This window comes from Lepisma saccharinum, chromosome 28 (genome assembly GCF_977018435.1).
Source record: "Lepisma saccharinum chromosome 28, izLepSacc3.1, whole genome shotgun sequence".
Lineage (NCBI taxonomy): Eukaryota > Metazoa > Arthropoda > Insecta > Zygentoma > Lepismatidae > Lepisma > Lepisma saccharinum.
The window spans coordinates 29,467,177-29,755,534 of NC_139256.1; the positions used below are offsets into that span (position 1 = coordinate 29,467,177).

Below are 288,358 nucleotides of genomic sequence, written 5' to 3' on the forward strand. Positions count from 1 at the left end.
GGCAAAATGTGGAACTTTCATATAGAAAAATAATACATAGTATCTCCTTGCAGTGATAACTAACGAAGATCCTGAACACGCTACCTACTGGTTATTGAATGGAAGAAGATTGTTAGCAAATAGGTATTATCATAATGTTCTTAAAGCGTCTGAAGCATTCATGTTTGTTTGCATCATGATCGGTGCTAGATGAGAAGGGGGTTCTCTCGTTGCCACCATGTTAAGTGCAGGAGCTAGCCCCAAGGCTCGAGAAAACATCTTCTCTCAGACTCTCATAACAATTTGCACTTCAAGCTCTGGTCGTGGCTAAATTGTATATATAGGGTGTATTCATAAAACACCGACAAACTCTTACGGTATGCGGAGAACATCAGAATTAATAACTTACCTAATAACATTTTGAGCATCATTGTTCAGCAATCAGCATTGTACATCATATAAATCCATAAAAAAAAAAAACTATAATGAGATGTAGTGAAATGTAATCCAATGTAAAAATCCAATGTCGAAAACATGAATGTACTCATTCTAAAGGTGAATAAAACAATCTATCTACAGTAGCTATCTATCTGAATCTATTGCATTGACCAGATTGTTTCGGTCGGGCGGGCTCGAAGGTGAATGAAATATTTTCTGGAAGTTCTGAATTGTTTTTTTATGGTTTAGAGAACTGCATAGGACTTCATAATAGATAATTCTACTTAAAATCAATGCAACCATGTCGGCCGAACTGTACCTTGGACAAACAAGAGGCGAGTGTACAATATGTGCTCACTAAGGAAAGCAAATGAGAAGTTAAAAGGAAATAGAAGAAAACATTAAATTATTTATTGTGGTGCACATTTATTCCTTCTCTTACGCAAAACACAACACCTCGATACTTTTCGAATGCTTACAATAGTTCTTGAATGACAACAATATTTTATAAATTGGCTTTCAAATTCTTCATAGCTTCTTATGCAAATGAAGCCACATTACAACATGCACACCAGTTTTTTTTTAGTTAAAGTTAGCAACATAGTCATCTTCAGTCGGCGGCCCAAACAGCCGATCCAACGTTTCTTTCGTCACTTCCTGAAGAGTGCTTGGCTGCCATTTTGGCTTTCCATCCTTGTCTAGGAGAACTGCTCGAACACCTGGAACACAAAAACAATAGAATATTAAATGCGTGCTGGCTATAATTAATGCACAAATATTGCTGGGGATTAAGTTCGCTACCACTTACGCGCCAAGAAGTTTCGGAAGGGAGGGAGGTTAAGCCTACCTTTATTTTTTAAGCAGCCAGTCATATATTTTTACCATCTTTAACTGCATTCAACACACTTATGTTTTGGAAAAATCGAGCCAAGGGGAGAGTTATATAGCCCATACCAACCTCTTCCCTTCTGAATTTAAATTTAATATTTACTTCCCTTTCAAGAAACTTAAAATAAAACCACAAATAAATTGGTTGATGAACTTTCATAATAGATAAATAATTATAAATCATTACAGATTACACAGCCTCATCATTAACGCATACGTTTAACCTTTAAATAAAGTTTCAGCTGTTTAGATGGAATGAAGCAAATACTTGACTATGAAACCATGCCTGAGAAAACGCGGCAACATATGTCTACTTAAGTGCATAATAAGATGTTAGGTTACATTTTAGCTTTCAATGAAGGATAATGATCAATCATCCAATTAAAGTTAATCTTAATTTACTTACTTAATATGTATGATATGGCATAAATATCTGATAGTGAGAGATAAATCATCAGTTAAAATCAGGTCTAATCTTTTATCTTCCCTATTCTTTAAAACTGCCACCCTGTTTGGCTGCTGAAAATAATCCTTCCAGGATTGATTCTGTCCTCAGCTATCTCCCCGCCATTCCTCGCCATAGAATACCTTCCCTGACACACCTCAATAACTTAGATATATGTCTGTTTTGAGTACCCAACCTCACACAAAAAAATCATGAATGGTAAAATTAAAACGAAATTTCTAATAAATCCATTTAATCTTCAACTACGCATACGACCAACCCTTAATGTAAAGTCATTCCACAATCCCACTTCCTTCTTCAATTCTCTTTTTCTGTAGGCTTCCGCACTTATACAATAACCTACCTTCAAACACAGTTTCCGAAACTCGTTATGTCATTTTTTTTTCTTGTGCCATCCTGTGTGTTATTGTTGCTGCTGCTACTTATGCTCGTATTACACTTGTTACAGTTTCAGTACAAAATGGTCGTTCAGTGCTTTGTCTTGAATTTAAGTAAATAAATAAGTAAACAAAGATACAACTAAACTAAAGAAATCCATTCTACAATTCACAACCCCACGAAAGAAGAGTTATAATATGCCACTGCATCACAGTACTGATTATGTAATAAGAACTTGTAACTTGGGATTGATTGATTGATTTGCGGGTATGAGTGATGGAAGGCCAAGGCCGGGATTTGAACCCGGCACGCCTGGTGTCGTTGCGTGATGTGCTGACCACTCCGCCACGGGGACCGGCTTGTAACTTTGGACTCACCTTCTAGAAAGTCGTATTCAGCCATCAGTCTCTGAGTGAGAAGAGTTTCCCTGTACAAGCAATCGGCAAGTGGCAATCCTCTAGCCTCTTCTATAGCCCTCTTAGTCACCTTTAGTGAGGTTGGGGACCTCCGCCGCAATCTCTTCGCAGTTAATTGCGCCCAGTCTGAACCATCCTTGTCCAGACATTGCAAGATTTCTTCAGCAGTCTCGGCAGAGAAGTATCTCTCCAGGTCGTCGAGGTGAGTCTGAAGCGAGAACTCCCTGTGCGACTTGAAACTGCTCGTGTACTCGTCCAGGACAGCCTTGACGGACTCTCGAGAACAATCTTCGAGATCGAGGAGCCTCGTTTTGAGTTCAGAGAGCCGACAACCGTCACACATGTGCGTAGCAAATCCCGCATGGTACGCATCCTGAGCATCAAGGGTGCACGCGGTGAGGCCGATGTACGCACCCAATTTTCCCTCAACCTGGTTGAGGATGTACGTCGCACCGTTGTCAGGGTACAGCCCGATTGCAGTTTCTGGGAACGACACGCTTGCGTTCTCCGTTGCAACCCTGAAGGTGCAGTGCATGGCCAGGGCCGCCCCGGCCCCTATTGCCGGTCCTTGGATCAAGGTCACCACCGGATATGGAAGTTTGGACATCATGAAGAACATTTCATAAGAAGACGCCAGCATCTGTCGCCTGTCTCCCTGCATCTCAAGAATGAGCTTCAGGTCTCCCCCTGCGGAAAATATGGGACCTTTTGCACAGATTACTGCCAACTTGGTGTCGTTGTACCATCGCATCACTGGCTCTCGGATTGCCTGGACGTCCAGAAGGTCTATGGCGTTCCTCGTGCGTGGTCTGTCAAGAGTTACGAGAAATTTATTTCCTATTCTCTCTAAGACCATGCCACGTTTGTCAGAGCTGAGGAATCTCCTTAGAGTAGGGCATTTGGCTAGTGGTAAGATGCGGTGAGTCAGCATCCTGTAAAGAGACAGAAATCTTCTTACTACGTATGACTAGGAAACTTGATTCTTCGCAAACGCGATAATATCAAAAAATGTTAATTTTTGCCAAAACTTGTGTATGTATACTAACATGTTCTAAATACGTTTTTCATACATTCAATATCGCGAATTTGGCACAAAATGCAAATTGTGATGTTTTTAGTGAATTTCAACACATTTTGAGCTTAAAAACGAAAAATACAGCAAAAACACAACGTTGTAGATAAAGTGCACCATATTTATGGGTGTATAACGAGCAAATTTTACAAAATCATTCCCACATACACCCTGAGAAAACTATAGTCGTCCTGAAATCAAGGGGTTCCGTGTACGATTCTCGTCAGAGGCACAAAACACAACGGTTCGAATTGCACTTTTAATGCTTCACTTTTCTGCCACTTTTGGCTAATAAAGAAGATAAGGATGAATGATCAGCTTGATTAGATAAATACTGACACTTAGTCTGTGACAGAGTTGAAAAAGTTGCTGAAAAAAGGCTTTTGTAGTCCACTTTATGTACAGATAGGCTAATCGGGACTGGATCTATAGGCTCTGTCCCAAAGGTGCAAAGTAATACATACTTGAAGTGTGGTTTTGACGGAAGTGACGTCACCTAGTATAGTACAGAAGCATGCAAGAACGCAGCTCTCAGCACAGATGCTTGGTGACTAGGTCACGTGATATCCACACTAGTTGCTCATTTGTTTTGAATCGCGGAGATAGAAAGCCAGCAACACGGGTTAAATATGCGTTATGGGTCAGCAAGTTGTTGGTTAAAGTTCTTCTAATGTGTGGAAATGTATGTGTACGAACATTTGAAAATGCTATGTGATTTCTATGGTTGTAAACAAGTGTTTAAAACGCGATGGAAACAACGTGTCCTCAGTTCTATCTACTGATCGTATTTGGCGCTGCAGTCGAAGTACAATTCGAAAGACTTTCACTTCCAGTCCACAACTTGAAGACCGCACTCCAAGACCATGCACGCTTCAAGTACGGTCTTGCACCTTTCGGACACGGCCATAGTATAAAGTGAGATCCATATGTGTCTCCAATGGGTACTGAACTGGGGAAGCAACTGTAGGGATGGTAGCCTCGGCAAGGTCTCGTCCCGTCTCATTTGAAGAGGTCTGTTTCATTCTCTTTCGCTTCGAGCTGTATATGCTTGTCTGGTTCCTAATGTCGTCTCTATTTATAAACTCCCTTCTCTTTCTCGTCTCGAAACCCGAAATCTAATATATAAAAATGGATGTATGTGTGTGTGTTTGTTCCGCCATAACTCTCGAACGCCTGGAGCAATTTCAACCAAACTTGGTATACATATCACTTGGAATATGGAAAGAAATACTGTGGGGGTAAGACACCCCTGGCACCCCTAGGGATGGGGGTGGGAAGGGGTGACATGTAAAAATAATCTAAAACGGTCGATATTAGTGTGGAATCCATAGTTTTCGGGGTCGCTAAGATGAATAGTGACACTCCCCATGCCGTTCATCTCCAAGACACATCTGGCACCCCTAGGGGTGGGGGTGGGAAGGGGTGAAATGTAAAACGACCAATATTAGTGTGGAATCCATAGTTATCGGGGTCGATAAGATGAATAGTGACACTCTCAATGCCGTTCAACTCCAAGGCATATCTGGCACCCCTAGGGGTGGGAGTGGGAAGGGGTGTGACATGTAAAACGGCCGATATTAGTGTGGAATCCATAGTTTTCGGGATCGCTAAGATGAATAGTGACACTCCCAATGCCGTTCAACTCGAAGTTCAATTTACACTATAGTTAGAATTCATTATATTCCTGTCTAATAGAAGATTGGGATAAATAAATACCCGGGCAACGCTGGGCAATCCGCTAGTATATAATAAATAGTCGTATGTGTTACAACCACACAAACTTTCACGGCGTATAGAAGTCAACTTTCTGTTTCATGCCTCGTTTCGGTACTACGAACCCTCGAAAAATGTAATTTTATCCTGAATGTATGCAACCACATTATGTATCACATTTGTCCCTAGTGTACAAAATAGATGTCTTATTTTTATAAACAATCAGATGGATATCTGTTTAGGACAGATATGTATGACGAAGTCGCACAGTAGAGCAATCTTGGATTTCAAAAACCAAATTTTCACACGAAAGTTAATCTACGTCTCGGTCTTGTCTCGACAGTCCCGAAGTCTGATATCGTTCCTGTATCGAGTTTTATAATATGGTCTCAGCCTCGGTTCTACTCCTATGGGCGAAAAGTAATTCATGGTCTGGGACAGACTGTTGGAGTTGGAGTTTGAGGTTCGTTCTAAGTACACTTTTATGCACAGATAAGCTAATTGGGACTGGACCTACAGTTTAAAGTACTACTGTGCCTCCACGAACCCGGATCACTTGAATACACAGCGACGAAGTGCAACAGGCTGTCATAAGACGTTATCATTTTATCTGCATCTTCTGTAAGAACTTGCATAATCACTGCGTATGATAAAGAAGTCAGAAATCATTATCATTACGTAAAAACAGAGATGAATAGTTGTTGCATACAATACAATTAAATATGCACTAAATTCACGATAATGAAGGGATCATGTCTATTTAACATAGCCATAGCTACAGGCGGGGGTACAAGGGGCGGTCGCCTCGAGCTGCGAACGAGAAAATTACGAATACATGAAAGCAGCCTGTGGAAGTTTTAGCATTAATATTAATGTCAGTTTGCAAAATGTATTTATCTAAACTTTCCTTGGTAATACAACCTTTTCTGTAAGTCTCATAAAATCCTCCACATTGCTGAAGAACATACATTGCGTACGATTTATTCATGACGTGATATACAGAAATTCGGAAGAGTTCAAAGTAGAGAAATATGTGACATGCGAGACTTAAGAAAATGTTCAGTATTGAAAAATGTCAGTTGTAAAATATTTTTTTCGGCGTGGTGTGGATGTAAGGGCAAATTTAGTGCCAAAATGACCACGCCAAGTCAGGCTTAGGTGAAAAACTTGTGGGGTGTTAAGTAGTGTTAGGAGCATGTACGTAGATACGTATATCTCTGTCCTGCGCACTACTAGGTCTGCGGTGGCCAAGGCCGCCCGCAGAATTTATTCTCGGGGGGGGGGGGGGCAGAGCATTTCAGTCATATGAACTTTTATTGTTGTTGTTGTTCTTGTTGTTGTTACTACTACTACTATTACTACTAGTGCTGCTGCTACTACTACTACTACCACAATTGCTGCTGCTGCTGCTGCTGCTACTACTACTACTACTACTAATACTACTGCTGCTGCTGCTGCTACTACTACTACTTCTACTACAATTGCTACTGCTACTACTACTACTGCTGCTGCTACTACTACTACTACTGCTGCTGCTGCTGCTGCTACTACTACACTACTCCTGCTGCTGCTGCTGCTACTACTACTACTACGACGACGACGACTACTGCTGCTGCTGCTGCTGCTACTACTACTACCCTACTACTACTACTGCTGCTGCTGCGGCTGCTGCTGCTACTACTACTACTACACTATTGCTGCTGCTACTACTACTACTACTACTACTACTACACTATTGCTGCTGCTGCTGCTCCTACTACTACTGCTGCTGCTGCTACTACTACTACTACTTTTAAAATTGAAATTGAATTGAAAATATTTCGGCGTTGTATACAAGTTCAGACTCGAATCGACTATTTAAATTGAAACTGGATTTGCCTTGTTTCCTTTTCATAAACATCTATCACTTTGTTCATGAACAGTTTTTTGTCTTTTTGTGCTTTTTCATAATGTACAGTCCTCCTCAGTGGCCGTGCCGGTGGCAACCCACCATCGTGAGGAAATTGGGGAGCTACAAGTGAGTAGCTTAACCCGGTCTGGGGTATCTCCTACAACGGCTGGGGGTTCGACAGTGCTGACCCCACGTCACCCCATTTCCGGTCGAAGATCACCGCACCTCCAGGTAGGATTGTGGGAGGGAGACTGGCAGTCAGGAGATAGGCCAAGGCCCTTCGAGGGCTATCGCGTCATGGGATATTATTATTATATTAGGTAATATAAGTTATCATAGGAATCTATCAACAAAAGGTAGTCAGAGACTACACTAGGTGAGAAAGTCCAAATTTGTGCATTCGTAGTTCTGACCAGGGGCGCCGAATGTTAAAATTATTGGAGGCTCTGATTACTGAAATAATTGATGAATGACTCACTCTCTCCCTTTTTTAAGTTTTGGCTTCAGTATTCGGAATCTCATGAATGCAGAATATAAAGCAGTGGCGTCGCTAGGCCATCTGCTTTGGGGGGGGGGGGGGCTGCAACCAGATACATGACTTACTACTATTGTAAATATTTTTAATGTTTGAAAATAGCAAAGTGATTAATAAGACAATAATATATAACAAGCATAAGGAATTAAAACTAACATAGATTTACTGCATTAATTTTTATGAAAACAGATGGATATTCTTGTTCTGTTTTTCTAATGCTGGTGAACTATGTCTTTATGTATCAGCTGTACTCTGCGGTTCGAATTTCCTACAAAATTATCAATAACACAATCCACACACAATTCATGGCACTCTTCCTTTTCCGATTTCCGATTTCAGGCGCTTACTTCGAATAATAAATTTGTCCATTGTTGTACGAACAACAGTAAATGTCACAAAAAGCTTTGATAACAAACACACAATATCACAAACTCCGTAACACAAAACGCACCACTATCGTTTCCTCGCGTAGCAACCGTTGTGAAAATAGAATAAATGACGGCGATCGTTTGCACTGTTGCCAGCTAAAGACATGACGTGTCAGATGTAAGATTGTGGTTTAAAACAAACTGTCACAACAAAACGATTCTTTCCCAGAATATGTATCTAGAGGTATGTTCCTGCATTAACAATTGTTCAAATATGTTTTCTCGAAATACTGTATGTAATAATAGCTAAAAATTGGGGGGGCTTATCGAGGGATTGATGGGGCTGAAGCCCCCTCCAAAAGGGTCTAGCGACGCCACTGGTCCACGGATGGTTATGTCACAAGTTTCGTCAACCATAATAGTAAAATATTTCCGACTTTTAATATCTGCTACCACGGAGCGCAAAACAGATCTCCCTAATATATCAATGATCTCTTTCTGAATCTCATGTGTGAGCCATTTGTAGTCCGAACGTCCCATCCACTACCCTAGTTTATGCACATCGTTTTTTGAAACGATTTTTAGTAAACATTTTAACAATACTCATAATTACATACTTAGTATAGCAATAAGTCATGTGTTTTGCTGTCTCTGGTCATAGCCCCCCCCCCTAAAGTTGATGATTTAGCGGTCTCGGCCCCCGAAGTTGATGGTCTAGAACATTTCAAATGTGTATTTAAAGTTAAGTTCATGTGGCACAATTCAGAGTAAACTTTACAAGAGAAGCAAAATAATACATTAGATCCTCTTAAGCAAAATTATTTGGGGGCTCTGCCCCCACATCGTTAACATTGGGGGGCTCGAGCCCCCCAAGCCCCATGGAGTCTGCGGCTATGGTTCTGACATTGATGCGACGATATGCATGAAAGCGAAGAGTCAATTCTTTGAAGATTGTTTACCCCTAAAGCTATACCTGGCACCCTTGTAGTGTCGCCAATTGATTGAGTGACAATTTGGTTTTTAAGCTGGCAACACTAGTGTTGACGTTTCCTTTAATCCATGCCTTAATCTTCTACCTTACCTTAATCTGAAGGTGTGTTAAGTTTAACAAAAGGAACGAAACGAATAACCTTGCCTTAGCATCCTTGCACTTGCTCTTTCAAATATACCCAGTATTTCTAACTTACTTGTAATAAGTTACACACAGCAGATCTATATAAGTATGTCTTCTAATAGAACCAGCTACAATTCCTCACAAGATCAATGTTTACATACGACGTGTAGGAAGTGAACTTGGAATAATAATGGTCAGTAACCTTCGTATATTTAGCATTCAATGGCATGGCCCGGAACAGTAACAAAAGCTAATCGTATCACTAGGATCATTCAGCAAGAAAACGAAGTAGGGGAGAGTAGTGGGGAGCAGAATGGCCTAGAATAAACTTTACGCAATGTTCTCACTACAGCTTTGCGTACGTAGTTTGTCAGCTACACCTCCAGGTGTCAGCATGTGGCGAAAAGGATAGAATCTAATTTGCAATTACTCTACTAGATGTCACTACCTTGTCAGTCTGTACACACTTTAGTGAGGCTGCTGACGGGTTCTTTTACGAAAGGAAATATCAGATTTATTTCAGAGAATAATTTGTTCTATTCTCTATTCCGGGAATATCTGGAGCAAGAGCCCGCATAACGGAAGAGAAGGGAAGAATGCGAGTGGGCGGAGCGAAGCAAACACGCTGCTGCAACGGCTAGAAACTGAAGTTGCTCCCCCCTCCACGCAATCCCGTTCCCTTGCAATTGTTCATGAGTCGAGTTCTCGTCGACCTTCGTGGTTAGCACAGCGCACTACGACGGCAAGGATCCCAGGTTCGAATCCCGGATAAGACATGGGTCGGAATGAGAGAAATAGAGTTGAGAAAAACTGATAACATGTAACAGAGAAAAGACTGAGAGGGAAAACTACCGCTTAGGGGTTTTACTTCATTTTTGTTTTTTAAAAAATGAAAATGTCTCTCGAGTCACTACTTGCTCGCTAACTCCAGAGATACCCGGGACAGAGTATACCATGAACTTTTTTTTTTCGTCAACGGCAAAGTTGCGTCTTGTCCCTTACATGCACTACTTCCGTGTTTTTTTGAAAACATGGTATCGTATCTTAGAGAATGCCAGCGACAAATCTCGCAAAACATTTCCCGTACATAGCGGCTAATGGGTTAATTTTGTCAAACGCAGCGTATTCTGCCGTCGACTTAGTTAGACATCACTGCCAATCGTGTTGACCAAGGATGCCCGCAGAGAAGGGCCACGGAGTCACTTGCGCCTACTGAGATATCTGGATACAATTCAAATGGTGAAATTGTAGCGTGAAGACATAGCAGGGGTGATTCCTCCATGTAGGAAGTGAGGAACTTTCTACAGTTCGTTTATACTTATTTCCAGTTCTGTACTCTTTAAGAGTTTAATGCGCATTACAAAATTATGAGTGCAATGTAGGTTCGCTACTCAACTGTCAGGAGTCAATCTGCTGTCACTCGCTCGCTCCAGATCTGCTGCCCAAAGACCGTCCTTGCCTGCCGCTGAGGAGGGTTTCTCGCCATAGTACAGTACAGCCAGTTTTACGAGACCGCGAGCAAGTTCCAGCAGTTCCCTGAATCAGTGATGCCAACTCTAGTATAATAGTTGTAAGCCTAGCAAAATTTGAACTTCGTTGGCACCTAGCACTTTGTGCTTGGCATAATGGTAAAATCCAGCATCATCTCAAAAACGGGCGTCTCTGGAAAATAGAGAAATAGTATTCTAATAAAGATATTTTGAGGAAATATATATTTTAAAAAAAATCTCCAGATGTTGATTGTACTCATCCAGAGGACTTGTTTCAAACAAAAGGAAGTATGCTGACCAAGGAACAAGCAATTACAGGCCATGGCCGATCCTTTTGTTTTCATCTTTTCATTATCGTCCCCGATTTAAAATCTGAGGAATATTTTATAAAAGGAAATCGGTAGAAAGTTAGGGGTCACAAATAAAACAAACGGACGCCGTTACCAGTCATCCAATTTTTTCAACTTTTTTCAAGCACTTTACTGAACTAATTTTATTGAATGATCGAAATTCCTAATGTTGCTTAACTCTATAATAAATCATCAATAACGCAGTTCACAGCTCCAAAATAGCTGCAAAAATTTAACTTGAAACTACTACAGTCATCACAAAATTATAACGGTAAATTAATAATAATTGTATAATAATAATAATAATAATAATAATAATAATAATAATAATAGACCTCCATTATAATTTTATCACATTTAGCGTAATCTAAGAGTTAAAACAGCACTTTTTCTTATCAGAAAGTTGGTATTGGCAAAGCTGTTCTCAATCCACACATGACAGGCAGGGAGGGCCTGCAGCTAACATTACAAATGCAGTGGCTAGTACGTACAAGTTACAAACGATACGTGTCACTGTGTTATTGAACGCATTCTCGAATACATCTCTCGTGGCCGTGTGCACGAACGAGGATAAAATTTTAAACTCGGATCGGGAAAGGATCACCGGAAAATTCCATTGCACGAAGACGGTTCAACACTTGATCGCGATCTAGGAACATCAAAACGAGTTTATCTTCTGATCGGCCATTCGCCACCGTTTGGGTGTTTGATCCTGGTTCACGATACTGACGCTTCGGCTGCAGGCAGTTGTTTTTGAATATAGAAAAGAGCGGAAAGTGACATCGAGGGCTTGCAAACGCTAGAGATGTTGGATGTACAGTGCTGATAATTCGAGAACTGTGTAAACTAAAAACTGGCAAAATAATAATAATAATAATAATTTGTGGTTCTGTGGTGCAAAATCGTAATGTTTCAAAATACTCTACTTTCTATCCCAGAACACAAAACATATATAAATGTCATATAGTAATTGCAAGTTCAAGGTAAATTAGAACAAAGCAATAACGATATTGCTACATGTTGTTCGAAATATGATTGTATAAATTTACGAAAATACATGTTATGGGCTATTTGCACGACACGCCAATATAAATATATAAGAATTAAGAAATTAAAAATTCAAATACTTACCACAGTACAGTAATAAGTAATAATAATAATATATCTTTATTGAGCGGGCGAGGTAGCGTACGTACGCTGTTCTCTCAAAATCGAATGCATTTCGTAAAGCATTCAAGTCCCGTAGAAGAAGGTTCCATGCTTTCTCCTTATCCTCTTGTCTTGTGCCGTCAGTTCTTTTTTAATTTTTTTTATTTTTTTTTACACTCTACTACATCCTTGTACACGTTGACAAGGTTGATTAGTACATCTCTCAAATTCAGAGAAGTTTGCAGCCCGAATTATTTTCTTCTCCTACATGTTGATACTCTAACACATCAAACTACTCTGTGGGGTTCTTGATTGTCATTTGTTTTAGCCAACCAATCAGGTATAGCCTTACAAATTAATCTCGGATCAGTTGAACGGAATCTTGTGATCGTCGTTTTTCGTTGGTGCAATGTAAATCATTAAACCAAGTTCATTTAGAGTGGATTAAAATTGATCTCGTTCATCTGAACTTCGAAATAATCGGCGTTGGTGCACGCGGCCATCGGTCTGTTTACCAGAACTTCCTACACTACACCCAAGATAATTCACGAGTCGCCACTGAAACATAGATGAGGGATGCCATGAAAGTGCATAGTGAAAAGTACAGAAAGATAAAGAACTATTATCAACAAAGTGATAGATGTTTATGGAAAGGAAGCAAGTCGAAACTAGTTTCTATTTATATAGTGGACCCAATTCTGAACTTGACAATAATGTCACGATATGAAATCTTACTCTACGCCAAGTGCTTGTAGTGGAAATTCCTAGCTTGGAGTAGATAGATGCTTTGCTCATTTTGAGGAAAGGTTGGCGATGCATGTGTGCTCCAACATGGAGAACATGCAATGTTTGGGGGATGACTATGCAAATTTCCTAGTGGTGGGGATGCATTGTGAGAATTTTCTTAACTGGGGAGAAAGCATTACCCCATCAGGGGGAGGCGTCGCCACTGGGTGGGCTCTAGCCCACCTTAAACTCGTCTTAGCGCACCCGTCTGCCCATCCAAATTCAATGAATATTATATTATTTACATAACGCAAAGTAACAAGCTAGTAAATAATTATGGTATAAAGCACACAAAGCGGCCTTAACAATTGACTAACATAACTCAGTTTCACTTCAAAAGTGAAGAACGTTTCTAGATTCTCCATTAGGTTGGTTTCCTTTCATTAACGTGCGAAGATTGATTACGTCCCCCATAATGATAAAATTAAACTTTTAACACATGTAAAAACAATGATAAAACCTACAAAAATAGGAAACAATTATTGAATAGATTTGATCAAAATGGTTATTCTAGAATTATTTTTACTGTTCGGGTAACTAATGAGTTTCGATATAAATTAAATCATTTTTAATGTTGTCAGTTGAATATAATTTTTCCATTATTATGTTTTCAAGCTTCATTTGTTTTGTAAAAGCCTAGAGAAGCTTCTCTTTAACAGATGAAAGCTTATTTAGTTTTTTTTTATAATATTCATTTTTTTTTACAAAATACAGGAAATTTATATGCCGACTTTTTAACACTAATAAAAATTGCATACACAATATTTGTAATAATTGCATTATAAGTATTAATTTGAGCCATGAACATGAATGTTCCAGTACAGCACAACGTTCATGAAACGTTGCTCCATCTCGAAAATCTCCCAGTACCGGCCCTGGCCATGACCACCAAACCAGAGCCCACCTAAAGATATTTTATACACCCTTGAGCCCACCCCAAGAAAAATATCTGGCGACGCCATTGCCCATCCCCTCCTACCCCGACATTGAGCCCTACTTCTGAGAAGAAATCCTGCGGGCGGCCTTGGTGTTGATTACATTGTAATACATTTAAGAAATCAAAGATACATTTAAACTTCAGGTGAGTCCAGTTGCTTGCAAGTTATCACGCAAATGAGAATGTGTCAAGTGATGATTAATAAGTTGATTTATTTACGATTCACGACTTCCTAACTCAGGAACTATAGAAATTCCAATAAAATCAGTGTCATATCAGGAATTATGGAAATTCCAATGAAAACAGTGTCATCTCAGGAACTATGGAAATTCCAATGAAAATAGTGTCATCTTAGGAACTATGGAAATTCCAATGAAACAGTGCCATCTCAGGAACTGTGGAAATTCCAATGAAAGCAGTGTCATCTCATGAACTATGGAAATTCCAATGAAAACAGTGCCATCTCAGGAACTATGAAAATTCCAATGAAAACAGTGTCATCTCAGGAACTATGGAAATTCCAATGAAAACAGTGTCATCTTAGAAACTATGGAAATTCCAATGAAACAGTGTCATCTCAGGGACTGTGGAAATTCCAATGAAAACAGTGTCATCTCAGGAATTATGGAAATTCCAATGAAAACAGTGTCATCTCAGGAACTATGTTTTTATCGCCCTCAAAGAAATTAGAATTGAAAGCATACAGTATATGATTTCAAAATTATGGAACAAGAGCCACTTAAAAATCATTCGGGAACAGTTACTTTAAGACAATTGTATTTACTTCTCATATGTTACATTTTTAAATAGCCGATTGTTTACTTGTTCGTAATGTCGTCGGGTGCAGAGGTTTTAGAAAAACTCCCAGACTAGTGGCATTGCTCTGCCGGTGTGCCCATAGTTAACTAAACTATGAAAACTTCAAGCAATGGTAAAATTTCTTCAGCTTTTCTAGTTGGAAATAGATCACATTTCTCGCAGCACACCGTTCTTGAATTGAACGGGTAATACGCGTAAATGTTTGTCAAGGTCTTTTTTTTTTCAGTATATTACTAGCTGAATAGAACTCTTAGTAGTATTGATGTACGCCAACGTCTGTTGCTATTTAATATTCGCAATTCATTTGTATGTACTTAGAACTAATTTGCACGGGTTTTAATTAATTCGCATGTACTTAGAATTCATTAGCATGTACTTAGAGTACTTTACATTTATGTATTTGCATGTTTAGAACTTTTTATGAATATATAATTATTTATTTTATGAAAAATATGTATATAGAAGGTAATTAGAGGTACTAAACGCTATGCATATGGTTTTATATTCATTACTACAAAGTATGTAATGTATAAAATGTTAATATTAATGTTTATAATATTGAAAATAAGTTTTCTATGGTTTATGAACCGCTATGAACGGTGGTAATGGCTGTAGGTACAGGTCCAATTACGATTGGGGACGGTCCCGGTACTCGAACCCACGATATGTAATATTATTAATTAGTACTATGCAGTAATTTCATCATGTTATGAAACACGATGGTGCAACACGCTAGACAGAATACTGTCTCCGAATTTCGACTCCGCTCTGATGCCAGACAGAGAGAATGAATTAATATTCAGCGCAGGTAGAGAAGAAAGGAATTTTGGGGAAGCGCGGTGATGCCAGACAGAGAGAATAAATTAATATTCCGCCCAGGTATCAAGAATGAAGCCTCTGTTAACGTAGGTCAAGGCGAAAGGGTTGTGGATGAGACGGGATGTTGTTGTTGTGACGGGGCAAATACACGACAAGTTATTTTGGAGAAAATAAATTGGTTAGAGAAACGAACCGCTTCGATTTCAGGTGGAAAAAGAAAATGTATCACGGGGTGATTGTGTCCCTTGAAAGAAAACAAAAGATTGTAAAATGCTAATTTTTTAAAAGTCTCCCGCTAAGCGGAAACTCCCTCTCTGTGTGGGTGTGGTGGGGCGATACGGACTTTAAAATAGTAATCGCCAAGGCAGGTACAGAATTTGGACGAAAAAAAGGATTTTAAGTTAAAAGGACATGAGTGGAAGGTGATATAATTCAAGGCGGGTGGATGTAAGGAATTTATCTAATGGAAAGAGAGGCTGAGGGTTTTAAATTTGGACTCGTAGAGTTAACGAGGCAGCGTGAATTTAAAGGGAATGTTAGTTTCCAGTATGGAAAATAGGGGCGGCCCGATTGTGGGGTATTTAAACTTGGGAATCCGAATTTGTCCGCACATTTTTGTTATTTTTTCTACGGTGTTTGTTGCTGTGTTTGTCTTTTGAGTTTTCTGTTTTGAAGATGATGATCCATATTGTAAGTATTGCATTTTTTTATCTAAGTACAAGAGTTATACGAGAATGGAATTTGACTAGTGTTTTATTTTTTTCTATGCAAGTATATTTTTATTGACTGGATTATTTAACAGATCAAACAGGAAGACTGCAAAATTTATTAAATGTATTTCTATAGTATAGGTGGTTTCAGAGATATAAAAAGAACAAATATAAGATTTCGCTTTTTTTTGCTTCTGAGGCTAATCTGGACGCTAAGGGTAAATGGCGAGGAAATGTAACGGAGGAGAAACAGTCCCAAGAGTTATGGGCTGCATGTAAGTTAATACCACAGAGATATTACAGTAGGTGTAGGTTCTACCACCAGAACTTTTCTATTATAATAATACTGGTTATGCTGTACTGTTAGCTAAAGATGCTGATATTTGAGAAACTTAAAAGCTTATTTGCAAAATTTTAGATAAATAATAATCTGTTAGACTGTAAACATATTTTATATCCATTCTGCTAAAGATCCGATGACAAAATTTAAAAATCGTAATCGCCCAGACAGGGACTCGAACCCTGGACAGATAGGTTAAAAGCCTAATGCTATACCAACTAAGCTATCTGGGCACAAGGTATTTTTTTCTTGAAAAGTTAGTTATGTTAAGAAATATATTGAAACATTTGAGAACACTTTTGATCTGGTTCGACAGAGAAGGAGACAACATTTCCAAATTTTTACAGACTGGGTGTATTTTTCCACTATAGAGGCCTTCACTATATGTAATTCGAAACGCTAAAGTTCAGCTAGCTTCCAAAATCCAAAATTGAGGTAAAGATTGTGTTTGGCGAGATTAACAAGTTACAATTATATCCAGTTACGGACAAATAAAGCTAAAACTCTCAGATTTACTGTACTAGCCAAGTTTTAGTAACATTTTCCTTCGCTATAGTACTAATACCAAAGAAATAGGTATATTTTATTTATAATTTGACAAAATGTACTAGTATTTAATTCACAAAGTTAGGTAAAAAAACAGTATTTTAAAAAAAATATTGTTGCTGCCTTCAAATTTTATGTTATTTAGCCACTAACAACTGGTTTACACTGTTTGACATCCTTTAAATAGCAAAAGAAGGAATTATTTGTTTAGTATTTTTACTACTTTATATTTATTTAAGAAAACAATTGTACAGTTTAACTTAATTTTTAACAAATTGTTACTAATTTATATATCAAAGTTATGTTATTTAGAGTGTATGAAGGCGTATAAAGTTAATATTTGTACTTATCAGTGCAACTAACAATTATATTTTACACACAAAAGATAATGTTTACAGTTAAATCACTTGAATCAGAGAATAATATTTTACAGTAATTGATTCATTCAGCACTAGTCAGTACTTTTATGCATCAGAAAGTTTTCTTAATTTTCTATTACGCATGCTATTTTGTGCTATTCTTAAAATGTATTTCTAGGGCAAACTGGTTTAATTTTCTGCTTATAATGCAAAGTTGACATAGTTTTCGCACAATGCTTTGTACATTTGTTATATTCTCTACTTACAATTCAAATATTATGCTTATTTAATGTATAACTAACTAACTCTCTAGCCTTCTTAAACCCGAAGGTTCATGGCTGCAGCAACACATGCCTTTCATCTGTCCCTGTCCTGAGCAAGATCTATATACTCCTTTCCTTCCCTACCAATTTCCTTTAGGTCCATCTCTATATTATCCCTTCATCTTTGTTTTGGTCTTCCTATTGGTCTTTTGACCATCAGGTTTCCCAACAAGAATCCTGTATATTTTTTTTCCTCTCCCATTCGTACCACATGATCTACACACCTAAGTCTTCTTGATTTAATTATTCTAATAATATCTGGACATGAATACAAATTATGTACTTCTAAATTATGTAATTTTCTCCACTCATCTGCCTCCTCATCTGTTTTAGGCCCAAATATTTTCCTAAGGATCTTATTTTCAAATACTCTCAATTTATGTTCCTAGCTTATACTGTAGTTATTATATCTTTTTCTATCAGCTTATTTTGAAATTAATATTATTAGGTATAGTCTTTGATTTATAACTATATTGCTTTTTTTATCAATTTATGTAAGTGTACACACAGACAAACACATGTGTACACACTTTTATGTACATAGATATGCCTTTTTCAATATTTTAGTATGAAGATTGCACTTTAGCTATTCAAGCAAGGGTAGGAAAGGTAGGATTTCTGAGAATTTGTTGCAGGATTTTGTTGTCCAAGTATAGATGAGAACTGAGCTGAGAGACTGTTTTGAACCTTTTCATGAGAGTTTGCATGTGAACTGTATTCAAATTGACCACTATTGACTGTGCATGCTTCTAAGTTTTGCTGTTATTTTACATCAAGTCTGTGAGACTGCAGACAGTTTTCACTTTTCAAGTAGTTTTTATTGATTGTATTTGTATATGTTTTGGGAACTTATCAGTTTTATGTTATGAGGCAGTTTGTTGTAGAATATTTTTACCTGATTGCTTTGAGATATTGAGTGTCTGCTGTTTTACTTGTAATTATTTTCCTTCTTGTGTTTTGTATTTGACTATATTTTGTTCAAGTTCGTAGTATTTAGAATAATTGTTATTGACTTGTAGATGTAGGGAGTAATAATCCTTTGCAAGATGCCCTATACTTGTCTGAACATTATTCTTAGTGTTCACTTTTGAAGCCTTAGTATTCTGGTAGTATTATTAATGTAGAGGTAAATTAGGCTGAAATGTAGGCATTTTTCTGATACATTATACTCACTTAGTTGTTTCAGCAGGTAGAAGTTGCATGATGGTTTACTGCTGATGATGTTCATTTGCTCTTCTTATGTACTACGTATGATGTAGCTTACTTGAGTAATTGGAATTTTCTACTGAAAAAAGGATTGCTTGTCTATTTTATTCCTATGTTGTTGAGTTTGTCCATAAGCAAGCCATGTTTTTACTCTATCCTATGCCTTGGAAGAATCTAGATATATTGTGTTTGCAGTTTTATGTTTCTCTAAGGTTTCAGCTATGTAGTTTTTTAAACTGTGCTATGGGTGTGACTATTGATTTCTCTTTCTGGATGCCATGTTGGTTTCTGTGTATTCCTCTTGCTGCTTGAATTTGACTTAGGTTGTTTGCTTTTTTTTCTTAGATCTTTATATGTTTATTTGTTCAGTATTTTTTATTTTTTAATATTCTTTTACATAAAAAAATCAAAGTACATTGTTAAAGTCAAAGTGTGTTAAAATTCAATTTTTCAAAGTTAAAGTTTTAAAAATACAATTTTCTAAAATTAAAAGTTATAATAGTATATTTTTGTTAGCAGAAGTTTTTATACTAGGGCAAATTATTTTGTTGTTAATGTAAAATTTGTAAGTTAATGTAAAATTAAAGTAATTAAACATCAATTTTTCAAAGTTAAAGCTTTAAAAATACAATTTTCTAAAATTAAAAGTTATAATAGTACATTTTTGTTAGTAGAAGTTTTTTTTTTACTAGAGTAAATTATTTTGTTGTTAAAGTAAAATATGTTAGTTAATGTAAAATTAAAATAATTAAAATTCAAAAAAATAAAAATACTGAACAAATAAACATATAAAGATCTAAGAAAAAAAAGCAAACAACCTAAGTCAAATTCAAGCAGCAAGAGGAATACACAGAAACCAACATGGCATCCAGAAAGAGAAATCAATAGTCACACCCATAGCACAGTTTAAAAAACTACATAGCTGAAACCTTAGAGAAACATAAAACTGCAAACACAATATATCTAGATTCTTCCAAGGCATAGGATAGAGTAAAAACATGGCTTGCTTATGGACAAACTCAACAACATAGGAATAAAATAGACAAGCAATCCTTTTTTCAGTAGAAAATTCCAATTACTCAAGTAAGCTACATCATACGTAGTACATAAGAAGAGCAAATGAACATCATCAGCAGTAAACCATCATGCAACTTCTACCTGCTGAAACAACTAAGTGAGTATAATGTATCAGAAAAATGCCTACATTTCAGCCTAATTTACCTCTACATTAATAATACTACCAGAATACTAAGGCTTCAAAAGTGAACACTAAGAATAATGTTCAGACAAGTATAGGGCATCTTGCAAAGGATTATTACTCCCTACATCTACAAGTCAATAACAATTATTCTAAATACTACGAACTTGAACAAAATATAGTCAAATACAAAACACAAGAAGGAAAATAATTACAAGTAAAACAGCAGACACTCAATATCTCAAAGCAATCAGGTAAAAATATTCTACAACAAACTGCCTCATAACATAAAACTGATAAGTTCCCAAAACATATACAAATACAATCAATAAAAACTACTTGAAAAGTGAAAACTGTCTGCAGTCTCACAGACTTGATGTAAAATAACAGCAAAACTTAGAAGCATGCACAGTCAATAGTGGTCAATTTGAATACAGTTCACATGCAAACTCTCATGAAAAGGTTCAAAACAGTCTCTCAGCTCAGTTCTCATCTATACTTGGACAACAAAATCCTGCAACAAATTCTCAGAAATCCTACCTTTCCTACCCTTGCTTGAATAGCTAAAGTGCAATCTTCATACTAAAATATTGAAAAAGGCATATCTATGTACATAAAAGTGTGTACACATGTGTTTGTCTGTGTGTACACTTACATAAATTGATAAAAAAAGCAATATAGTTATAAATCAAAGACTATACCTAATAATATTAATTTCAAAATAAGCTGATAGAAAAAGATATAATAACTACAGTATAAGCTAGGAACATAAATTGAGAGTATTTGAAAATAAGATCCTTAGGAAAATATTTGGGCCTAAAACAGATGAGGAGGCAGATGAGTGGAGAAAATTACATAATTTAGAAGTACATAATTTGTATTCATGTCCAGATATTATTAGAATAATTAAATCAAGAAGACTTAGGTGTGTAGATCATGTGGTACGAATGGGAGAGGAAAAAAAAATATACAGGATTCTTGTTGGGAAACCTGATGGTCAAAAGACCAATAGGAAGACCAAAACAAAGATGAAGGGATAATATAGAGATGGACCTAAAGGAAATTGGTAGGGAAGGAAAGGAGTATATAGATCTTGCTCAGGACAGGGACAGATGAAAGGCATGTGTTGCTGCAGCCATGAACCTTCGGGTTTAAGAAGGCTAGAGAGTTAGTTAGTTATACATTAAATAAGCATAATATTTGAATTGTAAGTAGAGAATATAACAAATGTACAAAGCATTGTGCGAAAACTATGTCAACTTTGCATTATAAGCAGAAAATTAAACCAGTTTGCCCTAGAAATACATTTTAAGAATAGCACAAAATAGCATGCGTAATAGAAAATTAAGAAAACTTTCTGATGCATAAAAGTACTGACTAGTGCTGAATGAATCAATTACTGTAAAATATTATTCTCTGATTCAAGTGATTTAACTGTAAACATTATCTTTTGTGTGTAAAATATAATTGTTAGTTGCACTGATAAGTACAAATATTAACTTTATACGCCTTCATACACTCTAAATAACATAACTTTGATATATAAATTAGTAACAATTTGTTAAAAATTAAGTTAAACTGTACAATTGTTTTCTTAAATAAATATAAAGTAGTAAAAATACTAAACAAATAATTCCTTCTTTTGCTATTTAAAGGATGTCAAACAGTGTAAACCAGTTGTTAGTGGCTAAATAACATAAAATTTGAAGGCAGCAACAATATTTTTTTTAAAATACTGTTTTTTTACCTAACTTTGTGAATTAAATACTAGTACATTTTGTCAAATTATAAATAAAATATACCTATTTCTTTGGTATTAGTACTATAGCGAAGGAAAATGTTACTAAAACTTGGCTAGTACAGTAAATCTGAGAGTTTTAGCTTTATTTGTCCGTAACTGGATATAATTGTAACTTGTTAATCTCGCCAAACACAATCTTTACCTCAATTTTGGATTTTGGAAGCTAGCTGAACTTTAGCGTTTCGAATTACATATAGTGAAGGCCTCTATAGTGGAAAAATACACCCAGTCTGTAAAAATTTGGAAATGTTGTCTCCTTCTCTGTCGAACCAGATCAAAAGTGTTCTCAAATGTTTCAATATATTTCTTAACATAACTAACTTTTCAAGAAAAAAATACCTTGTGCCCAGATAGCTTAGTTGGTATAGCATTAGGCTTTTAACCTATCTGTCCAGGGTTCGAGTCCCTGTCTGGGCGATTACGATTTTTAAATTTTGTCATCGGATCTTTAGCAGAATGGATATAAAATATGTTTACAGTCTAACAGATTATTATTTATCTAAAATTTTGCAAATAAGCTTTTAAGTTTCTCAAATATCAGCATCTTTAGCTAACAGTACAGCATAACCAGTATTATTATAATAGAAAAGTTCTGGTGGTAGAACCTACACCTACTGTAATATCTCTGTGGTATTAACTTACATGCAGCCCATAACTCTTGGGACTGTTTCTCCTCCGTTACATTTCCTCGCCATTTACCCTTAGCGTCCAGATTAGCCTCAGAAGCAAAAAAAAGCGAAATCTTATATTTGTTCTTTTTATATCTCTGAAACCACCTATACTATAGAAATACATTTAATAAATTTTGCAGTCTTCCTGTTTGATCTGTTAAATAATCCAGTCAATAAAAATATACTTGCATAGAAAAATATGTTTTTCAGATACTTTAATCGGGTAATCTGCTTTTGCGTACTTCCTCAGAAATATACACATAGTTCTTTATAAATTTAGCACCTGATATAGAATAAGTCGAAGTCTAGTTAGAGTTGGCCTGTAAGTGCTTCTGGAACATGTAGTTACTTGAAAAGCAAATATTGGGTGTATAAAAATAGCATTCTTGTGAAACAGTAAAACATCAACCTCATTTCCTCGTAGAATTAGCTGTAAATGCTTCTTGCAGGTTAACAAAGCTCTGGCGTGTGGGCCTACATCACCTACAATCCTTTGTAAGGTTCGTGTTGTCCTATAAATTGTCGATATACATGCTAAGTCCCTAGTTACAGCCTAAGCTTTTAGTTTCAATCAGAGGATTTCAGTGTTCAGATAGTGTAATAAACCAAATGGAAATAACCCAAATGTTGATGCACCCAAAACACCCAGTAATACTTCTAAAATACCTTGAAAAAGGCTATAAGGCTAAATTATTCTTCTAGCATAGAAAAAAATTTAGCAAGTGGACCTATGGTCCATATAGTCAGTCGTCTGAGAACTTCGTCTTGTCCTGTGAATTGTCAATATATTGATAAATGGTTATATTTTTTTAAAATAAAAGAAACAATGTTCGTAAGCGTCCAGTTATGGACCCATCGGGAAAGGGATTTCAGTCTTTATAGACACATCATAATTTTCGTTACACTAAAAATTTGACTTCGTATAAAAGCAAATAGTTGAAATGATAAACATTTCGTGTACTTTATCCAGTAAGCCTTAGCTAGAAATACAATAACAGCGTTACAGACATAAAAATTAAGCAAGCTTTGATATTCTAGTGGCACATAATAAATATAAAATATCCTTTAAAATACTCTGACAAATAGTTGTGGGTTATCTGAAATCAAAATTTTCAAGCCCTCTCTCCTGCATAAATAGGCTCTAGAATTCACTAAGCCTCAAAATAATATTGGGTACATAAAATAAAAAGCAGATGGAGAGTGATGCTGATCGCATCATCTCCAAACAGCAAAAACAAAAGTATATAGAGCTCTATCTGGTATATTTAGAAAACTTTACCTAGTATAAAAGTAACAAAATACTCAGCAAACTCTAAAATAAACAAACTTTCCTACATAGCAGGCGTAACCTGACCTAAATAAATACATATAGAAATACAGAACCAAAAATAGCATAGTGGAAATCAGTAAACCCTAATAATAATAATAATAATAATAATATATTCTGTGGCTTACATTTTAGCTAAAAGTACTTTTTCTTTAGTGTTTTTTGAAAAAAATTAAATAAATACTAAACTCTAAATTAAAAATTTGTAAATGTATATATGATACGAAACAAAATAAATACAAATTAATACATACCCTGCAAAAAAACTCAGTAAAAAAGTTGAAAACATCTCTTTGTGCATCCAAAATATAATAACAAATCCTTCCTGACTGGATTAAATTGTGTTATTTGAGTAATAATAAGCCTAAACTTGTAAAATAAAAGGGTAGAACTTGTCAAAACATACTTTTGCATCCAAAATATAATTCAAAACACATCTAAATTGTGTTATTTGAGTAAACTAGAGAATAATACTGTAAACTTGGAAAAATCTCTCTCTCTCTCTATCTCTCTCTATCTATCTCTCTCTCTCTCTCTCTCTCTCTCTCTGTGTGTGTGTGTGTCTTTGAGAGTCCAAAATGTAATAAAAGACACGATCAAATCGTGCTATTTGAGTAAATATTAGGCTAAACTTGTAAAATAAACAAATAAAAGTTGAGAACACACACTTTGTGTGTCGAAAATGCGACTAAAAGTCTTTCCTTAATAGTATAAATAGTGTTATTTAGGTTAAAAATAGGTATAAAGTTGTAAATAATAAGTTAAAAAGTTGTAAAAAATGTCTTTGTGAGTCCAAAATTTAATAAAAAATGTTGCCTGAATAGTATAAATAATGTTATTTGAGTAATAATAAGCCTAAACTTGTGAAATAAACAGATAGAAATTGAGATCACACACTCTGTGTGTCGAAAATATAACTAAAAGTCTTTCCTGAACAGATTGAATTGTGTTATTTTGGTAATAATAAGCCTAAACTTGTGAAATAAACAGATAGAAGTTGAGAACACACACTCTGTGTGTCGAAAATGCAACTAAAAGTCTTTCCTGAACAGATTGAATTGTGTTATTTTGGTAATAATAAGCCTAAACTTGTGAAATAAACAGATAGAAGTTGAGAACACACACTTTGTGTGTCGAAAATGTAACTTAAAAGTCTTTCCTGAACATAGAATTGTGTTATTTGAGTAAAAAATAGGCATAAACTTGTAAATAATAAATTAAAAGTTGAAAAAATCTCTTTGTAAATACAAAATTTAATAAAAAATGTTGCCTGAATAGTACAAATAGTGTTATTTTGGTAAAAATTAACATAAAGTTGTAAAATAATAAGTTAAAAGTTGAAAAAAAATGTCTGTGAGTCCAAAATTTAATAAAAAAATGTTGCTGATTAGTACAAATAGTGTTATTTTGGTAAAAAAATTAACTTAAAGTTGTAAAATAATAAGTTAAAAAGTTGTAAAAATATCTTTGCGAGTCAAAAATTTAATAAAAAATGTTGCTTGAATAGTACAAATAGTGTTATTTTGGTAAAAATTAACTTAAAGTTGTAAAATAATAAGTTAAAAGTTGAAAAAATGTCTTTGTGAGTCCAAAATTTAATAAAAAATGTTACCTGAATAGTACAAATAGTGTTATTTTGGTAAAAAATTAATATAAAGTTGTAAAATAATAAGTTAAACGTTGAAAAAAATATCTTTGTGAGTCCAAAATTTAATAAAAGTGTTGCCTGAATAGTACAAATAGTGTTATTTTTGTAAAAATAAGGATAAGCTGTGAAAATGTTTGACATAAAGTCAAAGTTTGGTAAAAAATAAACTCAAAATTAAGTTAAATAGCACACAGTAACATACATTTACTACCTAAATCAATAATCAAAGGGTCCTAGGTTCGTTACCCCGTGATAAAAGAAAATGGTGAAAACTGTAGGCCCCGTCCCTAATAGCTCTCCCTTCTTCATAGTACAGATAAAAAAAACCTGCGCTAAAGCGTCCTGTGCCTTGGAGGCAAACCTGAGCGGAATATTAATTGGCGGCGGAAACCGCATAGCTTCAGAGATTTGACCCTTGCTGCTTATTTCCAGACATCCTTTGTTGTCTGGTTGAATCCCTCCCTGCCCTACAGTATTGCATAGCTTTCCCCTGTTATTGCGTACTGGTTAACCTTGAAAAAATCGGTTCTGAAAACCTACCGACGCGTTCTCTGATTGGTCAATCAGGATCTTCCTTTGTTCTGACGTTCTGACGTCATTTGACCTTGAGCGCGCTTCCCCCCAAAATTCCTTTCTTCTCTACCTGCGCTGAATATTAATTCATTCTCTCTGTCTGGCATCAGAGCGGAGTCGAAATTCTAAGACAGTATTCTGTCTAGCGTGTTGCACCACCGTGTTTCATAACATGATGAAATTACTGCATAGTACTAATTAATAATATTACATATCGCGGGTTCGAGTACCGGGACCGTCCCCAATCGTAATTGGACCTGTACCTACAGCCATTACCTCCGTTCATAGCGGTTCATAAACCATAGAAAACTTATTTTCAATATTATATTATTATCGATTGATACATTACATACTTTGCAGTAATGAATATAAAAACATATGCATAACATTTAGTACCTCTAATTACCTTCTATATACATATTTTTCATAAAATAAATAAATATATATTCATAAAAAGTTATAAACATGCAAATACATAAATGTAAAGTACTCTAAGTACTTGCAAATGAATTCTAAGTACGTGCGAATTAATTAAAACCCGTGCAAATTAGTTCTAAGTACATACAAATGAATTGCGAATATTAAATAGCAACAGACGTTGGCGTACATCAATACTACTACTCTTTATGTGTATGAGTTCGGGTTTTCTTAAAATGTAAATATACTAAGTGTTTCTAACTTACGTGTTATTATAAGATTTTATGTCCTAGGTTAGTACCACTGTCGTAAGTAACTGCAAGGCAATCGTTTAGTTCACCAACTGGTAACATATACAAATTTTCATAAAAACAAACTATCCCCTATTTTTAAAAGCCTGTCCCGTCTCGTCCCGTGGACAACACTAAACACAAACTACGGTCACCTTCACCATTTTGACTGGAAGAAGGGAAAGGAGAGAAGGTTACAACCATGACTTGTTGCAAGATTGAAGACAGGTTTTTGCAACACTTATAAACTCACACTGCCTTCATTTGTTATATACTACAAGGACGTAAATGTATAATCTGTAGTGACGTTAAATGTTATCGGCACCATGAAACGCATTATTAGAGCTATAAGATTAGCATAATGGAGAGTAAATTACGTCATATTTTCTCACACAGTGTGTGAAGTCCAAACCATTTATACTCAATTTTATTTGCTGTTAATACTGGTTTAGTTACTTCGAAAGGTTTTTTTTTCGAGTACAGCTCACCGATCAAACCCTGCACATTTGTTATATTTGAAGTTGTAATGGCCAGCTTGGAATTGTGTGTCTGTAAACAGTGGCTGTTCTATTAATTTGTGGTGGAGGGCGTATCGAAGGGAAGGGCTGATGGGGCCACAGTCCCCCACCCCAATACATGAGCAAAGAAATATGGCAAACATAGAAAACGTTAGCCTCTGTGATGTTTAACTGGCATTAAAAAAAACTGCCATTCAAATGTAGAAAAAAAGTTGCAGTTGGTTTTACCAAGGTCGAACAACCTAAACAGAGGAAGGTGCCACCCAGCCAATTATAGGACGGATCAGCCCCGTAGCTGAATATTTTAGCGCCCTAGGCAGGATTGTGGTTTGGCGCCCCCCACCCACCAAGTACTGACATTTTATCACGTCCTTAGATATTTTCTTCTTATGACATGGTTTCTAAGATTTCCATCCTACAAATTTTGAAATGAAAACTCATTAAAAAATAATATAGATTATATTTAAAGATTCGTAGTTTGCATTTCTGATTTTGAAAAAGGTTTAGCATATTTAAGAATATTTCAGTTGTGTCTCTGTGTCCGAAGAATATCTTTATACATACATACATACGGGGTGTCCAAAAAGTCACGCAACAGAGACTCTGAACGTACGTAACTTTTGTACAAAATGCGATAGCGACATGAAACTTACACTAGGTATTAACCTTAACTTGTGAGGTGCTTATACTGGGACATACTTTGTGAGTTATGTCTGTCAGACCGCTCTGAATTTTTTCACCCCTGCCTCAACATAAATTACCAATTTCACTTTCTTATATTGAAGAATAATACATTATGGGTATTAGTGTCTGATTTGACAGCACTTAGTGCCAGAACGTAAGTTATATAGCTACTATATTCATTAGTTTATTCATCTACAAAAAATATTATAAATGTGAACATATTCATTTCACTTATCGTACTGTCAAAAATATACACAAAAATAACATTTTATGATACAGTATGTAACATTGTTATTCGTACACATAGAATATCCGAGGAAAAATGTCGTATCTACTAGTAAATATAATCATTTTCATATGTACCTGGAAATTAAAGTTAATGAAGGTTTCACCAACAAATGTCAATAAAAATGTATGTTCAAAGTGTATAAACAGAGCATATAATTTGTGTGAAAAGAGAAAAACACGCTGTTTCATGCAACATTGTTATTCGTACAGGGAAGAGTTTCAATCTTCCTTGCATAGAGCGCACCGCTATTCGGGCGATTTCGTGCAGTTTGCAACTTCGTAACAAGTTTGAACATGCAGGCGCGCTCCCCGTCAAGCGGAATGCTGGCGTAGGTATTGTTGTAGGCCTATCGTCTATCTATCAGCGTGTTCGAAATGGGCAAGGTTAGAGTGACCAGATAGCCTATTCTTCTACCAAAAAGAGTATAGTCTATAGGTTGAAGGTGCGCATGCACAAAACAAAAAGAAAGCGAAAATAAGGGTGGCTATTTGTTATTGCTTCTATTATAGCTCCTATAAAATAGGCCTACACTCTACAGATTCAAATTACTTATGGGTCTATTGTAATTAGCTAATTACAAATACTTTCTCACCAGTGGGCACCATAATTCATACTTCTGGGATGATTTTGCTTTCTTCAGTAGGCTATGTATAAATCGTCCTTAATTGTGGTCATGTCCACATTAAATTTCACTTTCATTACTTGTTCGAGTGTTGAAACTAGGAGTGTACGTTTTTCCTCTCGCCAATAACTTTTAATAACACTGAAGAGTTTCTCACAATCAACATTTGTACCAGGCAGAGTAGAGTAAACAAGAATTTTATAAGAGGCACAATCAGTTTTAAATTTGACCCAACCTGTACTAAATCTTTGTACATTGACCTCCACTTACCCATCATTGCTTCTTTTCTCTCCCCCCCCCACCAATCTTCAAGATGTTTTTCAACGGCTTTTGAAATTGCACAGTAAGTGTCAAAAATATCATCATCATTAAATTCCAATGAATTTGAAATATGTTTTGCTTGTTGATGGATATATGAAAATTACTCTTGAAATTGTTCATAGGAAATTCTTGAGTCAAGGAGTAAATACCTCAGTTCCTTGACATCTTCAAAAAAACGAAGTGACCATGTTTCTAAGTATTTTACCACTTCACAATAAAACCTATTTGAAACAGAGTATGCATACTCCTCCTTCATACTCCCTTCTTTTACAAGTTTCATAAGTAAACTTTTTGCTGAGAATGGGAAAAAGTTCTGTTCTATTGTGTAGGAATTGAAAATATTAAACAGCAACTTCAATTACTGTTATATCACACCTTTCAAATTTTAAAATAGTATCATTAAACAGGAGTAGCTGTACATGCAGAAAATATAGCCATAGTTCACTTGTATCATCTTGAAAAAAATTGACTATAGCAATTGGGGCATTTTCCTCACTCAAAAAATTGGCCTTTATCGCTTCATACTGACGTATAATTAAAGTAAAGAGAGGAATCTTATCTTTGAGTGGTGTAAAAGACCCTCATTTCCTGATGTTGTCTTGCTTACGTTACCAAAATGTAATGGTGCATTATCTGCTACAAATCCAACAACCTTAGTTTCCAAACCATATTGACTTACTGTATCCATCAATACACTTGAAGAAACTATCCAACTTACGTGTCTCAGAAACCGATGAACATTCTGTGTGTGACTTCGATTTTATATGTTGTTCAATATCATATTTACCTCTGTTTTTATATAGAGTATATTTGGGGATTTTTGCAAATTGAAAAGAGTATAGAGTATATGAACCTCCAAAAGAGTATAATACTCTGAAAAAGAGTATGTCTGGTCACCCTAGGCAAGGTGAAGGAACTTACTTCAGATCTGAAGGATGTTATTATAAATTTGGCTCTTAGAGGTTATTCGTTAAGAAAAATTGGACAAACAGTCAATTAATCACACTCCACAGTTCAATACATAGTAAACAAATTTAGAGAGGAAGGTTCAACACAGAATGTGCCGAGAAAACCAAAAGATAGGCTGTTTAATAAACCTGATGAACGCTTTATTTTAAAAGAGAGTGCGAGAAAACCCCCGACTAAGTGTTCCTCAGTTACAACCGTTAGTAGAAAATGTTGCTGACAACAAGATGATGTCCGATCAAACTGTCCGACGTGCCTTGTGGAAGCATGGATATCATGGCAGAATACCAGAAAAGAGGCCTTGTGTAAATAAGGTAAATCGCAGAAATAGACTTTCATTCGCGAAAGAGCCCATCCACAAGGACCAGGAATTTTGGGATAGTGTCATATGGTCAGACGAGTCCAAGATTAATATATACGGGTCAGATGGGATAAATATGGTCTGGAGAAAATCAAATATAGACAATGATCACATTAACACAGTTCCAACAGTTAAACACGGTGGTGGGTCATTAATGATTTGGGGCTGTATGTCGTCCAAAGGTGTTGGTACCATCCAGTTTATTGATGGTATCATGGATGCATATGTCTATTTGGACATATTGAAAAAAAAAGGTAAAGTGTTCCCCTGTGCTTAGCACAACGCCATGAAGGCGTATAGGGGGTGTGGGGGTAACGCCCCACACTTTCTTGATCCGGTCGTGAATGGGGGTGATGAGATCAGCATCACGCCCCTGACCGCCTTTACCCCCCAGGGTTTCCCTCAGGTACCCACGTTATTCGACGCTGGGTGGGCGCCGGGGCTGCTTCCATCGTTAGAAAAGTTCCCGCATTTGAACCGGCCGGGGATCGAACCCGGGACCTTTAGCACGGTAGTCAAACAAACGCGTTACCGACTGAGCCACATATTGAAGAACAATGTAAAGCAGAGTGCCCAAAAAATGGAGATGCCGCCTATCTACAGATTCCAACAAGGCAATGACTAAGCATAAGGTGCGAGTTAACCCTTTCAGGACCAAACAATGATTGTATTTGTGAAAAAAATATTTTTTTGAATAATTTTCATTATACTTTGGGTCCCCTTAATGAAAAATAACATTTTCCCCCCAAAATCTCAAAAGGTGGGGGTGTGACGTAATGTTGTTCCTGAACAACATTGGACCTTAAGGTACATTTTGTCAATAATTTACTTCTTGTTCAGAAACAACTTCAGGATTTAATGTTCTGTTTTGAGCAAATTGTTTCTTTATTACAAAATGAAGTACAAATCATGTGTAAATATTATTGTGGCACTAATAATGATTCACAATTCGGTTGCATTTAACATAACAGGTAAACATAATCACAATCTTAATATTTTATTAGTTTCATTCAATTATTTCGTATGAAAGTTGAGAAAGCAGTTCTTCTTCGCTGTCAAACACAATTTAACTTTACATTTTCTACAGATTATGTGAGCATAACCATTTGGACAGAATTTACATCTTCCCTGCTTTGCATCATATTCGGGCCAATGACCAACGTTATCATGTCTCACTTCAGGCGCTGGAGACTGTGTTACCTTCAGTCTTTTCTTCTGGACATTCTCCTCTTCACTTGGGCGGCCTCTCTTCCTTTCTGCTTTACCTACTTTCACTAAGACACTTGCAATCTCTGACTGAAATTGACACAGTGAGTATTCGCTCTTTTGACCTAATTGTGCACGTTGTTGCCTATAGATGAGCCAACCATTCACCACAGCTACACTAATGCACCAATACACAATCCTCATGTACCATTTTCTTGACCGTAGATCAATTCTGTAGAGCTCAAGCAACATATCCGCTTTGTCCACTCCTCCCATAAATTTGTTATACTCTTTGACGACAAACGGTTGACTTACTTCCACATGTGCTCTTTCAGATTTGCACCACCTCTTAGCTTTACCTTCTGGTTCAATAGCTGCATAGGTGGAAATAAAGTTGATCTCCTTCCTATCATACCACCGCACCAAAGCAATATTGTTTTCCAGTTCCACTTTCCAGTCTTGACTTCCACGGCCCCTCTTCTTCAAAGTTTCTTCACTGTCCAAAGGGCATTTTCCAATTCTATCTGCTCCAACAGTTCCAACACAAAATATCTGTCTTTTCTTGAGATCCACTGCCAATTGAAGTGATGAAAACCAGTTGTCAAAGTAAACTTTGAAATTCTGACCCGACGGAAGTGTAGCACATAAAGCCATCACTATGTCCCCTGACATTCCTAGACCGGTCTCCTCGCAAGTGCCTTTTCCAGTATATATTTTGAAATTGTACATGATTCCAGAAGCTCCTGCTCGCATAAATACTTTGTAACCCCACTTGTGTGGTTTGTTTTTCACATATTGCTTTAGGTGACTGCGTCCTTTGAAAGGTATCATCTGTTCATCTACAGACTGATATTCTTCAGGTGGAAGAGAATGCATGGCAGTCAAAATTGCATTCAGAAGGGGACGGACTTTGAAAAATTTGTCATGGGTTGGATCACTTGCTGGTTTCTGTTGGCTGTTGTCACTATTATGAAAATACCTCATTAGTTGCTCAAATCTTTGTCTGCTCGTTACTTCACCGACAGGTGGGTACCTGCATTGAGAAGACCAATACATCCTAAGGTTTGACATCTTTACTATGCCAGTTTGCAACCATATTCCAAGTAACTGTTCGATCTCATCTTTCGAACATTTCAACAGGATGCCATCTTTTTGATGTACATACAGATTTGTTTGTTCCGATATTTCTTTCAAAATACAGTCAGGAATAAATTTCTTAAAATACTGATATGGTGTAAAATCATTATCAGAAGGAGTAGGCATACAGCCATTCCAACGTACATCAGGCGACTCGAAGTCCAACTTCCTGAACCTCCACTTGTTCATTCTGGAGTCTTTTTGTGATCGTACTTTGTCTGAGGAAGATTGGTTACATCCAACTATTGGAGAATCTTGTAACGAACTAGCCTCAGTACTGGGTCGAGGAGAATCTGGACTACTAGGCACAATATGTCCAGAAATATTTTCCAAGTCACAGCCATAATCTTCAGTACCTTGCACTTTATCCGTTGGAAACGTTTCCTCAAGTAATCTATCAAGTTCGTCGTCGTCAATGTCAGAACCAATGTCACCCACTTCCGACAGGTTACCATCTGCTATAATTACCCCTATATCTTCTACAGATAATCCAAGAGGTTTCATCTTGCTATATTGCCAGTATAGGGAACGATTCTCTCAAAGTTGCAGAGATTCACTCACTGCACATTGCTCGCTGACAAAGAACTGTGCTGTTCGGAATCGCACAGAAACGTAACCATTATAACCCAATGTTGTCTGTGAACAACAACAAATTTGGCAACATCGCACAGCAAAATAAAAATGAAACAATGACAAACATACTTCAACATCACAGTCCAGCGAGTCTTTGTTTTGTAAGAATATATGTTTCTCGACAATAAATGGAAAGCTGAACCCAACTATGCCACAAATTTTAGTCAACCTGCAAGGCCATTTTTAACACGAGAAACACACAACCAAGAAACAGCGTAAAAAATTGGCAAAATGAAGACACAGGCTGTTTTTCTTGCAAGAGACCAATTTCCATTCTTCTCTTATGAAAACAAAATCGGAATAAATGGCGGCATAATCTTATTTTACAAAGAATACATTTTTTAACATTTCGTTGTTCACGAACAACACCAGGGCTGAAACGGTTAACATTAATTGGCTAATATGGAATGTGCCCAAACTTCCACAAACACCAGCTCAAAGTCCAGACTTAAATCCCATTGAGCATTTATGGGCAATTTTGAAGAGGCGAGTCCATAAAGCAGGCGTCAAGTCCAAACAAGAGTTGAAAACTGTTGTGCAAGCCGAGTGAAATAAAATAAGCTCTGAAACATGTCGGAAACTGGTTAATTCTATGAGGAACAGGTGTCAAGCAGTAATTAGAGTCAAAGGATACGCATCAAAGTTATACAGAATTTGGGTAAGATTTTATGTTCCTAATCATATTAGTTATTGAATTGTAAAGAAACAATTTCAAATGAGTGTATTTTGCTTTCAGATATTAAAGCATTATCTTTGAAAATCCGTGTGTACGAATAAGAATGTTACATACTGTATATTTGGCAACTAATAATCCTTTGCGCAACAGCCCTGAAGGGCCTTGGCTTACTTACCTACCGACTGCCGGTCTCCCTCCCACGCTTTACTTTGCCTTCTCTAAGCGTGGAGATCTGCAACCAGTATTGGAATAGTCGGGGGGTCAGCCCGACGTATCCCCGCCGTTATACTAGGTTTCCTGGACCGGATTACGCTTACTCATTCGAAGCTCCCCAATTTCCTCACGATGGTGGGTTACCACCGGCCCTATATTTGGCCGAATAAATTCCAACCAGAGCCGGATTCGAACCTACGCCGTCCCGGAGCGAACGATCTCAAGACGAGTGAACGCCTTAACCCGCTCGACTACGGAGGAGGACATATTTGGCAACTAGTAAGTGCAATTTAAGTACAGAAAGAAAAAAGTGTTCAAAAATATTTTGAGTTTTTCATTTTCTAATAGAAGACTGCTCGTCACTCGTCATAACGCTCCTTGTGAGGTACATCAGGCAGACACACTTGGCAATAAAAAAAGCTTCACTCCTTACACGCGATAACCTGGCGAGAAACTGGTGCTGTGAGGAAGGTCAAGGACACTATTGCGTAAGGTAGACGGAAGATGGCGACACTAACAGTGACGTGCGCTGACGTCGACACTTTGGGTATATAGCAGTCAGTAACGTGCTCAAGGGGGGGGGGGGTTGGTGTGGGTCACACCCCTCCCCCTTTAGGGCCCAGTATTCCTAAAAAAAAAGAATGTCAATAACAGGAGAAGATTGCAAAATGATGAATGAGTACTAAAAAAAAGTACGTGTAACCCCCACCCACATTCGAAAATAAAAAACGATTTGATTTGACTACTAAGCCAGAGATCCTGGTTTCGAATCTCGGTTTGGCCATGGGTATTCTTTGTGTGTCCCTTCATCAATTTTATCGTACCAAAAGTGGCGGAAAAGTGAAGTAAAATAAACCAAATCGAGCAATCAATCAATGATTTGATTTCATTTTTGTTACTTAACGTCGCTTTTTTGTCACATTTGGTTAATTGCGATGATGCGATAAAATTAATGAAGGGACAAACATAAAGAACACCCATGTCCAGGTAGGGGTTCGAACCTGGAACTCCTGGTGTCGTAGCGCGCTGTGATAACCACTCCCCCACGGTTGGTTGATTTGGTGTTTTAAGTGCACAGAAACAAAACATGTAACAAAACACAACAAACTTTTTTTGTAGTTTCTTCAATGATATTCATTTGACTTTTTGAGTTCCGAGATATATTTTTCATTCCAAATTATTTCATTATTCACTGCAACACATATAGGACAAGAATGTTGCATATGAACTGTGGCTTTAACAAGACAATAAATATTGTGATTTGAAAATAATTAGAGATGTGAGATTGATTAATCTATCTCTGCTAGACTAGCTACTCCTCAGTGCACGTCACTGGACACTAGCTTGAACGAAGGCGGCAATCTGAAACGTCCAGAACCTCAAGCGGTCTGTGAAACCGCACCTCACAAGTTAAGGGTTAACTTTTTTCTATGTGGATATTTTTTAAATATTCAACATGAACATCCTGCTATATATGAACGTTCAGAATGCGGAAAAGGTTACTATCAAAACCGGTGCATTGACCTCCTGCTGAGAATCCCCATTCGCAAGAAGTTTTGTAATAATCCGCTAAGAGGCGCTGAGAGGCACTACTCGCAATCTTGCTTCCACTTATTCCAAGAAACAGAACAAGAAATGGCACTGCTAAATTTCAACAGCTATATATACGTATCCTTATCTGTGGTAAAAGTCTCCCCAAGGATATAATAATAATAATGGTACAAATAATTATTTATCATAATATTCATAAGCATAATAATAATAATAATTATTATTATTACTATTCAAGTTTCATCGTTGCCTGGCCCCCCGACATAAATTTTTTCGACGACAATGGACGTACCCCAGATAAAAAATTGTGGTTCGTCGTCTATACTCATACCAGAGCGTATAGAAGAGGAAGTGTGCGCACTTCGGTTTCTTCCCGTAAGCCAAGTGAATAGAGCGGTGCCCCACCGAAATACTGGCAGCACCTTCGCTTGCGACGAGCGCCTTCTGCTTGCAGTGCGGCCGCGCATTATGTAGAGCGTTGTGTTTTGTTGTGCTAGAATAACATTGTGTACTTTTATTAATGACAACGTTGTTACGTTATTCAGTTTAGTGTCGTTAGATTTGTGATTGATCCGTTGTGACTAGTTTGTGTTGTGTTCAACGCATTATTATTGTGTTTGAGACAGCAGCGAGCGAAAACTACAAGATACCTACGTGTTTCGTACCCGGCTGTAGATCTGGATATGGCTCCTGCACAGGCAATATATAAAGGATCAGAAGCACATACAACTTTCATAAAATGGAATGCTGTCCTTAGAGATAATCGAAATTCCTTCGCTTCAGTCCTTAAGAGTGACTTTAGAAAGTACTTTAGAAGTATCCGAATATTTGTGGAAGAACAATTACAAGTACGTTTTGACAGGAAAATTTAATCAAGATCCCCTAGAACGCCATTTTGGTATATTGCGGTCGTTCACTTGTGATGATCATCCCTCCACTGTGGATTTTCTGCACTTACATATGTGCACTTATATGTGCAATCAATTTACGTACCAGCAAAACTTACTTTATTTTCGGACGGAAACTGTGAATACAGGACTGAATCTCCTCTGACGTCTTTTGTTAATCAAATGCGAACTCTGGCAAGAGCAACCGAAAATAAAAATCTTTCGGTGAAGAAGCAACCTGAAAATAAAATAAGGGAAAAAATTTCCATTGTTGAAGATGAAATTCAAATACCGGACTGGGAAAACAACATACCGTACTTAAATGAACAAAGTGTTGGTAAAGAATACTTGGTGTATTATTTGGCAGGATACACAGTGCGGTATATTTGAAAAGTGACGCATTGTAAACTGTGTACAACTTTTCTGCACGGGGAACCAACTAACGTACCTGCCTCACTTACGCTAATCCAAGACCATAGGCGCCGACTCCATGGGGCTGAATTGTGCCACATGAACTTAACTTTAAATTCACATTTGAAATGTTCTAGACCATCAACTTTGGGGGGCTGAGACCGTTAAACCATCAACTTTGGGGGGGGGGGTGCTAAGACCAGAGACAGCAAAACACATGACTTATTATTATATACTAAGTATGTAATTATGAGTATTGTTAAAATTGATATTTTTGAGGAATTCATGGGCTTTTATGAGATTCCGAACACTGAGGTCAAAACTTAAAAAATGTAGAGTGATTCATTCATTAATTTATTTCAGTGAAAAGAGGTTCCCCCCAATAATTTTGACAAGTCGGCGCCGCTGTCCAAGACTATGGTTCGGGTGACGGCTGTAAATACCTTACCTATGCATCGAAAAGTGTTTATGATGTGCTGTTACGAGTGGAAGATGTTGTTGCAGAGAAATTATCATGTGCTAATAATTTATGGGGTGATATATTTTTTGAGTGTTCGGACAATTTAAATATAATTGCTGTAAAAACTTCGCAATTAGGATGCTGTGAAGATCATGTGCTGCGTACGCTACCTAAACTCGTATTTCACTATCTGAAATGTCGATTTTTCTTCCGCACCAAGGAGATAAGAAAGGAATTAAGTGCCTCGAAGACAGCAAAAACATCTCCGAAATTCTTCAAACTATCCAGCTGCTGAGCTTTTCTCCAAACGTAAGTAACATGCATTTTTGTTTCTTATGTAGTTAGCTATGTAAGCAACGCGAGCATCTTCCGCGCAGTCTCAAACGTCACCACTGCCATCTAGGCGGTGGACCACGGCAACTCAGGGAGTGCACACACTATTCCTTCTATACGCTCTGCTCATACTATGTAGTACTGCCTAAATTTTTCGGAAGGAAAAAAGAAGAGTGATCAAATCAACCTCAGAACGTAAGAAGAAGAAAAACATGATTATCCTGGATGGTGATTGCGGCTTGGTTAGCCTGTTATGCTTTACAGGGAGCACTACGAGAAAGAAGTGGCCGATTAACAATTATTTTACCCGTAATTAACTTAAGCCAAAAAATAACGATGTAAAACTGAAAACAAACAAATAGTAACTTCGGTGTCTCTTGAAGTGTCCTTTGTTCTTAAATGAAGTTGGCAAACCAGTCACATTAGTGATTTCAGTCGATGACTCCAACTTAACATTTACGCTGAGCCGTTGCATAAATATTGCATTACCGTTAGGTAATAATCAAAATCTAATTATTGATAACAACTCGTTTGAACCAGTTTCCAAATTCAAATACTTAGGAGTAATATTAACAAATGAAAATTATATTAAAGAGGAAATAAAAAGTAGGCTTAATTCAGGAAATGCATGTTACTTCTCTCTTCATAAACTTTTGTCTTCTCGTTTAATATCTAAGAAACTAAAAGTTAAAATATACAAAACAGTAATTTTGCCTGTAGTATTATATGGGTGTGAAACTTGGTCCCTTACATTGAAAGAGGAACATAAATTGAGAGTATTTGAAAATAAGATCCTTAGGAAAATATTTGGACCTAAAAGGGATGAGGAGACAGGTGAGTGGAGAAGGTTACATAATTCAGAACTACATAATTTGTATTCATGTCCAGATATTATTAGAATAATTAAATCAAGAAGACTTAGGTGGGCAGGCCATGTAGCACGAATGGGAGAGGAAAGAGGAGTTTACAGGATTCTTGTTGGGAAACCAGATGGTAAGAGACCTGTAGGAAGGCCAAGACGAAGATGGAGGGACAACGTTGAGATGGACCTAAAGGAAATCGGTAGGGATGGAAGAGAGTATATAGATCTTGCTCAAGATAGGGACAGATGGAAGGCCTGTGTTGCTGCAGCCATGAACCTTCGGGTTTAAGAAGGCTAGAGAGTTAGTTAGTTAGTTAGTTAGTTGCATAAATTAGGTTCAGGTGAAGAGAGGGGTGGTTGCGCTAGAAAATATCTCCATGCATGGTAAATGCAAGTCGAGCACATTGTAGACGAGATAATAAAGAATATTACAATGCTCGGTCACAAATGGCAAAGAGTTGCAAAGCACTGGCAGAATGTGGCTTCAAAGTTCAAGGATATGTATGTTTCGCTCGACAATTGAAATGCAAAATGCAAATTGTGATCACATGATCAATTGTTCTTGTACAAAACAGTAAATGGCATATTAGAAAATAGTTTATTTCTTGAACAACTTCAGTTTAATGTAAGGAAGAATAATTTACGTCGTAGAAATATTTTCATCCCTAAAATCCCCCCCCCAAAATAATAATAAATAAATTAAGAGCTGCTCGATTAACAGAATTTATGATATGTATAATCCAATTATGATTAATAACAATTGCATAGATTTTTGAATGTCATTCTTGACTTACAAAAAACATTAGAGTCGATTATGAAATTACCAACTTGTGATAGTTAATATATAATAACTGTATTTATATTCAAGATTATATGATTTTTCTTTTCTTCTTTATTCTAATTGGAAACTGTTCTGTATGTCTATACTTATGTAATGAATATAATTTGTGACTGGATTCCTTATGGTATCTATTGTAATTGTAGTTGTATTGTAATTTTGAAATTAATATTCATTATTATTATTATTATGTCCGCCTTCTGTCATTGGAGGATGTACCTGTGGTGGAGGTAATAATAAATAAATAAATAAATTTGCATAGTGTGTGTGCTCATATATTTCACGCGTTGAACATCAAGGGAACTTTTAATCGGTTTATAGACCTGTAGTCCCCAATATCTCCTTAAATATACTTATTGTGTAAAGCAGTCAAGGGCGTACCGAAGAAGGGGTTGTGGAGCTGCACACTCCCAAATGAAAAATGAAAAAAAGCTTAAAATCGAGAAAAAAAGATAGGTGAGGAATTTATAGCAGCATGTGGGGAAAAGTTACTGCTTTAAATTTTCTAAAACCAGCCTCAAAAAACTAAAAATTTGTAATATATGAACATGATAACATATAACTATGAGCTTCTACGTGGTTCCAATTTCCAGGAGTTTTAACTTGGGATACCATATTTCAATCCCCCCCCCACAAAAGCTCGTATTTGAAATTATAGAATTGTTACGAATAACCTCCACTCAGTGGCGACGATTGGGTTCCAAAACTGGGATTGACAAGGCCATTTTACTTCCCTTTATAGATAAGGTTTAGTGTAGTGGTTAATTTGGTTTTGCTTCGCTTTTCTCGAACTCGGAACCCCTTATGTAGTAGTGCGATATGCTAACCAAGGAAAGCGGCATATTCTACTGGAATCATATCCGAACTAAACAATAGCTACTTATGAGTTCTGTCACGAGCATATTGTAGCGTTGGAATGCTAAATACTTGTTGTTTTTTTTGTAGGGGGAGGGGGAGGGACAAATGACACGATGGACTTCCGTTCCAACGAATACTTCACCACCTGTCACATAGTTACAAGCTGGACGCGATATGTGTCTTTGGCTACGCTTTGCTGCTTGAAAGAAAAGGCAGCCATCGAAGTGCTATCTTCATTGCACGATTCCTTACGACTCCTGTGCGTGAGGCTTCTTAGATTTGCTGTTCGTTAAAATCAGGGTGTTGTTTGCAGGATGATAAGGAGTTGAGTGGTCGATTTACGATCTGGCTAGAGTACGGGTGACGAGGTTGTGTTGAAGAACGCCGTATTTTCGACAACACAGGGGAGTGTGATTTGACCTATTATTGGAGCCAGAAAGTATGACCCCCCCTCATGCAGATTTGCCTACACCTAAAACAGGCTCAACATGCCCATATGAGCTTTTTGCTCAAGTGTGGAACCCCGTCTAATCCAAGATTTTTGTAAAAATGCCCTCGGGAATTTCCTGAGAAAGTATGAACCCCCTCAGATTGATTTGCCTACACTTATAAAAGGCACTTCTGTGAGATTGTTGTCCATAAACCTGTCAAAAATATGCCCCTCTTGATATTTTTTTTGCCCACACCTAAAACTACGCAAACGTATTAACACACACACACACACACACACACACACATATACACATACACACACACACACACACACATATTTACTTCTGGTTTAAGTTCAATTGGATACCAGGTTCAATTTGTTTATCTAATATTAAAACAATGTAATTCTTCTAGAATTGTTCTGTGACTCTCTCATTTCTTACATCATAAACATATGATTTTTCACCTATGAGAATAACACTACATATGGTGTCATCGGGGAGTGTATCGTGGAACTCACAGATAATTTTAATGTTTGTCCTGTCATTAACCACAACTTGTTTTCTTTTTGAAGTGTTGATGACAAACATGGGTCTCTGTGCTTTGAATTCATCTGGTGTGTAATACATGTCAGTATTGCCAGTAGTGACCCTTTTGTATGATGAAAATGCCTCATATAATTTAAGAAAATCATCCTTGGAAATGTCTAAATTATAATTTTCTCTAGGAAATACCTCATTTCTGCCATTTTTAAGATATATGTTCTTGATGTTGCAGTTATCAAATCTACTTGAATTTTTTTCCTGATTATTGTGTCTTCCAGTCTGAAACAATACCACCACAAAATCCGGCATGTCATATTGTATACTGGAGAATGAATTTGTAGCATCAAACTCATAATAAGTACCAGATGCGGGCTTCTGTACACATTGATATGTATAAAATTGTAAAGGAATTTGTGGATTTTTTATTATATCTGCTTTGTATTTAAGAGCATAACTGGCTTCATATTCAACAACTGGGATTCTTAGCTCCATAGTCTGAATAATGCATTTGCCCTCATCAGGAAGGGTATTAGGCATAGCTTCCCCTGTAGAGTTTAATGTACTGTACCTCATCAAAGCATTATTATCATTGGCAGCTCTTCTAAATGTGATTCTTAAACCACCCTTCCACATAATATCTTTGTAATCTGAGAAGAATCCTGGCAACAGGCGCATAGGGAACAGCACTGTGTGGCTCTTGGATAATATTTTATCACCAGCCTCAAATCCACCTATTTTGTAGTAAGAAGCCTCGGTTTTGGATAATTTTAGTGTAGCCAAAGCTGTGGAGGTAATGCCGGGATAATCCACTCTGTTTATAACAACACCATGCTTTCTGATCTCAATTTCAGAGAACAGATGCGGCACAAAATTGTCCACCAATCTTATATTTGAATTTGCCGGATAATCTGTTCCATCGAGCTTTACAACATCAAATTTGATGTATAGATCTGCTCTGTGGGGGTGTATAAAGCCATCCCCTACATCAAGATCAACCTCAATCTCTGTGTTGGGTTGATTTAAATTTGCAAATGTCCTCCTGTTTGGAGGGAATGATTGTAGCTCATAACTCTCAATATTTTCCATTTTCTTCTTGTATGTATTTTTATTTAAATATTAATCTCTATGATTGCAGTTGTTGTGGCTCCAGCAAAATCAACTAATTCTTCTTTTTCATTAGTGACCATCAATTCAATATTATCTATTCTATTATGGCACACAGGAAAATATAATGTTGGGGATGGAGTGTAGATGATTGGCTCCATAAATTCAGAATTAGGTTTGAATGTTGCAATGATGCCAGTTTGTTTGTGAGTGCCTATGCAATTTGATTTGGTGATCATACCCTCAGCCACATTACAGTGAATATTCAGAGTCTCTATGGCTAAGAATTTAGGTATATTAATAGCAGTGTGTTTGATGGCCGGTTCAAGTTTTGTGTTGTTCTCAAAGCCTAACAGCTCTCCTATAGTACCCAGATCCACTGTTTCTGTAGCAGATACAATCTCTACTCTGTGAGTGACAGAATTTTGAGTTAAGACTATACCTCTGGGTAATTGAGCATTTAGAGTGGACAGATTATATTGCCCTGGAGTGATGACAATTTTTTGATCCCCTACTGCAATTTTGTTGTTGTGGTGTGTAATATTAGGGATCAAGTACATGCCATAAAATGCTCTGAGAGCTATTGTTTTGGGATACACTATATCATCATGTAATTTGAGTTTCAATATTGAATTTTGGCTGGTGAGATGGAATACCCCCATGATGTTTTAAATACCACAAGGCTTTTTGAAAATCTTCAATTGATGGTTTATTTATTTGAGACATATATCTAAGAACAGATAAACACAAATGTCCACAATTAACATCTTTGAAATTTTGAACACGGGCATTATTGTAATAAAGATTAGCTGATTTTAGATATTTTATTAAATTTTCAGGTGGAACACCTCCAAATGAATCAAACACAAATGCCTCATTGTTTAAATATTTAAGATAACAGATCCAGTGTGTGCCCTGATTTTTGTACTTATCCAAATTAACAATGCCACACTCTTTGTTGAGTGGTTGTTCTGGTAAAGAATCAGACATGTACACTCCTCTAAAATTTTTGATGCCCAGTGGCTTGATTAAAGCTTCAATATCTTGGTTTGTAAGCGGCTCTTGTTTTTTTTAAACTTATTCATGGCTCTCTTAACACCTTTGCCCTGTTTCTCCATGGCCAGGTTATGGCGCCTCTGCTCATCTAATTCTGCCTTATTTTTCTTGGCATCTATTACTGTTTTTGCTATGGAAGCTGATCCCCCAGCCAAGCTCCCAACAGCCCCAAGTGCTGCTAAGATGGCCGGGATAGTAAATATGAAACCCCCCACATGTGATTTTTTTCTAGATTGTTGTAATTTTTTTAATTGGGGGGTACTAAGCAACAATTTCATACCATGGCCCTTGGCAATACAGGAATTTTTTTTCTTGCGCTGCTTTTTGGTCAAAAGGCTATCAATAGGCCCAAGAGATTTGAGACCTGCATAAGGTATTTGATACATAACACCCTTGGCCTTCATTGTAGGTTTATTATATACATATTCACAACCCCCACCCCAGTTTTTTTGTTTGGTGCTCATAGCTATGGTGGTTCCCAATGCTGCTATTTTTTCACTTAAAGAAGCATCTTTGCTTACAAATCTACCAAATGCAGCCTCTTCTAATTTCTTGTCTGCAACATGTCTCTTGTCAAGATCAGAATGTGTGTTGTATGCTATGTCATGGTCTCTACAAGCAGCATCTAGGGGATTAACACCAGGATCACCTCTGTTTAATCTATGATCCAGTTTTGTGCCTGGACCACAATACTGATAGCCTGGAATATGTAGTTCAAACGGCAGCTTGTTTATAATGTCATTAACCAGGCCCCGACCCTCAGAAATATTCCAAAATTTAGGTGGTAGAGTATTAATAATTTTTATGAGATATCCAATCCCCTTAGTGTCATTCACTATAAAATTAGATAATTTGGTGCTTATCATGTCCATAATTCCAACCTTTTCATTGTAAAAATTGTGGTTCCCAGCATTTTCCTCCCCAGCTATCACCAATAACCTATCTACAAGTTTCCTGACATCATCAACCCACACAAATTCTTTAGGCAGGTTGTTGTATTGTTTGATTCCACTGCCAGTCTTGATCTGTGACCATATGGGCTTGATTAAATTATTGTATTTTGCTCCACTGCTAGACTTGACTCTTTTTTGTGTGGGATCATTGTTCTGGTATAGAGCATCTGATTTTATTAATATTTCTTTGTAGTGCTCATAATCTTGATCTGTATAGCTGCCAGGCCTTTTCCTAGTCATCAGTTCCCACAATCCAGGTGTGCCGGGATATTTAGCAAAACCACCTCTTTGTCCAAGATGAGATTCTGAATATACAATGATATCATCTCCCATAAATGTTACTCTGAAATTGCCAATTCTATGTATGATGCTACCATCACGCTCTGTGTCAGCATATAAGCCAAAGACCTCATCTTTGTTGTCTTTAGGTGTGCTTAAATATTTTTGAGCAAGAAGACCCAATTCAATAGGATCCAGAGTAGCTTCAATTCTTCGAGGAGCAACAGGACTAGGTGTATGAATACTGGAAAGTGGGGTGATTGGATAATCTAATATGTTTCTTGCAGCTACAGGTACAAGCTCTGTGATCAAATTTTGATTTTGCTCTGTAACAGTTTTGATATTTTTACCTAATTCACTAATAGCATCAATTATAGGCTGTTCTGTTTGTTTGTGTTGTTCATAAATTCCTCGGTTCTGTGATTTCCATCCCTTAAATCTTTTTACAAGATAATCTCTTAATTTAAGATCATCAATGATTGGCCTTTTCATGGTTATTTATATATGTTTCAATGTCTAGAAAATTGTTGATTTTATTTCTGTATTTGCCACTATTGGGTTTTCTTGTCATATCAATTGTGACAAACCCATAACTGTCCTGGTTCCAGCACCTACTGCAAAACTTGGAAAAATCATTGTAGCTCAAGTCCCCACCTACATATTCATCATGTATGTGTTTGAGGTTGGTATGATCTTGATGAAACACACATATAAAATTGCTGTTGTCTCGGATCAGCTGCTTCGGTATTTTAGAAAAAGTCTGTGCCAGGTAGAAGCAATCAATGTTTTTGTGTCGGCCCTGTGTAAAGAAATTTCTAACCTTGTTTTGATTATCCAGTATAATGTCATCAAACACAACAACAGAATTATCGAGACATTCATGGAGTGGCTTAACATCTGATTCAAAAGTGGCAATATCCAATCCATCATATAGCTTCATCAGCTGCTGATATTTTAATTGTTCCAAGATCTTAGAGAAAACATACAAGTGCCTGTTTTTCCAGTCTAACCAGTTGGGTGCCAATAAAAAATTATCAACCATTAGTTTAGTTTTACCACAAGCAGATGGCCCAACAATAAGACACCTAATATTATCAGGCAGCAAGTTGCCATTTCTCTTATTCTGTTGTTCAGGTTCTGGCAGCCTTTTTATAACATCCCAGGTGCTCATATTATTATTTTGTTTGCATCGATCCAGCTGTGTTCTGGAAGTCCTAGCCATTTGACAAATAACTTGTTGCCTTTTCTGCGGATGATTTTTTCTATGAGATATGTGTCAGGCTGTTTAGTTTTGCTGAGTTCTTCTTCATAGAATCTGCCTTTGAGAATTTCTCCTCGGTGGTCTTTTATTATATATGTGTTAAGGGTCCCAGGTTTAATTTGAACCACTGTAAATAATTCAGTGCTCCAGTTTCTTGTAAAGCCTCTTTTGAATAAGTGCTTATATTTGCTGATTCTTACTTGATCACCAACCTTGTATTTGGCCTTTCTTGTTGTTGGCTGGTATCTAGGATAATAAACAGTCCTGATCAATTTTTGCTCATCAGATGAAGTTACTTCAGAGGGTTTCATGTTCATTGTGGAATGGACCGAGTTGTTATATTTATGTAGAAGTTCTGGAAGAATATTAAGCCATTTATAATTACCTTGGAGGGTAAATTGTTTATACATAAGATTTTTTAGGGTTCTGTTGAATCTCTCTACAATTGAGGCTTTGAGATCACTGTAACTCGAATAATGTTTTATTGCCTGGCTTTTAATAAATTGTTGAAACACAGAATTATAAAATTCTTTGCCATTATCTGTTTGCAAATAGCGCGGTGATCTTCCACTCTGATTGATGATTGTCCTGATGGCTTCTGTAACACATTTTCCAGTCTTGGATTTGAGTGGCACAGCCCAGGAAAATTTTGAAAATGTGTCTGTTACAGTGAGTAGATACTTGTAGCCCTTGTTGATTTTGTCTAAGTTTTTCAGCTGTCCACTTGCCATCTCAATCAAGTCGCTCTGCCATAAATCATCTATGCCCTTTGTGACTACTGGGAGTCTCTTAAAATTATGTCTGGCCTGTCTGTGTAATTCATCAACAATAATTTTTCTAGACATAATATGTAAACAAGAATATTGCAACTATGGGGTGTTCAGCAGCTGATACTGCAGGATTTTCTAAATATAATTTGTCTCCTATTTGTATTTTAAATTCCAGAGAGCCATCATCTTCAACATATGCTGTTTCTAATGTATTTGGATCTGTAAAATCCTCCAATTCTACACTGGTGATTTTTGCTTTGTTATCAGCATTTGTTATTGATAAGGTGGGGTAGTGGTGTGCCTGTGGTTGAAGCCAATATTTGATCTTGATTGGTCTCAATGTGCCCCCAACAAAAAATTGATAATAAAATTGTGCAGGGGATAGCATATATATATTTTGCCACCTGGTGTAAATGGTGAATCATATTCTTTGTTGGGGATGCTGTACAATTCAAGAATTACTGTATGTTTTGGATTCTCGATTATGCCTGTTATTTCTTTTTCTGCTGTAAGCAATCTGCTTGTTACAGATTCAAGGTGCTCATTGATGGTCCTAACAACATCATCATGGCCTGGCTTGATTTTTATGTCCACAATAAGTTTCTTGTATTGTTGCACAATTTCTTGAAGCTGGGTGGCAAAAACAGACAAAGCATTTGCTTGATTGGATTCCATGGTCCCTAGCTGTTGCTTGATATTAGCTACAATTTGTTGCAAATTTTCAACAACTGCCAATTTTGAATTTTGAGCAGTAAGATCATGGACCTGTCTTCTGATATCCTCAAACAGGGCATGCAGTTCATTAATATGTTGATTGGTTGGTAGAGTGGCCACTGTCTGAGTGAGATGTTTGATCTCTGCTTGGATATTCTTGATATCTTCTGATTTCAATATCCTATTCACTGCCCTCTTAATATTTTTAAGTTCCTGTGATGTAGGAAGATTTGATACTGTATTTTGCAAAGATTCAAGTGCCAATTTTATATTGTTTAATTCAGAAGCATCAGCCACATTTTGCATAGCATTTTGGAGCAGGGCTATATCTGCCTGAGTGGGTGTGGATTGTTGTAAAATTTCAAGTTTTGTTTGAATATCATCAATCAAATGATGAAAATGAGATAGCTCAGATTCAGTGTTGAGGTTTTCAAGCTTTGTGATTTGGTGCTGGACACTAACAAGAGTATCTACAATACCGGGCAGGCGAGATTCTAGAGTTTCTTGTACATTTGCCAAATCACTTTGCACTGCTGCTATTGTACCTTCAAGATGGGTTATGGTACTTTGAATTTTTCCAAAATCTTCATATGTTTCAAGTTGCAGCTTAATGTTGGCAACACTCCGAGTTATTGCACTCAAAGCATCAGAAGATGGCAAATTGTTCATAAAATTTTCAAGTGTCTCAATTTTTTCTTTAACCTCGGCTATGGCATTGTGCAGAGGATCCAGATTAGGTATTTGGAGTGATTGAATCTGTTCTTTTAGAGTGGAAATCACTAGATCAAAATCTTCTTGTGATTTTATGCTTTTGACAATTGTTTGGAGCTGTGCCTGGACATTATTTATCTGCTCTTCCAATTGTTGCTTCAATTGCTCAGAATTGGTGGCCTGGGTCTTAAATTTGGCTTGAAGAGCTGCTACAGCTTCTTCTAAACTTTGAAAATTATCCAATGTGGCCAGGTCAGTATATTTCTGAAGCAACAATTTGAGTTCAGAATCAATTTTAAGAAGAGGGTCCATGCATTGTGATTGTAAATTTGTAATTTCTAATTGAAGACTGGCATTGAGTGTGGTTTGTAAAGCTTGTAAATCACTTCTTAATTTCTTGACTCTGACATCAAGCATCAGAATCTCATCACTGTGATCTTCATGTCTCGTATGGCGAAATATATCATTAGGCATTTTTTGTTTTAGTGGTTATTTATTATTGAGTATCTGATTCTTAATTCTATAAAAAAAGGTATAAGCTTGTCATAAAATCCAGGGACCTCAATATATAAGCAGTCACCAGCAGAAACAGTATAAACAGTGCCAGAAATCATGTTTGAGTGCTTAATTCTATAAATATTTCTCCCTATTGAAATCTTGACATTGCCCTCAGGGGTTGTAATAAATTGCAATTGCCCACCTACAGGTAATTGGTAATGATTTAAATTATTGTTAAATATGTACAATATTTTGCCTGTTTCATCATCAACATCTGTAAGTATGCTGTTCAGATGAATAATTAACAAGCCACTCAGTTTAGATATCATATCAGAAGAGGGTTGTGGTGTCGGCAGGTCCATAATACCTTGTTTTTTGAACCCAAATAAGTTCATAGGCATGTTTATTTATTTCAAATCATGCTCTGTGTTTGGGCATTGATTGCCATTTTTCAAATCACAATGCCCCCATGGTAGAGTATGTATGCCACATGATAAAATGCATCTCTTATCATCATGTGGGTCCAGAGCCACTTTTCTTACAATATTGCTAGTCAATAAGTGATCCACACTCTGAATTCTGGATTCTGATGTTTTGATTGTGCTACATGATTTGAGACAATTTTTATAATCTTCAAATTGGAGCTCTTTTTCAACAGTTACTCTGCCAATGCCCTTGGCTTTTTTGGCAACAGCACCACTACATGTTTCAAAACTGTACATCTTGGCTCTTAACCCAGCAAATGCCACAATAACATCACCAAGTGTCTCATCTTTTAACTTGCCAGGCACCTTTTTGTTGTGGTGTTGAATCTCTGTATGTTCACTGGTATCAAAATATTCAAGCAATGCAGGCTGTGCCATATCTTTATAAACATCTTCTGTTTGAATATCAAGAACAAAACTATCTGTGTCCATGTACATCAATTTTACACAATCACCATAGAAAGGTTTCAACACATCATAATACAATTTTAACATGTGTAATTTGGCCAATTCCAATATTACAGCCCCTACATAAATAGGTTTATCAAACTTAATTTTTGTTTTTTTCATGTTGAAAAGTGCCATATTTTCATCATAAATTCTTCTATAATTGAAATTAGGCTTTGCAACCAATTTTTTGCTCAGGCTGGGGTCAGTAATTATTTTAACATCGGTATGTTTTCTGACATTTTCAATAGTTTTGCCATACACTGAATTGACCATCAATTTAAACAAAGATTTATCAAATTGGCTCATTGCAGATGTTCGAAGCTCTGTATTTGTATCAATATATGATTTCAACCATTTTGAGTGCCTGAACCTCAAAATTTTTCCAACTTTGGTCACTTGAACACCATGATTCATCAAGAACTGGAGGTTTTTGTAATATATGACATAATTCTGTTTCGGCTCTAGAGTCATCATCAATTTCTTCTGTTTAGAGCCAGGTGAACACTTAACCTCAGGAATTGGGGGCAGATCAGAAAATTTGTTGTGTAAATCATCAGGAATTGTCAGATCAACCTCTAAGAAGAGGCCATAGTCACTGTCATCAAAATCCTTAAGATTCTCAATATTAAAATCTTCGACCCATTCAAGCCCTGCATATGGCAGTTTATCCATCATGGCATAACCATACAGGCTGTTTGCATCCACATACAGTATATAATTTGATGGCCGTGCTGGATTATAATCGCGAATATATTTATTATTAGCTGTGGCATATCTCTGAGAGCATTGCACCATGCCTCCTCTTATACATTGTTCCATAAACAGATACATGTCTTGATCTTGGATCAGATCCAATTGCATTTTAGTGTTTAAAAACATTGCAGACCATGCTAGGCCCGGAGCACTGTAAAAATACATTGGATCCAGCTTATAATTTTGCATGGAAGATTTTCTGAATGCTTGAAGTATATCAGCTAAGAGGGTCACATCAAGTTTTAAATATGCCATGTGATAATCACCAAATGTCTTGCATTTTAAATTGTTCCACATCAACTGGGCATGGTGATAATCTTCATCAGTGATTCCAGATGCTCTGATTTTGCTGTAAAACTCTTGTTGTGGTGGCAGAGAACACTCATCAAATTTAGAAAAATCTGTAACATAATCATATGGATATACACCCTTCCGCCTAATTAATTTCAGGTCCTGATTTGGAAACAAAGCACATGTGATTTTGAATTGATCATCAGATAATTGAGTGGCCAGTGTAGCCAGGCTAGCCGATAAAATTCTGTAAGAATCAAGAAATCTTATGTGAATAGGAACACCATTAACTTTAATTATTTTGTTAATGGCAATATATTTTTCATCATTTTCAGCTAAAATATTTAAATTATGCTTCTCAAACCCCTCGTACCTGATCAAATGATGGAAATCATAATTGGATGCTCCATGGCAAAATATGGGGACAAATTTTGGTCTCTGGATCTGAATATTGCAGCTATTACACAGGGCCATTAAGAATTTACCATCTGTATGAGAATGGTGTTTCACCTTGATTTTTGTATCTGAAAATTCAGAATCACATACCGGGCATTTTTCTGCATTGTTGAAATCTTCAATCTGTTTCTCTGTTAAAGGCAACATGGGTTTTGATTTTAATAAGATATTAGATGCTATGTCATGGCACTCATTTTCTATTCTAAGTGCAAATTCTTTGATGGCATCTGCTCCCATGTATAAATTTTCTTTACTAACAACACCATCCTGTACAACCACATAATAAAAGCTGGAAGGTTCATGTAGCTGGTATGGTGTAATTGAAGATTCTTCAGGATCTGGATTGCAGAATGCAAGAGGTTTGAGGTTTGATTCAAAATCACAGACAATATATGCTGGGTGTTCCAACAAGGCTTCAAACTTTTTGAATTTGGCATTTTCACTTGGCTTAGGCATAAGCATATGAACAGGTTTATAGTTGCCACAGTATTTCAGATGCTCAATTAACTTGTTTTTAGCAATTTCTGCATTCTTTTCACAAACACCATTCACCATTTTTCTACCATCAAATACAGACAAACATCTTCTGCACAACTTGAATATTGTATTGGATTTGCCTTGTTGTTTTCTGACTAAAGCTTCAAGATTATGTATCAGAGTGTAATGATTTGTGCCATCCCCTTTAATTAAGAGCAGATCAATCGGAATAGCAGATTCATCATCAAGTGTACTGATTCTGAGAGGATCTATCAAGCAATTGTCACGGCCACTAGAACAAGTAAATACATTAATAGATAATTGTTTTCCATTGATGTGCCTGGCCTTTTTTTCAAATTTATCAATATTCCGAACAGACATTGGATATTCTAAACCCTCCATTGCATCATCAAAATCATTTTCATGTTGTTTATAATAAGTTATTCTCTGAGGATCCCTTGAAACTGGATACAAAGCAGCTAAAATACACCACAAAAAGCATTTCTCATCGTTATTTTCAATATTAACCACAGCTCTTTTGTTTTTAATATTGACAGGTAATGGCAGATATGTAGAACCTTGTAATGGGCTGAATTCAGAAATATTAACATATAACTTGTGTGGAGATCCGCATAGGCTCCATCCAGACTCTTTTGCTGAAAATTCAGAGTGTTTAATATTCAATTGATCTATCAAACTGCTTATTATTTTGTCTGAATTTGCATTTGAATATACCGGTACAGTTTCTGTTATGTGGGGCTGTGTAAATTTTGTGCCATTTGGCTTCTTATATTGTGTAAACAATTTGAGGGACAGCTTATAAGAGCCATTTTGTGCATTTAGAATTGCCTGCACGTCAGGATTTATACTCTTCAAAAAATTCTTAATGTCACATCTTGGCTCTGATACAAACCGGTAATCCCTTAATTGGCCATTAAAACTGCTATGGATGGGTTCATAGCGTGGCTGCTTTGCCGGTGAAGCATTAACAGGTGTTTCATGCTTCCTTTTCAGACCAGATGTAAATGGTTGTGGGGGCAATGTTGATAACTGTGCAGAGCAAGTATTTTTATGTGTATATGTGAAGTATTGCAGATTATATTTTCTATGGCATTTAGGGCAAATTTTTGTGGGAGTTCTGCATTTGTCTGGATTACAATTCCTTTGATACTTAGCCCAATTGGGGCTAGATATATTTTTTTGCATTGATTACAATATTTTTGATTTGGCATTTTTTGTTGTTGTTTATTATATACAATTTCTTGGGATTCAAATCAAAATTCTATGCTTAATAAAAAATATCAGTTAGGTTCAGCAGTGTGTTTTGAATATTTTGTGTGTGTGTGTATGTGTGTATGTGTGTTAATATTTTTGGCTTTGGTATATATATAAAATTTCTTGGGGTCCAATTCAAAACTTTATACTTAATAAACCTATGACAGGTTGTCAAAAATTCTGTATATTAAATCAAATAGATTTGTAATTCAATTTATACAAATCTGCAATATTTTTGTGTTTAAAAAATATGAGCAGCACTGCAACAACACATCTGTACTCTTCAACAACTTTTTCAATACTGGCAGATGTGCAATGCAAAATCTCTTTATATACCCTAAGCACGGACCGCATTGAAAGCATCTGAAACAATAAGCCAATCAGAATTTAACACGTCATCACATTATGTCATAAGCAACCAATCAGAAAACAACACGTGTCTAATAATTTATTGGGTAATAATTTGTTGCAAAACATAATGCAACAGAAATAAAGCAGAAATAGGCCACAAGTGGACCGGAAGTAAATATGTGTGGGTGTGTGTGGGTGGGTGTGGGTGTATGTGTGTGTGTGTGTGTATGTGTGTGTGTATGTGTGTGTGTGTGGGTGTGTGTGGGTGTATGTGTGTGTGTGTGTGTGGGTGGGTGTGGGTGGGTGTGGGTGGGTGTGGGTGTATGTGCGTGTGTGTATGTGTGTGTGTGGGTGTGGGTGTGTATGTGGGTGGGTGTGGGTGTGTATGTGGGTGGGTGTGGCTGTGTGTGTGTGTGTATGTGTGTGTGTGTATGTGTGTGTGTATGTGTGTGTGTATGTGTATGTGTATGTGTGTGTGTGTGGGTGGGTGTGGGTGGGTGTGGGTGTGTATGTGGGTGGGTGTGGGTGTGTATGTGGGTGGGTGTGGGTGTGTGTGTGTGTGTATGTGTGTGTGTGTATGTGTGTGTGTGTGTATGTGTATGTGTATGTGTGTGTGTGTGTGGGTGGGTGTGGGTGTATGTGCGTGTGTGTATGTGTGTGTGTATGTGTGTGTGTGGGTGTGTATGTGGGTGGGTGTGTGTGTGTGTGTGTGTGTGTGTGTGTATGTGTGTGTGTATGTGTGTGTATGTGTATGTGTATGTGTGTGTGTATGTGTGTGTGTATGTGTGTGTGTGTGTGTGTATGTGTATATGTGTGTGTGTGTGTGTGTGTGTGTGTTAATACGTTTGCGTAGTTTTAGGTGTGGGCAAAAAAAATATCAAGAGGGGCATATTTTTGACAGGTTTATGGACAACAATCTCACAGAAGTGCCTTTTATAAGTGTAGGCAAATCAATCTGAGGGGGGTCATACTTTCTCAGGAAATTCCCGAGGGCATTTTTACAAAAATCTTGGATTAGACGGGGTTCCACACTTGAGCAAAAAGCTCATATGGGCATGTTGAGCCTGTTTTAAGTGTAGGCAAATCTGCATGAGGGGGGGTCATACTTTCTGGCTCCAATAATAGGTCAAATCACACTCAGGGGCACTGGGGCAGGATTACATGACAAGCAGCTGATTGCATTCTTTCTCTCGTTTAGGATTGTAAATTCGATGACAGCGTCAGAGACATTTTCTTCTCCCTAGAACACGTTGTGGTTCACCCTGTACCGAAAAAGAAAGACGTGATGCACGTTTTTGAATAGTGAGGAGCAGTAGCGGTGATAGGGTGCAAAACTGGGGAAGGGGGGCAAGGGCAGTTTAGTTTCTCTTTGTAGACAAGGCTTAGTAATAAGTGGTCATAGTGCGGGGGCAAGACGTGAGAGGGCAGCTGCCCCCTCATGACCCCTGTAATCGCCGCCACTGGTAAGGAGTGTCTTCTGTACGGTGGGTGACGAAAATTGGACGTGCCTGAATGGGAGGGACCACTGTATTCAAACTCACAATAATATTGAACACATTTTCGCCCCGAGTACGAATTTCTTATCTTCGATCTAAATTAATTAAAACTCTCATCTAGTCTATCTGGATACCCACTGAGGTTGTTTAAGGTTGTTTAAATATAATAAAATATATACAGCAAGATAGGAACAGAAATAAATGAGAGAGAGAGACGGAAAAAGAAAACGAAGTTGAGGGAGTGAAACAGAGACAAATAAATAGCTAGCAAAATCAACACAAAATTAAAGTAAGTTAAGAGGGGACGAAGAAAAGAAAAAAAGAAATGAGAGAGAGGTAAATAGATAACAGAATGGGGAAGAGAGAGAAAGGGTTTGAAGGTGGATACAGAAAGAGAGAAAAAGATACAGAAATATATTGAGAGAGAAAGAAAGAGAGGAAAGGCAAGTAAAACACAAAAGAGAAAGAACGTAAGCGAATTAAAGAGAGAGAGATAACAAAATCGGGAAAAGAGAGACAGGCAGAAATAAAACAAGGCTGAGAGAGAGAGAGAATGAGAGACGGAGAAAGAAGAAGAGATTAATCAGAGAAATAACAAAATCAGGAAAAGAGAGAGAGAGAGAGAGAGAAAGGAAAAGGAATGAAAAAGATAGTGAAATGGAAACGAGAGAACGAATGAAAGGGGCCAGAAAGGAAGAGAGAGAAGAAATAATCAACGTGCGAAAGAGCAAGCAAGAAGAAATAGTGATTCTAAGGTGCAGGATGCAAGGTTAGAATCCGTAAAAGGATAACAAACAAGAAAAGGCGCTCTCCTTTGTGGACAATAACATTAACAAATCAATATGAATAATTTATCCCTCGGTTCTGAGTGAATTCAGGAACGTAGGGCCTCTGGGAAAGATATTCAAGCAACAACTACGTTGAAAACAGCTGCTCTCGGTTCCCGCAGCAGTGATGCTAACCCCTTTGCATATAATTTCCCTACTAGAAGGCAAAAAATTTCCCTTGTCGTAATAAAATTCCCTCCTCTTACAGAACACGGCAAGGTTTGTTTCCACTACATGCACAGATAGGCTAATCGGAACTGGACGTACAGCTTTACAGTTTAAAGAGGAATCTGAACCACATGTACCTCCACAGGGAATACATGTTAATTTATAAGGACAGAACGGAATAGATATTTTTTCTTTTGACAAAATGTAGGGTACCGTACAAATCTTACGGACATCGTTAGACGTCATTAGAGGTCATTGGCTTACACATCCCAGGCGAAATTTCTGGATAAACCTCTGGACACATCCCTTCCAAAAATCCTGAAAAATAAGGTATGTGCAAGATATTGGTGCATTATTCACTGCGAAGCAGTGTTATAGTTCAAAAGTTTTCAGAGGGTCTACGCTAAGTAAATTTCGCGAAACGTTAAGTGGAGACCATGATCCCATTATATGGCTGAAATGGTTTAACTTCTACAAATAATAATAATAATTCATGGTAGAATACCGATCATGATGATGATGTACTCATACTTGGTATAAAAGAGGCATATTATAATATATTGTACAGAATAGAGAAGGCATTTTAAAAATTAAAAATATGAAACACATTTCTGTACTATTATTATAGTAGTCAAATGCTGGCAATAAAATACTGACGTTCCTCATATATTCATACCCTCTCCCCAAGGGCGCCAGCAGGATTTCTGGGCAGGGTCACAGAAAGTTTTATTATTATTATTGCTATTATTACTGCTATTATTGTTTTCATTTTTGTTGTTCTTCTTATTATTTTTATTACATTACTATTACTGCTACTACTACTACTTACGTTTTTTTAAAAAATTACGTACATTTGTAATTTCCATATTCTGTATATCTATATACAATTTGCATAACTGTATAGTAACCCTATAGCGCTACAGCCCAATGTTGGGCCCTGGCTTACCTACCGACTGCTGGCCTCCCTCCCACGCGGGCCACCAGGGGGCGTGGAGATCTACAGCCAGACTAGGGGGCGGGTGGTCGGCCCGATCAACCCCAGCCGTTGTAGGACTTCGAAACCGGATTACGCTCACTCACTCACTCGGAGCTCCCCAGTTTCCTCACGATGGTGGGTTGCCACCCGCCCTATACACAGGCCGAAAATTCCCGGAGACCGGGATCGAACCCATGCCTGCATAACTGTATACTTAACATTAATTCATGTAGGACAAAACGTTATCTTTTTATAGTTAGATAATCAGTGTAAAATAGACTGTATTAGCTTAAATGTAACCCTATTTCAAATAATAATAATAATAGTTGCTATAACTTACGGCCTGTAAGTCACAGAAAACAATACTTTTGTTATAAAATATCTCTACAATTTCACCATTCGAATGACATTAACTCTTTCCAGAAATCTCAGGGGCCCCTGCAAGCGCCCATGCCCAGTGATGTGCGTCTACGCGTAAACAACGATAGTCTACATTCTACACGTAGACTATTTTATACACGTAGATGACGTAAACAACATGGCGAAAGGTGATAACTTAGCAAAGAGCGCCGTGGAAGTAAAACAAAATTATACTGCGTATCAGTTGCTGACGTGTGAAGCTAGGTTTCCATTCTGACAAGTTCAAGACTCATGACGCGCAACATGCGCCGATGCATGTTGCGCGTCATTTAGTGCACTGTTTCCAATTCAAAACTATTTCTGTATTTTTTGCATACTATTTATCTTCTTCTATAGTTGATGATTAAAGAAGAGAAGAGAAATTTTGTTGTAAATTGGATTCTTTTCAGTTCGTTAGGAACCTATATAGTTAAAAATGTCACTTTCCTTTCATGAAAGCCTTGAAAATTAATTTTAATGCACTTTAGACTGTCTACGTAGTCTATGTAAACTACAACCCAATGTAATCTTCGCGTAGATTACGTGTAGACAACGCACGTAGACGTAAACTTATAGTGTACGGCACTGCCTCTCCCCTTCTGAACATTATGTTCCCGATCATGTGAAACAAGAAAAATTTGACCGTAATAAGCTCAGTGGAGTAATGGCCAAATTGCATAAATAAATATAAACGTGTCGAAAGTGGAAGGTGAATAAGGTTAACCAATGGGTATACGGCCGTATACCCTCGAGCACAGCCCTGCATATACACACTCTCGCAATTTTTAGCTTTTGTCCGTTAATCCTAGTCAACGATTAACTGAATAGGAAAAGCAAAAAATAATTAAACTAAAAATTCGAAATACATAACTTTGGAAAAAAAAATACAAGATAAACTCTGATTGCGAATTTTCTTACATTGTCGTTATTTTAATTTTACATTATTGGATAATAATGTAGCATATATCCAACAATCAAGGTATGACGGATTGTAACATTTAGGAATGACCTTTTCTAATATGATCAAGAGAGCACGAAACAATGACAGGAGGAATTGAACACAAAGTTGTCAAGGAAACTAACACTGCATATTAAAACAATCATTGACTGCCACTTCTGTGTTCTTAGTATTGTTGTAAGGAAAGGTTTCTATGGAATAGCCTAATGTATGTTTGCAAGTTGGAACAATGGAAATTGTTTCTAGGCAGCGAAATAATTGGGTTATGATATATTAAAGGATGTCACCCATCATTTTTAGCATTCCTTCACATGGTAGAGTTTTCGTCAGACATTGGAAACAATGTATCGATATTGTGACATCTCAGAACAGCAATTTTGTCATACTGAGTGTAGGGTATACAAATACATGGTATTTGTTCGAATTCTTCAACCATGTGGAGGTTTCATGAGATAGGTTAGCTAGCTGTTCGGCCTCTAATAGTTTTGAATTGGTAGTGTCGGTTTGGTATAGGCACTTAGAACAGTAATTTTGTGTGATGCGTAGAGGTGACTTCGTGAGTTTTGCTTTTAATATTTTTTGTTCAGCTTCCCTGAAAACATTATAAGATTTCGCGCATATTGTGCTTTGTTACGTAGTTGTACGTGCAATGAATTTTTGAATTTGTCGTGACGTGATGATTGGAGCACCAATGTTCTCTGGTCTTGATTTCTAGGCTAAATATTGTGCAGAACAAGATATAGTAGTTTATTGACTCCAGTAGAGGTTTCATGGCGTAGTCTTAATGCTGTGCTTAATATCTGTGCATTGTGAAAAAGTACAAAAAAGACAAAAAACTGTTCATTAACAAAGTGGTAGATGTTTTTGGAAAGGAAACAAGCCGATTCCAGTTTCTATTTAGATAGTGAACTCGAGTCTGAACTTGTATTTTCAATTCAATTTGAATTTTATGATTTGTGAAGTAGTAATACTAATACTACTACTACTACTAATAATAATAACAACAATAATATCTATGATGTGAGGCTAATAATGTTTGCAGTATCACGAAATCAAGTAAGAGGAACATCTTTATTCCAGCACACTGTCATTTTATGAATATTTCTTTAGCCCCGGATGGAAAAACTTATAGCCACATGCTAATGAACTGTAGTGTAGACATGTCAGGTATTGTTGATGTTAAATGGTACAGAGGGGGTAATACTAGTAGTAGTAGTAGTAGTAGTAGTAGTAGTAGTAGTAGTAGTAGTAGTAGTAGTAAAGTAGCAGTAGTCCTGGGCTGGGCAACATTCCCAGAGGCAGAGCTGCATGCAACCAGGCGCGTCCCCCGGTTGCGGATACGGGAACGGCCAGCAGATATGTTGGCTAGCTGGAAACAGTCGCGGACAAGCAGCAGCAGGATTGGAGGAGGCAGCGAGGTGTGCGAGTGGCAACTGCATCTCAATAAATACTGCAAGGCTCCGACGAAAATCCTGCTATGTGGCGAGGAAGAGCCGCCACTAAATAAGCTCAGCCCCTGCTGCCTTGCCAAAGGCTAAGGGAAGGAAACCCTGACAGAAAACCAAGGGTGGGGCAGACTCTTGAGGCGTAGTGAAGCCAGCTGCCCTAGGGGAGAAAACCCTAAATAAATCCAGGTCCTCCATGAATGGGGGTTGGGCGTGGGGCTGACAACCCCATCCCATAAAGCTTAACGCCCACTGAGACGCCGGAAAAGCGTCACCCAGAACCTCGGAGTGGAAAATTCCATGTGCCTTTCCGAGGGTAGCCCGCTCACGCCGCGGAACATTTTCCATGCTCGGCTACAGCGGGGCCGAGCATGACGCTTGCCGGAGTTAAACGAAGAGACGCGGAATTACACGAGAGGGCATTTGGAGACGCGGCAACCGGAAAATAATCCACCCTAGAAACCTGCAGACTTCTGGCATAGAAATTCCGCGCGATTCGCTGCAGTGGCCGTTACACCATTTGATTTCAATAGAAGCAGACAACATAAGTTCTGTTGCCGCGTTTCCCCGTGTCTCAGTAGGCGATATTACGAAACCTCTAAGAAATGTAGCCGGACAGATCTACCAACGACAGACTAGCGTGAATAATGGACGAGCGAATTATGGAAAGGGACTGCGCTTTGCAGACAAACGAGGCTCTGGTGACTGGCCCTATGGCCAGTATAATTCTGTGTGTTGTCCTTGTGTGCTGGGTGCCCGTTTACAGCCTCAGCTTTTAACGGAAATCAGAATATTGTAAGATTTTAGTTACGCAACGTTAGAGTTGTTATTTGTAACGGTTAGGAGCTGGACCCCGTATAATGTGACGGGTGTAAAATAGCCTAAGCGATGACGCACCCAAAATTTTAAAATCAAATTCAAATTCTATATGTAAGGAGCTGGAATGTGCTATCTTTGTATAGGGCAGGTGCATTGAGGATATTGCTGGATCAACTAAATAATTATAAGCCTGCGATAGTGACATTGCAAGAAATGCGTTGGATTGGGGAAGGAGTTTTGGAAAAGAGAGAAGGAACTGTCTTCTATAAAAAAAAAAAGTAAAGTGTGTGACTGTCATCTTTTTATAACATTCACAATTAAGTTGTATTAATGATAAAAATCTTTGATAAGAAGAAAGACATTTCATTATCACTGTTACTGTTCTAACTATGTATTATGGGATATAGTGTAATATACCAATTCGTAAGTAGATTTCAGTATTTTCTTTCTTAAAACAAATAATATATTTTTACTAATTGCTAATACAAAAAAATAACAGCAACAATTATGGCGACCTTCAGCCAGGATTCGTGAATATGTAGTATGGAAGTTATCTTCTGATTACTTTAAATAATGGATCGGAAGCAACATTCTTACAACTTAAGAACGGGAGTTTTCTTAAGATCCGATGTCGTCGATAGTTTCAGGGAAAATGAAACTATTGAAGAAAATGCTGACCCAATGAAGAATATTATTTGTTGCAGTAACATTGAAGCAGATTCCCGTCTTGTGAAGTGCAATAGCTGCAATAAATGGGAACATTTGGAGTGCAGAGGTTTGACTGTAATGCACTGGGTAATATTTAGCTCTTCTAATGAAAGCTATTTTTGTAAATCTTGTAAACCAGATTTTGATCCATTTTTGTTAAAATCTTATACAAGTACAGTGAATCCAAACTTGGACAAGATTATTGCTGCATTTCAAGTTACGGTTACCCAAAGTTTGCAGCAAAATAATGAAAATCTTCAAGAAAAGTTGCAACAGAACATTCGCTGTGAATTGCAACAAAATAATGAAATGTTGCAAAAGGATATGCAACAAAATAATGAAATATTACAAAGGGAATTGCAACAAAATAATGAAAATCTGGAAGAGAAGTTTCAAGCCATTCGAAATGAATTACAGCAGCATAATGTTAGGTTTAACGGCCGGCTTGATCATATTGAACATTCGTTACAAGATGTTGCCCAAACTTGTCAAAATGTTAGCAGTGAGTTGAGGTGTAAATTGGATGAAGGTATTAGTACAATGCATGTCGAAGTTTCAGTTATTCAAGAACAAATGAAGAGTCATGACGGAAAGTTGGCAAGGTTGGAAGTCTGCAATGATGAAATTATGGAGAAATTTACTCAACATGAGGTTAGGTTTGAAACATTAAATGCGGAATTAGATAGAATGAAGGTAGTTCAGACTGCTACATGTAGCTCTGAAACCTTGGTAAATGACCTTAGAGATAGGGTTATTTCTTTGGAGCAAGGCAATGCCATCAGCAACAGTGTTGCTAACGAAACTTTCAATGGAGGACGAGAACTGAGCGAAGAGGATGGAAATAGTAAACAAACTGAGCATGTGGCTTGTCAAACAAATAATGCAAATTCAAATCGAAGATCACGAAATGTTAAATTTCGGGCTAGTGACAAACGTGGTGTTGGTTCTTCGGGTTATGATTCAACTGATATTGATGTACCTGTAATTACTAAACGTAAATCAGGTCAGAACGCTACTTCTTTTGGAACTGATTTTACCTATAGGCTTTCCAATACATCTTATTTGTGGGATCCTCCATCACGTAACGAATCACCTGCTCATTTCACTACACATCCGTTGGCCAATAGGGACCTCGCACTTTCGGAGAATGCATATAGAGTGCATTACAATGAACCTTGTTCTACTAACCATTATGGTTATGGAAGTCCTCTGAATGCCAGTTTTCATAATGAAACTCAGTGTTGTACAACGAAAGCTTATTCAAATAATCCAATTTCACAAATGTATTTTCAGCATATACCTTCATGTGAGAAGCCATTATATACTGTAGCTGGTAATACAAATACTACAACTTCAATGAGTCCGATGTTTTGTAATCAAAATTACATTCCCAGAAATGACATTTTGAATAATCCAATTAACATTGCTTCTAAGAATTCTGAGTCTCCAAATTTTGAATCAAACCAGTTTTGTAAACCTGCGCGTGCAGAATGTAATACAAATATTTCTGCAAGAAACCCATTTGGAGAATGCCCGGGTAAAGTTATTCGTGTAAATGAGCTAAGCCAGTTACCACGTTTTGGAGGTGACGTCTCGAAACAATCAGCTAGGGAGTTTATAGACCAGCTGACAACAATGTTAAATTTGATTGGTGTATCTTCTCAATATCGCCTGCAAGTTATTCACAAATGTTTCTACAATACTGCAGCGTATTGGTTCAATAGTGAAAGACGGAATTTCTCATCATATGATGATTTTGTGTGCAAGTTTCTTGAACAATTTGCTTCGAATGATTTGTTAGAAAGCCAACTGGCAGTTTTGCGTTCTCGTAAATACAACACATCTTCTGGTTTATCATTAGAAGCGTACGCATTGAAGGTATATTCATCATATTGCAACCTTGTTGAAAAGCCTAAACAAGCTGAGATAATAAGAGTAATTCTGAAGCAATTGCCAGAAACAGTTTCTAAGAATGTGGGTTGTCACGAAATTTCCAACCTTAAACAATTAACACAAAAACTCAGGACAATAGACTTATATTCTAGTGATAAAACAAAATCTTTGTCACTACCTGGTGATTATATAAGTGGGGAGTACAACTCGAATAGGTTCGAAAAATCTAGGCATTTTGTAAGGCAAGTGTCTATGGAAAATAAGTCATGCAGTGATTCATCTACCCAAACAGTAGCTTCAGAGAGACTTATGGTCCAACCAGCTGCTAGGAATCCCAGAAACAACTATAGGCAATCTGGAGCTAACCAAGAGAGCTATAGGCGACAAGGTAACGATCGAAGTTTGTACTTTCATAATAACAATCGAAGAACAAACACTCAAGGGAACGCTAGTAATGGCAATAATACAGATGCACCTAGATACAACAGGAATAGAAGATTTCAAAGTCCGACCAATACAGAATTGCGAGGTGACTCCATTAACACTAACTCAGAGATTTCAGCAAGGAACAATGGAAATTTCCGAAATGGAATGAATTGCAATGACATTAGTTTAAATCAAGAATGTTCCTCAGTAACTAATGCTACTAGTGGGAGCCCTCAGAGAACATTAAACAACTAAGGCGGGGAAATGCGCTCCAATTCGCCCTGCCAAAGGATGACCACATGGAGCTTACTTGTAATTATGATCCTTACCTTTTGCATGTTAAGTCTTGTCTCGGTGACTTTAATAGAGTTAAATATTTAGGCGTTGATAAAGAAGATGTTTTACCTGTTGCATTTTTGCTGGAGTGGTTTGATTCAGAGCCTGAGTGGACTGTTACAGATAAAGGAACTCCTACACCTTTACTTGAAGCACCAGAAATACAGGGAAGAATTTGTGATTTGTTTCTTAATTGTTTAATTGACACTGGTAGTCAATGTAATTTGTTGGATTACAAGGTTTGGATCACTCTAAGTTCTTTATTGCCAAGTATAAAGCTGGAACCAATAGAAGGAATTCAGTTGGCTTGTTTCGCTGGTGAGCAACGTATAAAAGTTGTAGGTTTTAAATATGTCATTATGCAGTTGGGAGATGAATTTTTCCACGTGGGTTTATATGTAGTTAAACAATTACATGCCGATTTGATCTTGGGAGCACCATTTTTGTGGCAGTACAAGGCTATAATTAATTATCGTATGTCTACTGTTGAACTAATTCATTCAAGTGGTAAGGCAGTATCAGCTCCTTTTGTTCCGAGTTATACAAATAATACTTGCTCGCAAAATTCCGTAATTGAATCTTGTAAAACTTTGACATTTGAATCTTCTCATGTTAATGATTCTGCTTATCTAGCTTCTGAAGAAGATATCCATAAGAAAGTTTATGGCAACGAATATTGTGAAGCTGGAGTTGCTGATAATTTATATAATTTATTACTGAAGTATCAAGATGTGTTTTCGGACAAACCAAAGGCAGCCAAGGTGGAATCTTATGACATAGAGCTAGATACGAATGAACCTATAGTGGCATCTACGTATCCTATTCCATTCGCTAGGCGAGATGATATGGAGAAAGAATTAAAGAAATGGGAAACGTGGGGAGTAATTCATGAAAGTACTTCTCCATACCGGAACCCTCTCCACATAGTTCCAAAGGCAGGTGGATTGTGGCGTCCTGTTGTTGATTTTAGGAAGCTGAATGAACATGTAATTTCACCCATGACACAGGTTGAACCTATATCTGAACTTTTGCCTAGGTTGAGAGGCGCAAAATTCTTTTCGACGATTGACCTAACTTGTGGATATTTTCAAATACCACTGACACCTAGATCTTATAAGTTCACATCTTTCTCATATCGTGGTATTTTAATGGAATTTCATTTTTTGCCTTTTGGTATTAAGAGTGCTGTTAGTGTTTTTGTCGACAGAATGCATAAAGTGTTTGGCAATGATACTAGTTCATTTCTTATAGTGTATGTGGATGATATTCTTATATTTTCATCATCACTGGAAAGTCATTTAAAACATTTGGACTACGTGTTGAAAACTTTGAGAGAAGTAAATATGTCCATCAAATTATCGAAGTGCACATTTTGTAAAACTGAAGTGAAGTTTCTTGGTCACATAGTATCAGGTGAAACCATCGCTGTAGATCCAGAAAGAAATCTAGCAATAACTGAATATCCTACTCCAACAAATAGAAAAGCCTTAAGAAAATTTTTAGGAATGGTAAATTGGAGGAGAAAATTTGTGGATAAGTTTGCAATGATTGCGGCTCCTTTATACGATTTACTTAGAACGAATAAGAAATGGGAATGGAATGAAGCACATCTCCAGGCATTTAAACGTCTGAAGGAATTGGCTTTGTCTCCGGAGATGTTAGCTCAACCTAACTTGAACAACACTTTCCATGTAAATACTGATGGCAGTAAAATAGGAGTCGGTGGAGTCTTATGGCAATATTCTGACGATGGTGAAACTTTGATTATCCAGTATGCGAGCAGAGTTTTACGAGGTTCAGAATTAACATATTCTGTGCATGAAATAGAATGTCTTGCCATCCTTTTTTCCGTGGAAAAATTTTCAATATATCTATTGGGCAGACCATTTGTAATACACTGTGACCATCAATCACTTTCTTGGTTAAATTCAGCAAGATCGTTAAATCCAAGGCTTAACAGATGGGCTTTGAAATTGCAAAATTATGATTATACAATTCAGCATGTTAGTGGTTCTGCAAATACGGCCGCGGACGCGTTAAGTAGATATCCAATTAAGTCACAAAACAATTTGTTTCCTTCCACTTTACATGTAAACTGCACAGATATTGGTTTACTTGAAGAAGAATACTTTTTGTATTGGATGAAAGTGCAACAAAACGATGAATTATGTCAACGTATAATTTCTATGTTAGGCAAGGGTGATGACCATTTCGAAATTAAGGGAATATTTAAACTACATAAAAATATACTGTTTTATAGATCTATGAACTCGAACCATTGGAGAGTTTTTGTACCTGAAGCAGCTGTCAAGAAAGTTTTGTATGAACAACATGATTTGGCTGGCCATTTTGGGTTTTCTAAGCTTTATAAGAAGTGTTCTAAATTCTATTTCTGGCCTAAGATGAGAGGAAGTGTCAAGTCATATTTAAGTGATTGTGTGGAATGTGCAAGGACGAAACAGAAAACACAACATATTACCAAAGAGGAGCTTCACGTGATTTCTTACAAATTACATCAGTTCTTATCTATAGACTTGATTGGTCCATTGCCATTATCTCAAGGATATCAACATATTCTGACTATTGTAGAATTAACCAGCAAATATGTTATGGCTTATCCTCTCAGGAAGGCAACAACTCGAGAAATTATCAACAGAATTAACTTAGGTTATTTCCATCATTATCCTATGTGTACAGTTATATTAACGGATAATGGATCACAATTTAAATCCGGTGAATGGGAAAAATTTTTGAAGTCAATTGGTGTAAAGCATATTCTCACTTCACCATATTCACCTCATGCGAATCCAATTGAGAGATATAATAAAGAGATCATTCGTTTGCTTAGACTCTTTTGTAAAACCAACCACAGATCTTGGTCCAAAGTTTTAACAAATGTTATAAAATTATTAAATTACTCATATAACGAGGTTGTTGGTTTCACTCCGGCTGAAATTTTTCTACACGAGGAAGTTCGAGATAAAATAACTTCTGTTATTGACTGGCCAGAAGAGATGAACGAATTGTCTTGGACAGCTAAATATATTCAGTTAATTGAAACAACTAAACGTTCAAAAAGAAAGAAGACTCATTCAAACACAGAAACCCCTACAATTGTTCAAGGTGATTTGGTTATGGTTAGGAATCATGCAAGAAGTTCTGCCTTGAACAAAACTATCCATAAATTTTATGACTTATATGTGGGACCATTTTTGGTGGAGGAAGTGAAGAACAATTTCGTGAACTTGGTGTCTTTAGATGGACAACAGATAAAGTGTAGACACAATTTACAAAATATCAAACCCTTCCACTGTTCATTGGAGAAGAAACACGAGCTGTTGTTGAATGTTAACAAATAGGTGTTTAAGTTTCGAATTGATTGTCATTCTTTGAAAGATTTGTTATAGTATTAAATGTTCTTTTGAATGTTGAATATCTTAAAGTTATGTATCTGTTCGATGTGTATATTTAAGATCTTGTATCTTTTTAAGCCACCAAAGTATGATGTCTATATTTTCTTCACCCCAGGAGGGGAGGTTATTGTGACTGTCATCTTTTTATAACATTCACAATTAAGTTGTATTAATGATAAAAATCTTTGATAAGAAGAAAGACATTTCATTATCACTGTTACTGTTCTAACTATGTATTATGGGATATAGTGTAATATACCAATTCGTAAGTAGATTTCAGTATTTTCTTTCTTAAAACAAATAATATATTTTTACTAATTGCTAATACAAAAAAATAACAGCAACAAGTGTTCCCCTGTGCATAGGGAACGCCCCTGACCGCCTTTACCCCCCAGGGTTTCCCCCAGGTACCCATGTTATTCGACGCTGGGTGGGCGCCGGGGCCGCTTCCACCGTTAGAAAAGTTCCCGGATTTGAACCGGCCGGGGATCGAACCCGGGACCTTGAGCATGGAGTCAGACGCGTTACCGACTGAGCCACCGCAGCCACTGTCTTCTATGGCTGTGATAAAAGGTTGCGTATACTAGGAACTGGGTTTATAGCATATAAACAACTAAAACATCTAGTGATATGATTTAAAGCTATAAGTTCAAGATTATCAACGTTGAGTTAAAGAGTTCTTTAATTACAGTATAATCAATGTTCATGTACCCAGAGAAGATTTCCATGATGTGTGATCTTATGGATTCTGTTGCAGAAAATGTAACCACATGTTAGAAATTGGACAACAATAAACACTGGCAACCTAATTACAAACTACACATTTGTAGAAGTACCAACATAAATACAGTACCATTTAGTACCCTGTCTAGATGGGGACCTGACAGAAAACTTAAGATTACAATTTTCAATTCGGTTCTCTTTTCATCCCATTAAGTGTTTATTTTACTCACTAGTGATTTACCACTAAATTGAGAAGCTTTACACAAAAAAGTATACTACAATTCTTGATATAAATGCTTTGCAAGATGCATCCAGACTTAATCTAACACACATTAAAGAAAAAATATTCAAACTGCTTTCCACATTTATATTTTTGTTGCATGCTCAAAATGAAGAGTATGAAAAATAAATATTGCATCAAAGTGTCACAGTACTACTTACACTAAAATGGCAAAATAAAAATTGAATAAAAGAACACAAATAGAGGCAATAGAGAAGCTCTTTCCATGTTTCTTGCCCCCCTATATGTATTTCAATTTTATCTTGGACAATAAATTATATTAAAAATGTAGTTGGGGAAAATGTACACACATTTTGCTTCATATGGGAAATTACAGATTGAAGAACAGCTTCGAGAGAAATAATGGATTGGTCAAATTGCCTTCAAATGTAGCCATCTTAATTAATCTGCTCTTATTGGTTGATACAAATTCATTACTGATTCACTGCTTTCACCCTAAAAAAATAATATGTTTTAAACGTTTCTGGAAATGATGCATAGAAAGGTGAAACTTGACCTGAGAAACTCTGAGTTGGTCTAATGAGAGAGGATTGTAAAATCACAGCTTTAAATTGATACTGTATTTACTCTAATACCCCGCACACTTCCTTACAAACGGAAGTATATTACACAGGGTTGAAAAGTAGGAGTTCACCTGTGGGATGAGCCAATTAAAATTTAGATATAGTGGGTCTACTAATCCAATATTTGATGATAGCTCAGAAAATAATATAAAAATAATATTCGGGGACTTCAAAGCCCAGATAGACTTTTGGTAAAGTATGCAAAAATTAACAAATAACAATCGTATGAGGCTAATATTGCTTGTAGTATCTCGAATTGAAGTAATAAGAACAACTCTATTCCAGCACAAAAATATTTATAAAATGATACTAGAGAGTCTATATAGTGGTGCAAGATTCTCCCCTTGTAACAAATAAAGTCCGAGATGCATGTTTTAGCGAAGTGCAAGAAAAATCTACCTTACATAGATAAAATACTAAAATATTATTATTACATTTATTCAATTACGTATCAATGATGTTGTTGAATTCTCGTTAATTTTTTTCATGTGTAAAAAAATCTCGCGCACTGGAAAGTATAGGGAATGTTGTGAACCTGGATTTATATATTTATACGTATCTGCAGGTATCGATGCTACTGATTTTTCTTAAGTGGCGTGCATTAAACATCGACCTGTAAACAAGATGCACCGTTGGAATATAACAATATCATCCTTTACCTTTTTGGGCATAGGCCTTGGCCTATCTCCCGACTGCCGTCTCTCTCCCACAATCCTACCTAGAGATGTGGAGATCTTCAACCGGTAATGAGGTGACGTGTGGTCAGCACGTCGAACCCCCAGCAGTTCTAGGAGATATCCGTGACCGGGTTATTCGGCTCACTCGTAGCTCCCCAATTTCCTCACGATTGTGGGTTGCCACCGGTCCTATGCACAGGCCGAAAACCCAGAGGCTGAACCCAGGAGGACTCGAACCCATGCCATTCGGCAGTCGGAGCCCAAAGCACACCACACGGCCACGGAGGAGGACAAAAGGGTTAATTACTAAAACACAAAAGAAAGAAACGTAACCCCCCCCCCGTCGAAAATCCTGGGTAGGGTACTGCTGACAATCACTTGCACAGGTCAGAATTTATGTTGTGTTGGTGAATGCATTTCTGCAATTAACACGCATAGTAGCAATAGCAATTCAAGAAATGTTGGCAACATTTTGAGAAAATTCCCTTTTTCCCACTCACTTGAAATCGCTTTGAAATTTCCCTCCAGTTACCTTCATTGGCCAACAGGTGGAGACTCTGGAGAACGCGTCAATAGGTGTCACTAGTGTGCAAGCGCGGTAAATTATCGATTCCCGCCACGCGTGGGGTGGTCTCGGTCGGCTCGTCTGTTAAGGAATCACCAGAGCGAGAGAGAAGTTATTGTTCGAAGTAGCTGCAGTGTCTGGAATCGAGGAAGTACTCCCATAGTCTCTCTGCTGGAGGTAAGTTCTGCATACTTCATACAGTGTTATTATATTTTGTGCATGACATTGTAATCTCGTGCAATCACCTGGACAGGGTAGGGTAGTATAGCTGTTCCCTGCACGCTGTTGTACTTGCTTGGGTTTCGAACCGGCATATTTGTGTTTGTTGCACATTCTAGCTGGGACAGACATTTCGTATCAATTTTGTAGCAACGTGTGCATGTGTACCACGTATGATGTATCAATACAGCATCGATACTCGCTCGTGACAATAATAGTTGAGGTAAATATACATCTACATTAGTAAATAGACAGAAAACCACTTGTTGAACAGAAATGAATGGAGGTGTATCACGGTCTATTTACAAGACATCACATGCTGTGTAACATGACGTAATTAAACTGAAAAGAAATGTAGGACAGATTTTTTGAAAACACACTTATATTGGGAACAATGTACGTAATCCTGTATGAAATCTATTTTCACAAAATTGAACTGGCATGTATTATTTGTTTTGTGCACGATCATAGAGTTGAGTATTTGGATTACGGTTTAAAATGCATTCCCATTCTTCTCGTGCCGTATGTGTCAATCATTGTTTGGAGCTTTTGAGAGCAATGAAATGTGTGCTATATTTTGAAATGTCAATAGCATACCGTTCTAACAATTCAACGGCAATCAACAGCACAGGAAGGCAGAGTGGTTAGACTTATAGCTAGTAAACCTTTAAGAAGGTAACATGTTAGGGCTTATTCTTTATAAGTTACTGCGTTATTGTCAGTAATTTCTCATCGTCAACGCATTAAGCAAGAGAGAAGTTGACAACCAAAAATTTGTCTATGAATGACAGAATCGATACTCGAGGTTGACTTGTCGACAAAGTCTGTTTACAATATATTGAAAGTTATTTTTTAAAAAAAGTAAGAAGTTTTTTTTTAAAAAAAAATCTAGAGATGACTCGTAGCCCATATGTTTGGGGAGGGGAGGTGAGGGCAAAGTCTTGATGGAAAAATCAATCGATTAAAGAAAAACTACATTTTATCTTACTGTTTTATAAACTTTGTCAAAACAGGGGCGTATCTAGGTGGGTCCGGGCCTCCCGAAATCCATTCGTGTGTACATTTAGTATAATTTTAGGCGTATATGCACATGTCATACCTCTCATGCGGAAATGGAAGTGGCATTGCGAATTTTATACCATTTATTTACAAAATATTTGACATCAGGTCAATCTGTGATGACTGATGACTTACATACATAAGACACTTCTCTGGATTATTCAGGGACGCCCATGTTGCCAAAATATGGCTAAATAAGATTTCCATCCGTAACGCTTGTTTTCGTTTAAAATGTAATTAGTTTACGTCAATTGTAAAAAGTTGTGACTTGTAATTACGTTGTAAGTAGTCGCGGAGTGCGTTGAGTGGTCAACTGAGGGTCTCGCCACCGCAGTTCCGGGTTCGAGTCTCGTCCTGGACGTGGGTGTTTATTGTCATATATCCTCCTCGTCGTGATTAGCCTACAGAAACTTAAAAAAATATAATTTAGTGCTTAGCGTAATACCATACGAAAACCGAATTCGGTCCTAAACGTAGTCACTTCGGTACACTAATCGTTCTGGTGGTCGTGATTGGAAGTGCAGAGAGCGAGTGTGCTTCAGACCTATGTTCAGACTCCACTTAAAACTCTAACTTCAGTCCTGATTAGCCTGTTTTTTGCATCTTTTATTCAGTTCATAAGCAAGTTCCTGTAGCTTTTATTCATAGCTTCTTCCCGAGTTCGAATCCCGTCCTGGGTGTGGGTGTTATTTGTGAGCGTCCCTTCATCAATTTCATCATATCTCTCATCCTCATCTTCGTAATTAGCCAAATGTGGCGGAAAAGCGAAGTAAAATAAACCAATCAATCATAGCTTCTTCCTTCAATATTTCATTTTCCTTTCTTCACACCAAATCCAGTGGCGTGCCCAGGATTTTCGAAAAGGATGTTTGGTGTAATTTTTTAGTAGGCAGTCCTCATTTTGTTATATTTTCCTGCTATTGATGTTCATGTTTTAGGAATACTGGGCCAAATGAGGGGTTATGATCCCCACCAACCCTCCTTAGGCACGCCACTGACCAATTTGCCTGAAAGTCCTTTTCTTTTTTTTCTTCCGCGGAGCTCTCAATTACCGTTCTCTTCTTTGTGTCTCTTCTTGCCATCTGTTGCTGTTCTCTTTCCTTCCACATATCTCTTCATTCCCGTTCTCTTCTAGTCATCTGTTGCCCTTCTTTTCTCTTTTTCCTTCCACGAAGGTCTCTATTCCCGTTCTCTCCCTACGTCCTTAACTTTTAGCCATCTGTTGCCCTTCTTTTTTTCACTTAGCTCTGTATTACCGTTCTCTTCCTACGTCTTCCTGTCGAAATTATAACGTCCTTGTAACCAGGCACGTATCCAGAGGGGGGGCTTAGGGGGCTCGAGCCCCCCCCGAAAGTTTTAGGTTTACACTAGATAAAATGAGGTTTTTCATTTCTTGTGGTGTGAAATAAAATAATGTGACAATAATTGAAGGAGAGAAATAATTATCGAGGCAAGACGGAGAATGTTCCGTAACCCTGTTATTTATAATAGCACGTATCCAAGATGGGGCACAGGGGGCTCGACCCTCTCCCAAGGACATTTTTCAGTTTACGTTAGATAAAATTAGGTTTTTTTGCTTCTTAAATAATGTGAAAATAATGTAAGGAGAGAAATAATTATCGAGGCGAGACGGAGCATGTTTTATACCCCTGTTATTGTTAATGGCTCGAGCCCCCACCTCCCTCAGGAAATTTTTCAATTTACACTAGATAAAATTAGATTTTTGGCGTCTTGAATAATGTGAAGATAATAAATTTATAAATATGAGAGAAATAATTATCGAGACAAAACGGAGTGTGTTCTATAACCCTATTATTGTCAATAGCACGTATCCAAGGTGGGAATCAGGAGGCTCGAGCCCCTTTCAGGAATTTTTTCTGTTTACACTAGATAAAATTAGGATTTTGGCTTCTTGAATAATGTGATGATAATTTGGGAGAAATAATTATCGAGACAAGATGGAGAATGTTCTATAGCCCTGTTATTGTTAATAGCACGTATCCAAGCTGGGGTTGAGGTGGCTCGAGCCCCCCCCCCCCAAGGATTTTTTTTTTATTTTACTAGATAAAATCAGGTTTTTGGCTTTTTGAATAATCTGACGATGATTTGAGGAGATAGACAATTATCGAGGCAAGACGGAGAATGTTCTATAACAATGTTGTTGATAATATTGCACGTACACTTTTCTTGCGCGTTCGGTGTTGTCGCAACGCACTTGATCACTATGTAGAGACTTGTCAGCATTTGGAAGCTGCACAACAAAGGTAGCGCCTAACGTAGGACGATTCGTTGTAATTTCTATTCTCTGGAAGGCGGGAGAGGGCACGTTCTTGAATGAGAGAAGGAGACAACTACTGGCGATATTAACGAATCGTTTTATCTGCGGAACTTTCTAGAATATAATGAGGATATAAATACGCGGATTCAATTTTTCGGTTGATTTGTACAAAGAATCGGTTAATGAGATTTCAGAGGTAAGTGTGACAATTCATACAGTCGATTGGTGATCAGATCAGTCAGCATCCTCTGGTTGCTTTATAAGATATAGTGATTCGAAAATGAAGACGTTGAGGACAGCTGAACTTCCGGGGCCTCAGTGTAGTGCTAAGTTCGGTTCGAGGGCCGAAGAGATCAAAGGTCTGTCTCTCTCTAAAGTGAATATTTCAGCAGGACCGGATATTGCAGTGGTTTATTAAAACAGAAATAAACTGCATAGATCAACTGAAAAGCAAAGTTTTGAGTGATGATTTAGTTTTGCCAGAACTAAATTTCGTATATTCAGTCCGAGAATTTCATGGCATAAAAAAATACTTTTGTTTAAGCCTACTGGGTTCGAAACAAATTCAAACACTTAACTACCATAAAGAGACAGCCGAAAATTTTATGAATGTCGAGAAGAGAAAGCAAGGTGTTGCATATGTAGACATTTTAGGCGGAAATTGTAGGCTCTACCAGAACCCAAATCAGGGCTCTACCAACTGAGCCACCTAACCATCCTTGACTTCAACTGATTTTTCGTTAAAATGTCTACATAGTACATGTCCTGTGTATATCAAATCGTAAGGTGTTGCCTGTATAGTGAACAAGCACAGAAAATATAGGAGAGAGAAGAAAACTGAGGAGTATTCCCACCGGTTGAGAATAATTTTTTCTGTGGTCAACAAGAGCTACTACTTCGAGGTGACAATGACGGTGGCCTAATAAGGGAGATTTCACACCGTGTCGCCTGAGGATTTCACAAGTCGAAATTAGGTTTGTGCGGCCTTTTGTGTCGCTACGGTGTGAAACGTTGCTGTTGATTGGTTCATTACAATCGACATGTATCGCGTGTCCCTTCGGTCTGAAACCTTCCTAAGTCTTGAAAATCCAAGTCACAAGGATGGAAAATTAGGGCCTTGTTAAGGTTAGGTGTGAAGGCAGGCAGATGACAGCACCCTAAAGGATCATATCCAAACCTGCAGGAAGAACGTATTTTACTTCAATCTCCAATACGATGATAAAAACTTCTGGTGAGTTGATTTTAAAAAATGTGTCCGAGATAAAGAGAGGCGTGCCCAGGATTTTTGGAAGGGAGAGGGGTTACGCATACTATTTTTGGTGGTCAGTTCTGATTTTGCCATTTTTTCCCAGTCTTTGACGTTCCTCTTTTTTTTTCTTTTTTTTTTTTAAAAAAAGGAATACTGGGTCAAATCGGATTATTACCTCACCAAACCTCCCTTGGGCACGTCACTGGATATAAATGAGTAAGCATTTCATCATACTGGGAGACGAAAAATTAGATGTGTCGGGAAAGGAAGGGTTTTCACTGTGCATTAATTGTTTCGTGATTCACCTGTATTCGAGAAGACTTCCTTTGTTTCGTGCCGATATGACAAGACAGCGGAAGCTGTGACAGCCATTTTTGAACACTTGTGACTGCGAAGGCCTGAATCTGAACAATTTGGTGGTTTTCGGCTTTTATAAGAGCTGCAAACATGGGAGGACAAGACACGTTAATGGTGTTCAGGCTCGAATCAGAGAGAAATATTCGAGAGCTGTCTGCGTCCAGTCCAGTTCGCAGCCCACAATTTGAATCTCGCGTTGTCGAGTGGATTGTCCATCCCGTGCATGTGTAACAGCTTCGTAAAAACACTCAAAGACACCATAGATATTTTTATGCCTGATGAGAAGAAATGGACAAACCCACATACTGAGATGGTTCCGGCACACAATATTAATGCATGGAAACTGAGGAGTCGAGTGGTAAAAAATGTTCCGATTTCACGTTCTGATTAAAATGATAGCCTTACAGTGGCAACGATTTAAGGGATAGTTGCTTCCCATTATTTATTTTTTTGCCTCAACATTATGACCTCTTAATGTTAAGCCTTGGCTATGGCCTTGGCTACCAAGAGAAAATAAACTCTCCTTGAAACGCCCTCCGCACCCCCCCCCCCCCCCCGTTTTGCAACCCAATTGCCACCTCTGGTCTTAAACACACAATTGTGAGGTTCTTACTATATACCCCTTAAAAAAATGGTGTTGAGCCCCCCCCGAAAGAAATTCCTGGATACGTGCCTGCTTGTAACTAACCTGTACCAATATTAATTTCAATTAGCAATTACTTATGGAATAATTACATGCGTGTGAAACATGTAATTGTCGTCCCACCTTCACTTTCCACATTGTACCGTGCCCCTCCGTCTTAGACATCTATATGTGTGTGTGTGTGTTACAACAGATTTGGTGGTTTAGTAACGGTCCGTTCCAGGATTCGGCCAGGGAAGCTAGGGGAATTTATGAGCCAAGAGCTCGACCTAACATTACCTGGTCTTGTTTACCCGTTGCAGTTACCAATGATCAGATACTTAATTTCTTAATCTTGCAGATAAGGGAAACAAATAGAGATTTTTAACATATTTAATTAATGAAGAACTAAACCTAGCATATTTACACAAGAAAAAGGATACACTTGTCAGATATAAACCAAAACGTGTCTCCAATTGACACTTTAATCAAACTGACACTTTTACCACACACACGTGTACAACTTCATGGTACCTCACTGTCCCGGCTTCGAACTCTTATCACATGAGTCTTAACACACTTCTGTACCGCATCAGTTACTGGCGCACACTCTATTTCAAGTCTCGTCACGCACTGTCCTCTCTTCCAAACTATTTCCCAAAAACTGTAGCTTTTGGTTGATCACGTGTCCCCCTGGCCCAATGAGATTGTCCGGCGTTGTTTTGACCAAACCGTGATAACAGCATCTCCTGGTCATTCTCTGGATCCTACAGTTTCTGCCACATGTTACCTAAATTAGTTCGGTGGCGATGGACCGTGTCCAGTCGAAGGGATACAGGGCTAATTTGTCACTTCTCGCATTCCTTCGTCCGGGTCCCTCCCTGGCTGGGGAGGGAAGAAATGTAGCCCACACAGGAAGAAACATAGTTCCCAACTTTCGGAAGGAAAGTATTTTCAACTTGCAGCAATATAGAATTGCTATAGTGTGCCAATAGTTGGATACGCGATCGGTGCGAATGTTCTTGTCTTGAGGTGTTATATCATTGGGAGCGAATTTACAATACCGGTCCCCTCCCCGATTTTCGTAATATTTCGCTTACTCACTAATTGAGGCCTCCTAATCACGAATTCGAAGTTAAAATTTGCCGTTCACGTCTAAAAATTGCAAAATAAGCTAAATTGAGTGATCTGCGATCGGCACGATTGCACACCATTGAATGTAGCTTATTTTGCAATTTCTACACCTGACCGCCAAATTTTAACTTCAAATTCGTGATTGGGATGCCTCAATTAGCGAGTATGCGAACTTCGAAGCACCCGTGCTGATCGATGTATGTCGAAGTCGGTCTTTCATGGCTGTACCCCAAGAATGCCATGGAAATTGCTGTCAAAATTTCCCGCCGATTCTGGGCTCCGCACCCGGGGTAATAAACTGCCGCCTGCAACCGCTTTCGCGGCAACGCCTCCACTCCGCTTCGGCTACCCGCTTGTCTCTATAGATAACGTTGGCAAGGAATTTAAATATTTAAAGAATTTAAGTTTCGTAGCACGTAGAACTCCAAAAACTACTTTCCGCGCTCCAGAGTTTCTTTCTTCACTTGGTAAAGCCCCAATCACACGGAACTGGATTTCTAGTAGGAATGCTCTAGTTGGCACTGAACTAACTTTCTAGGTAGCAATCATGGCCGCCTGGCTGACTGCTTGACTGGTTGGGAGGAATAGGACATGTTCTAATTGCTACTTGCTTTTCTCGACTTGATTCTGTGGAACAGCCAATCAGAGCAAAGTTTAGCCATGTGAAGATAATCTGTGAATGTGCAAAGGAGCGCTTTTGTCTGTGGTTTCCGAGTGTTACTCCAGCAATGTATAACGTATACAGCATGAAAGGCGCGTTGAGTTACACCATCTATGCTGAGTGCACGGTGTTTACATTTGAAACAACTAAAATATTCTTCCATACGTGTACAGTAAACGTTGTAAAGTATGTATTTAAGTAGCGCCATTGTTTTGTACCTAATAACGTTTTATACGAAACGTTATTCCTCTCGGTTGAATAGTTATCGGCTTTTAAAAATGTGAAGTGATACATTGTTTACATCTCACGCGGCCGCCATTAAAACTTCCCTCGTATGGGAACAAAAGTCTATCGACAAGTACGGTGATAAGTATCGTGTGAGGCGAAAACTAGCAACTTGGTAGCCAGTCCAGCGCCAACTAGGGCATACCTACTGGAAATCCAGTTCCGTGTGATGCGGGCTTAAGTAACACGTAATCTTCATAAAAAGATGGGTCAGATGACCATGGAGCCAATGTTGCGTGGAGCAACCCGTACATAAGTAGTTTTACGACCCCAAATTTTAACTGTTTCTCCTTACCGAGAATGTTCAGTGCGGCTATCCGTCAATGGTTTTCCGGTACTTGCAGCAACGAACCTATAAAAAAATCTTATTTTCGTAGCACTTCAACCACTAACGTTACTCGGTGAAGACGCAATTTTCGTATCCTGCAATTTTACGATCCATACACTGTTGCCAAATCACTTTAATCCTTCGTCCTCGACACATCCTCCTCCACACTTCATCTAACGATCTGTGCAACATTCACAACTTTTTTACTGTTCTCTTCCACCATTCTAACACGATTCGTGCTCTCTAAGTATCAAATCAACACTGTGGCAACGTTGTAGACACAGTAGTAATTCATAGCGAACGTCAATTGTATATATCAACAAATATGGTTTCCATACTTGTACACGGAGAATGATTGCGAGAATTCAAGAACTTCTTTTACAACTTCTACATGTTAATGATCAATTTCTGACTTGACCGCAACATCTAAACCTTTGAAGAAATACCGCGACTAAGTATTTCGTGAGTATAATTAGTATTATGGAAATTACAGAAGGGTTCGGCATTGTAAATTCTAACCTATCATTGTCTGAGACTTGTCCCCTTACAATTCCCGTTATCGAATAAAAATTGTTACGCATTTCTTTGTACAGGGTGGCCCAAAAAAAGGCAACCGAACACAAATATTTACCTTTTTTTGGGCCACCCTGTATTTAATAGCATAGAGACAAAAGGTAAAGCCCAAGAACCCATTGTTGATGGAACAACAATATGTTCCCTTGGAGCCAGGAAATTATCCCAGTAAATGCATTTGAATTTCGTTTATTTCGACATTTGCCCGTCATGAACTGTCAAGTTTTTCAAATACGAAATTGGCTAGAATTACGAAAGTGACCTGGGGCTGATGGAAGGTCCTGGGAACTAGTGGTTAGATCATTTGCTGTTTGTCGAGATGTGTCCAGAAAGAACGAATCTGAAGAAATTACCTTGTTTACGTCACAGGACCGACGTTGTAGGGATGATACCAAGATGAAGGGCTTTGAAGGGCAAGTCTCGTCTTGTCTCGAAATACATAGTTTAAACAACATATACATCGTATCAACGCACGTATTTTTACGGCGTACAGATATTAAATAAATCACTTTGCTTGATGTTTGACGCTACGTTTAGACGTTAAACCTCCGAAAGTAATAGATTTTTTTTTATTATCCTGAACCTAAGCAAACACGTTGTACAGATTCAGCATTGCTGCTAATGGATTAACTTTCCAATTACAATAAAGAAGCTATTTGACACATCTGCTTCATAGGTAATGGTAGATCTCCGCTTAATGTATCTAAATAAGTCACACGGCAAATTTGGTTTGGGTATTCCATAATATACGAAAGTTTCGAACGAAACCAACGCAAAGTTGTCTCGTTTCGAACTGTGTAGGATATGATAAAAACACATGGACACGAGCAATAATATTCACTTAATTGATTTCCCATTTTATCACTAACGATTGCTTACCAACTCTAAACATAACATTTGTGTAGACAGGCACGTAGCCAGGGGAAGGGCAAAGGGGGCTGAAGCCCCCCAGAAATCCTATAAATATCTAATGTAAATGTTATTTTTATTGTTAATAACAGAAATAAAGTTATAACCACAGTAAAAACTGCATTATATAAAAAAGAGTTTAGTGTATAATAGAACAAGGTTATATTTTTATATTCTATCATTTAATCCAAAGAATAAATGGATCCACAGCTTTCAAAACTTAGTTTTCTTTGTGAGAGTTCACAGAATATAAACTTTATGCGTAATTTTTTTGAACGGTTGTGTAAAAGTTAATAAAAAAATACAATAACTATGATTTTCACTACACTAACTTTACAAAATATAAGAAAAGTAATGGACAGTGCAACGAGTAGCAAAGTCTCTTTATTTATGTAACAATAACAATAAATTTGGATTGAAATTGGTATATTTTTAATGACTTTAGTAGTTATTATTGTCATTATTATTTGTACTAATCAAGTTTTATCTATAGCCTGATCCCCCCTATCAATATTTGTAGCGACCCCCCCGAAATATAATTCTGGCTATGGGCCTGTGTGTAGAGAAACTAATAGAACAACATATATTTGCGACTATGACTCAGACTTCATTCTGTGACCTACCAGTGATGACGTTCCGTAGTCTCTGCTTAGGCTTTGTGTATCCTAGAGGGCGTAGGATAAACATTGCTGCTCATGGAAGAGTGTCAGTTACTGAGCTTTGTTTATGAAAAGTCTGCAAGTGGCAGCTCAATGGGAGAGCTGTTCTTCGAAATGTGTGTAGTTTGTTGACAATTTGATTGGGTTTATTCTACTTTGCTTTTTTTGCCGCTTTTGGCTAATCGCGAAGATTAGTGCTGCCACTGAGCCAGCAATATTATGTAATGGAAATATTGTTATGTATGGCTTAATTGTAAGCCTATTAAATACTAATTATAATACCCTTGGAAGTCCCAGGCAGATATCCCAAGCGTGGCTTTCTTTCGAAGTCCTAAGATTTTTCAAATGACGGAGCTACAATTCTTCATGGACAATTGGCAGACAGTGGCGAAGATTAGGGTGGGGTGAGGAGGGGCAGTTCCCCTCACTTTTCGCCACTTTTGCAACCGCACTGAGCTAAACCTTATCTACAAAGGGAAATATACTGTCTCCCCTTCCAGTTTCGGAATCCAATCGCCGCCACTGTTGGCAGATTACACAATGTTACGTGTTACTTTTTTTTTGTTTCTCTTGGGAATATCGCAAGTGTCAAGGTGCATTCTGAATGATGATGGCTAAATCGTAGAATCTTCCCTTGTTCCATGCAATTAAATGGCAGCTGTGAATTTTTTGGATAAATGTTCAAAGGAAGGTTATTTGTGCTGTAACAGGCATAGACAATTACATAATATGTGATTTAAAAAAAATATATATAAATGATCCTTTTAAAGATCTCAACCATCAGCTGAAAAAAAGGATATTTATACAGGGTGCTGCAATGGATCTGACTATTTTAAATACTCCGCACTTAAGACAAATTAATACACAAGAAAACATACATAATTAACACAAAATAAACTGCGTTTTCAATTGAAGAAGAAATAACAAAATAAAATACAATCCTTACATTCTGATTGTGATAATTAGGATGATCTCCATTCCGTCTTACACATTCTGTTTTTTTGGGTAGGTTACCAGGGTGCAAAATCCTGGAGGGACGGGGGGGGGGGATTTCCCCACCCCACCAACAATCTTGGTCTCAAAAATTTTCGGGGAGGGGATAGTTTGTTACAACAACAAAAGATAATCAATTATACTTTATTAAGGATTTTGAAAACACACACTAGCTCTTTCAAGGGTACATTAACAGTTCTACACCAATAACAATACATGCACAACAAAAGTAAAACAAGAATGCAAGACAAATATATGTATTGCGATGGTACAAATTAACATCCTTAGATGCAATGGTCTCTTCCATTGCATCGGCGAACAGTGGTAAATGCCGATGATGCACGGATATTAGGGTGCCGCTACCTTCAGGATTAAGAACTAATCCTTCGGTAGATACAACAAAATATCAATGAAACAATCACCACAGTCCGCCTCCAGCTAGTTAGTCGATAGGGGTGGGATACCACTGAAGGTTTTCATTGCAAAATAAAGAGAAATACTTAAAAAAAATGGAAACAATTTAACGAGTTTAATTTAGATGAAAGGAAAAGTAAAGAACAAAGTTTATAAGTACAGATGTTTCAGTTCTTTCCTATTGAAATTTTTGAAAGGGGGATAATTATTGAATCACCTGGGCTGGCGCACTGTTGTTTACTTTTGTTGTCTTACCCCCTCCATGGGTTCCTGGGCGACACCGCCCTGGTGCAGGTCCTATTCTTGTGTCCTATGGTCCTTGGTTGGAACACCGTTTCTGCATTGCCCAAACCGATCCAATTGTGCATTTAGTTCTTTGCTGAAAACAAGCACAACAACTTGGACGTCAACTTGTCTATCTCACTTCACACACGTATGTATAGCATAGCACTCACTGTCCACAACCATATTTCGTACACTCGGTACTGTTCTTTGGTGAGTCCGAACTAGCACTGCTCAGTGGTCACCGACGGATCTCGATGGTGCTCGACACCTTCGTCCTTATCCGTACTCGAGTCAAAACCGTTTCCACAAAATTTAGAAGGTTAAGGTTATGCCGAAATTGAATTGACTTTTTGAATTCTATTGGTGGGAATTTGGAGGGAAAAGTTACAAGCAGCAAAGGACAGTTTGCAGTGATGTCAAACCTCCTATGACTTCAGGCAATATGTTCAAGTATCCAACCATATTATTATATTACTATAATTCTAGTGTCAAATCTTTGGAGTTTGCAACCAGTACAGGAGGATGCAGACCAGATGATCGGGACGTATAAAAGGGTTATTGTGAGGAAATGAGTTTTATGACTTGTGACGCCAGAATGGCTGGAGAAAGACACATACTTGACAATAGCAGTGGCTGCCTCTGGGCCGTTAGTGGAAAGATGAATAGAAGATAGAGCTAGGATTAGCCCTTAGTTGCCAGATTTAAGATATTCGCAAGAAAGTTTACTGTAAAGACATAGGGATTTCAGATGTAAAGATGGCTGTGATGCGAGGCTAGACTCGGGGCGAATCCGTTATGGGCCATGTGTGGTGAATTGGGGTTTGTGAGGGGGGAATCGTACAACAATACTGGCAAGAAGTTGCTGCGAAATGGGAGAAATGCTGGAAAGATCTAGAAATAAGAAGAAATGATAGAATTCTTGAATAATATTAGAAAATAATTAGAAATGAAGTATAGATATGAACAGTGGTAGAAAAGAACTGTTCCAGTATGAAATCTCATTCATATTAAGAGAAAGCAAAAACTATTTAATTCAATTCAAACAATATTTTTGTTTAGTTTTTGCTTTCTACAATATTATGTATAATGCAATTAGATTTCATACTTATATTTGTCTTGCATTCTTGTTTTACTTTTATTTTGCATATATACATAATATAACTATTTCAACTATTTTGTAATTTATTGGCATCTTTATCCAGTTTGAGAAGGAATTAGTGTGCTTCTTTACAAATATCTGATACCTATGTAGAAGTAAAAAAAATAATTCCTTTCTATGTATTTAATAGTAATATATTTTAATTAATTGTAGATACGTATATATGCATGCGAACATGTATGTAGATTAACATCTTTCTCCACGGAAAATCATTCTTAGAAACAGTGGCGTCCAAGACTAACATTACTAAACACAAGAGTGGTAAAATAGTCCTCTGTCTTGAATGAATGTAATGGGAAGCGCCTAAAAAATTCACTTCCCCTCTTATATCCGCCACTGCACTAATGGGCGTATTCGGGAGGGACAGTTTCTCGGTTTTCCTGTTACTACCGACGATGCTGGGCCGCCATCATTAGCAAAGGCTATCACCACTTTGCTTCTTCCAGATTAAAGTAACTGTACAATTATGCAGTGTGAACTAAATTAATAAAGAAACAAATGTATCGAGGATACACCATGTACCAATGTAAGGAATTGAAGAAAGATATTGAATATATAACTTACATATTTATTCGAAAACCAAACTGTCAGGAACACTTACGTTACTGAATCAGTCATATGTTCGCAACACAACAGTACGTTACCCTTATGGAAAAATACATGAGGCGCCAATTATATCACGTGCTTGACACTTATTTAAAAGTAACCCTGTGCTAGTGAACAATGCTCATGGTTTAACGCCCAACCTGTTGGCTTTAATGGATCCATGGTATAAGGTATATCTGTATTCATGTGACATTGAAAGGTTATTCTCACAATGAAATAAAAGAAGACTATGAAAATCAGGACGGTTATGAAATAATTTCCGTTCATTGCTTGTTACGATGCATGTGCTCGATGGCGTAACTGAGGAAGAGCTTTCGGGCTTGAACCTCATCTCCAAATAATTTAATCGCTGAATTTCTCGTCTCTTGGGCAACACTACGTCGTGTACGCACGCAGAGGTTAATCAATGGGCACACGTAGGTACTTCATGATATAAAGATTAACACGAGGATACAAAATATCAAAGATTTAATACTCACAAGACCATTTCTAAGATGGCTGAACACTCCATTTCGTAATAACTTTACAAACAATTTAATGTAGATTCAGATATTATGCATACTTAACCTACTAGCAAAAATTTCCTTCAAGTTTAAATGTTTTGAAAAAATCTGAATCTGAAGTTATGCTAAAATTTTAGAATTGAAGGTGTAAGTGAGGATCAGTAGGTCTTCAACAGAGCTAATTTAAATATATTTTCAGCAAGTCTCTAAAATTGGGCAAATTGGAATGTAATCAAACATAATGGTAGATATCAAGGTAAACCTGTTTTGAACTACCTAGAAATTATAATTTTGAAAATAGTGGAGCATTCATTTTGGCAATTTGTGTACAATAGTATAATTAAAATCACCTATTGTAACTTGCTTTTTTTTTTCCATTCAGTGAAAGGCAGGTTCAAAGAAAGCACAAACTTTGTTCCAACCTTTTTTGATTTTCCAATGGAGGGCCTATTTTACACAAATTCTATCAATGTCACGAAGTCATAATTAAATTTACTCATAAAAACACTCCACTTTCCTCCTTGACAACAGCTATGGCTGGGAGTCTGTGTTTGGTGCAGCTGGCGTGTCTTCGACGGCCGATTTGACTGCACAGCAACCCTTCGAGGGTACTTCCAGGAAATTTGTCATGTAGGACCACGTGTATAGCTGTGCCATTAATCCCCGTTGATTTCTGGTGCTGCCGATATCAAGGTAGGAGACGACACCGATTTTATCGGTCTGGATGCAAACTGCCTAATGCAGTTACTATAATCGGGACAACAGCAGAAATCATCAGTCTACGTTTGGCGCCTAAACTGAACGATGACGTGGGTGAAGCACATGTGGAGTTACTGCAGGAGACATTCTTGCTGCAGTCATGGACATAATGGCATTGATATGTGTGTCGAATTACACAACGCATTTATAATTATTATTGCAGCCTTCTTATTGATACAGTTGACGACTTTAAGGACACCATGCGTTATGAACCTCCGAAGTACAGTCATGGACACTTCTGGGTTGTAACAATTCCATTGAAAGTTAAGGGATTAAGGAATTGTTACAACCCAGAAGTGTCCGCGAACTACTAATGGGTGAAGCGGGGGGGGGGGGGGTGTCCTGGTGTCGAAGAAGATCAGGACGATTTTCTTTTCTTTATTGTTCGATTTTTTCAAGTGGTCTTGATTCTACAGGTATCTTATACAGACATGTACACTTCTGGGTTGTAACGATCACATTGAAAGTTAATGGGATTGTTACAAATCAGAAGTGTCCGTGACTGTACAGACATTCTGCAGGATCAAGTACCGGAGCTGTTCGGTAGTCCTGGACATACCCGTTTTACAAATATATTGAAGAGTGATACCGAGCGAAATCTGGGAAAGCTCTACTTAACCACCTCTCCACACTGATCAACGACCCGATCATACAACGACAAAGCTGCATACCGTTGAGTATCGTGTTAAATCTACCTAAGATTTAATACGGTATGTAATCCTGGCCTCACATCCCCTGGTGGACTTTCCATGAAGGAGACAGGCTTTAACCTCTCGATGAGGGGTCAGACACACAGGATATGTAGAACAGTATAAAACGTCCCGAATAGTAAAACACGCCTTCAGTCTTGTATCAGAATTCATTGAGTGTAATAGGCACGGAGGAGTGACTTAAGGCGCGAGACGCCTCAGTAAGTTGCACCTCGAAACCAGGGCTTAACATCGAGCATCATCACGATCGGGTCACGGTAAGTGTGGAGAGAGCTTTGCTCGGTATCACTCTTCAATATACAAGGTAACCAAAAACGTTCTTGCCGTTCTAGAGCAGTGATAAACAAAGAGCAATACAGTGGACGGTACGTACCTTTAGGTTTCAAAGTAATCTCCAACAGCATCCAACACCTTTTGCCAACGTTCCTGCAGCTGCATAATACCCTGGTGATAAAACTCGGCGACTTGGATGCAAAGGAGTCCGTGAGTGCGTTCCTAAGGTCTCCCTCATTTGCGAAGCATCTCCCACGGAAGTGGTTGTCGAGGAAATGAAACAGGTGGTAATCTGTTCGTGCAAGGTCCGGTGAATATGGTGGATGGCCCAATGTCTCCCAACCAAGTTGCTGAAGGGTCTCCCGGGTCCTCTTTGCCACATATGGCTTGGCATTGTCGTGCAGGAACAGCACACCCTTGCGATTCACCAATGCTGGCTCCTTCTGCCGCAGTGCACGGTGCACCCTTTGCAACTGCTGAGAGTAGAGGTGGAAGGAGCTCGTAATGCGCCACTTGCCGACAATTCCACCATACAGAGAGCATAACCTATCGTGGGTGGAGAGGTGGTCTTGAGGTGTGAGGAACAGGGTCACGTGGCGACAACCAATGTCTGGTACGCTTGGGAGTGTCATAGAGGACCCACTTTTCGTCACCAGTGAGCAAGCGATCAAATATGGGTGTGTTCAGGTACCGAGTGAGCAAGGACAAACAGGGTGTCTCACGTTGTTCCTTGTCTGCAGACAATGTGTAGGGAACCAACTTGCTTAACTTGTATGACTTCCCTATCCTATGCAGGTACAGTCTGACTGTTTCAGCGGAAACATGGAACCTTTCTGCAAGTTCATCACACGTTAGACCACTGTCCTCCTCGATGGCTGCTTTCAGGTCCTCGCCATCCAACACATGTGGTCGTCCACTGCGAGGTTCATCCGAAAGGCTCACATCTCCCGAACGGAATTTCTGGAACCAATGCCTGGCAAATGCGGCGACTTGATGTGGCAGCTGAACACACGCGAACAAGCTGCTTAGATACCTCCATTTCTCTTCGACACTGGACGAGCTATGACTGCTGTGTGTGCTCAACGTGCTTGTATTACTAACAGTCGATGGTCAGACTAACTCCCGATCGCTTGGCAGGCACGTGCGTCATTTCGTTTCCTCTCTGCGAGTGCATGATTAATGGGACGTCAAAAACGTCAAGAACTTTTTTGTTACCTTGTATTACAATACGTATAAAAATGGATTAGCATTCTGGCATGACTGTACAACTTTAATGAAATATGCGGACTGGATAGCGCTACCGTTATAAATTGTTCTTCCGAATCCATTTCTAAATATGCCACTGTGCGGCTGCACGGTCCTACATAAGACTACTGGTATTAGGCTGTATGGGGAAATATTATTTTCCATGACTATAGATCACGCATGGTTAACCCTGCGTATTTGTAAACAGGAGCTCCCATATGTATGTGTGGACCGCATACCGAGCAGCGATACTGTAGCGTTGCTCGAGAGACGGAAGGGAGCGAGGCAGGAGGCTTCGTCGGTCGTGTTCGTGCAATCGTCTGGTTCGTGTGTAACAGTGCAGTGTAGCACTGGAATCGTGGCAGAAGACACAGGTGGTGGTTCCGTGAAAAGGAGGGCACCTTACGACCCATAGTTTTGTTTACTTCTCAACGCAAACAGCTGCATCACCCCTGCTCTACTGTTTACTGGCTTTGAGGAGAAGTGTGCAGGCGGGAAGCTTGCACAGGAAGACTAGTTGGTCCCCACAAGCGGGTTGCTGAAGCCTGCTGTACATTTTAACTGTAATTATAACAGGGCATCTACTAGGGTTGTTAAAGGTCCAGGAATTTTAAATAAATTCGATTCCGGTCCAGGAGAGAAAATTAGCAAGCGTAAATGGGTTCTGGACCGTAAAGAATCTTTTTATCTGTAAAGTATTTCAATTCGGTCCAGCAACCTTTTTTTCCGGATCAGTTTAAATAGGGTCCAAGTTCCGTATTGAAAGGAAACAATACGCAACTTGTACCGAATTTAAATTGTTCGAGAAACAAAAGGTTCGGTCCTGTTACGAAACCCAATAGAACCCATTATAATTTACGGGTTCCTGGGCCTTTAACAACATGGCGGAATTACAGGAATTTTCTTCATTAACGTAGAATATGAAAGGCGTCAAAGGAAATATTCATTTTATTTCAATATACAACCTGTGCTTTGTCAATATCATTGAAAAGTTTAAATTTATCGTACAAGAAACTAACCCATCTATATTTTTGTACGATAAATGTCAACTCTTTTTCTTTCATCTGGGTGTTGATTGAATAACATAGCCAGAAATCGGGCACACCTATATCCTGTCCCAGCTAACTGTGGAGCAGGGCTGCACATTGCGGCAGAGGAGGAGGAGGAAAATCGAGTGTTGAAAGCGCAGTGTTACCAACCTTACGGTCCTGTCTGTCGGAAATTTCATGGAATGTACGAACGTACGGTCCAGACCGTAGTCCGTTCGCTAAATGTGGGCTTATCAAAATTTGCTCTTGCAGTTTTATCCCTAATATTTCCCTAAGAAATTCTTAAACCAAGCGTACGGACCTGGATACAAAAATACGGTCCGTTTGCCATGTGCGTTCGGTATTGTCGCTTTCAAAAGTTTGCAACATTGCAGAGTGAAGCAGGGAAAGCGGGTAACTCCCGTCGCCCATTACGCAATCCCGTTTCTCTCACTGTTCATTGGTGGAGCCGTCTCGCGTCACTACTTGCGCAGAGACTTGTTCTCGTTCGCCTGGTACAGGGTATAGTACTGCTCTCTGACACGACCAATGTTGCAACTACACAGCGAAATTTCGAAAAAAAAAAACCTTTGATAATGAATATCATAATTAACCACATAAATCGTATGCAATGCATAAAATGCGATAGAACTTATCGTTCTTTTATCAATTCGATGAATACCCACAGAGGCCATCGAGACACATCGGACATTTTTGCAAGCGACTGTCTTTTATCCATGTTTGTTTTTACTTGTATACAACTTTTTTTTTTACATCTTAGTAACTTTTCTACATGCTGAACATTCTTGTTTAATGCTTAAAAAACATCCACATAGACAAAGTTAATGCCCACTGTAAGATTCATGTCCCAATCGCTTTGTGTGCAAAAGTTACGTACGGTTGCGTGACTTTTTGGACACCCTGCAGTTCGCACACAATACCCTTAAAAAATGCTTTAGACAATTAGTTTCTTAAAAGGAATACGTGTGCACAAAAGTACTGTAATGTATTTTTCGCAGAAGGTAATACGACTGGGAAGAAAACAGCAAAACAGGTGACTAAATATTCTGCCACGACATGCTGATGACAGGCATGCGATATGAAACTGTATACATCAGGAAATCGATCATGTTACGCTTGCTTTGACATCGAAGCACACTTCTTTGCGACACAAATACGCCTGCGTTTTGTATTCTCGTTGACACTTCAACGAGGAATTCAATCCTATACTAGCGCCATGATTTTGGAAACTTCGGGAAATATGCAAACTACAGACTTCCCCTTTACTTAAGGCTGAAGCACACGAGGCTAGAAGCCCTGCTGGATTTGCCACTTGAACTAGTGGTGTGATACTTTCTCACACGATACTTACAGGGAACGAATTTTAAGGTACAGCACCTTTCCAAAAATATAGCTCTTTTCATACCGATCGTTTGAGATATGTATTTTAGGACATGAAATCAAGTAAAATGAACACACTTTGTTGCACCTTTTCGTGAGATTAGCATATTTAACCCCTTGTTATCCCTTCTTTGATGCTTCAGCACCTATTTCCTTTCTTTTCTTTCATGTTTTGTTTAAAAATTGGACAGAAACTTAAATGATTTTCACTCTTCTTGAGCAGCTACTGAAAATCCTATAGTCTCATTTTGTAGAGCAGAACGAGAGATATAAAATGGTATAATATAATCATTGGAGCCTCAATAGTTACCAAGGTAATGTGGTAAAACCCGAGAGAGAAAATACAAACTTCAACAAAACCTATTCGCCAGAACTACAGTTCTCTATGCAGTGCGCGCGCATTATATACAGAAAGCGCAAAAAAAGATAGCAAGGCATTTTATCAGCACCTTTTTGAAAACATTTTCAGAACCTTTTTTCCTTTCCCGACCATAATTTTGCATCTTAATCCTTTCCCTACTCATTAGTCTAAGTGCTTGTTGGTAGACTTGTTCCCACAAGGCATTGCGCGGAACAGACAAGCTGAGATGAAGAACGTCGTAGGAGAATAAATACTGCTCCTATTTTCCTTACAATTGCCAAAATTAAAAGATGTATGTATTCATACACGAGATTCGCAGGATTCATTGATTTTTAAAAAATGTTCCAACTAAACATATCAAACATTTACTACACTGGTAATAATAAAAAAAAATATTATCGGCTAGTCATATCTGTCGTGTATAAATCTCATTGCTATGGATAAATTCCTAAATATATTAATAAACATGAATGCACATGACCAAACGTTAGCTGCAATTAGAACACAGTCTAGTCGTCAAAACCAGCCTAGCAGCCAGTCCAGCGCCAACTAGGGTATTCCAGTAGGAAATCAAACTCCTTGTGATTTGGTCTTTAAACTAACGACACTAGCGCCACTGTTTTCATGACAGGGTTTCAGTGGCGTATCTATAGTATAGGTTTTAAGAATGCTTGATTGATTTAGTTTATTTTACTTTTTTTTTGTGCCTCTTGGCTAATTTGCGAAGATTGGGATGAGTGATGAAATGATGAAATTGATGAATGAACATTCACAAACAACCAAGCCCGAGCGGGATTCGAACCCGGGACCCTTGTTTAATAATGCTTTCTTAGTTTTTATCCCTCTTGCGATGTAATCAAGAGGTCTGTTCCGTTGGGGCGCATTTCAGTGGTCCAGATTCTGGCGACTCCTAGAAACTATCGTAGAGCAAATTTTTAATTCGAGATTTGATCGTCGCTACGGCCTTTCGAAATTGTTATAATGTTAAATAATTAGTGCATGGCAAAATATTCATTTCACTGAAAGTAAAGGTTAAAATTCAGTTTTGAACGTTACTGTATATTGTGGAATGTCGCGTCGACCGTATGAACAGAATGGTTTTGCTGCTTGATGGTTGAAAATAATCGCTAATGCGTCGAGCGCTTGGTTGTTTCCACCCACTTCAAGATCCGGCTGGACATTCTTGAAGAATGAATGTTTCAGAACAAAAGATCGTAATGCGGCACTGGGAAACTTAGAAACGCGAAAGACATCAATAAAACCTAGGAGCTGCGGTGTTTTGTTGGGGTGGAGTACGAAACAACATGACAGCATGAAGCGGAAAGTTACGTTGTAAGAGCAATTATTGGTGGTAACGTCACAGATCCACCCCCTTTCCATGAGTAATTCATATCCACTTTCCAGGTTTATTCAAGTGCAGGGATGCAAGGAGTGACTTTTTCCAGAAGGCTTGTACGCAGTACACCAGAGCTGCCGTCGTCCATACGTGTTTGCGATTGTTCATTCATCCCCATCGTCGCGATTAGCCAAAAGTGGATGAAATGCAATGTTAAATAAACTAAATAAATTAATCAGTGGTTCAAATGCCGTCAGACTGGACAGGGAGCTGATAGCTGATCATGTGGGTAAATACATCACTGCCCTTGTTAATCTTAGCATTCATATGTTTTATTTTGAAATAGTTGCTGATAATGCAATTTTTCGTCTATTTCCTACTTCTCCAACTTAATCCATTCAATACGATTGGTGGCCAAGTTCATTGAGAGGTCGACTACCAAACTCGGCACGTAGGTTCCGGGTTTGAGTCGAGGTATGGGCGTGGATAGGGGATTATGTTTTAATAAATCTAAAAATTGGTCAAACCACTACATTACTTGAAAATAGTTTGAAAGTTCTAGCACACACAGGTTTTTCGTAAAAAAATAAAAATCTTACTCTAATAAAGTTAAAAGGAAAAACGATATTGTTGTATTTATATCCAAATTCTTTAGAGAATATTTTATTGGTTATAAATGATAATTGTTTATTAATAAATAAATAGTAACAAATTGTAGCTATTCAAGTTGTACCGTCTTTGGGCTACAATAATTTCAACCCCACTCATTATGCTTGTATGCCATGCACCGACACAATTATTTTCTTACCTTTCATCAAACTATGGAACATCACTAGGCAGCTAATCTTGTGCACAGCAAGTGGGTGGTGTCTACAACACTGTTACAGACATTGGAGTTCATTGCTTTGTGATTGATTGATTCATTTAGTTTATTTTACTTCGCGTTTTGTGCCTCTTGGCTAATTTGCGAAGATGGGGATGAGTGATGAAATTGATGAATGGACATTCACAAACAACCAAGCCCGACCGGGATTCGAACCCGGGACCCTTGGCGTCGCAGCGCGATGTGCTAACCACTCGGCCACAGGGTCGGGCGGCTCATTGCTTTGTGATCAGTTCATTACGCGTATTTACTCTTGCTTGCATTACATATGGATATCCGGAGAGATAATAGATAAATTACAAATACTCTGTTCTAAATTCATACAAGAAAAAATGAACTGATGCTGAAAAAGGAATTGTGAATTCAGTTATATTAACTGATTGTGGGTGAAATATCTAGAAAATAGGTAAATATTGCTACATGATAAATTTATTTGTAGAAGACCGGTCATAATGTAGTAGACATTTGTCAGAACTTCTGCCTTAGCTGCCAATCGCTGCTATGTGTTAACCGCTTTATAATGATGGCCGAGTTAACCTTTTTCGCTTCAGTTCTTTTCGGAACCGGCACTGGTAGAACTTGCATCTTCTTAACTCACGAATGTGCAAGTCATGACACACCTCTGGAACATCGTGACCTTTCTTTTCCTTACCCAGTTTGATCCTGTTGCTGGTTTTCATCGCATTTTATGTACAGATTCCTTTTTCATGCCATTTCACCTTGTCTCGTCAGTTTGTTGCCTTGATGATAACAAGTGTGCCCTGTTTCAAGTTGATTTGTTCAAGGACTCGATAGAGGGGAAACTGTTTTGCTCGCCTGGTTCGTTTTTCGCCACGTCCTTGATACAGTGACTGCTTATGCTGCACGTGATTCACTACATTCTCAAACCTTCTGGACATGGGAAATTCGTGGTTCCATTTGGCGTGTTGTACGTACTGTTTTTGATCTACATCCATCGTCGCACTTGGACAAATAGTCTGACAAATCGTCTGCAAATTGCTTAAAAGTGACATGTATTGCGGGGGTGCAAACCCACAACGCTTCAGCGAGCCTTACAATCGAGCTAGTCTTTTTGAAGCAAAAACGCAACATAATTTTGCTATTACAACTCAAATTTCGAAACTTTTGATTTTTCACTCCACTGTACTGTATAAGGTATTATACTGATTAAGAAAATAAAAAAAAATGATTGTAACGGTCAAATATAGTATACTAAATCAATGACAAATGAACACCCCCATTGACATGCCCGCGCAGAAATCAGTTTGGCCAACCTAAAGAAAATTGCATCAAACGTGCATATACTTATTGACCGACCCTCGTATTTAGAATGATTTCTTAAAGCTTCCATACTTTGGCATTTTGGATTTGAGTTGTCCTAACATTGAGGAAAATAAAAAAAATGATTGTAACGGTCAAATATATACTAAATCAATGACAAATGAACTCCCCCATTGACATGCCCGCGCAGAAATCAGTTTGGCCAACCTAAAGAAAATTGCATCAAACGTGCATATACTTATTGACCGACCCTCGTATTTAGAATGATTTCCCAAAGCTTCCATACTTTGGCATTTTGGATTTGAGTTGTCCTAACATTGAGGAACATTCCTACAAAAACATCTTTTACGTAGTATTTAATTCCGGGTTGGAGCAAGATTTTAGCTTTTCTATTCGGAAGGCTTTTCTCCTGGAGCTTCAGTGTAGCAGAAGTGTGCACATGACTCATAATAAGCCAGACACACAAGTTACACATCGACATCGGTAGGATGATTCAACAACCTCAGAGTTTTGAAGTGCATGTAATACTAGATTATCTAAGTAGTGGTATTGACTGTATTATAAACCCGAGAAAGGAAGAGCCCCCCTCAAGCAGATTTGCTATACTTAAAACAGGCTCAACATGCCCATATGAGCTTTTTGCTCTAGTGTGGAACCCCGTCTAATCCAAGATTTTTGTAAAAAATGCCCTCGGGAATTTTTTGTGAAAGGAAGAGCCCCTCAGATTGATTTGCTTATACTTACAAAAGTTGCATCAGCCAGATTTTTGTCCATAAATTTGTCAAAAATTGATATTTTTTTGGCCACACCAGAAATTAAGCAAAAACCCATACATACACACACATACACACACACACCCACCCATATACACACATATTCACTTCTAGTTTAAGTTTAATTGATAAACAAGGGGTTCTGGGTTCGAGTCCTGATAGATTGAAATATGTGTGGCAAAATAATATTTCCATACGTGAGATTTTGAGAATAATTACTGCTAGTTGATAGCTCCCAGATCTGAAAACCTGGTAAAAGTGTTATACAACAGAGCCTAGTTAATAGCTGTTGTCTGGGTATAAAATCATATTAACTGCTGTTATATTTTTATGAGGCAAAACTCCCTGATCAATACAATGGAATAGAGGTCAAGCAAACATAATTAATTGTTTGCATGTTCTTCTAATCTTTTAATCAATCCTATGTTTTGGCCGACAATAAATTATGCTTGCCCGGGAAAATTATATTTCTTTTATGCCAGCAGATATAATCTACACTGCGTCTTTTCAGAGAGAAATAACATATTATTCATCATCAAAAAGTAATTGCCTTCTTTCTGTATGCCTGGGAGATTTTATCTGTTAGCTTAACCTGCACTATGTTTTTTCAGAGGGAAATTACATGTCATTTATCATGGGACTCAAAGAGAAATTATTATCTACACTGTACCCCTTTCAGGGACCATCCATCATATTGAGGAAATTCCTAGTATTGGCTTCATGGATATTTGTCATGCAAACTGAATTGCAGGTTTGGTTTTGTTGCAATAATATAGGCTCAAGTCTTTAACTTACAAAATATTGTATATTTCTGTATTTCAGCTTTTGGCAGATGTGTTGTGTTTTGGGTAGGTATAAAAGCTTTTCTGCCACGAGCAGAGGTACTATAAAATTTGGGTAAGTAATATATTTCCTGACGGCAAAGTGTTGTTTTATAATCAAGGGGCTTCTGTGTTTGAATCGGACCTCTAGAATTGCTCTGTGACCCTCTCATTTCTTACATCATAAACATATGATTTTTCCCCTATGAGAATAACACTACATATGGTGTCATCAGGTAATGCCTCATGGAATTCACAGATAATTTTAATGTTTGTCCTGTCATTCACCACAACCTGTTTCCTTTTTGAAGTGTTGATTACAAACATGGGTCTCTGTGTTTTGAATTCATCTGGTGTGTAATACATGTCAGTATTGCCAGTAGTGACCCTTTTGAATGCCGAAAATGCCTCATATAATTTGAGGAAATCATTCTTGGACATGTCTAAATTGTAATTTTCTCTAGGGAATACCTCATTTCTGCCATTTTTAAGATATATGTTCTTGATGTTGCAGTTATCAAATCTACTTGAATTTTTTTCCTGATTATTGTGTCTTCCAGTCTGAAACAGAACCACCACAAAATCCGGCATGTCATATTGTATACTGGAGAATGAATTTGTAGCATCAAACTCATAATATGTACCAGCGGCAGGCTTCTGTACACATTGATATGTATAAAATTGCAAAAGAATCTGTGGATTTTTTATTATATCAGCTTTGTATTTAAGAGCATAACTGGCTTCATATTCAACAACAGGGATTCTTAGCTCCATAGTCTGAATAATGCATTTGCCTGCATCTGGTAGGGTATTAGGCAGAGCTTCTCCTGTAGGGTTTATTGCACTGTACCTCATCAAAGCATTATTATCATTTGCAGCTCTTCTAAATGTAATTCTTAACCCACCCTTCCACATAATTTCTTTGTAATCCGAGAAGAATCCTGGCAATAGGCGCATCGGGAACAGCACAGTGTGGTTCTTAGATAATATCTTATCACCAGCCTCAAATCCACCGATTTTGTAGTATGAAGCCTCGGTTTTGGATAATTTTAGTGTGGCCAAAGCTGTGGAGGTAATGCCGGGATAATCCACTCTGTTTATAACAACACCATGCTTTCTGACCTCAATTTCAGAGAACAGATGTGGCACAAAATTATCTACCAATCTTATATTTGAATTTGCCGGATAATCTGTTCCATCGAGCTTTACAACATCAAATTTGATGTATAGATCTGCTCTGTGGGGGTGTATAAATCCATCCCCAACATCAAGATCAACTTCAATTTCTGTGTTGGGTTGATTTAAATTTGCAAATGTCCTCCTGTTTGGGGAGAATGATTGTAGCTCATAACTCTCAATATTTTCCATTGTATGTATTTTTATTTAAATATTAATCTCTATGATTGCAGTTGTTGTGGCTCCAGCAAAATCAACTAATTCTTCTTTTTCATTAGTGACCATCAATTCAATATAATCTATTCTATTATGGCACACAGGAAAATATAATGTTGGGGATGGATTGTAGATGATTGGTTCCATGAATTCGGAATTAGGTTTGAATGTTGCAATGATGCCTGTTTGTTTGTGAGTGCCTATGCCATTTGATTTGGTGATCATACCCTCAGCCACATTACAGTGAATATTCAGAGTCTCTATGGCTAAGAATTTAGGTATATTCATAGCAGTGTGTTTGATGCCTGCTTCAAGTTTTGTGTTGTTCTCAAAGCCTAACAGCTCTCCTATAGTACCCAGATCCACTGTTTCTGTAGCAGATACAATCTCTACTCTGTGAGTGACAGAATTTTGAGTTAACACTATACCTCTGGGTAATTGAGCATTTAGAGTGGATAGATTATACTGCCCTGGAGTGATGACAATTTTTTGATCACCTACTGCAATTTTGTTGTTGTGGTGTGTAATATTAGGGATCAAGTACATGCCATAAAATGCTCTGAGAGCTATTGTTTTGGGATACACTATGTCATCATGCAATTTGAGTTTCAATATTGAATTTTGGCTGGTGAGATGGAATACCCCCATGATGTTTCAGATACCACAAGGCTTTTTGAAAATTTTCAATTGATGGTTTATTTATTTGAGACATATATCTGAGAACAGATAAACACAAATGTCCACAATTAACATCTTTGAAGTTTTGAACACGGGCATTATTGTAATAAAGATTAGGTGATTTTAGATATTTTATTAAATTTTCAGGTGGAACACCTCCAAATGAATCAAACACAAATGCCTCATTGTTTAAATATTTAAGATAACAGATCCAGTGAGTGCCCTGATTTTTGTACTTATCCAAATTAACAATGCCACACTCTTTGTTGAGTGGTTGCTCTGGTAAAGAATCAGACATGTACACACCTCTAAAATGTTTGATGCCCAGTGGCTTGATTAAAGCTTCAATATCTTGGTTTGTAAGCGGCTCTTGTTTTTTTTAAACTTATTCATGGCTCTCTTAATACCTTTGCCTTGTTTCTCCATGGCCAGGTTATGGCGCCTCTGCTCATCTAATTCTGCCTTATTTTTCTTGGCATCTATTACTGTTTTTGCTATGGCAGCTGATCCCCCAGCCAAGCTCCCAACAGCCCCGAGAGCAGCTAAGATGGCAGGGATGGTAAATATGAATCCCCCTACATGTGATTTTTTCCTGGATTGTTGTAATTTTTTTAATTGGGGGGTACTAAGCAACAATTTCATACCATGACCCTTTGCAAGACAAGAGCTTTTTTTCTTGCGCTGCTTTTTGGTTAAAAGACTATCAATAGTTTTAAGAGATTTGAGACCTGCATAAGGTATTTGATACATAACACCCTTGGCATTCATTGTAGGTTTATTATATACATATTCACAACCCCCACCCCAGTTTTTGTTTGGTGCTCATAGCTATGGTGGTTCCCAATGCTGCTATTTTTTCACTCAAAGATGCATCTTTGCTTACAAATCTACCAAATGCAGCCTCTTCTAATTTCTTGTCTGCAACATGTCTCTTGTCAAGATCAGAATCTGTGTTGTATGCTATGTCATGGTCTCTACAAGCAGCATCTAGGGGATTAACACCAGGATCACCTCTGTTTAATCTATGGTCCAATTTTGTGCCTGGACCACAATACTGATAGCCTGGAATGTGTAGTTCAAATGGCAGCTTGTTTATAATGTCATTAACCAACCCCCGACCCTCAGAAATATTCCAAAATTTAGGTGGTAGAGTATTAATAATTTTTATAAGATATCCAATCCCCTTAGTGTCATTCACTATAAAATTAGACAATTTGGTGCTTATCATGTCCATAATTCCAACCTTTTCATTGTAAAAATTGTGGTTGCCAGCATTTTCCTCCCCAGCTATCACCAATAACCTATCTACAAGTTTCCTGACATCATCAACCCACACAAATTCTTTAGGCAGGGTGTTGTATTGTTTGATTCCACTGCCAGTCTTGATCTGTGACCATATGGGCTTGATTAAATTATTGTATTTTGCCCCACTGCTAGACTTGACTCTTTTTTGTGTGGGATCATTGTTCTGGTATAGAGCATCTGATTTTATTAATATTTCTTTGTAATGTTCATAATCTTGATCTGTATAGCTGCCAGGCCTTTTCCTAGTCATCAGTTCCCACAACCCAGGTGTGCCGGGGTACTTAACAAAACCACCTCTTTGTCCAAGATGAGATTCTGAATAAACAATCAGATCATCTCCCATAAATGTTACTCTGAAATTGCCAATTCTATGTATGATACTGCCATCAAGCTCTGTGTCAGCATATAAGCCAAAGACCTCATCTTTGTTGTCTTTAGGTGTGGTTAAATATTTTTGAGCAAGAAGACCCAATTCAATAGGATCCTGAGTAGCTTCAATTCTTCTAGGAGCAATAGGACTAGGTGTATGAATACTGGAAAGTGGGGTGATTGGATAATCTAATATGTTCCTTGCAGCTACAGGTACAAGCTCTGTGATCAAATTTTGATTTTGCTCTGTAACAGTTTTGATATTCTTACCTAATTCACTAATAGCATCAATTACAGGCTGTTCTGCTTGTTTGTGTTGTTCATAAATTCCCCGGTTCTCTGATTTCCATCCCTTAAATCTTTTTACAAGATAATCTCTTAATTTAAGATCATCAATGATTGGCCTTTTCATGTTTATTTATTTATATTTCAATGTCTAGAAAATTGTTGATTTTATTTCTGTATTTGCCACTATTGGGTGTTCTTGTCATATCAATAGTGACAAACCCATAACTGTCCTGGTTCCAGCACCTACTGCAAAACTTGGAAAAATCATTGTAGCTCAAGTCCCCACCTACATATTCATCATGTATGTGTTTGAGGTTGGTATGATCTTGATGAAACACACATATAAAATTGGTGTTGTCTCGGATCAGCTGCTTCGGAATTTTAGAAAAAGTCTGTGCCAGGTAGAAGCAATCAATGTTTTTGTGTCGGCCCTGTGTAAAGAAGTTTCTAACCTTGTTTTGATTATCCAGTATAATGTCATCAAACACAACAACAGAATTATCGAGACATTCATGGAGTGGCTTAACATCTGGTTCAAAAGTGGCTATATCCAATCCATCATATAGCTTCATCAGCTGCTGATATTTTAATTGTTCCAAGCTCTTAGAGAAAACATACAAGTGCCTGTTTTTCCAGTCTAACCAGTTGGGTGCCAATAAAAAATTATCAACCATTAGTGTAGTTTTACCACAAGCCGATGGCCCAACAATAAGACATCTAATATTATCAGGCAGCAAGTTGCCATTTCTCTTATTCTGTTGTTCAGGTTCTGGCAGCCTTTTTATAACATCCCAGGTGTTCATATTATTATTTTGTCTGCATCGATCCAGCTGTGTTCCGGAAGTCCTAGCCATTTGACAAGTAACTTGTTGCCTTTTCTGCGGATGATTTTTTCTATGAGATATGTGTCAGGCTGTTTAGTTTTGCTGAGCTCTTGTTCATAGAATCGGCCTTTGAGAATTTCTCCTCGGTGATCCTTTATTATATATGTGTTAAGGGTCCCGGGTTTAACTTGAACCACTGTAAATAATTCAGTGCTCCAGTTTCTTGTAAAGCCTCTTTTGAATAAGTGCTTATATTTGCTGATTCTTACTTGATCGCCCACCCTGTATTTGGCCTTTCTTGTTGTTGGCTGGTATCTAGGATAATAAACAGTCCTGATCAATTTTTGCTCATCAGATGAAGTTACTTCAGAGGGTTTCATGTTGATTGTGGAATGAACCGAGTTGTTATATTTATGTAGAAGTTCTGGAAGAATATTAAGCCATTTATAATTACCTTGAAGTGTAAATTGTTTATACATAAGATTTTTTAGGGTTTTGTTGAATCTCTCTACAATTGAGGCTTTGAGGTCACTGTAACTCGAGTAATGTTTTATTGCCTGGCTTTTAATAAATTGTTGGAACACAGAATTATAAAATTCTTTGCCATTATCTGTTTGCAAATAGCGCGGGGATCTTCCACTCTGATTGATGATTGTCCTGATGGCTTCTGTAACACATTTTCCAGTCTTGGATTTGAGTGGCACAGCCCAGGCAAATTTTGAAAATGTATCTATTACAGTGAGTAGATACTTGTAGCCCTTGTTGATTTTGTCTAAGTTTTTCAGCTGTCCACTTGCCATCTCAGTCAAGTCGCTCTGCCATAAATCATCTATGCCCTTTGTGACTACTGGCAGTCTCTTATAATTATGTCTGGCTTGTCTGTGTAATTCATCAACAATAATTTGTCTAGACATAATATGTAAACAAGAATATTGCAACTATGGGGTGTTCAGCAGCTGATACTGCAGGATTTTCTAAATATAATTTGTCCCCTATTTGTATTTTAAATTCCAGAGAGCCATCATCTTCAGTATAGGCTGTTTCTAATGTATTGGGATCTGTAAAATCCTCTAACTCTACACTGGTGATTTTTACTTTGTTATCAGCATTTGTTATTGATAAGGTGGGGTAGTGGTGTGCCTGTGGTTGAAGCCAATATTTGATCTTGATTGGTCTCAGTGTGCCCCCAACAAAAAACTGGTAATAAAATTGTGCAGGGGACAGCATATATATTTTGCCACCTGGTGTAAATGGTGAATCATATTCTTTGTTGGGGATGCTGTACAATTCAAGAATTACTGTATGTTTTGGATTCTCGATTATGCCGGTTATTTCTTTTTCTGCTGTAAGCAATCTGCTTGTTACAGATTCAAGGTGCTCATTGATGGTCCTAACAACATCATCATGGCCTGGCTTAATTTTTATGTCCACAACAAGTTTATTGTATTGTTGCACAATTTCTTGTAGCTGGGTGGCAAAAATAGATAGAGCATTTGCTTGATTGGATTCCATGGTCCCTAGCTGTTGCTTGATATTAGCTACAATTTGCTGTAAATTTTCAATAACTGCCAATTTTGAATTTTGAGCAGTAAGATCATGGACCTGTCTTCTGATATCCTCAAACAGGGCATGCAGTTCATTAATATGTTGATTGGTTGGTAGAGTGGCCACTGTCTGAGTAAGTTGTTTGATCTCTGTCTGGATATTCTTGATATCTTCTGATTTCAATATGCGATTCACTGCTCTCTTAATATTTTTAAGTTCCTGTGATGTGGGAAGATTTGATACTGTATTTTGAAAAATTCAAGTGCCAATTTCACATTGTTTAATTCAGAAGCATCAGCCACATTTTGCATAGCATTTTGGAGCAGGGCTATATCTGCCTGAGAGGGTGTGGATTGTTGTAAAATTTCAAGTTTTGTTTGGATATCATCGATCAAGTGATGAAAATGAGATAGCTCAGATTCGGTGTTGAGGTTTTCAAGCTTTGTGATCTGTTCCTGGACACTAACAAGTGTGTCTACAATACCAGGCAGGCGGGATTCTAGTACATTTGCCAAATCATTTTGCACTGCTGCTATTGTACCCTCAAGATGGGTTATGGAACTTTGAATTTTTCCAAAATTTTCATATGTTTCAAGTTGCAGCTTAATATTTGCTACACTCCGAGTTATTGCATTCAAAGCATCAGAAGATGGCAAATTGTTCATAAAATTTTCAAGTGTCTCAATTTTTTCTTTAACCTCGGCTATGGCATTGTTCAGGGGGTCCAGATTAGGTATCTGGAGTGACTGAATCTGTTCTTTTAGAGTAGAAATCACTAGATCAAAATCTTCTTGTGATTTTATGCTTTTGACAATTGTTTGGAGCTGTGTCTGGACATTATTTATCTGCTCCTCCAATTGTTGTTTCAATTGCTCGGAGTTGGTGGCCTGGGTCTTAAATTTGGCTTGAAGAGCTGCTACAGCTTCTTCTAAACTTTGAAAATTATCCAATGTTGCCAGATCAGTATATTTCTGAAGCAGCAATTTGAGTTCTGAATCAATTTTAAGAAGAGGGTCCATGCATTGTGATTGTAAATTTGTAATTTCTAGTTGAAGACTGGCATTGAGTGTGGTTTGTAAAGCTTGTAAATCACTTCTTAATTTCTTGACTCTGACATCAAGCATAAGAATCTCATCACTGTGATCTTCATGTCTTGTATGGCCAAATATATCATTAGGCATTTTTGTTTTAGTGGTTATTTATTATAGAGTATCTGATTCTTAATTCTATAAAAAAAGGTATAAGCTTGTCATATGACCCAGGGACCTCAATATATAAGCAGTCACCAGCAGAAACGGTATAAACAGTGCCAGAAACCATGTTTGAGTGCTTAATTCTATAAATATTTCTCCCTATTGAAATTTTAACATCACCCTCAGGGGTTGTAATAAATTGCAATTGCCCACCTACAGGTAATTGGTAATGATTTAAATTATTGTTAAATATGTACAATATTTTGCCTGTTTCATCATCATTATCTGTAAATATGCTGTTTAGATGAATAATTAACAAGCCACTCAGTTTAGACAGCATATCAGGAGAGGGTTGTGGTGTTGGCAGGTCCATAATAGCCTGTTTTTTGAACCCAAATAAGTTCATAGGCATGTTTATTTATTTCAAATCATGCTCTGTAATTGGGCATTGATTTCCATTTTTCAAATCACAATGCCCCCAAGGTAAAGTATGTATGCCACATGATAAAATGCATCTCTTATCATCATGTGGGTCCAGGGCCACTTTTCTTACAATATTTGAAGTCAATAAGTGATCCTCACTCTGAATTCTATTTTCTGATGTTTTGATTAAATTCTGGGATTTGAGGCAATTTTCATAATCTTCAAATACAAGGTCTTTTTCAACAGTTACTTTGCCAATGCCCTTGGCCTTTTTGGCAGCAACACCACTACATGTTTTAAAACTATACACCTTGGCACTTAACCCAGCAAATTTCACAATAACATCACCAAGTGTCTCATCTTTTAACTTGCCAGGCACCTTTTTGTTGTGGGGTTGAATTATTGTATGTTCACTGGTATCAAAATATTTAAACAATTCAGGCTGTGCAATATCTTGATAAACATCTTCTGTTTTAATATCAAGAATAAAACTATCCGTGTCCATGTACATCAATTTTATATTATCACCATAAAAAGGTTTCAGCACATCATAATACAATGTTAACATATGTAATTTGGCCAATTCCAATATCACAGCCCCTACATAAATAGGTTTATCAAACTTAATCTTTGTTTTCTTCATGTTGAAAAGTGCCATGTGCTCATCATAAATTCTTCTATAATTGAAATTAGGCTTTGCAACCAATTTTTTGCTCAGGCTGGGGTCAGTAATTATTTTAACATCGGTATGTTTTCTGACATTTTCAATAGTTTTGCCATACACTGAATTGACCATCAATTTAAACAAGCCCTTATCAAATTGGCTCTTTGCAGATGTTCGAAGCTCTGTGTTTGTATCAATGTATGGTTTCAACCATTCTGAGTGCCTGAACCTCAAAACTTTTCCAATTTTGGTCACTTGAACACCATGTTTCATCAGGAACTGGAGGTTTTTGTAATATGTGACATATCCCTGTTTCGGCTCCAGAGTCATCATGAGCTTCTTCTGTTTAGAGCCAGGTGAACACTGAACCTCGGAAATTGGGGGCAGATCAGAAAATTTATTGTGCAAATCATCAGGAATTATCAGATCAGCCTCTAAGAATAGGCCATAATTACTGTCATCAAAGTCCTGAAGATCTTCAATATTGAAATCTTCAACCCATTCAAGCCCTGCATATGGCAGTTTTTGCATCATGGCATGACCATAGAGGCTGTTTGCATCTACATACACTATATAATTTGATGGCCGTGCTGGATCATAATCAGGCATATATTTGTTATTTGCTCTGGCATATCTCTGGGAACATTGCACCATCCCTCCTCTTATACATTTCTCCATAAACAGATACTTATCTTGATCGTGGATCAGATCCAATTGCATTTTAGTGTTCAAAAACGTTGCAGCCCATGCTAGGCCCGGGGCACTGTAAAAATACATTGGATCCAGACTATAATTTTGCATGGAAGATTTTCTGAATGCTTGCAATATATCAGCTAAGAGGGTGACATCAAGTTTCAAATATGCCATGTGATAATCACCAAATGTCTTGCATTTTAAATTGTTCCACATCAACTGAGCATGGTGATAATCATCATCAGTGATTCCAGATCCTCTGATTCTGCTGTAAAACTCTTCTTGTGGTGGCAGAGAACACTCATCAAATTTAGAAAAATCTGTAACATAGTCATATGGATATACACCCTTCCGCCTAATTAATTTCAGGTCCTGATTTGGAAACAAAGCACTTGTGATTTTGAATTGATCATCAGATAATTGAGTGGCCAGTGTAGCCAGGCTAGCAGATAAAATTCTGTAAGAATCAAGAAATCTTATGTGAATAGGAACACCATTAACTTTAATTATTTTGCTAATAGATATATATTTTTCATCATTTTCAGCTAAAATATTTAAATTCTGCTTGTCAAACCCCTCGTATCTGATCAGATGATGGAAATCATAATTGGATGCTCCATGGCAAAATATGGGGACAAATCTTGGTCTCTTGATCTGAATATTGCAGCTATTACACAGGGCCATTTTAAATTTACCATCTGTATGAGAATGGTGATGAACCTTGATATTTGTATCTGAAAATTCACAATCACATACCGGGCATTTTTCTGCTTTGTTGAAATCTTCAATCTGTTTCTCTGTTAAAGGCAACATAGGCTTTGATTTTAATATATTGTTAGATGCTATGTCACGGCACTCATTTTTTATTCTATGTGCAAATATTTTGATGGCATCTGCTCCCATGTATGAATATTCTTTAATAACAACACCATCCTGTACAACCACATAACAAAAGCTGGAAGGTTCATGTAGCTGGTATGGTGTAATTGCAGATTCTTCAGGATCTGGATTGCAGAATGCAAGAGGTTTGAGGTTTGATTCAAAATCACAGACAATATATGCTGGGTGTTCCAACAAGGCTTCAAACTTTTTGAATTTGCAATTTTCACTTGGATTAGGCATCACCATATGAACAGGTTTATGGTTCCCACAGTATTTCAGATGCTCAATTAACTTGTTTTTTGCAATTTCTGCACTCTCTTCACGAACCCCTTTTACCATTTTTTGACCATAAAATACAGTTAAGCATCTTCTGCACAACTTGAATATTGTATTGGATTTGTCTAGTTGTTTTCTGACTAAAGCTTCAAGATTATGTATCAGAGTGTAATGATTTGTGCCATCCCCTTCAATTAAGAGCAGATCAATCGGAACAGCAGAATCATCATCAAATGTACTGATTCTGAGAGGTGCTATCGGGCAATTGCCAGTGGAACAAATAAATACATTAATAGATAATTGTTTGCCATTGATGTGCCTGGCCCTTTTTTCAAATTTATCAATATTCTGAACAGACATTGGATATTCTAAACCCTCCATTGCATCGTCAAAATCATGTTCATGCTGTTTGTAATAACTTATTCTCTCAGGATGCCTTGAAACTGGATACAAAGCAGCTAATATACACCACAAAAAGCATTTCTGTTCAGTATTTTCAATATTGACCACAGCTCTTTTGTTTTTAATATTGGCAGGTAATGGCAAATATGTAGATCCTTGCAATGGGCTGAATTCAGAAATATTAACATATAACTTGTGTGGAGAGCCGCATAGGCTCCATCCAGACTCTTTTGCCGCAAATTCAGAGTGTTTGATGTTCAGTTGATCCATCAAACTGCTTATTATTTTGTCCGAATTTGCATTTGAATATACCGGTACAGTTTCTGTTATGTGGGGCTGTGTAAATTTTGTGCCATTTGGCTTCTTATATTGTACAAACAATTTGAGGGACAGCTTATAAGACCCATTTTGTGCATTTAGAATTGCCTGCACATTAGGATTTACACTGTTCAAAAAATTATTAATACCACATCTTGGCTCTGATACAAACCGGTGATCCCTTAATTGGCCGTTAAAACTGCTACGGATGGGTTCATAGCGTGGCTGCTTTGCTGCTCTAGCATTAACAGGTGCTTCATGCCTTCTTTTCAGACCAGATGTAGATGGTTGTGTTGATGATTGTGCAGAGCAAGTATCTTTATGTGTATATGTGAAATATTCCATGCTGTATTTTCTATTGCATTTGGGGCAAATTTTTGTGGGAGTTCTGTATTTGTCTGGGTTACAAATCTTTTGGTGTCTGGCCCAATTAGAGCTAAATATATTCTTATTGCATTGATTACAATATTTTTGATTTGGCATTTTTGCTGTTGTTTATTATATACAATTTCCTGGGTTTCAATTCAAAACTTTATACTGAATAAAAAATATCAGTTGGGTTCAGCACTGTGCTTTGTGTATGTGTGTATACACTTAATATTTTTGGCTTTGGTATTTATATACAATTTCTTGGGGTTCAAATCAAAACTCTATGCTTATTATGACAGGTTGTAAAGCCAATAGCTTACAAGTGGAAAAAGAGAATAAATATTCATTCACACTGACCCAGCGCAAATACCTGTACAGACATGCAGGACATGGGACAAATATAAGCTTGACTCTAAATATGAGTGGATTACAACAAATATCAGATTTTATATTGTTCAATATGAATATTTAAACCAAACAGGCCTGTAAGTATGAGAAGCACTGTATCAACACATCTGTTCTCCTCAGTCACTCTCACAATACTGGCTGATGCAATACTCGGGAATTTCTGTAAGTACTGGCGCTGAGGAGAAACATGCAAAACAAAAATCAATACTACCGTCTCGGGAATTGTACACACTGACACAGAGGGGAATTACTTGAAACATGCAAACATATAATATAAGAAATAAGAGAGTCACGGAGCAATTCTAGAGGGGCTCTGCATATTGCATTGTTTTAATATTAGATAAGCAAATTGAACCTGGTATCCAATTAAACTTAAACCAGAAGTAAATATGTATGTGTATGTATGGGTTTTTGCTTAATTTCTGGTGTGGCCAAAAAAATATCAATTTTTGACAAATTTATGGACAAAAATCTGGCTGATGCAACTTTTGTAAGTATAAGCAAATCAATCTGAGGGCCTCTTCCTTTCACAAAAAATTCCCGAGGGCATTTTTTACAAAAATCTTGGATTAGACGGGGTTCCACACTAGAGCAAAAAGCTCATATGGGCATGTTGAGCCTGTTTTAAGTATAGCAAATCTGCTTGAGGGGGGCTCTTCCTTTCTCGGGTTTATAATACAGTCAATACCACTACTTATCTACTTGAATTTAATAACATCCCTCAACAATATAAATATTTACTGGCCACCGTAGTGTAAATGTTACTTCTTGTTACGATCCTCATACCTTCCAATAACAATCGTGTCATAATTGTATGGAAACATTTGCAGGACAATGCTGCAACACACGGAAGTGGTGAATAACAGTGTGTGGCAACATATCCAGGCAGAGTACTTATGAAAGATATGATCTGTATGGTACTGCATTGCAGTGACGTGCGGTGACGTCGACACTTGGGGTAGCAGTCAGTGTCGTGCTCAAGGGGGGGGTGGGGTTGGTGTGGGTCACACCCCTCCCCCTTTAGGGCCCAGTATTCCTAAAAAAGAAGAATGTGAATAACAGGAAAAGATTGCAAATTGATGAATGAGTACTAAAAAAAAGTACACGTAAACCCCACCCACATTCGAAAATAAAAAAAACGATTTGATTTGACTACTAAGCCAGAGATCCTGGGTTAGAATCTCAGCTTGGCCATGGGTATTCTTTGTGTGTGTCCCTTCATCAATTTTATCGTATATTCGCGATTAGCCAAAAGTGGCGGAAAAGCGAAGTAAAATAAACCAAATCGAGCAATCAATCAATGATTTGATTTCATTTTTGTTACTTAGCGTCGCTTTTTTGTCACATTTGGTTAATTGCGAAGATGATACGATAAAATTAATGAAGGGACAAACACAAAGAACACCCATGCCCAGGACGGGGTTCGAACCCGGAACTCCTGATGTAGCGCGCTGTGATAACCACTCCCCTGCGGTTGGTTGATTTGGTGTTTTATGTCCACTTTATGCACAGAAACAAAACAGGAAACAAAACACACTTTTTTGTAGTTTCTTCTCATTTGGCTTTTTGAGTTCTGAGATACATTTTTCATTCCAAATTATTTCATTATTCACTGCAGAGTGCAACACATAGGACAAGAATGCGCACTCATCACGGGTTCGAATCCTGGCCTCGATTGTTCATATGAGGTCCCTTCATCAATTTCATCATATCATCACTCATCCTCATTTTCGCAATAACCAAATGTGGCAGAAAAGCGAAGTAAAATAAACCAAACCAACAACAATATGAACGCGCGTTCTCTTGCCCAAATAAATACATCCGTATTTATGACTGTTAGAGACCAAGAGTAGTATATTTAAATAAAACACTACTAAAACGAGAGTGAGAGAGAGAGCCCGAGCACATATTTGTAATTTAATCATTATATATTCCATACTTGAAAACAAAGAAAGAACATTATTGTCTGCACATAACACGGTCCCATTTCATAAATAATAAAACTACATTCCATATTATACATACGTACATATTGCACAACGTGTAAAATGTTGTGTAAATACAGAGAACATAAGTACTGCAGAAAATTTTACCCTGAGTTGTTTAGAGGATTTACAAAAAAATCTAAGAAACCAATGCCCTATCTGTCCTATAGGAGATAGACTGGGGGACCTGAAAGCCTGGGCTTTCAACCATTGCAGCGGGGGCGAGGGGGCAAGGGAGGAAGAGGTAGAAATCTTCCTTTTCCTTGGGCCGGCCGTTTCTACCTGGAAACTGGTCAGGCGGAAGAAGAGCGAGCTAGGGTATCCAGCCAGCTTTGCCCGCGGAGAACACCAATGGACGAGAAGCGTGTGGAAAAGAAAGTGTTGCATATGAACTGTGGTGGCTTTAACAAGACAATAAATATTGTGATTTGAATATAATTCGAGATGTGAGATTGATTGATCTATCTCTGCTAGACTAGCTACTCCTCAGTGCACGTCACTGCTGCATTGTTGCACATCCTATCTTGATAACTGAGGTTTTTAACTCCATGCAATACTTTCAGTGGAAGATTCACTATATTATCACGTGTGTAAACTGGAGGGAACACTATAACGATCTAGTTATCGTAAGAACTACTTCGTTGTTAATATTCTTTGGATTAATGAGAGAGAAACAAATTTAAGCTGACAGATTCGTGAAAGAATTTATATTTTTGGAATTATTGGCATACACTAAGTTAATAGTTTAGCGAAGGGATTTATATTTTTTGAATTACCGAGGTGTAAACTATTTTAAGGTACCCTGTTGAAACGATTCCATCAAAACCAAATAAAAATGATTTTTGATTAGATCGAATAGTCAAGTAACAACCATCATTTAGTCATTGACTTCTTTGACGAGCACTGTCTGTATCCTTCCGCTGTCATTACTACCGTGCTATTGCTCCGTAAGAAAATAGTCCCCATTCATTTCAAAGTTTGGTGCGTGAAAACTGATAGTTTAAAAGCTTAGAACAGTTATTATGCTGTGTCATATGTTTCACAAATATACGTACCATGCCATAACCGGAAGAAAATAATTAATCCGATTTATTGAATTGAGGGAACGCCATAACAGTTGTGGGGAAGCAGATCTGCGAGCCTGATAATGAATAACACGTGAATATATTGTTATTTTTGACTTATTTCTAACAATGTGTAACCACAGGTGTAACAGTTTGGGCAAGGAATTTATATTTTTAGATGTTGGAAGTTGACTATTTTAAGGTGAGGGTTTAGGGGGGAAATGTATATTTTGGATTATGAGGGGGGGGGATAAAATGTTTTAAGGTGATATTTTGGAGAAGGAGTTCCTGGATTATTAGGAGATAAACTACTTAAAATTGACAGTTTGGGGAAAGAATTTTTATTTTTGGATTATTAGAGGATAAAGTATTTTAAAGAGCGAGTACAGAAAATAATTTATATGTTTTGGATTATAATAAAATAAAATATTTTAAGGTGTTAATTTGGAAAAAGAATAGACATTTCTGGATTATTGGAAGATAACATAGTTTCAAGTGACAGTTTGGTGAAAGAATTTGTATTCCTGGCTTGGCCCTCACATTATCATGGAAGTCATTTTTTCTCGTTAAACAGCTCTTGTTTCATTCACCTTGTGAGACATTTTCCCATCCTACACTTCACCGACGATAACAAGATGATGTCTAGGCATTCTTCAGTGTGCGAAAATTCAACGTCGTTCTCAAGCCTAGCGAGTGAAGAACGGAAGGACAAAATGACGGAATCATAACGTTTGACATTTTTTACTGGAACTGGAAGTATAAAATGAAGCAAGTTTGTCATTTCATGGCTGCCGGAAGTGATATATGGCTATGCATGGTGGGAAATTTGCGATAACATGAAGGGAAGAGCGCGATAGTGCATTCAAGATACCAGTAATCTTCAGTAATTAAGTCTTGGGAATGATTATTCGGAGTTGTCTAAACGGTGCTTTCCTTGGTTTATGAGCGTTTACTTTCAGGGATGTCTTAACGAACGTGTGAAGAGTCAATCAGTATTCTCGTACTTGTAGGGACATTTATGGTGCCGTAGTAATAACGCTCTCGCTTTGTAATGAAGAGGATCCCTGGTTCGAACTCCGTTGGAGGCATATTGCACAATGGTTCGGAACCCACTTTAAACTGCATTGCAAGTCCAGTCCGATTAGCCTATCTGAGCAGGGACACCAACTTTTAAAAAAAAAACATTGGGTACAGGCACGTATCTAGAAATATATTTCGGGGTGGGGTGGGGGAAGCAAGTGTGTGAGAAATAATATATGTTTAAATTCATACATTAATATAGGTGTATTCATATGTAAATTAATTGCTACTGTATTTTTATTAATACATGAATAGGTAAAAAGATGGTATAAGGAGAAAGATGTAACCGCATATATTTATTATGTAGCTTATGTTCAAAATTTGCACAAAAACAACAGTCCTGGGACGAAATTAATGTCAAAAATAAAGAATTGAATATTTATTGAATAAATAAAAAATAATGTTAGATTGAATTGACGAACCTGATAAATATTTAATGTTTATTATAAATTTTCTTTGGTACTGTCATTCAAAAGCTGTGTGGTTCCAATACAATCCTTGCCATCCAATAAGTTCGGTGGAAATAAATAACTCTCGATTATACAACAAATTTTAAACAAGTATATTTTTATTATTTAATTTTATTTTTTGGTAAATCTTTAGGGTTGGGCGTCCGAATTCAGGGGGTCCCCCTGAATACGTCATTGATTGCATAGGCTCAAACACTTGAGTTGTAAGTTCGCAAAAAAAAATGTACATTTCATGTATCATGATATGAATGCACACTAACAATGCATCCTTACCTATTTTCTTAATGTTATTTAGTGAATTCAACAAGCAATAATAATAATACTAACAACAAATCATTGGGTGGGTTCGGGCCCATGTCAGTTTGCATCACTGTATCTGAACATGAAGTGGACTTAAATCGAACTTTGGCAAGAGCGTGTATCATAACCTCACATGAAATAGAGAGATGAATAGAGAAAAGATTTATTCGCACTAAAAATGTGCTATTTGGAAGTATGCCTTAACATTTGTTGGAATTTTTCTCGTTATGTGCCGCTTTCTGCCATTTCGCTATCCTGAGGATGATTATTTGATTGATTGATTGTTTGTTGTTTTAAGTCCACTTTATGCACAGGAAGGCTAATCGGGACTGGACCTACAGTTTAAAGTGGGATCCAAACCACTGTACCATGTGGCTCCACCGGGTATCGAACGAGGATGATTAGATGAAGGAACACCCATGGGCTGGCCTAGACTCGAACCCGGGACGTTCCATTCATCGCGTCGCCACTGAGAATGAACGAAATATGCCTTAAACATAGGCACCAATGTTATAGGGGTAGAGGGCTTCCAAAATTACTTACGAGGTACCAAAGACTTATAAAAAAATATACAGAGTAGCACATTAGTATCACATAATGCCAATATTCAGTAATGCATAGTTCGGGTATGATTATCGATCAAAAATTTGTAGGGGTGAAATGGACCCAATCTGGATTCCAAGCGTTAATACCACAATATAGCGTAATAGGTTCATGCTGGTTTTGTTTCATTTGGAAAGGAAGATTATAAACAACGAAACCTCTTGAGCTTAGCTACTAAGTGCAGGAAGTGCAATCCAGATCAAATGATTTAGGAGGTTACTGTAAAACTTCCAAAAAAATGAAGGTGGTACAATGTACCCCTACCCCCGTCCCTGACTTCGTGAATTAGTATTTTCATTTAGGTGAAAGGAGGGAGAGATTTATATGCAAATGTATTAGGTGGTCTGTTAATACTGAGTGTGTGAAAATGTATTTTTGCTGTGTTTTTTCATATGTTATTTTGGTCTGTGTGCATGTTTTATAAAGTGAAGAAGCGAAGGTGATTGATTCCCTCTAACGAACTTCTTGGAAACTTTCTGCTGGTAAAATTCCAAAGTAAGAAACACGACAAATGACTGAGTTGCTTCCACATGCACAAACGTTTCGTCAGTTCTGGAGGAAAGTTTGTTTTCGTACTTAACGCCCAACGAATTGACATCTGTTAAGTAAATATTACTTTGTATTGAGCTTGGTACGTTTACGGCAAGACTTTGCAAACAGATTTCCTCGAATAAATAAACATCCTTTGGCTGTTTGCTAGCGTAGGCCAAGCAGCGATTTGCAACTAAACAGACCCGTAATGTTTTTATTCGGAAAGCCTTGGACGCAAGGTTTCCTACAGATGTAAAGCACATATATACATACAGACAAGGACAAAAGTTCTTCCCTTCTTAAAAATGGTGATAACTTGGACACCAGAAAACAGGATTGAAAATTAAGTCTCGCAGACTTTTTATCAATAACATATAATATGTACTGTACAAATAATAATGTTTATTTGACGTCGCTTTTCTACCGCTTTGTCACGGGGTGTAATAGTTATTCTATATATTAACTTTTACTCATATCGTTCAAGACAAAATATTTGGAGGTTAGGAGGGGGGGGGGGGGTCAATTTTATCATAAAGTCTTCGTGTGAAACCTTCCGCATAAATTTTTTTTTTTTAAATTCTCAAAACTCATCTCGCCAATTTTTCTTTGGGGTAAGTGGTAGTATATGAAAACATTTTTTTCTGAACCGATTGTGTTTGCTTTGGTTATTCTGCTATAATACGAAGTAACTAAACTTTGTTTCTGTTGTCGACTATCAAAATAGGGAGGTTTGCTATTTTTTTTTAAAAAAAATTGATGAACGATGACATTCCCAGAGGGGGCTCGATGCTCATGTCCTGGATATTACCCTTATACAGTGTTGCCACACAAAGGGAGATTCCATTTTTGCAGGGAAATTTGGACCAAAATTTTAAGTGATAAGGAAAAAGGGGAATTCTATAGGAAAAAGGATAAAACTATTCTTGAGGGAAACTTGAACGCTCACTATCAGTACATTTTAGATATTATATTAGGTTCCAGTTTCATATCCCTATTTTTTTTGCTCTGGGGGCGATTATTTTACATCGTTTTTCTACAACTTCGGTTAACAGCGACGATGAGGATGAATGATGAACTTATGGAACCATCACAATTACACAATTTGCCTGACCAGGTTTCGATTGATTGATTGATTTAGTTTATTCCGCCTTTCTGCAACTTTTGGCTAATCGCGAAGATGGGGATGAATGATGGTAAGATGAGAAGAGTGAAGGGACACTCAAAACCATATTGGGACAACACAACACGATTAACCTGGCTTCAGGTCTAAGCGATTAAGTCTCGTTAGTCTGCAACATTCAGTCCAGGATGTACTACGTGGAAGAGATGTTGACATTCAGATGTATCTTTACACTCAGATGAGGGTTCGAACCTGAAACATCTGTCCTAGTAGGCAGGGGAAGGAACATGCATGCGAATAATTTAACATTTTTCATGCATAACTAAAACACTACTGCTACTTCTAATTATTATTATGATTTCTTTAGATGAAGGGAAATGTGCCTATTGTGGCCACACTTCCTTAATGTGGTGTGATGTTTGGCATGGGACAATTAGCAAGACCAGCTACCGTCATATGCATAGATAGCAGCTATCGGGAGGCATGTGTGTGCATAGCAAACTAAATTCTGATATCATTGCTAGCCTTTATAGGGTTTGTTCTCCTTATCTGGATGATTATACAAGGACAGTGCTCAAATTTAAGGGAAGACAGATTGGGAATTATCACCTCTCGTCTTGACTCTTTCACAGGTTCATTTCTTAATTCGTTCCCAACCAGGGAGAGAAATGTCTCTCTCATCTGATAATTGTATAGTATTACCAGTGGCGGCAATTAGGGGGGCAGCCGCCCCCCACTTTTCGCCTCTTCTGCTCCTGCACTATGCTAAACCTTATGTATCAAGTGAAAGTAAACTGTTCTTACCCCCCACCCCAGTTTTGGAACCCAATCGCCGCCACTGAGTATTACCAAGCAAATTGTCCATGATCAAGTACATTCTCTTTATTTCACACAATGAGGACTTCAAGAATTGAAACAAAACTGCAAAGAAGCTTGCCGAGCAATACTTCTGCATCCCACTGTACTGTCGTTACTTTTTATTATTGATCAATTTATCGATTTTAAGGTGGGAAAGTCATAATCGCACTACTTCCGACCTCCGTGGTGTAATGGTTAGCTCAGCACGCTACGACGCCAGAGGTCCCGGGTTCGAATCCCGGCCTGGGCATGGCTGTTCTTTGTGAGTGTCCCTTAGTGAGTAGCCATTAGTGGCAGAAAAGCGAAGTAAATAAACCGAATCAATCAATCATAACTGTACTGACATATAAAACCTTTGAAAAAATAATGGAAATCTTGGGATTATAAGATTCAAAATTGTATTAACGTACAAAACACACACACTAAATAAATATTCAAGTAAAGAAGAGAATGTAATAGAAAATGGTAGATAGAACCTTGAAAGGAATGAACGAGTAAGAGAAGAGAAAAAGGTAAGAAGAGAAAAACGCAATAAAGCAAAATAAAATTAGAAGGAAGTTTCAAGTAAAGACAAAACAAAAAAACACAAAAAATTGATTTGTTTTTTTTTACTTCGTTTTTCTGATACTTTTGGATGATCGCGAAGATGAATATCAGTGATAATGTGATGAAATTGATGAAGGGGCACTGACAACACCCATATCGGGATTCGAACCCCCGACCCCTAGCGTGGTAGCACGATGTTATAACCACTCCGCCACAGAACGGAAGAGTAAACGGTACTTGCTCCTTATTCCAGGAGATCACGTGACACTCCCTCGCCCATTCCTCGGTTTTTCACATGCCAGTTCCCTTGGACACACCTTATTTCTTTCCCCGCCTAAAGAATTCAAAGCTCGCATCGCATACTCATTCATGGGAAGCTGGAACTGAAGAAAACTTGGTGACTCATTCCCCCAAACCCTTGTGCAGGCAAGACGGAAGCGTAACCCAACGACGAACAGATAAACCTTTAGTTGAAAGGAAACGAGGTCAGCAGACCACACCAACAAAAGCATTGTTCAGACAATCCTTACGACCTTGGTAGTTCTTCCTGTAATGGCTGTAAATTTACCTTTGGACAGGTCATCATCTTGAAACTTGGCGTCCGCCAAAATTACTTCCATCAAACTCTGTTGCAAGAACCTTAAAAAAAAACCTGAAAAAACAAGAACCAGCTGCCGTATATAACCTTCGAGGTTTTCTACTCTGATAAAAAACAGGATGTGATTGGTGGAAGGTAATTAGGAAGGCCAGAAGTCATAGGGTTCCTGTGAACTATTACAAGAATGCAGTATTTCGTATTTTTTGTAGAACTTTGCCTTGAATGGTAGTTGAAATTGGGGTCACAGAGAAAGTCGCAATCTTAAATTGGATAAGATTGTGTTTGATTTATTTCTTAATTTTGTTATGGCTGTGTACACTCAACTTTTCGCGTAGTTTCTATATAGTTTCCTCACTACCATTCCTAAATTTGAACAAAAATGTAGAATAAAGTGTGGCCGAGTAGAAGTCGATTCAAAGTGTCATTGTGCCTGCGCCATTGGCGAGTGGTTAACACATGACGCACCGAAGGGTCCCGCCAAAAGTGGAACAAAAGCGAAGTAAAATAAAGCAAATCAATCAATAAATGAAATTGTCATTGAAATAACATTTTCAACAAAGCATCCGCATACCAGTTTTTATTTTTCGGAATACTGTGATTTTGTATTATTTACAGTTTCAAAATTTCAATTATTAGTCTCCATCTAAGGTTCCATTTTCGAGTCCTGGCTGGCATGGGTGTTTCTTTGAGACTGTGCTAATGCCACTCTTAATTGATAATCGTTCATCCTCATAGTCGCGATTAATTGAAATGTAACACACTCTTCACAAATTGGCATGCAAGTAAAACAATGATCACTATCCCACCTGGATTCGAATCCTGGCCTGGGCGTGTGTTCTTTGCGAGTCACTCTTCAACAATTCCATAATATCACTAGAGACCGGATTTTAAAGGGAATTCCTTTTTTTTATTTTTCAACACGAATCCTGGACCAACAAGATTACATGGGTTTGACTTCCCTTTTTTGCCCTTTTTTAAAAAAACATTTTCCTTTCTGGTCTCTTTATTGACTAGCTTTTCAGCCTGCATTTCCTTTCTCCCTTTTAGAAGACATCTTCCTTGGTCCCTCTATTAACAAGTTATCAAATATTTTCTACGACTGTATTTTCCATAAACAAAACATTCAACACTTCTCTATTTGGTGCAGTTTAAAGGAAAGAAAGAACAAGCGCCTTCTATAGTGAAACCACAAGCAAAAAAATCTGCGCAGACTCACGACCCCTGTGCACCGTACTCCCGCGTGGAGGGGAGGGGGAGAGTGGACCATGCTTCCTTATGGCCCGAGGTGAACGGAGACTTTTCGTCTAAGGTTCTTTTCCTTGTGGTTTCCCTGTGTGTTGGGAGTACGTTGCAGCGATTGTTAAAACAATACGATCTGGGCTTAAACAGTAACAAACGCATTAAATTTCTTGCCTTTTTTACTTTGCCTCATAGGACATTTATCCCTTTTTATGCATGAATGGTATGTATTGTGCTTTCATTGAAAATATTTTTAGTGGAGTGCAAAAATAAACTATAGTCCTTTTTAATTTCCTTTTTAGGGCTTCCCCGATGGCGCAGTGTCGCCTTGTAATCACGGTGGAGGCACATAGTGGTTCGGATCCCACTTTAAACTGTAGGTCCAGCCTTTCTGTACATAAAGTTGACTTAAATCACCAACTCAACAACCACTCATTTCCTTTTTATGGCAATAATTTCCCCTCTTTTTGGCCCTTTTTAGAGTAAAATTTTTCCCTTTAAAATTCGGTCTCTAATTATCACCCATCCTCATCGCCACTATTAGCTAAAGGTTGAAGAAAAGCGACACTAAATTATAAAGATCAAGAAAAATCAAATGATTTAAGGATAATGAAAAATAGGGCAGATTAATAGGTGCTTGTTCGGTATCAGACGATATCGATGTATCAGTAAAATAGCTTTTGCATATACTTATAAACATACCCTGACATCACAATACAGTTTCGCATTGTTTTTCTTCTGGCGGTTCAGATCTTTGCAGTTATTGGTGAAGTTCAAGGACAGACGTGTGTGCTCAGCATCGCTTGGGCGTGGCTGCGTTTTTAACTTTCCCAAGACCCAGTTGTTTCTTAGCATATTCACATCACCATACCAGAATAGCATTGACGTAATGCAAGAACAAATGTTCAGACATGCAGTTCATTATATTCACTAAGGAAGATTCTGGTGTGTGCCAGTGTGACGGAAGAGTTAGCGTAATGGGCTACGAAGCCGAAAGGTCCTAGGTTCAAATCCTGCGTAAGTCATGGATGTATCTTTATTAGTACGATTTGTAAGTAATTATATATTTTCCTTCGGAAGTAGCAAAGCACGAATTGACAAATGTCGGCGAATTACTATGTTAAGAACGATATGCATGAAATTAATACATATTTTTATATTTTTTGAGTTATCTTACGTATTTCCATGTTCGAATGCATATTTTTACACAAAATATGGCATTTGCGCCATTTCCCTAGTTTTCATTGAGCAAAGAAGATATATTTTGGGGACAAATAAGAATTTTACAAATAATCGGTAATTTTTATCTGATTATGGTACACTATTTTTATCGTTCATTGACAGTATGCTTGTATATTGTGGAAATTTAAAAATATCTCCCGCGGGACCACGCCTAAAGACCACGCGGGGCTGTGCCTAAAGCTGTTGTCACCAGCGGCGTGCATTCTGGATACGCAAAGTACGCAATGCGTACCCACAACACAATAAGAAAATAATAAATATTTTATTCGCCTTCCCTGAACATGAAAATTATCGTTCCGAACTTCCACTGCAAGAAATTCAGTTTTCCGCACGAACACGCTACGTACTGCCTTGTGTCGTCTGCACCATCTGGCCTTCCTGGACGCAGTCCCGAACGATCCCGATGTGCCTTCGGCGAACGACCCGATCCGCGTTTGCCGATTTCCACGAGCAAACGCAGCCGCTTCTCTTGAGTACCCTAGAAATTCGGAAGGCAGCCCCATTGGCTCAGATCAGCCCCGACCATATGTTTGGGTCTGCCCGCTCTCGCCTCATCCTGCGTTTCCCTGTTCAAAGCACAGAGGTCTGGGAAGCCAGGGTACCAAGGATTTGGGCAGCGTTTGCAGTGTTGGCAGTAGTCAACATATATTTCTTTCTGGAATGTTTAGCTTACTCACATTTAGCAGTCACGCGTAGATAGATAGATCACTGTGCTCGATTGCAATAATAAAAAAAGAGATTGCTAAGAGGAGGGTAAGGATATTTTGTGGTAGAATATTCGCGTAAACTATAAGATGTAAAATATTTATGCGAGGTTAAAATTACACTAGCAAGGTTTTTGCGTTAGGGAAATGAGGATAGCAGAATGGACTGACCGACTGAGTATTAACTTTTGCGCGTGAACCCCTTTTTGGCGGCGTCATTGTCTCAGGGGGAAATTATGTGAACAATTTGCAAATTTACACATTACTCAGAGTATGAGAGTATCTGTTTATCCCATTCCAGAGATCAACATTTTTTTAAGTTCATTTGCATTTCAGCCTATAAGTTGATGAGGATGGGTGTTGAGTTGACTGTTGACCCGACAATATGAATGAATAGAAAAACGAAAAACATAAGTAAACACAATGCTACTATGGGATTCGATAATGAGCCACTCCCTTCCCCCCTCCAAGACATTTAAAAATGTAATGTATATGGATGGTATATTGTGCCCAACATTTCTCTTTTAGCTCTTGAACTGTGCTGGGATGAATACCATTGTATGCTGACGCATTTTTCTCGTGAGCGTTATTATCATTTTTCTACAAAATATTTCATAGACCGGCAACTCCGAGCCATTCATCCACAAGAACGCGCTGTTTTCGGGGCGACAGACACTTGTTTGTTACCGTGGGAGGTTGACTTTTACTTTCTTCTGTGGTGTGAAATTTGCAGCAAGTGTTTCGTTTATATTATTTGCTTGTTTTTCAGTTTAGTGAATGGGGAGGGGGGGGGATTCGAGAGTTATTGATGACATTCTGGAGATGGGATTTTCGGCATAATAATAATAAAAGTGCAAACGATCCGAAATGGTAGGTGTGTGTGTGTGTTCCTGATTTTCAGGACTTGTTTCAAGCAGGAGTTATGAATGATGGTAAGCAGTATGTTACGCATTTTCAGAAAAAAGAATTTAAAAAAATAGAACTATACAATTGACTGGCAGTAGAAAAAGCGGAAACTTTATTTGTTGGCCTTGTTCGTTGGTTTCCTCTGAGAAAGGTGTGTCAAATAGTAGAGGATACGGAGGATACTGAATTTATCAAATTTATCACATGCTATACGAAAGCACGAAAAATCATTATGTCAGTTCGTTCGCGTTCAATGTTAATTGCGCTGCATGTAGGAATTAATCGAAGTCAATTGGTGGACTGTACGTAGCTACATCAGAATATACGTATTTGCGAATATAAATATAAAAGATCATACATATATCTTACCTCGTTACATTTGGATCTCTCTGGTAGCGTTTAAGATTATATCAGAGATTCCTTAGTTTTCTCGTTAATGCTTCAATAATTGACATCCTATTTTATTAAACTAGCTTCTGCTCCCCTTAATCTTCAGGACATGTTCCTCGTAAAAAAAATAATTAAAATATGGTGTGATTCTTTATTCTCAAGCAACAACTTTTGTGCGGGATGAATCAAGGTCTTACAAAAGGGTGCAAGGAGTGATAAATGCTGCTATGCCGTTCCAAAAAGTTATTCCTGTTATTTGAAAATTATGCAAGGATGATAAATTTTCGATTACAAAATTTCGAAAAAAGTAATTTTCTGTATAACACGATGGACTGGGGGGGTCTGACCCCTCTAACCCCTCCCTTCAGTGCGACCATGTTGCGTACCCTGGTCTAAATGTCACCGCACGCCACTGGTTGTCACACACGTTATCAAATTATCACGATCATGAAGTTCTCTGTGTTATTTAGCATATTATAAATTCATAAAAACTGGTTTGTTTGGATTTACCAAAAAAGTTTGCTTGAGCTGTTTGTTTTGTTTCCGATAACCAAACGTTGTTTGTAATTACTAAAGTATTTTGTTTATGAATACCAAAAAATTTGGTGAGACGAAATATGGTACTCGTAAACAAAATGATACATATGTAAGTAAAGATAAACAAAACGTTTGGTTAAATTTACTATATGTGCGTGAGCGTGCTTTCGAATTTCAAATAACGATTGACCAGTTTCGTCGAGTGTAGTATGAAAATCCTTTGTCGAAAATTGAAAGTCCTGTAGATAGATAATTACTCGAAGCGAGTCTTTATGTTGTTGTGTAACCTAAATATTCTGGAAAAAAGCTCAGAATATACTTACTTTACACTGAGTTTCCTACACCGGCCGCTAGATGGTTCTGTCAAAATGTGTATAAGAAACATAAGGTTTTGTACAACAAATAATAGTACATTTGATTGTAATCATAGTGAAAAATTGTGCTTTAACACTCTTCGAAAGATGTGTGAACATTAAAACTACAAATTAAAGAAGAAAATGCACTGCAGTGAATAAAAATGAATCTTCCACGAGCAACCTTTTTGATTCTGGACTATATAAGTAAAAGCTAAGTGTGGTGCAGATAAACAAACACGCTCCAAAAGCTGTTAGTTCATGTGTATTTTGAGATCAGTTAGTTTCTACAAACTATCCACCCTAGCTATAATTAGCCAGATTATAACATAAGTAATTATGAATAAATTATTTGGTTTTGGTAACCAAAATTTTTTTTACGACAAACAAATAGAACTTGACCAAATCTTTTGGTACTGGTGAACAATTGTTTGGTTGGTGCCTATTTAAACAAACGATTTGTTCCCCACTACCACTTTTGTGGTTAATCCAAATAAACATTTGTCTCTGTGAAATAGAATTACTTTCTTTAATGTTAGGAACCTGAAAGTAGCACAGGAATCAAGCAAATGTCTGAAGACTACAAAACTATTAGCCTATGTTACACATTTTAATACACATTTAGTTCTTACATGTTTTTATTACATATTGTAATGAAGGGGTTCCTGGTTTGATACCCTATGGACGTACATAGTGATTCGGATCCCACTTTAAACTGTAGGTCCAATGTGTAATTTAAAAGACTAAATGTAGAGTTTAGAGTATGTAGGAACACGAGTTGAATTTAAGTTGTTAAAACAATATATCGTAGTAATTTAAATGTAATAGGTTTGAAGACAGTAAATCAGTTTTCGAGCCTGAAATCGTGACCCACCACACGCCTCTCGGGACCCAGTAGTGGGTCGCGCCCCATAGGTTGAGAAACTATAATTTAGAAGGCTCCTTAAAGCAGGTTTAAAGCTGGTACTTGTATTCTGGTTTTGGTTACATTGACCAAAACTTTGCTATGCTTCTTTTCAAGGTAAAGGAGATCAGGAAACAATTTTGCCCGCAAGGATATGGCGAAATAGTTCATGAAAGTCTTCTTGCACGTGACTCAGAAATTCGGAAGGGGTTTTCCTTGATCTCTAATTTCAGAGCTCCATCAATGGATATTTAACTCAAAACGGATCTCTAGTCCAGTCATTGCTGGCATCAAGAACAGGAAAAGTATTCAAGGAAACTATGCAGCAAAACTTGTAAAACGTCGGACAACTCTTCGATGGTACAAAGAAAGTTTGCGATTGGTTCATTAAACGAGTTTATTTTCCCGAGACCTTCGCTACTAAAACTGGACACCTGACGGAGCGGCGCGAGATTCTTCGCCTGTGGAAAGCTTGGCGCTTACTGGGGCCGGATCAGCGTAAAATTCTTGGCCTGCCGCCCACTTGAATATACGTAAAAACGACCTCTCCAATTGATTTGCATGTGCAATATTTCTAACTGGTCTAAGTTTACTGCAGGACATCCTATATTGTCATACTAAACCTGGCGTTCTGGCTGACTTTAGTATGGAGGGATTTTACTTAAGGTGCCCGCCCTATAGGGCTTCCCCGATAGCGCAATGGTTGATTGATTGATTTAGTTTATTTTACTTCGCGTTTTGTGCCTCTTGGCTAATTTGCGAAGATGGGGATGAGTGATGAAATGATGAAATTGATGAATGGACATTCACAAACAACCAAGCCCGACCGGGATTCGAACCCGGGACCCTTGGCGTCGCAGCGCGATGTGCTAACCACTCGGCCACAGGGTCGGGCATAGCGCAATGGTAGCGTTGTTGCCTTGTAATCAAGGGATCCCGAGTTCGATACGCGGTGGAGGCACAAGTGGTTCGGGTCCCACTTTAAACTGTAGGTCCAGTCTCGATTAGCCTTACTGTGCATAAAGTGGACTTAAAACAACAAATTAATCAATTAAGATAACCCTATAGAAATGAAATGCCCTTTGGCGTTCCCAGCTTGGCCCTGGCTGCACTCCACCCCCAGTGGTCGTCCAAGTAACATTTCTTCAAGCCTTTGCGGACTACAGGTAAATAACCATTTGTCTATGGCATTTACAAGGAGGAGGTGAAAATTATACTCTTAATCGAAAATGATTAGTGCAGCTTTAGGAATGTTATAAATTTGCAAGAAATATTATGGATTGCTTGCTTTCTTTCTTTCTAGAAACTAGAAGGAACATTCCAGCTTACAATACGTAATTTTGTTTTCAAAGCTACTTCTAAAGTGCACATTGATTACTTTAAAGGAATTTTGGAGCGTAGGCTAATCATAAAACAAAGAATACGCATTGTTCTACCATTCTTTGGTTTCGAGCTTTCATGACGTGTTTAGCCCAGAGAAGCCATTCTCAGAGAAATTCAACCGCTGTTTGCTGCCTTTGCCAACCCACATAAACATCTGGATGCGACAGTTGTCGTTGTTATGAGCACGGCCTTGGGCAGCGTATGCAACTAATATACCTTATCACTGCAATAAAAGAAACAATAGGAGTGTTCAGCAGCTGTGCATGATAATGATTTCGATGGTATGAAGGCGTGAAAGAGTCCCTCACTGCATTTGACCCGTTTTATCGCAAATGACACTAAGAGAGATAGTGGGTACAAAATGAAGCTTCGCTGTTAATGTAATCAGAACTGCATAAAGCATTCCTGCTATGTAGAGTATCTGCTTTGCTGGAGTTGTCATATAAAATAGCTTTCGTTATACAGTAATTGTACCATTGATTACCAACAAAAATTAAAGAGAATGGAAACTTATACACTTCAGCAAGTCATGCCTCTGATGCAGAAATGGAACTCCCATGCACTAAAAGTAACGGAAAACCGAATCTAAACAAAATTCATGGTTTTTCTTACACTAAAACTTTCGTTAAACTTATTTTTAACTAAAACATGCACGCTTTGTGAATTAAATGCAGGTGTTTATAAATATTGGATAGAATGTGAAACGCTGTTGATCTAACATTAGAATCAACTTCTGCAGTTGTAAGAATATATCATATTCTACAATGTTAGTCTTTGTTCAAGGATTTTAGAAACCTCCACTCTGTTATTGGTATATCCAATTATATAAGAAATAATACTCTCACTCATTGCTTGGAACTTGAAAAAGAGTATAATATTGTTGATTACTAGCGATAAGATCCACACTAAATTTCTAAGTGAAAATATTAGGTGGGGCAACTGGCCCTGTCTACAGCTATGACCACAAGAGTTAAAGTTATGTTGAAATCAAAACTAGTAGTGTGATTATCATGAAGTTCGCAATATGACTGCCATGTTGGCAACATGCTCTGAAAGGTTTTTCTTCTTTCCTATATCATATATATGCTGTCCCAGCTATTGCTGGAGCAAGGCTGTGCATAGCGGCAGAGAAGGCAGGGGGGATCGAGTGGGCAGAGCGAAGCAGTACATGCTGCTGGGAAGGCTGGTAACTGCAGTCGCTTTATACCCCTCCATGCAATCCCGTTCCTCACATGTTCATTGGTGAAGTCGTCTCACGCCACTACTTGCACAGAGGCTTGTTTTTGTTCGTCTGCTCCAGAGATAGATGGGACAGAGTGTATGTATTTGGTTTGTGCTATCTGTATTGGGTTTTTAAGTGTTTCCACATTTAAGGACCATGGAAAACATTATGCTTCTACTAGCATGCAATGCTAATGGGACATTATCCATTTTCTAGTGCTTCTATTTTATCTATTTTATTTCTGTCATCATCTTCAGGTGAGAAAATTTATTTTTGTCAGTGATGGGGACCAAACCTCTGATGGAACTGACTCTCCCAAAATGTTGTATAAGTAAGTATAATTGTAAGTAGAAGCACTAGACAATGGATAATGTCCAATTAACATTGCCTGAATGCATTCAGAGAATTATTATGCTTCTAGCATCTTAACAGTTAAAATCACCTTTCCATTTAAGAATATGAATTTGACTCCAAAATGTCAGACTTCAGGATGGCTACTATACTGCCACAAATGCAACATGTTTTACCACTTCCCTATATTATACACTCCTGAAAAAAATGAAAAAAAGTAGTTTGGAATATTGTTATATTAGGCACAACAAATTTGGAATATTATTATGTTAGGCAATAGGTGATAGGCAAGGTGGTATGTCAGCAAAAAGACGAGAACGTCCACCAGACAGATACCATGTGTTGTTGCATTTCAAGGCTGTCTGTCACCTATTGTCTAACATAACAATATTCCAAACTTTTTCTGAGGAGTGTATATAGAGATGTTTAATTCAGGTTTTCCTATTCATGGCTGTTTTAAATGGGTGTTATCTGGGAGGGGTGACATTTTCACACTGGTCTAGGGTGAATACAATTTTTAATATGATCTGCAATGAATGTGTTAATTTGAAAATTATCCTGAAGACTTTATTTGAATCATACAAGAATATGAATTATAAAATTGAGTATTACTTTACTATTTTCTAAACCTATAACTAGATGTCTAATGCATTTGTTTGATTTCAGGTGGAAATCTGCAAGGATGTTGAAGATCAAAAAAATACTTTCCAGTTCTCCGAGAATTCTAGCAAGAGCATTGTCATCTTCTGCAAATGATGGGATCCTAACAGAAGTCGTCAACGGCAAAGGCGTGATAACATTCAACAGACCAAAGGCATTAAATGCTCTAAGTCCACACGACATACCACGAGTCACAAAGGTTCTTGAGAGATGGCTGAAAGAAGTATCCATGATTATAATGGTGGCAAAGGGAGACATGTTTTGTGCCGGTGGCGACTTAAAGACTGCCTCTTCTGTGGATGAGGATTTGCGGAGGACATTCTACAGAGAAGGATTCAAGTCGTTTTATATCTTAGCTAATTTCCCACGACCTGTTGTATGTTTAGTAAATGGACCTGCTATGGGAGCTGGTATTGCCTTAGCTGCACACCCAGCATATGCAGTGGTTAGTGAGAAAGTGTCCTTCTCTCTTCCCGAAACAGCGATTGGGTACTATCCTGATAATGGTGCCACATTTTTCACCTCTAGGCTTCGCTCCAATATGGGGTACTACATGGCACTCACTGGAGCCAAGATAACCGGCTTCGACGCAATGGAATTGGGCCTAGTCTCTCATGTGTGCAACAGCTCTGACTTCACGAGCCTTCACAAGGAACTATTGGAATTGGAAGACGTGACTTCAAACAATGTGGAAGTGATAATGGAGAAGTATCACAATAAATTTAATGTTCCAATGAAGTTCTCTCTGCAGCCACTGGAGGAGAAGATAAACGCATATTTCGGTGCTGAAACTGTGGAAGAAACGCTTCATCACTTGAAGAAGGATGAGTCAAAATGGGCTCAGACGATGTACAAGATCTTGAGGGCAATGTCACCCACATCTTTGAAAGTGGCAAAGAGAGCACTAGATCTAGGCACTAATCAAAATCTTGCAGAGTGTCTACATATGGAAAGCATGCTTTCTGTAAGAATGACCCACACCCATGATTTCCGAGAAGGTATGTATGCAAATTCAATTTTTTCTTTATTTTATAATTCAGTTAACAAACTTGGGTAAATATTATGTACCAGTACTACAAAATAAGTTATCTGGTAAAGCTTTAGAAATTAAAAAAGAAAGAGATGCTGTAATTTTCATAATTGCACTCAATAATCTTTGTGAGAATTAAGATTACTGCAATGAGGTAGAATCATACAGAGAATAGGGGTGTAAGGGATGACCCTTCCACATAGTGCATCCAAATGTCAACCTCACTTCCACCTTATACACCCTCGACTGCATTTTGCAGACTAACGAGGCTCTAGCATCTGGACCTACAGCCAGTGTAATCCTCTGCAGGGCAGTGTGTGTTGTCCTGTGTTTTGTCTTTATACCTAGTCATATCATAAATTCTGTTACAAAGTTTAGACAGGGATGGCAACACTGGTTGGCAAGGTAACCCCGCAATGTTGGATCAAACAACAACCAGTATCATTGTGGGTTTGGCTGTGGTGGTGGAAAGGTGAATTTCACTGCGAGTCGAGTGGAGTGGGGTGTATACAAGAACCGTGTGGCAGTAATCGCACTCCACAAGTTGGCAAATCACCATCGGACATTTTCAACACCCTGAACAGGATGTTCGTCATCAGACCATCAACAGATACTATGACACAGGGACAATTGAGGAGCCAGAAGCTCGTGAATGCAGTGGCGGCACGGATTCGACAAAATCCTGTCGGGAAACAAGCAGTGATGGCTCGAGAGCTGAACATTTTGCAAATGTCGATGTCGCATGTGCTCCGAAGTGACCTAGGACTCCCGCTTATCGGCGAAGTACTGGTCACTTCCTCACTCACTCCTCCAGAGGGAGCAGAAAACCAAAAGACTCAATCAGGATTACGCAAATGGTGGCCACAGGAGGATCTTTTTCACGGACGAAATGTTCTTCACGATTGAAGAGTCTTACAATCGTCAAAATGACCGTGTTTATGCCTCAACATCCCAGGAAGCTCGTGAAAACATGCCACGGATCCTCCGAGGTCATCATCCTGCCTCAGTGATGGTTTGGGGAGGGAGGTTGTATGATGGCACAACTTACCTCCACTTCTGCGAACATGGTGTAAAAACATCTGCAAGAGTGTACCAAGCGAAAGTGTTGAAGCCACTTGTGAAATGGTTGACCTGCACCATGTTCAACAATGAGCCTTGGAGCTTCCAGCAGGACTGAGCACCTAGGGTTACCAGATCACTATGAGGCAAATGTAGGACATGCTGTCCTAAAATGTAGGACACAGAGTCAAAATGTAGGACACAAAACATTCACAATAAATAATACACATTACTAGAACATGTTAGCAAATAATGTAAAATTACACCTTTTCAGTTTAAAGAATAATGAATTTGTAATATCTTAAAAACAAAATTCCAAAACTAAACTGCTAAACATTCAATACACTTCTTACTATATGCGTTTTCAGTCGTATTTCTCTGAGAAGCCAATTTTTCGTAAAATTTCAGGCTTAGTCATAATGTACTTATGAAACTAACAACAATAAAATTATTTGAAATTATACTGAACAAGCACCAACCCCTTCACAGAATCTATAAGAAATTGACTGTGCTGACATTAACAAAAAAACTCTTTCAACATTTGCATTATGGCCTGGAATGGCAAACAAATTTTCAGCAATTCTGAATGACCCTCACATTGCTTATTGCTATTAATATAACTCGCTCACTTTTCATGACGTGCCATTTTTTCAAGATGTAAAATATTGTGTTTCAAATTAAATCATTGTTCATAGCACTTTCCGTTCCCATCATCAAGGACGAGGAAGGCGGCCAGTTTCAGCACCTTCTTTCATAAATTTTTAAGTAAATAAATCGCTCTTTAAACAAGTTACGGAAACTTGTGCGCTTGACTCACGGACAGTCTACAGTGCTGAATCTGCCGACATACGGGCGCGAGCGCCTTGTTTGCCAATAACGCAAACAGCGATGTGGAGGTCTACACTTCAATGGATCGCTCTGTACCATAGGTTGTAAGAAAAGAAATCAAGCAGCAGGTAATAGGGCCTCCCCTATGGCGCAGTGGTAGCGTCGTAGCCTTGTATTCAAGGGGTCCATGGTTCCATTCCCGGAGGAGGCACACAGTGGTTCGGATTCCACTTTAAACTGTAGGTCCAGTCCCGATTAGCCTTACTGTGCATAAAGTGGACTTAAAACACCAAATCAATCAATAAAACCAGCAGCAGATAAATATTTTCACTGAAACATGCATTTCATTAGTTCAAATTATGTAGGCTAATGTTCAAAATGTAGGACATTTATGACATTTTTCCAATTCCTCCCGGACTCCGGGCATACGGCTAAACTGTAGGACATGTCCGGGAAAAACCGGACATCTGGTAACCCTATGAGCACAAGCCCACAAGGCAAAGACCACACAGGAGTAGCTTCAGAAGAATGTGTATGATTTCATTGCTCCGGCTGATTGGCCCTCCAGCAACCCCGACCTCAACCCATTGGACTACAGGTTGGGGTCCGTTTTGGAGGCATGGTCTGTAGGAAGAGGCATCCAAACCTTGCGAGTCTCGAGTGTTCTCTTGTGAACGCAGTGGCAGACTTTCCCCTCGAGACCGTGCGTGCTGCGATTGATGACTGGCCTCAGAGACTTCGGGCCTGTGTGAAGGCCAGAGGTGGCCATTTTGAATAGTGATTGGTGCTCTGTGTTGGCAAGCCCTGTACCTTTGTAACATCCAAATATTAATACATTAGCTTGCTCACTGTGCCTGTAGTTCTTTATTAACTTTGTAACAGAATTTATGATATGACTAGGTATGTACTGAGTGTCCCTTTACAGCCTCAGCTTTTAACCCAGGTAAGAATATTTTAGCCCTCAGATACTTTCATTTTATTTTGGTTATGATAAGATATTGGTTCCTGTATAATGCGACACGTGCAAGATAGCGTAAGTGCTGATGCACCCAGAATTTTTAATTCAATCAGTCATATAGATAATGGATTTCATAATTATGGTCCAATCTTCATTCAAAAGGTGGTAAAGCTGAAGTCTTGAACATAGCGCCAGTTCGGCATCTTTAACCCAACCCCAGAGGAAGCCGACCGGACCCGTATCTGGTTTCGAGCCACTACCTGTTTTTCGGCAAAGCACTGTTGTCGCTTTTGCCTGCAGTGTTTAGACATCCATTCATTCACTGCGATGTTTTTCGCCCATGGTCTTTATATTATATAAAAAAAAATAGCACACCACAATAACACAACCTAGGAAAGATAAAGAATCGCAACCTCGCGTTCAAAAATCTCTAAGGAAACCGAATTAGCAACATCTCATTTACTCCACGTGGACTTGACGAGAGCTGTCATTTCTTGGAGGAATGCTGTTGGTAGGAAAGGTTTCAGGGGACGATTTATTGGACTCCACGTGGACCTGACATGTGGTTGTTAGGGGGAAAACTGATCTTTCGGAACTTTCTTTGATGTAAAGTGAGGTTGGAATCAGGACAAGGAGTATATCTTTTTCACTTCCAGGAAGTGTGTTTGTGTGTGCGTTCATGCATTGATAGGAGGGCTCCTAATGTTGTTGTGATTAGACTTAGCATTGTCTACAAAGTGTCGTACTTGAATAGTGAATAACTTTGTCATGCATAAAACTGTATAATTCTTGCTTTTCTTTCTAAGACTAAAAGCGTGTTTTCTTTCTATAAATTTAATTATATTAATCATTCAATAAATATATATTTGTAGTAAAGAGAAATCTTAGGATATTTTATAGCTTCAATTGTGTTGGTTCCTAAAAAAAATAACTTCTGAAGTGTTGCACTAAACAGAAGTATGAAATTACACTTAGCAAAGGAAACATTAAATGAATGCAAATTGAGTAAACTACTTGAGATGATCAATGGTATTTGTTAATTTAACACAACTTGCACTGATTGTAAATTTTCTTATATTAGACGGACAACTAGGAAGGTGGTTAGCCAAAAGATTCCTTTCAATTACATGAAAAACTAAGCAATAACAGTTGATTCATGCTGTCGGTTTTCAGTTTGAATTGATACATTGACCAGGTCACAACCTGGCATTTCTGCCTCATATTCCACCGAGTTCAATTTGGCATTTCCTGCGACATTCGGTTTGGTGACAGAAGGCTCAATCACCTTCATAGTTGATGACAGAAGGCTCAATCACCTTCATAGTTGATGTTCTCCATAATCCACTAGCAAAATAATATTTTCCTCATAATTGGTGGCATTTTGGTTATTTTTCTTTGTTTTTTTGCAGGTGTAAGGGCTATTCTTTTCCAGAAAGACAAAAGGCCTTCTTGGAGTCCTGAAACCGTAGAAAAAGTTACTGATCAGATGGTAGATAACTTGTTTATGCCTGCCACAGCTGATGAGCTCCAATCATCTTTTCATACGGTATGTTTCCGAAACAGTTTGTTTTTCCAAATTATTGATTAGAATTTTTTTACATTGCAACTAACTGCTACAGAGTAATTTTTGGATGCAAATTATTTTATTTCAATTAACTAAATTAGAAAACCACTAAAATTTAATTGGAAATTTTCAATTTTAAATACATGTGGAACTTATGTATATTTTAACACACAAGAAATGTGCTATTGTAGAAACTTTAGCGAAAAATGTGGTCCTGACTTTGGGTAACCAGAACACTGTAAGGAAATAGGAGGAGAGAAGTTCTGAAATGTAGATTTTTGAGCCAAAATATAGGGCATAACAATGAACAATATATAATACTAAGAAATATTAGCAAGTAATGTGAAACAGATACATTTAAAGTTCAAAATAATGGATTTTTAAACGAACTCTAGTAAAAAATGTCCAAATTTATTATCATTACTGCTACTACATGTGTAGGGCTTGGAATATGATGACCTAAAAATAATTTTCGGTCTTGAAATGAAAACTTGATTTTTCTCAAATCACAAGAGTAGTTGAATATTAACGATAGAAAATATTGGTCTGTGGTTTAAACTACCGAATCAAAGGAGAAAAAAGCAATTGATTGCTAATGTAGCTTTCTTTGTTTTTACTTTTTCGATTATGGCATGCTTGCTAAAAAGGCCATGTTAGGAAATTTAAAAATACATATGTTGTACTAGTAATGCATTAAAATTTCAGGAAACAGGAAAGGAGCAAAAAAACACCCTCTTAAGTAATAAAAAATGCAACAAAAATCTCAAAAAATACTGAAAAATGTCCTAAAGGCCAACAAGGGCCGAAAAAATAAGAAAATGTTTTCTGGTTCTAACTGAAGGGAAAGAGAATACTATCATAACACTCAGTTTAAGCAATGCCTAAAGAATAGATACTTAGCATCATGATGTGTAGCTCCACACTTACAATCATGTGTCCGGACATTGTCTCTCAAGAGTGATTTTCAAATAGACTAAATTCAAAATAATATTGTCTAAAAATTTGTTTAAATTTTCAACCTTATCCTGCACAGAAGTGTAACAACTTTTCCCAAGACAACTTTTTGATATGGGACCGATGTCCACCATCGTGAGGAAATTGGGACATTACGAATGAGTAGCATAACGCAGTCATAGATACGACGCCAGAAAGGGGGGGGGGGGTTGCTGACCGCAACTCACCCTGTAACTGGTCTGATGATCTCCCAGCTCTGATGGGAGCAACGCTGGCAATCGGTTGGAGGCCTTGGGTTATGCCACGGGCTATTATTATTTTACAACTTGAAGTGCATTCTGGCCAAAAAGAAGCACTGGTTCGACTTACTAATGTATTTATCAGGTACAGTTGTTTTTTTTTTACCTGAAACCCTCCTGTTTCTGCAAAATCTCTCCTTGTATTAATAATAATAATAATTCTAATTCTTTATTTCAGTTGACCCATGTCCATAGGTATGAAAATCGTCATATAATGATACATACAGTAATAAAATATTAATACAATTTTAGACAGAAATTACAGTAATGATTTGAAGAATTTCTACATGAAGGAAATCCGAATAAAGGAAGAATACACTATAGGAATAAAATTACATATAATATTTTAGGCAAGCACAAGTTACCATTATGCAATGGTCTGTACATTATGTATTACCAACATAAAAATAGGTATTGAATTATCAGACACCCTATAGATTGTGATTGAAACTATTTTACTGCTAATGCATGCATACGTTGGTTTGTCTTGGTATACAAAAGATTACAAGAGTTCATAGTAACAATGATTTTAATGCACTATATGCATTCAAGATCTATGAACTTCATTTTTAATGTATAAACAACTTTTAAAACAAAAGAATGTTGAGGATTCAATGGGACAAATTTCCAGTCTAATAATCACTAATGCTTAATACCATGGTAATATGAACATTCAAGGAAGTGATACTGCAACTAAAATATTTTGCCCATAAAAATGTCGAGCAATCTTTTTCTTCAACTAATTATTAAACTTATAGCTACCCAAGTAACCAAAAGTGGTTGCCCGAACGTTGGGCCAACCGTACTGAAAATGGTTGGCCAACAATTGGCCCAACGCAAAAGCATACCGTTGGCCAATGGTAATTTTTGGCCGTGGTTCCAACGTTGCGCCAATGTGTGGTTTTTATGTTGGGCCAATGTATGGTTTTATGTTGCCAACATACTGAAAACTAAAAAATGGATAGGTTTGTTGTCTGATATGTACATAATTTATTGCGAGGCCAAATGTAAACAATAGTTCAAGTTATTTATGAAAATAAAAAAAGATACCTCACTTTCTCAGTCACATGGTATCATTGTTTTCAAGGCACCATACCTTCAAGTGGTAGCACAAAAACCTTCTAGAGTTTATTTAGTTTTCCATCTTTCATGGAATTTAGTCTGCACATAACATTGCTTAACCACCTTCACAATAATAACTGTAAGAATCAGTGGCGTATGCTGGTACTAACGAGTGGGTAATCTCCGACCTTTTGATCCTCAAACTCCAAAAGTTTCCGTGCAATTTATGTCAAGCTCCATATTGGATTTAGGAATATTGTTTGTCTTATTGCTACGATCACAATCAATTAATTCTCGTTATTGCAGTTTACTATACGAGTAGAATTTCAAATAATAAAACAAGACAGTATTATAAAGCTATAAAAAAACAGCCTGTGAAATATAAAATGAAAGACGTGCACTAGTGAAATAAAAACATGCAATATTAATTTGTGCAAAATTCAACTTACTCCAGGACCCGATTACTTGTGCCGTACCACATCCAAAGCATGCTGTTTGTCCAGTTCACGTCAATACGTGTCTGTGCGAAAGATTGCAGCTTAACAAAGGAAGTTATGTGACTTTTGGATTTTTCATGTTTGGCACAAGTGTTGCAAAGATTACAGTATCAGCCACGGTTCCATACATTCTTTTCAGCCCCGAAAAGTAAGCACGGCCAACAAAAATGCAAAGCTTATTAACACTTATACTTCCTGTCAACCATGGTGTTTTGTCATAATTTGCTTGCGAAAATGCCTCACATATTCCCGATTTTTATCTTTGTGTGTAGAAATAAGTTCAAGCGATGACACTGGCCTACCTGTATTAACAATTTGCAACTTCTCCTGAAAAGATCTTGTTCCAAAAGGTTTCACCAGCAAATCTTGTATCACATCCATTACCCTTTAACACAGCACTATCACGACAAACACTAACACCTAAATAAACACGAAGCACAGCACGAAGCCAACGACTACACGCATTCAGTTTCACGCACCAAACTTCTGTTGTTGTGTTCCTGGCTCAGAATGAAATTCCCTATGAATGATAAAAAAAAATCCCTTTCCGAGTTCGAAATGACAGGTTTTTAAAAGTTCGAATCATTGCAGGTCAGAGCCAGAATTTTATTTCGGGATGGGGATCATCCCTTATTAGCAGCCGCCACATAAAGTTGAAACAGTGGGGTTAGAAGTCCTGAAGATGGATCTCAGATTATTACAACGTATTATGCAAGGTGTTTAATCCTGCTAATGAAGTAAAATTAATTACCACTATACACTTTTTAAATTAGATATTTGTAGGATTTCGGGGAGAGGGGTTTCAGCCCCCCCCTCCCCGAGTCCTCCACCTGGTTACGTGCCTGATGTGTTTTTTTCGTTTTATGTTTAATTCGTTCATCTTTATCCCTATTAATCTAAACAGGCGGAATATAGCAACTTAAATTAACTAATATACAGGGTGGCATTTTAATGGCGCCCACGGACCACGGAAACGTATAGAGGACATCAAAACAAACAACTTTTCTCAGTAACATTTTTCTCGTTGGTGCATCATTTCGGCGCTACAGTCGTTCAAAAAAGCCCATTTTGCCACCTGAATGCCGGCAACCACACACAACATTTGATTGCATTTGTGACGTCATATCCCATCCTGAAGCGATGCGTTCCAGGGTTGCCAGGAACACTCATATTCTGTGTAAAATGACATAGCTACAATCAGCCACATTATGTACCGTAAAAGAAAACGAGAAAACGCGTTCTTTAACCTAACAGGAAGTAAACAAACGACACTAAAACTGGTAGAAAAAAACTGAATTCAAGTGGAAGTGGTCATATCGAATTTTGTCTCAGCTTACGTGTCAAATATTTGCAAATCTAGTTACCAAGTTGGCATCTACAATTTAGTCTATCCACTTCGTCCTTCTGATACTAGTTGTCTGTGACACACTGAACAGATGACAAAATAGAAACGAAAGATCTCAAAATTCCAAAGGTAAGGAACACATAATATAATCTATATTCAGGGCATTATGAGGCAAGTGACAAAAATGGTCGAAAAAGCAGGGATATAAGTAGTAGTAATACAAGCTCTCCGACGACTGTGTTTATCTATGTACCGGAAACACATGTAATGCAATAAATAGTTGGCAACTGTGAATAGGACAGTATATTCGCTACTGATTCATCATTAGATTGTTACTGTGGTTGTACGTGTTTTAGCCGTGTTGTAACAACGTGAACCTCGGATACTTTAGTTATCAGCAAAAAAGTACCACAAGGCATCTGGACACAAACGTGTAGATATCAACCTTGCAACGAGATTTTCAAATATTTTACATGTAACTGGGCGTAAACAGCCACATGTAAGCTGTAAGTCCAATAAAATGTGTTATTGTTGATATTTGACATGTAGGCTGAGACAAAATCCGATAGTGACACTTAATTCTGAATACGTTTTTTACCATTTCTCATAACGTTGATTCACTTCCCCCTTCCCCTGAGATGACTGCTGGCCTTCCGGCTGTTAGGCTATGATGTTCGGTCTAATGGACGCGTTTCTCGCTTCGTTTTACACTTAATCATGTGGTTGGTAGTTTGTCAATTTTCACAAAATTTGTGTGTTCCTTGCAACCCTTCCGTGCGCTGTTTCGTCGCAGGAAATGACATCACAGATACGATCAAATGTTGTGTTGGGTTGCCAGCATCCAGGTGGCAAAACAGTCTTTTTTGAACGGCTGTAGCGCCGAAATGATGCACCAACGGGAAAAATGTTACTGAGAAAAGTTGTTTGTTTTGATGTTCTCTATACGAATCTGTGGTCCGTGGGCGCCATTAAAATGACACCCTGTGTGTGTGTGTGTGTGTATATATATATATATATATATATATATATATATATATATATAAAATTTATTTTTGATATCTTTCCTTTTAAAAAATATTCAGTTCCGTGAAAGAAGTATTCTCGCTGCTTTTGAAGATTAGAGAGGAGAAACAATCACTATTTTTGTAAATACAAGGATGGGGGGAGTCAGCAAATAGGTGCTTTAATTGCTTAAGCTTTGAATTTTAATTCAGTTTGCTTCATCTTCAATATTTAAGCTTTTCCCTTTTGATAAATTTATGTTCAAGTAACAGAACTCAGCAAGACAGAAGCAAATGTAAAGTGAAAATTAGCATAGAATTGGTTTGCCCATATTATTCATGTTATTCAGTTTTCCTGTTCTTCGCACTCTACCGGGTATGTTTTCCCTAGTTCAGCGGAGGGAACGGGAAAGGCTCTGAAGGTTGAGAGTGCGACCGGTGGACTCTCACAAGAAGGAGCTTACCCTGGGCACGAAATCACCGTGCCTGAGAAGCAGTGTTTCCTCCCCCTCTTTCCTTTCTCCTCCCTCCTCGCCAAGGGTTGTAAGGAAAGCGGGAGGAATGACGTCAGGGTGAGATTCCCTGAAGTCATTCCACCGGCTGGAGAAAGGTTCCCGGACATTCGGCGGCAAACCATTGGAAGTATTCGCACGCTGGAAGCAAGGAAATGTATGCATCGAAATTGGTTTGGAAGAATATTGCGAAGAAATGTATATAAGAATGTTCTTGTTCTACTACATCAAAAGAGACAAACAATAAGCAATTCCCAACACATCTTTCATCCATGGCGGCTGATGGAGGACTGATGAGTGACTGCAAGTTAAAAATAGCTTCTACATTCATTAAAAATATATTATATTTCCAGTATGTGCTGTGACTGAAATATTCGAAAAGAAACACTGTTACATGCCACTTATTTTACACTCCAGAATTTTCAGCATTCTCCTGAAAGTTGTCTTAGCATTAAAAAGTTGTTTCTAAAACTGATTTTGACTCACGTTTCCATGGTTGGGCAAAAATTGGCAACCACCGTTGGCCCAACGTAAGACCAACGTCAATTTGCCAACCAATGTAAAGCCAACCTTTCCCTCGTAAAAACTGACGTTGGCCCAACGGTAGTGGTTACTTGGGTAGTTACGGTTCACAGAAAATTCCTTTGATGCAGCATTATGCATGATTGCACCCAATAGTTTTCCTCTATCCCCAGCTCTTAATGTTAAAGTTAATTTTTGCATTTAAGCAATGAATGTGATGATGATGAATATTTATTACTTTATTTATTTTCAGAGAGCAAACATTGCGATGATTGAGGCTGCACACCAACAAGCTCTTGCAACAAGAATTTAAAAACACAAGCAAGAAATTTTAACTAGAATTTCATACAAGTTAACAGAAAAAAAAAAAGAAAGTACTTTGTTACTGAAACAACAAATTTTTAAAGCTGGTTAACTACCTTTATATATTCAATGATTTTGTAATTGTGTATCTATTTATGCTATTTGAAAACAAAACTATTTCATATAATACAATTTGTAATTATTGATCCGGATCTACCCAGAAAGATGTAGTTGAAGAATTTTCTTAATTCAAATGCATGATGTAACATGTGGATGATCGCAAAAGCATCTTTGAGAAGAAAAATTGGCCTAAAACACATGTTTTGTGTATGATTGTTTTTTGTTATGCCTCACGATCGTGTGGTATTTTTGTAAATGCATTTATTATAGTATACATATTGAAGGTATTATAGTTATCATTTACCAGGACATTAGGTAGCAGTGAGCTTGTGCTGCATACACTAAATATCAACAGCTGGTATTTTGAAGAAGTGTCCTAGAATGTATATAATATGTACGCCTCATTTTGTGTTACATTGCTGAGAGAAATTTTGTAACATGGGATTGTTGCACATCATAGCCCAGTAGTAATGTATCTGCAGTAGTTATATAGTCTTGTATTTAGCACATACAGGGCATTTTTGCACAAGAATTTGTTATTGTGTATGGAAACTTTGATTTATGTATGCCCATAAATAATACTTCTTAAGAAAGAAGTAACCTGTATATAACCTATTGTCTTTGCAAAATAGATTCAAATGCTTATGTAAAGAATGAAAATTTGTTATTGAATGTATTCTAAGACAATGTAAAGCGATGAACTTATATAACCCTTTTACTAGTCATTTTTGAGATTTTATATCTTTTGTGTAACAGCTAAAAGTAATCTGAATGGAAAAACAGCAGAAATTAATTCTAGAAGTTAATAACTATTTCTATGTAATAGTTGTGTCAATCGAAACACCTAGTTTCAGAGCAGGTTAAAATTATGTTTACAGATTTTTCTACTAATTATGTATTTATTGTCTTATGTCTTTTGTTAAGTAAAATAATTGTTTGATACAGTACAGTGAATTGCTACATTACATACACTGTGGTATTTATGGGGAGGATGCAGATGGATAACCCCTCCTGGAAACAGCTTATCGACTTTTTAATTGCAAATTTTAGCCCTTGGGGGATAAATATATGCCTTGAAAGAAGTTATAATTTCCCTCTGCTGGAAAAGTTTCAAATACCACACTGCATATGTTACCCTTCAGTTAAAAAATGTGATTGTATATATATATTTTTTTACATATATTTCCATTTATGTACTTACGTTTCTTTGTTAATCTGACATTGGCTATAAAATGTGAAAAAAAAGGAACATTTGTTGAACTTTATGGATTTGAGGAAATGCACCAAACTTTCTTCAAGTGGAAGTAGTATACCTTCTACATGACTGCTACAAGATACAAAACATACTGGGTGTCTTTTAAGTGGCAGCAAAATTTAAAGTATTGAAAGATGAGGAGAGCAATGAAACTGGTTTACCTTTCTTTTCATTGTACTTAATTTTTGGTTTACGAAGCACAATGTTGAGCTTTGTTTACACTTATATTATAAAATGACAGTAAATTGTAGTTACCAATTTTAGCTTTTCTTGTCTGTTCATTGTTTTAAGCATAGCCTGTCACTGATAGCAAACCCAACTAGTCGGTACAACATTTTTGGTTCTTTGCAAATTGTTAAGTGCCAGTTAAAATTTTTTAGAAAATGCTATACAAAACTTACTTGGCAATCTGTGTACACAGGTGTCAAGAAAAATATTAGATCCTTTCAGGGAAAACAATTACATGTGATAACAAAGAAAGCCTACAAAAACTTGGGGCATGTCCAAATCAACACTTTCTCTTGCCTAAAGCACTGTTCTAACTTGCTGTAGTGCTACTCAATAGCCTATTGAAACTTTCACTTTGTACAGCCAGTGTTTATTGAATAGACTGTGTAAAACTCTGTGCTACTTGGACATTTTATCAATAACACTGTACAGTGGAACCCCGATTTTACATTTTCACAGATTATACATTCAATCTTTATGGTCCCATCATAGCAAATTGTTACAAAATTTTCCTACATTTTAAAACTCTTTCATTATACAGTATAATTCAAAATGAAATGCCTTATCTGATTTTCTATCATAAATAGTGTCATAATAACTGAGTAAAGTTGAATTACCCTGTATAACCTAGTATTCCTATGTAAACACAACAACCAACAATGGCCAAAAAAAAAAAAAAACAGTCTTTGCAAGAGAGTAAGAAGCTGTAAAGTTTGGTTATCAGCTTGTGTTTTGCTTCTGTATTATGCACCTGCACACCTGAGTGTGGTGAGTAACGTTTGAACTACGAACTATAGTGGAACCACAAGGAAAGAGACCTGTGCAGAACCCCATCCTGCTGGCAGGTGGGGGAAAGGAAAGGGGGAAGGAGCCTTCAGCCGGGCTCATGTCAGTGTTGCCAGACCTATTGATTTCTCAGAAGAATTCCTTAATAAACTATTGCTATGTTGCTTGGAACTTTCATTAGCTTGAAAATACTTAATTTTCTATCCTTAATATACTATTCTATACTTAAATACTTAATTTTCTACAAAATTATATAGCTGCATGGACATCCGGATGGTCGCCACCTTCCCCCTCTTCTAGAAAATGAATGTTGACATAAAAGTACCTATTATTTCAGACGTATGAGTTGATTTGTCACAGTAATTTACATCCATTATTATAATAGGGATGTAGGAACATGATAATTTCAAACTGAAGTGGTGTTTTCTGAGAGGGCAACATTATACAGGGTAATATGCCTCGTTGACCCACCTGATAAAAATACATTGTTTTCCCCTCGCTGGAAAAAATCTGCAGACATCCCCTTGCCCCCAAGTGTGCACGCCTATGCTGCCCCCCACCCCCGAGAAAGTTGTTCATCCGCTACTATTAGATCATCGGATTTTGTAGCAGATCTGGTTTCCCAAGGAACAATCTCCCAATTTTTTTCAATTCTGACCTGGCAACACTGCCTCGAGCACCGATAACGGCAGGGAAGATGCGTGAACGCTTTTGACGGAAGGTTTTTTTCCTTATGGTCGAGCTATAACACCTGGCAGGAAAAAAATGGCAACTCTACTGCTTGGGAGCCTTTTGATTTGGGTGACTTCAATGGCACAGAAAAGCTATGCAAAATAATGTAACAGCACTTGTCGATTGGAATGTAGCTTGGGCCCAATTTCTTACTTGTAGAGGTCTAAGCATGAGAGAGTGCATTTGGGAAGAATGAAAAACACAGCCTGATAAATACAAATATAGATTGATGTTACCGATGAAAATGGGAACAGAACTGAGGCAAAACCCTGCCATTAACTCACTGAATGTGCTGAAGTCTTTGAAGATGGAAACATTGTATTGCACCTTTCTCTTATAAGCAGTAGCTCTTTCAATGTTGATTTTCTTTGAAATTTTGGAAGCCAGCAGTCCTGAAAGCATTTTTTCTAGGGCTGAGCTGATGCCAATGTATTGGTATCTGTAACTGAAAGTATTGGTTGGAATTCATCTTCTGTTTCATGCTGAGAGATATTTTCTCGGAGTCTAATTATCTTGGAAATCATGCAAAATTCAAACTTACTTTTTATTTTGCACAAATTATGAAAGAAAAGGTGTATTTTTTTATTATATCATCTATTTTAATATTCTGCTGTAATCCTTGAATATTCTAAAGCAAATTTATTGGCAAATTCATGCATATAATTGGCAAATATTATTTACACCATAATATTGATAGATATTTTGAACAAAGTTTAATTACGCAATTTTAAAGTATCTGTATTGGTGGGAATTGGTAAGAATATCGGTTTAAAGTGGTATCTGCTTGGTCCTAATTTTTATTTCCATATTGTTATATTTCATTTTGATGTGAGCACTGTCTCATTCTTGTAGCTATGTAAGTACGACATTTTGATGAAATATTTCATAGAAAGTAATCCATTTGCATCATATGTACTATCAGTCCTGAAAATGCCTCACATTTTATTTGCATCTTGAACAATCACATATGCTATCAGCTTTGTAGAAGTAATTATGCAGCAACAGTATTTTTTTAAAATTGCAATGTTAAAATGCTTTTACCAGTGTGTGTGTCGTTTGGGCAAGGCAAGAACTGCTACTTCCATCATATTAATTAAAATGTACTAATTTGACATGAAATAACTAAATGTAAGTGATTGAAAAGCCCAGTCCTATCAGACAACTCCATTATTAGTGTACATGGTGAAAAAGTTGTTCCAAATATGTGGGTTTCAATCTAAAGTGCTTAAATTTTCAACACAGCCTCAACTGTTGAGGCTGTGTAGTGGTAAGTCTCTCGGGGTAGCCAAAAATGCCATGTTGCCACATACTTCATCTGGAATATTGCAAGTCATTGCAACATTGTACTATACTGGATAAATAAAGAATAAATACCGTAATTTACATCAATAATAAAGGATAAATATGCACAAATGACAATCTTGCTACACCTGTCATTGACATCCAGTGTAGTTAACCCTCGAGAGCTAAGGTGGAAAATCAGGAATGCGAAGGCATAGTCACTTTGACGACATTTACTATTTTGCTTTATAGGAAGAGTTTTATTCACAATTAACATTGTAATAACATAATTTGTTTCCAATAGTATTAGTAAGAAGCAAAAAGTTTGATGCGAGTTAAACGTTCATAGTTAAATTTAAAACGGCAATTTGTTTGGTAATCTCCTTATATTACTTTGGAACAATGGCTGCAAATACATTTTTGTCATCCTCCTTTACTTTCATGGTTATCACAGGTTATTCGGAAGTTTGATAGTTGATGCTATGCCATGAGTTGTTTAAAGCAGCAAAACCACATTTTTTAGTTTTGTTTTGCAAACACAATTGATTTTTTCCTTGTCTAAACACAATAAATGTGGGAAATTTGCTTACGATAAAGCTAATGCTTCGTCAGAACTACTACGTAGATAAAAATATCAAATAATTTGTAAACTAGATGCCATTTTAACCTACACAGTATCACTCCCTCCACAGTTGAAGGCCAATTGAAGGTACTGAGGGTGTGCTTACCTTTTTGTACATCAATTTGATGAAGTTTTAGCTTTCTAGGGTTAATAGCAGAAAAAGACAGGATGTCAATTAAACTTAACTACAAGCATTCCTAAAATTACAAATTGAAACACTAGTCACCTTTTCTAGTGGTTGGGAAGGGGGTGGGTTGTATGTGTCACATGTTCACATTTTTTCCCCTTTGCCTGTAATTGTCATCAATTTTTCAGTTACCCAGTACAGTATAGTGATGGCGTGTGGTTTTCTGGATGAAGCATGTGAAAACGTGGTATTTTCGGTACCACTGTACAGCCTCGATGCTTCATGATATGTTGAAAATTAGAGCACTTTAGGTTGAAACCAACAACTATCCTTTCTTTCCAATTTTTTTGATATGCACACTAATAAGAGTTGTCTTATGGGACTGAACATTTAAATCACCCTGTATAAAAATAAGAAGCCTATATATGTACATCCTTGTATTCAAATCTTAAAAGCTTACACCAAATAATACATGTATTTACAATGTACTTAAAAGCATCGCATGATGCACTGCCTTCAAATCATCCACTGCATGCTTTCTTTTTACCATATGTGGAAAATAATCCAAGTGTAATCTCATAATTTTATATTGTCCTTTTGCTTATGTAAAATATTACTAATAAATTTGTATTATATTGTCAATATTGTCACATCTTTCTCGATTTTCAGTGGATTTTTTCTAGTGTAAATACAGAATTCCTTTAAATTCAGGGTGGCAACAAATATAGAGAACGGAAAAATAATTTTCACCTCATGGTCTGCATCAATTCACGATAAATAGAACAGTGGTTCCCAAAGTGTGGACCGAAGCACCCTAGGTTGCTGGCTTACAGGGACACCACAAATGTTCCAATATGTTCACTGAAATTCAATCATTGATTGTTCCTAATATGTTTATTTAGTACTTTTACATATAAAATATTTCTGAATTTAAAATATATGTTTATTTTTTAATTTAAGGCAAGCAAGCTAACCACACTAACATTGTGTTGCAAGTGAGTGTTAGGCCTACATTCTGACTTTGGTGCAGAGCAAAAATCTTGACCCTCAAAACTTATTATTGAAAGGGAGTGAAGAGGGGTTCAATATAGTTACATTGTTTTGTAAAATAGACATTTTAAAAATACGTCTACGCATTTAAATAGAAATAATGTTCACAAAAGTATAGTCTTAGGAGCCCGTATTACCACTGGTGATGATACTTAGGAAATAGGTGCTTTTGCATGGTGCTGTGTTCGAGCAGTCAAGTGTATGGCATTTAATTTTTAGAGTTTAAGAAGAAATATAAAGTTAATACCATATATACGCATGTATTGTGAGTGTGCGTGTATAATGCGCACCCTGGTTACTTATTCAATGAGTCACCTGTTGCTATGTGGACCAAGAGGAAAATATCCTCTTGTGTAAACAATAAGTGTCCAACCCATGCCACCTCCCCTCTCTCCCTCCATTGTGTTTAGTATCCAAAAGCTTTCACTCTTGAACCACCTTATTTATTCTGTAATAGCAGAAAGCGAAATCAAAATTACGTTATGGATTTGCAGTGCTCAGGAAATTATTATTTCTCGCCCAATAAATACAGCTGATATGCATCCCATGTTACGGAAGCTGCATGCTTGAATTCCACCAGAGTTGCACTGCTTTTCTTGGTGTTGCAGAACATTACATTTCAAACTTTTATACGTGGTTTTGCTCATTCCATCTTTACTTTTTCTACAAGAACTTCAAAATATATACTTTTTCTTTCCGTGACTAATGTAACATTTATACGAGGCACATTCAGGACCTTCCAAATAGCAGTTAGCAGCACAAGATTTCTTCCATTAAGGAATTTACACACTTCGTGTATGTCATATTATTTGGCCAGTAATACATTTTAATTTTTATTATCTTTTTCCTTATGTTTCCTTTCATCCAAAGTACCATAAAAATCACAACGTTCCTTCATTTTGTGATGAACTTATTTCAACTGCATTTCACATTAGTGTCGTTATCTTGAATGGAATACTGTTTCCATATTCAGAAACTGCAGGATTTAAGCTTTACAACGATATATAACATGATAATGTTCCGCATGAAAATCAATGCAAGTGTCCCAAAATCATGGAACGACCTATGGTTTCTGTTGGCTGTCTGAATTATTCCATGCATAATACGCACCACAGTTCTTGGGGGCAAAAGTTTTGGAAAAAAGTGCACATTATACATGAGTGAATATGGTAATTTCTTGAAACCTTTTCTTTATTACATTATTTATTACGTGCTCTTCCTTATGTGAATTTCGTAAAATTCAAGTTGCTTGCAATTTATATGTAATAACTAGCGAAAGGATTTTAAGGTGCAAAATTATGGTCAGGAAAGGAAAAAAAAAAAGGTTCTGATGAAATGCCTTTATTCAATGCTCTCTTTTTCTGCACCTTCTGTATATAATGCAAACGGACCGCATAGAGAACTGTGGTTATGCCAAATAGGTTTTGTTGAAGTTTGTTTTTTCTCTCACGGGTTTTGCTACATTATCTTGGGAACTATTGGGGCTGCAATGATTATATTATACCATTTTACAGCTCTCGTTCTGCTCTACAAAATAAGACTATAGGATTTTATGTAGCTGCTCAAGAAGAGTGAAAATCATTTATTTTCCTGTCCAATTTTTTTAACAAAACATGATAGAAAAGTAAGGCAAAAGGTGCTGAAGCATCAAAGAGGGCAATCTCACGAAAAGGTGCAACAAAGTGTGTTCATTTTACTTGATTTCATGTCCTAAAATACATATCTCAAACTATCGGTATGAAAACAGCTATATTTTTGGATAGGTGCTGCATCTTAAAATTAGTTCCCTAGTAATAACTTAAATCAAAATTTTAAAACAGCAGAAGGCTTCAACTATTCTTCTGCAGGATAGAAATTAATCTGATATCATATCACACAATTTTCTTTATAATATCTGTAGCTTGAATGCATCCAGAGTAATGTATGTAAATATTAACTTGGCACGTTGTGCGAGCAGAATGATGTTAACTTTTTAGCTGTCAACTAATAAGTTCAATGAAAGTTTATTGTGTTTCAGATATCTCGGAGGATGATTGGTAAATTTTATGTCGGGAGGAGGATTATTTTCTAAACCTCTCCATTAACTGGTATGTTAAACAACAGTATAGATGTCTGCCAGTTTATTCGTCCATGCACAACAGATGTCTTGTTTTCAGGAAAGTAAAATAAATTGGTAAATTTCAGACAGTGGTACCGATATTGAAAATACCTGATGATCAACATTGAAAATAGTACTATTTTTAATCATTTTGAACGTCTGTCGAATTGCATTGTGATTTGGCTCCTTCAGGGGTGTGAATCCCCCTTCCGCAAAGCCAATGGCACATTCCCCCAGATGATATAATCCCCATAAATAATTACAACAGCTTGTCTACCACTATCCTATTACTGAAAGTCACTTTTTAAGCTTTACTGAGCACTTTACTTGATCTTCCCCCAAATTCTTCCTTTCCTTCATCTAATGGATTAAATATGATGTTTGTAGTAGCAGTGACTTGGAACTAACCAAGGAAAAATGAATTACTAAGGAAATATATTCTCATTCCTCCCTCCGCCACCTCATCACACATGTAGCACCATGGTACAAAGGTGTAAACCTATCTTTACATATATTTCAGAAAAGTATATGCATGAAAGAAAAAAAATCACCCTTCCCAATTTTGGTGGTGCAGTCTGTGCCATTATACCCTCGTGTGGGCACTGCTAGGGTCCTTCCTATCCCTTTTCAAGATTTGTGTGTGTATGTGTAAAAGTCATTTTAGGGAATTCATAAAAATATACAAACCTTCGCAATAACAGCATAGCTCACACATACACTTAAAAACATTTCTTCATGACCTATATGTATAATTTCCAAAAAAAAAAGTATACCTGAAAGACATCAGCACCAGTGGCGTCGCCAGAAATTTTTCTCAGGGTGGGTAAAATATTTTTTAGGTGGGCTCTGGTTCAGTGGTCATGGCCTGGGCTGGCCCTTGGAATTTTTCAAGGTGGAGCAACTTGTCAACCCCCAACCCCCCTCCTGCCAATCAACGATTTGCTGTACTGGAGTGTTATTTTTCATGGCTTAAATTTATACCCATAATGCAATTATTACAAATATTTTGTGTGCATTTTTATTGGACTTTAAAAATTCGACATTAATTTATAAAAAAAATATATAGTTAAATATGCTTTCATCAGTTAAAGAAAAGCTTTTCTGTGCATTCACAAGACAAATGAAGTTTGTAAACAAGCTATGCAATAATAGGGAAAATCAGGTGAAAATAGAACCCTCAAATGAAAATTAATTATTATAATACAGTATAATATATATAATATACAGATTCCATCAAGTTTTTACTATCTTGTCTAAAATAATCGAATGTACTAACTCATTTAGTAGAATGACTTTTATGGATGGGATGATCAAGTTTAGACTTTTTACTATCTTGTCTAAAATAATTGAATATAATAACTCATTTACCCGACATGTTAAGCCCTCTTTATCTACTTGCACTATAACAGACTACTTCAAATTTTCACACAGACACAATCACAATAGCGTTGATTTACACAGGAATTTTCTCCAAATAAAAGCAAAGAAAATATATGCGGGTATAATATGTAAACATACACCACCATGCCTCGAACTCCACCAACTACTCTCAGCCTCACCCACACTAAGAACGAAAATGACTGTTAAAACTGATTTGTTCAATTGTAAATTGAACCACAGCTCCAAGAAACACAAGTGAACAAAACAACTATCGTCAATCGATTGACGAAAAGCACTTTGGTATCTTCTAACTGCGGAACAATGATGTTTTGTTTACATGTTTATATTTCGTACGTTAATGAAAGAAAACCAACCGAGATGGAGAATCTACAAGCATTCTTCATTTTTTAAATTAATCTGAGTTATGTTAGCTGCTTTATGCTATAATTCTTTATCAGCTTTTTTACTTTGCGTTATCCAAATAATACATAACATCATGTATTTATACTATTTGGGTGGGCTGCGACGCCCCAGATCGCACACTTTCATTTATTGTTCATTGACAACATACGTATTGGAAATATTTTCCTCTCTACAAAGTCTTTATTATTTCAGCCCCGGGTTCGATCCCCGGCCGGTTCAAATCCGGGAACTTTTCTAACGGTGGAAGCGGCCCCGGCGCCCACCCAGCGTCGAATAACATGGGTACCTGGGGGAAACCCTGGGGGGTAAAGGCGGTTAGGGGCGTGATGCTGATCACATCACCCCCACTCACGACCGGATCAAAAAAGTGTGGGGCGTTACCCCCACACCCCCTATACGCCTTCATGGCGTGGTGCTATGCACAGGGGAACACTTTACCTTTACCTTTTATTCACACAGGTTATTTTATTTAACAGTAACACTGACACATCATGCTACAAGAAATATTTTCCTGGAAATCTACACATTCACAAAAGTTTGATTAGTTTGTTGAAACATGTATCTGTGAAACAAACGCACACACAGCCACAGAAATGTATGGTGCAACTAAAATTTATGAAAGGAATGGCATTTGCTGCAAATTGGAAACTACAACAACCATGCTAGAAGTTTACAAAACCTGTTTATATCTCCCCAGACGATTTCCACATTAATTTGCAATAACTGTAAAGAAAGCAATGATAAAATTTCACCCAAACCACAACTTTTTATTATAATTATATGAATCTTTTGTTGCCAATTTTTCTAATAATAAGGAAACAGACTTATTCTTTAAAGCTAAATTTACTGTTAGTGTTGTCTCCTCTGCAAAGCTTGTAATTGAAGTAAAGTACCAGATGAGAAACATAATTTTGACACATTGTCGTTATGGAACATGACATAGAATATAAAATAGGAATACTCCTCTTTTAATATAATTCAGATTAACAGTTATTTCCCTATTACATTTAAGAAGTAAGAATATAGTAGTTTTGTTTATTTTTATATTGATTCTTTGGGTCATGACAGTTCACTCTATTTCAGTAAAAATTTTCCACGAGTTTGTTTCTTGCAATATCTTAGGACCTCATCTTGTTCCTGGCATCTTACAATTACATCAACTACATACTATGGGTTTCTGATGGGCATTGATCTTCTAAAAGTGTTGCGGTGAAGGTTTATCTTCATGAAAAAACTATATCTGAGATTACTGATCTGCATCCAGGTATTGAAGCTACATAAGGCAAACTTAACAATTCTCAGTCTCGGGAATCTCTGGAGCTAGCAAACGAAAGCATGTCTGTGTGCAAGTAGTGATTCTAGAGAGCTCAACCAATGAACTAGTGCAAGGGAATGGGATTGCAAAGATGGGGAAAGTGACTGCAGTAACCAGCCTTTTCAGCAGCGTGTATGCTTCACTCACCCACTCGCTTTCTCTCCTTTTTTGCTGTTAACCGTGGTCTTGCTCCAAAGCAATATTTCCTGGCCATAATTATTGTTTGTGATATCAAGGAGTGGGAATAAGGCCAAGGGGGAGACCAAGATTGGAACACTGTGGAAAGAGAGGAGTGGTGCAGGAAAAAATGCTGACCCAGCAAGAGGCAGGAAACAACAAAGGATCATGATGTCAAGCTCAAACAGATAACACAATCCAGATGGTGGGTGTAGTTGAAAATATACATTGATTCAGGATTTAGTATTCCTCCCCAAGGAAAGTAAAGACGAAAAAAATCCCAAACAGAAGGAGCAGCAATGAGAAGTGGCATATTCACAAATTTTGTAAAGGTCAATTTCATATTCCTCTTCCCTATTTGTCATTTAGGGTTACATTACTGTCATCGTTTGTCTTTGGGAAATGCAGAAATATCGGAATTATAACAGCACAACCCACATTTGGGTACACCACTGATTTCAGAATGGGAAGAGAACATTTGAGACACTAGTCATCCCAAAATTGAGTCAGAAACGTCCTGGGCACAAGAGTCACTTTAGTTGTAAGATGTGGCCAGAAATACATCAGGTGCGATTTCCTATCCACGTACATGTGCACAGGAGTCAGAAAACTAATAAAGCACTAACGGTTGTATGCGTATCTGAGCCACTACAGGAAATGTATAGGGAAAAAGTAATACAGGTATATGTTCATATAACTTACAGAAAATCAGTGTTTCAGGATGCATCTCTGTCGATGAAAAGCTAATACCATTGTGAATAATATTATTGTAAATTGCCATAAAGTGAACATCGCCCAGCGATTATGAAGTCTCGCCTAGTATTCAAAACAAGGATTCCTTCTCAGAGAACAATTTTTGCCACACTGGAGTGCACTAACGTACAGTCACCGACAATAAAAATGGGACACCTAGACCCTGATATACTCGCTTCCCTGGAAGAAGTTGTGTGTGTTGCCTAACTGTACAGCGGTAGTACAAGTTTCCATTGAAAATTTGCTACTGAAATCCACTTATCACCTTAGTCAGGGAGTACACATAACGCCTTGCAGGGAAGCAAGTATTTCAGGATCTAGGTGTCATTTTTATTGTCTGTGACTGTACAGTCAGTCATCAAACAATTCAGATAGAAGGAAATATAGTATGCATTTTCATATTTTTTGTTGTAATATAACTATAAAACGAACATCCTCCATATATCTTTAGCAGTGGTTCCCAAAGCGTGGGCTGCAGCTGGCTTACATGGGCACTGTGAAGTGTTCCAATATTTTCACCGAACATGACACTTATTCCAAATATGTGCTTATATTGTACTTTTTAAATGTAAAATGTTTCTGAATTTTAAATGTGTTTATTTTTTAACTTGAGTCAAGCAACCTAATCACACTGAGCATTGCAAGTGTTAGATAGAGGGAACCACGAAAAAATCTTGAAACACTTAAGGGTGCTGTGAATCGAAAAATTTAGAAACCCCTAATCTATTGGAAAATTTTGGGTTGACAAGGCAAAGGAAAGCCAGGCAAAAAATTGTACATTTTTAAAAGATGCAATAATAATATAAGGTCCATCTAAATTCATATAAACAGAACTACCTTCTGTTTATATGAATTTAGATGGACCTTATTTTATATTATTATTGCATCTTTTAAAAATGTACCTTGCAGAATATTTAATGTTCCTAATTAGTGTACTTAGGTACAATCAATGAACATTGTTTTGGTTACCAAGTTAATCTGAACATTAAAATAATACATTGGATGGATAGATAAATTGTGAGGCAAAATACCAAAAGTTCCTTCAGTAATCATACCTGCAACTTACATTGTACACAGCTAAATAGAAAATTAATTTGACACAGGAAAAGAACTGCGAAGATTTATGCAGCAACTGCTGCAGGTGCTTCTTTGGCTTGATTCATTTACTCCCTTGTCTTTTTTATGCATGCTTCATTTTCTTTTTGTGGCGAGAAATCCAGCAGAAATATACCGCTATTAGTAAAATAATTATTTTTGACCAGTTACAGAGAAGTTAAACACAAGATGAATTATTTTCCCCTCATATTCCTATATATATTCTTCTCAATTTTAATTGAGTTTTGGGCCTCCTGATGGCGTAGTGGCAACATCATCAACCTGCAATCAAGGAATCCCAGTTAGAGGAGTTGTTCATGTTTTAAGTCCACTTTTTGCACAGATAGGTTAATTGATACTGGGCCTACAGTTTGTGGTGTAGCGAGATCTGAACCACTGTGTGTCTCTAACTGGTATCAAGCCCAGGACCCCTTGATTGCAGGGCGACAACGCTGCTACTATGCCACAGGAGAGGCCATATTTAGATTGAAAATAACTCACTAATACACTGTTGTATGTAGCAAATAAATTCATGCTTTTCCACTTTGTTAATGTTCCCTCCTTTAAAGGTTCTGTGTTTGGTGGAAAGAATCAAACTGGTCTTTTTTTCCTCTTGCTTGTATTCGTGGTTACTAGGCCATTTCCGCAATATTTTTGTGTTGTACAACGAATATGCATTTATGCCAAGAACCAACAACAAAGGGAAGCCCATTGGCATCTGTTTTTTTCCATTTGACAAAAACAACATTGGGTTTCAGTTCGCAGGGGGAATAGGACTAGTTGCTGTAGAACTAGGAAGTTAACTGCAAGGATATTGAACATCTGGCCGATGCTGTCTGCGAGTTACTGTGATAGAGACTCTTAATCATTTCTGCTTTCCCACTCGATTCTGGGACATTAGCGCATCCCAAAGACACTTTCGGGACACCAGGGCAAATGATGATATTCTGGGACTGTCCCGGAAAATCCAGGATGTATAACAATGCTATATAATGCACTACTTTTCACAAACATTATCAATACACAAGTGAAGACTTAAAAATTCAATATGCTGAATAAGGCAATAATTTAATTTTATTACAAAACAAACTAAACGTAACGTTTCAACCTTATGGCAAGGTCTTCTTCAGACTCTGTGTATATAAATCATCCTGTTTTTGTATCTTGTTACATTTGTACTTGGTGCAGAGTCTGAAGAAGACCTTGCTATAAGGTTGAAACGTTACATTTACTTCATGTTTTATAATAATAAATTACTGCCTTGTTCAGCATATTGAATTTTTATATCATGGAAACAAGGCTTAATGGTGTTATAAGTGAAGACTAATCATGTTCTTACCTTTGTATGCATTTGGTGGAAATAAGTACCTATGCTTTATATTACATAACATAAAAAAAAGTAGCGCTATACTGCTTACGTCATTTTCGTAAGGGCAACTCTTTCATGGATGGGGCAGGGTCACGTTTATTGATAATGATGTGAAGAAAGCAAAATACATCAGGAACTGCACATTCATGTAATGATTAATACAGAAACACATGGCAGTACTTGCATAAAGCTGTATTGTACTATAGAAAAATATGAATTCCTAACAGTTCCGTATATCGGAGACACATTTCATTTTTACAGAAGAAACTACTTACGGAAATGAGTTTCTCTCTAAGGTTTCTAATGTTCATCGAGGAATCTATTTGACCGGGAAATCATGTATTTTGCAAGAGAAATATCTCACCGACGCACAATAGCCATTGCTTTCATTTGCTTCCCCTACGTGAACCGGATGCTCCATACATTCAATGACGTAACCCCCTGTCAGTGTTTCCAATCCCCTTTTTTTTAACTATACTTGCCTAACCTAACCTGATCGGAAATGGTTCGTGGGGCTATCCATTAGCTACCCGTGCATAAATGTGCAAATTGCACACGTGACAAACAAGATAGTAGGTATTTTTCGGTGAAGAAGGTTGGAAACACTGCATACCAACAACTGTAGTCAACCTGTGCCCACCATATTGTGTGTTAGAAAAGCGAAAAAAGGAATAACAACAACTACTCTCTATGTGAAAAATTGTGTTTGTTTTCATGTAAAAAGCATAATGGCACCTTGAACTATGTTCCGCAATACACAATTGGTAAGTATGAACCATGAGAAACACAAAATATCCGATTTTAATGTGTCTCCGATATACGGAACTGGTACCGAATTTTCCAAGAATCAAAAATCAAAGTGGCTACAAACAATGCATTTTTTGTGTTATACCTCAAGTTACAAAATTCTCCATACAAAAATACTTTACTCTACCTGAAATTATTACAATTTTCATAAAAATTGCACATTATCAGTCACAATATTGTATACAGCAAGATATGATTACATTGACAACTGTGATAAATTTTGGTAGGATTTCTATCCTACTTCCTATACTCACAAAATACGTAGTCCCGATGAAGTATCTGAGGTTAACATGTGGGGGTGATGTGTTGATATTGTTATTTGATGTACAGAAATTGTATAATAAACTTTTCAATTACCTCAATCGTTCTCCGCATACGAGAATGGAAACCATGTTTGTTGAAATCTTCCGGTAAATAATGAGCAATCGTGCATTGTCGGTTGTGATCACAGACCACACACACCATTCACGCATAGCCCCAAAAACCATTCACGGAAAGGTTCGGTTAGGTTATGCAAACAGTAAAAATTTGGTGTTGTAATTTTGTTTCTTAGGTATGGGAAATCCAAATCTTCCGGTAAATAATGGGCAATTGTGCATTGTCGGTTGCGATCACGGACCCCCCCCCCTTTTTTTTAAATTTCTACAGGTGGCCCCCAAATATTAACTGCACATTCGTGATTAGGAGCCCAAAATCATTAAGTATGCGAAATATGAACGAAATCGGGGAATGGTCCGGTATTGTAAAATTACTCCAGCACTTACACATCTACCCATGAACTGAACAAGAAAAAATTCATTCATGTAAAATTAATCAACATATTTGACTTTTTCTCCCATTTCAAAAGTTGAACACAGATCTTACTAAAATCAATTTATTTACCACTTGAAAAAAAAAGTTTTACTAAAAACTTACAACCAAGAAAATAAGAAGGTACTATTATCGTATGAGGGAAACACCTACGAATCATATATTTCGGACTTGTTTACATTGCTAACGTGTCATGCGGAACATTTCTTAAGGTGAAATTTCATTTCTAACTAAGATAATGTATATTTCTTCTATTTACGAGTACTTACTGTTACTTGTTGTTTCGAATCTGTAACACATTATGGCCGTGATAGCGTACTGGTTTAGGGGACGTTCTGAGAGTGTTTTGTCGATTTATGCAGTGTTGCAATCTCGTTCACCGGAAAATATCTACTTTCGTGCCCGGATTTGAAATTATGCTAATACGTCGCAAACCATTGACGTTAGCCTCACAAACCATTGACGTTAGCCTCACAAACCATTGACGTTAGCCCCACAAACCATTGGTTAGCCCCAAAAACCATTCACCTTAGCCCCAAAAACCATTCCATGTTAGCCCCAAAAACCATTTTTCGTAAGGTTAGGTTAGGTTAGGCAAGCATAGTTAAAAAAAAATAATTAAAATACTAGACATGTGGTTCTAGTGAAAACACGGCGAGGCTGAAACACTGGCTACGGGGTTGCATCATCTTAACACACGGAACATTGCACTCTCATGCAGAAAGCAAATGGCGGGAGCAGAAACAGCGTGTCGGACAGAGATTTTCGCAGAAAACAACATGCATTCACATTAAAATGGATCAAATCTATATTCAAGAACTTCCACAACGCTAAAGAAAATGATTTCATGGTGAAAATTTACAGTAGTAACTCCAACGGAAGTACCTGCCGCCATTTTGAAAATCACGTCATCATTCCAAACTCGCATCATAACCAATCAAAAACGAACCGCCATATTGAAAATACAAAATTAACAATTTCCGAACACAAAAACGATTTACGCCTTTTAACACACAGTAAAATCAAATTGGAACCACACCAGTAAACACGAGGAGGAAACACGCCAATAAACTCATGGAAGAAATGCGCCTTAAAAATGAAAATTTAACCACGCCAGTAAACACGAGAGAAAAAGACGCCACTAAACACAAGGGGGAACGACAAAAAAATAAATGATTTACCCCTTTCAACACACAGTAAAATAAAATTGGAACCACACCAGTAAACACGAGGAGGAAACACGCCAATAAACACAAGGAAGAAATTCACGTTAAAAATGAAAATGGAACCACACCAGTAAACACGAAAGAGAAAGATGCCACTAAACACAAGTTGGATAATGCCAGTAAACACAAAGGGGAACGACACCAGTAAACACAAGGGAGAACGACACCAGTAAACCCAAGGGGGAACGACTAAACACAAGAATAAACCACTCCAATAAAAACTTTCAATTAAAAAATCTTCATTTATACTACTGTTGGGGGCTCCGCCCCCAAACCCCCGAATCAATCCAAATCAAAATCTAAATTTCTATGAGTACCCGAATTTAAAACTAAACGAAAACTAAAAAATTTACATTACAACCACAAATTACCTACTCCAAAATAAAAAGAAATCAAACTTACCTTACTAATCACAATTAGCTGCAACATAAACTGGTGAAAATTTACAGTAGTTTCACCAAATTCAACGTCTGCGGACGTAAAAGCCGAGGCCATACCAACATGACCCACCAGTAAAATACGCTCAACCGGCAACTGATAACAAACTACTACACAATCTGTGACTACACACCAAGCACTAGCTAATTGAACATCACCAGAGCCACCTACCATCAACTTACTAAAATAAACATACGCTCGCTGACTTACCACATACAAACCACAACTTCCGGTGGATACACGGCAGTAAAGTTTGTCCTGTAAATTTGAAGTAATCCGTTTCCCTCATACGATAATGTTACCAATAAGAATATCAAAATCTTACAATATTGCAAGTTTCAAAGCAATACTTTGATTTACTAGTATTAGTATGAAGAGTTACTGCCACTGTCATACAAAACTTACTGTCCCCATAATAAAGTGCACCAATATTTTTGTCAACAGTAACATAATTGTGCAAGCGAGTGTGGTTCCCAGAAGTAAATAGCAGATCATGTGGAGCAAAACAAGAGCAATGTTTCATTAGACAAACTGAAAACTCAGATCTACCCCTAGGTGAATCTACAATCATGGTGACATTTAAATGCTTGGTTGTAGGGAGAGAACCTTCAATTGATACAGACACATAGTTTCTTAATGCATTTTGCATAGAACCATGAAGTACACCAGTGAATGCTTCTGTTAATTTAGAGACTGAGTTCAGATGTATTTGTAGGTTATGTTCACTCACTTTAAACCAATTTGACTGGCATGTGGCAAATGGATTCCTAATAATATAATCATTCCCCACTTTAAAATTTTTCATAAAATCTAGTACTGTCCAAGTGTAAAAAACATCCCTTATGCTTATGTCACACTTATTCTCTGTATTATTTTCCCCTTTCACATTTATTTTTTTTGCAATTACTTCTAACATCTGTTCTTGTTCTTCAGCTAAAAGAACCTTTCCCTCCAATTCCATCACTTTAGTTTTAAGCTTACTTATTAAATCTCCTTCCTGTTTCAGCAATTCTATTTCTTCTCGACTTTCTTCAAGTTCAAGCTGCTGTATATCCATGGTCCTTTGTTGCTTTTCTATAACTTTATGAAGTCTGCTGATGTCATTTTTCATAAGATCCATGTGAAAATTACCTCCAGCCTGCATATGATCACATAAATCTGGAGGAAACCCTTCATACTGACAGCCGAAGTCACTATATGAACATTTTTTGAAAAGTGTAGGACACTTTTCTGTCACATGGTTCTGCATATCTTCCCTTACAATATAACTATTACAACCCTCAGGGCAAAGAATAGGCCTTTTCATACAGCTTTCATTATGTTTTTCAACTGCATCGGCTGCAACTTCAAGCCTGCAGTTCTCACATTTTACAAGCCGTTTAACACATTTCTCATGGACATGTTTAGATATCTCTTTCCTAACCATTTCCTTTCCACATTTATTATGACAATAAATTGGAAACATCTCGCACAGTTCTAGATGTTCATGTAAAACATCTGCCACTGAACTGTTCCTGCAGTACTGACATTCTACTATGCGTTTGATGCAGTTATCCTTCTGGTGGAGAACCATGTACTGCCTCTGAATCCTTGAGTCACATCTATCACAACTTTCCAATACTAAATTACATTTCTGATTGTGCTCTTCGAATTCGCTCGAACATAAAACTTTGCTGCAAAAATAACAAATAGTATTTGTTACAGAGTTTGAAGTGACTAGAGGTGGCGACACGTTTCTTGATCCACACTGTTCCTCATGACTTCTCAAATCTTGCAATCTGCAAGTAGTGTAACAAAACTGACAAGAAACTAGTCTTCTCTCGCAGTCACTTTCCAAGTGTTGGAGTAACATGGAACGTGATATACTCTTACCACATTCATATGTACAGTTCACTTCCTCATCTCTGCATATTTGTATATGCGTGTCAAATTCATGACAAGCAAGATCGCTTCCACATAGAGGGCAATGTTTGTACACAGTTGCTGGCATTTTGACTTAATACAAACGTTGTGTACAGACAATGTTTTTCACATTCTACATCAAAACTACACTGCCGTTGCCGTACGAACCGACTCACAGATTTCTAGATACATTTTCTTCCTGCTTCAAAATTCTCACACATGTAAAAAAACTCCATTTCACGGAATGTCCACGTCGTCCAGTATAAGACAGTGTTGCCCACATATCTGAGTGCACAATTTTCCTTGGAAGAGGTAAATTTTCCTTTTCTTGCCATTTCTGCTGGCAGTGACGCGCTTTTAAAATCTATGAAGAAACTCGCAGTTAAACAGCTGATCAGTTTTGAAATCAGTCATTCAGAATGAGCTCAATTAATAAAATAATATTATGGTTAGCACGAAACACTTATATTAAAGGTAGTGTCTACTGCCACGTTATTTTTCTGCTGTAACCTCAAAAGAAGAAGAAGAGGCCAGGCCAATCATGTCATGCGTCAAGGTACATAGAGATCAAGGGGTGCTCGTTCAGCGGCGCAGATCGTATGCGCAGTTGTCCGTTGATACCTGACGTCATCGTCGAGAAGCTCGGCACGGAAAAGGCTGGTTCCTTATGCAAATATTGAGATATTTGACAACGAATATCTTCTAAAATTTAGTAGCAGGGGAAAAGTTACAACTCTTACTGTTAAGATTCATCCTTTCTAATCAATTTATCACAAAGTTGATTCAAATGTGTAACATGGTTTTCAAGAAATCGTGTTACGAAGGAGCCCCTGTTTTGTTCTCTCCAGGCTTCCAATGTAAGGGAGTTTTAACTTAAGCGCGTTGGATTTCTTTTTGCTGTATGTTTTAAAATAAGATTATTTTGTTCTTGAATTCATGCCTAAATGCTATGGAAAGCTGTGAAAACTATTATCAGAAAACTAACGGAAGAAATCTAAAATATCACAGCCTTTCCAGTCGGTAATTGCGTAAGTCAACGAAAAGACAAGATTGTTATAAAAAATGCAGGATTGCCCATTTTTGTGAAAAAGGCATTGTGCGAGATCTAAAAGCAGAACATTTTAATATTGTATGTAAATGTAAGGGTGTAATAAACCTTTAATTCTTCCCGTAAAATATCACTGCACTCTCCACGTTTCTCTTCTGTCTTTTCTTTGGCGCCGTCAATAGCTTCAACACGTTGTTTTTTTTATGTATATATATTTGTCACATATTTGATTTAATTAGTATTCTGCTCGTTCCGCCACCTGAACGCAGCAGCTAGGGCTCAAAGGGCAGTGCAATTACACCGGAAGAAGGCTCGGAAATGGCAGGCTTCAGAAGTTAACTCATCCAAATTAAATTAAACAGGTATGTGCACTCTCTAAATTTAAATTATAGTTCACAAATAATTTGATTAAAAGTTTTAAAATCATCTGTTTTATTTAATAACGAATTAGTTGGTGCATTCTACTCCAGCAAAGCTGTAGGCAGTGACCAAACTACAGGTGGGGGGAGGGGGGGCAGGACAATTTCTCCCTCTCTCTTATCTGCCCCCAGTATAACGACAACAAAAATAAATAAATGCTCTTTTAGCCAAAATATGCATTTTTGTGTCGTATGTAACGGAATAATAAACATGATTGCTGCGGGAAAATATGATTTACCCCTCCATCTTTTCTATTGCCCCGTCACTAGCTACAACATATTTTGATTTCTATTGTTCCCACATATTTATTTTAATTTTAGCAGTGGCGTAGCATGACCATTTCGGGTGGTAACGCTAAGATCTTTTGTGGGCATAATACCAATAATACAAATCACAAACTTGTGGCACATGCAAGTATAAGTACCGCACATGTCTATATTATAATTTTCGCTACAAAATAACATTTTTAGAAGCATAAAAATATATTACATATGAAATAAATTAAAATAACTTACCTTACACAACCTTGTACACTAGATCCAACCTTCTTTTCTGCAAAAATGTCTATAAGGCTATCAAGAAATGCTGACTCTGATGAAAGTTCACCTAATAAGAACTTCTCAATTGCCAAAGAATTCAAGCATGACAGGCGATTGTTGATCATGGAATTCCTAAGATAGGTTTTGATCCTCTTCAGGGAGCTCATACTTCGTTCACTGCTGGCTGTAGTGGTTGGTATGGTCAGCACTAAGCGGAGTAATTTTGTTACTTCCTGATAGACTGAATCTAGACCATTTGCAACAAAATATTTCAGGAGATCTTTAGGAGCCAAATATTTTGTTTCATCTGCATACACATTATGAAGTTCATTTTGTAGTTGGTTGCTATCAAAGAATTTATAATGCTTTACTAAGTTATCAACTTTGTCCTGGGGAAATGTTTCGCTATAGTCTCTAAATTTATTTTCATACACCAATTCCATGAAATATATATGAGGAAGATCTTTAAATCGGCATTTCAGTTGAGTAGTTTGAGAATGTATAATTTCAAAACACAGTACTCTCAAAGTGTCTTTCTTCTTAGCATCATATATCAGATTTCCATTCCAGACCATGCTGTTCTCAATGCAACTCTCAACAAAATTTACGTCCCTTAGGTTTTCTATATTTTTGATGACAGCATTTATTTCCTTATGACAAGTTAATGTACTCACTGTAGATGACTGTAAGTAGTAGGATTGGCCCTATTACTGGAACAACAAAAGTATGACCCCCTCAGATTGACTTGGCTACACTTAAAACTAGGTCAAGATGCTTATATAAGCTTATTGCCTACAGTGTGCTACCTGTCTAATCCAAGACTTTAGTAAAAAGCTTTCGGGAATTTCCCGTAACTGGGACAACAAAAGTATGACCCCCTCAGACTGGTTTTGGCTAAACTTAAAACTATGTCAAGATGCTTATATAAGCTTATTGCCTACAGTGTGCTACTCTGTCTAATCCAAGACTTTAGTAAAAAGCCCTCAGACTGGTTTTGGCTACACGTAAAACTAGGACAAGATGCTTATATAAGCTTATTGCCTACAGTGTGCTACTCTGTCTAATCCAAGACTTTAGTAAAAGGCCCTCGGGGATTTCCCGTACAAAGTATGACCCCTCGGGGATTTCCCGTAAAAAGTATGACACCTCGGGAATTTCCCGTAAAAAAGCCCTCGGGAATTTCCCGTAAAATAAAGCCTTCGGGAATTTCCCGTAAAAAGTACGACCCCCCCCTCAGACTGGGTTTCGCTACACATATAAAAAGCTGGATCTAACTAACAGATTAGTTAGTATTGTGAGAGTGGTTGAAGAGTACGGACGTGTTGTTACAGTGCTCCTCATAATTTTTTTTTGTTAAAATTTAAGTATTAGTAATATAGAATATCCTATAACTAGAACAGAAAAATAAACAGACTCCTATAGACTGGACTACAGGTCTGTTCGGTTTGATATATAGATTTTTTATTATTTATATTAAACATATTTCTGGTATACTGTACAAAAAGCTTATATTTTGTATAAAATAGTCCGATATTTGACACATCCAGCTTGTTTGTTATAATCCACTCATATCTGTCCCAGTTTGTTATAGGGGATCAATACGGCGGCTTCCACCACGTGACACGCTTTGCGGTCATTGCCATCCTAGAAACACGGCCTGCCTGTGTAGACAGGTATTTACGGTAGGTCGTTGTATTTGTAGATCAATGTAGTAGGTCAATAGCTTTACGACCTGTCATAGTTTGTTAGACACCTGTGTTGATTATTTTTATTAAGTATATAGTTTTTGATTTGAGCCCCAAGAAATGATATAAAAATACGAAAAACCAAAAAATAGAAACATATTAAGTATACACGCTAAGTATACACACAAGTATACATACAAAGTACATTGCAGAACCAAACTGATATTTTTTATTAAGCATATAATTTTGATTTGAACCCCAAGAAATTGTATATAAATACATACGACAAAAATGCCAAATCAAAAATATTGTAATTAATGCGATAAGAATATATCCAGCCCTAATTGGGCTAAGCACAAACGTAATTGTGATCCAGAGAAACGCAAAATGCCCACTAAAATATGCCCAAAATGCCATAGAAAATTTAGCAAGGCATACTTCAATAGACATATAGGCTCTTGTTCTGCACAGGCATCAACATTGCCCCCACAGCCATCTACATCTGGTCTGAAAAGAAATCTTGTTATATCCGATAATACTAGACCGGCAAAGCGACCACGCATTGCACCCTTTCATAGTAGTTTTGATGGTCAACTATGGGATTGCCGTTTTGTATCAGAGCCAAGCTGTGATATTAAGAATTTTTTGAACAGTAAAAATCCTGATACGCTAGCTATTCTAAATGCACAAAATGGCTCTTATAAAGCTATCTCTTAAATTGTATACTGAATATAAGAAACCAAACGGCACAAAATTTACACACCCCCACATAACAGAAACTGTGGCTGTGTATTCAAATACAAACTTAGACAAAATACTAAGCAGGTTGGTAGACCAATTGCTATTCAAACATTCTGAGTTTGCTGCTAAGGAATCGGGTTGGAGTCTTTGCGGATCCCCACACAGGCTCTATGTTAATATTTCTGAATTCAGACCTCTACAAGGTTCTACATATCTGCCTTTACCTGACAATATCAAAAACAAAAAAGCCGTGGTTAACATAGAAAATACCTACCAGAAATGCTTTCTGTGGTGTATTTTAGCTGCCTTGTTTCCAGTTTTAGATAATCCACAGCGAATAAGTCATTATAAACAGCATGAACATGATTGTGATGATGCTATGGATGGCTTAGAATATCCAATGTTTGTCCAGAATATCGATAAATTTGAAAAAAGGGCCAAAGATAGCAATGGTATGTCTTTATCTATTAATGTGTTTATTTGTTCTGCTAGTCGTGGCGATTGCTTAATACAGCCTCTTAGAATCAGCGACCTTGATGATGACTCTGCTGTCTCGATTGATCTGCTCTTAATTGAGGGGCATGGTATATATCACTACACTCTGATACGCAATCTTCAGGCTTTAGTCAGAAAACAACAAGGCAAATCCAACACAATATACAAGTTGCGTCGAAGATGTTTGACTGTATTTGATGATCGAAAAATGGTAAATGGTGTTCGTATAAATAATATCGAAATTGCTCAAAATAAGTTAGTCGAACATTTAAAATACTTGGCAACCATAAACCTGTTCATATGGTTATGCCTAAACCAAATGAAAATGCCGAATTAAAAAAAAATCGAAGCCTTGTTGGGGCACCCAGCGTATATAGTCTGTGATTTTGAATCAAATCTCAAACCGCTTGCATTCTGCAGCCCAGATCCCGAAGAACCTTCAAGTACAGCGTATCAGCTACATGAACCTTCTAGTTTTTGTTGTGCGGTTGTACAGGATGATGTTATTAGTAAAGGATACTTATACATGGGCCAAGATGCCATCAAAAAATTTGTGCGTAAAATAGAAAATGAGTGCCGTCGCATAGCCCATGATATATTATTAAAATCAGAACCTATGCTACCTTTAACACAAGATCAAATCGAAGATTTCAACAGTACAGATAAATGCCCGGTATGCAATTCTGAATTTTCGGATACAAATATCAAGGTGCGTCATCATCGCCATACGGACGGTCGATATAAACAGGCTTTGTGTAGTAGCTCTAATATTAAGATCCAGAGACCAAAATTTGTCCCGATATTTTGCCACGGTGCATCTAATTATGATTTTCATCATCTGATCAGATACGAGGGGTTTGACAAGCAGGATTTAAATATTTTAGCAGAAAATGATGAGAAATATATTGCTATTAGCAAAATAATCAGTGTTAATGGCAGGCCCATAAACCTAAGATTTCTAGATTCATATAGATTTTTGTCGACTAGCCTTGCCACTCTGGCCAGTCAATTATCTGATGCCCAATTCAAACCCACATGTGCTATGTTTCCAAATTTGGACCTGAATTTGCTTAGGCGTAAGGGTGTATATCCATACGACTATGTTACCGATTTTTCCAAATTTGACGAGCGTGCTCTGCCACCGCAACAAGAGTTCTATAGCAAGCTCAGAGCATCAGGAATTACTGATGATGATTATCGCTATGCCCAGTTGATGTGGACCAACTTAAATTGTCAGAATCTTGGTGATTATCATAAATACTATTTGACACTCGATGTGACGCTCTTAGCCGATGTTATTGAGGCATTTAGAGCATCCTCAATACAAAATTATTACCTTGACCCGGTCTATTTTTACAGTGCTCCAGGCCTAGCATGGTCTGCGATGTTTCTGAACACTAAAATAAAATTGGATCTGATCCAGGACCAGGACATGTATCTGTTCATTGAACAATGTATACGAGGGGGCATGGTACAATGTTCTCAAAGATATGCCAGAGCCAACAACAAGTGTGTTCCCAATTATGGTTCTGCGCGACCATCAAACTATATACTTTATGTGGATGCCAACAGCCTATATGGTTATGCTATGATGGATAAACTGCCATACGCAGGGCTTGAGTGGGTCGAAGATTTCAACATTGAAGATCTTCAAGACTTTGATGACAGTGACTATGGCCTGTTCTTAGAGGTTGATCTGACAATTCCTGATAATTTGCACAGCCAGTTTTCTGATCTGCCGCCAATTCCTGAGGTCGAGTCTCCGCCTGGCTCTAAACAGAAGAAGCTGATGATGACTCTGGAGCCAAAACAGGGTTATGGCATATACTACAAGAACCTCCAGTTCCTGATGCGTCATGGTGTTAAAATAACCAAGGTTGGCAAAGTTTTAAGGTTCAGGCACTCAAAATGATTGAAGCCATGTATTGATACAAATACCGAGCTTCGAACATGTGCGATAACACAATTTGATAAGACCTTGTTCAATTGATGGTCAATTCGGTGTATGGTAAGACCATAGAAAATGTCAGAAAGCATACTGATGACAAGTTAGTTACTGACCCCAGCCAAAGCAAAAAAATGGTAGCAAAGCCTAATTTTAACTACAGAAAAGTTTATGATGACAATCTGGCACTCTTTAACATGAAAAAACTAAGATCAAGTTTGATAAGCCTATTTATGTAGGGGCTGTAATATTAGAATTGGCCAAATTACACATGCTGGAGCTATATTATAGGGAACGGAACTTTATGTGCTAAAAAACTCAGAAATATTTATTTTTTATGTGTCATAAATGTTGAAAATATGTGATAAAAACAGGAAAATATGTGACAAAAATAAAAACATTTGGTAACAAAAACAAACTATAACATGCATTTTAAACACCTGAAATTAGTTTCTAAATGATTACCTCTTAGCGAGCTATTTTTTGGAAGAGTTGCAGTGGATCACCATAGTTTTTTCCAAATTCTCATTGTAAATCTGTGACGATTATCTCTAAAAAGCATCTTATATTGTGAGAAAGATCACTCCACGTCACAAGAAACAATTCTTGCATATTTGAAGCATGAAATGTCACTAACGCCAAAGTTTTCCAAAGCTTCCTCTTCCTCTACTTCACCTCACATGCAATTTGGCACATTGTTTGAAAACCTTGGTTTTTCCCCAAAAATTCTGTACATTTAGACATTTAGATCCAGTGAGTTCTTTCAGTTTCGTTTCTACTATACGGACTTCACCAATGGAAGCAGCCAAAGTGTTCGCGGACGATTCAAGCTTTCATATGGAATTAGAGAGAATGGACAGGTTTGTTGAAATGTATGCCAATTCGACTTTTAAGGAGGGCTCCATCAACAGTTCTTGCAGAATTCTTCTTTGTTGAGATCATTTACAACAGATACAATTTTTTTCAAAGTTCTGGGCATAACATCTGCATCGCGTAACTACAGGTGTAGGGGGAAGGAGAACCTCAGGACATTTTTGTTTAAAAATGTCTATTCTTCTAGGCGACTTGATAAAAACTTTCTTCCCATTTGAAACCAGTTTATCGACATCGGGATAAAGAGCTCTTATCTTTTCACATATTCTATGCAATGCATGCGCCACACATGTAATGTGCACCATTTTGGGGTAGCTAACGGCAAGACCACTGCATGTAAGCTGCAGCATCTGTCAAGAGAAGAACATTGTCAAATTTTATGCCTTCTGGCCACAATAGCTGCATTGCTTCATTAAAAAGCCTTGGTAGCCAGCCCCAGCTACTTACAGCTATTTTCTCCCAATAGGATCGTAGGCGAGGTGCCAGAAGTCTGCCAGCGAGGGTGTTCAAAGACAAAACAAACCTAGCACTCTCGATATGAAAGAGGTGCGGAGAATAAACATTTTTCCTTCGAGGATTTCGAGGTAGATGAAGTCAATGAGCGATTTTATGTATTTAAAATGAAAATTCGCAAAATATGTATTTACATACAGAAAACTGGAAAATATGTGTTTTTATGTAAAATAAAATTTGCTGTGTTGACATATAAGGCTATGATCAGAATTTTGGCAAAAATGAGGGTCTCTATCTTATCGCAGAAAAAACATTTATTTACTTAAAGTTCCTTTCCCTATATATTACGATGTGCTGAAGCCTTTTTATAGTGATCGTATAAGACTGATGTATATGGACACGGATAGCTTTATCCTTGATATTCAGACAGAAGATGTCTATCAAGATATAGCACAGCCTGCATTGCTTGAATATTTCGATACTAGCGAATTGCCTGGCCATCTGAATATTCAACCGCACAACAAAAAGGTGCCTGACAAGTTAAAAGATGAGACACTTGGCGATGTTATTGTAGCATTTGCTGGGTTAAGGGCCAAGATGTACAGCTTTGAAACATCCAGTGGTGCTGTCACCAAAAAAGCCAAGGGCATTGGTAGAATAATTGTGGACAAAGAGCTCAGATTTGAAGATTACGAAAATTGTCTCAAATCAAATAATACAATCAGAACATCAGAATTTAGAATCCATAGTGTGAATCAGTTGTTGACCACAAATATTCTAAGAAAAGTGGCTCTGGACCCACATGACGATAAGAGATGCGTTTTATCATGTGGTATACATACTCTACCATGGGGTCATTGTGACTTGATAAGTGGCAATCAATGCCCAATCACAGAGCATGGTTTGCAATAACTTGTGTTGTTCATAAAAACATCGCTTCTCTGATTTCCATCCCTTGAATCGTTTTACAAGATAGTCTCTTAATTTAAGATCGTCAACGATTGGTCGTTTCATGGTTGTTTATATTCGTCTCTACGTCTAGAAAATCGTTGATTTTACTCCTATATTTACCACTATTGGGCTTTCTTGTCATATCAATTGTGACAAACCCATAGCTGTCGATGATTTATGGTTTATGGTTGCCACAGTATTTTAAATGTTCAACCAACTTATTTTGAGCAATTTCGATATTATTTTTACGAACACCATTTACCATTTTTCGACCATCAAATACAGTCAAACATCTTCGACGCAACTTGTATATTGTGTTGGATTTGCCTTGTTGTTTTCTGACTAAAGCCTGAAGATTGCGTATCAGAGTGTAGTGATATATACCATGCCCCTCAATTAAGAGCAGATCAATCGAGACAGCAGAGTCATCATCAAGGTCGCTGATTCTAAGAGGCTGTATTAAGCAATCGCCACGACTAGCAGAACAAATAAACACATTAATAGATAAAGACATACCATTGCTATCTTTGGCCCTTTTTTCAAATTTATCGATATTCTGGACAAACATTGGATATTCTAAGCCATCCATAGCATCATCACAATCATGTTCATGCTGTTTATAATGACTTATTCGCTGTGGATTATCTAAAACTGGAAACAAGGCAGCTAAAATACACCACAGAAAGCATTTCTGGTAGGTATTTTCTATGTTAACCACGGCTTTTTTGTTTTTGATATTGTCAGGTAAAGGCAGATATGTAGAACCTTGTAGAGGTCTGAATTCAGAAATATTAACATAGAGCCTGTGTGGGGATCTGCAAAGACTCCAACCCGATTCCTTAGCAGCAAACTCAGAATGTTTGATAAGCAATTGGTCTACCAACCTGCTTAGTATTTTGTCTAAGTTTGTATTTGAATACACAGCCACAGTTTCTGTTATGTGGGGGTGTGTAAATTTTGTGCCGTTTGGTTTCTTATATTCAGTATACAATTTAAGAGATAGCTTATAAGAGCCATTTTGTGCATTTAGAATAGCTAGCGTATCAGGATTTTTACTGTTCAAAAAATTCTTAATATCACAGCTTGGCTCTGATACAAAACGGCAATCCCTTAGTTGACCATCAAAACTACTATGAAAGGGTGCAATGCGTGGTCGCTTTGCCGGTCTAGTATTATCGGATATAACAAGATTTCTTTTCAGACCAGATGTAGATGGCTGTGGGGGCAATGTTGATGCCTGTGCAGAACAAGAGCCTATATGTCTATTGAAGTATGCCTTGCTAAATTTTCTATGGCATTTTGGGCATATTTTAGTGGGCATTTTGCGTTTATCTGGATCACAATTACGTTGGTGCTTAGCCCAATTAGGGCTGGATATATTCTTACCGCATTGATTACAATATTTTTGATTTGGCATTTTTGTCGTATGTATTTATATACAATTTCTTGGAGTTCAAATCAAAATTATATGCTTAATAAAAAATATCAGTTTGGATCAGCAGTGTACTTTGTATGTATACTTGTGTGTATACTTAGCGTGTATACTTAATATGTTTCTATTTTTGGTTTTTCGTATTTTTATATCATTTCTTGGGGCTCAAATCAAAAACTATATACTTAATAAAAATAATCAACACAGGTGTCTAACAAACTATGACAGGTCGTAAAGCTATTGACCTACTACATTGATCACCTGCTAGAAAGTTCCAAACAACTTTCTAAATAGTCTGGAGGGAATAATGTTTGTGTGTATATATAATACCCTGTTTTTGTATCTTGTTGCTTTTGTACTTGATACAGAGTCTGAAGAAGACCTTGCTAGAAGGTTGAAACGTTACGTTTAGTTTATGTTTTTAATAAAATAAATTACTGCCTTGGTCAGCATATTTAGTTTTTCATGATCTACAAATACAACGACCTACCGTAAATACCTGTCTACACAGGCAGCAAGGGCGCCGACTTTCCAAAATATCTGTGGGTGCATGTCAATGGCGGGTAGATCTGTAATTATCAAGTATTGTATACTTTAAACAACTTACATGCACAATGATTGCAAGAGGCAATGAATGATATTATCAACATGTTACTAAAAGAAAATACCACATTCATACAAATTAAAATGAAAAAATCTGCATAAATGCAAATAATTTTAATTGTATTGCAGAATGAACTATGCAAGGATTTTGTTGTGAACAGAAACTACAAAATGACTAACTTTATGTACCAAATAATAATATAAAAATAATAATCTTGACATGTTAACTTTCAATAAAAAAAAACACATTCCTTCTTACGTCATATGCACTTCTGAATTTGTTTGCAATTTTGGGAATGTCAATATTTTTAGCCATTTCTTTATGAACATGCAAAATTGCCAAATCATTCAATATTATTTTAGTCATTGTTGACCGCAAAATTGTTTTCAATAGTCTAGGTGCTGAAAATGACCGCTCAGAGGTACAAGAAGTAACAGGTATAGTTAAAACCACCCGTACAAACTTCACAAATTCTGTGATCATTTCACGCATGGGACCACTGTTTTCTCTACTTGAAATATTTGTAATGTCTGACAAGTTGGCCACTTTTTCTTTCTTCTTTCTACACACATCTAGAAACATGTCCCTGTCCAATGTTAGCTTGTCTTTATCAAAGTCTGTCCTATCTCAATGTTTTAATTGCTTATTATTTTTTGATAATGGCAAGTGAGAAATATTTATTTTATTTTGTTTTTATCAAACTAAAAATCTTATTATTAGATTATTTATGTGGGTGCTCGAGCCCCGGAGCACCCACGTAGTCGGCGCGCATGACAGGCAGGCCGTGTTTATAGGATGGCAATGACCGCAAAGCGTGTCACGTGGTGGAAGCCGCCGTATTGATACCCTATAACAAACTGGGACAGATATAAGCCTGACTCTAAATATGAGAGGATTATAACAAACAAGCTGGATGTGTCAAATATCGGACTATTTTATACAAAATATAAGCTTTTCGTACAGTATACCAGAAATATGTTTAATATAAATAATAAAAAATTCTATATATCAAACCGAACAGACCTGTAGTCCAGTCTATAGGAGTCTGTTTATTTTTGTGTTCTAGTTATAGGATATTCTATATTACTAATACTTAATTTTTAACAAAAAAAAATTATGAGGAGCACTGTAACAACACGTCCGTACTCTTCAACCACTCTCACAATACTAACTAATCTGTTAGTTAGATCCAGCTTTTTATATGTGTAGCGAAACCCAGTCTGAGGGGGGGTCGTACTTTTTACGGGAAATTCCCGAAGGCTTTATTTTACGGGAAATTCCCGAGGGCTTTTTTACGGGAAATTCCCGAGTGGTCATACTTTTTACGGGAAATCCCCGAGGGGTCATACTTTGTACGGGAAATCCCCGAGGGCTTTTTACTAAAGTCTTGGATTAGACAGAGTAGCACACTGTAGGCAATAAGCTTATATAAGCATCTTGACCTAGTTTTAAGTGTAGCCAAAACCAGTCTGAGGGCTTTTTACTAAAGTCTTGGATTAGACAGAGTAGCACACTGTAGGAAATAAGCTTATATAAGCATCTTGACATAGTTTTAAGTGTAGCCAAATCAATCTGAGGGGGTCATACTTTTGTTGTTCCAGTAATAGGGCCAATCCTACTACTACTGTAGGAGTTTGAAAAGAGGTTCAATGTGTACAAAACAAGCTTCGAAAACACAGAGCAGATACACATCTGGATTGGATCATCCATGTATCTCTTGAGTCCTACTGCGCAGTTATCACTTTCATTGTCCCATACACCGCCATCATCATCGATAATTTAATTGAAAGTGCAATACAGTTCTGTGAAATGCTTTTTAATGGTGAAAACTGCTCTTGAATGGAAATTCCATCTTGTACTGCTGGCTTGTGGGAGCTTAAATCCTTTTTCAGTTGACAAAACTGTTCTTTTTGAAGACTTACTGAAGAAATTGTGAAAAGCAGTCAAGGCGCATACAACTAAACGAACTTGCTTTATAGTTTTCGATGCATGTAAAAATACCAAATTTAATTGATGGGCATAGCAATGAATGAAAAGAGCATATGGGCAAAAGTGTTTCACCAGTTTTTGAACTCCTCCTTGTCTACCTGCCATTACAGAGGCGCCATCCATCATATGTCTGACTTACAACTTTTTTCCCGTCCACATCCCACTCATGTAAAACTTGACGTATTATTTCTGATAATCCAGAAGCAGATTTTCCTTCGAAACGTCGTAAAAACGAACGAACCTTTCTTCTACCCTGTCATTCACGCAATATCTAAATATTATGCTCATTTGGCTCTTACAAGATAAGTCTAGTGTCTCGTCGGCTTGAATAGCAACGCAAAGAGACTCATTTATTTCAGCTTTGATTCGTTCATTTAAAGAATCGGTTATTACTTCAATCAGGTCATTTTGAATGTCTGGCGTTGTTCCTTTTAATAATGAAGTTGACTGCAAAAGATCTCTAACAATTGATTCATTTTGAGCTAGGAGATCCAATAATTCCAAATAGTTTCCTTTGTTGACAGCACTCCCGTCCTCTCGGTGCCCGCGGAAGGCTAGCTTCTGTTTGCTTAAATATATTACAGACTGAATGAGTCGCCGTAGGTATTGTCTATTTGAAAACACAATCTCATTGTGTTTTTTTGCCTGAAGTCGGACAGCTTCCGATAAAGCATGATCTATGCGTGTTTTGTCCAGCAAATGAAATGCCTCACTATGCAACAAATGATGTTTGGAAGACTGGTGTTTCATAGCTTTTTTAATTAGGTTACTCAAGTCAGAAATACCTTCCTTACACCATTCGGAGTCTCTGAACCCAAACATAATACATGTGTAGCAGAACATTTTGTTTTTTTCAGCGCACCCAGCTAACCAAGGAAATATTTCATACCACGAGTACTGAAAACTACGAACGCGATTTTTACAGACTTCTTTAATTGACAAAAGTGGTGTTCGTCTTTTAGATTTTAATACACATCGCTGTTCATATGATAAATTACCCAATGAAGTTGTCATTAAGAAATTTAGTATGTTTAAGTCTGGTGAATTTACGTCAGTTATATTGCTTTTTGTAGCACCACACAAACACACAAAGAAAGAGAAACAACACAGGCGAACTCCTCCCTGCTACCCCGCGCGAGAAAAAAAAGCAGGGAATCTGTTCTCGTCTTCTGCTAAGGTAGCATTGCAGGAAGGGTCGCATGAACCCTAGAACCAATCAGGTGCTCCGTACGCCAGCGTAAAAGGGAGCATTTCGCACGTGCTGTAGAGATCCATGCTTTCCCTCCAGGCAGCAGAGTCTTTCTAATCTGTAAGGCAGAGTCCTGTACGCCAAACCTACTCGGCGTCCAGCCAGCAAAGGAATTGCAAAAATGCTAGCTAGAGAGCTGTTAGCGGAGCGCTGTAGGCGAACCGAGATAAATAGGTATTATAATGCTACATAGGTCAAACATATGTACTATTAGTAATGTTTTACTTTTTATTTACAGGATGCATGCATTTTTTCCTCATTTTAAATAAAGGGAACGCCGGGCGTATGGGCGTTCATTAACGCTACGCCACTGAATTTTAGTATTGTGAATCATATTTCACTGTTACCTCACGTAGCCATCCCCCCCCCCCCCACACACATGTACGATTTCAGCTGTAAGTTTTAGACTAAGCTTGTCAAATGTCCACTTATATCTTTGTATTCTTGAGCCATTTAAAAATAATCATTTCGCCCCTTCTTCTGGACGATATTTTCCCACTGGAAGCCCCTTTGCAGATGGAGATCCGGGGCTATAGCCTTCCCAAGCCACCGTCCCCTCCAAATACTATCCTGACCTCATGAAAGAAATATATATGTATTGATACGAAATATTAGTTTGACTTGGCAGTTTCTTTTTTCGAACAGGAATAAGTTTTAAATTTTAATAGCTTATAAATTTACACTAGGAATTTTGAGTAAAGGTTTTGCGTAACCCTAAGAGTATATTTACAGACTGAAAGGTCAACTCTCGATATTTCAGATATATTAATAATTTTCATCAGAACGTCCAGTAATAATTATTTGTTACTTCAATAACCTCCTCGCAAATGTTTCTCGCATATTAAAACATAGATGCCATATGATTGTCATTTTCTGTTTATTTCCTTGTAATGCTGACCTCCGTGGTTAGCACAACGCTTTACGATGCCAAGGGACCCCAGGTTCGAATCCCCGCTCGGGCATGGGTCTACTTTCCTTTCATCAATTTCATCATATCATCATGCATCCTCTTCTTTGCGATTAGCCATATGTGACAGATAAGCGAAGTAAAATAAACTAAGTCTATTAATTAATTATTTTTTAAAACTCTTTCATTCTTCTTTAGCATGCCACGTTTTTGTTAAAATTATATTACGATTTGTAAAATGACGAAATTCTAAAGGAGAACACGCAACTTTCTTTGTAGCGCATCGATCAGAAAGTTTCAGGAATATGGATTTTCAAAATACATTTTTTCACATGTACTTTGCCCCCTCGTAAAAGTAGCGCGTTTTCAATTACTAGGGGATATCAAAAAGTTTTAATTATCCCCCAGAATTTATTGAGTGATTTCGAAGAAACTTTGCTTCTGTAGTCATTAGACCTTCTATGTGTTCTGTAGTGAAAATTATTAATGTGTGTTATTTCTGTTCTTTATAGGTGGCGCTAGTTGTCAGTAAAGTGCAAAATGGAGAAGATCGAAGCTCGCAGCGTTATTAAGTTTCTGCATTTGAAGGGTCACAACGCCCGCCAAATTCATGAAGAAATGAAAGTTGTGTATGGTGGTGATTGCCCATCCTATGACACTATTGTGAGGTGGAAGAGACATTTCCAAACAGGTCACATGTCTGTTACAGATGAACCTAGATCTGGACGCCCATCATCCACGGTTGACGCCGCCACAGTGAAGAAAATCGAGGATCTGATACTGGAAGATCGACGCATACTATCCAAAACATCATGCGACAAAGTGGACTCAGTTATGGTAGTGTTTGGAATATTATTCATAAGGAATTGCATATGTCTAAGGTGTCGGCCCGCTGGGTTCCGCGTTTGCTCACTCCTCTTCAGAGACAAACACGGCGTGACATGTCGAGTCAGATGTTGAACATTTTGGAACAAAACGAGGAAGATTTTTTTGCCCGTATGATAACTATGGATGAATGTTGGATCTACCTATATGATCCTGAGACAAAAGAGATGAGCAAACAATGAAAGCACCCCTCGTCCCCTCCCCAAAAAAGCAAAGGTGCAAAAGTCTGCTGGGAAGGTCATGCTCTCAGTGTTTCGGGATTGTCATGGGGTCATCTTTACAGACTACCTTCGGAAGGGAGAAACTATCACTGGGACATACAACTGCTCACTTCTGAGGAAGTTACGAGATGCTGTGAAGGAAAAACGTCGCGGCATGCTCTCCAAAGGGATCCGTCTCCTTGCGGACAATGCACCCGCTCATTCATCGCAAGCAGCGGTTCTTGAAGCTCACCGTTGTGGCTATGAATTATTACCGCACCGCCCTAATCTCCCGATCTAGCACCAAGTGACTTTTTCCTTTTCCCACATATGAAGAATCCACTTCGGGGTCGCCATTTTGACAACACTAATGATGTCATATTGAAGGTGGAGCGCTGGTTTGCCATGCAATCTGCAGAGTTCTACAATGATGGTCTTCGACAGATCAAAAAACGCTGGGAGAAATGTGTAACTCTGCATGGTGACTATGTAGAGAAGTCACAATAAAAGGATATAAAACTCAACTTTCTGTCTCAATTATTTCATGGGGATATTTAAAACTTTTTGATACCCCCTCGTATGTTACTAATCATTAAAAGGATGCCTCAATACCATCTTGGAGGATGACAATTAATATTTCCCCCTCCTAAAAGTAATAATATACTTTCGGTCTCTGAATCTCGCATATAAATGCTAGGGGCCGTCTGCTTCAGCCGAGCTCACTCCCTCTCTGGTGACGTCACTCGTTCGTGCAAGATCGGCTATCTTCGGATGGCTTTACCTAATCTATCTATCTTGCATAGAGATGTCATGCATAACAAAATGTGGGCGTGTAGAGATGCAACGAGAGAACACGATATTCAAGATGGCTAGGGTCGACGGCGTAATGATCTCTCTCTCTCTCTCTCTCTCCCATGCGTACACCGGCGGCTCCAGGGGGGGTACGATGGTACTACGGCCGTACCCAATGTTGTTTCACGGACGCCGGGGCGACATGAAGGCAGAACGTAGCCGGATTTTGGCTCTGTCCGAAAGGTACGAAGTACGTACTTGAAGCATGGTTTTGGCGGAAGTGACGTCACCTAGTACAGGAGTACGCAAGTGCATATCTCGCAGTGCAGATGGAAGCTGACTCGGTCACGTGATTTCCGCACTCGTTGTTCATTTGTTTAAAATCGCGGAGGTAGAAGGTCAGCAACACAGGTTAAATATACGTTATGGGTTAGCAAGTTGTTTGTTAAAGTGCTTCTAATGTGTGGAATTGTATGTGTACGAACATTTGAAAATGCAACGTGATTTCTATGGTGAAAAACAAATGTTTATAACGTGGGGAAAACAACGAGTACTCAGCTTTATATACTGATCGTATTTGGCGCTGCAGTCGAAGTGCAATTCGAAAGACTTTCACTTCCAGTCCACGACTTCAAGATCGTACTCCAAGACCATACTCGGAGGATGCTCGCTTCAAGTACGGTCTTGCACCTTTGGGACACGGCCTTAATTTACTGAATGCATCCTTTGGGATAAACTTATTTTTGGTCTTGCGCATATTTGTTGCTATCCAACTTCTACGTTGCAAAGATCCCGACTGAAACACTTTGGATATACAAGCCGGGAAGAAATAACCTGGCAGTAACGTCACTCCCTGCTAAGTCAGCGTTGCCAACTACTATGAAAGGAACCATAGCACGAGTAAGAGTACGAGCAGCAAGGATCGCGGTGCAAACTACCAATCTTCAATTTAATGTTAGCACTGCTAGATGTTTATTTTATGTTTGTTTATTTTAATTATTTCATATAATTCGGCTTTCAGCAAACCTTCTGCATGCGGAATATTGTGAGATGATAGCCACGACTTCATTTCATCCTTCTGCTGTTTGATGTTGGGATTTTTTTCAGTAACTTGTTGTGGTATGGAGGATTGTCACACACAATAACAAGTTTGGGGGAAGATTGGAAAGAAGCTGTTCTTCGAACCACAACATAAAATGGTTAGCGTTCATCTCCCCATGATAGTCACCAGAAGTTGTTTTTGAAAGGAACACTAACTTCGCCCCTCCACAAATCCACTTTCACCACCGGCATGCACAATAATAAACCTGGGACCCTTTCCTGTTGGCACTTTTAACCCCCCCCCCAAATCTTTGGAATCCAGCCAAACTTTGGGGACAGTGTGGTGTGTGTTCACGAAACTTTCATCCATATAAATGAAAGACCGGCGGTTTGCTCTGTGCGCAGTTCTTTAACTTCACGCAACGCAACGATGCTGTTTCGTTCAAGGAGTAGCTTCCTGCTGTTTACGCTGTGCTTTTTTAAATCTGAATCCTAATTTTCTTATGATCATACGCAACGACCAACGCGAAACCTTAAAATTAACATTTTCTTGCAGTTCCTTCATCAGTTTATGTATGGTGACAACAATGCCTTTCGTGTATTAAACAATGGATTGTTTGGCGCACGACTGCTTCATCAAAAGAATCCAGATTTATGACACGTTGCTGGGCGTTCGGTCGGTTTTTGCCCGCCGTTGAAAAAGATTTCCCGCTCGCAATCGCAACACTTTTGTGTTTCTTCTTCAAAATTGTCCACACAGATCTTTCACTGACACCTGTCGCCACGGGCGTTCTGTGAACAGCTGTGGTTTTGTTTTCATCGCAATCAAAGTACTTATACACATTGAAAACTATTTCTCTTGTATCGCTGTGCAAGGGCTTACCTTTCTTTACTCCACTGCTCATTCTACAACAATGACAAAACCAACCAAAAAACCCTCCCTAACAAAGAAACAAAATAGCCTGCAATCCCTCGCTCGTAGCTGCGGTTTGTTAGACTAATTAGCAGTGTGGGGGTTTGCACGCCTGCATCACCCCTCTCGGAATGATTTCGATTGGTTTGCACGCCACCTTGTCGTCCGCTCTAGCGAATGAGCCTTCGCTTCTGGAAGGAGAGGTGAAGGTGGGAGATGACGTCACTGCCAAGCTATTTCTTCTGCGCTGTAAGTAAGAGGAAAAAATGCCAAAACATCGTTCCTACGTTTCATTTTTATTTTGCTTCCTGCTTCAATTAACTGTCAACAATTGCGTGGAACCTGTCCTCTAACGTCGACAATTCCTTTATAAGATCCATTCTCACTTCTACGAATAAAATTGTCGGTGTTCTTCTTTCCGTTCACTGCTTCAGAACGCTGCAGGCGGCTGTTCGGAAGGGCTACTGGATGTTTTCGAACATTTTAATAATCCGCAACAATAAGCGGCACGATAAACATTTCTTTAAAATAGTTCGTAGTATTGCTTTCCTTCGGATACTCAGTTGTGGTCTGGTAGTGAGTGAATCGCATGCATTAGAAGAACACGGTCTTAACAGTTTGCATATTTCTGAATTTTTCTTTCTGGTTTTCCGTTCATTTTTCTTGTATGGCAATGGTACTAGTTGAGCATGAACTGTAGCATTTAAATTTAAAAAATCTGTTTCAAATGTTTGTAAAATTAACTGACTGTGGAGTTTGATGAATATTTTTTTTCTGTTCAGCTGCTTAATTTTATTTTCACACAAATATGTGATTAAAAGATAATATTTATTTTGCACCTTACTGTGATTGATAGATTTAAACGAGGAACAAAATGTAAAGTTTCTGACTAATATGTTATGCATATTATAAGTAGTGGTGTGCATAAATCTTTGGTAATGTCCTTCAAAGCCATATGATTCCAATTCCTTGCCTTGGCAGTTATAAATAACCATGCTAAACAAGCATGTAATTATTATTTAATTTTAGTACCTATTAAGTTTTGGCTCTGGTCCCCATGCCCCCCTAAATATATCCTTACTCCAGTTTTTTTTTCTTTTTTAAGATTGCATAGTTCATCCAAACTATTCATAATAGTGCCTCTCTCTCTATTCGTACTGGACAGCAATTTCCTCCAGGTGGATCACTACCCAGTGTGAGTCCTTAAATCCTAGCATCCTAGGGGAAGCACATGTCCTGCCAGGATAAACACAATTTTGTTTTTAGGTGGCCTATCTTTGAGAACACCATTTCACACAAACAACTTTGGTTTGTTCAGAAATCAACTTTTTTTTTTATGATCCTCATTATGTAAACTTGTACTTAATTGTATCAATTTAGTATGTTTGCACACTACAATTTAATGTTATTGTATGTTTCAGCCACCTGCTTAATTGTTATATTCTGGAAGAAAGAGGCTGTGCACAGAACTTTGTGGCAGACAATTTTTATATACATATGAGATGTATACTAACTTGCGTGAACTGTGGATATGAAAGCTACATGCCTCAGGATGATTTATTTCTCAATTCATACGTACCAAACATTTTGACAAATTGCTATATAGACATACAAATTCTAATTAATTTATATTTGTCACAAAATGTTATTAAACGTGATTGTTCTGTTTGTGATTGTCGAGAGTCGCTATCACGTGTAGTCGTCATAAAATTTCCAGCTTACGTAATATTGCATATTAGTGTACTTGAGGATTTTGATAAGAGAACCAAAAGAAAGTGTCAACTGTTATTTGACCATAATGTCTTTATTGAGGATCACACATACCAAGCCTATAGTATCATACAGCATCTTAGGGAGTCAGTTGATAGTGGACATTACATTTGCTATGTAAGAAACAGAAGTAACTGGACATTGTTTGATGATGGAGTGGTAAGAGCATGTACAAAGGAAGAAATGAAAAACCAGTTTTCAAGTAAGCAAAATCCTCCTGTTCTTATAGTATTAAAGCGAGTAGACAGACTATAAAACAATTCAAGCTGTATTTTATCAGAATATTTAGTTATTGGTGCATATTGTCGTGAATGTTACAGTATTGACAATGTTGTTCGGACATTGTATGAAAATTGGGAAAAAATTACTTCCCAAAAATGTTTGTAGTGCGTGAATGGAATAATTTACTCACTATCGATAGTTTCTTTATTTTCTCCAGTATTTTGTGCACAAGGGAAAGTTTTTTTGTTAGAAAAATTAGCATAAAAACAATATTTGTTACTTAAATAGTGAAATATGCTTTGTGTTTGTGAAAACTTTAATAGGAAATAAATTCCAGTTAACATAATATGGTTAATTTTTTTTATATAAATATATGTATATCAAAGCAGAAAGCAAATTCACAGCAGAAAATTTTAAGTATTTTTTCGGGGGGAAAAAGTGTGACAGTGTATCTATAACTACACAGTGTAGTATTTTGTTTGTCAAGAATGTCAAATGTTTTTGTACAGCCTCCATGTAAAGAAAAGTGTGTTTAGACCCAATTTGAAAAAATATTAACTTCTATTATGTATCATCTTGTCTTTTCATGTAAATGATGCTAAGTCAAAAAGATATTTTCTTAAAAACTTCTTGTTCTATATGTATGCTTGGCAGCTTGTTTAATAGTGTAAACATTTTTAAATTGTGATATCTTCCTGCATTTATTAAGTTCTTGTATGATGATATAGTTACCTTTTGAGATACCAATGTTTAAAAAAAAAGCTAGTAGCAACGACATGGAGACACATGTGGTGTACATTTCAGGGTGTCTATCAGCCGTGAATGCTACAGTATTGACAATGTTGTTCGGACATTGTATATTTTCCATGTACGTGAGTGAATGTTTTGTGTCATATTTTTTCCTTGCTCGTTGGACAAGATTTCACAGCTTGTTTATGTGTTCAATTCAATTGGAAAAAAATTACTTCCCAAAAATGTTTGTAGTGCGTGAATGGAATAATTTACTCACTATCGATAGTTTCTCTATTTTCTCCAGTATTTTGTGCACAAGGGAAAGTTTTTTTGTTAGAAAAATTAGCATAAAAATAATATTTGTTACTTAAATAGTGAAATATGTTTGTGTTCGTGAAAACTTTAGTAGGAAATAAATTCCAGTTATCATAATATGGTTAATTTTTTTTTATATAAATATATGTATATCAAAGCAGAAAGCAAATTCACAGCAGAAAATTTTAAGTATTTTTTCGGGGGAAAAAAGTGTGACAGTGTATCTATAACTACACAGTGTAGTATTTTGTTTGTCAAGAATGTCAAATGTTTTTGTACAGCCTCCATGTAAAGAAAAGTGTGTTTAGACCCAATTTGAAAAAATATTAACTTCTATTATGTATCATCTTGTCTTTTCATGTAAATGATGCTAAGTCAAAAAGATAATTTCTTAAAAACTTCTTGTTCTATATGTATGCTTGGCAGCTTGTTTAATAGTGTAAACATTTTTAAATTGTGATATCTTCCTGCGATAAACAAAAATAGTCTAGGTCCATCTAAACTGACTACGTGAGGAATTCTGAGAATTGTTTGCAGCAGATTAAGGATCATGAACACAGCGAGCACCGTAAAGTGTGAGAAATAGAAAAAAATGTTCAGTAAGAATGAGACACAGGGATAGGAAAACGAGGAAGAAAGGAAGCGACAAGGGTAGAAAAACAAACACGAAAGAGATGGAGAAAAAAGGTTGGACACAGTCCATTTTATGAGATAGGCTAATTGGGACTGAAAGAGGGATCTTAATCACTGTGCAATGTGCCCATACCCGAGACTACTTGATTACAGAAGAAAACTACGCCATCGGGAAGGCTCTAGACACAAAAACAGAGGAAGAAAGAGAGAAGGAAGGAAAGGTAAGAAACACAAATAAATAACGAAAGGAATACAGAAAAAGATAGGAAGGAAAGGTAAAGGAACGAGAGACAAGAAAAATAGATAGAAATAAACGATAAGAAAACAAGAAGAAGCGGAGAGAGCGAATGAGAAAATAATATATGAGAAACAGAGAAACAAGTGGAAGAGAAGAAGAAAGAAAGACAGAACGTAGGAAGAAAGAGACCATGGCCACAAAAACAAACAATACCTGAGGATTCTTTGTTCACCTTCGAGTCCACCCGAACTGACAATGTCACACCACATGATGTGTGCGTGCTGTTTCTGTTAAAGTGGACCTGATTACACTTCTTCCGTTCAGGCGATGCAGTTGGCGCCTCTGCCGGTTGTTTGAAGAAGATACCACCGTGATCAACAACCCACACGCTTTTCCACGAATTCATTATCGGGTCTCGCGATTAATTTAAGCATGTCCTCAACTGCACTGTCCGGTGAGTGTTTCCTTTTACCTTCTTTGATTTTTACTTAGCCCTTTTGGCCCTCCTTGCTTTTATCAATTATATATATATATATATATATATATATATATATGTGTGTGTGTGTGTGTGTGTGTGTGTGTGTGTGTGTATGTATATATGCATATATGTATGTATGTGTGTATATATATATATGTGTGTATGTATGTATGTGTATGTGTAGGTATATATGTATGTGTATATATATATATATATATATATATGTATATAGTATGTTTATGTAGTAGTTGTGTTGTCTAGTATGTTTGTTTTGTCTTGCGTAGTAGTTGTGCTGTCTAATTTGTTTGTGTTTGTCTTGTGTAGTAGTTGTGGTGTGTAGTTTGTTTATGTTTATATTGTGTAGTAGTTGTGATGTGTTTGTGTTTATATTGTGTTATAGTTGTGATGTGTTTGTGTGTGTCTTGTGTAGTAATCTGTCTAATGTGTTTGTGTTTGTGTTTGTCTTGTGTAGTAATTGTGCTGTCTAATGTGTTTGTGTTTGTCTTGAGTAGTAGTTCCTCCATTCATATTGGGGGTTAGGCGTAGAGCTGACAACTCTGCACTGTAAAAAATTAATGTCAAGAAACAGCAATATAAGGCCATGGATGTTCCCAAGGTAAAATATTCCGGAGGTAAAATAGTCCCCCGTTCGGATCTCCGGGTGGGGACTACTTTGGGAGGTCCCTGGACTAAGGATAAGATCTACGTTAGGAATAAGGATATTAAATTAGGCACCTGGAATGTTCTGAGCCTTTACCGGCCTGGGGCATTTCAGTGTACAGTTAATGAGATAGTTAAATATAAATTAGATGTAGTAGCTGTCCAGGAAGTTAGGTGGACAGGAGAAGGGAATTGTAAAACTAAAAATTATACTTTTTTCTATGGTGGAACTGAAAATCATAATTTTGGAACAGGCTTTTTCATAAATAATAGAATTACCTCGGCTCTTAAAACAGTAGAATTTATTAATGATAGGATATCATATGCAGTTTTCCAGGGTAGGTGGTGTAAAATTATTTTAATAAACATACAAGCACCAACGGAAGATAAAGATGATAATACTAAAGATGATTTTTATACAGAGTTATAGATCCACCAACTTATTTGAAACCCTGGTCAGAAACAAGTGACGCTAGTGTCGAATGTTTAGGAGGGAGCTCGGGAACTCTGGGGCAAGGGAAGGGATGGCAGAAACACGTGTTTTCCCCCTGTGTTGCCAAATCTAGAAGTGGGCGTGTGCCGTGAAAGGTTTGCAAGTAAACAAATATGCAGGTCGAATGTTAAGTTTTGTTTCTAATAACATAGCATAAGAGAGAGGAGGGAGGGGGACACTAAAGTTAAAAACGCCAGTTGCCTCCGGTTGGCCTGGAGGCAGATTATAAGGTGTCTATGCCGGAGAGGTCCGAATTCGAACTTTCGCTGTCACTGTCGCTATTTACATCGCTACTTTAGGAACCCGATTCCAGGTTTATAATCAAAGTTTGAACTTCATCTTCGAGAATTCCATCATTCCTCTGATATTCTTTTTCCAAACGGATGGCATGTTGGCACATACATTCCCATTCATACACTGTGACACTGTCACATTTTCGGTAAGAGCCCTTATTTCTCTCAAATTTGAACTTAAGTTTCGTGAGGCAACTCTACGCTTTATGGTGCTCCATATGTACTCGATCGGGTTCAAGTCGCAGTGATATGGTGGAAGTCGAAGGACGTGGTGGCCGTGTTTTTTTATTGTATTGTATTAGCTCGATATACCGGATCGGGAAGATTATTTTTTACTTTCAGCAACAATTCTGACTTTGTTTGTTCGATATGGAAAGTGATGTTATTTTTTAATAGCCATTCTTGAATCTCTAGTTTCTTACTTTTTGTGTTCGGGGCTTTATTGGTTTGAATTGAGTGGTATGAGGCATTATCATAACAATGGTGGGAGATTCGGAATATGTTTCTCTTCCAACCACTTCTCGAAGTTCTCGGCATTCATTTCGTTATTGTAATCGCCAGAAGTTGTTTTGGCCTGAAATATATATTAAGTGCGTTTGGAACAAACCCCATGGAACCCCCTGCGTGACTTATGATAAGTCTCTGCCCCGGACTGTCGTTTGTGAAGACACCTGACACATCTTCACTCTGCCAACATTTCTTTACTTTGTAGGCTAATTAGGATGAATCCAAGTTTCATCAATGTAAAAAACAGGCCTCCTTTCGTTGCGGAATCTGTTGATCGCACGAAGATATCTTGCTTTCCAAACCACAATGTTGCTTCGTTCAACCAGAGCTAAGCGAGAGTTTCTACATTTTTTAAATTTAAAGCCTATTTGTTTCATAATTTTCCGTAATGTTTCTCGCCCCCCCCCCCGATAATTAATTTCTTCCTTAGCAATAGCTAAAAGTTTCAATATTGTAGGAACTTCTCTTTTCACTACGTACATTTCATGGATTTTCCTTCGCAGTATACACTTATCCATGTCGTCAATGACAATCTTATTCTCTGAAGCATGTCTCCGTATACCAGGAGTTCACAATTTCTGGTCAGGGGGTTTGTAAATCTTTTTTCTCTCTTTTCAGTTTTTTAAGCAATGACTCCGACCGTCCCGTTAGATATACTGCTCTCTTTAGGGGTTGATCGCGAGGATAATTCCACCCGTCTCTTTTCTCTTCTTCACAGTTCTCGATGATTCGTAGTAGCAAATTTCGCTCACTGCTGTGCACAACTTTCGACATTTTACACTTACTCAAAAACACATCAACAACACTCCTCGAATTCTTGAAGAGAATAAAATTAGCAACACTGTGTCAGCGGAAGTGGGAAGGTCCTTGTCCTACCAGCGCCAGAGAAAACACCGGGGGTGAAAGAAGGGGGTGGGGGAGGCCGGTTAGTTCGCATATTTTCCGAGGTTTCAGAAAGCTTGGTGGATCTATAGAACAGGTCTTTGATAAATTTTCTCAGTATGATATGAAAATTATGTTAGGTGACTGTAATGCACAGATTGGCAAAGAAGAGACATTTAAACCCACGATTGGTAAAGAAAGTCTTCATGAATTAAGTAATGATAATGGTATAAGATTGATTACTTTTGCAACCTCAAAGAATTTAATTGTGAAAAGTACCACTTTTAAACATAAAGATATCCATAAATATACCTGGTCTTCTCCAGATGGTAAAACTCATAATCAGATAGATCATGTTCTCATTGATAAGAGAAGGCATACTAGTATAATTGACGTTCGTACACATAGAGGTGCTGACTGTGCCAGTGACAATTATTTAGTAATTGCTAAATTAAGAGAACGACTCTCAGTGATAAATCATAAGCAACAAAATCTAAAAGTTATCAAATTTGATACAGGAAAGTTTACTGATGAAAGAATTAAGAAAGATTACCAAATTAAACTGTCAAATAGATTTGATGTTTTGCAGGATTTAAATGATGATGAAAATATAAATGAAACAGATGTAAATAAGAATTGGGAGCACATACGTAATGCAATAGAATCAGCAGCTAAAGAAAGTATAGGATACCATAAACCGAGAAAAAGTAAGCCATGGTTTGATAATGAATGTCATAATTTAATAGAAATAAGAAATCAGGCTAGACTTAGGTGGTTAAATAACTCTGATGATACAAATCTAAACAATTATAATAGAATAAAGCGAGAAGTTAACCGCACGTTTAGAAGTAAAAAAAGAGATTACTTGAAAAGCAAAATTAACGAAATTGAAACAAACAGCAAAAATAAAAATATCAGAGATTTATATAAAGGTGTAAATGAGTTTAGAAAGGGGTGGCAACCTAAAGTAAAATTGATAAAAGATAGATACGGTGATTTTCTAGCTGACCCAAGCCATATTCTAAATAGATGGAAGAACTACTTTAATGACCTTTTAAATGTCCATGTAGGAGATAAATCAGAAGTAAATAAAGTCCACACAGCAGAACCTTTAGTTCCAGAACCTAACTTGACTGAAGTTAAAGATGCTATTAAAAGGCTAAAGAATAACAAAGCACCTGGCATTGATTTAATACCAGCTGAGTTAATTAAATATGGTGGAAATTCATTAATATGTCAAATTTATAAATTAATTTGTTTAATATGGAATAAGGAAGAAATCCCTCAACAGTGGAAAGAATCCATAATTGTTCCTGTGTTTAAAAAAGGTGATAAAATGAACTGTAATAATTACCGTGGAATTTCTCTACTCTCAAAAACATATAAAATATTATCTAACATTCTTTTAACAAGACTAACCCCATATGCTAATGAAATTATAGGTGATTATCAATGTGGATTTAAACGTAACAGATCAACTACAGATCAAATTTTTCACATCAGACAGACACTTGAAAAAAAGTGGGAATATAATCAAAATGTCCAACAGCTATTCATTGATTTCAAAAAAGCATATGATTCGGTCAAAAGAGATAAATTATATAATATATTAGTAGAGTTTGGAATACCTAAGAAGCTTGTTAGTATGATAAAAATATGCACCAGTGAAACAGAAAGTAAAATTCGTGTGGGTATTAATATGTCTGATAAATTTGCAATTCATGATGGGTTAAAACAAGGAGATGCATTATCTCCATTGCTTTTTAATTTTGCCTTAGAATATGCTGTTAGGAAGGTAAAAGAAACTAAAGAAGGACTAAAATTAAATGGTGTGACTCAGTTGTTAGCATATGCAGATGATGTAGACTGGGGGATGATGTGAATACAATTAAGAATAATGCTAAAATATTTTTCAAAACTGCTAAAGAGATAGGTTTGGAAGTTAACAAAGAGAAAACTAAATATATGCTTACAGGCCGAAACCAAGTGTTAGGTAATAATCTAACTATTGATAACAACTCGTTTGAACCAGTTTCCAAATTCAAATACTTAGGAGTAATATTAACAAATGAAAATTATATTAAAGAGGAAATAAAAAGTAGGCTTAATTCAGGAAATGCATGTTAGTTCTCTCTTCATAAACTTTTGTGTTCTCGTTTAATATCTAAGAAACTAAAAGTTAAAATATACAAGACAGTAATTTTGCCTGTAGTATTATATGGATGTGAAACTTGGTCCCTTACATTGAAAGAGGAACATAAATTGAGAGTATTTGAAAATAAGATCCTTAGGAAAATATTTGGACCTAAAAGGGATGAGGAGACAGGCGAGTGGAGAAGGTTACATAATTTAGAACTACATAATTTGTATTCATGTCCAGATATTATTAGAATAATTAAATCAAGAAGACTTAGGTGGGCAGGCCATGTGGCACGAATGGGAGAGGAAAGAGGAGTTTACAGGATTCTTGTTGGGAAACCAGATGGTAAGAGACCTGTAGGAAGGCCAAGACGAAGATGGAGGGACAACGTTGAGATGGATCTGAGGGAAATCGGTAGAGATGGAAAAGAGTATATAGAACTTGCTCAAGATAGGGACAGATGGAAGACCTGTGTTGCTGCAGCCATGAACCTTCGTGTTTAAGAAGGCTAGGGAGTTAGTTAGTTAGTTAGGTTTTCCGTTTTCGCATCCAATGAAAATGAGTACAGCAAAGTAAAAACTGTCAGGGGCAGATAATAGGAAAAGGCAGAGAGAACGGGAAAAGGTTACCTTGCGTCAGTCTACTTTCAAGAATAATCTTCTGAAACGTTCGAAATCAGGCGAGTTATTGAAATCATTGAAAGACGGCCTACTTCTAGCGAATCATTTTTCCCGAACAATATCATAGCGAAAAAAATTTTGCGATTCCAGTTTCGAAACTAGAGATATTGACACTTGAATTTTGGATAACATTGGTTATGTCAGGTTTAGTAATGTTTTCGTCTTTGCTTCTCTCCTGGCTTTTCTTTTGAAATCACAATAAAATATTGCTGCAAGAATTGGACATTTCTTGGTAAAATCATATATAGTATTAGGTAAGGCTAACAACAACAAAACGAAACGTGAGTTAACCAACCTTTCGTCCGTAAAGTTAAGTTATTGAGAGACAATGAAAACACGTAACATTTAGCCCCTGAGAAAAAAAAAGTTAGCCAAATCATACGTTTTGGGCGAGTATCTGAAGTAGTCGTGCCAAATTCTATAGTTTAACCCATTTCTCATACCTCCTGTCGTCTTAATGATTCTAAAAGCAAGAAACAAATTCTCTTTTATCGTCTCCCAAAGAAAATCAAATATTAGGATTAGACATGTAATTATACTGTTCGGAACTCTGAAGTCCCCGATTTCTTCTTTGTGGCTTCTAGTTTTTTTATGTTGGTATATATATACTTAGGACCAAAAATCTTAATTTCAGGGTTAAGGCTCCTTCATACATTTGACGAAAGTCGAATCTGAGGAAGAAGAAGAAAAAAGGAGGGTCATGTGGGTTGGTTTTTGCGTGGCTTACTCTGTAACGTATCTCGGACGTAACCGAGTACGTCACGAGATTGGCAGTCTTCACAGTTTGCTTGGGTCTCAGCTTCTACTTCCTCGTAGAGCTCCGACACAGTAAATAGTCCCTAACGAACCTACACAAGTTATGTTAAAGAAACAGCGAAATGATTTTAAAAAAGTATAAAAGATTACCTGCACATGGAAACAGATCTTCATGTGAGATCGTTGAAGGTAGGCATTTACTGTTTACTGTTCACGGCTGACGGGAGAGCAGTTGGAGTGGGGTGGGTACCTGAGGGGAAACTTACACAATCGCTTGCAAGGGTGGAAGGAGGAGAATTTGTTTGTTGTGAAGCAGTTGACAATCTGGCGCGCAGGCGAGCGAAGAAAGCACATGAATTATCGTTCTTTTAACACGTAACGAATTTTTCATGGATAGTAAATCCGTAATTTGATGACAAAAGATTCTCAAACATTCATGAAATGGAAGATAGTAAACACAGCCGCGCTTTCATGTCTTGAATCTTGGATATATCATTATGTGGGAGAGGCAGTGAGGGGAAAAGGCACTTTCTCTCTCTCTCTGTCTCTCTCTCTCTCTCTCTCTCTCTCTCTCTTTAATCTTCCATAAAGAGCAAAGAAAGAAAAATCGAAAACTGTTTCTATTTTGTACCTACAGTTCCCAAATAAAAATTACAATTTTTGTAACTATAATTGGCGTACGCAGAATTTTGTCGCGAGGTGTTTTAAGTTTGTTTAGATTTTAGTATTTATAGTAATAATAACAATACATTGTTTTTTGATTGATTGATTGATTTGCTTTATTTTACTTCGCCTTTTGTGCCACTTTTGGCTAATTTGCGAAGATGGTGATGATATGATGATACAGTGGCGTAGGAACGGTGGGGGGTTCAGGGGTACATTGTACCCCCAAATTTTTAAAGGGGGGTACTGTACCCCCGTAAATCGAGTTGTACCCCCCATTGGTAATTTTACAGCAGACGGAAGGTGCTACTGTTAAAAGAACCTATTTTCAATTCACCCAATAAAAAAGTGTATATTGTTTATAATTTATGAGCATTATCTTTCTTACCACAGAAATTCAATCCATTGCAAACTTATTCTACTACATTGTGCTTGCTACTAGTTAGTTCATTGACCTGTGTTCTTGGTAACCTCCTTAAGGAGATGAAAATTGTTTAAAATGTGTGTGCAACGATGGAACCATATTTGCTCTCAGAAAATCATGCTGCAGACGAATGCTAAAGAAGTGGTCTCGTCGATTCGAAGATAAGATACAAATCTTCATCAGAAGAGTATATGACTGACTCCATTTTCTTTTGAATGTTTAAAATGTGATTTTTCGAAACGAAATATTTACACAAACGAGACGAGACACGACAGACCAACTTGGGGGGTACAATGTACTCCTGTACCTCACCCATATTTTTCATAACTTTGTAAGATGGTGTACGGAAAACTAAACTTAAACGTATATTTTAAGATATTTTTTTGGAAATAGAGTCCCGATTAGCCTATTTGAGCATGAAGTGAATCTAGAATAAGTTTTAATAACTTCAGAGTGGAAACCGAAACAAAAATAAGCACAAACAAGAACGAGAAGGACCTCACCACACAGGAGATGAGATTAGGCTGTGACATTTCTCGACTCATCGCATAGCGATATCATTCCTAGGTGAAATTATATTTTTCCTAGACATTTAAACAGGATGCAATTTGCGACTTTATCAGGGGGACTTATTTTTACCTATGTATTAGGGTATACTTATAATTGGACATTAATTGCTTATAATCTAATTGTGATATCGAATGCAACACAAACACAACGCCATTTTAAGTTAAACCCTAAAGTCAAACTGTACATTACATTAGTCAGATGAATGAACGACATAAATGAGATTCACTGCAGGTTCTATTGGTATATTTTGGATTGGATGGATTCACAAGGTGTTTGATTCATTTATTTTATTTATTTTACTTCGCATTTCTGCCACTTTTGGCTAATCGCGAAGATGAGGATGAGTCATGATATGATGTAATTGATATACACTCACAAATAACACCCATGCCCAGGCCGGGATTCAAACCTGGGACCTCTGACGTCATAGCGCGCTATTCTAACCCCCATCGTCACGGAGGCCGGCGAGGTGGGAATGCGTTTTGGATTTTCTCTGTAGATGCGAAAATCTTTAACTGTGACGCGCACATGCTTTTGCTTACATTAAAGTTTACCTTTTCACATAAACGAGAAATTGACATGTCACCCAAAAACACACGCATGCACCTGCATTTAATACCATTACATACGAAAATAAACCTTGGCCGGCTCTTCATATTGTCCACCAAGGATTGAAAAGAAGAAAAAAAGTCTTGAGCATATAACTTTCCTTGTTTCCTCTGAGATCTGAAGGATTTCGGTTTTGTATATGTAATGATAAAGTGCTTGTAGAGTGTCATTAGGTACAGCTAATTGTAATTATATAAGAATTAAATGCTTTGTCAAATGTTTCACAAATATTTCAAACTTAGACTTCTTACGAGTTGATCGAGAACCATCTCAACTCTAGTTTTATTTTGTTTTTTAATACAACGCCCTATAGGTGTCTGAGAAAATATCAAATACATGGCTTCTAAAAGGCATTGGATGTGGTACACATCTGCCATAAATTGTTTAAGATATTTTTATGCGTAGCTATGGCACTTTAAAATTAGAATGAAAAGAACTGAAGTGGAACTCCATAAGTATTATATATTTAATAATGTAATTTCTATATCCATTGGGTGGGAGATGATTATTTCTGGTTGGGGTGGCCCAAGATCCTCTTCATCCCCTTTAATCTCAACCTGCATTAAAATGAATAGATGTATCTTTGTTCGCAATTTTCACATTTAAAACTCCTGATTTTCCGTTCCGTTAAATTAAAACAAACCCCGAACGAGGTCCAGAGCTTTATATGTTTCAGAATTTTTATCTGGTTTTGAAATCTGTTTTTTTTTTAAATTCTAAGAAAAACAAAGAAAAAAATATTTATGCAAAATATGCATTAAATAACAGGACATCCGTGTGTGTTGTTCTAAAATATAATATTTCACATTATACTTAGATATCAAGGACGTATTTAAGGGGGGGTTTCCTGATCCCCCTCCCCGAAAGACTTACCAAGTAGTAAAAGTAAATAATCAAAATACTGTTTAGCTTTTGTTCGATGATTATTTTCACTGAACTTATTGGAAGGCAAGGAATTTGACGCATACAGCTTTGAAGGGTTCCAAACATTTATGGACACTACTAATATCATCCATAAAATATTAATCAGGAACTTTACTTTTCATTAATTGGATCAAACTTTTTTTTTGTTATTTAATAAATATTCAATCATTTTTCTATTTGACATTAAATTCCTTGCCAGGGCAGTTGTTTTTATGCAAATCTTGGCGATCTTAACTACACGTAAGCTAGATAATGAATACGTGCTGTTATATCTATATTATTTTACTATATTTTACCTATTCATGTAATAATAATAATAATAATAATTCATTATTAATTAATTTACATATTTAATTAATATTTTAATTTAATTAAATATAATAATAATTATTATTATTGTGACACTTGGTTTGAAGTAGTATGTGTGTGTGTGTATATAATAAAAATAATGTATTGCCGGCTCCCGTGGCGGAGTGGTTAGCACATCGCGCTACGACGCCAGGGGTCCCGGGTTCGAATCCTAGCCTGGGCATCGTTGTAGGTGAACAGTGGCGCAGGAACGTTTTGCATTTGGGGGGGTACAAAATTCACCCTCCCCCATATATATATATACACACACATATGGGGGAGGGTGAATTTTGTACTACTTGCCACAAACAGTGCATACGTTACCTACAAAGTTACCTCGTTTAGAAACATTCTCCTTCTTGATCAGTTTGCCGGTGGGTTTTTTTCTTCCCTTCTATTTTGGGCTTGGATTATTCTCGTGGGATTTCGGATCTGCATTGAACATGTGTGCCGTGGATAGACAAGTTTTGGTAGTAGACACACAACATAGAATTGTTGTAGCTGCGTTTCCATATTCTTCTTCCAGAATTGATCATCTCTCTCGATGTATTCTATTTTAACACCTTTCTGTGTCCACAGACCAAAAATACAGTACCTTCTCCGTGTAATAATTACTATTACCCTACACGTGGTAATAGTAATTATGTGTGGTGTTCACGATATTGGCGTTAAGCTCTTCGTCAAATTTCCAGAAAGTTACTTTCTTCGTCTTGATGGCATGTGCAGGTGTTACATGTTTGACAGAAAAGGGACACTTAATTTCGATAATTGCATAACGAAATAAATGTTAGATACAGTGAAGTTTCTGATAGATATTGTATACATATTGTTATGAGTTGTAGTATGCATAAACCTTCTTTGTAATATCATTCCAAGCCGTGCTATCCCAATATAATCCTTGCCTTCCAATAAGTTCAGTCTCTTGAGATAAAGCTAACAACCATCATATACAACAAATGCTAAACGAGTATTGTTATTATTTTATTACTTGGTAATCTTTTCGTTTGGGGGAGGGGGTCCAGACGCCCTAAATAAATCCTTTATGTCTTTCAAAGCCTTATGATGTCAATCCTAATCATTGCCTTCCAAAATATTCAGAGTAAAAATAGTAGTACTTGATAAGTATTTCGGGTGCTATACTTCAAAGCCGTATTATATTTATAGCTATAATCCTTCCCTCCAATACGCGTTCAGAGGAAATTATCCATCGAATATGCAAATATTGCTAAAGGAGTATATTTATATTATTTAATTTTAGTACTTCATAATCCTTTCGGGTGGGTCCGGCCCCCCAGCAAACTTGTTCTACGTATTATAGCGTAATATTTGCCAAGGACACCGCCGGTTTAATTGAATTACTCAAAATAACGTTACTGGTTTACGTACGTACAATGTAAACGTCTAATGGAAACCGATAAATACTTCCCCATTTGATGATGTAGTAAACGGATAGGTATTATTTACGGTTCATTCTGAACCCTTATTTTGCCGGCGATTTTGTAGCGCTTGAAACTTCATTGTTGTTTCTGCAGCAGACGATTTTCTCGGAGCCCACATCTTACGCCAAACACACTTGCTGCCGTCACCCATATTTTGCAATTGAACACGTCCAGTTGACGCATGCACACTTCCCTGTCTCTTGCGATCGTGTTTTGTCTTCACGAGCTATTTTGTTGTATCCCTCTATGACGTATGTGGTCATAGGAGTTTTTTTTTAATGTAATCATTCGGTCCAACATGTTAATTCATGTATATAATGAGTAAATTTTATGTTAATTGCCTCGCCACCCTCGTTATAGATATTAGTGGGCGATTCAGATCAATGTTTGTACACCTGGTGACAGCAGTGTACAGGACGGATGAATCAGCTGTTCATTTGAACAGTTCGTAAACAATACGTGTTCTCAGTCGACCTGGTGTTTGCATACAAATCAATGACTGTTTTCTCTTTAATTTATGTAAATGATTTATCATGAAAGCAAAGCCATGGTTTAATAATTTGTTTTGTGAAGAAGACACAACTTAAATTGGGTTATGGATGCAACGGTGCACGTAAGATTGAACCTCATCAAGGAACCGAAGAACGGATTCGCTTTCTGATGAGCAGGTCGAAGGAGCGATTCGGGGACTGGTTCGAGAGGAAGGAAACATGGAGTTTGTTTGAGTTTACGCCGATCAAAGACATCGGTGATCATCCCAACGCACAAAGGATTGCGATAGAATTTGATTGGATCCAACGAAACACAAAGGACTGTGTAACATGTTTTGCCAAAAATCTATGCGCGCAATATATAGTGTGGACAGATAATTGAAATTTTCTTTGACGATTGTGAGCTGCGTTATGAGGTAGCCGGATGGTCGTAAGTACAGTATCTTTACTTATCTAAGTGTCATCGGAAGACTGCAGGATATTTCGTGGTACAGCGGAATCTATTTGCATCTAATTATAAAAGCTAGCTTTCGTGTGCATCGAATTTGGCCATTTTCGTCGACGCGTCGCATCGTTAATTTAGGCGGGAAGGGAGAGCGTCAGGTAGCCATCTTGGCGAGTATAAACAATCGGTCAAGAAACTGTAATGTATACATCAATTTTTGTAAATATTCTTTGATGCTCTTATTCTGTGTATTCGTAACTTCCTTTGCACAGATGGTTTGGGTAATGTTTAATGTTTAAGCATCGGGTAGGTGACGTATGGTAATACGTAACTGCCTCACACAGAGTGAATGATTGACTTGTATGTTGCCAAGTTGTAACCGTAATCGTTCAAATTTTTATTGAAAGTTAGACTCTTGATAATACTAGTCACCTACAAACTGCTTGTTTTAAAAGGGGTTTACATTATAATTTCACAAGTGTACACCAGTAATTCGTCGAATAGATATTAGCTGGGGATGACGTCACGTCATGTTAGCTTGAACAGCTGAGTTCTATAAATAACTGCACTGTTTCTTTATCGGAGTCAACGGACACAAAATGCTACTTGGATATTATGGCATGCAACTGTGTCGTTAACATTTGAGTATAAAAAAAAAAAGCGCTTGATCAGTTGGATAAATCTTTGTCTGTGTTCATCAAAATAAATATATATTAATAGTTCTTCCTGGCGTTAACATTTCACCACAAAGAAATCCCAGTGTTAAATGTATTGTTATGTATGTATTAATGACAGTGTTCCTTTTCAGAAAGGGGGGGGGAACAATTCGCACTAGTCGCTCTGGGATGATAAGTGTCAATTAACTCATAAATAATTGGGAAGTCATTGTTGCAGGATCATTTTTACTTTAGTTTGATCTGCCTTGTCTTATTTGGTCACTGTAGTTCTAACGTCATCTCAAACAGCGCTACCAATCGGGTGGATGGCTCTGAAACTCAGCGAATAATTGGATGCGGTTTCAGTGTTTAAATTAAATTGGTATCATTCGTGAATGTTCATGCTCCAATTTAATATACCCATCTTACGAGGCTAAACGCTTAGTTTTTAGGGATTCCTATCATATACAGGGCTTCCCCTGGAGTTGTGGATTTAATTTGGAGTTCACAGCACCCACCGAGCGTTAAAAGTAGATTATGAGACTCAGTGTTGAAAGTTTCATAAGTATTAAGCAAATTGTTATTTTAATTTTTTAGTAACAAAATGGGAACGGAAAACGAACCTGTGACGTTGGAATCGTTGTTCGCGTTCATCAAGCAGAGTGATGAAAGGAATGATCAACGGTTCCAAGCGTCAAAAGCTAGTATTGAGTTGCTGAAGTCAGAATTGCATGACTGTAACCAATTGCTGAAGTCAGAATTGGATGACAGTAACAGATTGCTGAAGTCTGAACTTACTGCCCACACTAGTAGCTTGGTGGGAAAACTTCAGTCAGACCTCAGTGATACCAGCATATGTATCTTGGACTTGCAACAAGAGGTAGTTAAAACAAATGAGGGTCTGCACGATCTCACGTTTTCAGTATCACAGTACAGGGCTGAGTTGGTAGAAAAAAGGCATGAGTCTTTGACAAAGGAGTTTGATTTGTCAGGGAGTAAAGTAGAACTGATGTATGGTGTTGTAACTTCTTCTGCGGTCACCAATTGCATGTGTACTTCACATTCGGTCGAACATGACCACTGCACAGGCACTCTGACTTCCTGGTCAGAAAGTTATGCACAGAGTACCAGCGAACTGAACCGAAACAGAACGTTAGAGCAAAAACACCACAAGGGTAATAAAGGAAAATATTTGATAAGCGAGGAGTGGTCTTTTGGGGTGTCGGGTAACAGAGACGAGTGTTTCCCTGTCGGCTTTTGCACAAAAGATGCATCTTTCCCAAAACCGAACTTGCAATTTTCTTTATTGGGTGTTGGTTCTAAACAAAGTGGTTCTTCGGGTTCATCTTCGTTGTGTAAGCGTGTCTACACGGTGCAAGCTGATACAGGGTGTTCGGAAAGTAAGGTGGTTTCTCATTGCCTACACTCAAATGCAGTATCATCTCAGAACAAATCTACCCTGTCTGTAGTGTCAGTTGGGGAAAATAGTATTGACTTACCTTTAGTGTCGATAGTTCAAGATCATTCGGTACACAACGTAGTCATACCAGTAGTTGGTTATCCATTGCAGACTGGTGTGAGGAATTCAGTAATCAAACCCAGAAGTTGCATTAGGTGTGGTCCTATGCGTGTTCTTATGCCCAAAAGAAATGCCAGTATGGCATGTGTCGTTTCTTTCATGAAATTAGGCACTGGTTATTCAGTCAGATATGGGAGGCGCATCAGAGTTAAAATGAAGTCACCTACTGACTCACTTCCCAAGAAAACTTTGGTAGTAAGTCGAACTGTTGCTGGAGGAAGAGTATCTCTCCATCCAAGCCATATTAGGAAGAGAAGAACAAAAAGGTCTCCTCGGAAAAGTACCAATACAAAAGTTTTGGGGGAAATTTTGAGTACTTGTCTTCTCTTGGCTTTGTCTCTTTGGTACAGGGTTAGAATGATCTGGCATCGCACTCATGTCAGAAGAAAATGGCATGGGATGCATATGGTTGAGTATGATTGTTCAAAGATGAAGCCTGTTGAGATCATCGGAGCGATCATCACTCTTTGATCAGTGAAAGCAACTTCGCTTTGTACAAAATGTAAATATTAAAGATAATATATTTAGTTTGGCGGATTTAATAACGTATGTATCTTTGGGAAGTTTAAAATAAATTTGAATTTATTTATCATTTGAATACTAACTTTTGTTTATTTTCAAACGTCAGTTCAGTTGGGGCTAGTGTCAAGTTTATAGCTCAGAAAAGATATCTGATGGACAGTCTGGTGCGGGAAATTTAAAATGGAAGCATTTAACAAGTCAAGCAGCCTCACTATCATTTTGGAGCCAACAGATTTTAAGTGGGCAGTATCATTTTGAATTTGTTGTTACATGTGCTTGCAAGTTTCATTGTAAAATTTTGTGCGAATTTCTCGGGTAGAATCGTGTTGATTGGCGTTCTAAAGAAACACAAGGGAACATCAGGGACACTAGATGTTGTATTTGTTCGTCTTTGGGAAAATACGTCTCCACACATAGAAAATGTGAGAATGATAGGGTGTCGAGGGGACATTTGCCATTAGTGTCGGCCTAGTCCTGACACAAGTTCGTCTGGAGTCTGTATTTTGGAGAGTTTAAGTAACGACATTCAATAGGTTTGATTTCTCTGTAGACATGACATGGTGATGGTAGGGGGTATCTGAGATATGCCACCCGATGGTAACCAGTATTCAAGAGGGAACAAATTAATTTCAATTAATCTTGCATGGCAGCATAAAATTATAAGACATATAAAACGTATCTTTGGTTTACTTAAGGCGAGTATCCTGGTTCGGTTCCAGGATTAATAACAAAAATGGTAGTGGCACATTTGGTGGCAGTGATAGCGCGTCATGTATTTACGAAGCTGTTGTCGTCATCTGTTTGATTTAGCTTCTAGTTATAGTGAATTCTCCTTGCACAGTCGCAATTAAGGTTGCTGAGTTTGTCCAAACATCGAATTGTGTTTGTAAGAGAAACATATTTCTGGCTATCTGACACACCAAATTTTGAGTTTTATGGGATTTATTTTGAATATAGATATTGTGTATTAGTAAATTTAACATGTTAAAGGATTCCACGCTTTCATTGATAGATTGTGTGACAGGAGAAAAATTGGATCACCAGTCGATAGAAAATTGTAAAGTTTGGAATTGTTCAAAGGACAAGGTAAAAATGTGGGTAAATAAAGTACTAGATATGAATCTGGATGGGGTAGAAGAAATGTTACTGAAACTGTTGAATTCCAATGGACAATAAAATCCCAGTGTCAGGGTTCGAAATGAAGTTGAGGGTCGTTAAGCTTAGGGAGATTAATTTCTTGTGTGTCAAGTGAGTTAGCGCCTGCGGCGGGCAAGTTTGCCAAGTCGGTGCAATTTCGCGGCGGACCGGAACATAAGTGCTCCTCCCTTCCTTTCCGATGCTTGATTGCATATGTTCCATGTTGGTTCTTGCTTTTATGTCAATCTTCATTTCAAGATTGACGCTGGAATGCATATTTAAGGAAATTGTTGACAAACTCAAAACTGTTTTTGCTCTGGCGCGTGCTGGGTAACGGGTGGAAGTTCCTTCCATTCCAGTATAAAGAGAACACTGATGGTGTTTTGCACAAATATGAAGGCCATGGGTATTGACATCATTAAAGACATCAGGCCAAATCTTTAAGTCTCGTGCACAATAAATTGATCTATCCTTTATGACGCTGAGTTTCGGAGGCAATATGTCGGGTTGACTTTTGCAGTTGCGTGATCAAGTGGGCATAACCTTTCGCCTGGATAGCATGCAATTGTGGGTTTTAATCAGGAGTCAGCACTAGCTGAAGTGTTCAAGCTCAGGGTGACTGGTGCGATTTGGACATTTGTCTCTCTGGGAAGATTCTTGTTATCACCAAGCAGTGAAAGATAAGATAAAATGTTGTATATAATTGATGATGATTCATAATTGTTAATTGCATATGTATGTAATGGTTTTTTGTTTCTTTATAGTCTTGTAATATGAGTGATCTGTATTATCTAGAGTGGAATTGTACTGGTAGATATGTATTTTTGGGTTCAGCCTCTTGTTGGGCGCCAACTATGACGTATGTGGTCATAGGAGTTTTTTTTTTAATGTAATCATTCGGTCCAACATGTTAATTCATGTATATAATGAGTAAATTTTATGTTAATTGCCTCGCCACCCTCGTTATAGATATTAGTGGGCGATTCAGATCAATGTTTGTACACCTGGTGACAGCAGTGTACAGGACGGATGAATCAGCTGTTCATTTGAACAGTTCGTAAACAATACGTGTTCTCAGTCGACCTGGTGTTTGCATACAAATCAATGACTGTTTTCTCTTTAATTTATGTAAATGATTTATCATGAAAGCAAAGCCATGGTTTAATAATTTGTTTTGTGAAGAAGACACAACTTAAATTGGGTTATGGATGCAACGGTGCACGTAAGATTGAACCTCATCAAGGAACCGAAGAACGGATTCGCTTTCTGATGAGCAGGTCGAAGGAGCGATTCGGGGACTGGTTCGAGAGGAAGGAAACATGGAGTTTGTTTGAGTTTACGCCGATCAAAGACATCGGTGATCATCCCAACGCACAAAGGATTGCGATAGAATTTGATTGGATCCAACGAAACACAAAGGACTGTGTAACATGTTTTGCCAAAAATCTATGCGCGCAATATATAGTGTGGACAGATAATTGAAATTTTCTTTGACGATTGTGAGCTGCGTTATGAGGTAGCCGGATGGTCGTAAGTACAGTATCTTTACTTATCTAAGTGTCATCGGAAGACTGCAGGATATTTCGTGGTACAGCGGAATCTATTTGCATCTAATTATAAAAGCTAGCTTTCGTGTGCATCGAATTTGGCCATTTTCGTCGACGCGTCGCATCGTTAATTTAGGCGGGAAGGGAGAGCGTCAGGTAGCCATCTTGGCGAGTATAAACAATCGGTCAAGAAACTGTAATGTATACATCAATTTTTGTAAATATTCTTTGATGCTCTTATTCTGTGTATTCGTAACTTCCTTTGCACAGATGGTTTGGGTAATGTTTAATGTTTAAGCATCGGGTAGGTGACGTATGGTAATACGTAACTGCCTCACACAGAGTGAATGATTGACTTGTATGTTGCCAAGTTGTAACCGTAATCGTTCAAATTTTTATTGAAAGTTAGACTCTTGATAATACTAGTCACCTACAAACTGCTTGTTTTAAAAGGGGTTTACATTATAATTTCACAAGTGTACACCAGTAATTCGTCGAATAGATATTAGCTGGGGATGACGTCACGTCATGTTAGCTTGAACAGCTGAGTTCTATAAATAACTGCACTGTTTCTTTATCGGAGTCAACGGACACAAAATGCTACTTGGATATTATGGCATGCAACTGTGTCGTTAACATTTGAGTATAAAAAAAAAAAGCGCTTGATCAGTTGGATAAATCTTTGTCTGTGTTCATCAAAATAAATATATATTAATAGTTCTTCCTGGCGTTAACATTTCACCACAAAGAAATCCCAGTGTTAAATGTATTGTTATGTATGTATTAATGACAGTGTTCCTTTTCAGAAAGGGGGGGGGGAACAATTCGCACTAGTCGCTCTGGGATGATAAGTGTCAATTAACTCATAAATAATTGGGAAGTCATTGTTGCAGGATCATTTTTACTTTAGTTTGATCTGCCTTGTCTTATTTGGTCACTGTAGTTCTAACGTCATCTCAAACAGCGCTACCAATCGGGTGGATGGCTCTGAAACTCAGCGAATAATTGGATGCGGTTTCAGTGTTTAAATTAAATTGGTATCATTCGTGAATGTTCATGCTCCAATTTAATATACCCATCTTACGAGGCTAAACGCTTAGTTTTTAGGGATTCCTATCATATACAGGGCTTCCCCTGGAGTTGTGGATTTAATTTGGAGTTCACAGCACCCACCGAGCGTTAAAAGTAGATTATGAGACTCAGTGTTGAAAGTTTCATAAGTATTAAGCAAATTGTTATTTTAATTTTTTAGTAACAAAATGGGAACGGAAAACGAACCTGTGACGTTGGAATCGTTGTTCGCGTTCATCAAGCAGAGTGATGAAAGGAATGATCAACGGTTCCAAGCGTCAAAAGCTAGTATTGAGTTGCTGAAGTCAGAATTGCATGACTGTAACCAATTGCTGAAGTCAGAATTGGATGACAGTAACAGATTGCTGAAGTCTGAACTTACTGCCCACACTAGTAGCTTGGTGGGAAAACTTCAGTCAGACCTCAGTGATACCAGCATATGTATCTTGGACTTGCAACAAGAGGTAGTTAAAACAAATGAGGGTCTGCACGATCTCACGTTTTCAGTATCACAGTACAGGGCTGAGTTGGTAGAAAAAAGGCATGAGTCTTTGACAAAGGAGTTTGATTTGTCAGGGAGTAAAGTAGAACTGATGTATGGTGTTGTAACTTCTTCTGCGGTCACCAATTGCATGTGTACTTCACATTCGGTCGAACATGACCACTGCACAGGCACTCTGACTTCCTGGTCAGAAAGTTATGCACAGAGTACCAGCGAACTGAACCGAAACAGAACGTTAGAGCAAAAACACCACAAGGGTAATAAAGGAAAATATTTGATAAGCGAGGAGTGGTCTTTTGGGGTGTCGGGTAACAGAGACGAGTGTTTCCCTGTCGGCTTTTGCACAAAAGATGCATCTTTCCCAAAACCGAACTTGCAATTTTCTTTATTGGGTGTTGGTTCTAAACAAAGTGGTTCTTCGGGTTCATCTTCGTTGTGTAAGCGTGTCTACACGGTGCAAGCTGATACAGGGTGTTCGGAAAGTAAGGTGGTTTCTCATTGCCTACACTCAAATGCAGTATCATCTCAGAACAAATCTACCCTGTCTGTAGTGTCAGTTGGGGAAAATAGTATTGACTTACCTTTAGTGTCGATAGTTCAAGATCATTCGGTACACAACGTAGTCATACCAGTAGTTGGTTATCCATTGCAGACTGGTGTGAGGAATTCAGTAATCAAACCCAGAAGTTGCATTAGGTGTGGTCCTATGCGTGTTCTTATGCCCAAAAGAAATGCCAGTATGGCATGTGTCGTTTCTTTCATGAAATTAGGCACTGGTTATTCAGTCAGATATGGGAGGCGCATCAGAGTTAAAATGAAGTCACCTACTGACTCACTTCCCAAGAAAACTTTGGTAGTAAGTCGAACTGTTGCTGGAGGAAGAGTATCTCTCCATCCAAGCCATATTAGGAAGAGAAGAACAAAAAGGTCTCCTCGGAAAAGTACCAATACAAAAGTTTTGGGGGAAATTTTGAGTACTTGTCTTCTCTTGGCTTTGTCTCTTTGGTACAGGGTTAGAATGATCTGGCATCGCACTCATGTCAGAAGAAAATGGCATGGGATGCATATGGTTGAGTATGATTGTTCAAAGATGAAGCCTGTTGAGATCATCGGAGCGATCATCACTCTTTGATCAGTGAAAGCAACTTCGCTTTGTACAAAATGTAAATATTAAAGATAATATATTTAGTTTGGCGGATTTAATAACGTATGTATCTTTGGGAAGTTTAAAATAAATTTGAATTTATTTATCATTTGAATACTAACTTTTGTTTATTTTCAAACGTCAGTTCAGTTGGGGCTAGTGTCAAGTTTATAGCTCAGAAAAGATATCTGATGGACAGTCTGGTGCGGGAAATTTAAAATGGAAGCATTTAACAAGTCAAGCAGCCTCACTATCATTTTGGAGCCAACAGATTTTAAGTGGGCAGTATCATTTTGAATTTGTTGTTACATGTGCTTGCAAGTTTCATTGTAAAATTTTGTGCGAATTTCTCGGGTAGAATCGTGTTGATTGGCGTTCTAAAGAAACACAAGGGAACATCAGGGACACTAGATGTTGTATTTGTTCGTCTTTGGGAAAATACGTCTCCACACATAGAAAATGTGAGAATGATAGGGTGTCGAGGGGACATTTGCCATTAGTGTCGGCCTAGTCCTGACACAAGTTCGTCTGGAGTCTGTATTTTGGAGAGTTTAAGTAACGACATTCAATAGGTTTGATTTCTCTGTAGACATGACATGGTGATGGTAGGGGGTATCTGAGATATGCCACCCGATGGTAACCAGTATTCAAGAGGGAACAAATTAATTTCAATTAATCTTGCATGGCAGCATAAAATTATAAGACATATAAAACGTATCTTTGGTTTACTTAAGGCGAGTATCCTGGTTCGGTTCCAGGATTAATAACAAAAATGGTAGTGGCACATTTGGTGGCAGTGATAGCGCGTCATGTATTTACGAAGCTGTTGTCGTCATCTGTTTGATTTAGCTTCTAGTTATAGTGAATTCTCCTTGCACAGTCGCAATTAAGGTTGCTGAGTTTGTCCAAACATCGAATTGTGTTTGTAAGAGAAACATATTTCTGGCTATCTGACACACCAAATTTTGAGTTTTATGGGATTTATTTTGAATATAGATATTGTGTATTAGTAAATTTAACATGTTAAAGGATTCCACGCTTTCATTGATAGATTGTGTGACAGGAGAAAAATTGGATCACCAGTCGATAGAAAATTGTAAAGTTTGGAATTGTTCAAAGGACAAGGTAAAAATGTGGGTAAATAAAGTACTAGATATGAATCTGGATGGGGTAGAAGAAATGTTACTGAAACTGTTGAATTCCAATGGACAATAAAATCCCAGTGTCAGGGTTCGAAATGAAGTTGAGGGTCGTTAAGCTTAGGGAGATTAATTTCTTGTGTGTCAAGTGAGTTAGCGCCTGCGGCGGGCAAGTTTGCCAAGTCGGTGCAATTTCGCGGCGGACCGGAACATAAGTGCTCCTCCCTTCCTTTCCGATGCTTGATTGCATATGTTCCATGTTGGTTCTTGCTTTTATGTCAATCTTCATTTCAAGATTGACGCTGGAATGCATATTTAAGGAAATTGTTGACAAACTCAAAACTGTTTTTGCTCTGGCGCGTGCTGGGTAACGGGTGGAAGTTCCTTCCATTCCAGTATAAAGAGAACACTGATGGTGTTTTGCACAAATATGAAGGCCATGGGTATTGACATCATTAAAGACATCAGGCCAAATCTTTAAGTCTCGTGCACAATAAATTGATCTATCCTTTATGACGCTGAGTTTCGGAGGCAATATGTCGGGTTGACTTTTGCAGTTGCGTGATCAAGTGGGCATAACCTTTCGCCTGGATAGCATGCAATTGTGGGTTTTAATCAGGAGTCAGCACTAGCTGAAGTGTTCAAGCTCAGGGTGACTGGTGCGATTTGGACATTTGTCTCTCTGGGAAGATTCTTGTTATCACCAAGCAGTGAAAGATAAGATAAAATGTTGTATATAATTGATGATGATTCATAATTGTTAATTGCATATGTATGTAATGGTTTTTTGTTTCTTTATAGTCTTGTAATATGAGTGATCTGTATTATCTAGAGTGGAATTGTACTGGTAGATATGTATTTTTGGGTTCAGCCTCTTGTTGGGCGCCAACTATGACGTATGTGGTCATAGGAGTTTTTTTTTTAATGTAATCATTCGGTCCAACATGTTAATTCATGTATATAATGAGTAAATTTTATGTTAATTGCCTCGCCACCCTCGTTATAGATATTAGTGGGCGATTCAGATCAATGTTTGTACACCTGGTGACAGCAGTGTACAGGACGGATGAATCAGCTGTTCATTTGAACAGTTCGTAAACAATACGTGTTCTCAGTCGACCTGGTGTTTGCATACAAATCAATGACTGTTTTCTCTTTAATTTATGTAAATGATTTATCATGAAAGCAAAGCCATGGTTTAATAATTTGTTTTGTGAAGAAGACACAACTTAAATTGGGTTATGGATGCAACGGTGCACGTAAGATTGAACCTCATCAAGGAACCGAAGAACGGATTCGCTTTCTGATGAGCAGGTCGAAGGAGCGATTCGGGGACTGGTTCGAGAGGAAGGAAACATGGAGTTTGTTTGAGTTTACGCCGATCAAAGACATCGGTGATCATCCCAACGCACAAAGGATTGCGATAGAATTTGATTGGATCCAACGAAACACAAAGGACTGTGTAACATGTTTTGCCAAAAATCTATGCGCGCAATATATAGTGTGGACAGATAATTGAAATTTTCTTTGACGATTGTGAGCTGCGTTATGAGGTAGCCGGATGGTCGTAAGTACAGTATCTTTACTTATCTAAGTGTCATCGGAAGACTGCAGGATATTTCGTGGTACAGCGGAATCTATTTGCATCTAATTATAAAAGCTAGCTTTCGTGTGCATCGAATTTGGCCATTTTCGTCGACGCGTCGCATCGTTAATTTAGGCGGGAAGGGAGAGCGTCAGGTAGCCATCTTGGCGAGTATAAACAATCGGTCAAGAAACTGTAATGTATACATCAATTTTTGTAAATATTCTTTGATGCTCTTATTCTGTGTATTCGTAACTTCCTTTGCACAGATGGTTTGGGTAATGTTTAATGTTTAAGCATCGGGTAGGTGACGTATGGTAATACGTAACTGCCTCACACAGAGTGAATGATTGACTTGTATGTTGCCAAGTTGTAACCGTAATCGTTCAAATTTTTATTGAAAGTTAGACTCTTGATAATACTAGTCACCTACAAACTGCTTGTTTTAAAAGGGGTTTACATTATAATTTCACAAGTGTACACCAGTAATTCGTCGAATAGATATTAGCTGGGGATGACGTCACGTCATGTTAGCTTGAACAGCTGAGTTCTATAAATAACTGCACTGTTTCTTTATCGGAGTCAACGGACACAAAATGCTACTTGGATATTATGGCATGCAACTGTGTCGTTAACATTTGAGTATAAAAAAAAAAAGCGCTTGATCAGTTGGATAAATCTTTGTCTGTGTTCATCAAAATAAATATATATTAATAGTTCTTCCTGGCGTTAACATTTCACCACAAAGAAATCCCAGTGTTAAATGTATTGTTATGTATGTATTAATGACAGTGTTCCTTTTCAGAAAGGGCGGGGGGGTACAATTCGCACTAGTCGCTCTGGGATGATAAGTGTCAATTAACTCATAAATAATTGGGAAGTCATTGTTGCAGGATCATTTTTACTTTAGTTTGATCTGCCTTGTCTTATTTGGTCACTGTAGTTCTAACGTCATCTCAAACAGCGCTACCAATCGGGTGGATGGCTCTGAAACTCAGCGAATAATTGGATGCGGTTTCAGTGTTTAAATTAAATTGGTATCATTCGTGAATGTTCATGCTCCAATTTAATATACCCATCTTACGAGGCTAAACGCTTAGTTTTTAGGGATTCCTATCATATACAGGGCTTCCCCTGGAGTTGTGGATTTAATTTGGAGTTCACAGCACCCACCGAGCGTTAAACCTCCGCGTTCTAATGTGGGTGGGGTTTAGAACGCTTCTAACTATCTGCACGAGATGTCGCCACAGTGCAGGGACACTTTTACGTATTGCAAGGGTTTCGTTTTCCTCAAACAGTCTCAAAATAGGAAAACTGATTTCTACAGTGATGATGTTCATGTCAAGTACAATGAATATTGCATGTCCCCAACAAAACAGTTTTCCATAAGCTTGTGTGGTTAACGAGATAATTGCATGTGAAAATTACGGTTTTCCCCATTTTTATGCCCAATTTACTTATTAAGCAGGGTCTTTTTTTAAATTTCGGCTTTGTAGGAAATACGCAGCCATATTTTCTGAAGGATACAAAACAAACCCCGAGGTCCTATCTTTGCTCGTAACTGAAAAATCTGGTTAAAACGGAACGTCTGCACTGCGCGTTTTCGTCAATGTATGAAGGAGCCTTAACACGGTAGCTAATGGGGGAAGATGTTTGCAAAAATTATTATCCATTTCTTTAACTATTCTTCTCAGGGCCAACAGGTTACGTGTCTTGATTGTCTCTCAATAACTTAAGGTTTAATAAAGATATCGCATGCGCATTTTGTATTTTGTTTAACCAGACACAAATGATGTGATAATGTGTTACGTGAGAAAAATCGAGACGCGAGACCTTGACTTGGAATGTAGCATTTAAATGTCTGATTTTCTTATATTACACTGATTAACAAAAACATATCTTGGTATCCAACACGCGATCTAAGACAATTGAAACATGCTGATTCAAAATATGCAAACCATTTGTCTGTAACACCCACCATTCTTGAGATATACGACATCAACCATTTATATTTGTTTAACATTGTATCAAGGCAAACAACTCACAGACATAGGTTTCAATAGAGCACTTATTGCTACATGGAGTACTAATGAACATGGCTCTAGCTAAGAAAATAGTGCAAATGCTTCACATGACACATATTCTATATAGTAACATCTAGTTGAAGGTATAATACACATATAAAATACATACATATAGAATATACTTCCTTAATTTGAGGTGTGTTTGGTTTGAATTATTTCTTGGCTGTAAAGTTGCGTTTGTGCATTTGGCATGTCGCGCTGAAGAATGCAACACTAATCGGCCAACATTGCAGCACTCCATCTACCCTGATAGCGTGACTCCAACACCAAGATGTCCTGATGAAAACGTTCACCATGTTCGTCGCTGACTGAACCTAGGTTCTCGGGGAAGTAGTCAAGATGTGAGTCAAGGAGATGAATTTTGGGGGACATGTTGCAACCCAGCTGTCTGGACGCACTAATGCACTTCACAACATTCACATAGTCAGCAGATTTATAATTTCCAAGGAAATTGGCTACAACTGACTTGAATGCCACCCATGCATCTCTTTCAGTGCCACCCAGTAAGTCCTGGAAGGGGTTGTCAGCAATGATCTTTATCATTTGTGGACCTGTGAACACACCTTCTTTCACTTTCGCATAACTCAACTCCGGAAACTTATTGCACAGGTACCGAAAAACATCTGAGTCGTTGTCTAGTGCCTTCACAAAATTCTTCATGACCCCCAGCTTCAAATGAAGCGGTGGCATGATAACTTTTTCACGCTCAACCAACGGCACACAAAAAAGAAAAAAAGGTAAAGTGTTCCCCTGTGCATAGCACCACGCCATGAAAGCGTATAGGGGGTGTGGGGGTAACGCCCCACACTTTCTTGATCCGGTCGTGAGTGGGGGTGATGGGACCAGCATCACGCCCCAGACCGCTTTTACCCCCCAAGGTTTCCCCCAGGTACCCATGTTATTCGACACTGGGTGGGCGCCGGGGCCGCTTCCAACGTTAGAAAAGTTCCCGGATTTGAACCGGCCGGGGATCGAACCCGGGACCTTTAGCATGGTAGTCAGACGCGTTACCGACTGAGCCACCGCGGCCACCAACCAACGGCACACGAAGGACGTTTTTACTTCTTGACTGCATTCTATCTCTGATCTTCCAATTCTTCCTTATGTAGTGTTGCTTTCTATCTCTGCTATCCGACTCGCAGATGAAGCAGCATTACTTCTTCGCCTTCCTTATCAACCGTGCAAGTTGCATTCACATGTCGAACACATGAACTGTGGTGCTCACGACTTACCACTATCCACCTTCGAATCAAAGTATAAGAGTTCATATGCTTTCTTCAGAAACAGTGTAAAAGACTTCGGATGGGATTTGTCTGTTAGATAGCCACACACGTAGCAAAACAGATCTGTTGAATTTATGCAACCTCTGGACGCCATAATCCACTGTCACTCAAAATAAATACTTCGCTTTTCTGCCACTTTTGACTACTCGCCAAGAGGAGGATGAGTGGTATGATGAAATTGATGAAGGGGCACTCATAAACACCCACAGACACCCAAGCCTAGGTCGGTATTCGAACCGGGGATCCCTGGCGTTGTAACACTCCGCCACGGGGTTTGTATAAAAATGCATGATTTTCTTACTCCAGTTATTCTTTACATTATTCTCTGTAAGGTATGTGTGATATATAAGTCCTGTTCGGCGGGTCAGACAACTTCAAGTCGGCATGAAGATCTTGCACGTTTAGCGTTCGGCGGGCGGAAGTTGACGTCACGTCTTAAGGCCAAGGGGAACTTCTGGAAATACTGCACAAGGGAACGGATGAGGCGGGGCTCTCGGAGACTACGCCAAGTCCACAGCTGCCTCCCTCGTTCACTTAGCAGCCAATATAATTTATGACTGTTGATGGGAGCGAGGGACACCCAAACAAGTCCTCGGTCAACTATCTTGCAATCTGAGAGTTAGGAAGGAAGCCATCAGATGGGGCCAGAGATAGAACTTGACATGAGATATCTGGAACAAGCTCAAGAAAGTTAAATTTTGAGTTTGTATTGAAGTAGTGTAATCATGTACGTTCAAAATAATACTTAGTACGAGGCCTATTATTTTTTTAAATTTTAGCATAGTGGAAAACATTTTGATGATGTTTTTGTCGATTTTATACTATTGCAAATCTGTGATTTTTCATCTCGTACTTCGTACGATTGTCATAATTTATTTCGAGTTAAAGTACGTAACGCCTACACTCACCCACACCTACACCCACCTACACCTACACTCACCCACACCCACACCCACCTACAGTTACCCACACCCACCTACACCTATTTACTTCCGGTCCACTTCCGGTCTACTTCCGGTCCACTTCCGGTCTACTTCCGGTCCACTTCCGTCTACTTGACAGACACCTGTGAGTTTTTCCAGTTTTTTTTAAGTATACAAGTACATATATTTTAGCGGTTCAAAGCCGTACTTGGTACGAGGCCTATTGTTTTCATTAATTTAACTACAATGGAAAACCTATTTTGATGATGTTTTTGTTGATTTTATACTATTGCAAATCTGTGATTTTTCATCTCATACTTCGTACGAGTGTCATAATTTCTTACGAGTTAAAGTACGTAACACCCACGCATACCTACGCATACCTACACTTACACCCACGCACACCTACACCTACACCTACACCTACACCCACGTACAGCTATACCCACCCACGCATACCCACGCACACCCACGCTATGCAACAAGTTATTACGCAATGTTTACGCAACAAGTTATTACGCAGACCCGTATCTAGCTTGTTGTTGGTTATGACGTAATGGGTTTCTTCTGATTGACTTACTGTTTCGGATGTTTTCATCCGCGCTTAGGTTACTTAAAGGGTTTTCGCATTACATATCAGTCAGTATCGTGAGAGTGTTTGAAGAGTACAGATGTGTTGTTGCAGTGTTAAAAGTTAAGTATTTAATTTATTTTAAAGCTACATACTATTTATTATTTTTAAGTTTAAAAAGTTAATCAAGTGATTTTTTTATAGTAATTTGATCAGATTGAGTTTTGGTATATTTATTAATTTTTTTATACTTAGTACAAATATATATTTTATATATAATAAAAAAGCTAATATAAAATAAAACGTCATGAATATTTTTGGGTTTAAAAAGCAACAACATAATCAGCCTGTAGAGAGAATTCCAGTAAACATGGATATATTTAGAGAAATTTATCATCAATTGAAAGGGTTACTTCTTGTTCACTTGAATAGTATTTGGTCTGATGTTGACGAGGATACTGGAAAGCCCTTATTTGTATTTAATAATAACTTATCATCATATAAGTTACCTGTTAGTGGAAAAATTCAAATAAACGTTTCTCCACCGAATGCGGCAGTTTTGCACATAGGTTGAAATTTGTATAGAATTAAACATAGTACATTACTTCCTGATGTGTCTTATGATGTGGAAGCTGGTGAATTTTTGTATGCTGAGATAATTGGAGAGTATGATAAATTGATTCCTCTGTTTATCGAAATAAGAATAATCTATCCTCTTATTAATATATAAATTACCTAAAAACAAATAAAAAACCATGGATATATTTGGTAATAGAAGGCGACAGAAGATTCCAGATAATTCAAGCAAGATTCTAGTTTAGATGCACGTCTAAAGAAAATGAAATCAGATTTACTCATATTACAAAATTCGCTAAATCTAAATATTCAAGCAGAGATTACAAATCTTCAAACTCAACTGATTGATCCTATAGTAAAAATTGATGGAGAACTCAAATCTTTGCTCGAGAATATACTAATTTAGCTTCAATAGATAATCTTCAGAACTTAGAAGAGAATATTGCCAACTTGAAAAAAGAAATTGATAAATTTAGACAAATCTAGAGAACGAATACCGAACAGCTGAAACAGCAATTAAATGACCAGGCAAATAGTATTCGTACCGAACTGCAAACCATCATCCAGAATATCAAAACTCAAGAAGAATATGAGCAGGTAAATGCTAGTATTGCTAAATTGCAAGAACAGTTTCAATCTTTCGAAGTTCCTACATTGCAAAGTATCAAATCTGAATTACAGACAGATGAACTGCATACAGCTATAACAGAAGTTCAATCGAAACTACAGACATTGGAAGATTTTATCAATAATTTACCTTCATCTTCTGAATTAAATGCTATTGCTCGAAGCGTTGCCGGCATCAAATTACAGTTGGAGACTTATGAAGATTTTGGGAAGATACAAGGTACCATAGCTCACATAGAAGATACTATGGCAACTATGAGAAATGAGCTAACAAGTGTACAGGAAACTCTGAAATCGAAACTGCCTGGCAATACTGATATTCTAGCTATAGTTCAACAGCAAGTTACAAAGCTTGAAAGCTTGAATACTGAATCAGAATTATCGCATTTCCATCATTTTATTGACGACATTCAGAGTAAATTGGAGACACTGCAACAGTCTACACATAACGCAACTGCAAGAAATTTTGAAAATGCAGCTGATGCAACAGAACTTGATGCTATAAAATTAACTCTTACCACACTTCAGAATACTGTAGCTGTTTTGCCTACTTCTCAGGAAATCAGAGCTATGAGGAGAGCAGTACATCGAATTTTAAAATCTGAGGATATCAAAAACATTCAAGCAGAAATTGCTCAAATCAGTGAAACTGTTGCTACTCTCCCCAACAATCAAATAATTAATGAATTACATGCATTATTTACAGAAATCAGAAGTCAAGTACACAATCTTGCTACCCAGAGTTCTAAACTGAAACTTGTGGAAAATTTATAGGAGATTATTTCTAATATTACGTTACAAATTACCACTCTTGAAGCAAGTCAAGAATCTGCTTTATCAGGTTTTGCTACTCAACTTCACGATCTCAAAGAGGAATATAAACAACTGTATGTTGATGTAAAAATCAAACCTAGCTACGATGAGTTGGTTCGTACTATCAACGAACACTTGGAACCGGTATTAAGCAGACTAGATGACGTAGATACTCGTCAATTTTATTCTATGGAAATTGTTAGGTTACAAAGTGTTCCAAATGCTCGAGGGCACTGGACGTACGCCAATGCTGGCAATGTTTACAAATTATATCCGTACACTCAGGTACATGATTTTTTTGTTGATTGTAGTTTATGATTTCTGAAGTTTAGTTTTCTAAAACATGGAAAACATATTGAAGTTCCTCAGTTTACAATAGTGCGAAAAGATGGTATACACAAGACAGTTCAAATAGCTATACCCTGAGGACAATCCATTTTATGCGATATTCTCACTTCGAACTCGATGTCAAGACAAGATATAGTTCATGAATTACACAAACCAGCCCTTCGCAATTACAAGCGATTAAGTGTAGTAACGAGAGGTATAAATGATTTGTTTCAGGCTGATCTGATCGAGATGGCCCCTCCAAGGGGACTTTGGATAAGATAAATCATGGTTACAAATATATGCTTACAGTTATTGATACCTTTAGCAAATATGCATGGGCTGTTCCCTTAAAATCCAAGACTGGTACTTGTGTTACCGAGGCTTTTAAGTCGATATTTAGTGAGGGAAGGATACCAAAATATTTACAGACAGATAGAGGGAAAGAATTTTACAATTCTACATTTGCTAAGTTAATGCAACAACATAATATTAAACATTATTCTACATACAGTGATCTGAAAGCTAGTATAGTGGAACGATTCAACAGAACATTAAAAAATCGCATGTGGAGACAATTTACTCTACAGGGCAATTATAAGTGGGTGCAAATTTTAGCCGAGCTAGTTCATGATTACAACAATACAGTACACAGTATATTCACATGAAACCTGCTGAGGTAACCAAATCTGATGAGCAACGATTGATTTCTACTGTTTATTGTCAAAAATATACATACACTACCAAGAAGCCAAAGTTTATAATAGGGGATCAGGTAAGGGTCAGTAAATATAAACAATTATTCGAGAAGGGTTTTACTAAGAATTGGAGTACGGAGTTATTCTCAGTGGTTCAAGTTTTACCAGGGAATAGAAATACATATATAATAAAAGATAATCATAACAAAATATTAAAAGGGAGATTCTATGAAGAGGAACTTAGTAAAACAAAATATCGAGATACGTATCTAATCGAGAAAATATTGAAGAAGAAAAATAATAAATTGTATATGAAATGGTTAGGTCTGCCAGACAAAAGTTGGATAGAAGCAAACCAGGTGATTCTTTGACACCAACATGGAATGTGGTACAGCGTTTACCAGATGTAGTGGAAACTAATAAGAAAAATGGAGAGTTGTTACCTGATAACATAAGATGCCTCATTGCAGGCCCATCAGGTTGTGGAAAAACCACTTTGCTGGTTGATAATTTCTTGCTTGCCCCAATTGGCTAGATTGAAAAAATAGACACTTGTATGTATTCTCTAAAAGTTTAGAACAACCGAAATACCAACAACTCATGAAGTTGTACGAGGGACTGTGCATAACTACATTTGCATCAACAATAAAATCTCTCGACCAATGTTTGAAAAATTCTGTTGTGGTATTCGATGATGTTATTGTGGAAAATCAGAATGAAATTAGAATTTTTTTTACACAGGGTCGTCACAAAGAAATAGACTGCTTTTATTTAGCTCAAACTTATTCCAAAATTCCCAAACAATTACTACGAGATAATACAAACTTAATCTGTTTGTTTCGTCAAGATCATACTAATTTGAAACATGTATACGATGATTATGTGGGAGGAGGCTTAAATTACAACCAATTTTCAAAATTCTGTTCATCTTGTTGGATCAGCGACGATTTTGGATTTGTTACTATCGACATGACTCGGAAACCTAACAATGGTAAGTTTAGAAATTAAATCAACGACTTTTTAAACGTTGAAATGATATAAAATAACCATTAATCAAAAATTAAATATGACGAAACATAAAATTGAAGATAATTCGAAATTACGAGAGTACTTGTTCATACGTTTCAAAGGTTGGAAATCAGATAATCGAGGTTTTTACGAACAACACAAGCGTCAAGACCAACATATTATCGATTCAATTAGTGGTCTCGGTAAAGAAATTAAGAGTGTTACAGAACAAAATAAAAACCTCATCATTGAATTGGTACCTCTTACCGCTAAAAATTATGCAGATTTCCCTCCTACGCCATTATCTAGCATCCACACACCCCTGGTACTTAAGGAACCACCTGCTAAAGCAGCTATAGAAGAATCAGACAAAATCGAGTTGGGTCCCCTGGCAAGGGATTACCTGAGTACAGGAAAATTAAAAAAAGATGAGGTATTTGGTTTGTATCCAACTATGGAGGGAAATGAAGGTGTAGTATGGAAAATTGGCAAGTCTAAAGTAACATTCGAAGGGCACAACATAAAAATTAATTTGGGTGGGAGAAACAGCTGGTCCAGATATCCTGGTACCGTAGGGCTATGGGAGCTCATTACCAAAAAACAACCAAAAAATTTTACAGAAGATGATTATCAAAGTTACTCTGAAATTTTGACACTCTCTGATGCTTTGTACCAAAATAACGATGCCAGTCAAAAACGTGTGAAATCGAGCAGTGGTGATAAATACAAAAATCTGATCAAACCTATCTGGAACCAACTCAAAACCGGTAGTGGTATCAAACAATACAATACTCTACCTAAGGAATTTGTATGGGTAAACGATGTTAGAAAACTTATAGATAGGTTGTTGGTTATTGCAGGGGAGGAGAATGCTGGGAAAAATAATTTCCATAATGAGAAAATGGGTATTGTAAACATGATTAGTGACAAATTAGCTAATTTTATTGTAAACGATCCTAAAAGTATAGGATACTTAATTAAAATTATCAATACTTTACCTCCTAAATTCTGGAATATATCAGAGGGTCGAGGTTTAGTGAAAGATATTATTAATAAACTTCCGTTCGAGTTATACGTACCTGGTTACCAATATTGTGATCCTGGTACAAAACTTGAGAAACGAATAGAAAGAGGGGACAGGGGTATTAACCCTCTGGATGCAGCTTGCAAAGAACATGATATTGCATACAACACACACAAAGATCTGAATGATCGTCATGTGGCTGATCAAAAACTGGAAGAGGCAGCTTTTGGAAGATTAACAAGCAGAGATGCATCATTGGGTGAAAAAATAACAGCGTTGGGTACAACCATTGCTATGAATACAAAAGAAAAATTAGGGTGGGGTTTGCAATATAAATACCCTGAAAAATAATAATAATAACAACAACAACATGAAACCAAAAGGAGTTGTATACCAAATACCATATCAGGATCTTAAAAATTTAAAACTTAATTCGATTTTAACTAAAAAATAACAAGAAAAGAAGAGGCAATGTATAGCCAAAGGAAATGGAATGAAATTATTACTCAGTACGCCACAATTAAAACGATTGCAAAATACAAGAAAGAAAACACACAGTGGAGAATTTATATTCAGCATTCCAGCTATCCTGGCTGCATTGGGGCAGTTGGGAGATTAGCTGGGGTGCTGCTATTGCCAAAACTGTGATTGATTCGAAAAAAAATAAGGCAGAACTACAAGAGCAGAAGTGTCATAATCTTGCCATGGAGGAAAAAATAGGCAAAGGTGTGAAGTCTAGAGCACTCAGAAAGTTAAAAAAAGAGAAGAAACACTCACGAACCAAGACATTGAATCTTTAATTAAAATATTTAAAATTAAACACTTCAGGGGGGTTTTCATGTCTGATTCTCTCCCTAAAGGTAGTCCTTACTCTCGAGAATGTGGCGTGGTGAATTTGGACAAGTCCGAAAACGTAGGTACCCACTGGATATGCTATTATAAACAAAATGACAATGCTTTTATTTTCGATTCTTTCGGAGGGGTACCCCCTACAGAATTAATTCGTTACTTGAAACATGTTAAAATTTATTACAACGACGATCGTATTCAAGATTTCGATCAAATTATATGTGGCCATGTTTGCATTACGATGCTCAGAATTTTAAATAAAATACCAAACATCAAATTAAAAGATTTTCAAAAAGCTGTATTATAAATTAAATATGGGAATTTTTCATCTCTCCAGCAAGACTTCGGTTTTGAAACTACATCTTCACGATGATATTATCTATCCAAAATCCATAGCTCTGAGAGCATTCTACAGCATGTATCTGATTCCGAGGTAATGAAAAAATAATTATTCCTCCTGGACAGTATAACTTATCTACTTTACAATCTGAACTTTCAACCACTGTCTTGCTTTCTCAAAATTCTGTAACACACAGAGTGGACATTGTAACTACCAATGAAACAGTGGACTTATCTACCATGGGGGAACTTTTAGGATTCGAGAACAATAGCAAATTAGAACCAGGTGTTAGGCACATAGGTAAATTTATACCAAAATTCTTAGCTATAGAGACATTAAATATTCACTGTAACATTGCCAAAGGTATGATTATCAAAGTAGAAGAAAATTCGATTGGCAGTCACAAGGAGACAGGTATTATTGCTACATTTAAACCAAATTCGGAACTTATGGAACCTATCTTCTATTCCCCAATTCCACCAGTCTATTTCCCTGTTTCTATTGATAAAGTTAATTACATACAGATAACAATTAGGAATGAGAAAAATGAAATCACCGATTTTGCTGGTGCTAATAGCACTGCGATAATACAAATTAATATTTATAATATATAAATAAATACCAAGATGGAAAATATTGAGAGTTATGAATTACAGTCCTTCCCTCCAAACAGGAGGACATTTGCAAATTTGAATCAGCCCAATAAAGAGATACAGTATGAGATCACAGTGGGGGATGGATTCATTCATCCACATAGATCTGATCTGTATATAAAATTTGATATTGTAAAACAAAGCAATGGTGAAGAATATCCAGCTACAGCTAATATAAAACTTGTAGAAAATTTTGTTCCATTCTTATTTTCTCAAATTGAAGTCAGGAAGCATGGTACAGTGATTGACAGGATTGATTGTCCTGGAATTAAATCCACTACAGTGGGAACATTGAAACTGTCCAAATCAGAGAGTGCATATTATAAAGTTGGTGGGTTCGAAGCTGGAACAAAAATTCAAGCAAAAAGTCACACAGTACTGTTCCCCATGAGATTGCTATTTGGATTTTTCTCTGATTATAAAGAAATTATGTGGAAAGGTAGTTTGAGGGTAATATTTCGCAGAGCACCCAATGATCATTATGCCATCATGAGATACAAAACTTTGAATGCAGATGGAACAATTAATGAGGCTAGTTTACCCGAAGCTGCGAAATGTGTGTGATCCAGTCTATGGAGTTGCGAATGCCTATAGTTGAATATGAATCGAATTATGCTCTCAAATACAAAGCCAACATTTTGAAAAATCCTCAAATTCCGATTCAATTTTATACTCATCAATGCATACAGAGGTCAGTGGAGGGTAAATTGTTTGAATTTGACCTTACTAACCAGTTCCAATCTTTGCAATATGACATGCCAGAGTTTGTAGCTGTGCTGTTTCAAACAGGGAGAGATGACAATCAGGAAAAGGATAGCAGCCAGTTTGATAATTGTAAAGTTAAAAATTTGTATCTCAAGAATGGCAGAAATGAAGTATTTCCTCGTGAAAATTACAATTTAAACATTACAGAACAAGATTATTTAAAATTATATGCAGCTTATAGTGCATTTAAAAGAGTAACTGAAGGTAACGTAGACATGTATTATAATCCAGATGAGTTCATAATTCACAGACCAATGTTTTTAATAAATGCGTCAAAAAGAAAATTGGTAGCTATAAATGATCGAACTAATATTAAATTAGTATGTGAATTTCAAGAAACTCTACCTGAAAATACAATATGCAGTGCAATTTTAATTGTGGAGAAATCATATATTTATGATGTAAAATGAAAGAATGATAGAAAAATTTTAATAGGAGAGAATAATATATAAAAAATTAGACTACGTGTAGGATTATTTTTGTTATTTTCAAAATTTTGGTTTGATATTAGGTTTATTTTTTTCACATGTGTTGAATGCAATTATTATTAACTTCTAAACTAAAGTGTCCCCAAGGCAAAGTATGGATTCCACACTCGAGAATACACCTCTTGTCGTCGTGTGGATCTAGGGCTACTTTTTTAAAATTTTATTCGTTGTAATCTCATAGTTCTATTATCCTCTCGAAGTATCCTCGACTGTGAAGAAAGGCAATCAATATAATCCTGGAATGTTAGTTTGTTTTCCACGGTATCTTTGCACGTTCCTTTTGCTTTCTTCGTGACGCTACTTTCTGTTCTGAATGTATACATCTTCGAACGCAAACCAGCGAACTCAACAATAATATCACCGTTACATTCATCTTTTAATTTGCCAAGAACCTTCTTGTTGTGGGAAGGAATTCCAAATCTGTTAGGTTGAGGGTAGGAAAAAGTGTCGAAATACCCAAGCATGGAAAGATGTTTAAGATCTTCGTAGAGGTTAGGTGTTTGTATGTCATAAATAAAACTATCGGTGTCCATGTACAAAATTGACAGCTTATCATTATAGAAAGGTTTCATAATATTATAATGAAATTCGAACATTTACAGTTTCGACAAGTCAAGAACTGTTGCACCAACGTAAATAGGTTTTCTGAATTTTATTAATTTTATATCTAGATTAAAAAGTGTTAAATTCTCGTTGTAAATTTTTCGCGATTTGAATCTAGGATCAGATACTAATTTTCTACATTTATTATTATCTGAAACCAATTTTATGTCTATATGCTTTCTGACGTTCTCCATCGTTTTTTCATAAACGGCATTATTCATTAGTTTATAAAAATCTTTATCTAATTCTGAAATGGCAGCTGTTCTGTGTCTCGTGTTGGTCTCAATATAAGATTTTAACCATGAAGAGTGTTTGAACTTGAGAATTCTTCTTACATTTACTACCTGAACACCCTTCAGAATAAAAAACTGGAGATTCTTGTAGTGGACGACATATCTCTCGTTTCTCTCTAGAGTTAACATAAGCTTGCTTTGATTAGAATCAGGTGGACATTTAATTTGGGGAGCCGGACGTAAATCGGAAAAAAATATCATGCAAATTATTTGGAAATTCAATGTCTCCCTCAATGAACATACCAAATTCACGATCGTCGAAATGATTAATGTCAACTGAAATAGGATCTATCCACTCGAATCCTCCGTATGGAAGTTTTTGTATCATTGCGAAACAGTAGAGATTGTTTACGTCAGCGTAAAATATGCAATTCGATGGTCGATTTGCATCGTATTGATTCCCAGACATGTGAATATTGTTTGCCTTTGCATGTCTCTGCGAGTATTGCACCATCCACCCACGTATCCCCCTTTCTATAAAAAGTAACATGTCCACATCCGATATCAATTCCAACTTGATCCTGGTCTGGAGCAACATAGCAGACCACGCCAAACCAGGAAGACTGTAGAAGTATGCTGGATGTAATTTATAAATATTTATTGCCGTTTTTCTGAATACCTGAAATACATCAGCAAGTATTGTTATGTCTAATTTGAGATATGCATCGTGATAATCGCCGAGAGTATTGCATCTCAATTCCTTCCATATTAAATTCGCATGTTCGTATTCTTCATTCGTAATTCCGTTTTTTTTTCAGTTGACTGAAGAATTCTTTTTGAGGTGGGAGAGTGTCATCGTCAAATTTAGATTCATCGGTTACATATTCGTAAGGATAAATGCCTTTACGTTTAATCAGTTCTACGTGTATGTTGGGAAAACTAGCTTTTGTAATTTAAATTGTTCGTCAGTAAGTTTACTCGCTAAAGCATCGAGACTTGCCGATAGGAATCTATAAGAATCTAGAAACCTCATCTCTATGATTTCATTCGTTCCTTGAATTTTAACTTTCTTACTTATAGAAATATAACGTTCTTCGTTTTGAACAAGAATATCTATTTTTTGCGTATCGTATCCAAGATTCCTAATTAGAAAATGGAAGTCGTAAATGGATCCATTGTGAAAAAATATTGGTACGAATTTAGGGTTCTGGATCTTGAAGTTGCAGGTGTTACAGATTCCACTAATGTAGTTTCCGGTGAAATGATTATGGTGAAATACTTTCCGATTCTCATTCGTGAAATGTTGATCACACACCGGACACGTTTCAATGTTATTGTAAGATTGAAGTTCATCGCTGGATAATGGAAGCATTGATTTCGATTAGCATAAGAAGCTGCCAATGTTCTCAACCTACTCCACCATCTTTTTTAAAAAGTGTTCAATAACATTCGGTCCGCGATATATATATATGGTTTATCTATCCTATCCTGCCAAACAACAACATATACAAAACTATTTGGATCATGAAGCTGGTACGTTGTTGTGGAAGAAAATTTGGGATCCGGATCTCAATAAGACAATGGTTTGAGAAAAGCCTAAAAGTCTGCAATGATAATTGCCAGGATGTTCCAACAAGGCCTTGTGCATTTTAAATTCTTCGAATTCATTTGCTTTGGGCATCAACATACGAGTCGGTCTGTTAACTCCACAGTGGACTTTATGTTCAGCAAGTTTTTGTTTGGCAATTTCTTGATTTTTGAAATATTGGTAATTACGTTGGTCAAGATCGTCGAATACGGTTAAACACCTTGGACAAACTTCGATGTGTGCATTATGCTTGGTTGTTTGGCTTCTGACTAAGCGGGAGAGTGAACGAATTAGCGTGTAATGATGAACATGATCGTCAGTAATGAGAAGCAAATTGATTTCCACAGCTTCGTCATCAACAATATTAGTTATCCTAACAGGATGCACAAAATTCTTAACTGAAGTATACGAATATACATTTATAGCTAATCGTTTTCCTTCTCCATTTCGTACCCTGTTTTCAAACTTTGTCATGTCAGAAATAGCAACAGGGTATTCGATGCCTGTCATAGCATATTCAATCTCATCGATATATGGTGTGTAATGACTAACCTGTTGCGGATTATTTGAACAATAAACCGGGTGAAGCGCCGCTAAAATGCACCACATAAACCACTTATTGCCAGTGTTATGAATGTTCACCACAGCTCTCTTATGCTGAATTTCTACCGGAAGTGGAACATAGCTTGAAGCAGAAAAAGGTGTAAATTTGTTTACATAAGCGATTAATCTGTGAGGACTTCTACATAAAGACCAACCTGATCCCTTAGCCTCGAATTCGTCATGTTTCCTAATCAATTCACTAGTAAGATTAGAATAAAAAACATTCAAATTATCAATGCCTGCCAAATAAAGAACTTGGTTTTTCGTTTTGTGAAAAAAATATTTCTTGTACCATCGATTTTCTTATATTTACAGATTAGATCAACATATACTTTTATGGAGTTGTTTTCCAGTTTATTTTTCAAAATATTTATGATAGATGTTTTAATTTCACTCAAAAAACTAGAAATATCACAGCCTGGTTTCGAAGTAAAAAGAAAATCCATCAGTTGGTTGTTGAATGCAGATCTAATCGGCTTTTGGTCATTAGACATCTTAATTTGTTTGGAAGTAGAAGCTTCAGTTACAGGATGATCAATTTTTCTTTTCAATGTTCCATGTCCGGTTGATGCAATGCAAATTTTCATGTGTTTACTTAAATTAGCAATGCTAATTATTTTTCCATATTGAGTACAAGGCTTAGTAGGTAACAAACGATTTATTGTTGAACCTGTTTCGATACATCTTGCCCTATGTTTGCTAATATTAGTTTTGGAGATGAATTTCCCACAAATAGCACATTGGATGAACTTGGTAGATGACATTTTTTTAAATATGCTTTAAGTAAATAACAATAAGACACACAATCAACTCAAAATTCAATAAGATTGTATTTACTAAAAAAAAAACACTTTTTAAACTTACGATAATAGATAGAATGTAACTTAAAGAAACAATAGTTATAATTATAATAATTTTTTTCAGCTCTGGTATTTATATATAAATTTTCTCGGGAAAAAATACAAAATTCAATACAAATACAAATTCATACAAATTCAATCTGTGTGAAAAACGACTTGAACCACCTTCAAAATAAAATAATTGTAGCTATTACGATAAAATTTTCAGCTATGTTATTTATACAAAATTTCCGGAGACAACAAGTAACATCTGATCATATTACTATGAAAAAAATCACTTGATACACTTCTTAAACTTAAAAATAATAAATAGTATGTAGCTTTAAAATAAATTAAAAACTTAACTTTTAACACTGCAACAACACATCCGTACTCTTCAAACACTCTCACGATACTGACTGATATGTAATGCGAAAACCCTTTAGGTAACCTAAGCGCGGATGAAAGCATCCGAAACAGTAAGTCAATCAGAAGACACCCATTACGTCATAACCAACAACACGCTAGATACGGGTCTGCGTAATAACTTGCTGCGTAAACATTGCGTAATAACTTGTTGCATAGCGTGGGTGTGCATGGGTGTGCGTGGGTGTGCGTGGGTGGGTATAGGTGTGCGTGGGTGTAGGTGTAGGTATGCGTAGGTGTGCGTAGGTATGCGTGGGTGTTACGTACTTTAACTCGTAAGAAATTATGACACTCGTACGAAGTATGAGATGAAAAATCACAGATTTCCAATAGTATAAAATCAACAAAAACATCATCAAAATAGTTTTGCATTGTAGTTAACTTAATGAAAACAATAGGCCTCGTACCAAGTACGGCTTTGAACCGCTAAAATATATGTACTTGTATACTTAAAAAAACCTGGAAAAACTCACAGGTGTCTGTCAAGTAGACAGGAAGTGGACCGGAAGTAGACCGTTAGTGGACCGGAAGAACGGAAGTAGACCGGAAGTGGACCGGAAGTACATAGGTGTAGGTGGGTGTGGGTGTGGGTAACTGTAGGTGGGTGTGGGTGTGGGTGAGTGTAGGTGTAGGTGGGTGTAGTTGTGCGTGGGTGTTGGCGTTACGTACTTTAACTCGAAAGAAATTATGACACTCGTACGAAGTATGAGATGAAAAATCACAGATTTACAATAGTATAAAATCGACAAAAACATCATCAAAATAGGTATTCCACTGTGCTAAAATTAATAAAAATAATAGACCTCGTACCAAGTATTATTTTGAACGTACATGATTACACTACTTATTGACATTTCTAGACTTTCGTTTTCGGTGTCCAGAAAGTGCAGAAATCATTTACGGAAGTCGGAAACTGACATTGACAATACACGCGACGGTATTTTCAATTACTTTTTATTTCTACAGTATCTTTCGGCGCGTAAAATCATGCATCAGGGATACCATGAAGGAGAGCAGAGAAAGTGATCTCTGTATGTTTTTCTTTTATAATAAGACCTCGATTCTTTTATAATAATAACGGACTCAAATATGAACTTGTCAATAATAAAGTATTATGAATTCAATTACAATTTTATGATTTGTAAAATAATAATATTAATATACGTAATATATATTTTCTTAACGACTGAAAGTCAAGACATGGAATCTTACTCTGCCTCTCCTCACCTATTATCTTCTAATTTCTTGACATTTTGAACCAGTCGTTAAAGTGCTAGTTTATGAATGTACCAAAGTAATTTTGTTTATATATGTTTATAAATATAAATATATATTAATTAATTAATTAATTAATTATATTAATTAATTATTTAATACTAGACATATTTTTCATGACAGTTTATATATATATCTATATATCTGACCGACGGCTACAAGTTGTAGCCTGTGGTGCTGAAGATAGTCAACTCGCGAATGTACTGCGGTTGCCTTAGGCGAAAGCTTCGTCTCGGTTTCCCGAGGAGGGCTGAGACCTGGAAGGGAAACCGAGACGCCATTAGTAAAAAGTGTCAAAAAAAACCAACGGTAAATAGCAAAACTTTAAAAACCAAGCGGGAATCCAACCAAGTATAAAAAAATGAAAGGAAGGACTTCACTTCACTATACATTGCTAACAAAAGTGAAGTACTGGCCTGGGTTTATAAGTAAAGATACAGAAGGGTCGAAACATGTAGGGGAATTCGTACCTGTAAGTCCCATGACGTTACTAACATCTTATACTAGCTATACTTTTTACTCTTGGAAACAAATTATTTTCAAATTACTTGCTAAATGTTGACATTCCTACAGTAGCAACAAATGTCCCGAATGTTAGTTCCCAAACAAACTTTCACCCCGCTTGCTTCTTGCCTTTGTCCTTGAAAATGTATCAAAAAGAGGTAACTTTTGTTACAGTGACAACAGTTAGAAAATAAAGTATCAGTGAATATATATATATATATATATATATATATATATATATATATATATATATATATATATATATATATATATATAATAAACTAATATAAACTAAAATAATATTGATGAGTTTATTGTGGCGATTCTGGCTTGATATCAATATAAAACCGCCACAAAACAAAAAAAATATTCTTGAGCAACTAAATTGTACTAGAGGTTAGGCATTCGTTAGCACAGGAAATCACACTATTAATTTTAATTAAAACGCAAATATTAACCAAGATATTAATGAACTTTGGTATGATATCAAGATAAAGTCATTAAAATAAGAAAAAAATATTTTTGAGCAACAAAATTGTACTTTCTATTAGGCCTTTGTTAGCACACTATCTATTTTAATTGAAACGCAAATATTAACCAAGATATTAATTAACTCCGGCATTATATGAAGATGAAATCGCTATAAGTCAAAAAAATACCTTTGAGCAATTAAATTGTATTATCTCTTAGGCATTCGTTAGCACATGAAGGCACACTACTTATTTTAATAAAAACGGCATGAGATCAAGATAAAATCGCTACAAGTCAAAAAATTACTTTTGAGCAAAAGTAATTGTACTTTATTTTAGGCATTCGTTAGCACACGAAAGCACACTATTAATTTAAATTAGAACACAAATAGCATTCAACATCTTTGCATTAATACCTGAAGCTTCATGATTTTGGCTTGATATCAAGGTAAATTTGCTGAAAATCACATTTGCATGGATAAGAGACAGCTGAGAAGACGCCTGAGAAACTTTTCAACGTGTATCGATGGTCTCTGTGGGTAGTTTACCGAATTCATAAAAGGACAATAAATTTCTATGCATTACAGACGATTTAGGGGGCAATTATGGCTTATTCACGAAGAAGCATTTTTAGCAAATTACGAGGTGTACTGGCAACATTGATTGGGTCAGAGGGCAGTATCAGGTAGGTGTGCCTGGCATCTGGTTATGATAATCAGTGTCCAGATGAAAGAAAATATTTGAAATTTATTGTACAAAAGAGAGGTAGGTTAGTTTTTCATACAAAAAATTCAAATATTTCTTTCATTTTGACATTCTTTTATCAATTCGGTAAATATCTCCAGAGACCAACGGTACATGTTGAAAACTTTTTTGCAAGCGACTCCATAGCTGTAATTAATCCATGCTCGTTTTCACTTCGTACATTTTTTTTAAACCTTAGTAACTTTTTCCCCATACTGAATGTTCATGAACAGCACAATTTTCTAGTTTAATGTTTAAAAAATATCCACATGGACAAAGTTAATACCTAGTAGAAGATTCATGTCTCTATAACTATTTGTACAAAAGTAACGTACATTCAGTCTTGGTTGCTTAACTTTTTGGACAGCCTGTAGAAGAAATGGCCAGTATGTGTCTCTTGGTTGCTACAGCTTGTTAAATTATTTAGCTAATTGCAAAATATGACGTTACGAACCTCTAAACTCTTCTAATACTGCAAGTGAAATGGGTTAGCCACAATTGGTAAAAATCCAAAATTTCAAGCCGGATTTTTATCGGATAGAAACCGTCCATTCAAAAAGCCGGCTTTACACACACACACTAACACACACACACACAAACACACACAGTGCAAGCAAAAAGTGCGAAATCGAAAACCTCTCACCGCAGCGTTTTTCGTCTAGTGGAAGGACCAACTCAAAGTTGGCTACTCTCACTTGGAGCCGAAGTGCAATGATGCTAAGTTTCGAATTTGGGACTTACAATTTTTTCGGGGCGGTCAAATAAGATGTTGCGAAGTGTACATACAAAGATGTATTATCAAAGGCACATAATTCGTAGCTACACTTCCTACGAAGGAAATGCCTAAAAGAAAGTACAATTTAGTTGCTCAAAAATATTTTTTTGATATGTGGCGATTTTATCTTGATATGAAGCCAGAATCACCACAATAAACTCATTAATATCTTGATTAATGTTTGCGTGCGTATTAAAATAAATAGTGTGCTTTCGTGTGCTAACGAATGCCTAAAAGATAGTACAATTTAGTTGCTGAAAAATATTTTTTTGATTTGTAGCAATTTTATCTTGATATCAAGCCAGAATTGCCACAATAAACTCATTAATATCTTGATTAATATTTGTGTATTTATTAAAATAAACAGTGTGCTAACGAATGCATAAAAGATAGTATACTTCGCAACATCTTATTTGACCGCCCTGAAAAATTTCAAAGTCCGGAATTCGTAAATTTGGCAGCATAGCGCTTCAGAGCCAACTAAGAGTAGCCAACTTTGCAACATTTTTTCTTCCTGAATGAAAACGCTCGTGATTTTTTGTTTCATTCTTTCACATTCCATAAAGTAAAGATACCCTAAAGCAGTAATAAAATATATGAGTAGACAAGAGAAATGTTAAGTAGAAATACGAATGTTGAAAATATTTCAAGATTCTTCGTTCTGAATTTGAAAATAGGAAAATGTATGTGCATTGTGAAACACTGAACAGGTTCTCATCCACCTGGAAAGAATTGCGGTCACATTTGAATGCAAGAAGGCAAATTTATGATGATTTTATGCGAAATGTTTAGTAAAGATACCTTGCACAACACCAAACGATTATGCAAAGTGTGTCTTTTCCTTGGTTCTTGGCGAGAAATGGTTCGAAACTCCGGCACAATGTTGCTTCAACTGAGATTAACGTGTTTTACTGATCTTTCTGTTACCAATCTCCTGGAGTAGTTGGTAAGATGACAGCACTTTCTTTTTCTTTCTGTTTTCGTCAAGATCGAAACATCGTAGGTTCAAATCCCACCCTTTCCTTATTATTTTTTCCTTTCTATTTACCGAGTAAGAAGTGTTCTAATAACGTAATATAATATTATATGATATTACTGTAAATATTTATGCGATACATGCTCAGTTGCGGCGATTGGGTTTCAAAACTGATGGGGCAAGTTGGGGGAGGGGGAGGGCAAGGACAGTTCCTTTCCCTTCGTAGATAATGTTTAGCATAGTGCTGGGTCATCTGCCCCTCCACACTCCATAATCATCGCCACTGTGCATGTCTCAAGTAATGCTTCTACTAATGTTTTTAATCTTTCAGTGATTGGCAGGATTTTAGGGAAAACCTTTCCTTTCATTCAGCTGTTATAAGTTAACACATATTAAGAACTTACATGTTAACTTTCTGCATCCGGAAATGCAGGACATAAATCGCATAAATGTCAACGGAAATATCCAAGAAACGTAGATAAGCATTCTCGTCCAAAGCCGTTTACTTCCCGAAAAAGATTTCGCAAAGAAGTAGGTTTGAACCCATGACCTTCCATTCCATAAGCAAACGATCCCCCTACACCACATGGTTCACGTTATTTTATGCACTCGGTTCGGATTCCACTTTAAACTGTAGGTCAAGTCCCGATTAGCCTTACTATGCATAAAGTTGACTTAAAACACCAAATCAACCAATTCATCTCCTTTCAGAGTGGACCTTCTATGATACTGTAGTCGGCCAGCATCCGAAAATACAGTTCTGCTTCGCGTATACCAGAGTGTAATTGCATTTAATATTGAGACTAATTTTACTTTTAAACTACAGATTAAAGCGATAATGTCCAGAAAAAGAACCTCAAAGTAGATCTTCACACAAAGTATTTTAATCCATTGCCAAACATTTCAGTTAAGAATAATATTATGATTTTCCATTGACCGTATTTTCGATTCTTGGTGAATTTGCTAAAAGGAACATGTCAAGACATCTAAATATGTAAGTTTTACTAGTAAATGCATTTAAAATGCACGAAACAACGGGAGAGGAGAAAAATAAACCTCAAGAATAAGTAAAAATGCAACAAAAACTGTTAAAATACTGACAAATAAACTAAAAGCCAAAAAAGGCCGAAAAATGAAAAAAAAAAAAATGTAAAATAGAAAGTGTTTTCCGGCTCTAACTGAAGGGAAACGGACATGATATCAGGTTTAGCATTGTTTTAAGGGTCAGAAAAAAAGTTGATTTTTCATCAACTTCCGGACCGTAATTAGTAATTATGACCATTGAAAAAGTTGGAGGTAGCTTACTTAAAATTCTCTTGCTGAGGGATCGTATCGTCCCATATCTCCACTTCATAATACAGAAAAACATCCAGTTCATATTTCGAAAATGACTTGGAGTTTTCTACCACGAAAATATGTTTTTCATAGTTTGAAGTTCGTTAGTATTATCTTTCAAGATTTCCATTGTTTTAATCTCACACATATTTTATATTTCATACGTTCCTCTCTCTTTTCATACAGTCTTTGGAAAAAAGCTGAAGTTTCTTGTCAAACGGAGTCTGATTTAAATGACTCCTTTTCGCTCTCCTGTTCCTACTTTAAACAAACAACAAAATACTTCGTAACTAAACGATTGCTTGTTCAAAGCTCGGAATTTTTAAACAATTTACAAAATATGACAAAACGCCAATAGACATGTTTATCATTTTTCCCTTTCAGCGTTTCTCGATTTTATGTGATTCGTTTCCTCATGAAAATTGCCATGAGGAAATTATAGATATGACATTATGTGTGCATTGGTTTCTTCAAACTGGTAGCAAATTTTAATATGAGCTACCTGGAGAAGAGGTAGCGTGCTTGATACTTACGAGGGAGGTCGTAGGATCGATTCTCCACCTGGGCAGGATTTTTTTCAGGATTATATCGTTGGGTGTAAAGTTTATCCACCGCGCTAAGAAGTTAACATTGGTCTCTGTATTTCACGAGAGGATAGGAAATAGTAAGAGAAATTTATTTCGATGATAGGAGGAAGTCACATGCCACGTGGAATGCGCAGAATCAAGTTGCGTAGAGCTAAGTCTGTGATAGTGGTATCGAATATTGCAAAGTTAGTGGGAAATTTTGTTATATCTGATACCCGTACTTTGTTCAAAGAAGACAAACATTTTAGTTACAAAGCAGTGAGGTTTTGAATTTTTTGTTTGTCACTCACTATATAAATACTTATTAGTAGTTTCTTTTGGAATCGGCCTTCGTCGCAATAACAATTTATTTATGTTAATAAGCGATTTACTATTAGTTTTAGACGCATGGTAAGATGGTGGTCAGAGGATTGACAACAGTCATTACGAAGGAACGGACATAAAATTACCAATCTTAGCAATTTGAACTCATTAAACGCTCTCCTTCGTTACAGTACTGCACTACATCACTACTTAACATAACTGTATATCTTTTTCTAGTATATCGAAATCAAATAATCAATATTTTAGGTGTCAGTGAAGAACAAAAATACATAACTTAAATAACATTACATTTTGCATCCTGAATACATATATGTGATTTGTGAATTAATCATGATGTGTGTATTAACACAGCATATGAACAATAACTAAAAAGAAAAGTTTTAACTTTAAATCCTGGAAATCTCCAACTTCTAAGGGGAAATATGCGCAGAAGGGACATCCCTCAAGTGTGCATCGGATTCATTTTTTAAATATTCTAATATCAACGGTATCTGTTCAGCAAACAAAAAAAAAAGAAAGAAAGAGGAGAGGGTAGGATTTGAACCCGCGACCTTTTACGCTTGATGAAAATTAAAGATAGCAGCGCCTAACCAACTGCTCTACGTTAGCTTGATGACGTTATACCCTTAAAAACATGTTGACGTTTATGAAGACTCCCACCTTCCTGTGTTTCAAGCACATTTTCTCTACAAGTCGTGTAAAATATATATGTTTTTGAGAACTGTTCGATATTATGCAAGGTATTGTAAATAAAATGCCGTATAAACTACTCACAAATTTGCTTCTTTCTGCACAAACTTGATGGCAATTTCCTCCAGGTGGAGAAAAACTCTATTCAGTGTTTCAAACCCCCAAAATTTCAAGTCGAGCAAGCAGAATGGTAAATATCATACACGGTTCTTTTTCCAATTTATTATATCTGTTTGATTGCGTATTATAATAGCGGTTTATAGTTTCTAAGTTCATGGAAAGTGTTAAATTGAAAACCTATCACCGCAGCGTTTATCGTCTAGTGGAAGGACATACTCAAAGTTGGCTACTCTCACCTGGAGCTGAAGTGCAATGTTGCTAAGTTTACGATTTCGGGACTTAGAATTCTTTTGGGGCGGTCAAATAAGATGTTGCGAAGTGTACAATTTGGTTGCTCAAAAATAATTTTCTTGATTTGTGGCGATCTTATCTTGATATCAAGCCACAATAAACTCATTACTATCTTGATTAGTATTTGTGTGTTTATTAAAATAAATAGTGTGCTTTCGTGTGCTAACGAATGCCTAAAAGATAGTACAATTAAGTTGCTCAATTTTTTTTTTATTTGTGGCGATTTTATCTTGATATCAAGCCAGAATCGCCACAATAGACGCACAAATATCTTGATTAATATTTGCGTGTGTGCTTTCGTGTGCTAACGAATGCCTAAAAGATAGTACAATTTAGTTGCTCAAAAATAATTTTTTGATTTGTGGTGATTTTATCCTGATATCAAGCCACAATAAACTCATTAATATCTTTATTAATATTTGTGTGCTTATTAAAATAAATAGTGTGCTTTCGTGTGCTAACGAATGCCTAAATAATATTACAATTTAGTTGCTCATAAATATTGTTTTTGATTTTTAGCGATTTTATCTTGTTATCAAGCCAGAATCGCCACAATAAACTCATTTGTATCTTGATTAATATTTGTGTGCTTATTAAAATAAATAGTGTGCTTTAGTGTGCTAACGATGTGCAAACGTCCGAGATAAAATTTCATAATTTATTAATATGTGGCGAATTCCACTTGACATACGTCCAAGACCGCGAATCCCACCCTGCAAGCTTGTTTACTCTGGAGGACCCTTCAGCAATATTTTTCCTCTGAAATGAACAGACTTCTTCTCGCCCCTCCGCCACTACCCTCCGCGCCGAGCCTCGAGGGGTGAAGCCTGTGCCGAGGCAGAAATTTAACATTACGCATATGGGAGAATTACTTTATTCGTTCTCTTGGGAATATCAAACTTCCGATGGCGGAAAAAAAACATATGATGGGGTGGAGGATCCATTCAAAATTATATTTGTTTCAGGAAAAGTCAAAACTCCCATTGGTTTAGCCGTAACTTGAATTTAAAGTTGCTCCTCCATAAGGAATACATGGGATTCTGTAAATACTAATTCATAATATTTTTCAAAGACCGTATAAGGCGTAATAATAAACTTAAGAAACCGCTTCCACTTGCCACATGGGGAGAAATTCATACTCTTCATTTCTGTTTGAGATCTTTTTAGTAGCATTGCTCATTCCGACGATATTGGAATAAATGCATGCCTGGTGCATAATTGCCGGAGCAAGTAGGAAAAGTTAACTTGTCTCGTTTGCACAAGATCTTGCAAGATGGCGGCGTCCGTGGAGATATTTGCGATTTGGGATAATGTTATTGCGGAGATCGCTATAGTTATACTTGGCGATATCTGACAACATTCTTTGTACTCAAGATAAATAAATGATACTTGAAAATGTTGAAATATTGGTTTCAAGGGAGAGAAGTACATTGTTTTATATGAAGACAACGTTCACTGAATATCTCGTCTGCTTCAAAGAACGAAGAGCGTGACTTCGACACAAGATTTGAACAATACAATCTACTTTAATGAATGCTAAGTATATATCCATAATGAGACTTAACGTGGTAATATTTTTTTCTATTCAGAACAAATATTTTGATTGAACTCGGAATATTATGAAGTTGAATATGAAAATGAACTCAAAATTGATTTCAATTACTTAAATACAATTAATCACATGACCAAAGATGATATACCATATTTACCCCCTTTCCGAGAACAGTAGCTACTTTTTTCATTCTTTCCTAAATATATTTTTTCTCCGTAATTTGCCCCTTTGCAGCTTGTATGCTAGTTGTTGCATTGACTAGTTTCATCCACAGACCGCGTGTGACTTTTTTTGTCGTCCGGCGATTCAGCTAAGATGATCTTAAGCCGGAAGATGGTAGAAGATGTTTCCTCTCAGATGGATCTTGCAGTTGTCTGGCTCGCCGAATGGGGCTATAGTCGTATTCTCCGAAATCTCATCTTTACATCGATGTACGATACGCATCATAATTTTGTTTCATAATTCAAACTACCCCTTCCGATGGAAAATACGATTGAAAACACGTTTGTCCGTTGTTTAGACTGAAATTAGTCCCGGAATACGTAACTTAACATTCATTCCCCACTTTACTACAAAATACCCATGGTTCTTTTTATACACACTCCCACTGCAGGTCATAGTTTTTATCAATAGGTTAAGGACGGGTCGCGAGCAGTTGCGACGCTGGAAGAGTAGGCACAGGCGTGTGAGTTCGTGTTGTTATGGGTGCGACTTTTTTAAAATACAAAAAATATAACCTTTAAAGTTATTTTTTGGAAAGGTAACAACATATTCTTGCATCTATCAACGAACCTGAATAGCAACGCTTCATGTGTGCTAAGCTGCTAACTCGTAAATCGCATTTCTTGATTTTTATTGTAAATTGATGCTTTAGATGTCATTCGAGTGGCAGTCCTCAATGTTCCGATGCCCCGTCTTTCTTCCTATGCCCGGTAATAGGCTTTTATGCTTGTTTTTGTAGCATTCCAATACAAGTCATTATTCCGCTTTCTCACTTCACGCTCACAACCGCTCCCATGGTGGAGTGGTTAGCACATCGCGCTACGACGCCAGGGGTCCTGGGTTCGAATCTCGGCCTGCGCATGGGTATTTCTGGTCAATTTCATCATATCAACACTCTTCCCCATCTTCGCAAATTAGCCAAAAGTGGCACAAAAAAGCGAAGTAAAAAAAATCAATCAAAGAACAACAATAAAAATAAAAATAAATAAATGAACGAAAATAAAAACATAAATATAACAATAAATCAACAGGAGTAAATCGAGAAACTAATGAAAACGCAGAACACTGGGATAGAAACATTTTTTTTCGCTCTCGGAACAAGTTGTCTTTGCCATTCTACACTCACCTTTCCTTTCCCCTCGTTGGACACCCCGAGCTGGACAAGAAACAGATGTGAAGCTCAGTTTGTACCATGTGTCCGGCGTTGCCAAATTCCCAATCAGGCAAAGTGTGCTGATTAAACTCTAAAATGTTGCTAAATGCAACTAAATTGTGCTCGGATGACTAGGTCTTAAGTTCATTTTATGCATCTATTTTGGAGGCAGTTGTGATGTGATCTTGCGTTCTTGATTACAAAAAAAAGTCGGGACGCGCTAGCAACCGGCGTGGAACCACCCACTCTGGTAGCGACGCGCTATTGCCGGATTGACCTCCTTCAGAATTTTCGCGAGCCCATAGAAACACGTGTGGGATTAAACATCTGTTTAAACAGTCAACAACGGGACACTTCCATTGTTTTCATTCCGACTCTGTTCATATTTGAAGGAACAACGTTAATATGCGGAGAGCTTTTGGCTGAGTGAAGTGAGTTTTTCTTAATATTCAGTCCGATTTCTGTATTGAATACTTTTGTGCGTGAGCGGGCGTTCGTGTGTGTGTTTGTAAGTGTTGTTTGGAGAAACTGTACTGCAATGTCGGAAAGAAGAAAGAAAGTAATGCATTTCAATTTTTGAAAACAAAATTTCCTCGTCTCAGTGAGGCTAAAATCAAGGAAGGAGTTTTCGTGGGCCCCCAGATAAGACAACTTTTCCAAGATTCGACGTTTATTGAACACCTGAATCGAAAAGAAAAACGAGCTTGGCTTGCATTCCAAAACGTGTGTGACAACTTTTTGGGTAATAACAAAAGTGATGATTATGTCGCTCATGTCTAGAGCCCGGATTTCCATGCACAAACGAACAGCAAAATATGCATGCAAATATGCACGAAAAATATCAAAAATATGCACTAAGATATGCATGAACAATATACAATTATTTTTGTTCCAAACATCTTACCTTTAAAAAAATATAAAAAATATGCACTAAGATATGCTTGAACAATATACAATTAATTTTTTATCCAAACATCTTATCTTAATGACCTCTGTTGCAATGAACTATGAACGTCTTCCTTAGGTTTTCTTCTGTAAACCCTCTGCGTCTATCAGTGAGAAACGTTTTGTAGATCGAGAAGTTCCTTTCTACATCAGCAGAAGTCAGTGGTGCATGTGAGAAACACCAAACTTCCTCCTGTGTTAGGTCATCTTCCAAGTCCACATTTTCACCATTCAGTACATTTCCAATGTCACAGATTGTTCTGTACACGGGATTTTTGTCTAATGGCGAAGTTTTTCTGACGCTATTTTGTCAACACCGTGAGTTTCACTGGACAATGTTTGCGATACTTTGCCCAACAAGGGCAGTGAATGTTGCAAAGGATTAGCTATTACGGGACTCTAAGTGTGTAGAGTAGAGGCGGCAAATGTGGAATACCGTTTTTGTTTTGAACTATAATTACTTTATTTGTGCACATTTTGATATGAAAATTCAACAAAAAAATACAATACACATTCCTTTTTAAAAAAAACACTCAGAATATTTGAAATAATTAATGTGCTTTTGAAGAAAAAAACATTAGTGAATGAAGTGCGAAATGTCAACAAAATGAAAGTGGGGGTAATGTGGAATACAGTATTCCACATTACCCTCATAATTAGAGATTACACAACTTTGACACTTAGGCTTATTGTTCTGTTCATTTATGTTAATTCGACATTCATTATGCAGTTAAATGAAAAGCTAGAAATTTACTTGCAAAAATCGCAAATAAACACATCTACCTCTGATGCACTACAGAGCTCATGGGCCCACAATTCACACAATAAACACTGGATCCACTTACTGCCTGGAACATCAGTCGACCAATTCTCTCCACAGAACAAGCACTCAGTGTCTGGGTTCCTCGGACCTACACTTTCACCAATCACACTACAATGATCAGAGGTGATTCCATCACTTTCAATGGTCGATTCACTTGTTGTAATTGCAATGTCTTCCTGCTTCTTGCCATGCTGCGTTCTGGATTTTGCCATTTCATCTTTTCCTTTCCCTTAACACTGATTTGATTCTTTGAAGATACATCTCTTGCACGAGTTGCTTTTCTTTGACTTCTTCTTTTCTGATTCATGAAGAGAGTGTTGTAGAGAATGTTTATAATGTGTTCCTGTGAGTACAGTTGACGAAGTGGTTCTGCTTCCCCTCTTGGATTGTTCATTACTTGTAGTTGGAACTGGAGATATATCCCATGGTGTTACTGCATGGTTGTGTTGAGTTGATCGGCGAGTGTAGACAGCATTTGTAGACTTTTCACTTGGTGAAGTTGTTTCCTGTACAGGCGCTGTGGGATTTTCAGTTGGCGAAGATGTGGATGGTTGTGGATTAACACTATCAGGAGGTAGAGAGACGTCATTACTGGCTGTGTTGGTAGCTCCAATGAAATCACTATCCCTAAAAACGTTTGGATTCAGGGGATGAATCCCTGTGCATTTGAATCCATTAACAGCAATCTCGCCCGACTGAGCACGTAGGTAAGCTCTGGAAAAGAGTTCTCCTACGTCAAAATGAGTTGCTCTTCTGCCATGGTTACGGAGAAACAATCTCAACTCCTCGTTGTAATATATCTTCAGAGGGCCCAAGAATGTTCTATCAAGAGGTTGTAGCTTATGTGTCGAGTGTGGTGGCAAATAAATTATAACAACAGATTCTTCCCGAGCTAGGTCAATAACCTCAATATTCCTGGTGTGGCTGTACTGGCCATCAAGTATGAGGAGTACTGGGTCATCTTTGCTTGGCTTCACTTTACTGATGAAGTGACGAAACCAGTTAGTGAATATTGAGAGTTGAATCCAGCCTGAGGGATGGTACGCTGCGATGGAACCTGGAGGTGCATATTTCATCAGCTGAACATTTTCATTTTTCCTTGGAAAAATTAACATGGGAGGGACAAATGAACCACCCGCACTCATACATGTTGCAACAGTTATTAGTGATCCTCGCTCAGCGGATGTCAGAGTGCCCACCTGTCTTTTCCCCTTTAATGCAATGATTTTGTCCTGTTTGGTTTGCACCACATTAAGTCCACTCTCATCTACGTTATACACACGGTCAGGGGGGAAATTGAACTTCTTTTAGGCATCTTCCAACTTGTTGAAAAATTTAGCCACGTTTTCGCGACTGAAGCCATTTACTCTCGCAAATGACGTTCCAGTGGGATTTCGAAGAGTCACTACATCTTTATGTCTTTGCATAAACAATCTGAACCAGTCTTTACCAGCACATTCTCTTACCACAGAGAATGGGTGCTTCACATTATTTCGAACAGCTATTTGATAAGCAACTGAACAAATGTCACGTTTTGTGAGTCCATGGTAACGAGATTCCATTTCTAAGACATAACTGACAAGATAATTTTCCATGGCTGGAGAGAAGATTGGCTTTCGACCTACACGTATTCTTGCAGCGTCATCTGCAGATTTGTCAGAATGTTCTCTAACTAATCGAAATAATGTGGTCCGTGGAACATCATATGTTTTGCTGGCACGCAGAAATCCCATTTCTTTTTGCCTGACTGCTGTCACTGCCTGCGTCATTTTATCTGGGTCCCACTTCTTCTGCTGTACTCCTCCTTTCGGCATTCTGGGACGGTCTGTGAATCTGCAAAATATAAATAGAGCATTTTGAGCATTAAATATGCAGATGAAATATAGGATTTTTTGTCATAATACATTTACAGTAATTATTCTATCTTAACATGCGTACAATTTCAATCTTCTTTCTGCAAGGGTTTAGGAAAATCTAATTTCGTAATAAGAACAGTAATAAGGGCTGAAGAAGGAATGGCTGCCGAATAATAAGATCAATGTCGAGGGAATATTTGCCAAAAATGTTCTCATTAAAAAGTTGCAGAAATTTTGAGTGTGTCTTGAAACCCCCCCCCACAACATGATAAACATTCTCTGCCATTTAGCTGTACCTTATAACTGCATGCAGGAAGTCATAAAACTATAAAAATGTGATTTTAACAAATTGTATCAAGGCCTGAAAAAGAGAGGGTAATGTGGAATAGTATTCCACATTAACCACCCTCACGTATTCCACATTACCCGTTACCTACTTTTCTTTTTTAATCTTAAATTAGATAATAACGGAAACTTCCAGGACACCTAATTGACAATGCTTATTTAGCTACGACATTGGTGAACAATGTCACATAGAACACTTGCAGAAATCTTACCTTGTGTTTGCTTTGTGTGTACAAAACGACGGTAACGAAAAAAAGTCCGCTCCCTCCAAAACAGCTTTTTGTGCTCTGTCAGCAAACATTCACAGTGGATGGCGGGGGTTGCTTCAGTGCTGCCATTTGTACATACTGTCTGATGGTTCTAAACTACCCCGATAGATGGTAAACGTATGTAGTTGTAAATATCATGGTATTCCACTTTTGCCGACCATTCCACATTCGCCGCCTCTACTCTAATAATTGCACACTTCTAGAAAAACATTTCTGTGACACACAAATAGCGGATGCATCTTCTGGTTTTAGTGAGTATGACTGCCTTCACTTCATTGAAATTTTCTGCATAATACGACACAGCTTCTAGCCACGAGCCCCATCTTGTTAATACCGGTTGCAGAGGTAACGCAACATTTTTCGCCAGTTCGCGAAAGAGACGTACTCGCGAAGGAGCTTTCACAAATACTTTCTTTACATTTGATACAAGTGCATCTACTTTCGGGTATTGGTATCTGATTAGTTCTGCTACGCGATGAAGACCGTGTGCAAGACAAGTCAGATGGACTAATTTAGGATACAACACTTTCAAACCAGATGCTGCTTTGACAATGTACGGGGCCGCGTCAGTAACAAACAGTAACACATTGTCATACTGGATGTGATCTGGCCACAACAAAGTTAACGAATCCTTAAAGAATTTGGCAATTGTGGAATGATTCACTTCCCAAACACCTCGATATTCAGTAAGTAAGGTTTACCACTCGCCTTCATTGCACCAACAACAGCATTGCAAACACAACGTCCTGCCGCGTCAATAGTCTCATCGATAGACACCCATATTTTCTCGTGCTTCAACGCTTCCCGAATTTCTCCCATGACCTCATTAAAACAAACAGGCACATAGTTTTTACGTAGTGTTGATTCATCTGGCACCTTCTTTCCCGTGTACTTTTCAAGGAAACCTCGTAGATGAGCATTGCTCAGTTTCACAAAGGAATATTAGCACTCAGAAACGCAGAACACAGATCTGCATAGACTGTACCACTTACTGTGCATTCAGATGTTGAATTAGTGGACGCAATAGTAAGCAGTTGTTGTTTGCTGCGCGATCTTCTCTGAAGGGCTTCCCTGTCTCTTGCTGTATTGACATCTTGAGTAACTTGAAATTTCTTCTCAGCTGAAACTTTTTTCGCACACCACACAGAACAAAACTGACCCATCTTCTATGAATACACCACTTCCAAATTATTGTACGTGTTTATGCAACAATACCGCCTTACTGGATTTTTCAGATGGCATGTTTAACAGAACACAAAATAACACTTACACGTTCTTGAACTCCTTTGATACTGACAGCAGAAACCCTTTCCAAATAGTTGCCAAGTAGCAAGAAAGGCTTCGCGCTAGTTGACAGTTGTAAAAGCATCAGAAGGCGCTAAATCGCAGTTGTTTAAAAAGCGCTACATAAAATGCTGAAAAAAAACTTTGAAAATTATAGCGTTGGTATGTTCGTCATTCGGTTATCGCCGTGCAGTCGAACGTGAATTGACCAACGATTGTGGCCGACAAACTCAACGCTATTTTCTCTTGATAGACTATGAAATATGCTAGTATGTAATAATAAAATTCGAAATATGCCTTATCCTGCAAAGTTTAAGAAATATGCATGCACAACAAAATTCACTCAAAATATGCACTTATATGCCCTATCATATGCATCTCAAAAGACTGTTTACAAGTTCGTCGAAAAGAAAAATATATTTACCATATGTTTTTGCATGCTACATGAAACATGCATTTCGCATATAAATCCGGGCTCTACTCATTTCGAGGAATTGCTGTCAGCGTACAAGGCCATGGGGTGTAACATCTCTCTTAAAGTGCAAAAGTGCATTTCCTTCATTCACACCTGGACTTGTTCCCTGAAAATTTAGGAGCAGTTTCGGATGAACACGGGGAACGGTTCCATCAAGACATCAATAAGTTCGAGAGGAGATTTTCAGGGAAGTGGAACGCGAGCATGTTAGCAGAGTACTGCTGGTTTTTGGTACGAGAAACTTCTACATCAGGGTACAAAAGGAAAGAAGCACCAAATAAAGGTACTTATTTATTTATTATTCTCTCGATTTATTATTTTACCTTTTATTTATTATTCTTTACAGCTGAAATATTCTTTTCACCCCTCCAAATCAAAATCATGGCCATAAAATATCAAAAAGTGATAAAAATAAGGGGGCTCCCCTGAAAACGGCGGGTGATGTGGGAAAATGGGGGGGGGGGGCGCACGAGGTATTGAGAGCGCCAGCATGGTACAGTGAATCTTCTGAACTGTTGCTATATATATTTTTATTATTGTTGCTATATATTTTATTATTGTTGCTATATGTTTTTATTATTGTTGCTATATGTTTTTATTATTTGGGGGTGTTTGGGGGAGGATTAGTGGGGCTGGAAGCTAGAATATGTATAAAATAAGTGAAAAAATGTGAAAAAACTGGAAAAATCGATCATTTTTAATGTTTTTTTTTTTACAATTTAAGGGGGCAAATCACCCCCCCCCCAATCTAACTCCTTGCTACAAATATTCATGTTTTAGAACTTTTCACCTCTCTAGCCCCTCAGAAGAAATGTAAAGGCTAAAATAATCCTTTTCATCCCTCCAAATGATCGAAAACTGATAAAAATAGGGGGGGCTCCCCCCGAAAACGGTGGGTGATGGGGGAAAACGGGGGTGATATTCGGATTCAGGAGGTCATTTTACATAAGAATCAGCAGGAATAGTGTCAGGGCCGATTTTCATGATTTTCATGCAGACCAGTGTTATCAACCATTCACGCAAATGAATGACTTTTTAGCTGTCGATCATAAATAAGTTCAATGAACGTTCATTGTCAGTTTGAGATATTTCTGAGGGTCAATGGCAAAAAATACTTCATGATCTTTTATGGAAATAGTGCTATTTTTAAACATTTTCAACGTCCGTTCAATTTAATTTCGAATTTGACTCCTTTCATGATTTTTAAGTAGGGGGATAAAATATATTTACTTAATACTTTACTATGTTATTTTTTCACCAATTACAGTCAGACCCAAAGATAAATCACAACATAAGATAGTTCTGTGTCATCATAAACAAAAGTACTTTTAGGCATAGATCTTATGTAAAATAAAATACATTAATTATATGTTGTTTTTTTCTTTTCCAAAGACATCATTTAGTGGAATAATATGACAGACTTACTATTGATAATGACCATACAAAACACACCATAAAAATTTCATTCACTTTCAACTTTCTGGGGCCGGCTACCGTGGGGAAGTGGTTAAGCACATCGCGCTACAACGCCAGGGCTCCTGGGTTCGAATTCCGGCTTGGGCGCGGATGTCTGTGAGTGTCCATTCATCAATTTCATCAATTCATCACTCATCCCCATCTTCGCAAATTGGCCAAAAGTGGCACAAAAAGCGAAGTAAAATAAAGCAAACCAATCAACTTTCTGGATGTACGACAAATAACACTATGTAATGTATGTACCGTAGTGCGCGCGGAGCCGTCATTTTGTTTATTTGTGTGCCAGATGGATGGAATCTTCTTAATTTTGCCACCAGAGGGCAATAGCATCGGTTACGCAATGACGTAACAAGGAAACCTTGGTGCGAAGTCGCAGCCCTTCAGCAAAAAGTATACACGGAAAGAGCGCCAAGTCCGCCTAAAAATGGAAATTACGCCGCGCATGCGCACTTCATCTCTCGAGGTCTGCGACACTAGCGACGTCGCACCTTAGGTACAGTGAACTAACATGCGCTCTACTGTTAACAAATGAATGCAGCATCGCGTGAGTCTATTCGAATTTGAAATAACGATTGTCTGGTTTCGTTGAGCTGCTACCGTTGACGTCAAACTAGAGTATCATAGTTCGTTCTAGTTCGGGTTAATGTTGTCAAAAATTGAAACTATGAAGATTGATAATTATTTGAAGCAGTTTGTAATGATGTTTGACCGAATATGCTGGAAAAAAGCGATGGATATACATACTATATAAGAGAGAGGTACGTATTTGTGTGTGTAGTTGCTTCTTCACGTGTATTTTAGTTCCTATGTAACAACAAATTAAGCAAATATATGATATGGGGATATATATACTTTCATGGGTGGAAAATAAAATGATGCTATGCTTTGGTGTGTGCACAGACAAGTGAGACCAAATTTATCATTGAAAGAAATGGGAAACCAAATAAACATTACAACGCACACGTGGTATTTAGATAAATTGACCACATATTTATACTAAAATTAAAAGTGCTGGTATTATTTTGAATCTTTCTATATCTTTAATTTTTGTTTTGCCTTTATTTCCCAAATTATTATTTTTTTAAAGTTCAAGCTTGTGAAAGAGTGGTTGTCATTCACTAAATACATAGAGATATAAAATGTTATTTAATTTATATTATAGTATATACTGTGATTGTAAATGTATTTTTCTTTTTATTAAAATACTAAAATTTCGTGTTTTTTTTATTACAGATATTCACAGGTGTTGAATGGAATGGAAAGTCTGGACTGCAAGGCCACATTTCGCTTTATCTGTGAAAAGAATACCCTGCCTGTTTTCTGCAACAATAATACTGAAAAATGTTTCAGTGTGGTCGATTTTTATCTTGTTAGTGAATCTCCATTGAGGTGAAAGGGGTCAATTCTGTTTATACGTACCGTACAGTGTTAGTGAATGAAGAAATTTTTATATAAAGATGATATATGATTTCATTGAAGATTGTGTTTCCAAATGTTTTTCCTGCTACTAAATAAATGCATTTCTCTATTCGTTTGCGTCCATATAGTTTATGCACAGCTACTTTAATTATTTCGATGAGGAATGCCTACAAGGTTAGGTTAGACCTGGTAGGTTGGGTTCCAATAGCATAAACACAATGAGAAATGTTTTTCCTGCTACTAAAATAATGAATTTCTCTATTCGTTCGCGTCCATATTGTTTACGAACAGCTACTTTAATTATTTCGATGAGGAATGCCTACAGGTTAGGTTGGGTTCCAATAGCTTAAATACAATGAAAAATGCTTTTCCTGCTACTAAAATAATGCATTTCTCTATTCGTTCGCGTCCATATTGTTTACGAAAAGCTACTTTAATTATTTCGACGAGGAATGCCTACAAGGTTAGCTTAGACTAGGTAGGTTCAGTTCCAATTGCATAAACACAATGAAAAATGTTTTTCCTGCTACTAAAATAATGCATTTGTCTATTTGTTCGCGTCCATATTGTTTACGCACAGCTACTTTAATTATTTCGATGAGGAATGCCTACAAGGTTAGGTTTTATTAGCATAAATGCAATGACAAATTATTATTCAGGCTAAGAGAACTAAACCTAGCTACCTAACAACGTAGGAATTTTTTGCTTTCACTAAATTTGTGCAGGAATGTGCACCACCATGTCACTTTTTCCTTCCAAGAGCACCCAACCTGCATGGGTATTTCTAGTTTTTTCAAAGAAATAAAATTTTCCGTACCTTCAAACTTACTTTTCCCAATTACTAACTACAAAACATTACCAAAAAATTATGAACCACGTTCCTCCTAAGCAGCCCATATTCTGCAGTCTTACGCAGCTCAGGTTTATGGCTGTTAGCATTAAAATTTCTTCCATAAATACTTTCAATACCTGATTGTGTAATTTCTGATCTTCAACATCTGGTGAAAATAGCCCAGATGCTCGCCTCGGTGGTGGAAATAATTCTCCATATCGAATATTGAAGACTTTTTTTTTAGCAGTATAGTTCACATGTTGTGGTGAAGACACTTCTGACTTTACCAAGATATTCCATAGAAAACTTACATTTGGGGGTGGGGGTGAAAACTAACTAAAACAGCTTCAGGGTAAGTACCTCCATGTGTTTCAGCAAGTTTTAACAGGAGTGGCACATAATGCAAAGTGCACATCCAAGAGCTGTTGTGAAAAGTGAGTTCCAGTGTCTACTTATATTTATTTGGATTTTTCCATATTGTTAGCCACCAATTTGCTACAACAGGTAGCTGCATGTAAGATTTTTTTCTTAAAAAAATAGGAGCCAACGATTAAGTATTTCCGAGAGGTCTTCCTTCTCGCAGATGGCGATAACAACCTTGTGTTATGACATCAGACGTGATATGCCTACGTTGTCAAGTTTGGTTCTCTTAGCATAAATACACTGCAAATGTATTATTTATGCTCAGAGAGCTAATACTAATAAGCCTAACCTAACAACTTATGCATTTAGCCTAACAATGAAACCATCCCACAGTGACTTCAGAACGCAAGGTTGGTATCATTAAAAACTTACCGAAATGTAAGTAAAAGAAATAGAACCATTACAGAATGTCCTGGAAATAATTGTTAAAATGTGGAAATGTGAAAATAAGTTTTAATAAAGTGAGCAGGGGATCTTCCGTGAGTTGGCATTTTGATGGTGGTGTCATCAGATTTGAACCTACATGTACTTCACATGTGGCCTCTTTTTTACTCTGAATTTACATGATTTTTAGTGAATTACACTTGTTTCACTTAATGAAAGGAGAGGAAGGAATGATTGCTTTTATTTAGGTATTATATAGACACTCCCATGTTCATTACCATGGTAGAATTAGAATCTAAAAAAAATCATTTTTGCATTAAAAAATCTAGTGATTTTTTTGTTACACAAAAGAATTGTTACACCTTTCACTTGTTTAATGAATATACAAAGTAACACAATATGGGGACATAATACAGTAAGTACACTGTTCATGTAATGCAAATAAGATAACAAAATCATTATTTGTGCAGTCTCTGCAATGCATATGTTCAAGTAAAATACGTGCATACTTTTAGTAAGAATTAGCAGAATCTTACTGAGGAATATGTAACATTCGATAAGTTTTCATAGCTATTTATTTAATTTCTTATGTTCATTTATGTAATGAAGGGGCCACCAAAGTACTTTTTTTAAAACAAAGGGAGCCTCCTCCTTGTGGGCAAATAGCCTGTAAATGAAAATGGCCAGTCTATGTATTTGGACTGCTTGACATCTTTATTGTTGCATGATAGTGGTGAAGTCAGTTTCTGCATTAATTTATTCTTGGGCACTTACTCCTTTGATGATTTTTTTTCATTGAACAGTAGAAACACCTGTAAGCGAACTGAATTGATGGTTTGTGTGTTTTTAGTTCCACTTATGCTAATCAGGACTGAAACTACAGTTTAGTAGGATTTGAACCACTGCTTCAACCAGGTATTGAAGTCAGGTCTAATGCACAGGTTTGGCCTTGATTACACTTTTAGGTTGTGAGGATGGCAGAGAGATTTAGCACCAGGTATGTTTTTAAGATGTATGAAAAATTCATGCATTCTTTATCTGCGCTACTCCTGCATGCATATCGTAGTCAACCATCGTTTTTTGTGTGTGTTGTTAGAAAGAGAGCACCCTGTGTTGCTGCATCTCCTCTTCCCTCCCGACCAGCAGCAGACATGATTAACTAACATTCAAAGATGGAAGTGTATGGGACCGTTTTACAACTTGGTTCCAGTATGTTCCAAACAATGTTTGTTAACTACGTAAATATTTTCAAAATACAAAATAAGGGGGATTTTTTACGTAAAAGTCGGTAAGTAGGAAAGTTTTAAAAATAAATTTGATTCATAATGACACTATGAAGTTGATAAGTAACTATCTGAATTATGATTATAGCTCAAATTAATTATCCAGAGTACTAGATTTTCTTCATATAGGATGAGTAGCAGGCTAAAAATTTCCATTTCTTGTTACCAAAAATGGACATTTTGCCAGTGCAATTTTCAGTATCTTGAAGACATTGTGCATACTATTATTACTTTAAAAAATATTTATAAGTGTGAAGAAACAACCTTTTTTCCCCTGTATACACCAGGGTACTTCAAGATTTTCATGCGTACTGCCAATGAGGCCGATGGAACAGTTGGTTGCAGGTCTTGTTGCATTTTTCTTTCAGCGAAGATAATACCTCAGAATAAAAATAATGAGGTTTCATAAGTACTAAAGTAACTTTAGCAAGCCAGAAGCAACTCTCAGGCTGCATTTTGGACAATCCTCCTATGTACTCAATGGTTGTCATTTATATGTTTTATTTGTTTATTTACTTGTGCTTTTCTACTGTTAAACAAGTAAATAAGGAAATACTGGTTTTAGTTTGTAGGAACGATAGGAGAGCATGGTTTCATGCACTAATTGTGCTTTTTCCCCACTCTCAAGAACATTCTCGACTTCGAATTTATATAGGTTTACAATTTTATTGCAGCTGCATGAAGTGTCCGAAATTGTGCCTAAAATTATGAAAAGACAATTTTTCAGGGAGCAACAAAAAAATACATAATAAAACTGATCTCATGGGTACAAATTAATTTACTCATATCATAGTGATAACTAGGGCTAGGATTTTTATGACCTAAAAATCACCAAAATATAAAAAATAAAATATGCTCTTATGACCCAAAATTTTACAAAATATGCCCTTATAACTGGACTGTTTCAAACATCAACATCTAAATGCAGACATATTTGCACGTATGTACTATTTTTAGTTCACTTTATGGACCCGAGTTGCAATACACAATGAATACTTTCTCTAAATTTTCAAAGAAAAATGCAAAAGATCTTACTACAGTGGAAAAAAACTCGAGTGAAAATGGGAGTAAGAGCGAATCCACTTCAAAAATGACTATATTTGTTGAAAATTTAAAAATATGCTGAATATGACCGAAAATTCATCAAAATATGCTTATCACGTAGAAATGGCCAAATATGCCCTTAATAAGCACCTTAATTTAATTAGTTTCTTCATAATATGAATGTCTACATGTTCAGGGAACATATCACCCTTACCCTAAAAAAATATTCTGTCATGAAAATGATCGTAGCCCTAGTGATAACTATTATCAAAATAGATAAGTAATTCCTACTTAAAGTATAGACAATTAATTTATTTTAATAATCGAACAACATATTTCAGTCCTTTAATGTTTTGCGCAACACGAAACTACTAAATTCAATATCCAATTGACTGTAGTGTTGAATCTGAAAGACGTCTGCATATAGCGTGCTTGCTGCGTTGCTATGGCAACCAACGTAGTTCGGTACCTAGACGGCGGCGGCAGCACCAGTCCACCTGCCTGTTCCTCATTGGCCAGTTTGTTTCAAAATTTCTGAGGTCATCTCAAGCCGTCTGCTAAAATGTTTCCATTGTAGGGATAGGGAGTTATTTCTCTCCCCTTATCTTATTCTCTTTGCCCTTCAGGCAGCGCATTTTGGATTCTGGCCCAGGGAGAGGAAGTAGTCTTTCCTCTAGACAGACACCTTAAGAAGGGGTCCGAGAAACCACGACATGGGAGGAGAAGGATAAGTACTTTTAAGTTTCGAATTGGCACTCACACACCCAAATTATATTTGTTCATCTTTCTCGTCCGTTAAACTACGTGGAGAATTGACTTGACTGTAAAGGAATAGATTTAGTTCATCATTATTAATTATTTAGTTAAATTAATATCCATCCAACTGGCACAAGTGATACGACATGAAAATGTTTAGTTCAGCGAGTTTAACACCGACGATCTTTCTTTATGTAGACTAATGGTGCTTGCACATTATGTGAAAATGAATAAACTCGCATATTTTGGAAAAGGTGTTTTATCTGTACTTTCTAATAGCATAGCTGCCCCATAGCAAAATAAGTAGACCTATAACGCGGAAATTTCCACTGCGCGCTTTCTAAAGGTTTGTATGCATTAAACAATCAAGTTTAACGTGCATAAATGCAACACTATTTCTGTATAAGGAATTTTAGGCGTGCTAAGATCCTCCGATTATGGGGAGCAAGGGCCTTGATAAAATTTTAGCTGACGAAATAAAGCCCTCATTCCATCTCACTGTTTTTATTACATTGATGGGCACAAAACAGGGTCGTGTGGGTCCCGACGCACCTAAAATCACTTTATTAGATGAATTTCAACTTCAGTGGCACCATTGTTCTCTGCTGGCGCTTTATTTTCCATCTCCGTCGTTCAAAGACTAATTTACGTATAAACGTGGTTTAGTACCGCAAATTCAAAACTACTACACATAATTTGTTCATGTGCAATATATGGACAATTTATTCTGCAGACACATACAGATAATACAACTAAAGAATAAAATGTGTGGAGGTGTTAATAAGAAATTTGCTAATGGGAGAGTCCAATTACATAGGAAGTAATACACTACCCTTCCCCTACGTAGTTACTTGGAACTTTCGTCGGTTTGAAAATAGTATTTACTTTTATTTCTATAAAAGCATAATGTTGTTTAAGAACGGTTATAAGATTCCTCTGCACTAAATTTCTAAGTGAGACTATTAAGCAACTTCTCCCTCCCCCCCCCCTCATTTACGCAGCGTATGCAAAGAGTGTGAATACTTTTTTGCTGAAAATGGAAAATGAACCACAGCAAGAAACTAATGCAATACGTCTGTTTTTATGAACAGCTGCAGAATTATCTACAAACTTGTTGAAAATCACAATTTTGCTAGCTTGTACTCATTGGACAAAATACATAGAGTCAGGTACGGCGCTACCAAGAGGTTAGGGGGGAGGATGAAACTCCCACAACAGATCTAAGCTCCCTGTAGCCCCCAGATTTTTATAGTACGGTAGACGCCTTTCGATCGAAAATAAAAGAACTAGAAGCTATCTTACGTAATATTTTCCATTATAAAACATCCCTTAGGGCAAGTACATTTCCTGCTTTTATAAGATCGCAAGCTTATTACAACGTGTTGTACGTAAAATTGTGGTTGGAGGTGGCAGCTGCAGATCTGCATGGATCAACAACGGACATTGATTATTTAATACGTACTAAGTGATTGTTAAATCACAAGTCTCCAAACTTGCCAAAAAATGTACAGATACTCTGCTGCCTATCTGGTAGGTGGATGTGTTCAGTGGCTGTGGGATTGCTGTTTGATTGTTTAGAGGGTCAAACGATGATGATAATACGATGCCTACGAAGCTAAATGTTAACAATTATTATCCTACGTAAATTATGTCACTATTTTTGGAACGAGTGTGGAAAATTAATTTTTATAAGTTGGAGGATGTTTTTCTTTCCCGATCTGACTTAATTTTCAAGACTTTTGCCCCCCCCCCCTTATCAGAGGGTCTGCGCACGCCTATGATGTTGGTACCTTCTTCTAATAATAAAAACAAATTAAAATAACTGTAATATTAAATTAATAATATTAAAATATTAATTAATATTGTTATTACATGAATGGTTTGGTTTGAGTTGGTGTTTTAAGTCCACTTTATGCACAGTAAGGCTAATCGGGACTGGACCTACAGTTTAAAGTGGGATCCGAACCACTTGTGCCTCCACCGGGTATCGAACCCGGGACCCCTTGATTTCAAGGCAATGACACTACCACTGCGCCATGAATTGAAAAAAAAGGCATAAGAATAGGAATATAACAGCACGTATTCATTATCTAGCTCATGAATAGTTAAGATCGCTTCAATTTATATAAAATCAACTGCCCTGGGAAGGTGATTGTGAAACAGATAAGGAATTGAATATTTATTGAATAACGAAAAAGGATGTTAGATCCATTTGACGAAAAGTAAAGCTCTTAATTTAATATTTAAGCATATTACTTAGGTAATGGTGTGCATAAATCTTCTTTGATACAGTCATCCAAAGTTGTATGACCCCAATGTAATCCTTCCCTTACAATAAGTTTGACGGAAATATACCTCTCTCGATTATACGACAGATGCTAGACAAAACAAGCATATTTACATTATTTAATTTTAGTACTTCGTAAGTCTCTCGTGGAAGATTCGGACTCCCTGGACACCCCACACCGCCTCCCCTAAATAGTCTTTGGCTCTATTACATGTAAGTTGTAGTGCGATGTTCGTCAATGTGTGTTTTTCTTCTTTCAGACACTCGGAAATTTTGTCTTGTCACAGAAACCCTCTTGGGGTTATAAACGTGGGGCTGAAAAGAAAGGTCTGTTATGTTCAGACTCTGACCTGCAGGAGTTGGGGGAGAGTAGCAGACAGGGAACCTTGTCATCTGCTTCTTTCGACAGAGCAACCCTCCCTCCAGCAAAGTCTCAATAGGTCTCCCATGCAATGGATTTGCCTTCGAAGGGGGAAATGGAATCAATATTGGTAAGACTAGGAAGATTAAATGATATCTGTCCGGTGCTTTTTTCGAGTGACACTGATACGGGCTCTTAACTCCCTTACATTGGAAGCCTGGAGAGAACAAAACAGGGGTTCTTGAAAACCCTTGTACCAGTGGCGTACGCAAAGGGGGGTTCCGGGGTTTAAGTCCCCCCCCTTGAGCTTGTGAAATATTATGGAAAATGCTGTGGAAAAAAATTAAATGGCCAATTTTTCACAGTCAAAGATCTGGGACAATAATATTACTATTACTACTTCTTCTACTACAACTACTACTACTACTAGTACTACTACTACTACTACTACTACTACTACTACTACTAATAATAATAATAATAATTTGAATTATTATTTCCATGCAGCATGGAGAAAAGCCCAGCATTCCAAACACACGCGTCTTTCAGAGTGATGCCTTGAAAATAAACACGAGTTTATGAGGTTAGGTTAGGATAACTATGATTTAAAAGAGAAAACAGTTGTTTTGTATCTCAGTTGCAAAAATATTCAATACACTGTCGTACGCAGCATTTTTTTTTCGGGAGGGGCTGGAATAGTAAATGTGGATAGCACATGGCTTCATATTGGAGGCCAGGATGCATAATAAACTATTTCGTATTTTTGGAACTTTTCAGTCTTTGTATTCAAAGACAAAAATGGTAATCAGGATTCACTTTAAAAGAGGTTTCGTATTTTCATATTTTGATAAAAGTTCTTAACGAATTTTTATTTGAAAATTCTGATTTTCTCAAAATTTCGGTAGGGGCTGGAACACCATCGGCCATCCCTCTACGTACGCCAGTCTTCAACGAACATGTATTTTTTTATGTGAACAATGAGAATTAACTAAATAAAGTTATTGGTACGTTGTAAGAGGCTAATGTATAGACAAAGGCTAGGCGGACAAGAATACAGTCGCCAGTCCGCCTTCCCATTGTTTACCGCAGCACGTTTGAATGTCTCTCTTTAAAATGTCTCACCTTGTTCACTAGACAATTATTCAAACGACAATAAGCTTAACTATTGTAAAATGTTTTGTTGGTAAGAACAGCGAGATAATCCAGATGTGAATTATCGGGGACATTTATGCGGGGAAAAAGCCGGAAAAATTCCAACGAATTTCGGGAATCGAATCCGGATCTCCCGCGTGATTGTCACTTGTCAGACGCTCTACCGACAAGATCACCGCAGCTCCTTGGATGAGTTCCATACTTTGATTATTTCAATTTATTTTAATATATTTTCTTGTATTTATGGATCTTCTTCACCCTGGAAATGTCACCCCTCGTTGACCAGACAATTATTTCGTAACAAAGAAACAAAAAAAATGCTCCCAGGATTTGATAAAAATCGAATGACTAGAAAGTAATTTCGTTCTATTGTTTTCATAAATTCTATATTTATGTAGATCTCTAATACTTAATAGTAGTAGTAGTAGTAGTAGTGGTATTAGTAGTATTATCAGTATTAATTCAGCTAATTAATTAATTATAAGTATCATTAATTAATTGTGCTTATTATTTAATTAAAGTATAATAAAACAATGGTAATGTGAATTTGGAAAAAGTTTTAGAAATAACACCCCCCTTGATGAAATCCTGCGTATGCTACTGCCTTGTACACATTTGAATCAACTTTGTGATAAATTGATTAGAAAGGATGAATCTTAACAGTAAAAGTTGTAACTTTTCCCCTGCTACTATATTTTAGAAGATATTCGTTGTCAAATATCTCAATATTTGCATAAGGAACCAGCCTTTTCCGTGCCGAGCGTTTCGACGACGACGTAATGCATCCATGGACAACTGCGCATACGCTCTGCGCCGCCGAACGAGCACCCCCTGCTAAATGGTGACAGCTGACTGTCTGGCACGTGATCGCTGCGCCACAATATTCCGTGGGAAAAAAAGGAATCACTTTTATCGGAGGAAAATATGTCAAGGTTTTACAATTTGCCGCGACTTTTTTCTCCAGCTGCAAAATTTATACGTTACTAACAAAGGGGGAGGCAATCAGGTTGCGTTGTACTCGTTTGTAATACAAATGTCGTATTTTGCTCGAATTATTAGGACATTTCGGGCATACGAATTGTTACGTTTAGACAGTGAAATTTTTTTGTGTTTGTCTCGAAGCCGAATAGTGAAAGTTTGTTCTAAGACTCAAGGATGTCTAGATTAAATGTCTGACAGGGTTTGCGTGAAAAATTATTTTATCTAAAGCTCATGGACAACAACTTATTTATGGGACTGGCGGAACAGTTTTGGTCTAACGCAGCGAAAGGTTTAAGATTACTATGCACAGAGAAATTAATCTGGACTGGACTGTACCCACTGCACACACAGGCACGAGTACAATTTTCAGATTTTGTTTTGAAATATGAAACTTCAACCCTGATGAGGGTTGATGAAAAATTTATGATTTATTTGGTGACCATTATGGACCAACATAAACTTTTCTTCCCTATGTATTTTTGAATATAAAAAAAATCGACACAGCTTAGTGCCCACGGCCTTCACAAAGGGCACCGCAAATCGTTAAATTTAATCATCTTGATGCAACAATGACATTTTTTTTTAAGTTAATGAATATTATCCTTCCTCAAATATAATGTTTGATTCTACTTCCCTCTAGAATTTCTTGGATCGTCCAAAACTTACTACGAAAGTGTTAGCCGACCTCCGTTGCGGTGTGACTAACACAGCGCGATACGACGCCAGGGGCGGGTTCGAATCCCGACCTGGGGATGGATGTTCTTTGTGAGTGTCCCTTCATCAATTTTATCATATCTTCATCCTACGTCCAAGATTACGTTATTGTTTGTGTGTTTCGTTTTCGATGTACTACTGAACATTTCACTTGTTACTTTAAAAGTAATTTATTTAGCAACTCATCCATGTCAGGAAAAAAAAAAAACAACGATTTAATTAAGTCACTGGCAAACCACATATGGCTAGAAGTATGCTAAATAACAGATATGTGTTGTATGCACCCTACCGGTATGTGATAGTGCAGACATTACGTTTGCCGCAACTGCTAAAATTAATTGTAAACATTTGGTATATTTTCAGTAACAATTATGCTAATAGATACATTATTGTTCACCTTTCAATGTTCTGATGTTAATTTTTGTTCATTATTATTTTATGTGCTTCTATTTTGTGTTATTAACTGTATATCAGGAATTCCGTAAAGTACAAATTTGTTGTCTTCACAAAAATAATTATTTTTTATCCTTTTAATGATGAAATAATAGGATATCACAAGTGCTTACAAAATTGATTTGTTTTCCATATTCCACATAGACAAGAAAATCACGCCTGGTGTTTAGGAACGGGGTAGAAAATACTGAACGTCCAAGATAGCGTGATAAAAATAAAAAAGACATGTCCCAAGTTACGGGTTAAGGTCACTCTGAAGTACTTTGATTTCAACTAAGAATGAAGTTATGCCATTTTCCTGCTCGTCCGTGTTATGTCGAATAAATTTGGAAGAAAGGTATCCCCTGTAATTTACATGTATGCTAATGTGCCTAATCATTTTTTATAATGAGATTGAGGCTATATGATATCTCTTATTTTGAAGATGCAATATTTTTAATATTTTAACAAATAAACCATTACTGCTACTAAAAATAAATCACAGCCATAACACCATGAACTCCCCGTCATCCCCTCCAGTTCACATGCCTGTGCTTACCCTTCCAGCGATACCACGCTTCGCCACTGCCTTAGCATTTACATTGTTATCTTACAACAATATACCAGCACAACAATTACTACATGTTAACCGTTTCCCTAGTAGAGCTGATCTTGCCAAAATAGCTATGCATAATTGACAATAGAAATCGGTCAGTGAATAGCAAATTTCACAAGTTGACCTCTCGCAGTAAGAAGTTGAAGCCGAAATCTATCAACAAGAAATACAAAGTAAGTATGACTTATGCTATAATAAATAAATGTATACTGTACTCTCATCCAAACTTGAACAATTCGCAATATGAAGGTGCGTGATAAACGCATAAACGCCAAAATTAGCTATTTTAAATTGTACAATAAAGGTTATCATTACAAGCGTGAGTGTGTGTTCATCATAATACATAGTTCAATGGTGTTCATTAACAAATAAGACATTCGTTTAAATTAGCATCTCCTGCGTTGCAATCCGAAAACTTTACTTTGGCTTAAAAATGAATATTCATATAATAGTACTAGAGTTGACGAACTGTATCTTTGCGGGTGGCCTTGGCTACTCCGCGCAGAGTGTAAGAGAGATACGTTTATGTAGTTGCCACCTAATCGCCATTTGGGTGGTCGACAGGAAGGACAGAAAGCAAGGTAATGACGCGCAGCCGGTAGCTCCTCCCCCTTGCTACTGCGCAGCCGGGCTTGGGCAGGGTTCACCCGCAAAGATACAGCTCGTCAACTCTAACATAAGCTCACTCATACACAAGGACAAAGTAATTTTAGACTATCAGGCACTTTAGCGTTTTAATGGTCAAACCAGGCTTGATTATTGCTACACACACACATTAGCCTTAACTTTTAGTGAGACCCTTAATAATGATTTCGGAACGAGGTGGGGGGGGGGCATCAAAATTTGTGTGTGTGGGGGAGGGGGTATTTCCTTAAAATAATATAACGTTCAACTTGTACATAATTTTATAAAATATATGTCCAAGTAAGTTTGCACCTTGGCACCATGATGCAATATGTGCGATGAGGGAGAGTCGAAGTATATTTCCTTAGTAATTTATTTACTGCAGATGGATGAAGTGAGGGAAGAATTTAGGGGCTAACAAAAAGTGACTTTCAATAATAGGATAGTAGAAGACACGCTGTCGTAATTAAATACTTTTTGGAGATTATGACATGATCTTGGGGCGAATGCACCTCTGTGTTCTAATATATAACACTAATTAGAAGTTGCTTTCTAATTTAATCTTCAAGGTCTGCACAAAATGAAATTCCTTACAAATGATCGTCTTTATTAATATAGTTGTATGAAACTTCCTTTTGAAATACTACCTAACACGTTTTCTTATAGTTTTATTGTAAAAATCAATTTTATTGACATCTTATTTTTGTTCTTATAACGCCTAGTCACATTTAAAATTACATTTTCTGTTTACGCTCCTGTGTAAGACATTATCAGAACTTAAATATAGAGAATAATGAAGTATTTTTACATAATAGGAATCTCGTGTATTTCCATTTTGCGAAATGACAAATTATAAATTTCCCTTAATGATAAATTATAATGTTATAACGCACACAAAAGTTGGCTGCGTTAATCCGTAAAGAATTCAACTTCTGTAGATTTTAATTTTTATAACAATATCTAATTTTAGTACTACAAAAAATTGAAATAAATTTGTGTAAGGGTGCAAAATATCTTTCATATATTTCCAAATATTAGTATAAAAGCATTCGTTATTGAGATATTAACCATCAACTAAACCTTCAAAAGTAGGAACAACTAACTGATTCTTCTTGTTGATGCGGGAATAGTTAACAGTTTCAGTAATAGAAAACAATGGTAACACACACACACACAATAATTATTCATTTTTTTTATTTCTGGTTCAAAATTCATTGCATTGAATTGTTTCGTTTTAAAATATACAGCTGCGTTTAAATTTTTATTTAGTTTAAAATTCGTTAATAGCATTACCTACGAGACACATTGAAACAAAATGAATGTTAGGCCTGAATGATATATAAAAGGAAGCAATTAGGAAAAATAAGAAATTATGTGCATGCTTGTTTGAAATAATCTAAACGCGTGCATAACTTTAGATATGTCCTGGCGCAGAACATTGCAATTACAGCTACAACAATTTATTGTGTCATTACAGTGAAAATTAGTAAAACAAATACATTTTTGTTTCTCAGATGACAACAGTTGAAGGCTTCGACAAGTGAAAAAAGGAGCCACCAATAGACGATTGAGAGTGGTGACACGTGAAGTTCGACTTCACAACTTCCATGTCTCCTCAGAACCAATGAAATACGAGAACAGAAGAAGCAGCACCTTGCAAGAGGAGTATTGTACGAGCAGAAGGTAAGAATTGTTTCCTATTTATAGAATTTCAGTAATTATTAAATGTGCAATCCAAACGGGGAAGTGAATTTTGAAATCAAACATCACGTAAGATGGAAAAAATAAAACATGTCCTTCTAGGCGCACAGGAGATCAAGGGGCTATCGAGAAAACAAAACGTTGAAAGTTTTTGATATTGTGGGTGAGGTCAGCTTCACAGGCGGCATATATCAAAGGAATAAATTAAGCTATAATAACTTACTCGTAATAACAGCACTAATTTTTCCTTTGTGCGGGTTAAACAACACTAATTGAGCAGTAAATCTTTTTCATAACTTGTCTTTTTGTGGGTTAGGCTTCCGTGAATGATTCTTTTCCTGGTCTATTAAAGTAGCACTAATTTTTTCGAATGTATATTTTCAAAGCACTAATGCAGCACTAATTTTTAGAATAAGTCTGATAATTTGTGCCGTTATGGGTGGGGCTGTCTTCACGGATCTGGTACTATTTTACTCCTTCGAATTGATGTTTCAAATTCATTTTATTCACAGATAGGTTAATTGAGACAAGACATCTAGTTTAAAGTGGGATCCGAACCACTGTGCAAGGTGCCTCCACCAGGTATCGAACCCGAGACCCCATCATTACAAGGCGCCAAACTAAATAAACAAAAATAACGTTAAATAAACAAAAGCAGTCAATCAATTAATCATGCTTCGGAAGGTCCGAGTGCCGATAAAAGGAAAATAAAGACTTACTAAAACAAATTACAGTAGGACATAATTTATTTTAATTGTAATTTCAATTTAAAATCTAATGGACAATTATAAAAAATATTTTACATTTTGTATATTAGAGAGCATTTTTCGGACAGTTATTATTGCAAAGAAAATGTTTCACTTGCAAAATAATTTTTAAAAATTAACTTTCCAATGCGATATTTCGAATCCTAAATTTTACATTTCCAAGACCGTGATAAGTAAGAACAAGTTAAAATATAAAGGTAAATGATAAACTAACGAAATGTTATTTGTAGACTCGCAGTACTATGTACGAACGAGAGAAAATATTTAGTTTTGAAAATCACGAAGAGTTTTGTGGATGCAAGGAAAATAAAATACCATCGTAAAATTTCCAAGGGGATAGTGAAGACGTTTCTCCCAGTAAGGGATAGTGTTCTGAGAGACAGGAAAAATAAAAATATAGCATGGCGCAGTAGCCCTTGAAAGGCAGGGCCTACCTACCGACTGTCGACCTCACTCCCATCTGCCGAGGTGGGAGAACATCTGACCAGTAACGGGGTGACGTGTGGTCAGCACGTCGAACCCCTAGTCTTTGCTGTAGGTTTTCCTAACCAGGTTACGCTACTCATTCGTAACTCACAATTTCCTCATGGTGGTGTTGGTCCCATACACAGTCCGAAATCCCAGGAGAAAAGCAGTTACGCTTCCCCCAGGAGACTCAAACCTGTGCGAATCCCATTGCCATAGCCCAAAGCATGGTGCCCTAGACCTCACGGTCACGGGTGCGGGACTCATTATTATTATTATTGAATCTTATTAATAAATTGATTACAAACATCGTTGTTGTTCTTTTTATTATTATTATTATTATTATTATTACATGTGAGAAACTTAGTTCGGACCCCTCATCAAAGAGAGAGAGAGAGAGAGAGAGAGAGAGAGAGAGAGATATTTAGACAGAGAGCTAGACAGAGAGCTAGAGAGAGAGAGAGAGAGAGAGAGAGAGAGAGAGATAGAGAGAGAGAGAGATAGAGAGAGAGAGAGAGAGAGCTAGAGCTAGAGAGAGAGAGAGCTAGACAGAGAGAGAGCTAGACAGAGAGCTAGAGAGAAAGCTAGAGAGAGAGAGAAAGCTAGAGAGAGAGAGAGAGCTAGAGAGAAAAATAGAGAGAGATAGAGAGAGAGAGATAGAGAGAGAGAGCTAGAGCTAGAGAGAGAGAGAGCTAGAGAGAGAGAGAGCTAGACAGAGAGCTAGAGAGAAAGCTAGGAAGAGAGAGAGAGAGAGAGAGAGAGAGAAGGAGAAAGAAATAATGAGTAATGAGGACCTGACAGACAAGGAGAGAAAGACAGAAAGTGAGAGACATAAAAAGCAAGAGAATTAGAGAAGCGAGAGGGAAACAAGGAAGAGAAGTAACAAAGGAGAAGAAGATAGAACATTACTGGGCATTAAGACATTAAGAAGCTGTCTTTAATCTTGAAGCCTTGTTTTAACTTTTGCATAATCCTAGGTGGCTTTCAAGCGTAGTGAATCCTAATGACGATGGACTTACTCTTAGGGCCGTAGCTTAGACAATGTTGTAGCCTCCAAACCTTCAGAAGGTGGATATTTCCTTAAACTTTGGATTAGGTTTTCATGTATTAAATAATTAATTAACTTCTACAAAAATGTGACTCATTGTAGAATACTGACGGTGATATCATATACCCATAATTGCCACAAAGGAGGCGTATTTTATAGAGAAAACACTTTTAAAATTCAGAAAGATATGAAACGCGTAGTTTATTGCATTTAAAGGAAGTCTACAGTAGTATTTTATAGGCTACAGTACAGTATGATGACGCATTTTACTATCTTGTTAATGCTTTTGTGAATTATCACACTGCTGATTACACTAAAAATCAACTTGGGAGAATTGAATTGTGTTTTAAGTCCACTTTATTAGTGTTGCCCACGGGACGAGACGGAACAGGCTTTTAAAAATTCGAGACGAGACGAGATTGATCATGTGTTCCGAGACAAACGAATATTTTCGAGACGAGACAGCATTTCACAGCATTTCCACGAGACGAGACAGGCCAAAGTCTCGTCTCGTGGGCAACACTACACTTTATGTACAGTTTGGTTAGTCAGGACTGGACTTACAGCTTAATGTGGGATCCGAACCCAGGAGTGTAGCTATATTCTGCTATATTCTAGGTTAGCTAGGTTACCTGTGAAGCCTGAAGTCTATATAATAAAATGCAGGAGAAAAACCTATCAGAAATAGTAAATAAAATTATTCATATCAGTGATATGATGATGATGGCGATTCTGAAGTTGGCAACCTCATTTCCTATGAGTTGGCAACCTCATTTCCTATGAGTTGGCAACCTCATTTCTTATGAGTTGGCAACCTGATTTCTTATGAGTTGGCAACCTGATTTTTTATGAGTTGGTAAACTAATTTCTATTCATAGCCTAGGACCACGTGACGTAGTGAGGACCACATCTTGGACTCAGTGTACGCCAGCGTCCGAACCACTATGTGCTACCACCGGGAATCGAACCTGGGAACACTTGATTACAAGGAAACGACGTTACAACTACGACATTGGGAAGTCCCCTGAACTTAGAAAGATACTTATATAAAAAAGGGGAAAAAATGAACAGAAAAATCAACAGTTCTCTTTCTTTTCGTTCACTGAGTGATTGAAACTAAAATATTAGACCTGATGTCGTGTACGAGTCTTTGTAGTTCTCCGTGGGTGAGAGAAACAAGAACATTGTAGGTTTTTGTTACAATAACAAAATGTAAGCAATTAGTTTTGACTTCAAATAGATAAGGATAAGGATAATATCGAGAACACACACAAAGTGTTGAATTTGTGAGTGTTCGATGATTCCTCTCTCTCTCTCTCTCTCTCTCTCTCTCTCTCTCTCTCTCTCTCTCTCTCTCTATCTAAGTATGAAATTTAATTGATTATAAATATCTGATATATATACGGAGGGTCCCAAAATAGTGTTTGCACTCTTTGAACAGAAAGCACGAACTTCTTTTTCGTGTCACATACCTTAAAGTTATAGATGTTCAAAATGTCCACCATTGGCGGTAATACATTATGTGCAATCTGAGCAGATCCATAAACAACAGATACGGTTTCCACAGGAAGGGAAGTGTCTCAATTGCATGTCTCAGGTCACTCAGTGTCTCTGGTTTTGTGGCGTACACTGCCTTTAACACAGTTCCACACAGGTAGGAATTTAACTGTGTTAAATTAGGAGACCTGGATTGATATTCGGCTCTTCTTACGTTTCTCGAAAGAAAAAAAAATCACTTCTGCCATTTTCATTCTTCTGTCAGCTTTAATATTTACAAAAGTTTATTACAAAAGTAAATTTAGTTAGATTTTACTCAAACGAGACCAAAGTTAAGGCTGTTTCTTGCAGGTCCAACAAATTAGACGTAAAAAAAAGAAGAGATTCGTGCCTTTGATAATAAAAAAAACCAGCCCTCGATTAATGGCCTGTTTGGCCACAGGGGAAAAACTAGGGTTCCATTTTCTAAGGGTCTCCTCAGCCTTAGGGGGAAGGGAAGGGCAGGGGAGGGTGAGGCCCACGGTTCCCACAAAGCCCTGGGTTTCATGGAGCTTGTTTTGGCTTAAAGCTCGGCTTAAGTCCTGGGTCAATCCCACGGGGCGGCAAAATAGGGTTTGGTGGAAGCGGCAATAATTGGAGATCCACCTTGCTGTTTGATCCACCGCCCTTCCCACAGCGGAGATTTCCCAACAAAGAGACAAAACGCTGACAAACTCCAGCCGGCCAGAATAGAGTTTCCTTGCTCTGAAGCAAAAATCCTGCTGCGAAGCAGTGGTGTGCCCAACGGGCGTTGTTAGGAATCATTACCCTACTTTTGGCATACAATTAAAAAAAAAACGCCATAGGGAGGGAAAGATTACAAAATGAGATATGACTACTAAGAGTGGTTACGTAACTCCTCCCTTACTAAAATCCTGAGCACGCCACTGCTGCAAAGGTGGTGGACGCTGAGTTTGTTTGCAACCATTTGCCTCTCGAAACGCTGGAGCCACCACCCGACTTAACGCCCCGTGGAAGACTAAGGGTTAAGGCGCCAGAAAGGGGTGGGGGAAGCGTGTGAATGGTCAATGTGTCCATTAACTGGAAAACAAGAACCACGACAAACACCCTTGTCACAAATATGTTCTTTAGAAAGGAATTTATTCGTATTTTATTCGTAGCCTACATCAAATGTGCCTGGACACCAGAAAATATTTCCCCAAGCCCTTGTAATCTGGCGCCCTCACATTTGGCCCAATACTTAAAGCCGTGTTCGAATCCCTCTTGTTCCCCGTCGCTTTCCCCTACCGTTCAAGGAGTCCTGATTCTCGGCAAAAGAGTAGCGCTGTTGCAGCTTGAACGTCAACCGCACACTCAAGGCTGCACTTGTCGATAGCAATTCGCTATCGGAGGCAGATTGTCTGTTGACATTACTAGTGCATAGATAGAGAATCGGCTAGTTCATTGGACTATCCAGCCTAACTATTCACTTTTCAGGGAGAGCAGGAAAAGTCTTATTAAGGGAGTACTTGTCGCATCTTCCTCCTCTCCTCTCAAACTCTGCCTGTGACGAAGATTCGGAGAAGAATGGTACGGGGATTCGACGGGTAGTAAGGTGCTTTGGAGTGTTGCACCTAGAGCTCGAAGTGAGGAGGGGGGGGGGGAGGGAGGGGACACGAAAGATGCTATTCCTCCAGTTAAGAAAATCTGAGGGAAGCATCCACTCGGCTGAGAAAATTTGCTCAAGCATTTCCCACTTGCTTCATGGTCTTCAGGCTAATCCATATGAACATCCCTGCTCGGAAAAGCATCCCCCAACTATACTCTGTCTCCGAAACAAAGTTGACCCATAACGGTAGAGAATGGGAGAAAGCGAGTCACTACTTGCGCAGAGACTTGCTTTCGATCTCTGGCTCTAAAGATTCCCGGGACAGAGTATAGGAATTCCCACTTCGAGCGAGGGTTGCACCTGCGGATTCGGACACGGCCCAGAGGCCAAAAGGGGCTTCATGGAATCCAGGCCTACACGGGGAGAACCAGCACTGGGAGGGGTGAATGGCCAGTGGGCGACGTAACCCAAGTCGGTGGGGACGTAGGCGCCAGCGGCTGCTGAAAAGCACTCGTTGGGGAAAACTCCACACTTCCACCCTCATGTGCCACGGGGAATGGGTCCTCTGGGTAACTGGGCGCCGTGTCGGGTGGTGTGATGGTAGTGTCGCTCGGAGGAGAGCTCGTCGCAGTTGGTGCCGTGTGGGGCGGGGAGGCAGCGGCGGTTGGTGGTCCGAATTATAAGGGCCGGTCATTGGAAAACAGACCACCTCGTATCTCGACATGTAGATGCCGCGGCACCACGACATTCCTGCTGTCACTGGGAGGGGGTTCCGTTGTCGCCCGGTAGATAGCAGTCGAGTCGCACGCTTGTGTGAAGCAGTGCGAGTGTGAGCCGTGTGATGTTCAGACGTGCAGGGACATGCCGTCCGGCATATCGTGGAGGCCAGTAAGGAAGGGCAAAGAACAGTCGTGCGTTTCCTGGTGGCGGAAGGCGCTAGTACGGGAGACATTCATCGTCGATGACGGCAGTGGATGGGTAACACTGTTTATCTCTGTCGCGGGTGAAGGAGTGCAGTCGGACGTTCCCTCGCGAAGGAAGAACTTCACTGCAGGATGATCGACTACCTGGACCATACGGACAATGTTGTCCGGGACCTGTTACTCAGATTTCGGTGGGAAACACTCCAGCAATCACATACAATCCGAGTACTCCCCGTGCGATTATACTATCTTTGGTGAGCTGAATCGAGCACTGCGTGTTAGCCGGTTCAACTTGAACGCTGATGTGGATGATGCAGAAAGTGGTGGGTTGTTGCAGCAACACCCACCTTCTACAGGGCTGCCACTGAACTACTGCCTTGACGGTAGGACAAATGCCTCAACGTCTACGGGGATTGCTTTTAAGGTGAGCACATAGCTTCATAGTTATACATAGTTTTCCACTGACTGACCCTTATACATAAATAAACACTTAAATGTGCACGTTTCTTAAATTGTGAATTTACGAGGCTTAAAGATCAATCATAACGTACATTTTCTGCGATATAGTTATCTGTTAGTATTATAAAAATTAGGCAAAATTAATATGTTAATATCCAATACAAACCTTATGTTCTGACTGTAGGACCTTTCTTTCGCACATCTTCAACAGATACACTTTCTTCTTTCTGGAGCACACCTGTGGTTGTTCAGACAGCCTTTGTTAGATCATAGGATATGGGACGCAAACCATATTCTGCGATCCCTGGAGTTGCTACCATCATCCATGATGCCTTCAAAATGCTTTCAAAATTAATGTAGCTTGAGCATAAAGTATTTCCCTGATTACAAACTTTTATTGCTAAAGAACTATGCTAGATACAGATATGCGGTTTGTTGGAAATGGTAGCTTAACTCATAAAGTTTTTTTTTATCAGTACACTCCAGTACACTTCGACATGTGCTCCCTTTGTTGCCCTTAGAACGTCTAGGCGATACTCAATTTCTCTCCATGTCTTTGCCAACATTTCTTCCGTCACCGTCTCTATAGCATCCCGTATTCGTGTCTGAAGAGTTTGCATATCAGGAACTGGTGAACTAAGCACTGTATCCTTAACCTAACCCCATAAAAAAGTTAAGAGGGGTTATGTCAGGCGAACGCGGTGGCCATGATACGCGACCGTCTCTACGAATCAGAAAAAACAAAGAAATGGAAGAAACGTGATGTATTGCACTACTTATTGCCATAGGTTTTATTTGCCTATCTACCGTGTAAGTTGAGATATAAATATTCATAATCAGGGGAAGACTTTATGCTCACCCTGTACTTATATTTCTCACCACCTCGTATTGCGCACAGTTATTGCATTTGGAGAAATATGGGATTTAGTGGCTTTTAAAACGAGAGATACAAAGGCTGTAGTCGATGTGTCGTATGGCTTGGCTTGGTAGACATATTATATGTATATCGTTCTTCTCATAAACCTTCAATGTATTTAGGTTCTTGTGTGGCGCATGGCTAACCAATAGAATCAAACAGGCTTCAGGAAAAGTGGTAGGTCTTAAAGTTGTCAACGAAGCATTGGGGAAAATTCTGGGTGGTGTTCTTTCCTGTAAACATTGCTAATAGTGGAATACAGCAACATATACTGTTGAGCCTAATCCCCCAAATCGAAACAATTTTATGTTCATCAGTTTAATTCAATGTATTGGCGACACAAATTAAGGGAAATATCAGGACTTTTTCTACGACAATTAAACACCATGTTACGCACAAATTATCTTTAAAATATCGCATAGAGTGCAGTGTAATAAATGCAGATAGGCATTTTTAAAACACAGTTTTACTTCTCTACTTTCCTTTAAAGTATTTTCTGTACTTCTTAGCAGTTTCAAATACACTACTCCCTGGTAGTTTCTACGTTCAATAGATGCTAGGAGTTCCAAACTTCACAGCCGGATCAAGACATTTCCTTTAGTTCGTATGGTTTTGTGTAGGGAGAGAGAATTTCAAAAGTGACCCTACTCACCCAGTGACCTGATTCACACTAAGTTACCTTATGTATCTTTTCATTCTAAAAGTGGCCCATCTAGCACCGAGTTTCATGTTGATTAACTTTTAAAGTACCGTAATCTGGGGTTAATTCGGAGGCTTTCGTTTAATTTTTAATATGTATAACAAACAAGCTTTTGAGCATGGACAATTGTTATGCATTGCATTGTGGAGTATATTTATGAGGAACACAACTATGATAAAACATTCCATGAAAAGATCGTACTTCAAATTTAATTAAACATATCTGATGTCCGTTGTGCGTTTTGGGGGTGATTTCGGACAAGCAATTGTACAAACAGTTTGTCTGAATTTTTACCATTCTATGGGTGATTTCTGGCAGAAAAATGAGTTTTAAAAAACGTAAAAGGCCACATAGAGACAAAATGCATAGATACGAACATCTATTACATAATCTGCATATTAAACAAGACAATGACAATCACATCACAGAATATCATATCCAGATGTGAATTTTCCTATCATCTCTTTCGACTTTGTCAGAATCTCCATGATTTGATCTTTTCCAATGGAATGCTCATCTTCTACGGTAGGAAACACGAAGCCTCTACTACTGTTATTATCAGGACATAGAAATTTCACATCAACATTTTTTGCGGCTTCACCAGTTACAACACCTACATATCTTCTTGTTTGTTCTTTTCTTGCTATCTGTGTATGTATAATGCACTGCTACAAATATATCATATCCTCTTCTAGAACACGATTGCAGGTTTCTGACATGGGATCTCTCTCTCTCTCTCTGTTTTGTTGATTTTGCATTTCTGATTCATCTCTGCTGTCTACGTTCTCATTGTGTGCTGCTAACTTTCCTGTCTTCACATCTCTTATGGCATTCCACAAATATTTTTATCATAGTTTCCTTAATTCTGTCCTCCAACGTATTTTTTGTATACATGCAGCATTGACCGAATTCACACCGATGAAGCACTATCTGCCACTTTCACTGCTGTTACATTTTCACTTGTCAATGAACACAGCTTACACTATCCATTGTTGACAAGTTCTTGGGACAAAAAAATATAATTCCCATTATTTGTCAGCTATGGCCGAAAGTTTCCGCTATTAAGGACAACAATGTAAATTCTCTTTCAACTTCAGAAAAGTCTCACACGTACATTGACACAGGTGCACAGGTTCAACAACTGAAGGTTATTAGCTACACATAACTCAGCAATGCCACAAGCGAGAATGCAGGAACTCACAATACACTGGTGCAAATGTTAAAGGCTCGACAAAGGAGCAAATACGCTATTGTCCGAAATCACCCAAGATTAGGGAATTAACAGATAACTTTACCGTAATAGACGTACATTTGTGATTGATCTTTGAACCTATTAAATTCTCGATTTAAGGAACATGCGCATATGAAGTGATAATGTATCAGGGTCAGTCAGTGGAAAACAGGTCACCCTGTATAACTAAAACTATGTGCTCACATTAGAAGTAATCCCCGTAGACATTGATGCCTTTCTCCTACCGTCCTGGCAGTAGGTCAGTAGTAGCCCTGTAGAAGGTGGGCGTTTGCTGCAACAACCAATCACACACTGCATCCCTCACCTCAGCGTCCAAGTTGAACCGGCTAGCACGCAGTGGCCGTTTCAGCACAACATAGATTGTATGATCGCACGGGGACATGTCCGGATTGTAAGGTGGGTGCTGGAGGGCTACGCACCGAAATCTGAGTAACAGGTCCTGGACAACATTGGCCGTATGGTCCAGGTTATGGTCGGCTTGCAGTGATGTTCCTCTCTCGCGAAGGAAACTCCAACTCCACTACTTCACGCGCGACAAAGATGAACAATGTTCCCCATACTGCTGTCATTCGACGGTGATGGATGAGGCGCATTGTCTATCTCTGTCGCGTGTGAAGGAGTGTAGACGGAGGTTCCTTGGCGAAAGAAGTACGTCACTGCAGGACGACCACAAACTGGACCATACGGCCAATGTTGTCCGAGGCTTGTTACTCAGATTTCGGTGGGAATTCCTCCAGCACCCACCTTACAATCCGGACATGTCCAAGTGCGATTATGCCATCTCTGGTGAGCTGAAACGGCCACTGCTGTTAGCCGCTTCAACTTGGACCCTGAGGTGAAGGATGCAGTGAATGATTGGTTGTTGCAGCAAGCGCCACTTTCTACAGGGCTGCCATTGACCTACTACCAGGACGGTAGGAAAAATGCCACAATGTCTTCGGGGATTACTTCTAAGGTGAGCACATAGTTTCGTAGTTATAAAGGGTGACCTGTTTTCCACTGACTGACCCTTATACATAAATAAACACTTAAATGCGCATCTTCCTTAAATTGTGAATTTAAGAGGCCTAAAGATCAATCATAACGTACATTTGAGGTAGTAAGGTTATCTGTTAATACTATAAAAATTAGGCAAAATTAGTATTTAATATCCAATACAAACCTTATGTTCAGAGTATAGGACCGTTTCTTTGTTCTCACATATTCCACAAATAAACTTTCTTCTTCCTTGAGCACACCTTTGGTTCTTCTGACATACTTTCTTCGATCAGAGGATAAACACATATGGGACGCAAACAATTTTCTGCGATCGCTGGAGTTTCTACCATCAGCCATGATACCTTCAAAATTCTTCCAAAGTTAATGTATTTATTTCTCTCACCCCCTCGTATTGCGTACAGTTATTGCACTTGGAGAAATATGGGATTTTGAGACTTGAAACACGAAAAATCCAAAGGCTGTAGTCGATAGGTCGTATAGGCTGGTACACATATCATGTGTATGTCGTTCTTCTCATGAAACTTCAATGCATTTAGGATCTTGTGTGGCACATGGCCATCCAAAAGAATCAAACAGGATTCAGGACACCTGGTGGGTCTTAAAGTTGTAAATGAACTATTGGGGAAAAAATCAGAAAATTATGTGTAGTGTCCTTTCTTTTAAACATTACTATTGATGAAAAACAGCCAAATATAGTGTTGAGCCTTATCAACCAAAGCGCAACAATATTCCGTTGATCAGTTGGAAACTCTGCAACGGCGACACAAATTAAGGGAAATTTCATGACTATTTCTGCGACAACTAAACATATTACGCACAAATGATCTTTAAAATATCGCATATAGTGTAGTGTAACACTAATAAATACATAAGTACATTTTTAAAACAGTTTTTCTTCTCCACTTTCCTTTAACACAAGTATAATCTGTACCTCTTGGCAGTTTGAAATACACGACTCCCTGGAGGTTTTTACGTTCACTAGATGCTAGAAGTTCCAAACTTCACAGCCAGATCGAAACATTTCTTTCAGTTCTTTTGGTTTTGTGTAGGGAGAGAGAATTTCACCCTGTAAGCCGATTCACCCTAAGTTACCGTATGTATTTCTTTAATTTTTAAAGTATTAACAGATAACTTTACCGTAGTAAATGTACATTGTGATTGATCTACTAACCTCTTACTTACTCCTCGGCGCTACAGCCCATTCATGGCCTTGGCCTCATTCACAACCAGCCTCCAGTCGTCTCCATCCGTTGCCTTCGTCCTCCATCTTTGGACTCCCAGTCTTCTCAGTTCGTCGTGCACGTCGTCGAGTCATCGTTTCCTAGGTCTTCCTTTCCTTCTACCTCCACCTGGTCCCTCAATTAATACTATCTTGGTCACTCTGCAGTGTACATTCGCCACACATGTCGTAAGCATCTAATTCGTCCACATTTAATCTCTGTTACAATATCCGGATTATTATACAGTTTTTGTATTACTATGTTTGTTCATATTTTCCAGGTTTCGTTCTATCTCACTGCTCCAAAATTATTCTCAAGATCTTTCTTTCCCATCTTGTTAACACCTCTTCATCCCTTATCACTAACGTCCAGGTTTTTGACCCATATGTTTCAACTGACCGTGCAATTGTTTTGTATATATTATTTTTTTTTCTTTTAATCTCTTTGGAAGACAAAACCTTCTTCAATGCCACTGAATATCTATTTCCTGCGACTATTCTTGCTTTATTTCATCAGATCTATTGTTTGTTTAGTTCATTATTGACCTTAAGTACTTGAAGTTATCACATCTCTCAAATTCTTTACCTCCTGCCTTTATCATTCTCTCGTTGCATTTCCTTCCTCTTGATGTAAGCATATATTTAGACTTTTGTACATGTAGATATAGTCATATATTCTCGGCAGGTTCTTGTAGTTTTTGAAATTCTTTATTTACTGAAATTCTTTATTTACTTGTGCATTGTTTCGTGCTATGAGATCAGTATCATCCCCATATGATGTCCCTTCCTGCCTTCAGCGTTTATGTTATCGTCTCCTACGGTTTTATCGTCCCTTAGTTCTACAACTGATTTCTTAACCTTTTTTCTCGCAGGAGGGTTTGATCAGTTCTGATTTATCTGTGTCCTCCATTTCTATGTCCTATTCTTCTTCCTCTTCTACCGTCAATATTCTTTCTTCCTCAGTATTATTCATATCCTCATTTTCTTGCTCATTATTATCTCCATTCAACAGTTCACTAAAATACTCTGCGCATCTATTTAGAATGCTTTCCTTGTCTCCTGTCAGATTCCCATCTTTATCTTTGCAGAAGATAACCATGGGTTGAAATCCATTCTTTTCTTCTTTCAGTTTCCAGAAGTATTCTCATCTTTTCCTAGTTTTTCATGTCTCTTCTACCTCTGCTATTTTTTGCTTTTCATATTCTCTTCTGTTTCTTCTGCATAATGTATCTGCCACTCTTCTCTTTTCCTTAAACATTTCTCTATTTCACCTTCAATTTACTATTTTCATCCTTGCTTCATTTCTTTCTCTTACGGCTTTATCGCATTCCTCACACATGCCACCACTCTTCTCTTCTTTTTGTTTTTTTCTTAACCAGTACTTTTTCTGACGTATGTTGAATGCTGTCTCTTATAGCTTTCCATTTTTGATCTAAATCAGAATTATGTCATTCCTCATCCTTTTCGTCCAATCTCTTTTCTCATACCTCTTTATATCTTGCTTTATACATTTCATCTTTTATTACCTTTGTTGTACTATATTTATCTTGTTTCATTGCTTTGCTATTTCTATAACAAACAATTTTTTTCTGTATTTAATTCTTACTAAAAATGGTCAGATCTATAGTCTGCACCTCAGCAGCTACTGACATTTATTTCATCTGAAGAATGTCTATCATTTATTACCACGTGGTCTATTTGGTTTCTTGTGGTTCCATCTGGTCAGATCCACGTTTCCTCCTTTGCAACTGAGTAATTTTAACTACCATTCTTTTGCTTACAGCAAAGTCTATTATGCGCAGACCATTGTCGTTACTATCACTGTGTAAGCTCTCTTTGCAAATTATTTTTCTGAAAATTTCTTCTTTTCCTATTTTCGCATTTACATCTCCTATTAATAGTTTTACATCATGTTGTGGTGCTGTATCATAAACATACCCCAATTTATCATAAAACTCATCCTTGACCTCATCATCAGTTTCTTCAGTTAGTGCATATACACAGATTACTGTGATGTTAAACATTCTTCCCTTGACCCTCATGGTGCACATTCTATGGTTTATATGTGTGAAATTGTGTACAGTGTTCTTCATATTCTTAAGTACTATGAAACCTGACCCGTAATCTTTCTGTTTCCTCCACTATTGAACACGATGTGGTTTCCTGGCTTACAGGTATCTGATCTTTCCACCTTGTTTCTTAAACTCCCATAATGTTGATCCCATATTTCTCAGGCCTGTTGTTTAACGACACTAAGTGTCCCTTAGAGTGCGTACATTCCAGGTTGCAATGTTGATTGTTCTTTGCTTGTTGACCTTTCTCATACTCCTTGTTTGTTATGGTCGTCTTCTAACAAAATCTACTCTTCCTTCCGTCTATTGGCTTCTCAACGAGTTGCTCTTTGATAGGTAATTGTGTCAGCCTTACGCTCAACCCCCAACCTGGAGGACCACGTGATTTGTTTTCAAGGTCTTCTCCCAGTAGCATTTGTAGATCCCTCTAGTAACTACAAGCCAGATGACCTGGTTTTGGTCCGACTTGGGTATTTTCATTGCCCAGTGCATAGGATATCTAGTGAGCTTTCCTCTATCCGCCACCTGATGAGGCGCCCGATAGGAGAGCAGGAACTCCACACGGGTTTAAACCGCTTAAATTCTCAATTTAAAGAGCATGTGCATATGAAGTGTTTATTTGTAATGTATAAGGGTCAGTCAATGGAAAACCCTGTATAACCATGACACTATGTGCTCAACTTAGAAGTAATCCCGTAGACATTGAGGAATTTTTCCCACCGTTCTAGCGGGACGTAAGTCAGTGGCAGCTCTGTAGAAGGTGGGTGGCTGCTGCAACAACCAGTCAATCACTGCATCCTTCACCTCAGCACCCAAGATAAACCGGCGACCTTGCAGTGCCCGTCTCAGCGCACCAAATTTAGCATGATCACACGGAGACATATTCGGATGGTTAGGTGGGTGCTGGAGTGTTTCCCACCAAAATCTGAGTAACAGGTTCTGGACAACATTGGCCGCTTGGTCCAGGTTGTAGGTCATTCTGCAGTGACGTTCTTCCTTCGCGAATGAACCTCCGATTACACTCCGTCTCTCGCGACAGAGATGAACAATGTTCCCCATACACTGCCGTCATTCGACGGCGAATGTTTCGCGTACTAGCGCCTTCCGTCACCAGGAAACGCACGATTGCTCGCTGCTTCTCCTTACTGGCATCCACGATGTGACGGACGGGAAGCCCCTGCACGTCTGCACTTTACACGGCTCATACTCGCACTGCTTCACACAGGCGTGCGACTCGACTGCCATCTACCGGGTGACAACGGAACCCCCTACCAGTAGCAGCAGGAGTTTCGTGGAGCCACGGCATCTACACATTGAGATATACGAGGTGGCCTGTTTTCCACTGACTGACCCTTATAGGTGATGAGCTAGTAGTATTTTGCTACTAGCTCTGAACCTAATTCGGACCCACCAGCCGCCGCTTTAATCGTTCTTCATCCTCTTTTCTTCTTAGTTATGGTAGGAAACATTCCGCTTCTGTGCCGTAGGGTAAGGGTTGCATGTAAACTGTCTCCTGTCGCATCCAAGCAGTTCGTTCTCCTTTGCATTTTTTCATCAGCTCCAGGAATTCCCCAGTGACTCATGGTTCTACTATCAGAACAGTCAATTGAAAGTACATAACATTCTCAGGCAACTTCTTTTGGTTATTACACGTTGAATAACAAGCCAGGTGATAAGGTTAACAGAATGAGGTGAGGATTCGTATATAGGATCTTTGGCTTCATTAATCGCTACGCTACCATGACAAATGATAAGGTTAGGTTAGAATCAGGTATTCATGTCCTTACCAGGATTCGAACATAGGATCTTTGGCTTCGTGAATCGCTACGCTAACCACTCAGCCACCGCGGACATTTACACGTAATATAAACTATATTATTCCACAATATTTAGGTTAACAAATAGGATAGTAACGCTTCAATAGTTCCTTCGCTTCAGATCAGAATCTCTGGCTTGATAGGTCAGGCTTATGTCAGTTCGGCGTTTACTTAGGTGTTCCCTTCATGTATGTGTCCATGGATTTCTACCCTGTTTCATTCCAGTGCCTATTCGTGGTTCGGGATGGTCACTCGTAACAAGAGGCAAGGAACAATGACAAACACTTAGGGTCAAATTAGCTGTTAGAGTACGCGAGGGAGTTTCGTGGTTACCACTATTTCTTAGGTAGCATTCCTGTGAAGCGGAATGTTTTGTCATTAGGGTGCTCTTTGCCTGCTTGGAGGTGGCTGGAGTCACCGTAGTTCCCTCAATTCCTCCCGTACCTCTCTGCTCTATTATTAGTTTTCCTCCTTTGTTTTATTAGTACTTTCCTTCTTTTAGTCTATTATCAGTTTCCTTCCTTTAATCTATTAGTACTTTCCGCTCCTTATTCTATTAGTACTTTCCGTTTTTATTTTATTAGTAGTTTCCGTCCTTTGTTCCATTAGTACTTCCATTCCTTTAGTCTATTAGTACTTCACTTCCTATAGTCTATTAGTACTTCTTTAGTCTATTAGTACTTCCCTTCCTTTAGTCTATTAGTACTTCCCTTCCTATAGTCTATTAGCACTTTCCTTCCTTTAATCTATTAGTACTTTCCGTTCTTTATTCTATTAGTACTGTAGCCTTCCATATCTTTGTTTGGTGTGGGCCTCTCTCGCCCCTTACGGCGCTCGCTACGGCGGGTCCTCTTCTGGGCACACCACCACTGCACCATCCGATACAGCGTCTGGGAACCCCAGGGGATCCATTCCCAAGTGGCGGGAGGGATATGGTGGGAAGCAGGGTGGAAGACGGAGTAATTCCACGTCCCCTCTGACCTGGAAGTCTCCCATTGGCCAGGATCTCCTCCTCGGTGTTGGTTTTCCCCCCAGAGGGACCCAGGGGTCTCTAAAAGGGGGCCAGGGGGACCTCAAGGGATTTAGAGTGGGGGTGGGATTGGTGAGCGTTTGACTCACCAAAACATCTAAGGCTGAGGAAACTTATAAGAGAGTGGAACTCCAGTTTGCGACAAACGTGGCTAAAGGGAAACAAGAATGTATGGAGACATTAAGGGCAGGAATCTGCGTCTAATTATGCAACCATGAAGGCTCCCAGATGAAGGAATGCAGGAAGTGAAAGTAAGTTTTCTTACCTTTCGTAGTAGAAACTAATATTTACATAACTAAAAGAAGTAATGCAGTTCGAATGTAAAAGTAATGCAGTTCGAATGTAAAAACATTAGATTAATGTTGCTTGTATATTCCACACAGACACGCTTCAGTCATTTAGTAACAATAGTATTTAGTTTAACAATATATTTTGTAGTTGCTTCAGTTGAATCACCGAAATGAAAATTCCGTTTTGCAGTATTGTACTTGGACCAAATCCAAAATTCATTGTTGCATTCCAGTTTCGATTGTGGAGACTAGCCAAGTAGTATATAGTTTTGTATAAAGGACATTAGAAAAATTAATTAATTAAAGTGTATGTATTACTGACATTTCCACTGTAGTTTGCGCTTGCTGGTTTTAAGCTATCTTGTCTATCAATTTAAAATATTAAAAATAGATTCATGCTTAGATATTTAAAGTTTTACTATTCTTGTACGATAAGGTGTAACAAACAAAGAGACATGTATCAGGTGCTTCGGTTTCGTAGATTGGGACGTAGATGACTATAACGTATTTTCCTCATGTACGAGGGATGCTTGAAAAGTTTTGTTTCTAACAGAGAAAATTGGTAGCAAGCAAACGAAATTATATTTGTGATAGCAGCACTCTTCATTAGTATCATGTTCCATGCTCATGTTTCTAACGTTTCTCGTTTTTCTATTGCAGAGTTTTGAACTGAAGAAGGTGCAGCGATTTGTTGAAAATGGAAAGATTGGATTATCGCACAGTGATCAATTCATCAAGATATCATCAATAGCTTACATCACAATGCCCCTTGATATGACAGAGCCAAACGCTAGGTACAACAGTTCAAGAGTGGCATGGAAGTCCGGAAGACCAGCAACTGTCATCACAAAAGAAACAATGACCTTGTGTTGGACATCATCATGCAAGATCGGATATTGTCAACACGTCAAGTAGCAGACTGTTGGTTATCTCATAGGAGAGAGCCGACTACACTTTGAAGAGGGAGCTTGGCTTCTCAAAAGTTTCTGCTCCTTGGGTTTCACATGTTCTGGCTCCTAAGTAGAAGCACACTCGGAAGATGTCAAGAGAAAATTTGGAACTGTTTGAAGCAGATGTGGACACTTTTCTTGCTCGATTCATTACTATGGATGAGTGCTGAGTAAACAGCTCACAGACAGAAAGAAGAGAATAATCGAAGGAATCTTTCACCCCAAAGAAGACCGAAGTCACGCCAGGAAGGTGATGGCATCAGTTTTTTGGGATTCGCTAGGTTTTACATTATGAGCTGATTGATTCCCTTGGCTGGAGTCACATCGTCACCGGAGAGTATATTCTGACCTACTGGAACGTCTCGGAGTGCAAAGCCAAGAAGAGGCCAGGCATGCTGAGCAGAGAAGTCATCTTCCACCAGGACAATGCTCCCGCACACACCTCAGCGATTACCATGCCAACAATCCATGAGTGCGGGTTCCAGTTTAGTTGGCCAACGACGATGCCGCGATTGAAGCCGTGGAGAAGGTCTTATGGTCCAAACATGAAGAGTTCTTTAGAAGATAAAGACACTTCAACACAATGTGTAGCCTTTGAGAGGGATTATGTTAAAAATAAAAGCATTGTCAAATCTGTATCTTCTTTGGTTTTCTTGAGGCTCAAAATTTTTCATTTGCCTCTAGTAAAAACATTCCCTCCCTTCAAGTACCGAAGACAAAAACCTTTTATAACCTGTAATATGGTATTTCCATGTCGTATACACACACGCTCGGGGTTCCTAATCTCAGCCAGAACCAACACAGACACCGCTCTATCCGATTAATTGAAGACATGTAGTCTTCAGGGAGGGGTGAGGGGGATATGAATATCTACATGTGTCTCGTGTGGGACTCGCAATGCGAGGAACTTTCTAACTTCAATTAAGCCACGAAACGCGGAACAAGCTAAAATGGATTGTTCTTGTCTAAAGACTCCAGATACCAAAGATACAGTGGTGTAGTCGATAGAGCGATTGACTTCCGGACGCGGTAGGGCTCTATTACTTATTCTGTAGTGATGGGTTAGAGGCAATTCACATCACTTCCATAAATAACCGGGACTGTGAATATGTAGAGGTCCCCTATTGTCATCACTTCCCCGACTCCACACCTCACATGCCTTCAAGGCATGTTGCAATGGGCTTTACCATATTTTTTTCAAATGCATATAGCTTGTTCACAGATAAATCATTATTAAAATTACCCGAGTTTTGTAGTTCGATAAATAATAAGGTAGGGCAAAAACGACAAACCCCTGCTCTAAAAATGTCGCAATTGAATAAATAGGGAAGGTGCTGCCAGGAAGCCTTCGTCACAAAGACGATACTCAAGTGGCGACCTTAGCAAGGAAGATTGATTGATTGATTGATTGATTGATTTAGTTTATTTTACTTCGCGTTTTGTGCCTCTTGGCTAATTTGCGAAGATGGGGATGAGTGATGAAATTATGAAATTGATGAATGGACATTCACAAACAACCAAGCCCGACCGGGATTCGAACCCGGGACCCTTGGCGTCGCAGCGCGATGTGCTAACCACTCGGCCACAGGGTCGGGCTTAGCAAGGAAGAGGAAGAAGTTTGGTTCATCTGTGGACAATGTGGAATGATCTAGTGACCCTTTTGTTTTCAATTACAGATACACTGAGATCATTGATTTTTCTTATTGTGTGTGTGTTGTGTAATTGTGTGGGAAGATTTTGTTAGTATGATGTTCTTGTTTTTTTTTTCCTTTTAGTGTACGTTTTTTCCTTGTTCATTTTCAAGGAGAGAACTATGGAAAGATCGGATTGATCTCTATTGGCTTTCGTGTTATGTTCATTAATAGCTATCTGCTACGTAAAAGGCAAATTAATATATTTTTATTTGTGTTTATGTGTGATTGTCATGTGTGTGTACATGTGCTTATTTGATTATGATTTACTGGACATTAGATTCCCTTATGCTTAGCTTCCCAGGGGAGCTGCCGTTCAAAAAGAGCCGTTGCAGTGGAAAATTTCAGGTCTGCGGGGAGAACTTTCTTCCCTACTATAAAAGCGGCGATTGATAACTACGAAGACTTAATACTTACCTATTACCACAACTAGTCAATTTACAATGTCAAAGATTCTGGGCTGCTATCCCCAATCATGTGAACCGGGTTATACGCAGCGTAGCCTCTCAACCAGTCAGAAGACTCTCATACGCCATGCCTAGGCCATACAATTCTATCTCCCTCCTCCCTCCCCAAATATACAATCTACAGTCCCCTCCTGTCCGAAACTATACCTCAGCTCCTTCAGCAAAAGAACAGTTGGAAGTAATGTATGATGACAAATTACATCACTCCCAAGTAAAAAACCAAATTAGGAGTCAGAGGCTTCGCCCGATATTCCAAACATTGCAACGTCACGACAACTTCGGACTACGAACATTTTCACCCTGATTGACAACGACGAGGAATCTTCTTATACCAACATCAATGAATGGACATATTTACAAATTAAACGGTTCGTCTTAGCAATGATTATTAAAATAAAGAATATATCTAAACGTGAGTTAACAAAAAAAATGAGACATTTTCAAGTCACGACTGCAGTTGGGAAAGGGATTATAACAAATGGACTGTCCCGACTAAAGCGGGACGCGCGGTAACCTATCATCAATGGTTATAAAACTAATATTACTTAATATTTCAGACTGCAAACTTCTGGAGCTGGCCTCTTGTTACACAACAAACCCAAGTAAGTTCTGCAAGGACGAAATCGAAATTCTTGCAAAATCTGAAAAATTCTCAATATTATCTTCGCAGTTTTCTATAAAATTTTATTCAAATATTTTATAATTCGAGGGAGGTGGTATGACCCCCTTGGCCCCTTCCCTAGGTGCCGGCCTGAGTTATTAAGAAAAGCAGCATGCGTTAATAAACTCTATACGTCGTGAAAGTTTATGCGGTGACGCATTGTATATGTCCTGAAATATTACAGTTTTTCACAATCTACCCTTAACTGGTATTTTTCATATCTAAGTAACCGAAATCAACGTGTAAAACTGTCGCCTACTTTATTATCTAATAAATTATATATTTCATCTGGTGTTCCACAAGGATCTATACTAGGTCCCTTATTGTTTACGATTTATATTGCAGACCTACCTTCAGTTGTCAAATACTGTAACGTACATTCATATGCTGATGACACTCAACTAACGAAATCATTCAATCCAACAGAAATTGCTAGAAGTATTAAATACATAAGTAATGATTTGGGTGCGATAAAAACATGGTGTGATGCAAATGGCCTTAAAATTAATGCTAATAAGTCATGTTATACATTTATTGGAACTCGAAATGCTATTGGTTCGGTCGAGCACACTAATACAACAATTACAATAAATGATGATGTCATACCTAGAGCTCAAGTAGTTAAAAGTCTTGGACTGATATTTGACACTCGTCTATCATGGAATGAGCATATTAGCCGCCAAATCAATAAATCATTTGGAACACTTAGATTCTTGTTTAAATTTAACAAACTATTATCTTCAGAAATCAAGCAGCGATTAGTTGAAACACTTATATATCCATTTCTCGACTATTGTGACGTAGTGTACTCTGGTAGAATAAATAAAACTTTACAAGCAAAGATTCAAAAATGCCAAAATGCGTGCATGCGGTTCATATTTTGCATCCCGAGACGTGAACATATTTTACCTTCCATAAATAATAAGAATATCCTCAATATGTACCGTAGGCGGCTACTGCATACATATTGCCTTATACATAAAATTATAACATCTGGCAAGCCGTCGTATCTGGCAGACATGTTGATCCCTCGCACCAGTATTCACAGCCACCATACAAGAAATAATTTCAAATTTAACCTTCCACTCTGCAACACACAGGCATATCAGTCGTCGTTTTCATATTCTGCTGCAAAAATATGGAGTGCCCTACCTAAGACCATGTCGAGCATATCTAAAATAGAATCTTTCCGAAATGAAGTAAAGCATTTTCTTTTGGCAGAGCAGAGATTGTGTTCAAATACTATGATGTAACTTGTATGTTTATGTTATGTATTTTGTCTACATGTTTTTATTTTTACTTATTTGTCATTCATTGTATTTTATTTTTATGTAGTTGTCTTTTCACAATTTTTGTATCATTTTATTCATACATTTATTACAATTATTTTATCAATAGATTTTGTAACTAAATCATGCAGTTTATTGCACACTGTATTAATACTGTAATAACATAAGAAATGTAAATTTAAATGTAATCGATGACACGGGTTAGGTGGCAGAACAGCCTCAGGCTGAACCTCGCCCACGCAAATAAAGAATTTGAATTTGAATTTGAAATTTATATAAATTTTCAGTACCCCAAAACCAGACCGGGAAGAGATAGCGACTTGCCCTTCAAGACAGAGGAAACCTAGATTTACCCACACTCGTCCCATAAGCACTCAATAGCAGAAGTTACATTGTAGACAGTGTAATTTTTCTGCAAGTTTATTTTCTTTCAGCTAAAAATGTTAAAATGCAAGAAGTAAGAATCAGCATCCTGGGCTTGACAACATTCCCAGAGGCAGAACTACGTGCCACCATTCTCGTTCCCGGGTTGCGTGAAGGGGAAGGACCACCAGAAATTGTTTTTAGCTGGGAACAGCCGCAGACAAGCAGCAACAGGATTGATTGATTTGCTTTATTTTACTTTATTTTTTGACCCTTTTGGCTATTCGCGAGGCCGAGTGATGATATGATGAAATTAATGAGCGGTCACCTATACAGAACACCAGTGTATGAATTAACTGGGGGGGGGGGGTTATGCCCACACAGAAATGTTTATCCCGGCAGAATGTTTTTTTAAAAAAAAAATCCCTGGCAGGGAAGTTTTTATCCTCCCCCCCCCACCCGCCCAAAGAAATAAAATGGAATGGAAAGCGTGTGGAATACTATTTGAAGGGCACACGTGTAAAACATGGTGACATTTGATCATTTCTGAGTTCATTAAGACAAAAGGTTATTGGAAGCTATACTGTAGATAAATTGTTTTCGTGTTGTGTTTACCAATTTCAGAAGGCTTCACTGAGTCCAATGCAAATTGTATGACATGGCAATTTCACTCGAAAAGTGAAGGATGGCACATTTTACTTTGTAACTCCGAATAACAAGAATGTTACGTACCATGTTTTACACAAGAGCCCTTCATTTCTTAACTATGGTACACACACCATTAAAATCATTCGGAAACAGTAATTTTAGCTTTAAAACAATTGCGTCCTACAATGCGTTTACAATGTCGTCGGGTGCAGAGGCTTTACAAAAAAGCTCCCAGACTGGCGCCGTAGCTCGGTCCATTGATAAATAAACTAGGAAATCCAGCTGCAGGGACGGCGACAGGGGTAGGCACGGATGGAGAAGCGCCCACCCAAAGAATCCTGTGCCCACTCGATTGCCCACTCAATCAAATTCACTAAGTACATATACTTGGGGATATGTGAATGTTTCAATAAATAAGTGTATTCTGGTATTCATTACATGTATATTTTACTCATGAATATTATCTATACTAGAAATGTTCACATATCATCATCCCATAAAAAGCTGTCTTAACTTTGTCATTAGAAAGCAAAACGAATTACTACAGAATTTGAAACAAAATAAACGGTCATCAATTGAATACTTCTATGAATAGAAGCAGCTAGTAGCTTTAGGAGGTGCAAAACTAGGCAGATGAGATCAGGCTTTAGGGCGACCTTGAGGGCCTGCAGCTCTAGGCCTTCACTGGGAAAAACTGCTTGGAAAAGTACTGCATAAAAAAGGAGGTACTTTGGATGTGATGAAAAAATGTAGAAATACGTAAAACCAACAACCTCAGGTAGCTTAGCGAAAAGTTATAACTGAAACTGTGGAGGGGATTGAGGTGGCGTCTTGGTGTTGTAAGCTCTGGGCCTTCACATATATAAATCCCGGCCTGCGCATGATTAAAATAATCTCTAAATAAACAAATAAAAAAACACATCTTAGCGTTGCTTCCTCCAGCAACACAATAAATTATTTCGACTTTTTAATTAGGTCTACATTGAAATTCCAGAAGCGTCTCTTTCTTTATTTTATTAAATGTTTATATACATGTCATCTTCAAATATCTACGTAGTATACAAACAACAACTTTGTATTAGTTCTACTAATAAATACTAATAACAAGCAATCACTACAATACCGAGGTGTATATGTATAAATTTTGATGTAACAGTTATGTGTGTTTGGAAAAGCTACAAAATTATTGAATTGATAATAGCCTATCAGTTACGTAATAATGCGATGTTTCTTTATTGTTAATAGCACGTATCCAAGGTGGGGATGAGGTGGCTCGAGCCCCCTCAGGAAATTTACACTAGGTAAAATTAGATTTTTGGCGTCTTGAATAATGTGAAGATAATAAATTTATAAATCTGAGAGAAGTAATTATCGAGACAAGACGGAGAGTGTTCTATAACCCTACTATTGTCAATAGCACGTATCCAAGGTGGGAATCAGGAGGCTAGAGCCGACAGGCAATGTTTCTGTTTACACTAGATAAAATTAGGATTTTGGCTTCCTGAATAATGTGATGATAATTTGGGAGAAATAATTATCGATACAAGACGGAGAATGTTCTATAACCCTGTTATTGTTAATAGCACGTATCCAAGGCTGGGTTGACGTGGCTCGAGCCCCCCAAGATTTTTTTTTCACTAGATAAAATTAGATTTTTGGCTTTTTGAATAATGTGACGATGATTTAAGGAGATAGACAATTATCCAGGCAAGACAGAGAAAGTTCTATAACCCTGTTGTTGATAATATTACACGTAAACTTTTCTTGCACTTTCGGTGTTGTCGCAGCGCACTTGAGCACTATGTAGAGACTTGTCAGCATTTGGAAGCTGCACAACAAAGGTAGCGCCACACGGAGGATGATTTGTTGTAATTTATAATCTCTGGAAGGCGGGAGAGGGTACGTTCTTGAATGAGAGAAGGAGTCAACTACTGGCAATATTAATGAATCGTTTTATCTGTGGAACGTTGTACCCGTATTTCCATACGTGCACACTATTATCAATATATAATACATATATAATTTTTCTTCTACATTTATTATTATTATCGAACATTCAGCACGTTTCCAAATCCCCGTCAGTTTCAGAGAAGCCAAGCAAAGGTCATTTGCTTTGCCCACAAAAGGCGACGGCTATATTTACGCTTTCTCTCCCAGAAGCCCCTTTGTCTCCCCAACGTGAAATATTTCCATTCTTCCCCGCAACCAACCCCCTCCTCCACGCCAGCCAATAGAAAGTGGACATGGACAAAAAACCCTAACCCAACGGTGAATTTTGGCGGTTCAGTGTGCGTCTATAAGCTAGACAGAGGACAAGCCTTTGTCGAGAGGTTGCGCTGAAAGTCCGTGTAAAAATGGTTATACTGAACATCCTGTGTCTAGAAGTCAGTGTCCGTCAATGCTGAGAGCATAGCATTTAACACATTTTTACGATGAACGGGATAGTTTTCTTCACAAGATAAACCATATCTTTTTACATATAAATGTATATATGTACTAACTGGTCAGTGTACAGAAGACGGATGTGGACTGTGACTTGTGCTTCCGCGGCCTGATATATATGTAGGAATCGTCACCGGAGGGCAGTGTGATTGACACCACGGACAGTTGGGACATCCAGGTTCCCTAACGACAGACAATGGAGACATCAATACACAGCGCCAGGACATCGGAGTAAGTGTGACCGGAATTGAAATTAAGGTGTGGACTTGCAATTCTCATTATCATGTAGAGATTCTTAACATAATACATATTCATATATCACAGTCCATCAATCAAATCGCTATAATTTCATATGCAACCCCATCCTTTTCCCCAATCTCAATAGTATTTTTCTATTGTTTATGTGCACCGTGCAGGTACAGCCGGGCATCGAACCCTGGACGGCTTGGTCCCCAACCGCCTATTGTTCGGCTTCAACCAAGCAGCCCAGGGGGGAAAGAGCTAGCTTGTACGGCCACATAAAATGGCGCCCATCAGTAAGGCATTTGAACCCAAGTTTGGCTTCAAAAGTACCCACTTTTCATGAAATTTCACATTTTTTCACTTCAAACTAATTTCAATTCATGACACAAACTTATAACAATATTTGTTTTCAATTGACATCATTTCCACCATTTGAAGAGCAACATCGACGCATTTATATTTTAAATTGCTTGTGTGCATGTATGTTTCCATTATCAGTAGTTTCGTAGAAGTAGTTTGTTTCTTGCATGTGGTGTAGTAGTCGCTTGCATGTACCGTTGGGATGTTCGCGAGTGCTTCGCTTCAAAAATTTTCGAATTGCGTTAAAGTGCTACGATCGGCGAGTATAAAAGTTGCAACGAGTTGTCAACAGCGAAAAAAGAATTCTCTCAATTTGAACTTTAGTGCATTTTGGCGTATTGTTTATAGTGCTAACCCGCTCACAATCAAAATTTAAAATGGCAGGCGGGGAAAACAACGTCGAGAAGAGTGGAGACACCAGCACGTCGACGGAACATCCAGAAGCGATGAGTATGCAGCAGATGATGGCCCAAATAATAACCAGCATGAGAACCGTGACGCAAGAGATGGCCCAGGACCTACGTGAACATATCCACCAAGAAATCAGCAATGTCCAATCAATGCATGAGCGATCAATAAGTGACCTTTACTCGTACATCAGTGAGGAGAACAAGAAACTGAGGGACTCAATGACGAGAGATGGCGAACGAGCAAGGGCTGAGATGCAGAAGATTTGTGAGGACAACCGCAACAAACTGGCTGAGAGATTCCAATCTGACCTCAACAGAATCGATGTCGAAATATCAGCGTGTGGCCAAAACCAGCAACAGATGGAAGCTTCAATTGCAACGAATCGGCAAGACCTGACGCAATTAAGAGCAGAATTGGATTCCACTCGGAGCGCTACGCAGGATACGATCAAGGGACTACTGGATTCGATTGAAGATGTTCGCAAGGACGTAGATGTGTTGCGCAATAGCATTTGCCATGAAGCGCGCGATTCCGAGAGATCAACTCGCCACCCTTTGATTAGCGAGCGACAACAACAACGAGTCGCGACGTCCAGTGAATCGAACGTCAGCCAGTCGCTCTTCGATCAGACGCCTAACCGACCCACCGTGTCGGACGCCGCTGCTGTGATGTCACATTCGGTGAAGGTTCACGCTCTGTTCAAGCCTAACTTCGACGGATCTGAAGGTCCACTGAACCTCTCAACGTATTTCCAAGAACTAGAAGATTATTTGATGCTCAGCAACGTTCCTCCAGAGTTGCAAGTTTGCGTCGCCCGGAACACCTTGGCGGGAAGAGCAAATCAGGCGTATGAGATGCGAGCTGATGATATACGGGACCTATCTACTTTCAAGGCGGCCCTGGAAGAAGAGTACAGAGACGATAACACTATGTCTGCTCTGAAATTGTCGCTGTATTCCAACAAATTCGACAACGCCTCAAGAATGACGTTTGCTGAACATGCAGCAAGGCAGGTGAAAATAAATCGAGCGCTGAGAACTCCATTGTCGGAAAGCGAACTTATCAAAGCCATTAGTAAACAGTTCAATCCAGGAATTCAAAGGACACTGATTGCCCATAGCGCCTCCACGCTTTCCGAACTAATGAACATTTTAAAAGAACTCTCAAATGTGAGTTCCGACAGGCCGAGTGCACCGCGCAGGGAATACCCCCAGGAGAGAAGACAGCACGTCGCTCGTCAGAATGCAATGGCGTTGAATGGCCCTGGCAATACTAACAGAGAGCGAGAACAGAATGACCGACGCCGGGACTCGAACCCAGGACGCTGGAACAACCGGCCGCCAAGATTCCAGAGAAGCCAGCGGGACGGAGCCGATTGGCGGCACGAACAAGAAAGCTCCCGGGACTTGAACCTACGTAATACCAATCACCCAGATTTAAACTAGATACGCCTTCAGGTGACGGGGAGAGACCTGCAGGCGAAGTTGCGAATTTTCATGGAACCACGAGTGACTTCCCCATTTATACGGCAGAGCAGATTTTGAGTCAAGAACCAGTTTCTAGTACTGCAAACTCAGAGGGCGTGAAGAGGAGACCTTCGCATATTTCTGATAGCCCGAGGCCGATGACATGTCAAAGCAATGCTTCAGATGAAGAGACAAGGGTAAAAGTACCGTTCAAGGAAAGTGAATGTGAGCCCTCCGATGTTTCATTCTCTAGCACAAAGTTTAATTCTAACGCTGATAGATCAGCTGATGGCAGTGGCGTCGCTAGGCCCTTTTTGGGGGGGCTTCAGCCCCCCCAATCCCTCGATAAGCCCCCCCCAACTTTTAGCTATTATTACATAGAGTATTTCGAGAAAACATATTTGAACAATTGTTAATGCAGGAACATACCTATAGATACAAAAAATTACCTGAAGAACTTGACATACACCATCACATCCATAGTACATTTAATGAACGCCATTCCCAAAGACATGTTTCCGAACTTATGCAGAATGTTGCAAATTTCAGTGACAATTCCTGTGACATCAGCATCGTGTGAGAGGAGTTTTAGCTGTTTGAAGAGAATCAAGACATTTTTGCGTAACAGTATGGGCCAAGACACACTTTCCTCACTTGCAATACTGGCCACAGAAAAGGAAGAGTGTCATGAATTGCGTGTGGATTGTGTTAGTGATAATTTGCAAGAAATTCGAACCGCAGAGTACAGCTGATACATAAAGACATAGTTCACCAGCATTAGAAAAACAGGACAAGAATATCCATCTGTTTTCATAAAAATTAATGCAGTAAGTCTATGTTAGTTTTAATTCCTTATGCTTGTTATATATTATTGTCTTATTAATCACTTTGCTATTTTCAAACATTAAAAATATTTACAATAGTAGTAAGTCATGTATCTGGTTGCAGCCCCCCCAAAGCAGATGGCCTAGCGACGCCACTGGCTGATGGCAACACTGCCCCAGGATTGTGCAGAAATGAAATGAGCGCTCAAAACCAGTCTCTAGCGTCCATTGACGTCACTGATAACGGGACCACCCTCAAGAATGAAGGGGTGCGTTACCTCCCGCAAATCGAAGCATGCGTAGGAAAGCAAGTCATCCATTGTCTCGTAGATACAGGCGCCACCTGTGCGGGAATTAATGCAGATCTTTTCAACCAGCTGAAAAGAAATGACCCCTTTTTGCCTTCGTTCAGATTAGATTAGATTAGATTTATTTTCTTTTTGTGCGAGCCATAGGCTGTACGCACTACATATTTTTGATTTTTCTACACTATTTTTTTTACATTTAGTCTTCGTTTAAGCTGTCTCTTACTTTGTTCCCTATATACACATTCCTCCCCTCCCTCGGAAGATCTTCTTCCAGTCTTTCTCCTCACTTCTCGTTTCCTGCACTCTCACCAAAACACGCATACATGTTGCTTTACACACACTTACCCGGAGCATGATCACTCATTTCGCTGCCTTCTCTAATAGCTTTCCCCCGCCGTTCTCTTACTTCCCCCAGGTATTTCCCCACTTGCTGCGCCGCTTCCTTTATCTTTATTCTGTCGTCTACCACTTCTATCATCTCCCTGCCTGTTAAGTTTTTCATCCATTTGTCCCTTAGGTCACGTGTAGAAGGGCAGTTCAGTAGGATATGCTTGTCCGTCTCCTCCCCATCGCACAAAGGACATATCGTTTCCCCTGCTTCGTTTCTCTTTCTTAGTTGTTTCCATCCCCCTAATCTGAACCATGCCAGCGTGCCTCTTTCATTTTTTCCCACGACCTGGATATATTTCGCTTTCCCCCATTCTCTTACTCTTAGCTGTTCCCTGATTGAGGTCTTTGTTTGGCAGTCTGCTATTATTTCTTGTCTGTCTATGTCGAGTAACCTGTCCCTGATTTGATTTTCTGTTGAGATGCCCCCCTTCCTCCCTCTTCCCATACCCAACCCATTCCGCTATTATATAAGAGATTTTTCACTTCCAGGCCCCAGCTGTAAACGTTATGCTCTCTTGTCTGTATTTCCAAACATTGTCCCCTCAGCGTAGTTTGGCCCTCTTGTGATAATCGCATCCAATATTTAACAACCCTCATCCGTGCTTGTGCCGCGTCTCTGTTCAGTCCCAATTCCTTAAGAATCCCACAGTTGGCCGTGCCTCTGCTTACGCCCATTACTCTCTTATAAAATTCTGTTTGTATGCCAATTATTGTGTTGTCCCCCCTTAACCCCCACAGTTCTATTCCATAGTTTAATGTACCTAACACTACTGATGAATAGAGGTTTTGAATGACCGGGAAAGGCATTTGAGGTGCCTTATTTATTGTCCTTATGACTTGTTCTATTGCAAATTTTGTTTTAGTTTTTCTTGCCCTTATGTGGTGTGTCCAACTCCCTGTCATGGAGAGCGTTGCCCCCAGGTATGTGAAGTTTTTAACCCGCTCGATTAACTCTCCCCCGTATGTCCATGTCTCTTGTCTGCTAAATATGTAGCCATTTTTGAAAGCAATAATTTTTGTCTTTTTAATGTTTACCTTCATTTTATATTTGATGCACCCCTCATATATGCTATCTATGCCCCTTTGAAGACCCTCTATTGTATCGGACAAGATGACTATGTCGTCTGCATACATAAGGACTGGTATACTTTGCACTCCTATACATGGGATAGAATCCTGGTCCATGTTAATTTCATGCGCTACCCAATCTATGAACAGTGAAAATAGCACTGGTGAAAGGATGCATCCTTGTTTGAGTCCCCTGAGCGAAGGCTGCAGTGCCGAGACTTGGTTTCCTTCGCATCTTACTCCGAATTCTACCCTCGCATATATTGCTTGCAGTGCTCTGATCATGCGCGCGGACATTCCCTTCTCATACAATTTTCCCCACAAAATATCCCTATGAACTTTGTCGAATGCTTTTTCAAAATCAATGAAACATGCGTATAATTTCCCCCGCTTCTGTTTTATTTTCCTCTGTACGAGAGTTTGTAATATGAATATGTTGTCTAACGTGCTGTACCCTTTCCTGAAGCCCGCTTGTAGTGGTGAAATTTTGTCGAATATTTCTGTCCATTTCTGGATCCTACGGTTTAAGATGTGTGTGTAAATTTTACTCCATATAGGTAATAAAGAAATGCCCCTGAAATTGTTTGCGTCATTTCTGTCCCCTTTCCCTTTATAAATAGGACAGATTATGGAGCTTGCCCAGTCCTTCGGAAAGTACCCCTCTTTAAAAATCTTGTCCATTAATTTGCTTTGTGCATGCAACATATGAATGTCAGTTTCGTTGGCTTTGAAAAATTCCGCCCCAATGGAGTCAAGTCCTGCCGCTTTCCCCTTTTTCAGTTTCCTTATCGCCATTTTTATCTCGTCGACCCCTATATCTTCGTCGAGAATCGGAACGAAATCCCCTAAAAAGTATATTTCCCGCGTAACTTCTAGGCGTGGTGGCCCCCCTTCCCCCCCGACGACACGACGACAGTGTGCTTCCCAAATGTAAGGTTCAATATGTGCCCAGTTGCTCTTTTGTCCCCGTAATTTCCGTAATATGCCCCACAAAGCGGTGTTATTCTTTTCTGCTACGGCCTTTTTTATATCTTCAAAATTTCCCTGTTCCCATTTCTCCTTTTCTTCCGTTAAGATGTTATTATAAGCCTTTCTGCTCGATATATAATTGTTTCTGGTTTCCATGCTATTTACGTATCTATACCCTTTTAACGCGTGATCTAGTTTCTTTTTCATCGCTTTACACTTCCCGTTGTACCACCCTGTCTTTGCAGGCCTGTCCCCCTTCCCCCCTCCCTTTACCATATTTCTTCCTGCACGTTCAAAGATATGATATCCCAGCTGGACCGCTTCGTCTATATTGGATTCGTCTAAGGCTGCGCAAATGCGTTCACGCATCATTTTTGTTATGTCATCCCCCATAAAACCCACGTATCGTTCCTCCCCCTTCTTTGTCCATATGTATTTACGTATATTTTCCCCGGCTCTGTCTTGAGTTTCGTATTACTGTTATTGAAAACTGCCTTCCCGTTTATTTTGTACTGGAGGGAGAATTCGAGAGGCATATGATGCGAATGCGTTTGGGCATGTACACGAAAATCCCTGATTTCTTTCAGCAAATCGAGTGAGCATATGGTATAGTCAATTGTGCTGC

At 37.7% G+C, this 288,358-nt stretch overlaps 2 protein-coding genes across 7 annotated transcripts; one reads left to right on the forward strand and one right to left on the reverse strand.

The window, feature by feature from the left end:
* Window positions 1-840: 840 nt before the first annotated feature.
* Window positions 841-158,832, reverse strand: LOC145980790 (3-hydroxyisobutyryl-CoA hydrolase, mitochondrial-like). 5 transcript variants are annotated; one of them, XM_083113872.1, is made up of 4 exons: window positions 156,627-158,832; window positions 126,068-126,174; window positions 2,527-3,497; window positions 841-1,136 (listed from the first exon to the last, which is right to left on the reverse strand). In XM_083113872.1, exons 2-4 carry the CDS (start codon window positions 126,073-126,075, stop codon window positions 1,000-1,002), a joined length of 1,116 nt encoding a protein of 371 aa, XP_082969998.1. In that variant the 5' UTR covers window positions 126,076-126,174; window positions 156,627-158,832; the 3' UTR covers window positions 841-999. The 5 variants fall into 5 exon arrangements, 4 of the variants coding, with proteins under 4 accessions (XP_082969998.1, XP_082970002.1, XP_082970000.1 ...); XM_083113876.1 differs by lacking the exons at window positions 126,068-126,174; window positions 156,627-158,832 and adding an exon at window positions 155,268-155,292; XM_083113874.1 differs by lacking the exons at window positions 126,068-126,174; window positions 156,627-158,832 and adding an exon at window positions 26,994-27,166.
* LOC145980791 (3-hydroxyisobutyryl-CoA hydrolase, mitochondrial-like) lies at window positions 70,442-144,363 on the forward strand. Of its 2 annotated transcripts, none has more exons than XM_083113877.1 (4): window positions 70,442-70,574; window positions 126,643-127,634; window positions 131,921-132,057; window positions 138,521-144,363. In XM_083113877.1, exons 2-4 carry the CDS (start codon window positions 126,659-126,661, stop codon window positions 138,578-138,580), a joined length of 1,173 nt encoding a protein of 390 aa, XP_082970003.1. In that variant the 5' UTR covers window positions 70,442-70,574; window positions 126,643-126,658; the 3' UTR covers window positions 138,581-144,363. The 2 variants fall into 2 exon arrangements, with proteins under 2 accessions (XP_082970003.1, XP_082970004.1); XM_083113878.1 differs by lacking the exon at window positions 70,442-70,574 and adding an exon at window positions 118,913-119,001.
* Window positions 158,833-288,358: the final 129,526 nt, after the last annotated feature.

Bases quoted from the DNA above. Each gene is read 5' to 3' on its own strand.
- LOC145980790 (XM_083113872.1), bottom strand. The intron at 1,137-2,526 runs GTGAGTCCAAAG...TTTGTGTTCCAG, and splicing joins TGAATACGACTTTCTAGAAG to GTGTTCGAGCAGTTCTCCTA.
- LOC145980791 (XM_083113877.1), top strand. From the start codon at position 126,659: ATGTTGAAGATCAAAAAAATACTTTCCAGTTCTCCGAGAATTCTAGCA. The intron at 127,635-131,920 runs GTATGTATGCAA...GTTTTTTTGCAG, and splicing joins CACCCATGATTTCCGAGAAG to GTGTAAGGGCTATTCTTTTC. The intron at 132,058-138,520 runs GTATGTTTCCGA...ATTTATTTTCAG, and splicing joins TCCAATCATCTTTTCATACG to AGAGCAAACATTGCGATGAT.